Consider the following 211930-nt stretch of genomic DNA (forward strand, 5'->3'; position numbering starts at 1 on the left):
AAGGCCTATCTTGTCCGGCGTTCTGCTCCCACAGGGTCCAGCCAGATGCCTCAGGGAAGCCCACAAGCAGGACCTGAGGGCAGTAGCCTTCTCCCTCTGTTGTTCCCCAGCGACTGGCATTCAGAGGCCTGCCTGCTGCCTCTGATCCTGGAGGAAGCACATAGCCGTCACACAACTAGTAGCCATTGATCGCCCTCTCCTCCATGAATGTGCCTAATCCCCGAAGTTGGCGGCCATCACTACATCTTGTGGAAAAGAGATGTCAGGAAGATGACAGTGATATTAAACCTCCGCGCTTTAAAAGTGTGTGTGATGCTGGTGAGGGGTGGAGAGAGATCTGGTCACGTTCTAGCAGGAAAGGTGGAAAAAAGGGAGAGTGGTTTTAAAAATGTAACAGGCTCCTTCCTTCACGCTCAGTGGCCCTGCTGATTGTGTCGTTAATATGACCCGTATACCACAACAGCCTCCCCTGGCCTGGTACCCTCCAGATGTGTTTGACTGCAACTCCCATCAGCCCCAGCCACCATGACCAATGGTCAGGGTTACTGAGAGTTGTAGTCCAACCACCAGGTTGGGGAAGACTGTACTGGGATGGGGACGTTTAATGTAGCCAGGCGTTCATGATCCTTGTCTAGAGGACGCTTCAGCTCCTGTACCCAAATCATAGTGAAGCTGCTCCGCCGATCAACTGGACTGAGCAAAGGGAAAGCGAGGTCATCTCTCCGCGCACCCGTCAATATTCTTTTCCAGAATTCTTAAACTGTTCCGCAAAGACCCTCTCCTTCCCCTCCCCGCCCCGCTTTAGGTTCCTCTCCCGCCTTTTAAGGTTATAAAAGTATGCGGGATTAAGGCTGTAAATACATGCACGCTTTCTCCGAAGTCAGTCTGAATGAACCCAGTGGAATTCTGAGCAAACACACACATAGGATTAGTGCTGCTGTTAGCCTGAGGGCACCATTCGAAGAAGGGCGGTTTTCTAATCGCTTGAAATTCATACAGCTCTCTTAGCTGTCGCCTCAATAAGTGGCGCCAGACAAGCGTCCCCGCCCCCATTTCTGGACCCCTGTGGTTATTTGAAGGAAAGGTACTTTCCACCAGTGGAGGCTGGTGGCTCTGATTTCGGTGGGGCTGTGCATCCATTCTGGGTTTCAGTCAGAACCCACCAGAACTCTAAAGGAGCTATCCAAGGTGCTGATCCCTATCCCCAACATAGGCTCAGCACCTTGGATAGCCCCTTTAGAGTTCTGGCTGGTTCTGATTGAAACCAGAATGGATTCACTGCCCCACCAAAATCGGAGCCAGCAACCTCCACTGCTCTCCACGTGTTCGTCCCCGCCCCGAAATGTTCTCCTCCTCTCCCCACCCCCCGATTCCACCCCTAGTAACTCGCTGCAAAGTCTGTATTGCCCTCCTGCCAAGGATTTCGGGCCCCATGCTGCTTCCGTGGATTTTAGATGACCGCGCTTCCCTTACCACCTGGCCGGGAAACACTGCCATAGAAGCGGCAGGCTTGCCGCTGCTACAACACAGTCTCTCTTCAGACTCAACACGCGCAATCCCATTCGAATTATGATGGGGGGGGGGTCCTGTTTGTTATGGACACATTTATTAATTATGGACACATTTATTAATTATGTCCAGGTGTTCGTCTGTGGCTAAGCAAAAGCAAGAAGCAAGCGTCTTCTTGTGGCACCCAGTCCTCGAAACCTTATGCCATAATAAACCTGTTAGTTTTTAAGGTGCCACAAGGCTCGTGGTTATTATGAATGATTGTTTCTCGGACACTTCTTGAGCGCACAAAAGTGCTTTACAATTATGGAATCCCTCAGCCTTGTGCGAAGGACAAGGGCGGTGAAAGATAGTGACTTTGCCAAGGCTGTTAGGCAGTTTGGTGGTGATTTCAGCCTGGGTCCAAATCCATCCCGCTGTCTACGGGCAAAATATAGTCATTGATGAGGGTCGTTATCCTACTAAATCCGCGTTCCTTGACTCGCATTCGTCTGTCCCTTGACTGCAAGGAATTGAATGAAGGCTCCAGATCGCAGACACGCGTCATTCTTCTAACTAAGGACCTACTCCACATTAGCATTCTGATGGGAAGGGACTATGGGGAAGGACACCATTGGGCAGTGGTCTGCGGGCCGGATTGCCCACCACCGCCCAGCCGGCGGGCCGGATGACGTCAAGGGGCTTGAGGTTCTGTCGGCTGTCCTAGGGTGTTGAGCTTGGTGATTTTGGACAACTACTTTGCAGGGTTGCTGTGAAGCATGAATTATTGCTCTGAATTCTTTGAAGGAAGGACAATATGCAAATAAACTCAACACAATGGAAGGAGAGGTTAAAGGGAGTTCTGTGTGACATTTACTCCATTTATTTAATTGCACATTGACCAGTTTATGTACACCAGTTTATGTGGATCAATTTATGGAAGATTGGATTTGGATTACAAAGGAAATGTGTTCCATGGAATACTGTAAATTCATCTCCAGATCTCACTGTAGTGTATTTCATCAGTTTTATTCACACACCCTTCACAAGGCCGTGTATTTCTCTGCACGAAACTGACCTCTCTAACCAAGACAACCTCTGGGCTGCCTCCTTCTCTCCAAGATGCTAATGCTGATCCTTAAAAAAAAAAAAAAAAACCACACACACACATACATTCAGCAATCCTTCATTGGTTTTAGTGGAAATGTCTTCCTAGTAAACCTTGAGAGCAAAGGGATCCTATGAATGTCGATTCGGAGAAAAGATTGCAATCACACACTTACCCGGAGTAAGGCCTATTGAACTAGTGAGTCTTACTTCTGAATAGACATGAATGGACAGATTTGCGTTGGAAACCCCACCGAGGCCAATGAAACTTAGCTGAAGTTCAGAGTATCGCAGCCTCAAGATGGCAGCCTGAGCTGTTATTGACATCTGGCTCTGATGACAGTTCCTAACGGATGAAATTTAATGCAGTAAACTTACCGGTGTATATTACAGGAGAGGAAGCAAAACGTTGCAAATCACTCTTCTAGTGTCACTTGCAATTTTTCAGCAGGTATTAAAGAACCTAGTTAACATAACGCTCTCTAGGGAACCGGGTTACTTGGTAGATGAAAAGGGCAACATCTAAAATTTCAGTCTTACTTTATCACTTTAAAACCATTAAAAACGTATGCAGCAATTTGCACTCTTTTTTGAAGTATCATGTAAATTCTTGTTGGAATTCGTTTTTGTTTGTTTTAAGAATAGGTAGGATACCTACGGTATCTTTGTAATGTATTAATTTTCATTTTCAGCAATGGATTATATCATGTCTGGAAAGTGTCCTCAAATATCTTCATTCTAAATATAACATCTATGTATTTCTCAGTTAAAAGGAAGTACCTAATCAGACCTGTGAAATTCAGCAAAATTGTTTTGTCTCTGGATTATTAATTTTACAAACCATAGGATATGGTTTTGAAGGACATTTACTTTGTACTTCTCCCTCCCCCCTCCCAAAAGTGTTTTGGACACGCTATTCCAGAACAGCCTAAACCGGATTTTAGTAGGTTTATAAGTTACTCCTTCTTCAATTGAAATCAGTGACAAAATAATAAACCACAATTGCCCAAAATATGTGGTAAATCATGCAAACAGAATGGTCTGCTTCTGCTCCTACACAAATGGGGGATTTGACATAATGGCAGATGCATATTTAACTTGGCAGACGATTTCTGAATCGTCCCTCTTCCACTCATATAAATTGAGACCTGCAGGAAAAGAAAACAAAATAGCAGTTGAGGTAGATATTTCGAATTATTTATTATTTATTTGTTTGTCTTATTTAAAATTCAATCTATTTGGATGCATCTAAAGTTCCTTTTTAAATATGAATATCGTAATCTTCCCATTACTAACTGCTCCGTCTCGAATGCATTCTCTCAACAGACAGTACTTTCCCCAACACAGAATGAAACGCTCCCAAATCTGATCTCTTTGCTCGGAAGGGCAAGTCTCCTCTTTCAAACCACTTACGGGGGGCGGGGGGGGGGGGGAGAGAGAGAGAGAAGAGAGATTGGAAAAGTAATCCAGTTAACAGGACTGGCCCAAGACATTTTGCTGCGTGAGGAGGACAAGATGCCCTCCCCCTCCCCGCAGTCGCAGCAGTGGCTGGGATTTCGGTGGGGCTATGAATCCATTCTGCCCCATTCCGTGTACAGAAGCGGACTGGAGAGGCTGTTGAATCTTACTTTATCACTGGTAATGGGACAGCGTCTTCCACCACACCTGAAGGCAGCAGAGCAAGCGGTGGCAAGGCATATACAGTTCTGTCCTCCAACTGAGGGGAAAGTCCGGGCGAGGTCAGAAGGAACGGCTGGTGGGGGGTGGGGAGCTGCAGTCACTGTCCCCCTCACCTCCACCTCCTTCCTCATCTTCCGCCTGAAGCCGCTGTCTCGCTCTGCCTAGTGGTAGGGCCGGCCCTGCCTATTGGCTTTCTTAGAGGAATCTTTCTTCTTTCTCACCTCCCAAACGATTGCAAAATTTCTCAGCGTTCTTCGACATTCGGTGTAACTGGCAAAGGCTCTTTTACAGGTAACCTGGAACGACTAAGATAATATAATCTGTCAATCGACCCGTTGTCGGGACAGTTTGCAGGATGAGAGTCAGTTTTTAAAGAATCCCAGAAGAGATTCCTTGAGTTGTTTTTGTTTCTCGGTTCAGCTTGAAGGTCACGAGAACGTCAGATGTCAGTAAAGGAGTGTTCAGGGTTGTTTAGCTTTCTTCTTCCACTGAAAAAAAGGTATCTACCCGGGACAACTTTAGGCGATGATTTAAACAACAACAACAAAACCTTATTGGCCAACGACTATCTCCCCCACCCAGCTGGTGAAATCAGCTGATGAAAGAGCAAATATTTGTGTTGGGAGGGGCAGCCATAACAACCACATCTATTCCCAAATAAACCGATGGTTTCCAGATCTTGAGAAAGTTTTCTCTTTCATTCATCCATTCAAACGGCAAGGTTAACCAACCATTCCTCCCAAAGGCCACATTAGTGAAGAGCTGAGATCGGAGTTCTCCATCAACGCTGCAGAAGAGGCATCCTGAACCCACCTCCTGGGTTAGCGTCGATCGCATGAATGAACGTGGGAACGAAAACAAGCTCACATAAAAGCAGGAGCCCTTTCTGCACTCTGACTTTGGTTTTGCCGCCCACACCAGTTGATCAACCGATCGTTCATATCACACACTCCACTAAACTCAATAAGCGATCTGCTCTGATTGAGCGATGAGAGACAGCAGAAACCTTTCAACCTCATACTTGTTTTTGTTTTGTTTTGTTTTAATTATTATTACATTTATATCCGGCCTTTTTCCTCTCGGAAGGAACCTAAGGTGATTCCATAGTCCTCCTCCTCTCTGTATTATCTTTACAACAACCCTGTGAGGTAGGTTAGGCTGAGAGTCAGTGACTGGCCCAATGTCACCCAGTGAGTTTCATGGCCGAGTGGCGACTGGAACCTGGGGCTCCCGAGTCTCAGTCCAACACTCTAACCACTACATCACACTGGCTCTCAGAAGAAATTCAGAAGTAAGTCTCCTTCATTTCAGTAAGCCTGACTTCGAAGTAAATGTGCTTAGGACTGAAGCTTTAAAAAGAGAAAGAGAGATCCATTCTGTGCCCAACCCAATCCTTATTCCTGGAGGCTAAATCTCCGCAAACAAGACGAGGGATCTGTCTCCTCTCACTCACTTCAGGGTTTATTTAAAAGTGCCAACACCGGGGGAAACAAAGCTGTGACCCATCTCCAGGCAGGAGGCGCGGCGGGTGCAGGAGGCAGAGACTGCTGCAGAGAGGCAGAGAATCAATCACCGCCCGGCCGCCAACCCCCTTTCCCCCTCCATTCGCAGGCGTGAACTGTCACCCAGCGCGCCTGGATGGAACTGCAGCTCTCCGAGCGCCCTCCACGAAGCCTGGGCAGCAGCGCTACAGCTGGCGGGCGGGGGGTTTTCTGCTCATGGGCAGGCAAGGCAGAGGCTTCCAGGAGAGCAGCACAAAGCAAGCCTGAACAGCAAGGAGAGATTGAGGGGTGGGGGAAGAGATTTATGGCTTCTCCCTCGTTCTCCTCCACTAAGGACTCTGAGTAACTTTGCGTTGGAAGTCCGCTAGAGCTGTGCCGGATCCAATATCTGGAGCTCAAACATTTCCCTGTTCTTGGTCCAAGGTTCAGGAAGTACGCTCCGACAGCTAGATGGAGAAGAGTGCGGCTGCACGCTTCCCATCTTGCCACTTCCCGCGCCAGCCCCTTTTCCCTCCAAATAGGCTGGTTGGGATATTCCATTCGATCCCTTGTTAAAGAGAAGGGCGCAGGCTTTCTGGTTACACGGAATTCTTTGTCAGGCATAGACAGAGAGCTGATGATCGTGTGGAGGAGACCAACGCGGGCTGCAAATCCAAAACTCTCGTAGCTTCAAGGCTTGTTTACAACAACACAGGGCGCGACAAAAGACAGCGAATAAACTTAACCCGTCTTGTGTGACTCGAGGGATTCCGACTCTTTTGTCCCGTCGTCAGTTTTCATTGAAAGCCTCGTTGCTGTGAACTTAGGGAGACGGAAACGCCTCTGTAGCCCAAACTTCCCAGCAAGACATCCGTTCTGTCTCTAGCAGTAAGCTCTCAGCCCTGGGCCCGCCACAAACAAGCGCCTTCGCTCTCTCATCCTTTCCACTTAAACTCCCATTGCTGTGAATCGAGGCAGAAGCGCGCCCACGAGATCCACTCCCCCTTTACTCGGAAGCACAGCCCAGGCTGGCATCTGCATTTTCGCCCCTACGCTGGCCTAAATCAATCAACTCAGCGCCTTTCCACGGGGGGGGGGGGGGAGAGACTCCTTTCGAGTGTTCAAAAGCTGTGTGCGTTGACCGTCCTGGGAATCGCTCCACCACCACCACGTTTGTAAAAACGGGTGGCAACTTTATTCCAAAGGCAGCGTGTAAACGCAGAGCTGACACTGTCTGCGCGGTGCTTGTTTAAAGCAACCCTTCCAGAAACACACACACACACACACACACACACACACAACACCGGGTTGTATCCAACGTTAATCCTGCTTAGAGTACACCCATTACAATGAATAGGTCTTAAGTTACACTAACGGCGGAGACAACCCAGCGAAACAGCCCTGCGAGTTCTCGCGGAGAAGGGCTATTTCATTTGGCACAATTTGTTCCTCTGTTTTGAATCCAGACTCGGCCGGAGAACGCGCTCCACCGTAGCCAGGAGAGATCTGCGGACGGCTAAAAGTTCAGCGAAAGAAGAAAGGAGGGTTGCGGGGGGGGGGGGGATGTCAAGAAGCGATTTAGTTTCGCGAGGTCAGGAAACCACCGCGTAAATGCATGCTTGATAAACCGAATCACCACTCGAGCTGATCTCTGTGTGTGTGTGTAATTCTGGGAAGATCAAAAGGAGCGCGCGGGAAGGGAGAGGGATTCCCTCTGCCCTCAAACTCCTTCTTTAAACTTTGGCATGTTGTCATCAACATCTAAAGGGGAAGAGAGAGAGAGAGAGAAAACACGAGCTGGGTTCTGTTAGCTCATCCTCGCCAGGGAATTGCGAGCACTTTGAGCCCGTCTCTTCCCGCTTCCTCTGTAACCTCACCAGCAATGCGCAACTGTAAAAACAGACAAGGGACGAGCTATCTGTCAAGATTCATGGACTCCTTAGTGAAGGAACTTAACAAAGTAATAAATAGTGCCAGTGACCTCCCTTTGGCCTCAGCCAGTGCCGAAGTCTGCGTTATGAGATCCCAGGGCAGGAATGCAATTGGACCGCAGCGCCCTGGCAATCCCAAGATGTTGGCCAATGAAAAATGAAAGCGGACCGAGAGAGCTTAATTAATACACGCCTCGCTCCAAGAGTTCGGGGAGGGGGAGAGGCAGGCTTACGTTCACACAGCCAGAAATCCACTGGTGGGAATACCACTGGCCGGGCACAATCCTGTGTAGGTCTACTCAGCAGTAAGGCCCACGGAGTTGAAGGGGACTTACTCCCAGGTAAGTAGGTAGAGGAAGGGCCCTTCGGGTGTAATCCTAAACACACACGTATTTGGAAGGAAGTCCCGTTGAAATCAATAGGACTTACTTGTGAATAAATACCGTTAGAAGTGCAAACGACCAATTTTTAAAAGAAATAGTTCACTTTAAACAATTTTTAAAGCGATTAACAGTGCAATCCTCTCCTATACATATCTACTCAGAAGGAAGCCCCATTGAGTTCTATGCCACTAACTCCCGGGTAAGAGTGTAGAGAATTGGAGCCTAACAGCACAATCCTATGCATATCTACTCAGAAGTAAGCCCCACTTCATTCAGTGGGGCTTCCTCCAAGGCCAGTAACACCCCCCCCCGCCCATTATGGAAGTAAAGCCCACCGAACAAAACTTAGTTTTAAGTAGAGATGCATAGGATTGCTCTGAAAGGCCGCAATTCAATGTATGCTTTCTTGAGAGTTCGTTCCATTGAACACCGTGGGACTTACATTTGAGCTAAGAGTTTAGCGTTGTGTTTTTCCACCACGGCAAATATTTAGAGCTAATGGAAACTGGGATATGGGTGGGACGTGAGGGCTCCTTGGGGAAAACAAATCCACACTGTAATTAAACCGTACCAAACTTCAACTGGTTTGAGGTGGATACTAGCTTGAAATAAATTCCATTGAAATAAAGTTGACTTTTGCCAAGTAAATGAGTTTAGAGAATCAGGCTTCCCATCTCCTGCACATCCTTGGGAATGAATGTCTTGCGTTTTTATTATTAATATTATTATTATTATTATTAATATTAATAATAATAATAATAAAAATATATGTTATTGTTTTTAGCTGCCTTGGGCATGGTTCATAGAAAGACAGGATATAAATATTTATAATAAATATATGATCAATATTAATTTAAATCCCAAGACTTCTGTGTAACATGTATAAGGAGCCAACAAATAACATTAAGCTTTTTTTTTTTTTTCTCAAATGTACATTTTGAAACCCTTTTGAACATAGTCTCTGGGTGTTTCCTTAGAATTCTTACTGTCGAGTAAACATGTCCAAGTTTGAGGTGTTGATTGGAACGGAATAATGCAATGGTGAATCGTGTGTAAGGCAGAAAGCCAACAGGCAATCCTATTGCTGACTTACTTGGGGGTAAGCCCCATTGAATTCAGTGGGACTTACTTCTGAGTAGATATGCATAGGATTGCGCTATTTGTGGGTCTTCCACTCCTCACCATGCATAGGTTATTTTAAAGGCTCTGCAAAAAAACAGAATGGGGTAGTTCCATTTCTTTTCAGGATACTTATGAGAACTGTCCTATACTAAAAGACAATATAACCTCTTTCTTGTGTGCATCTGTCTGATGCCAGAGGTGTATGGAGCTTTGAAGATGATAAGAGTCGACTACACTTAATTGGGAATAAGTCCTACTGAACTCAGGTTTGGCCTGCCCGAGTTGCTTTGCTGGATCCTGGCACATTATCTAGTCCAGCACTCCCTGCCTCCAACAGTGGTCAGCCAGTTGTCGCTGTGGAGCTCTAGGAAAGATGAAAAGAGACATTCCCTGCCGCTTTCCCCCCAGGTATACTGTCTCAGAAATTGGAAGTAACATTTGGAGTTCTCAGACTGATTGACCTTTCTCGTCCATCCCCGTGATTGGGTTTGCTGCAATCCTATGCACACTTAACTGGGAGTCAGCATCATTGAACATAATAAGACTTACTTCTGAATACTCATACATAGGATTCCACTGGAGGGAGGCCCTTTTTGGAAAGCTAACTTTGCTGCCAGCCCTGCATCTGATGGCAGTGATGAATGTAGGGCTTACATTGTAAGCCATGTGAATACCTTGGGGGTTTGTCATTGACAGGACTTCTGGGGCATTTGTGGATGCTTGAATATGCCTCTAGGAGACAGAAACCCCATCCTTTTCCAAAGAACAGGAATAAATGCCATAGAAGCCAGTGGGATTTACAGCGTAACCTACGCATGTCCTGTTGAATCCAATAGTGCTTACACCCAATTCAGCGCCTATAAGATCACAGCCTTACTTCTGGGATCAGCGTACCTCAAAGATCGACCTTCTCCCGTATAGACCCACCCGAACTGAAAGGTCCTCTTCAGAGGCTCTGTTCAATGCGCCCTGATAAATGACGGCCTTCTCGGTGGTGGCGCCTCCCCCAGCATCTTTATGGTCTTTTCAGTGCTGCCAGGTGATGGCCTTTGGATTCACCCAAGCCTTGTCAAACAGCGGGTCTTTGAAACAAACAGAATGTAGGCCCTCACTGGGCAAGCGGTGTTTCATTTCATACACTGAGGTTTTATTTTGTAAATTGACTTTTTATTATGCATTTTATTATGTCGGGGGGTTAATGTTTTGAAATTATGATCTTGGAGTTTAATAATGTATTTTACTTCTTGCTTTGAAAGCCGTCCAGGGAGCACGTATTGATGGGAGACAATAATAATAATAACAGCAGCAGCAGCAACAAGGATTGTTGCTCTGCTGTGATAGGTCCCTTCCTCTCCCCACTATAACTACAACTCCTGGGGCACTGCAGATTATTTCACCTCCAGATGGGTACTGATCCGAAGCCTCTGATCTGCGTTATTATGCCCAAGCTGCCACACTGCCAAGCATTCTCCTCCTCCTCCTCCTGGTTCGGCAGAAGAAGGCAGAAAAAAAGAGGTAAAGCTGCTTTGTGGAGTTTGCTGCTCTATTATTTTACCGTAAATCTTGGGCAATCCTGGAACTAATTATCGAGAGGATATGTCTCAATTTGTTCTGCATTAATGCCACGTTGGGAATGGAGTCGGGGCCACAGCCAGAGCAGACACTCGAGCACATGAAATTGATGAACTGAGACTCGCTCCTAGTCCCGAACACAACATCTGGAATTCCAGTCTGAGGTTACAATTAGAATTTCTGACCCCAGATTCAACTTTGGGGAAGAACAAGAGGGGGAGGGGGAGGGGGGAAAGGGAGAAAGAAAGACGGGAAAAAAGAAAGAAAGAAAGAAAAGGGGGAGGGTCTCGGGAGAGATAAAGATGGGGGGGTCTTTTCTGCACCTGTAGGAAATACAATGCTTTCTAATCTCTCTATTCCCAGAACATTGTTGCTTTCGAAATGATCCAACAAACACTTGTCTCCCGGGCGGAGTGTAGTTGCATTATCATATCTTTCTTTCCCATTTTCATAAAAGAGAGAGAGGGAAAGAGATTTTGGCTGCAACCCCTGAGCAAGTAAGTCCCTTGCAGTAGTCAAGACGTGGTTTCAGTGTTCTGGGCCTCTTTGTCTCAGTGCTCTTGATCAGGATCCCAGCAGGTCTCCATCTAACACTACATATATGTTGTCGTCGTGTCCTCCAGATGTTTTGGATATCAACTCCCATCAGCCCCAGCCAGCACAGCCATTGGTCAGGAATGGTGGGAGTTGTCCTAAACCTATAGAGAGCACTAGGTTGGGGAAGGCTGATATATGTATAGAACTACATATCCATATATGCATATGTATAGAATACAACTCCCATCATCCCCCAGCCAGCACTGTAGTCCAACACAGCTGGAGGGTGCCAGGTTGGGGAAGGCTCTGTGGAGCGGCCCACTGGTGGCAATGTTAATTAGACATCTGCGACCCACAAACCACTTCAGCTGAAGGAGCGCTTGCCTTGCATTTGAGTCCAGAAGAACGTCCCTGACCATGATCCATAAGCAACATAAGCCTGCACCAGGCTTTATTATAGCTCAAGGACCTGGATGTTGACTGGTATGCATAGTACCTCTTCCTCCTTTACTTGAAAGATCCATCCATTTGCTTGGAATCCTTGCGCACAGGATTGCGCAAACTGGTCTCCTGTAGAGTACACATGGACTAGAAAGTAAAGCCCATCGAACTCAGTGGGGCGTGCAGCGCAATCCCTTGCATGCTTATGTGGAAGTAAATCCCATCTTCTTCCCTACTAAGGCTGCGATCCTATACCCAGTTACCTGGAAGTACGTCCCATTGGGTAGGCATGTATAGGAGCGTACTGGAAGCGTGTCTAGGTCCGCAATCTTGGTTCCGAATAAACATCCATAGGATAGGGCTGCATTTTTGTTCAGGATGGGCACTAGATTCAACTGGCATCAGCCAACTAATACCCCAACTAAGGTATACAGAGACGTAAGGCTCACTGGGACTTACTTTCGGCTCGAGTAAACCATGTTTCAAATGGGATTGGGTAAATTTACATTTCTGTAAGTTTGCTTAAGACCGCAGCCTCGTTAAAGAGAGACCCCTGTTGATTTCAGTAGAATGTATATCCAGTGACCTTAGGATCGCAGCCTAGGCGGTTTAAAGTGAGCAAACACATTCCGTTTCCCCGTTTGGGGCCTGTAAACCGGTTTAGGTGTGTACACCGAGGCTTAAAGAGTTTGTGGATTTGCACCGCATTTTTCACTTCTCTGGGGCAATTTCCCCCCTCCCTGCTTCCCCCTCCCTCTCCCCCCAGCGACATCTCACCTTGCACCGAGCTTCATTTTAAATGAAGTACGAGGGTACTATAGGGGTCTTGTTAAATTTATTAGCATATTGCTAGGGCAAAACTAACCATAAATCACCGAGGCTGCATAAGGCTATAAAATATCCCTCTGCTGCAGCGAGTCCCCACCAAGATGCTGGTGAATAAGAGTTCATATTCGAGTAGGTATCGGAAACATCTTTCAGATCTACGCGACGTTTTAAAAGTCTCAGACGCACAATAGGATCTGTGCAGAGATTAGCCCGGACTGCTCAGAAAGTGTATTAGTGGTTAGGCCTTCTGAAATATACAAGAAAAATAAGAGCGGGTCGAAGACAGTCCCAGTTTAATTTCAGCATTTACACTAACCGTTTATAAAATTAAGGGAGAGAAGGAAGGTAGGACACACACACACCAACACGCACATGCAGTCCTCGAGGTTTTGTACTGCTGGATTCTTCAATCCTAAATATATTATTTAAAAGGCAAGCCCTGTTGATTTCAGTGAGAAATCACGTTAGAAGGCTGGTGGTGCCAGTCACTTGTGGTCCCTACCTCAATTTCTTTATTTAACTTATTCAAAGGCTGCTCTTCAGCAATACTCTCAGGACCACTTACAATAAAATCATAATTGAAAACCACAACAGTGCAGTCCTGTGCCTGTTTATTCAGAGATAAGTCCAATTGAGTTGAATGGGGCTTACTCCCAGGATTGCAGCCTTAAAGCCTCAAAAGGTTCCTCCTCTTCCTCCTCCTCCTCCTCCTCCTCCTATTATTATTATTATTATTATTATTATTTAGCATGTTTGCTCTCCAGTTAACTGGGAAGCATTTGGAAGTACTGGGGACATTTGGATGAGTCAATGTCAGGAACTGCTAAGGCAGGGAGAGCAGAGGGAATTTTGATGAGTCAATGTAAGCAATTTGCAACTGTTTCTGAGATAGAAGAGAAGTCAAGGCCTCATTAACTGTAGCAAAAATATACTGCAAACAGTTCAAAAGGATGAAATGTTGTACATCCTCACCCCCACCCGCTAGCAGATTAAGTATCAACACCTGGTAATGTGGGACTTCATGTTTCTACTCTTTCATTTTCCCCAGAAGGAACATTCGTTGTAGCAATGCAAGGACACTCCTCATACCTGTTTACCTTGGCTATCCTATGAGCTGATGATACACAACTAGGTTGCCTTCAGTAGATCAGCACCCACTGGCCCTTATCCTGTTGAAAGCTGGGCCAATCTTTGCAAGCCCCCCGCCCTTTCCCGAACTAATTGGAAAGGGAAGCAGGATCACATTTCAAATGTCAGCAGGATGGCAGTACACATTCTGTTGCCCAAGTTGTCAAACGTGGGCTGTAAACAGTGCTGCATTCAGGCTAGGACTTTGAGGCAGACATCCAGGGCCCCACTAAGCAGGATGAGCAAAGAACACCCTTCAGGGCAGTAAGGCTGGATTGCCATATTCTGAAGTAAGTGAAATAATACACATTACTTTCTTAAGAGTGGGGAGGGTGGGGAGAGGAGAGACTATTATGTCCAGAATTTAAAATTCCCTAACTGCAACAGTGGCTATAAATCACTGTCAAAGCATAGTTATACAAATAAAAAGTAATTAAAATATGTCTTTCAGATCCTGTGTGATTATTTCTCAGGAGCAGCTAAATTCCTGGCTCCCGGCTCCTTCATACTGAGTGATCCTTGTTATAAGCAGTTTGCATGCCAAAGGTGCAAATCCCTTTTCTCCCATCTGAGGCTGATTCCATGGCTCATATCAATAAGGAATTTAACAATATGGGTGGGTACAAACTCCATGGTTGGGGGGGGGGGTTGTTTTGGTATGGACAAAAACTCACATTAATCTCTTATGCAGATTAGCATATTCATCCCCAGTATTTAGTTATGTATTTATTTATTACATTTATATCCCTCCTTTTTTCCTCCTTAAGGAACCCAAGGTGGCATACAGAATACTCCTCTTCATTCTAGCCTCACAACAACAACCCTGTGAGGTAGGTAGGGCTGAGTGTCTGTGACTGGCCCAAATTCACCCAGTGAGCTTCCATGGCCAAGTGGGGACTAGAACCCAGATCTCCTGGCTTCCAGTCCAGCACTCTAGCCACTACACCACACTGGGTCTCATGCACAACACTATAATGCAAGAGTGACCAAAGTTAACACTATCCGTAGAGGCTCCAGAATCAATAGTTCCAGCTGATTTGAAGAAATGTGTCCCATCACATGATACAAGGACAGGTAAAACAAATAATCTATTGCAGCACAATCCTATAAGTGTCAATTCAGAAGTAAGCTTCATTGAGTTCAATGGGACTTACTCTTAGGTAAGTGTGCATAGGACTGCAGCTTTACAGATTCTGATCCTCTGAGGAAACTCTTCCACGAGTCCAAACAGGGAGTTATTCAAGCAATTGTGATAATAAATATGAATACATGAGCAATTTCTATAGCTACAAAGCAGAATTGAAAAAAAAATAAAGGGCCCCATGTCCAGGAACAGGAAACAACTAATGAAAGGTCCAGTAGTGCAGAAGCTGATTTAAAAGAAATGGGCAGACATTTCAAAGCTAAGCATACTTTCTTGGGTGTAAGTCCCATTGAACAACCTAAGTATGATTAGTAGATGTAATGGAACTTTCTTCTAGTAAACATACTTAGGATTGTGCTGATGAGGATGAACATCATGAGACTGTGATGGTCAATATAGTGCTACATTAAGTACCATTTCCAACTGATTGCAGAAGAGCAAAGGCCCTTGTTTGTGAAGCAAATTTATCAAAAAAAAAAATCCCACCCTCAAAAAAGAAATTTTCTTGCCTCTCTAAAGCAAAATATTCTTCATCATGTATTACAGTTCTTGATGCACCTGCCCATCCCCCATTTCATGGCAGGAAAAGTCCTTCCATTAGGCCACAAGTGAAGTAGCAGATTAAAGATCTGTCTTAAATGTATCCAACAGTCTGGAAAACAGTGAGATTCTTTGTTCCCAGGACTGTACTAGGGAGACAATTTTACACGTCTAATATTTTACAACTTAATTCCTGTGACTGTGTAGCTCAGCTCTTTCATAATGATATTAAGAAAAGAAAAACAGATCCTGGATAAAACTCAAGACCAACCATACCTTATTTGTCCATTTGTGCTGAATTTTTTTTTAGGATAAGTACTTCATATCTATGTTGTTGTTTTTTCACATTGTAAAAGTACTTTCCCTTTTACACATACAATGTCTCATTGACCTATCCACCTATCAAAACTTGAGCTCCCTAAGCTGCCTCTTGCCAAGGAAAATGTTTCCCCAGCCCACACCAATAGACCTTGTTCCTCCCTTCCCAGTGCAAACAAGCTCTTACTTACTGCTACATGAGAATATATGACAATATAACTAGATTCTAATAATTTTCTAGATAATGAATACGAAACATAACATGTTTCCATTTCGCCAACATGTAGCAATAGGATCCAAATCCAAATTCTCTTTCCCTATTTTATTATTTTTAAAATATTATTGCTCTTTAACAGATTTTTTCCCCCAAAATTTCACACAGGAAGAAGTTGGTGATGGTGTTGAGTGAATATGAATCTGGAAGAAGATTTGGGGTTTCCCAAAAATTGAGGCTATGGCACACTACCATTGTGGAATGTTGTGGTTGTTGTTTGGATCCAGAGATTCCATGGGTGGAACTCTGTTCATGGAACCTCCAGCTCCTGGATGTGGAAAGGGGGGGTGCAGGCCTGTAGCCAGTCTAAAAGTTGGGGAGCAACCCAAAAGTAAGGGGGACAGTTAATCAGGTTTGCAGGTCTTTAAAAACAAAATTGTAAACTATTTTTCATTATTTGTTTGTAAAAAACATTTAGGGGGGATAGAAAATTGGGGGGCAGGCCCCCTAGCCCACCCCTGGCTACAGGCCTGGGTGGGTGCAAGGATTGGCAAAGACTATCATCAACTCCCACCAAAAAAAATCTGCTCCAGAGGATTGAAAGACCCTCTGAGGGGAGCTTGTGCTGGATGGATCACCAGCCCTCCACAAACACAAAGAGTTCTTCCACAAATGGAAGAGCTACGTCGGATTCAAACAACAATCACTTCTAATAGCACATTTCCATGGTGAATGCTGACCGCAAGCGGGCCAGTGCAGAACCACTGAGGGTTCACTTCTTCACACTGAGCTTTTATCCTGCAATCGAGATGGCTCTCTCTAGGAAGTTTGCAGCTCTTTACATGACACTGTGAACCTCCAGGGTGTCTCCTGAACTAAATGCCCTTTGTTCTGTTTTTAAATAGATCGCAGATAATCAGCTATCAAATTACCCTATTGTGTTCAGCTTGAGTTCCCTCCATCAAAAGAGGAAAAGGGGCAAGAAGAGGAGCAGATCAAAGAAAGATAATGGAAAACTCAGATAAGAGGAGAAGGAGGGGGGAAAGGGAGGGGGAAAGGAAGCATGTGAAAAAGGGAGTCCATCGTGATCCTGCATTTAAAACAGAATCAGAAAACCCCATTTTAAATGCAGGATTTTAGGCTGCTGTAGAGATGCCCTGAGAAACCAAAGGGTGGTATCAGCATGCTTGGGAGAACCCCTCGTTTTGCTGAAGTATGACAAAACTTGGGGGGGGGGATATCCCAAGGAGGAAAAGCACTCCAAACACAGCCCAGTGTGGACTGAGCATGTTCAGTGGCCACGGAATGTTTGTGGGGGGGGCAAAAAAACACAGGGGGGCGAGTGGAATGCCCTGCTTGGAGGCAACAGGAGCACTCCTTTTGGAAGTGGGGATACACTGCAGCATTTTGTTCCAGGTCCCACTAATAAGCAACAAGAACACATTTTCACAGTCTTGGATTATTTTTTTTCAGTATCTGAATACTGCAAGAAAAATTCAATTTCCTTCCAAACTACAGGTAATAGAGCCTCAAAATTTTTTAAAATATTTGTGTCATCTTTCACAAGATGACACAAATGTTGTGTGTACATGTGTGTGTTTTCTCAAATTTATTAGTATGGATACTATAGTATATCGTCTTTGTACAGCCAGCCAGGTAATAATATATTCTTTTTACTTCTTTTTACTCCATCAGCCCTTATCCTCAAAAGTGGTTAAGGATCCTGTTTGTTCATTATCTTACTACTGGGTTTGTTTAATTGTTGCTTTTAGAAAGGGTGGGAGTGATAAATATTTTTTTAGATACTGTGTAATGTTTTTTATTTATTCATTTGTTAGCTGCCTCAAGTTCCTTTTTGGGGAAAAATGGGGGGGTATATACATTTTACAAATGTATATACCCATTTGTATGGGTATATACATTTGTATATACAAATGTATATACCTCCGTGCTGCTGATTTCCTATCGCTTTGGTCTGTTTTTACTGTAGTGTTCATCATGAACAAACAGCAACAACAACTTCTGTGAATAGCAGAGAAAAGTGGGATAGCGTTAAACAAGATAAACATAAACCAAGAGAGCATTCTTGACCTACCGACTGGGGATGATCAGAGTTGTAGTCCAATACATCTGAAGGGTGCCAGGTTGGACAAGACTGCAAGACTGGGTACTCATTTTACCGACCTTGGAAGGGTGGAAGGCTGAGTCGACCTGAGCCAGCTACCCGGGATCCAGCTTCATGTATGTTTTTAAAAGAGACAAATGGAAAGAGCCAATGTGGTGTAGTGGTTTAGAGTGTTGGTCTGGGATTGAACTCAGGTCATGGGGAGAGTTTCGGTTGCTTGTTGAGGGAAAGGTAGTCACGACTGGGGAAGGCACTGGCAAACCACCCCGCTACAGTCTGCCAAGAAAACGCCAGCGCAAGCGGCGTCCCTCTACGAGTCAGCAGTGACTCGGTGCTTGCACAGGAGGAACCTTTCCTTTTTACCATAGACCCATAAATCAATGGGACATGTAAGTCATGACCAAATTAAGTTCTGTTGATTTCAATGGGTCTAACTATGACTCAATTTGGACACAACCCCTGTAGATTATGAATGTGTCATGACATTATGTGCATGTAAATCACTATAAATGATGGAAAGGTGTGATTAACATGCATGTAGGTTATCACATGCTACAGTCATCATGCATGCAACATACTAATTCTTCCATGATAAAATCTGGTAATCCATGAAAGATCCTTAACTAGGAGATACAGGTTCCAGGCCCCACTCGGTCATGAAGCTCACTGGGTGACTATGGGCCAGTCAGTTAGTCTCAGCCTAACCTGCCTCACAGGGTTGTTGTGAGGATAAAATGGAGAGAGGAGGACCATGTAAGCTACCTTGGGTTCCTTGCAAGAGGAAAAAAGGTGGGATATAAATAAAGTGATTAAATAATAAAAATAAGAAATGGAAATAAATATATAATTAAATTAATGGAAAGCGCTTACATTCCTTAACTGCATGCATGCATGCATACATACATCCTCTTCATTTGCTAAGTGAAATTTGTCAGGTCCTATTGCAGTCTTGTCCAACCTGGCACCCTTCAGATGTATTGGACTACAACTCTGATCATCCCCAGTCATAGGCCAAGAATGCTCTCTTGGTTTATGTTTATCTTGTTTAACGCTATCCCACTTTTCTCTGCTATTCACAGAAGTTGTTGTTGCTGTTTGTTCATTATCTTACTACTGGGGTTTTTTAATTGTTGCTTTTAGAAAGGGTGGGTGTGATAAATATTTTTTTAGATATTGTGTAATGTTTTTTATTTATTCATTTGTTAGCTGCCTCAAGTTCCTTTTTTGGGGAAAAAAGGGGGGTATATACATTTTACAAATATATACATACATAACATTCCCCAGAAATATAACTTCATCTTCATGATACATTTGAAAACAGATTTGCTTCCTCTTCTCAGTTTACTTACTTACAAAGTTCAGTTTTTTAACGTCAGGAATAGAAATGGGTAAGCCATATTTGGTTTTTCTCAGAAGGCTGTCACTGTCAGTGACTCAAACACCTGAAGTAACGTTCTTACTCTCCTTACTCAAACACTTTACTCCCCACTGCAACGCAATATATTAATAGCACTAGGAATGCATTTGGAAATGACACTATGAATTAGCTGATCATTGTATATAAGTCTCTGAAAAACCACTTACAGGGGGAGGGAGGGAGATAAAGCCAATGGAAATGTGATCTTGGTCAACACTGCATTCATTTAAAGCGTAATGCTTTACACGTTCCATAAATTCTGCACAACTGAACCTTCCATTGTGACCACTATTTCAGAATGAAATGATTCTCTCACCACCCCTTTCCCCACCCGCTCTACAAAAAGTTAGACTCCTGTTAGAAAGCCTAAGTCTGTGTCTACTGATGTCAGGTTAATCGCACACCTCATGATACAAAAATATTAAATTCCAATAAGAAGATAATTGAAAGACTGAGTAACTCCATCATGTGGACTTTTTGATTTATTCATGAATTAGCTCACATGAAGCAACTCATATTTCTGTTTAATGCGTTTCAGAAAGTCAGAGGATCCCCATTTTCAGTATTCTGCACTCTTGGAAGTAGAGCAGAGGTTAGCCTCCGTGGTTTCAGATTCTCTGCAGCTCTTCCCCTCTGCTTTGTTCTTCTGAGGTGCTTCCTTTGACATACTCTCTGAGGGTTCACAGGGACTTGATTCCACGCTCCAGCTCCCATAGCACTCTTCTGCGCTGGGGCACATGAAGTAATCACATAGCCTTTCCTCAGGCTTGGGTCCCCAGCTGCTCTTGAAGGAAAGTGCTCATCATACCCAGCCAGCATGGCTAATGGTCATGGATGATGGGAGTTGTAGCTCAACAACATGTAGAGCAGGGGTGCACAACACATGGCCCGGGGGCTGCATATGGCCCACGATGACACAAACCCCATGCCGCCAAATTCAGCACCAGCAAAAAAATTGTGGAGTTTGGGGGTGGGGAAATGGCAGTTTTAGCACTGTGGAGCACTAACATTGTCAAATTTCGCTTGTTTGAAAGCTACAGTTGACCCACCACTGAATTTCAGTAGCAAACTACCAATTCTGATGTGTGTGTTTTTAAATCAGGCCACCTGGGGGGTTTTCTCCACGAGCGATGTACTCTGAACTCGCTGCGTTTGGAGCTTGTCAGGGATACATGACATCCAACAGCCACCCTGGAGCTTATCACAGGAAAACTGGATTTCCTGAGACTGCTTCTTTTCCAATTATTTTCCTCAAGTTGGGTTCTCAGCGGTATAGTTGTTGTGTGCCCCAACCCCCTCACATTGACCTTGAGTATGCTAGCCCTGCCCAGAGGTGTGCCTTTTACTGTGACCTCGGTCAAGGGGTGTTTCCTGTCCCTGTGTTTCCCAGCACAAACCAATTAGTGTCAACTCAGAAGAAACTTCCATTGTGCTCAATGAGGCTTGTCCCCTGAATGCGCACATCAGAATTTAGAGAGATCCCCCTCATTTGAAATGGCACAGTTTAAAGCACAAATTCCCTAACGGCTGGAAAGTGTGATCTCGAGACTCCAATTTGAGGGAAGAGAGAGAGAAGGAGATTGTTCTGTAGGGAGAACACTCTGTTCTTTTAATGATTATTGCTTTAAGAAAGTACTTAATGCAGGTGCAGGGAGGGGAGAGAGAGAGAAGGAGTGATTTCTAGCCAGACAAAAGGTGCTTCCCATTTCCAAGCACAAACATATGTGTGTCTACTCAGAAGTAACTCCCATTGTAGTCAATGAGGCTTCTTCTTGAAATGCAGGTGCATCTGGAGCTTATGGGGAAAGGAGAAAGGGGAGGGAGAGCCTCTCGTATTGGGTGAGCAGCCCCTGCCAGTCAGATGATGTTCACCCCCACCAGGAAGTATGTACTGTGAAGCAATTTTTACTGGTGTGGAAAACCAGCTCATGGAGCCCTGCATGGACCAAAGCACGGCAAAGCTGATTTCTTTTTTTAAAATCCAGTACTCCTCCATATGCTTCTCCTTCCATTGTCATGGAAACACTCCCCACCCCCAGAATTTCCAGCCAGCGTTTCCAGAATCAGGATAGAACCTATGCGATCCACTGAGGATCTCCAAAAGCAGATGCCAATGGCCATGCTGGCTGGGAATGATAGGAATTGCAGTCCAACATATCTAGAGGGCATCAGGTTGGGGAAGACTGCTCTAAAAAAAAGAAGAAAGAAAGAGGCAGGCCTAATTTGTTCATCATCGGTTGTCCACAACCCCACAGTCACCTCTGCATATTATATTCTCCATCCTGTCCACATGGTTTTAGCTGCTCTGGGAGAATGAGAATTCCACTTGCACTTTCTGCTTCCTTAGGGAGGATGTGGTGTTAAGAATTGGGAGTCCTAGGTCACAATCTCCCTGCTTTGTGGTGCTTGGTTGAAAACTGTATAGCCAAGACTTCTTTTTTTCCTTTTTCCTTTGTTTGTAAACTGTAGGTTTTTTGTCTATTGAATATTATCTCCAGTATCAGAGGTGAGGCAGTATGCCTATGTACGCCAGTTGCTGGGGAACACGAGCAGGAGACTGTGATTGTGCTCATGTCTTGCTTATGGATTTCCCATTGGGGCATTTGGTTGGCCACTGTGGGAACAGAATGCTGGACTAGATAGGTCTTTGATCTGGCCCAGCCCAGCTCTTATGACTCAAGGCTGTGAAAGGCTGTAACAATAAGTGCCTTTGAGCACATGCCTTCCTCTTACCAATTAAATCCCCAATCGGTTTCCATACGTCTGGCATTAGAAAGGAAGGTCTTACAAGTCACAAGGTGAAAATGTGTTTATTTGTTTTAAGTAGGAATGTACGGATTTTGGTAAATCCATTCCGTCTGTGTGTTGAGGATTGTCATGCATCTGTCGTTCCATCATCCGCTCATTGACAGAATCGGATTTATTTATTTATTACCAGAATTTCGTTCTATTAGAGCTAATGCGCAATAGAGCTAGTGTGTATCAACAAATGTGGATGTACGCATTTGCACAAGTGATCATTACGGCTAATGCAAAATAGTGCAAATCACCCACCCTTCCAAAAGTGACAAACCGGTCTGCAAGTTCGCAGACTTGGAAAAAGCTGCTCCACTATGAAATCCTTAGGTCTGATTCACAGAAATTCAAACTCATTTGAATCAACTGCGGATTTCTCCAGCATCCCTAATTTTCAGAACAGCTGATACAGCCCTCTTCCTGTAGTGCCAAGCCCTTCCGAGTTACAACTGGTGGCAACTTGCGAGGGGGCCTTTTCCACGACAGTGCCCATCTGTGGAGCTTTGTGCCCCCAAAACATAGATGATCCTCTTCCTTATTGGTCTTCTGCTGTTGTTTGAAAACCTTTCTCTTTCAGCAGACTTTTAACTCTGCTGCTGTTTGGGTTATTACTTTTTAGCTGGCTCTCTGGTCCATTTTTCGTTGCTTTTAGTTTAGCATCATGTTATTTATTTCACGGTTTAATTATGTGGTTCATTGTTATTTTGTGTGTGTGTGTTTATGTTGTTTATTAGAGCTTTTCTACTCGCTCTGAACACTTCTGTTAGAGGGGGAAAGTGGGGTAGAAATTTTAGTATGAATAAATCAATAAATAACATTTATATCCTGCCTTTCTTTCAAGAAGTCCATTTTATGCTCACAGCAACCCTGTGAGGTAGGTTAGGTTGAGAGAGAATGACCGGCTGAATGTCATCTAGTGAGCTCCACAGCTGAGTGGGGATTTGAACCCAGGTCTCCACAGTCCTAGTATGATACTCTGACTATTCCCAAGTAAGCAAGGCAAGTGTCTGCATGTCTACTCAGAAGTAAGCAGGAGAAGTCTCTGCAGGATAAGCTTCTGACTTAAGCAGGACTGGTTCACTCAGCAGCTTCCTTCCCAGGGCCTGCCCCCTCTCCCCAGAAGGGAAAAGCTCTTACCTCTTATCAGCTAATCAGAGATAAGAGCAGTTCCCCCCAAGCACTGAGACAGGGAACCTTTCTCATCCAACAGAGGGACAAAGGCTTTGCTGACTGGATTAGAGAACTCTGTGGGCCAAGTCAGAGGTTCCTCGCCCCTGCTCTAACCATTACTTCACGCTTCCTCTCAGTAGTTCTAGACAGGCTCTTGTCTTTGCTTAAGCATCACTTCCCACCATGACCTGGAGCTTGCAACATTACCAGAATGGAGCAGAGAGATATGCAGACTGCAGCAATTCCCACACTGATAAGGTAATGTTGGAAAGAGCCTTTATACACTACTTAGATAAATACTGCTTTTCCTTGCTATTACCAGTTTGTGTACATAACACCTACTTTTATATGTGGATGAGCAATACCTTATTTCCCAGATACAGGTTGCCTAATCCTTAAAGAGAAAGTGCACAACAGGGCTTGCACAGGAATTTGGGGTGGGGAGCAGGAGGAAATGCCTTGCTCTTGCTCTTGTTCTTACATAAGGGGGCCACTTACACATTTCCAAAAAAAGAGGACACCAATTTGCATAACATTTGCATATGCAAATGCATATGTATAGGTGCAAATTTAGAAATGATAACTATAATGTACGTAGAAATCCAAGACATCTCACCGTAGCGGAGAAGACTGAGCAGGTGACCTGTGTGCCTGCTCAGTCTGCTGCCCAGGGGCTCCCTGTTGATGGGCCCCTGCTGCTCCTCTCCTTAGGGGTCTTTGACTTTAAACCAGAGCAGGGCTGGACAGCCCATCAAACAGAAGACACTTTTGAACAGAGAGCTGTCCTCTGTGAAGCAAGACAGCTGGCCACTCTACACATGGCTCTCAAACTTCCACATTTGGGAGCAACCAGACAACGGTGACAAGGAATGGCACTAGAGTGGTGAGGGGAGAGATGAGCTGAACCACTTTGTCCTTGGGGGATTGTGGGTGAGGGCTTACTTGAGAGCTGAATCTCTGAAACTCATTAGGGGAGCTTGGGCCAGTCACCATCTCTCAGCCTTGCCTACCTCGCCAGGTTGTTGTGAACATGATAGGGGAAGGGGAAAGTGATGAATTATGTATGCTGCCCCTGGCAACCCCTTTGAGGAAGAGCAGGATAGAAATGTAATAAATCAACAGAACAAGTTTAGGGTGTAATCACATACATGTTTAGTTCCCCATGCTGGCTGGGGCATGCTGGGAGTTGTAGGACTTTTTTCTGTCTAAACATGCATAGGATTGTACCCTTTGACACTATTCATCATTGGATGAATATCAAAATTACCATCGGAGAGAGCGAGCGAGCGAGAGAGAGAGATCTGACTGACAGTCCACCCACAAATTGAATCAGTACAGAAATGTGGGAGTGGTCTTTCATTTGATGATGCCACACTGTGCATTTCTGCACCATCATCCATATAACCATGATTTATAGCAGTGGGATGCCTCACACACATATGTGATTCGGCATCCATTGATTTCTCATCTCTTAGTTAATGAACACTTGATGGCTTGTAGCTGAGTGTGTGAACTGCCTGTTGAAAATTATTGTTGTTCAGGCAATGTGAAAGTCCTGGCTGTGGTGGGGTTCAACACAAAAGTCGTCTTTGATGCTGCAGTCCAATCAGGGCCAGCCCTACCGTAAGGCAGAGTGAGCTGGCTGCCTCAAGCAGCAAGTGCTGAGGTGGTAAGCAATTGTGAGGTTTTACAGAACAGAACTGCATTTACCACACACACACACACACTTTTCTCCCTCTCTCATAATATTAGAACTCAGGGTCATCCCATGAAGCTGACTGGTGGGAGATTGAGGACAGATAAAAGGAAGTGCTTTGCCACCACAAGACATAGTGATGGCCACCAATTTGGATGGCCTTAAAAGGGGGTTAGACAAATACATAGAGGAGAAGGTTACCAGTGGCTACTGGTGCTGATGCCTCTATGCTACCTCCAGTATCAGAGGCAGTATGCCTTTGTACAGCAGTTGCTGGGGAACATGGGCGAGAGGGTGCTGTTGCACTCATGCCCTGCTTGTGGGTTTCTGGTCAACAGCTGGTTGGCCCCTGAGTGAACAGAATGCTGGACTAGATGGTCCCTTGGTCTGATCCAGCAGGGCTCTTTTTATGTTCATCCCCTAAGCTAGCCTGCTGCCCTCAGGTTGATAGAAGATGCTGTAAGCTGTAAAGTATGATTCAGCTGCCAATCTAGACAGCTTCTGTACATGGAATAGGTGTGTGGGGCGGGGGGAAGCTTGTCTTGCCCTTTGAGCTAACTCTGCCAGTAGTAACAGAAAATCCCCAACAGTGCTTATAATTGCAACATTTCGGAAATCACCTTAATGTTATCTTATTCTTGGTCATTAGCTCTGTGCTTAAAATAATTGCAACATTTTGGAAGTAGCATTGTTATCTTATTCTTGCTCAGCATATTCCCCACCCCAACAGAATTCTAACTAGTATTCTGCTGCAGTCTCGTCCATTTTTGTGCTACATAATTATCCGTGTTGTAAAACATGGGTGTGGAACCTCAGGCCCGGGAGCCAAATCCTGGGGTCCCAATCTGGCCACCTGGGGTTCCCCAAATGACCATGCCTCCTTCCTCTGGTCCCACCCCCAGCCATCAATTGTTTGGTCGTTTCCTGGCTTTTGCACAATATGTTCCCTATACTAAAAGGTTGAACTTCCTCTCCTAAAGATTAGTGTGTGTACTGGCTGTTGAAAACAATTGTTGTTCAGGCAGTGTGAAAGTCCTGGCTGTGGTGGGGTTCAACATAAAAGTCGTCCTTTGATGCTGCAGTCCAATCAGGTGGTTGCCTCAGGCAGAAAGTGCTGAGGTGGTAGCAATAGTGAGAAAGAGCTGCTCACTACTTACTGGCAGGAAGAGCTTTAAGCTAAAACATGTTCGTATTTTGGGGCCGCCCCTTTTGCCTTTGGCCCCTCCCCTTTTGCTTTTCACCCCACCCACCATCTGAATAAGGCCCCTGAGAACTTCTCCAAAATAGAGTTCAGCCCTGTGGCTGAAAGACATTTAATACCCTTAAAGTAATGTTAATACCAATTGCCAATACAACTATTAAGCATTACTCAACAGGTGTAATATGCAACTATGTATAAACTGGCTTGTCTCCTAACTTCCTTTCCATCTATGGAACAGAGTTCACATTCTCCTGGTGGAGAAGGCTATCAGTGGCTACTAGTCCTCATGGCTAGCTACCTCCAGTATCAGAAATCTGTTCCTGGGGATTAAAGGACCATGGCAATGGTATGGGATATGATGTGGGAGGCTGCAGATGGAGGGGAGTTTGTGGACATCGCCTGCTCTCTTAGGTGAACAGAGGATCCCAGCTATTGTAATAGAAATATCGTTCCTCCTTTTGAGGAGCAAAAAGGAAATCACAATTGGCATCCATGTGCTTTTCTCAACTGTTCACACTCCTCTGTAACCACTGTGACCAATGTAACCAGAATCTTAATAGTTTCTTATAAATACAAAACCTGACACCTTGTAGGAACAAGCCCTTGCAAAAGAGGGGAATAATATGTGTGCATGCGTGCACACACACACACACACACACACACATTTTATTTGTACATGCAAATAATGTAAGATGCTGCCAGGGCAAATTAAGTTGGTGTTTAACTGTCTGCTCTTACTTACATAGACCTAATAAATGTACCCAAACATGTCTGGAAATACTGGCCTTGAAGAGCATATTTATATCTGTCGCTGAGAAGGCATCAGTCATGGAAATAAGGGGTCTGAACTCCAGTCTCCTACACCAAGTAGGATAACTCCTCATGATCCCGGATTCACAATAATTAAAGAGGTGGAAAAGAGCGACCAGGCCATGCAGGTCAAGCCCCACGTGGCTATGCAGGATTGTTCCCCATGGCACACATTTCAGCTCTTTGTCAAATCGAATGTTATGTTTCCCACACTGTGAGGCTTCCATCATGTTCCTGGAGAAATGAGTTCATAATCTAACAGATCTTCTCCTTACTTAGGCTCCTTCCTTTCCTTTCCTTTTCCTTCCTTAATGACACCCATTATTTATTATGCCTTCATGTAAGAACTTAAAGTGTGTGTCTGTGTATGTTTTTAAAAGACATTGGCCCTGGTATTTAAGAGCAGGGGGCAATGGGACTAGAAAAATTGGCAAGGTTTATCTCATTCAGCCTTCCCCAACTGGGCACTCTCCAGATGTGTTGGGCTACAATACAGGAGACTTGATAGGTGGAAGACGATGACACCTGGGGGGGACACATGCCCCCCCTATAAAATGCCATGAATGAGGCAGGGTGAGGGCACAATAAAGCTTTGACTGGAAGCCCTATAGGATGGCATCACTTTACAGAAGTGGTTTGAAGAGACGGCATACCGTTCTGTTAGATGGTGAGCAAAAACAACAATGAGCACACAAAACCCATGACAAACCCCTAACGCACTGGACACTTACACTTATCAAGATTATGCAGTATGTTAAATAAGCAGCTTACAGGGTTATTTCAGCCTTTCTATACTTTCTCAGTATCTCTGTTCACTCACACACCCTTGCTTTCAAAACAATCAACTGGCCTTTTTATGGAGTCATACAGAGAAGGGGCAGCCCCATCTCTTAGAGGTGATTTCTGGGTGATGGTAGTTTTTTTTAATTACCTGCTGTATTTACTTTAAAAAACTGACTGGTGTCTAAGGGGTCAGCGTTGTTATAATCGAGTGCATATTTTTTTCCCTCATTGTTCATTGTTTATAGTGTTGATATGTATTGCCCTGTTCTCTTTTCTTAGCCATTGGTCTTGCACAGACTTCCCCAAGGTGGTGCTCTCCAGATGTGTAGGCCATGCTGGCTGGGCATGATGGTCCAACATATCTGGAGGGACCCGGGTTGGGGAAGGCTGCTCTAGTACATTATGGCCTAGTTGCCCTTGTGCCTTGAAACCTGTGCATTTTTTCTGCCTCCTCTTCTTCCATCACCACAATCCACAGCCCCGGAGGGCTTTGTCATGCACATGCTCATGTGCACGCTTCAGGGATGCATCAGCACACCTGTTCACACTAGAGCTTCTGGATCAGATTGGATAGGGTTTGTTTGTTTTTTACTTCCGATAGGTACACTAACGCTTGGTTGCCCCATCCTCTGCCTCCCCAGTCTTCCTGGACTGGAAGACGCTCCCTTTTGTATCAGTTGGAAAGAATCATAGTAATTCCAGATTAGTCATATGAGGCTACTAGATTTCATGTCTCTTAGCAATCTGACCCATGAACCATGTTCATCAAGTTAGAGACCAATGAATATGGCATGGATGTTAAAAATGGCAGTGGCAGTGAATTTCTAAAGAAAACTGCTGTTTATTTCACTACATGTTAGAACCCTAACATGTTTTTAAAGTCTTCGGGGGTGAGTGTTGCACAATGGAAAAATAACCCAAAATTGAACAAAGGCCACACTGCAAAATGAACAAACAAAAAAGTACTCCCCCCCCCCTTTGGTTCTTCTCCCCAAGGAACTAAAAGGCATTTTGTACATGTCCAAGGAGACATTAAAAATAATTACGTGGAAGAGTAATAGCTCCCTTGGTTGTTTTAATGTATTTTTGTCTACAAACAAGGAAAAATCTCTAATCTCCTGCCATGGCTTTGCTTGAAAGGTCTCTCAAACTAAAGCACTTCAAGTAACTTTAGGATTATTAAGCAGCAAGAACAATGAATGTGGATTTCAGTGCAAAAATAAAATCCTCGAACACACACACACACACACTAGCAGATAGAAAAGAGTTTGACTTTTGACCTTTTCACAGTAAAATGAGATGCACTGAAGATACTTTTGTATTAAATCTTGATTCCTTCCCAGAAAAAATATATATATACAATCTACCATACTGTTGTCTAAAGGTAATCCAAAAAAAGTTGATATTGTGACGCTGTTCTACTAAAATGTAATGCTTATTTAGCGCCAACCTTGACTGCATGACTTCATTCGAGTTGTAGCTTTTATAAGATAGAGACCAACAGCAACATTTTCTGTATATTCTAATTTGAATGTATTTTAATCTCTTAAAGAACTCTTCATACCAAGTCAAGAACTCTGTGGGATATTATGCATATATTTGAACTGCATTGACTGGAGGAAACAAAATATACACTTAATAACTGGTGGAGCCATATCAGAGGCACTACAGGAATATCAGTACCCAGAAAAGAGATATTAGAAATTAGGTAATAACTAAAGGGTTTAATTGTTGGTAGCTTCAATAGCAGGGCTTAACCATCACCTCCATTAAAAAGGTGTAGCCTTTTTAATCCATTATGTCATAATTATGATCATGATGATGTCACAGCTATTTTCACAAGGGAGGTCATTGTGCACATGGGCCATTGTTGCAGATACAGGACCACATCTGTATATGCCTTCCCATCCAGCCTAGAAGGTTGAGCTGAGCTGAATGCATCTTTTCATCTGGCTGGAAATGCACAACCCTGTCCAGGAGGTCACTACTAGCTGTTATAGGCAAGGGGGTTGTATGTAGCATTGAGATCTCAAATATGAGATCCTCAGACTGTCTTTGGTGTATGCAGAACAAGATCTACTCAGCTAAGTATTTTGCACAAACAATTTTTCACTCCCAAATAAGTGTGTGTTGGATTTACTGGTATTCTGTTTTGTTGGGGGGGGGTTGTTTTTTAAACTTTTAATATGGTGTTTTATTCTTTTCATCTTTTATTGTTCACCGCTCTAGAATCTGCTTACATGTGGAGTGGTATATAGATATTGTAAATAAAGAAATATATGTATTTTGAAAGATGCCAATTTTTTTTAAGGATTATTTTCTGCTGTCACAACAGCAATTTCTGAGATAATCCCAGAGACTATGCTAATGAAACAGTAATGCATGGTTATTTCATGCATTCTGTTGTAAAGCACATTAATACCAATGCTAATGACATACTAACTAACTAAGGGTGCAATCCTATGGGGATAGTCAGCTGCCTCCGAACTCAGAGGCAACCGACTATCCAATGCAGGGCAGGCAGAGCGTGGAGAAGATTGTCCCCTCCGTGCTTCAGCTGCCCTGCATTCACAGCTAGATGGCTGATTTCAGCTATCTAGCCAGGGCACTTGGAGTGGGGGGAAGGGGGAGGCCAGATGGCACATAGGAAGCATCATAACGGTGCTTTCACTTACCCCGCCCCTCCCCTCCCCCAGGAACATCCCCTTTTCGTCTGTTCTGTGCTGCTGCTCCATTCTGCGCTGCTCTTCATAACTATAAAGCAGGGATGGGGAAGGTGTGGGCCTCCAGATGTTGTTGGACTGCAAATCCCATCAGTGCTGGCCATTGGCTATCCTTCCTAGAGCTGATGGGAGTTGTAGTCCAACAACATCTGGAGGGCTACACATTCCCTACCATTGCTACAAAGGCTCATGATACAGACCCTAACTCTGCAAAGATTAAATAGATTTAGGGTGCAACCCTATGCATATTCCAACAGAAAAAATTCCTACAACTTCCAGCATTCCCCAGCCAGCCATGCTAGCTGGGGAATGCTGGGAGTTGTAGGAATTTTTTTCTGTCTAAACATGCATAGGGTTGCAGCCTTAAAGATTTAGATGTGAAACCATAGCTCAAGGGCTGAGCATGTGTTTTGTACACAGAAGACCCCAGCTTCAACATCACCAGTTAAAAAGATCAGGTAGCAGATGATGGGAAGATCTCTGCCTGATATCCTGGAAAGTCACAGCCAGTTAGAGTATCCTGGGCTAAATTGACAAATAGTCTGACTTGGGATGAAGCATGTTCTTCTGTTGGACATTTCTCTTGTTAACACTGTTTGTGAAATATCTTTCGATGCCTTTAGATCTCTTTGTCAGATCAGATTGACAAGATGCTTTAAATCAGCCTTCCCCAACCTGGTGCCCTCCCTATGTTTGGCTCCAACTTCCACCATCTTTGACCACTGAACATTTTGACTGGGGTTGATGGGAATTGTAGTTTAACACATCTGGAGGACACTAGGTTGGGGATGTTTGCTTTAAACTGAACCTTGGAAAAACTCTGTCCTATGGATGGTTCACAAATGCATATTCATCACTTGATGACAGTAGCTTCAAGTGATGACTTCCATGCATCAAGAAACCAACACAGATTAATCACCACAGACAGAGTTTTCATCTCATCTCACCTGGAGCTTTTCTGCACAAGGCTGTTCATCCTCTGTATCTACTTTTGGTTTCATCACAAAATTGAGATCTGAGCTTTACACAAAGAGCTTTTCTTTTCCAGCTTTTCCACCACATAACCTTTAGGTGGCACTGTGCTACATTGGAATAACACAATTACACAAGTAGGAAAATACATTTTCTTTCACTTTCAGAAATAATATTTTATTTTCCCTGCTCAAATAAAACCCAGGAAAGTGCTCTTAGAAAACAGAAGCAAAAGGTGTGGAGGTCAGAATGTCATCTAAAGAACCCTTCAGCAACCGTGAGTAAGGAATGATGAGCACACGATAAATGCCTCATGTTGAAAAGCTCCTGATATCAGCTCAAGCACAACCTTTTTCAATGAAGACAGTTCTTACTGTCAGCTGAGTATCATTGAGGCACTATTCATACATTCATCTAGACATATGTACAAGAGGGATCATGCTTACTCATGGCCGTTGGCCCTGCTTACACCCTGTATGTGTATTTGGAGACAGATGTTGAAGAATCTATGCATATACTAACTGCAATGGCATAATGGTAAATGGTGACATTCAGGCACTCATCATGACAGTCCCCATAGCCACCGCCACAAGAAGAGTCCAAAATTGCAGGCAGCTGTGTTGACCCATACCAACAAACCAGTTCAAATGACATGGGATGAAAGTGGCTGGCGGGGCTCTCCAGAGCACCCACTGGAGGTAGTGGGGCAGCAACAGCGGGCACTGGAGGTAGTGGGGCAGCACAATTCACTGCTCCTCCCACTCCACTGCCTGTCGTGGGTGCCTCACCCTGCTTCATGGGAGGGCTGGCCCTGGAACCACCCCATCAACATGGTTGCAGCACATGACTAGAACTCCCTGTGTCTTTTTCTATTACAAAGAGCAGTCACAGAAAGGACGGGGGTCCAAGTTATTTTTGGAACTGTAATTTGTCATTTCCAGGGGTGGATTATTAAGATATTTTGTCTTTTAAACAATGTTAACTTTGTCTATGTGGTTTGCTCTTTTAGGTTTCAACATGATATTTTGGTATTAAAATCTTTTGATTTACAGAGTTGGTTGTTTAAAGTCTTTTTTTTTTCTTTTTTACCAAAATAGTTGGAACAATTTTGTCTTAATTCTGTTTTGTACAAGATTGTTTTATTTGTTCATGTCTCATTCTCATTTTCTGATTATCCCATTCTTTAGATGTGTTGTATATAGTGCCCCGAGGAAGGATTTTCCAAAACGTATCGGGCTTACAACTAAATCTTTTCTCAGCATCTGGAGTTTCCTCCCTCCCTTTTTTTCCCTGTCTGTTGTGCCATTCCATTTTTTGCCATGGGTTGTTCACCCCAGAACAACTGCACCACACGCATCATTCTGCAGTCTAGTTGGTCTCCATCATGATCCCTGATGAGATCCTTTTCCTCTGACAGCTCTGTGGTTCCCAATCTATAATTCATTGTCTTGAACCCTGTCTTTATCTAAGTTTGAAGACAAAACAGGGCTAAGGGGTACACATTTGCTCCATATGCCAATGCAATGTGTTGCTTTTTATAAACTGATATATATAGCTATAGACACAACTTCTTCTCTAATTTCTGTGAACGGCTGGCATTCTTCCAGCAGAAACGACTAAAGTATGTTTTGTACTTTAGGGCAGCAGGAAAGGGGGGGAGAGTTGGCTGCGGGGGAAGTAAGTGATGGGATGTTGTCCAAGTCTGTTCACAGGAACCAGAAAAACATGGAATAAGAGCCTAGATGAAGGAGCCAAGGTGGTACCGCCAGCTGCAGGACCATTAATTAATGTTCTGTGGTATGTAGCAGTAAGAATGACCTTGGTACTTCTTGAATACAAGGAGATAACATTCACAGAGACGCTCTGCTTGTCCTGCACAGGTATATTTATCCAAGAAGCAGCTTGCGCATTTCCCCCACCCAGCTCTCAAGGCAGTAAATTAGTTCTAATTGCAGAGATATGTAATAAAAGCCATGTTCTGCCTTCTGCAGTATTTGAAGATTTATTTTAGGGTTTTAGGTTTGCTTTGAGTGTCTAACATAAAAAAAAAGAGAGAGAAAAGAAGGAACACAGGAGAAAATGTAGGTTTTATGGATCTATAAAATTACTCAACTTCAGATAAACGTATGTTCCAGTGCAACTGAAACAGGATAACCAAACACTAAAGAACCGTGGCTGGCAGTGCAATGCACTGTATACATTACATTACATATTTTCCCCTACTTACAGCTTGCCTCTCTGAATGTAGACATAATGAGCATTATCATTATCTCTTTGAAAAGGAAAATGTGTGCACACAGCGCAACACAGGAAATCTATCATAGCCCAGAATTTATATTAAAACGATGAGCTAATACCAATATTTTACAGTGGATACAAGGCTACATTCCTTTACCTTTGCATTAAGCAACACAGCAACTGACTTCAGTGCTGGCTCTTTAGCTATGTCCTCTTGAAGCTACTATCAGCTCCCTTTCATTTTATCTAAGTAAAAACAAAAAAAGTACTTTGAAACCAATCAAGATGGCACATACCCCAAAATCTCAGTATGTCACACTAGAATTATTCCATTTGGAACCTGTGTTTAGAATTACCAGAAACTATTTTACATGTCCATCTACAACAGCAGCCTCAATTTGTTTATAAAATGCTACAAGTACGGCCTGCAACAAAATGTTGCAGTGTATCCTCACCTTCTAATATCCTAATATTCTTCTAATATCCTCCTCCAGGATATTTAATATAATCCTTTCCCCTTCCAGTTTTCTTTTCCAACTGGCACTCAACAGTCAGTGGCTACTGAGTACGCTCAACCCTCAATGGACTGCTGGGGGGGGGGATTTTCCTCTTAGGTGTTGAGATATAGATATAGATACATAGAAACACAGATACATACATAAACATACACACACACTTTTGCAAACCTTGCTGATACCTCTTTTCTCAGTGGCTCCATTTTGGCCCCATTTCTGTCACCACTCATCACCTTTCACTATTAGACGGAGTGATTAATACTTCCAGTGAAGTGATTCTCCTAAGACCTTAAATTGAATCAATTCTCCATCCAAAGATAAAATTCACTCAGCATTATTAGGGTGCAAAACCTCCACTACAGGATGATGCCCCCAAATACTATACTGGTGAGAGTCATAAACCAGCAAGCCTCAAAGGGATATGAAATTCACTTTGCTCAGTCTCCTTGACTGAGGAAGGATCTTCCACAGGCAAATGATCATCAATTCCAGGTTGCAGCATTATCAGTCACAAGCAGCAAGCACGAATAGCCAACCGCCTGGCTCATCATTCATAGGGCAGCGACCTATGGCCTAAGTAGACGTTGCACTGGTATGTGTGAATACAGCATAAATAGGTTGGTGCATGGGCTGAAATTAAATGCCTTAAATGTGACACTGAGTTGTGTTGAACCCTGGACACATACGCACTATCCATGTGCTCAGTGGGGTAAATCAAGTGAACCTATCAGAGAGGAATGACCTAATCCACGGAAACAGAATCCATGGGTTTTGCTGCCAGGCCAAATTTTTCAGCTGGGAAGGATTACTGGGAACATCCATCAGGTCTGTGTGGAACTAGCAAAAGCCTGCACAAGCCTTGGACTGAGTGAGTACTGGGCTTCAGCTGCATGCAGGACTGGCGCATCTCCAAAGAGGCCCACAGTGATGTGCTTTGAGCTGCCCTTTTAATGTACGTGTGCCTGTAGCATCGCAGCAAACTGAACACTTATGCGCTCCAGCCACGGGCTGCCACTCCATCGCTGCCACTTGTCTCTCCTACTGTTTGGGAAATAAATGATGGGCAAGCTGGTTGACTGAGCTGGGTGCTGATTTTCAGCCTGTTGCCCCCCTGCTACATTCTCGCTCAGCCTTTCCCCACCTGGCGCCCTCCAGATGTTTTGGACTACAACTCCCAGCATTCCTGACCATTGAACATGCTGACTAGAGCTGATGGCATTCAGCCACGGCTGTTCCTTTCCCAAGAGCAGCTGGAAAAGGTGGAGGAAGAGAAGCTGCAAGTTCTATTTCCTGATCTGCCCCTGCCTCCTGGCTACTGCTGGTGCCTTCTCCTCCTCCAGCTACTGCTGGGAAAAGAGACACAGATGTCCCAATAGAGTGCTTAAAGGAGTGCAGCTAGCTTCCTGGCCAGTTATTCCTAGGGATATACGAAACACCTACCTGGCTCCACACCAGGCAATCCGCGGTGGGGGGGAGGCGCTTCGTCCCTCCCCCCGGAATCCTCGACGGGGGGGAGGTGATCCAGTCCTCCCCCCTGGAATCCTGTCTGGCCAGCTCCACTCCGCAGCCAAGCCATGGAGCCGCTGGCCGGCTCTGGCCGCTCGCAGCCGGACATCCGGCCACTGGGCAGCCCTGCAGGGACACACATGGCGGCTGTCGTAGCTGCCACCATTTGCGTCCCTGTATTGAGCCATGATAGGATACATAAATATTTACGTAGCCTATCACGGCAGGGGGAAAAAACCCAGTGAACGCAAATGGTGGTAGCCGCCGCCATTTGCGTACACTGGGTTTTTTCCCCCCTGCCATGATAGGCTACGTAAATACTTACGTAGCCTATCACGGCCTCCGCAGGGAATGGCGTCCCTGCGTTAGCCGTGATAGGCTACATAAATACTTACGTAGCCTATCACAGCTATGAAGACGTAGCGAATGGCGGCCACAGGATGGCCGCCATTTGCAAAGCAGCGCGGATGGGAGCAGGTAAGTGCTCCGTTTCACTCGCCTTTTGTGGGTTGGGGGCGGCGGGAACTTCGTCCCGCATGCCATTCGTGGGTTGGGGGGGCGGGGGCTTCGTTCCGCAATGGATTTCAGGGGGCCGAATGCACTGGCATTCAGCCTCACCGAGATTCGTCACAGAATTCTCTGACATCCCTAGTTATTCCCCAGCTGGAGGAAGGAGAAGGGGAGATGGCATCAGCCAGCCAGTGGCTGTAGCCTGTTAGTTTTCGATTCACTAATATGCTACAGGCACACATACTATTAAAAAGAGGGCTCAAAGCATGCTGACTGCAAGATGAGCCTCTTTTGGATGAACTCCTGTCTTGTCTCAGCCCATGGTGTAATAGCACTAGCCATCATCAAGGCTTTGGTGTAGGCCAGCACAGTGGTGTGTGTTAAATTTTGGAGTGCAGATGTTCATCATGACAGTCTCCATAGCCACGCCCCCAAGGAGAGGCCAAATGTCCAGGCAGCTGTGTTGATCTATATCTGCACTGAGGTCCTTGGAAGAAAGGCAGTCTACAAATGTAATAAATAATCTGTCCACAATATTCCAGAAAGGAATATTCCACGAAGAGTTTTGTTTGGGTGCACCTGCTGGTTTCAACGTGTACAAACAGAATTTACCCCCATTTAGCAGGCCCTTGTCCCCTAACAGGGTCTTGGCAGTTGGCCCCCTGCCCACCCACAAGGCTCCCATAACTTACTGGTGGGTCTCCACCTTGCCATTTGGGAGTAACAAGGACAATAAAAGAGATGCGGATATAAAATGAAAATTTATTGCTTCCAATATTGCCCCCTTCTTTTTACCTTGGAGTAGTAGCACATCTGTCTTCCACACATTTTAGCACCAGGAAAGCATATAAAACATTTTTACGGCACAGTTTGGGAATGTTTCTTTCCATCTCTGCTCTGATCTCCACAAATTGGCTTCTTTTTAATGGTTGGAGTGAGAAATCAATGTTGAACTTCTTGAAATGGTCTGTTTGCTCTTGCGCACAGCAACCTGTCCCGCTGTCAGCACAAGCCTCTTTTACTGCCAGAAATAAAGTGTACAGAATGAGAGGGAGCCCCACTTAAAAAGTTCATATAAATTCAACCACTCTCTTCCACCTTCGTGTTCTAATATGCAGACAAAACAATGGTAAAAATACCACGTAAAACTCCTGTGGCAGTTTTATATGGGGGAGGGGGGCACAGCAGGATTAACTCCTTCCTAAATTCTCCCTGCATTTCAGATTCAGTGCCTGGCCCTCATTTGAATCAGAGCCATTTTACTCTATTCAGTCATCAAAGGGGGGCTCACAGATGGTATAGGGCATTACCACTAAAATCTACAAAGGAAGCTTTGATCAACACAGTGGCCCCTGTGCTTGGAGAGAGAAGATCCTTCCTTAACAAACATGTCACTATGGGTCCACAACCTTTTTGGATCAGTGGGGACATTTGGAATTTTGAGAGTGTCATGGGCATTCTCACAAAATGGCTGCCACAGGGGGTGGGGGCGGTGAGACCAAAAGAAAAGTAACATGTCCAAGAACCTAAATACAAGGTAGAGGTAGGGTCTGAGCTCCAAAACACAAAACCACTCTTTCGAACCCAAATAAAGATGGAGGTGGAGGGCAGCACTTCATATGCAGCATGCCTTCTAGTTACATGTAACATGCCTTCTAGTTACAAAATAATAATATTTTAAACATCTTAAGAAAAAAATAAAAATCAAGAGGAACAGGAAGCCTGGCAGGCACCAAGAGAGACACCTTGGGGTTTCCAACAGGCACCACATTGGAGACCTCAGCACTATGGGTTGCAATGCTCCAAGCTTGTGCTCCACCATGGAAATAAGTTTCGGTGTTATAATGGCCAGAAAGGAAGAACAAGATGGCAGCACTTGCCAGGATAAGGGCGCAATCCTATCAAGATAGGCGGCCACCTCCGAACTCGGAGGTGACTGCCTATTCAAAGCAAGGCAGGAGAGGCACGGGGGGGGGGGATCGTTTCCTCCGTGCCTCTCCTGCCCTGCTATTTTCCACTAGTCAGCTGTTTTTGGCTGCCTAGCTGCAGGGGGCCCGGCCGGGAGAGGAGGCTGCTGTATGACACATTGGATGTCGTACATGCAGCTCTGCTCTCCCCGCCCCGGAACGCCCCTAGCCCTGCCCCTTTTCAGTCTTTCCGCACTCCTCTTCTGAGCGCGGAGGACAGGGCTTCACTAGTGGACAGTGTCTAGTGGCCATAGGATTGCTCCCTCCGTGTCCTTAAGGCATGACTTTCACTGCTCTGGTGAAAAGTCCTTAAGTGAAAGTCCTTAAGGCATGACTTTCACTGCTCTGGCTGAAACAATACTAACTGCTACATCAGTGTAAGTCATATGTAAACACAGTGCAGGCCCTTCTGATCATGCCCTGAACCTGCCAATCAGGAAATTGCCTGGTTAGTATTAGTCAGCTGTTGAATGTATGTGGCAACCTCAATACTACAGATTGCATCCCATGTTACTCCTACTGAGAGTAGACCCATTTAAATTAACAGGACTTAGGTAGAGTAACTTTGGATACAACCCAAAGTCTCCCAGTGTCCCAAGCAGGTAATTGGAACATCCAGTTATACATTCTTAACACCTGGTTTTAACTGTGTGGCCCAGTGAAGTTCAGCAGGATAACAGGATTTGGACAGAAAGAATTATGTTTGTGTGCAAATTCTGCAGGTTAGCAGGGAAATATATTTAATCCGCAAAGTGCTGTATATTTGAATAGATGACGAGAAAGCAACTGGCTAATTAAACTGATATATTGGTCCTCAAAACCCAAGATAAATATTGCTAGCACATCAATTAGGTAAGCCATTTTACATGGCTATGCGTAATATATAAACAAAGTGCTTTATCTTAGAGTTGACTACAAACTCAGAGATTGTAGTGTACTTCCAGATAACATTCCAAACCTATCCTTTTAAGCTTTCAGCCAAGAATTTGTTTTTATAATTTCTTTAACGATGACAAAAAAACCCTTTTCTTAAAACTTTACTCCAAGTTCTTCAGCTTTTGCTGTATGTTTCCAGTTCCATCATACACCCCCCCCAATACCAACATTCTGAAAAACCAAATGAACTACCTCTTGCCATCTATTTTTGTTTCTTCTAGCCTTCTTACCCAGTTGGATAGCAGACTTTAAATGACAAATGACTCACCATCTAACTGAATAAAACTCCATCTAAAAATGTAACTGGATTTTGAAAACTCCTTAAAATCCAATTAATTTGTTTTCTAATAACCATAGTTATTTCCACTTGAATTACTGACATGTTCATATGTGTTATAGCAGGATTATAAAATCAGCCTTCAAGGAGGGAAAACCAGTGTTGTTTCTACACTGCTCCTGCTGAATCTAATTGTGAAACCCCTCACTGTCCCTAGTGGGAGTAGAACAGTGATGAAAGTAGATTGCATGTTATGTGCACGGCCATAATGTTATACTGGAACTCTAAGCTCTGGGATGAATGTGAATACAAAGATAACATAAAATACATCTAGAATGAGCTTCTCACTCCACAGCCAACCTCGCATGTTTATTGAACACAAGTTAAATGGCACATGATAGGGGCAAAGTTTGAATGAAGAGCTTGTCAGTTGCCCAGGCTGTCTCATCTGTATAGCTCTACTAGGTATGTGTGGATTCTGTTAAACCCGTTCCATCTGTGTTTCGTGGATTATCAGGCATCTTTCATTCCGTCGTCCACTTATTAACAGAATTGGATATTTTTTAGGGCTGTATGAGAATTTTGTTCCACTTGCGCAAGGGCTCATTAATACAAGTGCGTATTAGCCCTAATGTGCATTAGCACAAGTGTGAATTTGTGCAATTCCCCCAACAGTAAAAAAAACAAAACCCTCATCCTCAAGTCCATGGAATTCACATGACTTGGAAAAAGCCACTCTACTCTGGAATCCACAGTTCAGATTCATAGAAACCTGAACTCCTTTGAATCTGTTGCAGTTTTCTCTGAGATATCCCTAAGCTCCGCCCTACAGGGCTACTCCTGCCTTACAGGAGGGTTGGAGGAGAGAGAGATGAAGAGAGGAATCAATGTCTGAATGGTGTAGTGAGACTTTTCAAACTGTTGGCCCTAGCAAAGGAGGAGAGAGCACTATTTGGACTCTGCTTCAGGAAAAACAAAATGTCTTGGACTGGCACTGCCTTTCTAGGTTCCATTTCTTGATTGTGCTAGAGCAGGGGTACACAACCCGTGGCTCCCAAGGGGTCCGCTGCAGCCCTCTTAGGACACCCCCTCAAATGTACTGCTGACTTAATCACTGCAGAATTTACTGCTGATTTTGCTGCCACCAGTAAAGAAATTGCTCTTTAATCTCCTGTGCTGCCTCCCCTGCCACTTCCAATTTCTCCCCAATCCTGACAATTTCACAGCCCCCCACTACCACCCTCCTCCACCCCACCCCCTGCAAATCCCCTCTGACATTAAGCATCACTTTGGGGACTACATACTGGCAGCCAATCTCAGAGGGAGGCTAGAGCATCTTCTAGGACAGGGGTCCCCAACCTTTTAGGACCTGTGAGCACATCTGGGAATTTGGGAAACTGCTGTGGGCACCACCACAAAATGGCTCCTATGGAGGATGTGGCTAAAAATAATAATAATGATGAGGGGGCAGGGAGCAAAGAGCTTTGCAGGCACCATTGGCGATGCCCACGGGTGCTGTGCTGGGGACCCCTGTTCTAGGAGATGCTCTAGCCACCTGTCTCAGAGAACTCTGACCCTCTGAGTGGTCCTGTCAGTGCTGCTGCTGCTGACAGGAGAGAGACAGGAGCGCACTCTTACTCTTCAAAAAGTAAGTTGAAAAGAAAGGGGATGGTTATTACAATAAATAAAATAAGTTGGAATAACATTAAATAACTTAAATTAATGTAATAAATGAAATGTGAGCCCATTTAAATGAAGTACATTAAACTATATTACATTAAGGCAAGAAAGTGGGAGGCATGGGGTTTGGGGGAAAACAATATTACAATACATTTAATAAATGTAATACACTAAACTTGGAGAAGTTTAAATAAAGTAAATGAAATGAAGGTGGAAAATTGTGTGTGAGTGGGGGGTGCTTGGTGGAAGAGAGCAGTAGGAAAGCAGTGAAAAAATAAATAGCTACAAGGAAACTGCTGTGTGCGTGCACATGTGTGTTTGTGCATGCATGTGTTCATGCATGTTTGTGGGCCCCGGCACCCAGCCAATACCAGATGTGGCACTTGGGGCTGAAAAGGCTGTGCACCCCTGTGCTAGAATGTCACAAAGAGACAGTACCCAGGGGTTGTTTACTATGGCTGTGGTAGAGGGCATTATAATTTATTTGTTCCTGTGATGGCCGTGTTAATTATCAGTGGCCAGTTCATGTTCATAAGAAATAAGAGCTTGTGCTCATTTTGTGACATGCGCAGCAATGACTACTCACATTCCAAGTCTTCAAGGATTTCTTACACATTGGATTATGTACAATTGTGCACACATTGGCCGAGCCCAGACTTCCCAAGAAACTATGTGAATGGAATGCGAGCTTTGGGTTTGCACGTCCCCCCTCCTCTTTCGTTGTGCACAATGGGAAGAGATTTAAAGCAGTTGGCAACAAACTACAGTTTCCCCTTTCATCTACATACAGGTTTGTCCAAACTGTAGTTTCCTACATTCTGATGAAATGGGAAACTACAACTTGTTACGTATCAGGAAATGGAAGCTTTAAATTGGGGATGAGGAACACGCAGTCCGTGGGCCAATTTGGCCAGCCAGGCTGGCCCCATCCAGCCTGCAAGGCCTCAGGTGAAGCCCTGCCCCCTACCTGAAGCCTCCCCCCCCACGCCATGACTGCCAGTGGGGTGCATCTAGACATCCAAAAAACAGCTCGTCTGCTCAAGCTCTCAAAGTCAAGGTCCCATGGGATGAAGATAGAGATATGATTTACAAATACTTCTGTTAGATAAAGAACTATTCTCCTAATTCCAAATCAATAACATTAAAAATCTTGGTTGTAAAATTAGCCTCTCTTTGTTCACTTCAGCAACATAGTGGTGCCAGGGAGCATGGTATGTAAGAGGAACTAATATGGACTAGTGAGTGCATAGGACTAGTTAATCTCTGTGGTGAAGGACAGAGGATTCCAAGAATGAAGTATTTTGCTGCTGGTGCTAGCATTTAGCATTATCAAGGTCAGACCAAATAATTCCTGGAAAAATATAGCTTCTCATTTGATAGTCTTTTCTCTCTCTCTCTCTTCTTTGTCCAACACCTGCTGTACAACAAATTGTACAACAAATTGTACAACAAATGTGTTTGGTCTACGGATCAGTATCTCAGAAGCAAAGACACAGCATCATTTAGGATTCCTATGTACAGTCCAGGCTATCAGATTATTTTAGAATTATTATGGAAATTACTTTAAATGCATATGCAGGGCTACAAGGGCTACATACGTACATGCTACATGCAGACACATGCAATGTTAGCCTGCTGGCCCTTTTTACACTGGAAAAGCCATTTCAGGAGGGGACAAATAGGAACAGAAAAGTGGGCTACACTCAATACTTCGCCTGTCACCTTGTTCCTAGCTTCATATTACCCCTTGTGACCTTTTCACAGTTTCAAATGCCTGGTTCTCAAGGTTGAGAACTCTACGAGGAGAAAGCTGGTTGGGGGACAAGTTGGAAATGGGAAATGGCAGGTAGAGGAAGGGTTAAGAATCCCTCTGCCCCACTTCTATTGTCCCAATCACTCCTTTCTGAAGCAGCTTTTTCCATTTAAAAGGGGATGTCAAGCCACCATTACATATATTTGCTTATAATATGTGGTTTGGACCTAAAGCTCCAGACTGTTTCAAAGAGCTGATGGACTGCATTGCTTAGCTTGTTTTGCCATCATGGAACAGGATTTTTAAGGTTATTCTCATTTTTATCCTATCCTTTCTCCAAGGAGCACAGGCATACATGGGGGATGTGGGAATGTATCCTTTTTTATCTTTATACCAACCCTGTGAGGTAGATTAGCTTGAGGGATGGTGATTTGCTCAAGGCCACACTGAGTTTCACGCCTTGAATTATTTGAACCAAGGACCCCCAAGTTCAAGTCCAGACACTACATAGGTTGCCAATGCTTGAATTAAGAAAATTCTGGTGCCCAAGTGGGGCCAAGCACCCATGCTCTCTTTCTCACAGACACACACACAGGCACATGAACATTGCTGTTTACACAACATGCCAACCCACACATAGTGGCTGAATGTGGGTTGTTGCTGAACCATGGGTTAGCGTGTTGTCTGAACCCAGGGCATTTTCTGCAGGGTGGCTTTTTAACCATGCTGACCAACCCAACAACAAACCATAGGTCCTCAAGGTAGCTTGTTTGAGAAAAATGTCACATTTTAGCATATTGGGTGTGGGTTAGCATATTGTGTGAACGCAGTCAATAACTTGTACACAACAGTCATTCACATTGCAGAGACAACACAAACTCTCTTTCACTCACACTCTCTCTCATACACATATAAACACAGGAGGAAGGCAAAGAGCCCTAGACCAGGAATGGGCAACTTGTGGCCCTTCAGATTTTTTGGCCTACAACTCCCATCAGCCCTGGCATTCTGTACTTGAAATTTCTGAACTGCCTTCAGAGGCAGCCCCACATACAGCACATTACAGTAGTCAAGCCTGGATGACACGAGTGCTTGGATAACTGATGCAAGGTCCATCCTCTCCAGATTGGGCCATAGCTGGCATACCAGCCTAAACTGGTAAGACACACTCCTGGACACCACAGCCACCTGTGCTTCCCCAGTTAACTCCGAATCCAGGAGAACTCCCAGACTACACACTTGGTCTTTTAGGGGGGTGCAACTCCATCAAAGACCAGTTGTAACTCTCTACCCAGAGTAGTTGGTTTCCCGGCCCACAGTACCTCCATCTTGTCTGGATTAAGTTTCAGTTATTTACCCTCATCCATCTCAAAACAGCCTCCAGACACTGTTTCATGAGTTCAGCAGCCTCCCTGGGATGTGTAGATGGAAACAAGAGGTAGAGCTGAGTATCATCCACATACTGATGACATTTCAGCCCAAACCTCCTGATGACTTCCCCCAGCGGATTCATGTAGATATTAAAATGCATGGGGGATGGGATGGAACCTTGCCACACCCCACAGGCTAATGGTCATGGGGCAGAGCAAAAGTCCCCCAGCACCACCTTCTGAGACCACTCCTCCAGAAAAGACTGGAACCACTTTAAAATCGTGCCTCCCAAACCCAGTCCAGATAAACAATTCAAAAGGATACTATGGTCGATGGTACTAAATGAAAACTGCTGAGAGGTCCAGAAGAACCAATAGGGTTGCACTCCCCACATCCATTGCCCAGTGTAAGTCATCAACCAGGATGACCAAGGCTGTTTCCGTTCCCATAGCCAGGTTATTGCTAGTCAAGTTGCTAGTGCACTCACTTGGAGCGTTTCTACACCAGGCTAAAATCCCACAACTTTTATCAGGGCGTCTGCTTCCAGACTCCTTGCGGGATTACATTTGGCTCCTTTCCATGTGGGTTTTCCCTTTTCTTTCTTTCTCAGCAAGTTCTATATGTTTCATTATAAAGCCACTAGATGGCACTGTAGTATTATTTGTGATAAAGCACCATTTCATCATTACATCATAGATTTACTGAGGTTCATAGCAGGAGGAGGGAAAATGCTGGACTTTTGTTGTCATGAAAAACAACACGATAAAGGTTGCAAAGAACAGGAGGTGCTCTGGAGGACCTGCAAACTTCCCTGAGTGGCCAGTCATGAGCGCACGATAAATGCGTCATATAGAAATGGCCTTGTACTCAGGGCTTCACTAGATGTAACATATATATGAAGAAGAAGAAGAAGAAGAAGAAATAAAAAATAAATACGCACACATGTATTTGAACCTCAATGGCTGCTTTTAACAAGGAAAAACTGCTCCAGGGGAGGACAATTTCTGGCTAATAAGTGGCAGGGGGCATTGAACCCTTTTCCCGCCCCCATTTTTCTGCTGCACTTGGTGTTTGAAGGAAATGCTGCAGACAAAGAATGGGAGAAAATGGAAACAAAAATGTCCATTATCGTGCACTGGAAGAGTAGCCGTCAGAGAAGAAAGATGAGAGGCTTCGGTCAGCCCCATTTCCTCATCTGACAGGTAAAGAAGCAAGCAGGGCCAGGGTCAGTGAGCCCAAGCGGCTTCTCCACACACACACACACACACACACACACACACACACCCTGCACTGTTTGTCTGCCAAGAATCACCCCCAAAGCTGTTTTACAAGCAGCCACTTGGGTCTCAATTCACGTGTGCGAATGTAACATCTCGTCAAACTCTTAGAGAAGTACATTATCATAGAGATGGTGCCTTATTTGACACAAACCCAGAATGTGTCCCTATCTGTGAATAAATCTCCGGACACAGGACACAGCCTCCAGTCCAGACCAGGACACAGACTTCCCTGCTTACATCACATCACAAAACATTTAACGTATGCTTACACCACAGACAAACATGCTCATGCAAGTCAGTGCAACTGTATTTTTGGCTCTATAATGATAAAACAAAGACACACATGTACACACACAAAGAAATGTAGTCTTAACAGATTCAATGTACACAAAATCAGCTAAACAGCTAGTAATAGCTGGTAATTTAATTTTCTTCTGTAAAAGTGAGCCTGAGTTCTAACCTGAAATACATATTTATCATATGTTCAGTTAACAATATAGGGAATGCACTGTAATTGTGATGTCACTGGTGATGGGGTTTTTAAAAATGCGTATTGCTGCAAAGGCATTTTTGGTTACTTTGGCTGTTTCTTGCTGACTCTTAACTATATCTGCTATCATTTGTCTTTTTACAATCATGTGTTAGGGCAGATCTGCTACCAATTCCTCTCATCTTCTATAGGAAAAAGCTTAATTCCTTAAGCCAAGGTGTAAGAAGGGGTCACGAGGTCAACTTAATCTTACAAATAATCTTTGCAACATAGAAGGGGATCCTCCAGCATGCTTATCTCCTCGGCTTAGGACAGTTATCTCAGTTAAAAGGGAGGATTAGAGTTATCAGGTCAGTGTTTTAAGTTTTAAGAGATAGACTATTGATCATTATAGGCAGAACACTGCCTTGGACAAGCAGCACACTCTTTATAAATTAAACTGACTGCTCTTTTAGTTAGTTAAGAGCTTTTCTAGAATACAAATTCCTGTTATCAATTAGATAGGAATGATGGAAAAGACATGTACTATCTATGGGATGTACATGGTTTCTATGGGATAAGTGCCATCCACTCTATATTTCATAAGGCATAGCCTTGCTTAGCTAGGCCGCTGCTCGGGTAGAAATAAGTAATCTGACATGAACTCTTGGGAAAGAGCTGCTTAAAAATGCATATGCAAAGGGAATATGGCTTTAATGGAGACCCAGTAGAACGTATATGATGAAGCAAGTAAGAATAATGCATTAAAGTGAATTCCGGAGATTATCAATTAAATGCACAGAATGTATTCATCAATATAAATTAATTAGTGCTGTGCCGAAAATTTCAGTTCTTCCATTTTTGGCATTTTGGGGTAAGATGAAAACTCTGGTGAAAGAGGCTGGGAGAGGTGAGAATTTGGGGGAATTTTCTCCTTGGGGAGTGAGACAGGGTTTCCACATACCTTTTTTAAGTGTAGGCAATTCTTGAGGAATTGAAAGAAATTCTTCTTTCTATTTAATTTTTTTTAAATACCCCTGCACTTGCAGGAGCCCAGGACTCTTCTCCAGCCCAGAAGTTCTTTCTGAACTCCCAGGAAACCATGTGAACTCACTCTCTCCAACAGGAATTCAGGACCCCTCAAGAATCGCCTATACTTTTAAAAGTTATGTGGAAACGCTGTCCCCTTCTCCAAAGAGAAAATTCTCAAAAATTCTCCCCCTCCCTGCGAAAGAGGCAGAAAACAAAACAAAACAATGCCTCTTTTGCAGGGAGAGAAAAAGTTCCCAAAAATAGAGGGCAGGATTTGGCACAGCACTAAAATTAATTCAATTCTGAAGCATTTCATAAGATTGAGTATGCATATTCATGCATGAGAGCCAAGATTGAGAAGCAGAATGTAATGGAATGATTTTATCAGCCAGGGCCAGGCCAGGACCATGGGTGGCCATACCCAAATCTAAATTGATTTGAATGGGGAACCTCCAACCCGCTGGCCTAATCTGGCCCATGGAGTTTCCCCATTCAGTCTGCAGAGCCTCACTGGATTCCTCCAGGGTGAAGGGTTTTATCTCCAAGCCCCGCCCCTACAGGAAGCCTACTAGGGGATGTACCTCTAGATTCTAGAGGGTGTGTTCTCCAGCCCAGGGTCCCTGAAGTCAACTGTTGGAGCTGGAGTGGGCACCTTCAGCTGAAAGAAGCTGGAACTTGAAGAATAGTGTTGTCCAGGCAGGGACAGAAAGCAAAGGGTGGTACCAATAAGATCCATTTATTGGAGACCTTGGAAGATTCATTTTGAAATAACATTATGGTATGTTATTTGCATAATTTATAAGTGCCAAAGCAAGGATTTCTGGGTCTGTTTCATAATGCAAATGATGTCAGGATTTGGCTGCTAACCTCCCTCCTCTTGTGCAATTATGTCCAATTGTACAACACTGTGTAAAGATCTTCAATTTGATCTAGATTATTTTGCCATCCCACATTGACAACCATGAGACTTTATTTCTCCAGAGCTCCTTTTTCAAGATCATTGCAGCACAGATTAATTGCCCCATTGTTCAACCACCCTTGTTCAACAATTAAATTGATTAATTGTTCAACCACCCTTGTTCCTCACAATCCAGATGTTAAAAAGCAGTAAAGGGGTGGAGGCTGCTTCCATATGAGGCTTTGATTGTGTAATTGCTGTGCCTCATTCACAGAATTTTACAGGGGCTCCAGAGTCCAGGCTCCATTATCTTCCTATTGTAACCCTCCTGCACTTCTCCACAGCTTCTTCTTCTTTTTTTTTTTTTGCTGCAGAAAATTCATTGAGGAAAGAAGGACAGAATAGCTGCACAATGCCTTTTGATTGGTAGTGCTAGGAGCCCTCCACCCATGGAATTTTGCCTCTCTTTCAAGGTATAGTTAGGAGTGGGTGTCATTTCTAATTTGGATCTATATACAGTTGCCACACAATCACATTCTTATTGATGGTTCATAGTTTGGAGAGACTGCTCATCATACATCACAAACCTGAATACTGGTAAATTTGGGCAACGTGTGGGGCAGAAATACAGCATCTGTATTACTGAAGACTCGTGGGAGGAAGCCCAGAAGAGATTACCAAGGGGAAGGGGGCTGCATGTGGGAGACCATATACGATGCTGCTGCATTTGAACATAAAACCTGGCAAGATGGTTATCTGCAGAGTCATGGGGAGACCCCACATTCTGCTGTCTTCTTTGTACATGTTTATGTGGGGTTATTTCTCAATTAGGTTCAGAATTGTAATTAAATAACAGATTATTCCAGATTTAATTGTATTGAATGCATAATTATTCTTAATTATTCCCTACCCCCTTAAAAATTGGAGTCCTACTTGCTATAGAATGCAGGAAAGCAGCACAGCATTTGTGCAAGAGACATCGGACCCTGTTCCTAAATAATGTCTTCAGTGGAGGCTGGTGGCTCCCATGTCAGCGGGGCAGTGAATCTGCTCTGGGTTTCAGTCAGAACCAATTAGAACTTTAAAGGAGCTACCTAAAGTGTGAAGCACCTTGTATAGTTCCTTTAGAGTTCTGACTGAAACCCGGAGTGGATTTACTGCCCCACTGACATTGGAGCCACCAGCCTCCACTGAAAGTCTTGCTGCCCTAGAACAGCACTTAATGCCTCTGGGTCAGGGCCTGTCACCACCAGTCACCACACAACCCACATCCACCTTCCCCATCCCTTTCTTCCTTCTCTTTGTAAAATAAAGGGTAGATGCTTCCCAGCTCCAGAGGCCAAAAGATATAACGGGTTTCAAAAACGATTTAAACAGTACATACATCTTACAAAAGAAGCCTTAGGTCAGCCTTCCTCAACCTGGCGCCCTTCAGAGGTTTGGGCCTTCAGCTAGCCAGGATGGCTAATGGCCAGGAATTCTGGGAATTGTAGTCCAGAGCCTCTGGAGGGCACCAGGTCAGAGAAGGCTGCCTTCCCCAGCCTGATGCAATCCAGATGTCCTGGACTAAAACTCCCAGCATTTACAAGCCAGCTGGGGAATGCTGGAAGTTGTAGTCCAACAACATATCTGGAGGATGACAGGCCAGGGAGATCTGCCATAAATAAACTGAGACCGACTGAAGTGGTCAACAAAGAATGGAGCATATCATCCATATTATGTACTTTATTCTATACCTCCTGCGTGCTTTCAGAACTGGCCAAGCTCATAGCCAAGATGCCATGGTTCATCAACCTGAACCGATATCGTTGTTCATATATTCATCAAAACTTCCCATTTGCTCTTCCTGTTCTAAACAGAGGGATTTTAAAATGCACTCATCTCACTATTGTTCCTCTTGTCTTCCCTAAAGTGCATGCAGACATCCCCTACAAGATGAGTCCGATGATGAGAAATGGCCACTTTGATATTTGGATACGTCCCAGCGTTAGCACTGCCATCCTTTATGCTCATGATAACAGTACACCCAGATTTCCCCCTTTAATATAATGCATTTCAACTTGGGCTTCCTCTCCCCCACCCCCCACGTTTGACAAATACTTTGACGGATAATCCCAGTCCACTGCAATGACATCTACTGGATGTCAGAGCTGATGAAGAGCAGGCCCTCCTACTGCTTAACTTAACCAGACCCACTGTAAGTTAAAAGCCCAGGACTAGAGTCTTCCTACAGGCAAAACTCCTCATGCAGTTAATGGACGGGCTTGCCTGGAAGGGAGCTACAAGACAGATCAGGACTTCTTCTAGTTATTTAAATTCCTGTTCCTCCTATGAAGCAATTTTCTGTCACTTTTCAAATCCCAGGTAACAAATTTCCAACCAGATTGCAGGGAAGCAAAGATTTTAGCCCATGCAATCAAAAGCTCTATAATTAACTGGGCTGAGCTGCTCCCAGCTGTTATTTATTTAAGAACTTTTTATATAAGCTGTAGTCAAAATTATTAGGTATTCACCAAGGCTACTATACAAAACAGTGAGATACAGAATGTGATTATGTTTTCACTGGACTAGAACTGTTCATCCCCCTCCCCTCTCCCTGAGTGGTGAGAAAACTCTATTCTTTACTTGGTTTTCACTTGGAAAGAATCCTATAGTGCAATCCTGTCCATGTCTACTCAGAAGTAAATCCCATTGAGTTCAATGGGACTTACTCCCAAGTAAGTATGTATTGGTTTGCAGCCTAAAGCTTTGCAATTGCAATTGATTTCTCAAAAATCAAATTAGGATTGTTACACCTATTAAACAGAATAAATTAGTGGTGCAACATTCCCAAACTTTGATACCGAGACCTGTCACCCCCACCCTGCTGACACACACACATATACACACACCCATCAGGATTAAAATCCTGAAAAACCCCTTCAGGACTAAAATGGGAAACACACTTCACTCATACACTCCAAGAGTGACTTTTGTTCCATGCGCCCCCTGTCCTTTCCCAAGTAGCATGATTTCCCAATGCTACAGGGTTTAGTTTCCTTTGGCTGAAAGAGCAGTGAAGACTTACGGCATCTTAGTAATATCTCTTTTATTTACAAAGATCCACACAGAGCATAGTGAGGGGCCATCACTCAGTGTGTTAGAGCACCTGCTTTGCATGCAGAAGGTCTCAGGTTCGATCCCTGGCTTCTCCAGGTACGGCGAGGAAAAGAATCCTGTCTGAAACCCTGGAGAGCCGCTGCTAGTCAGTGTCTACAATATTGGGCTAGATGGACCCAGGGTCTGACTCAAGGACTCTTTCACATGGAGCTTTTATCCTGTGATTGAGATTGCTCCCTCACAGAAATTTGCGGGCTCTTTACATGACACCGTGAACCTCCAAGACATCTTCTGCACCAAATGCCCTTCGTTGTGTTTTTAAATAGATCGCAGATAATGAGCGATCAAATTACCTTGTTGTGTTCCGCTTCAGTTTCCTCCGTGAAAAGAGGGAAAGCGGCAAGAAGAGGAGCGAGAGCAATGAAAGATCATGGAAGACTCAGATATGGGGGGCGGGAGGGAGCATGTGAAAAAGGGGGTCATCATGACCCTGCATTTAAAATGGAAGCTGAAAGCCCTGTTTGAAATGCAGGATTTCAGGCTGGTGTAGAGATGCCCTCAGTATAGGGCAACTTCCAATGTCCCCTAGGCCAAAAATGCACTCCCGTTGGCAGGCGGCACAGCTTGCGTGGATTCCCAGGGAGACACCGGAGCAGTCCCGCCCAAGGCTGCACTCACACTTCCCGCCAGCTCCAGTCAGCTTTCTCTCTTGCTGCCCATTCCCACTCCCAACCGCTATTCCTCGGGGCCAAACTACCCATTATGTTCAAAGCATTTCTAATGCATGTGCTGAGGCCTGGCTCTGTCCTTTTCGTTAGAAAAAGCAACTGCAGCCACGCACACCTCCCCCAGTCCTGATCAGAATTGTGGCACGGTGGAAGGTGAAGGTTAACCAGTACCCCTGCGCTATTTTTCCCCTCCAGAAATCACCCCACAAAAGGTGCCTTGGGAGCTGGTGGCAGCTTCAGGGGACTATTTTCAGCAGGGAAGTGGGGTGGGAGGAAAGGTTAACACTCCGTCTCCCGTGGCAGGGTCCCCATGCAGATTAGGTAGGGCGTCTGCACCTGCTGCGAAGGAGGAGACGTGGACAGCTCTCGGCACGTTAGTAAAAGCTGTTTTAATAAAACACGTAGTTTGGCCTTCACACACCCATCTGCGGGGCGCTGGACCCTGCCTCACCCCTCCCAATGAACTGCCCATTCAGGAAACATCCATCGCTGGTTCCGGAACATTGACATTGCAATCCAGCAGGAGGCAAAAACCTCTCTTGGCCTGCAGCCGCCTTTGAATTTTGTTTGTTTTGCTTTTGTTCCATTTAAAAACAAAACAAAATCAGCACAGACTCCATAACACCAGAAGACAGCAACAACAAAAGCATAATTAGTAATTTTAAAAACAAAACAACCACCCCCAAACAATCATATGTCAACCTATGTTGTGCTCTGTTTAGTTTCCACTACACAGATATTTCTAAATACGCAGACCAAATGTCCATGGGTTTGTCGAGAGAAACTGCACCGGGGGGGGGGGGGGGTTAATGAATCACAAAAATGGTGGGACTTCCTCCCCTTGTCTCAGTGTGGAGGGGTGCATCTGCCTTCACTCTGTCTCTCTCTGTCCCCTTCCAGAAGGAGGACTACTACAGCTGCAAATTACAAAGCACTGTACAGCTTGTTCCATCTTTTTCTCCTTAACAGATTTTCTGTGATAAGGGGTGTGTGTGTGTGGAAGAAGTCATATGAAAACACGGGAGGTTTATGAGTGGAAGATGACAAAGTCTGGACCCCAGCCCCACCCCATAAAACTGTGTGAATGAGGCAGGCCAATCACATGATAAAAGTCTAGTCTTGAAACTCTCTCTCTCTCTCTCTCTCTCTCTCTCTCTCTCTCTCTCTCTCAGGGTGCTTCCAGATGAGGCTTTCGTGGCGCCATAACCCTGCTTCATTCATGGACGGGGGGATCCAGGCATTATCAACTTGTACTCATGACCCTCTCATGTTTTCTTACCACTTCTTCTGTCTTTTTCTTTAACACACACACAAAAAAACAGTTAAAGAGAAAGAGATGGAACAGGGGCACCATGCCTTTTAAGTGCTGGTGCTCCGAGCCCTGTGTCCATAAGTAGCTACTGTCTGGCTGCTTCTTTCTCTGTTCTTTCTCTCCTTCCCCTCCACCACCACCCCGCCCCCCACATGCATGTGAATGGAGCAATTCCTCCATTCATTTGTATGGGAGGAGGGTTAAGTTGCCCTGCCAAAAAATGACTGGGGAGTGGAGCCCAGGGGAGAAGCCCTCCCCCTGTGAAGGATCCCGCAGGCCCAAGGGTCCTGGGTGGGATGGGCTTCCGCTGCCTTCCAGTCATGACTGCACAAATCCCCAGCTGTCCTTGGTGGATGCTCCAAGGGTCTTTGTCAGGTGGTGGCCTTCCTCCCCCTTCCAGCCATTTCTCTATAGTAAGGCCACTGCTCATACTCTGTCAAAGAGAAAGGTGATTAGTCTGGATGTATGGACTGTGTAAAATCTGCTCCGTTTCTGTTTGGCGGATTGTCAGTGGCCTTTTGTCCTGTTATCCACTCACAGACGGATGCGAATAATTTTTTCGCCATGCAGAAAAATATGCAAATAATTACATAAGGGGTTTCGTAAGAATTTACATAATTTACCTTAGTATGTAACATTCAGCATATTGTCCCCCATTCCATTCAACTTTTCCTCACTAGAAACGTGTGTATTTTCTTAAGAGTAAATATGCATATATTTTGGGAAAGTAAAAAAAAAAATAAATCTGAAAGTCCACGGACTCTGCACAGCCTGAGGGGGTCACTCCACCACGGATTCTGCAGGTCGCATTCTTAGAAATCCAAGCTCATTTTAGTCCATCTCGAAATTCTCCAGCATCCCCAGTGACTAGTTCTGCGCAGAGCCTCCCACTCCAAGGAGCACAGGGTGGAGAAGAAGCTCAAGAAGATGGCTTACTTTGTCCAAGGCACACTTCAGTTTGTCTAGGGCCCCATCTACTTGAGCCTTTTACTCCAGGGCGGCTGCGAGTCGAGGTCTCTCGGGACAGATGACGTAGTTGCCACTTTGCAGCCATCCGTGGTTTTCTCCCAGAAAATGTGGATTTCCGAGGAGGCGTTTTGCTGCGGGTTTTCCCACAGTTGCGAGCCGTCTGTCCCTTCCCCGAGCTGACTTTGCATTTTGCAGTGGGCGTGTTGTAGGCGTGCGTAGTGCTTTCCCATTTACTCCCACCCCCCGTCCCTTCACAGCTGCGCAGTTACAGAAGCAAAGAGAGGCTTTTTCATTTATTTAATCACACTTTCGCACATTTTTGCAGCTTCGTATCTTCACAACAGTTGCTTTTGGACTAAATGCCAAAGGGTCGGGGGGGATCTTGGGGGAGGACCAACTTTGCTCCGGCCTCCATTTCTGAGCAATGGGTAGGAATGTACCGCTCACGCGAACCATCGTGAGAGTCTCAGGCTGGGGAACTGACGAACAGATGGTGTGGAGCACAGAACACCCACTTTTTACCTAACAAGGGATGGACAGACACAACAGAACCCCTAAAATACAAAACAGCCACTGCAGTATTGCAGCCCCACGCTCACGGGCCTGCACAGCTGCGCATTAAAGTATAATGGCAAAAAAGGGGGCATGGTGGAGTCTGCTAGGGAAGCGCACAGTAAATTGCGAGTGTATCCCTGCAGAAGCTAATTCAAAGCTGCAATGCTGCGCAGTTGCGACAGGGTGGGGAGTGAAAGTGGTGCCATGTAGATGGGGTCTAGGAGCAGAACTGGGGAAAATACTGCCTGGGACAGTCGCACCATCCGTGTCATCTCTATGGATTTGGACTGTTACGTCTGAGATGTTTAACTGCTCAGTTTTGTAATGTATGTTTTAAGACGCAAACAAGTGGGGCCAAGCAACATTCATACTTAAGCCCTGTCCACAGAGGAACCTTAGGCAAGTCAATCTTGCTGGATTGAATGCCCTTGCATGGGCAGTACGGAAGGGCAGTATTCAACCTTTGGATAATAGTGGGCATTTGCAGGTCAGAATCTCTACTTCTCCAAAAATTTATGGCACCATGTGCACATTCCAACATTTCTTGAAGCTCCTTTCATCAACTCCTCTTCTTTCATTTTAGCAGGACTCGTAATTGTGTTGGTTGACATAAAGGCCTTAGGTTAGCAGGAACCTGTCCGTATGTCAGATACAAATGCGAGTATAAAGACTTATTGATGCCCTGTACTACTTGCTATCAATGCATGATCAGCCCCCAACATAAAGACATCAATAAAGAGAATCAGCTTAACAAGACAGGAAAATCGCAGAGGGAAGCAATGCATCACAGCTGGATGGCTCTGACAGTGACCATAAACCTTTGGATCCTGCCTAGCACCCACAAGGACAACAAGAATCTTCACATCTGGAAGGAGGCCAGTGATATAGTCACTAAAACATTTATTTATTACTGCCCACCCCTGAAAAGCATTCCCTAAGAACCAAGGGAAACAGCAAGCCTATAGAAGTTATTAAAGAAAAGGTAAGCACACACAGCTGAAATCCAATTAACACAAAACATTGACTATAGACTCTTGCTCAGTGAGAAACAGATAACAGACTATTGAATCTATCTATCTATCACACACACGCGCGTGCGCACACACACACACATCAAAACTGTAAAAGTACTCCCATTACTGTTTCAATGAAATGTAAGTACCTTCAACTTGCTAGGTTCACCAAAATTAATAATATTCAGGACTCTCAAATTCTGTGTTAACTTCCTGCGCTTTATAAATCTGTACTGATTCTTTGTGATATATTTTAAAGTTTAATTACTCAATCTTTTAGCTAATATAGGTGTTAAGTATTTATAACCTGTGTTCAATAAGGAACTGAGATGGTAAGATTCAACTCATGATATGTCTTTGCTGGCTAAACAAATACACAACTTCTTGTGTATTTGGCTGGCTGGACCCTTGAACTCCACACTGCCACATTTTGTAAGTTCTACTAGACATTACATTTTTAAAACATTTTGTTATTTACAACACAACAGTAACATTAAATGGGAAGGGGAAACTAAATACATGATTGCCATTTTTGATAGCAGCCATTCCTTCACCATCATGATTCAACGTTAGCCCTTACTTCAGAGAACAAAGTGCTAAAAAAATGGGGGGGGGATAGCATGCCTAAAATCAAGAACATCTCCATCGGTGATCTGAGAACAACTGATACAAGCATCTGTCTTTGTAAGACTGCCTAGTGCCTGCACAATTGGTTAATCGGTCCATTGTGCATAACCATGTGGGTGGCACTTCTCCCCGAATATTTAGGCTGCTATCCTATACACCAGGGATGGGCAATTTGTAGCCCTCCAGATGTTGTTGGACTACAACTCCCATCACCCATCACCATTGGCTATACTGGCTAGGGCTCATGGGAGTTGCAGTCCAACAACATCTCAAAGGATCTTCTGAGTAAATATACAGATTGTGCTGTTATAGCAGAGCATCACTGATTTTTTCATTCAGTCAGGCAGTTGATAAAGCATACTGATGCTTCTTGGAAAGTGTATTGATGCTGGCATTAAAATACAGCATACTCTGTGGGAAAAGTTATAATGCTGGCTTCTAAATAATCATTACTGGGCTGTTTGTTTGCTATTACTTTAGACTTGGAATATTTTATTTTATTGGTTTTATATTGTTTTATTGATTTCATCTTTTCCTTGCTATTACATTGTATAAACTTCTTTTTAAAACATCATGTACGTTCCAGGCCTAAGATATCAGCATCATTCATCAGCTTTTATATTTACTTAAAAATAAAGCACACCCAACTTTTTTAATGGAAAAGAAAAATGGTTACATGTCATTGTATTAACTGGCAGTGGAAATATTTGTGACATCTGTTGGATTCATTCTAAACAATTCTTTAAAGTCAGTACTAACTACAATAAAAACAAAATTAATTTTAAAGCTACATTAAAATAGCATCAATGATATATCCTAGCTGGACCAAGTCAGGAAACTGAGAAGTTAGTCTGTGGCATGGCCCAATTAATTCACGCTTGAAAATAGTTGTTGTTATTCAGTCGTTAAGTCATGTCCGACTCTTCGTGACCCCATGGAACATAGCACGCCAGGCCATCCTGTCCTCTGCTCTCTCCCGGAGTGTGCTCAAGTTCATATTCATTGCATCGGTGATGCTATCTAGCCATCTCATCCTCTGCCGTCCCCTTCTCCTTTTGCCTTCAGTCTTTCCCAGCATCAGGGTCTTTTCCAGGGAGTTTTCTCTTCGCATTAGGTGGCCAAAATATTTGAGCTTCAGCTTCAGGATCTGTCCTTCCAATGAGCACTCAGGGTGATTTCCTTTAGGAATGACTGATTTGACCTCCTTGCAGTCCAGGGGACTTGTAAGAGTCTTCTCCAGCACCACAGTTCGAAAGCATCCATTCTTCGGTGCTCAGCCTTCCTTATGGTCCAGCTCTCACACAGCCATACGTTGCTACTGGGAAAACCATAGCTTTGATTATACGGAGCTTTGTCGGCAAGGTGATGTCTCTGCTTCTTACTATGCTGTCTAGGTTTGCCATAGCTTTCCTCCCAAGGAGCAAGCGTCTTTTAATTTCATGGCTACAGTCACCGTCTGCTGTGATCTTGGAGCCCAAGAAAATAAAATCTGTCACTGCTTCCATTTCTTCCCCTTCTATATGCCAGGAAGTGATGGGGCCAGATGCCATGATCTGAGTTTTTTTTTAATGTTGAGTTTCAAACCTGCTTTTGCACTCTCCACTTTCACCCTCAAGAAGAAGCTGTTTAGATCCTCTTCGCTTTCTGCCATGAGGGTGGTATCGTCTGCGTATCTGAGGTTGTTGATAATTCTCCTGGCAATCTTAATTCCGACCTGTGATTCATCCAACCCGGCGTTTCTCATGATGTACTCTGCATATAAATTAAATAAGCAGGGCGACAATATACAGCCTTGTCGTACTCCTTTCCCAATTTTGAACCAATCGGTTGTTCCATGTCCGGTTCTTACTGTTGCTTCTTGACCCTCGTACAGGTTTCTCAGGAGACAGGTAAGGTGGTCTGGTACTCCCATCTCTTTAAGAATTTGCCTGAGTTTGTTGTGATCCACACAATCAAAGGCTTTAGCGTAGTCAATGAAGCAGAAATAGACGTTTTTTCTGGAATTCTCTTGCTTTCTCCATGATCCAGAGAATGTTGGCGATTTGATCTCTAGTTCCTCTGCCTCTTCGAAACCCAGCTTGTACTTCCGGTAGTTCTCGGTTCACATACTGCTGAAGCCTAGCTTGTAGGATTTTGAGCATAACCTTGCTGGCACGTGAAATGAGCACAATTGTACGGTAGTTTGAACACTCTTTGGCATTGCCCGTCTTTGGAATTGGAATATAGACTGACCTTTTCCAGTCTTGCGGCCACTGTTGAGTGTTCCAAATTTGTTGGCATATTGAGTGCAGCACTTTAACAGCATCATCTTTTAGGATCTTAAATAGCTCAGCTGAAATACTGTCATCTCCGCTAGCTTTATTGTTAGTAATGCTTCCTAAGGCCCACTTGACTTCACTCTCGAGGATGTCCGGCTCAAGTTCAGTGACTGCACTATCATGGCCATCAGGGACAAGATCTTTCCTGTGTAGTTCTTCTGTGTATTCTTGCCACCTCTTCTTAATCTCATCTGCTTCTGTTAGGTCCCTGCCTTCTTTGTCCTTTATCATGCCCGTCTTGGCACAAAACGTTCCCTTGAGATCTCCAATTTTCTTGAAGAGATCTCTAGTCTTTCCCATTCTATTGTTGTCCTTGATTTCTTTGCATTGTTAATTTAAGAAGGCCTTCTTGTCTCTCCTTGCTATTCTCTGGAACTCTGCATTCAGTTGGGTATATCTTCCCCTTTCTCCCTCGCTTTTCGCTCCCCTTCTTTCCTCAGCTACTTGGAAAGCCTCATCAGTCAGCCACTTTGCTTTCTTGCATTTCTTTTTCTTTGGGATGGATTGAGTTGCTGCCTCCTGAACAATGTTACTGACCTCTGTCCATAGTTCCTCAGGCACTCTGTCTGTCAGGTCTAATCCCTTAAATCTATTCCTCACCTCCACTGTATATTCATAAGGGATATGCTTTAGGTCATACCTGAATGGTTTAGTGGTTTTCCCTACATTCTTTAATTTAAGACGAAATTTTGCAATAAGAAGCTCATTATCTGAGCCACAGTCAGCTCCAGGTCTTGTTTTGATTGACTGTATAGAGCTTGTCCATCTTTGGCTGCAAAGGACATAATCAATCTGATTTCGATATTGACCATCTGGTGATGTCCATGTATAGAGTCGCCTCTTGCGCTGTTGGAAAAGAGTGTTTGCTATGATCAGCGTGTTCTCTTGGCAAAACTCTATTAGCTTTTGTCCTGCTTCATTTTGTACACCAAGGCCATGCCTGCCTGTTATCCCAGTGATTTCTTGACTTCCTACTTCAGCATTCCAATCCCCTATGATGAAGAGGACATCTTTTTTTGGTGTTAGTTCTAGAAGGTGTTGTAGGTCTTCACAGCACCCATCAACCTCAGCTTCTTCGGCATCAGTGGTTGGGGCATAGACTTGAATTACTGTGATGTTGAATGGTTTGCCTTGGATTCGTACTGAGATTATTCTATCGTTTCTGAGATTGTACCCCAGTTCCTCTTTTCCCACCCTTTTATTGACTACGAGTGCTACTCCATTTCTTCTAAGGGATTCTTGCCCACAGTAGTAGATATAATGGTCACCTGACTTAAATTCACCCATGTGTGTCCATTTTAGTTTGCTGATTCCCAAGATGTCGATGTTCAATCTTGCCATCTCATGTTTGACCACCTCCAGCTTACCTTGATTCATTGATCTTACATTCCAGGTTCCTAAACAATATTGTTCTTTACGGCATCAGACTTACTTTTCACCACCAGACACATCCACAGCTGAGTGTCCTTTCGGCTTTGGCCCAGCCGCTTCACTCTTTCTGGTGCTACTTGGAAATTCCCTCTGCTCTTCCCCAGTAGTATATTGGACACCTTCCGACCTGAGGGGCTCATCTTCCGGACGTCATATCTTTTAGCCTTGTGATACGTTCCATGGGGTTTTCTTAGCAAGAATACTGGAGTGGATTGCCATTTCCTTCTCCAGTGGACCACATTTTGTCAGAACTCTCCGCCATGACCTGTCCGATAGGAGAGTCTGCAATTGTATTTTAGACCATGTATATTAAAGAACATGGAACAACCGATTGGTTCAAAATTGGGAAAAGAGTACGACAAGGCTGCATATTGTCACCCTGCTTATTTAACTTATATGCAGAGTACATCATGAGAAACGCCGGGTTGGATGAATCACAGGTCGGAATTAAGATTGCAGGGAGAATTATCAATAACCTCCGATATGCAGACGATACCACCCTAATGGCACAAAGCGAAGAGGATCTAAAGAGCCTCTTGTTGAGGGTGAAAGAGGAGAGTGCAAAAGCAGGTTTGAAACTCAACATTAACAAAACTAAGATCATGGCATCTGGCCCCATCACTTCCTGGCATATGGAAGGGGAAGAAATGGAAGCAGTGACAGATTTTATTTTCTTGGGCTCCAAGATCACTTGACTGTAGCCATGAAATTAAAAGACGCTCCTTGGGAGGAAAGCTATGGCAAACCTAGGCAGCATAGTAAGAAGCAAAGACATCACCTTGCCAACAAAGGTCCGTCTAATCAAAGCTATGGTTTTCCCAGTAGTAATGTATAGCTGTGAGAGCTGGACTATAAGGAAGGCTGAGCGCCAAAGAACGGATGCTTTCGAACTGTGGTGCTGGAGAAGACTCTTACGAGTCCCCTGGACTGCACGGAGGTCAAATCAGTCCATCCTAAAGGAAATCAACCCTGACTGCTCATTGGAAGGACAGATAATGAAGCTGAAGCTCAAATATTTTGGCCACCTAATGCGAAGAGAAAAGTCACTGGAAAAGACCCTGATGCTGGGAAAGACTGAAGGCAAAGGGAGAAGGGGACGGCAGAGGATGAGATGGCTAGATAGCATCACCGATGCAATGAATATGAACTTGAGCACGCTCCGGGAGAGAACAGAGGACAGGAAGGCCTGGCGTGCTATGGTCCATGGGGTCACGAAGAGTTGGGCACGACTGAACAACAACAACAACAAATATTAAAGAAAAGGAAGTCTGGTCTCAGGATTAAGCATGAGATTGAAAGACAGGAGGTTTTGTGTTTAATAATTTCTTAGTTTCAGTATTTTGTGTGGCTTTTGACAAGTCATCAGCCTTCACTGTGTCTCTGTCCCTGATGATTAAATATATGGATAACAGTTATTAAAAGTGGCACTATACCTAATGAAGCAAACAATTTTCCCAAACCTATGTAAGTTTGCCCTGTAACATTAATGCAGGTGGGGGGGGGGATCTGCAGGGGAGAACTGGCAGTTCGGGAGATGGTAGTTGCCCTGCCTATGCCCACCAACTGTCCCCTGCAAATGGGAGTCCTGGCCCATTCTGCCCCCCTCCACCCCCAGTTTGGTCTGAGGTCAGAAAGCTGGCTGTGAGGGGAAACATCCTGGGCAGCATTTGCAAAAATGGATCACTGGGCATGGGGAGGCTTAAACACTACCCTCCTGCCTGTCAGTTCTCCCCTGCAAAATGCCTAATCCTCCCAGAAGCACAATGTTGCTTCCAAACAAGGTCCCTGCGTGCCTTCTTTTAAATGAAAAGCCCTGCTTTTTTTCACTGCATCAGCAAATTTGGCAGCACAGCAGGGGACGGCAGTGGGGACCCTGGTAGGGCCTGGGGAGACAACATGGCTCCGGAAGTTGCTCTCTCCTGCATTAGCACCCTAAGTGGATTTGGTGCACATTTGGTGGCTATGTGCTAGGGCCTGACATGTGTGCAAATGTATGCGTATAGAGCAATTCCACACAAGGGGATCATGACTGGCCCAGGAAACCCTCACATGGAGGAGCTCCACATGCTTAAATTGGTATGTGCCTAGGGCCCCCTCATCTTCATAGCAATGCCATTATTAGTAATACAACACAGCTCTTGAAATTCTGTACTGTCTGGTGATAAGACTGTCCTAGAGAAACCTCATGGCATGGAGAAAGTGCATTGGGAGACATTTTTCTCCTTCTCTCATAATGCTAGAACCCAGGGTTGTCCCTTGAAGTTGATCAGTGGGAGATTCAGGACAGATAAAAAGAAGTGCTTTTTCATACAGTGCATAGTTAAACTATGGATTTTGCAACTGCAAGATGTAGTGATGGCCACCAATTTGGATGGCTTTAAAAGGGGACTGGACAAATTCATGGAGGAGAAGGCTATAAATGGCTACTAGTCCTGGTGGCTATATGCCACCTCCAGTATCAGAGGTAGAACATACACTAGTTGCTGGGTAACCTGCTGTTGCACTCATGTCCTGTTTGTGGGTTTCCCTGATGGAATTAGTGCGTATTGCTGCTGCCTCCTGTTAAAAAGGCAGTTAGCAGAGAAAAAACAAAGGGTAGAACAGAATGAGCGTTTACCAGTCCCACATCCACACAAAGGGCTAAAAAGGAGAGCACACCTTTCTTTAGGAAAGAAAGAAAAACAGCTTTACTCACAAGTATCCTTGCACATAAGATGCAGGTCCAGAGTAGGGTTTCAAAAGGAGTAATAAAAGAACTGGCAAAAGAGCTCTCAGAACCACTGTCTATTATCTTTGAGAAATCCTGGAGGATGGGGGAAGTGCCAGATGACTGGAGGAGGGCTAATGTTGTCCCTATCTTCAAAAAGGGCAAAAACGAGGAGCCTGGGAACTACAGACCAGTCAGCCTGACATCAATCCCTGGGAAAATTCTGGAGCAGATGATAAAGCAATCAGTCTGTAAGCACCTTGAAAACAATGCAGTGATTACTCAAAGCCAACATGGATTTGTGAAGAACAAATCCTGCCAGACGAATCTGATCTCATTTTTTGATCAAGTAACCTCCCTTGTGGACTGTGGGAATGCTGTGGACATAATATACCTCGACTTCAGCAAAGCTTTCGACAAAGTGCCCCATGATATCCTGATGAGCAAACTACCTCAAAGTGGGTTAGATGAAACAACCATCCAGTGGATCCACAGTTGGCTACAGAATCGGACTCAAAGAGTGCTTATCAATGGGACCTTCTCAAACTGGGGAGAGGTAACGAGTGGGGTACCGCAGGGCTCAGTCCTGGGCCCAGTGCTCTTCAACATTTGTATTAATGACTTGGAGGAGGAGGTGCAGGGAACGCTGATCAAATTTGCAGATGACACAAAATTGGGTGGGATAGCTAATACTTTGGAAGACAGAAACAATATTCAATATTGGAAGACAAGGTTGCAATATTCCCAACATTCCCATGGGCAACTGGTTGGCCACTGTGTGAACAGAATGCTGGACTAGATGGACTCTTGGTCTGATCCAGCACCACTCTTCTTATGTTCTTATGCTCCTTATGTATGGAGGTCGCACTCTGAATTCAACAAATGCCATAAACAGGAGGTCTGTGAGACTTTGTCTGACACTTCCCAAACTAAAGCACGGTTCTGGGCAATTGAATGCTTTTCCTATCAGTTCACTGGGCATGCATAGCTATTTAATTACTCTTTAATCAGAGTCCTTTCCCTGCAATATGGAAAGGTGGGAGCAGCCACATAAAACTTCAACTATACCACTGGGATCACCACAACAAAAAGCCAGCTAGAAACTCAGTGGGCTGAAGACAATAAAAATGGCTACTTCCATTAAAACTCTCTTTAAAGTCTGGGACATTTTATTTAGAGAGCTTCCCTCCCTAGTGCTGTAAATCCAGTCATTTTGTTTTCCAATCCACAACTGCTTTTTAAGTCCACATGCTACCTGATTTCTGGTCTAAAAGACATAAAAAAGCATAGTAATACCATTAAAACTAGGTTCTATAGTGAAAAAAAAATAAGAGGAATTTAGAGGCATATGCTAGTGGCCAATCAAAACAGTAGTGATAAGAATTTTTGATACAGTGCTTGAATAAAAGGGGTGAGGAGAGAGCTTTGTCCCCTCACCTTTGTGATGGCCACTTATTCAATGTTTTAGCGGGCTACAGGTATCAGTGACGTTATACAGGCTTGAAAAATCACATTAAGGGCATCTCTACACCTGCCTAAAATCCTGCATTTAAAATGGGGCTTTCTGCTTCCATTTTAAATGCAGGATCGCAACTGACGGCCTTTATACATGCTCCCTCCCCCCTCCCCCACTTTTGGTTTCTTTGCGGGATAAGGAAAGGCTTCTTTACACAGAGGGAGCTCCTTCCTTCTTGCGGACCCAATTCTGGCACTTACTTACATGGGAGTAAGCTGCATTGAACTCAATGGGACTTACTTCTGAGTAGACATAAGATCACCCTGTATGTCTGCAACCCTCGAGTAAGCCCCATTGAACTTAATAGGGTGCTCTGAAACAAAAGACAACGTTGCTTCTGAGCTTGGTAGGGTGGGAGATCAGATGTGTCTCCCTTCGTTGCAGGGAGGCATTTTACCCTCTTCTTCCTCCGATTGGGAAATGCAGAGGCAGGAGACACAATCAGCAGGCGAGTCTTGCCCTCAGGCCTGCCTTCCTCATCCTGACCGCACCCCCAACAACCGAAAACAAATGCACACAGCAGGCAGACAGAGCAGTTTCTTCAGCTATGGGAGAATTTCACATGGAGGTCATGCCACTCCTGTTCCGTGGGCTGGAAAAAATACCCCATTTTTTCCGTTTGAGGAAAACATGGGATAGGTAGGAGGAAATAGTGGAATAATGACTGGACAACAACAAAGCCGTGAAAAGGACCTGCACAATTCAGTGAGCAAGCAACCATGAACGTACAATAAACTTGAGGTGCAGAGATCCCCTAAGGCTACTTTCTCAACCATACATACTTGGATACAAGTCCCATTGAAATCAATGGGATGAAAGTATAACTGCCCAGTAGCTCAACTCGTACACATATGGGCTGATGGGCTTCACATGGCACAAGAATACACACATTTATTATTATTACACTATTTCTCACTTACAAAATGCCTAACATTTTCTCAGCATTGTACAGAGATTAAAATATAAGACCACAGACTCATAACCTAAAAGATGTGATGCCTAAGGAAAAGGAATGGTGGGGAGGGAGAGGAAAGCAACCTAAACTTTCCTGTGTGCAGCTGGGCATTTGGAGTGGAGTGCCTGGCTCACTACTGACATTGACTGGATTCACACAACAGGGTTGAGTCTGGGCTGTCATTGACCTGTTGTTGAAAAATTGGTTATTGTGTTGTCTGAACCTAGCCGCGATAACAAACCATGGTTTGTTAACCACAAACAACCCACAATTTACAACCCAACAACAAACCGTGGGTTCTCTTCGTGGGTTGTTCATGGTTAACAAACTCTGGTTTATTATCACAGCTGTGTACAATAACCCATGTTTCAACAACAGCCCATGGTTCAACAACAACCCATACTCAATCCTTGAGTGTGGGTTATCATGTTGTGTGAACCCAGTTAGTGACTGGGTTTGCACAACATGTTAACCCTCACTCAGTTGTTGAGTGTGGGTTATAGTTGAACTGTGGGTTGTTTGTTAAACCATACGTTAAAGTGTTGTTTGAACCCAGAACATTTTCTGCAGAGTGGTTTGTTAACCATGCAGTGTGACTTATTTGTCTCAAACAAACCACCTTGACAACCCATGGTTTGTTGTTGTTTGATTGTTCAGCATGGTTAACAATCCTTACTGCATAGTTAACCAGCCACCCTGTGGGAAATATCCTGGGTTCAGACAACACACTAATCCACATTTCAACAACCCACACTCAACCACTGAATGTGGGTTATCATGTTGGGTGAACAGCCCCACTATCTTGAATAGGACATGTGGGGGCTATGCCACTTCTCCAGCTTGCAAAGACTGTCCCCAGCCCAGGTATGTATGAACAGGGTCATAGGGTGAAATCCAATAAAGTCGTTCCACTGACAGAACTCCTTCCATCCGTGGAACCGGGACAGGGGCAATCCCCCCCCCCACGCCTGTAGCCTTCTTCAGCACACCCTCAAATTCGTCTCCAGAAGGCCAGGGGACCCTCTGAGCAGATTTTCATGGGGTGTGAGGAGTTGCAGAGGGCGGGAAAGAGGGATAACGTCCACTCACACAGCACTGGATTCCACCCATAGTTGGGCTATAAGATGTAAACATGTCTGAAATGGCCCAGAACATGCATATTCACCCAATACCTCCCAAGTTGTTTCTCTAAATGGTGTTGGATTAGGACTTGCCCTTCTGCTTGAGAAAGTCATCTTTGGTGACAGAAATGGATTTTCCCAACTTAAACCAATATTCTTGGTGAGGAGAATGGAACTCCAGCAGTGTGCAGTTTCTTGCACGAGGTGTCACACATTTCAAGAGGCAATTCAGTGTTGTCCAAAGGTCTTTTGCCAACCCTCGCACCAGAGCCTGCAAAATAGCACCACTGCCAAAACTTCTTCCACTTCTTAATTTGCTTTGTTTTTAATCTGGTCCTGGTATTTTATTGCTATTCATTTAGCTATTTAAAATTGTTTGAATTTCTGTATGTTAAAGGTTTTCGATTATGCTTTATTGTGCTGTATTTTAAGGTTCTGATTTTTGTAAACTGCCCAGAGAGCTCTGGCTATTGGGCATTATAGAAATGTAGTGAATGAATGAATGAATGAAAACAAATAACAAACAATTGTGCTATTTCTAAAAATGTCTTGAAACCTGGAAGATTGTTCTGTCTCTGAGAACAGGAAGGCCTTTTTTCGGGTATCCCTACCTACTGAGGTCAAGCAAGTGGTGCTGGTCTGCTTAATAAAGGCATCCCCCTCCTCAGTTTGGAATTTGTTTTCTGGGTCTTTATATCTGGCACCTTCTCGTATTAGTTTTATGGCATCGGATAAAATCATTATATTTGCCCAGGCCTTTTAATCTCAGATTTTGGTTGCTTTATTGCTTGCTGCTTTTAGAATGTGAGAGTTTTGCTGTTTGCTATTTTAACTGTTGCTGCTGAAGCAGCGTTTTGATGTTTAAATTTAGATTCTTAAAGCACTGTTGCTGCTTTGCTTTGTCGTTGTTTGTTTTATTTGATATTTTACTGTTCAGCTCTTATTATTTGTAAGCTACCTGAAAAAAGTTTTGACAAGGCTGTTAAGAAAAGCATAAAATGTATTTGCTATTCAAGCAATGGAACGTAACAATGATAACCATGATTCTAAACCACAGTCTGCCTGTATAATATAAAACCATATAACACCGGTTTTAAAGGAATTGCACGGGCTGCCAATATGCTTCCAGTCGGAATTCAAGGTTTTGGTGATGACATTTAAAGCCCTAAGCAGCTTGGGACCATGATATTTGAGGGAGCGCATCTCCCTATATATGCCTGCCTGAGAACTGAGATCTGTTGGAGGGGCCCTCCTCTGTGTCCCACCAGTATGAGAAATACACTATGGTGGGACGTGGGAGAGGACCTTCTCTGCTGTGGCACCCCGGTTGGGGAATGCCCTCCCCTTGGAGGCCCGATTGGCACAAACATTGGTCTCATTTGGCACCAAGTAAAAACATGTCGTTTTACCAAAGCCTTTGAGGGCTAAATGCATTCCCTAGCACATTGTTTTAACTGTTTTATTGTTTTAGATTTTAACCGGTTTTAGCTTGTTTAATAGTTTAATATGTTTTGGGGTGTTTAAATTATTTATTGTTTTATATTGTTTCAAATGATTTTATTTGTATGCCGCCCTGAGATCTTAATGATATAGGGTAGGATAGAAATATTTTAAATAAATAAACAAACAAACAAACAAATACTACTATATACTGAATTAGCCTGAGGGCCATTTTCATATAAATTAATACTTGTACATTAGAGGGAAGAAGACACTTCCATCTGAGTTGAAAAATTAGGATTGCTCAGAAAAGATTAACAGAAGCAGGTGATAATAACTGCGTATTGCCTTGGGAAATAATACAGATCCTTTACTATAGTATGAGTGTATCTTAAAAATATCCAATAGCCTTAAAGTGATATAAAGGAACACCATCTTTACACAACACATAATTAATCTGTGAACTCACAGTTTTAACAGAGTGCAGGAAGGATTAGAACTGCTGTGTGAACATTAAGAACACTTACCTCTTTATTCAGAAAGGTACATTATTTAGAAGGAACATAAATACCCAGATGACATGGTCTAGTAAACCGATCATAAAATAGCATGGTTGGGATAGGCAATGTATTCCATGAGTAATTATCCCCAGATCTTTCTCTGACTGCTATGGTATTAGCTACTAGAGACATGAGACTGAATACTAGTCTGGTCCTTTTTTTTTTAAAGTATCAGATTGAAGATTATATCAAGTTATCATTCATCTGTAAAAAATATATTTAATGCAGATTCCTTTTAGACATCTCACAGTATTACAGAATAGTTTTCTATTAGTAATTCAAACAATGATTTTATTACTTTTCATAACTACTTGATGGTCTATGATATGATCCACCCAGCCAAAAAAACAGCTATTGCAATAAACCAAAGGTTGGCTTGGCTGGGTCCTTGTAATCTGTGGAAGAAAGTAGGCTTTCTACAGAACACAAACTTTTTATGGAACACTCAGAACATGGAATAGCAGCCTTAAGAAAAACTAAAATACAGAACTTCTTAGATCCCTTTACACTGGTAACATTTAATATAAGTCCCTTTCCAGAAAAAAATTAAGTTTTATTTGCCTTTCAGTCTACATGGCCAACATAGATTTTTGTTTTGGGAAGATGTTCCACTCCGTGGAACTCCCTCCCTAGGGAACTCCGCCATGCCCCCTCTTTAATGAGCTTCCACCGTGCATTAAAAACATGGTTGTTCAGGCAGGCATTTGGGGTGGGTTAGGGTATTTTAGAAAACGTTTTTATTGTAGAATTTTATTGTTTTAAACTTTTTTATTATATGTTGTACATTGCCCAGAGTGGCTGGGTGACCAGCCAGATGGGCGATTAATAAATTTAATAATAATAATAATAATAAAATGTTTAGTTTGTAATGTATAGTGCCCATTTGAAAACTGTTTATGTCTCCTCTTGTATGTAAGGTTTTCCAGAGGCTTTGGTGGTGTCACAGAATATATTTCACAGCATGCTCATGGACAAGCAAGCTGCTTAAGGTCTCTGTAGCTATATAAAGCTATATGGACATTATATATTGGCTTAATGCAGGAAGGCTTGCATTGCATTCATATAATACTAAGCTCCACATTCAATTCCAGTGCATTGTATTTGACTTGGTTCTCAACAAATGTCACCAATGATCTTCTCTCATTTCAAAAACATTTTGTCTTGGAAGAGAAAAGACAGTGTCAAAGGAAAATGCTAAAAAGTTTAGAGTAGATATTCTTTGACTATACATTACACATCAACAGTTCCCAGTCCGAAGGAAGTAGGGTGCATTTTTAAAAAACATGTGAAGTGTACGATGAGCCAAAGATTCTACCATCAAAAGTGATATTTCATGTGAATTGAAGAAAGGTGAAAATGTCTTTCCAGTGAATGGAAGAATCTATTGTCAATAGACTTTCAAATAATTTATAGAAACATAGATCAGCATTTTTTTTTTATCATGAAAGTTTAGACCACAGTCTCTTTAGGTAGAAGCTGTTATTTTAGAAATTATTTAATGAAATCTGTTATTGCCAGATTTACTGAAGACACCTAAAAAGCTTTGGACAAATGCCCCAATTGTCCCTGCTTAGATCATAGCCATTGGGAGTTGTTTGGGACATTAAGCTAAGTGGAAGGAAAATGCCTTTGGTCTGGTCCTTTGGTTTCTTGCTTCCAGGCCTATCACGTCCTCCTTTTATCACATCACGTCCTGCTTCCAAGTTTTATGAGAGCAACATCCTAGAAATCCTCTTTTAACTATTGTCTTGCCAGAGATAAAATATTTGAAACTTCAGCAGACGAGCTGTGAACCTCCTATAGAAACAATCCTCTGAGTTGCCAGTAATCCTAAAATCTTTGTGGCTTAAGTCCTTCTGGTTTAAGTTCTTGATCCTAGAGCCCTGATTTTTCTTTCCTTAACCATATTCTGCTTGCTTGTACTGCTCTTCAGCTTGCACTGGTCTTGATTCCAGAGCCCTGATTTCTTTCTTTAACCTTATTCTACCCGCTTGTACTGGTCTTGAGTCCTAAGTCTTGATCCTAAATTCTGGTTCTGTCTTGAGGCTGTGCTAATCATGACTTTGTGTACTGTCAGTGTCACAATTCTTGTAAAAAGTATTAACTTAGCTTTAAAGAATGTTTAAATGTTGCATGTTAACCCTGTTTTATAGGGCCTCCCCATCTATTACAATATGGGCCCCCACCTGCCTTCGCCAAACAACCCTTGACACTATGAAATACTCAATCAAAACCTCTTGTCAGTGCTAAGATTAGCAATGAAAATAAAGAACATTTCTTTACTGATATTTATAAGCAAAAAGAGAAATATGTAATACAAATGCTTTGGAAACCTTTGCACATGGCTTTGAGTGTTGAGCACGATCCTCAGACCCTGGTCACTAAGGCCCGATTCATATGTACAGGCAGCTGCAAAAGCAGCCACTTACAATCGGACACTCGGGCAGTTTGAAATGGCAAGATAGTTTTGAATAGCTCCCTTTGTGCTTCCAGACACACTATGGCAAACTACACAGAAAAAAAAAGAAGGGCTACACTGATGTGGCAAAAATGGCTGGCACCAACAGCCTCATCACAAGAGGCTTTTTATTTCACAATTTACCAAGGCTTCTGTTTCCACATTCTAAGTGAGATAAAGATCAGCTCTTTACACAGGCAAGTTCTCTGCAGCCTTAGGGTAGAGAGCAAGTTGTGAATCAGTGGGTCTCCCAAGGGATTCAAATATCTCTAGCTAGCTCTCTCTCTCTCTCTCTCATTCTGCAAAGCAGCACTGGGGGTGTGTGTGGCTTCTTTGCTGTCTGCTGTTTACATGGGGGGTCACCGTCTTCTTCTTCCTCCCCAGCCAGCTCCACACTCGCTTTGAGCATCTTCTAACCCAGCCAAGAAAACTCTCCTCCCAGCCCAGGTCAACAGGCAGATACACTGGAGGAGAGGGGAGGGAAGGACAATTGTGATTTTCCTGCTAGCCCAATGGCTTCTTCCTCCCAGGCTGTGGTTACAGGGAAACTGCACATTTACACACAGCCATTAAAGCGGATTTACATTTAAATAGTGGGTTATCTCCAGAGGGGTGGAGTTGTGGGATAAAGATCAAAAACAGCTGGATGTGCCTTGGAGAGAGAGCCAGTGTGGTGTAGTGGCAAGAGTGTTGGACTAGGAGCTGGGAGATCCGGGTTCTAGTCCCTACTCGGCCATGGAAGCTCACTGGGTGACTTTGGGCCAGTCACAGACTCTCAGCCCAACCCACCTCGCAGGGTTGTTGTTGTGAGGATAAAATGGAGAGGAGGAGGATAATGTAAGCCGCCTTGGGTTCCTTGCAAGAGGAAAAAAGGCGGGGTATAAATGCAATAAATAAATAAATAAATAAATTGGAGATTGATGGCGTCATGTAAATGACCCATAAACTTCCGCAAGTGACCAATCACATGCGCACAATAAATGCCTCATGTAAAGACAGTTTACATGGGGGAGCCAATTACTCACAAACAGCTTGACATATGGAGTTCTCTCTCTGCGGCTGCATTTCTGTTGAACACAAACCTATATGGGCTTGATCTCAGGCAAAGCTCAATGATAGATCTTCAAGATATCAAAGTCAGTTTTAAATAACTGCATCTGATTTTGGCTACACCTGCATATCCACAGCACATTTGGAGGGGAAGGGCTTGCACTTTTACCATCACTCAACCGTTAAATATTTTGCTTTACTAAAAATATAAAAACATAAAACACACTCACAATAATAACCAGTCTAATCTAATCAATATATACTAAAAAGAACTGCTTATTTTAACTGAATTTGGCCATACATCGTCTCCAAACTGGAAAATAAACCTAAAAACAAGCATTTGTTGTATCGATTTCCTAATTAGATTAGGCTTCTTAGACTGTATTCCTGTCTACTAGGGAAGGGCAAATTCTGGAGGTTGGGGGGACCACATTGTCCTCCCCCAGAACTCTGTTCCTCGCTGCTGGTGAAAGTGGCTGCTGGCACAGCTATAAGTTGCCGCTGCCACCAAATCCCAGCTGTTTGGCAGACTGCTGGGAGCCCCATTCTGCAGAGAAACAGGGTGCATGAAGGGGAGCCATCACAAACGCACAAACGGCCATGGCAGGCCACATGCGGCCCACACCCCTCATCTTCCCCACCCCTGCTGTATTAAATTATTGAGGCATATGCCCGGGCTCTACTTCTGAGTAGACTTAGAGTAGAATAGGACTTCACTATTAACATTATTTATGTATTTAATTTCCATCAAAACCAACTCTTTCATGAATATGGAAATACTCCTTCAATCTATATCCCAACAGGTATACCCTTGTGATTCCCAGTAACTCTATATGCCACCTTCTCTTTTTATTCACCATTCCTGTGTGCAGCACAATTTCTAGGGTAAGGCCACAATTGTGCCACTATCACCATGAGCAGTATCCAATTAACCCCTCTCACTCACCCAACAGCTCCTGTCAGTGGAAGGGTGAGGGGGCAATTTCCCCTCCCCCCCTGCAGACCCTGCACACCCTCAGCATCTACTCTGGAGGTTTGGGGGACACTCCAGACCAGATTTGAGGGGTTAGGGGCTGTAGGAGGAAGGAAAGTCCCATAGCGCAAGCAGTAGTCCTCTCACACAGCGTCAGATGTCACCCCAAAAGTCGCCCATGAATGTGCTTAGTCAAGCACTTTTCATACTAAGAGAGGAGAATCTAGTTGCCCAGTTGGAACTCATCTGGACCATTCCACACTCTCCTGTCCAGCAGGACCTGGAATAGCCCTAAACTTATACATATGTTGGAGGAAGTTGTATCTGGAGTTTCCATATTATATCTCTAATCAGGAGCCACATTTATATCAGGAACATAGTGTATGGAGGCCGAGGAGAAGCTGGTCGGAAGAGCAGGCAGGGTCTGGGACAGCACCTGTGAAAAAAGCCCCTGGCCACTTTTCACATCCAACAGTAAAAAAATGTCCCCTTCCTTCTTCTCAGTGGAGTTAATTATGTAGCAATAATATTGGTTGTGTACTAGCTGCCTCTATACACTTTGCAGTGAAGGAACGATGGTATAATCAGTACCACAAAATTCAACTTTATTTACGCTGAGAAAATATGAATAGAAGAGACATCATGAATGAATGAATGGCAATATGAAGGAAAAGTACATTTATAGAAATGAAGAGAAATAATTTCATTTGCCTTCAAGACGTATCTACAGTGCCAGTTTTACAATATTAATTGCAAACATTTATATTATATGTGTGAAACATTAATACATGTGGACACTATCCTTCTCTGTGTGAAGATGTAGTGTCCATTTAGGGAGAAATCCTCATAGGGTACAAGAGAGCCCTGTTTCTTCTCTCTCCCCAGGTTGACATACATGCATAGGTACATGGAGGAGCACGTCAGGCCGTTACAGGGAATGGAGAACATGTGGAAGCCTACCATATCTCCATCTAGCCCAAAGAGAAAAGATTCTATTGAGCCATACAGGAATTCCTTAGAGCGCTGGTGCTGCAGCCTTGTGCAAGGAAGGGCCATAGAATGTATTTATTTGAAATACATTCCATATGAACGAAATATATTCACATAACATGTGAAACCTTCCAAGAGTGGGATCTGGGTTAATAAGCAGATCATATAACATTGATGAAAAATACTCATCTATCTGAGGAAATGTGGGAAACATTCAAAATATTCAGAGAATGAGGAGGTTGAAAAGGGTATTGCTGTTTGCATATTATTCCAATGGAGCAAAAGACATCGCATTTTGGGAACTGGAAATTTCAAAATTATCAGTGTTTGGAAAAACTGAAGTTCTGCTAATTCTGACATTCAAAAGCTAAGTAGACAGCCATGAACAAAACATTACCTAACACAGCAGATTTGGTGAAAAGCTGAACTTATCTTGATCTCTCCACGAAAAGGGTACACTATGTTGACTGATCTTCTGTATAGGCTGTAGGAGTAAAACATGCCCACAAGATAATCACATCCTTACAAAAATTGAAAACGTATGTGAAAGTCCTGGTGGTCCTGAAAAGAAAAAGAAAAAAACACCCTCCAACAATTTCTTGATTCAGTGTCATCATTCATTTCTTTCATTTGAAAAATCAAGCATTTTAGAAGGACAAAACAAAGATTAATGTTTTTTTCATAAAAGGATATTTTATGAAATAGTGAAATGTAGCATATTTCTACCTGATAAATGCAGAGACCTGCAAACCCTGAACCCAGCTTGGCCTTTTTTTCTTTTGACCCCGTTTAAGTGATTTATTTACCTTTAAGAACTAGAGTTTGCAGGAGGTAGAATATGTTGTGTAGATCTTTAATTCTAAGAAAAATAATATTTAAACAGAGTGGTTGATGTTAGAAATGCTAGTACAGAGAAGTATTGTCCTCACTTTTGTATCATTTTAAGAGCCAAGATTTGATTCAGGAATATGTGATTTTTAAAAATAAATAATATGGTACATCCCAGCCATCTTACAAAATCACCCACCAAGAATATACAAAGAGCACAATGCAGCCAGAGATGAGCACTTAATGCTTACTGATTTCAGTTAAAAACATTTAGTATGTGCTAACTTTAAATGGAAATCAATTAGGCTTAAAAGGGCTTAGCTTTAGCAGGATTGTACCAAAACCCTTTCTATAATATGAATACCAAATAGTTTAATGCTTACCACCCTGTCAGACACAGACACTGAAATTTTTGATGTAACTACTTGGTACTCTAGGCACTGTTTTTTAAAAATAGAATAGATGGGGGAGCAAATGTCAAAAATAGCTTTTACCTTGATCCCATATGACTTTCACTTTGATCCCAGACACACTAAGTAAGATCCAAAGCCTTAAGCATACATGCTCTTCTATGAGAGGAAGTTCTGCATTTGCACTAGAACAAATCTGTCAATTTCAGCTCCTCATTTTTCCAATCTTAAATTTGTTCAGTCCCATTTCTCCAACAGCTGGCAATTTTTTTTACAAGCCTGTACAAAAAAATTATATGCATTTTAGTGCACATTTCCCCTAATATGTATATGCATTTGTGCAAGCACTTTTCCCTGATAGAACGGATTTTTGTACATTATGTTCATGAATATACACTTTTTGAGTGCACTTTTTGCTAACATACACATTTTTAACATCTGTTTTGACCAGAGAACTACATTGCAAAATTCAAAGTAGAGATACCGAAAGATAACTGCATTTTAGTTCACATATTGGTTTGAGAAGTGTGAACTAGAATTCAAACTGAACTAATTTCTCCCTCATTCCTAGTTTGTACACATGTGTATAGACCCTGTCCCCACAGAGAGACTCTGACTGTGCATGAACAGCATTCCCTCGCTTCACAGCAGACCCCCTGCCAGGCACACAGTACCAGAGTGCTGGCAGCATGAGGCTCCAGTGGCTGAAGGTTCCGCAGGCTGTGACTGACCTACATAGGTCAAAACCAATGGCGCGGTTTCTACAGTTAAAGAATATGGCAGGATACCAGAGCTGGATGGACCAGGGATCTGGCTAGGAGACCACTGTGATTTTTAATTTCTTCCCATGAAGAGGCCTTGCAGGCCTTGCTATCCATGTGATGGTAATATCTAGGATCGACTACTGTAATATTTATTTATTTATTTATTGCATTTATATCCCGCCCTTTTTCCTCTTGCAAGGAACCCAAGGCGGCTTACATGATCCTCCTCCTCTCCCTTTTATCCTCACAACAACAACCCTGTGAGGTTGGGATGAGAGTCTGTGACTTGCCCAAAGTCACCCAGTGAGCTTCCATGGCTGAGTGGGGGCTAGAACCCGGATCTCTGGGCTCCCAGTCCAACACTCTAGCCACTACGCCACACTGGCTCTCTTTAATATACGTGGGATGGCCTCTGGAGACCGCTTGGAAACATTTAACTCAAAAATTCAGCCAATGGGCTGTTGACTGGGACCTGCCGGTGTGAACATGCCTATTAGCTACCAAACCACATACCAGGTTCTGTTATTGTTATACAAAGCCCTAAACAACTTGGGACCAGGATATCTAGCAGTCCGCCATTCCTTATATATACCCAGGTGACGTTTAAGATCATCAGAGGAGACCTTCCTGGTCATTCCAAAACTAAAAGAATGTTGCCATGAAGAATCCCAATGGCAGGCCTTCTCTGTAGCAGCACCCACCCTCTGGAAAACCCTCCCCCATGCAGTTTGGGAGGCAGAAAATGTGGCATCTGTCAAATGCTTCCTAAAAACGCACCTTTTCAACCAGACTTTCCCTGGGCTGTAACTGCCGTTGGCTTTTACTTTGGTTTTACATGCTATTAAACTTTTAAGTTTTATATTATGTTTCTCATGTTGTATTTTATGGTTTGAATTGTTGTGAACTGCCCAGGGAGCCTCAGCTACTGGGCAATACAGAAATGTAATAAATAAAAATAAACATATATTGCAGGTGCTAAAAGAACTTCACTGGCTTCCAGTCCACTTCCAAACACAGACGTTTCAAAGAGCTGGTGCTTACCGTTTAAAGCCCCATGTGACTGGCTTAGGTCTCAGTCACTTGAAGGAATGCCTGCTCCTGTACCAATCTGCCTTTGCACTGATGTCATCTTCAGAGGATCTCTCCAAGAGCTCCTGCCACCCAAGGTAAGATGGGTGGTGACCAGGGAGACAACCTTTTAAGCAGTGATGCCCTGTTTTTGGAATTCCTTCCTCAGGGAGGCTAACCTGACACCAACATTGTTACCATTTCAGCACCAGGTAAATATTTTTTTAAATTCTCCCAGGCTTTAAAAAACATTTTAAACATGCTGTTATTTATATATTATCTCTGTATTTTATCTTCTTTTTGTAAACTCCTTGGATGCTTTGCTGAAAGGCAATATAAAAATCCTTTAAATAAAAAATATAAATCTCCCCCTCTGAAACCTGGTATAATAATGGAAACACTTTGCAACTGAACAATTTAAATGACCACTGCATATCTTCATTGGTCCACAGCAAGACATGTTGTTAAGAAATAGGTAAGTGGCATACTTTGATTTATACAACAAATATTTGGACGAATGCATAACATCAGTGGTGTTTGCATAGTTCCATGTATTTTTCTGCTACTACACACATAGCTAGCTGAAACTGTGTCTAAGCTTTCTAGCTTAGCCTCGCATCTACAATATGGATGTAATAATACTACTGCCAAACAATGTTGTTGCAAGAATTACTAAGTTAATATATGTGAAGCACTTTGAATACTCACTTTTACTGTTATTATGACTAAATTAATTGCTTTCCCCCTCACAAAATGGAGAAATATCCACCCCCTCTTTGATGATTTCTACCATCAATATTCTGGTTCATTTCCTGTCTTGAATATTGTAATCTCCTTTTCACTGGTCTTCTCCTTGACTCCCTTATTTCTGCTCAGACCTCTCCTGCCAGAATAAATTACCTTGCAAGTAGTTTTTGGGTGCAGTCCACATCCTACTGAAGTAAATGGCAACCTTTGGCTGCATCCAACAATTCAGTTTCCTTAGCTGGCTTCTTACTCCACTGTGCATCCAGCACAAAATTTCCAATATTACCTTTAAGTTTCTTCATGGCTTTAACCCCATTTACTTCTCTTCCCTTGTTTCTTGCTATGTCCTTTGCGGCAATCTTCATTTTTTTTGTTTTTCACCCTGCTTATTTGGCCCAGAAATTCACATTAGCTGGATGGCCTTCTTCGTCTTCTTTTTATTGCTGCAATCCAGCATCTTCCTCACTTTTTGTCTTTACATTCCTGCTTGAAATCTCTTTTGTATTTTTCCCTTAGCATATTCTGTTCATTATTTAATTCAGTACTTTTTCACTCTCACTTTAAAAAATGGGGGGGGGGGAACCCAAGCTATATTTTATCTCTGGTAAGAGCATCTTCGTGTATATGGATATATATTTAGTCCTGTCTCTCATTATTCATCCCTTTGTTTAAAAAAAAAAAAAAGCTGAGAGACTCCTTGTCTTCTTTATTTGTTGTGTAGTGGCCAGGCACATTTCTGGCACTTTATCACTAATAAATAAGGATAGTTTATGCAGACAGCTTGACCCAGATCCAAGTAACACGCTCCATATAATAGAAATTTCTTTAGAATTGAAGGTAGTTAAATAAGGCTAAGTAAACATTGTTTTCTTTCTTTCTTTTTTTAAAGCTTTGGCACAAGCTGAAAAGCTTCGTTTTTGGCATACCAAAGCACAGGAATGAAACCTTTTTGATACAGAAAGCTGTTTTTAGAGCACAACATTCGGTGCTGAAAATATCTTGACTCCCAATTCATGAGTGCTTCCCTTAGAATCCACACTGTTACTTTTAGTTCAGATTAGCAATTGATGCCTTCAACATTTCAAATATTACACTTTACATGGGCCTCTGACATTTAATGATATGTGAATTTAACAATTAGAATGGAAAGTTTAAAAAATGATAGAGAAAAAACTATTTTATACACACGGTAAAACCCATACCAAGAATACTACAGAAAAGGGAAATGTGAAAAAAGAGTATATTTTGGACAGATATTGTGACAGCAATCTTGCCAGCTATTTCTTGTTGGGTTTAAGTTAGATTATTAAACTTAGCTCATAATAAAAGCATCCTTCTTATTTATTATTAGCATATTTATAGCCCATAGGTTCTGCATGTTAACAATGCCAATTTTATACAGACAGGTCCAGATGACCATTCACATGCTTTTTTACTAGCCCTGTTCACACCTTAGAGGTGTGTATGAGTCCACGTGAATAATGATAAACGGGTCTCTGTTGCAGGTCCTGTCCCAAAATCGCACACATTGCTGGCCCTACCTGTAATCATTCAGCATTTCATTTCATTTGTTTCATTTCTATACCACCCAACAGCCAAAGCTCTTTGGGTCAGTCACAAAAACTAAAATTGAAAATACAACATAATAAAAACATACTATAAAATCTTTAACAGAAAATTTAAACAATTTAAAACAGCTAAAACCAGTTAACTATATGAGAACCCAATAAAACAAGTGACATTAAAAGCCCCTTCATATGCCATCAAATGCCTGGGAGTAAAGTCTTAATCTGGTGACGACAAGATGACACTGTTGGCACTAGGCAGGCCTCAGTGTGGAATGCATTCCACAACGGGAAGGGGGCCCTCTCCCTTTTTGCAATTCTCCAAGCCTCCCTTGGAGAAGGCACTCGGAAGAGGGCCTCAGATGTTGACTGTAGCATATGGGTAGGTTCATATCAGGAGAGGTGGTCCATCAGGTATGGAAGTCTGCAACGGCCTGCTTACGCACATTCATCCTCTCATGTTGAATGGCCAGGCTAGCAACATGTGCAGTACTGAAGGCAGGGGCAGCAGCTTTGCCCCACTTCCTTTTATTTGCCTGGACCCCTACATGTATGTAACGTGTGAATAGCCTGTGGTCACACATCCCAGAAGGTGCCAATGGTCCTTCACTCTGTACTGACCTCTTCACTCATACAATTCACGCCTAACCTCTGACCTAAGCGCAAGCCCAATCACTCTCAATACTGAGGTCACGGTGAGGCTTGGTGAGCAGGTGTCACAGCACCGCTGACTGCGTTTGGGTTAGCTGCTCTGATGACGCAGAGGCCCAGGGCAGGCTTGCTGAAAGGGAACTGCAAGACTGGCAGCACAACCCTTGTTTATTTATTTAATATCTATATACCACCCAATGTCCTTCAGCAAAATTGATTCCAGGGTGGTTCACAATATAAAAGAACAAGGGACAAGATTAAAATACAACACACTGAAACAAACAAACAAATAAAAACAGCTGATAAAAAGTGAAAAGAACAGTAATTAAAAGAACAGCACAAAAAACAAATAAGGTTTTTGCCTGGCATCTGAAAGATAATGTCGGCACCAGGCAAGCTGCTTTGGGTAGGGCTTTCTATAAGTGTCCTACACAAGATTTCTGAATTCAGTAGAGCTTTCTTCCTAGCAAGTATGCTTAGGGTTACAGGTCTTTGAATGCCAAGGCTGAATAGAAACTGTTATTAAATTCATCAGTTAAGTACTGCAGATACCAAGGGCTTTCAAATGACATTTCAGTTGTGCACATTGGTTGAGGAGTTATGGGCCACTAATATATAACAAATAGAATAATCCTTTACTGTAGATTCCTGTGAATGCTGTAGGTTCCCTTGAAGCATTTCACCTTTTTGCTGTGCGGAACTCATAATCATATTACAGTTTTTTCTAGCTTATTTGCCAAGAAAAAATGTCTGATAAAGTTGTGTTGCTTTTCCTTATTCAAGACATGCTTATGAAAATCAATTACCTGGGTCTTACCTCCATAAACACACATGATCATTCTTAAAGTAAAGGGGTGGATTCACAACCATTAAACTCAATAGCAGATTTTACATTGCCTTCAATAGGATGTGGTTTGATAATAATCTGCATTCACACAGCAGTACACTTCACATATATTGGATTGGATCCAGAGAAGCCATTCTATGAATGGAAAGGCTCCTTCCATGAATGGGATGGCTGTTGACCCAGCGGAGGCTGCCACTCATGGAAGGTAGAGGGGAGGGGATTTTTGACAATTCCCCCTGCAGCCTCCGGCACCACTTCCCACATTGTTCCAGGCATTCTCCAATCCCCTGCAGAGCAGATTTTCAGTGGGGTGGGGGGCACAGGAGAAGGCAGATTTGGCAAAAAATGCCTCCCTCTCCCTTCCATGAGCTGGAGGTTTCAGAAGCAGGACTCTGCTTATGACATCACTGGATCCAGCTCATTATCCCAGTAAACCTTACAACTCTGTAAAATAAATCTGCATTACTGCAAGATTCTGCGGATGGTGGTCCAAGAGACAGTGGCTTGCCTAAGGTGACCTAATGAGCTCATAACTGAGGCAAGAATCGAATGGAGAATGTCTCAACTGATAGCTCACACTTGTCCAGTGCAATCTTATACACATCTACTCAGAAGGAAATCCGTCTGAGTTCAACAGCACTTACACCCAAGTAAATGTGTACAGTCTTGCAGCCTTAGACACAATACACCAAGGAATAAATGCTGCTATTAAACAGGGCATGCTCTTGTGCAAGACACACAGAAATTAACAGAGACTGTTAGAAGCACCAACTAAAGTACTGCAACCCATGCTTTTAAAAAATGTGGAAATTTCAAAAAGAAAAAAATGATTGATTAGAATATTCATAGAACTTTACATATTTTAACCCAATAATCATGACATTCTAGGTCTATACATCAATTTAACTTTGGTCTGTATCCCACATGACAAATGTCCAACACAGCTATCACCTACTTATAGGAAATGGTGCGTATTCCACATTATCATGTGAAAAGCACACATGCATGTCTATTTTATTATGTATACACTCTATGCGGTACTGTTGCTAAAATCAGGGGGCAGTATCCGATGATGTTATTCCACTAACACAAATTACATTAAGTTAGCATAACAGACCTCTAATGCAACAGCAATAGTGTTAGCTTGCATGGCAGGTTTCACGGGCATTGTTGGCATTGCACTAGAGGCTCCTTATGCTAGCACAACATAATTTGTATTAGCGGCATGACATCGTTGGTTCCTGCCCAGGGCTTCTAGCTGTGTGTCCACATGATGAAATAAACAAATGTATTTATTATTTCTGCCCTGCATTCTCAGTCCAACAGGGCTCCCAACATGGTGAAGTGTACTCAGCACACATGACAATGCACATGAAGGATGCGTGCAATTTCCTGCACGGAAGTGATAATTGTGTGGGACATGTGGCTTGTGTGAAGCCAATGCCAATGTCTTATTTCATTTTGTTTCGGGAGATCGGAGTTGAAAATATCAACTTTTAAGTTGTATAGGGACGTATGTTTTTTGTGTGCTATTCCATTATCCATAGTTATAATCTTCACTGGCTTCAAAAGTAATTGCTTTGCTAAACATAAAGGAAGTCTGATTTTAATTTGCTATCTACATCTACATTCTCATATTCTTTTTATAGATTATTTGAAGCTATCACTAGAATCTTCTTTCACTCAAACATAAGTGAAAGTTTTATCTTACTTTGGATATCACAAAAATAATTTATTACTAAGGAAACAAAACCTTTTGTCTCACAATATATTTCTTCAGGACAGCTGTGGTATTTCAGTGCAAGCACAAAAGCTGCAATGATCTGGGCTGCAATCAACTATTTTTAATAGGAAATTTTTACAGACTTTTAATAAGATCTCCTAACATAATTTATGAGGAGAGGTTTTGAAGTGAAGAGGCATTGTTTGGCAAGTGTTCTTCCTCTAATCTCAGGAAATTTAAATAAAAGAGGGCTCATTTCCTCTAACTTCAAATTTCTTCCACACACAAAAAGTTAAGAAAAACACCTGCTACATAAAGCCACAAAATAAGTTTATTCATAGTCCAAACAAAATACATTTGAAAAAATTGGAAGACACAAAGCTCTGAGGACGCCAAATCATGTTGGTGTAATTATTACTACTAGCATTTTATAGCAGAAGTATACCTATTAATTTTCTGTCTGGGGCATGTTCCTGCTTCCTTTACATTTTAATGCAATGACACATTGGCCTGAGCAACGACATTTTTTTTAAAGAAGACATTCCCCAATCCTGTAACATCAGAACAATCCTAATTTGTGAAATTGTACAGACACAAGAGATGGCCTAATGATCACCAACCTAGCTGTTTGCTTATAGGTAACTTACTGGTAGCATGTTTGCAGGCTCTGCCCATTAGACCCCACATTTATAACTGAAAGGCATAAAGAGGCCACAACCTAAGAACTGTGTAACTAGCGCCACACATCCTTCTAACAGAAGTCCCTCTGCACTAGGGAGTTCTTAAAGCTCAGTAGAGAGATTCAAATGCAAGACATCAGACTTCCCAGACAAGCCCCTTCATCTAGAGAAGAAGGCCACACCATAGGAGGTGTACAAAATTATGAATGCTGTGCAGAATGTAGATAGGGAGACATTTTTCTCCCTCTCTCATAATATTAGAACCCAGGGTCATCCCATGAAGCTGATCGGTGGGAGGACAGATAAAAGGAAGCACTTCTTCACACAGCAAAACTATGGAATTCGCTATCACAGGAAGTAGTGATGGCCACCAGTTTGGATGGCTTTAAAAGGGGGTTAGACAAATTCCTGGAGGAAAAGGCTATCAATGGCTACTAGTCTTGATGGCTATGTGCTACCTCCAGTACCAGAGGCAGTGAGCCTATGTACACCAGTTGCTGGGGAACATGGGCGGGAGGGTGCTGTTGCACTCATGCCTTGCTTGTGGGTTCCTGGTCAACAGCTGGTTGGCCACTGTGTGAACAGAATGCTGGACTAGATGGACCCTGGGTCTGATCCAGCATGGCTCTTCTTATGTAGGAAGAGCTGTAGCAGTGGTAGAGCACACGCTCTGCATGCCAAAGGCCCCAGGTTCAATCTCTGGAATCTCCAGGTATGAAAGATTTCTGCCTGAAGGCATGGAGTGCCACAGCTAGTAGACAAAACTGAGCTAGATGGACTCATGATCTGACTCAGTATAAGTCCTATGTTCTGCGAGGGGCTTCTGCAATGGGAAATAATTGATAGCCCTATTTGGCATGGGCAAGCTCTTCCATCTGTCTCAGATAACTCACCGGACTGCAACACGGATACAGCAAGTGGAAATAGGGTTCTATTCATGTATTGTACCAAGTGCATGAAGGATAAAGCTGTCCATCTGGGATCCATGTGCAACCAGAGAATCAGCACTGTCACAATATACAGCATGGATAATCTTGTTGAACAGGGGAAAAGGGCACAGAAGTGGGTGGGTAGCCTTCTGCTACACTCCAACATCTTTGGGTCAAAACTAGTGTTAAATGTCACTATCAATTGGTATTGGTCAGTTGTATAACCACTAAGTCAGGAGATACAATCTATTCTTTGTGTTTTGTTCAGACCCAAAGTACAGCTACTAGAAGAAATGTATTATATTAAATGAGTTCCCTGTCCAATCTCTTATGTAACATTTTAAAGTTTTGTTTTAGACCTATTATCAGAAAAAACTGTTCAGACAAGACAAGACTCCCAACTATAGGATTCCTTTGTTTTTATTAAAATGTATCCAATACTTTGCAAAAGGAAAACAAAGTTAACTCAGGAAATCTAATTTAACAATTTGAAGTGATGGAAATGAGATTTGTTTTTAAAAATAATGAACTGGCATATTACCTTGAATCCAATGTGAGCATCATCTTGAATGTTCATAAAATAAAATAAATTATACATCACTGAAGAAGGCCTGGCCTAATTAAACAAAGGAAGAAAGTGGAAGAGGGGTAAAATTCCTAGAAGGCTTTTCAGCTGTGCTGTTTTATGCTATTTTGTTATATTGTGATTTTATTGCTTTTTATTACATAAAGTTTGTTGTTTTACTTTTTAAAGCCACTTTGTAAGGAGTCATCCTAAAAGGTGGGGTTTGAATATATAAAATAAATAATAAAATAGCGCAGGAGGCAAGGAACAGTGAACTTTCTTGTAAAAACTTTACATCAGCCAAGTTAATTCACTGAGGAGCTCCTGGAATTCCCATAGGGAACAAATAAGCTGTGATATTATATCAGTTCTAAGTAGGGATGCAAGGATGTTGTTAAATCCATTCTGTCTGTGTTTCAAGGATTGTCAGGTGTCTTTTGTTCGGTCATCCTTTGCTCATTAACAAAATAGGAGTTTTCTCAATTTCCTGAACTTGTGTTTGTGTTGAAAAGTGTGCACTTACATAAGTGTACACTTCTGAAAATGCACAATTGTGCAAATGCACCCCCCCTCCAAATCCACATTTTCATGCTTTAGCCTATGGAAGGGAAATGCACACTTTCAGCTGGTGTTTTTTTTTTATTTTCCGTATTTTTGAACAACTAAATGTACATACAATTATGGAAAGTAAAAAAGCAGCCCACACAACTCTGAAAAAGCTGGTCTGCTGCAGAATCCATGAGCTGGATTTACAGAAAGCCAAATTAATGTGAATGCAGTGCAGATTTCTTCGACATCCCTAGTGTTGGGTCAGTATTCTATCTGCAAGCACAGCCAGCCAGCACAACATAAAAGAGAAGCGCAAGACGCCTCCAACAAGCAGAGGCAGGACAATGAATGAGCCCCCATGAAAATGTTATTATAATCTCCTATGTGATATAGTTGGAGACTGGATTCAGTTAGAGCCCTTTATGTGCACAGTTTCTTCTCCGGTTTATAGTCCCCAAGAACTGGGGGAGGGCCTTTTTCAGCGGCCACATTCCACCACAAAAATCTTCCTGATCCATTCATCCTTGTTAGCGTTAGTGGACTCTGACGACTTGTCAGGTTCTTGCATTCCACTGCAGAGCTGCCTGGCAAGTTGGGAAAGGAGTTTAACATTATCCTTGCCAAAGCTATTGTGAGGTCATACACTAAATATGTTGCTATTATACATAATGGTCTTTCTCAGTTCCTGGACTTTAAAACTCCTCATCTAGCCTCCTGTTGACACTAAATAAATGTTAAATAGTACTGTTTAGAAATAATAAAATGAGAGACAGATGTTCCCTCAAAAAGGAAACATCATGGATAAAATACATTGGACTGGATCCAGAGACAGACAAGCAGAACGCCATTCATTCAATGGGATTTTCTGGGGGGCCCAAATGCCACTCCTGAATGTCGAGAGATCCTTTGGAATGACATGTTTACAGACAGAATACAGCAAGATGGTCAAGTCAGGAGAATTCAGAAGATCTGCCTTGTGCAAGCAGAGGTGAGTTTCTGTACATGCAAGACATCTCTGGATCCAAGTCACCGAAATGGGAGATGCCAGAGATAAAAATGTGTGTGTGGGGGGGACAACTATACTATTTTATTAAAAATGTGGGTCTTGCAAAAGGAGTTCCTGTTGCAAGAACTGATGCTACCTGGAAGTGATATTATCTGTTCCACAGGTTTTTAAAGAGCTAGGTAGGGTTATTCTTCAAACTATTGCCCATTTAAGAAAATCGTACTTGCCCAATTAAGAAAATCTTTGGAGAGAGCAATCCTATGCCCCCTAGACTGCATCTGGGGGACATAGGATTGTTCACTTTCTGGGATCCGAGATCAGAAACAGGGCTTCAACCTCGAAGCCCAGAAACTGCACTCCCTCTCTCCCTCTTGTAGTTCTTACTCCTCCACAGCTCTGGCTAAGTCTCCACACTTGGAAACTGAGCATGGAAACAGGGAAAGGGGGCAGGGAGGAGACTGGGGGCAGGGAGGAGACTGGGGAAGCTGCATTACACAGCTTCCTATGCTCACCCCAGCCACCTTCCCTCCCGCTTGGGATCGCCATGGCTAGAAGGATCACCTCTGTGTTCCAACTGCCCTACATTAGATACTTCTTGGCAGCCTTCGACTTTGGAGGCTGACAACTATCTCCATAGGATTTCAGCCTAAGTCAATTAGTGCAATGTATGTCTATTCAGAAGTAGGTTCTATTCTGTTCAATGGGGCTTACTCCTAAGTGTATACAGTGTTGTACTGTAAATGTATGGATTTTCAGAGACTAATCTATTAAATCAGCATGCATTTTCATATAACTAAACAATAATTCTGAAGAAGAGAACAAACCCACATGTCACAATAGACAACATCTTAAATGTGGCATTCTCCTTCACACACACACACGAAAGTCTCTTCTAAGACAACATCTGCCATTCATGGTTTTTGTACATATTCATATTTAAAAACAATTCTTTTCTTTAGAAAAACTGAATGCCTATTAGTCAGATTCACCTCCTCAAATGATCAAAAGTTTCAAACTGACTTTTAATTTAACCAATCGATTAAATGTAGCAAACCTATTTGTTTTATCAAAACATAGTCTGACATGCATCTGTGCTGGGAAATAACCAACATGTGTTATTCTTCCTATATGAAAAAGTTACGTAAGTCTGAAATAAAGTATTCTTCCTAACAACTGGCCACTCTCTAGAGAGGACAAATTGCCTGAAGTATTTGATATCATGACACTTTAGCCAGCTTGAATAGAGGATAGTGAGAAATATGAACATTGGAGAAGTAGATGGTTAGTTACCCCAACACTGAAACTCTCACACTGTCAATACTAGACTGTATCCATCATTTAGGGTTGCTGCTTAGGCTCACTGGATCTAAGTTGCAAAACATTCAAATAGTTAAATTTACTCCCATTCTGGGCAAACATGCATAGGATGTTTATTATATATCATAATAGCACATTATGATATAACGATGCTGAGAGGTAATGGAAAACAACAACACCTAAGTTATTACTAGATTCCAACCTTTCAAAATAATATTATTCAGAAAACCATTTACTAACTCCCCCAAAAGAAAATTCTGCTCTATTAAACAAAATTTGACCCAAATACATGCTAAATATTTCCCTGGGAAATATACATTTCTCTCAGAACACTGAGATTTCTGGATGGCATAACATGAACTTTTTCAAGAGTAAATATTACTGTTTCCTCATTCTAAAATTTTATTTGGAAGGTGGTGGTGGGGAGCAAATCCATAGCTTTGGAACGTGCCGCACTTAGAAATCATTTACATAAGTGATACTAGTTTAAAATACTAGAAATAGCAGATTAGCAAGAGGATTCAGCTTTCATGTTATAAAATAACATTGAGCAATGTTATTTTATAACATTGTTATAAAATAGCATTGAGCAGGGGGTTGGACTCGATGGCCTTGTAGGCCCCTTCCAACCCTACTATTCTATGATTCTATGAAATATGATTGTAATGCCAATCTAAAAATTCTTCATATTAAAGAGGCATGTTAAAGAGTTTCCCTTCCCCAGTTGGTTCACATGACCACTTTCCTCTCACAACTAGAGGGATGTATGATCACCACATGGATGGTGGTCTTGAGAATGGATCCAACATGCATTAGGCCCCAAAAACAACTGATTCCGGCTTCCATAACACCCCAACCCCATTATTTTTTCTAACACAAATATGCTTCAGATCAGATTGTGACTTAATTTTTTTTAAAAAAAACTTAAAGTCATACATAGGGTTGCAATCCTCCTGAAGAATCAGGTTCATAGTCTGTGAGTATTCCTCAAACCATCTTTGTCAACAGAGCTCAGGTGGGTTCGGTAACTAGGAGCGCCTTTTACCAACTTTGGTATGCCAGCTACCGACTTAATTGGATAGGAATAGTTATCAATGCAATCCATACACTGATAACCCCAAGACTGGATTACTGCAATGCAGTCTATATTGGGCTTCCCTTGAGACTGGTCCGAAAACTGCAGCTAGTGCCGAATTCAGCAGTTATGTTGCTGAGTCTACTGAGAACATGTTACACCTTTGCTTAGAGAACTGCATTGACTGCCAATGTTACAAGGCCAGGTTCAATGTAATGTTATTGACATATAAGGCCCACAAAACCTTGGGACCAGACTCCATGAGGGAACACCTTCTCCCCCCACCAGCTTGCCTGTTCACTGAGATCTATAGATCAGGACCCCCTGGTTGTTCTGTCACCTGGACATGTACATCTGAAAGCAACCAGGAGGAGGGCCCTTTCTGTTGTGGTGCCCGCCTTTAGAAATTTCTCCCCTGCCCTGGCAGTGCAACAGGCACCAACCGTGACTGTGTTTCAGCACCTGTTAAGAACTCGTGTGTTTAACCAGGCATTTGCTGATTTTAATACCTAGCTTAGTAGATGTTTTGTTTTTATAGTGGCTTTGTATTTTATTTTAATTGTTTTAATGCAATTTGCATACTACCCTGTGATTTGGTAATGAAGGGAGGTATATAAATATTTTAAATAAATCAGAGTAAGATAAAACCTGCCATTTGTACACCATCAAAGGAGTAAACCTTATTCTGGACAGATTTTAATTTTGGATTCAGTATTTCATAATGTAATTCAGATGAATTATATACATTCACCCCTGGCTGAATGCTGCCACAGTCCTATTGACTCCAAGTCTTTCTTTACACAGGATACTACCCTGAAGGCTAAATTTGATTGCACATAAGAATGTCGCGCATGAAAGAGCTACAGTGTAATAGCAACAGCAACGGCTGAAGGAGGCAGTAGGTCGCCTCTGTCCCACTTGCCAGCCTCTTCGTCATAAAGAAACTAATTTATCATATGTTACCTTCTCCCTCACTTTACAGTACGTCCCAGATTATATTTAAACTATCCAGTCCCAATTTCGTAACATAAAAATGTCCCTTACTCAGCACAGTTCTTGTCTTCTTTAGAATGGATCAGATCCAGAGTTTCATTCTGCCATTGGGAGGGTCCCCAAGCAGAGTTCTGCTCAGAACAATCTCAGTGGTGGAAAGGAGGGAGAGGCGATTTTTGCTGATTCCACCCTCCTTCTGCAGCTCCCAGTGTCACCTCCCCACTGTTCCAGAGGGTCCCTCAACCCTCTAGAGCAGATCTTTGGGGAACATACGGGACTGCAGGGGGAGGGAGAATTGGCAAGGATCGCCGCCTCCCCCATTTAGCTGGCAGAAAAGCCCTTTCTCTATCTCCTACTTCCATTAAGTGCTCCTCCTCCCTTTAATCCCATCCTTCTCAATCATTCATCCCAGCTACTACTACTTTTCATGTCTCCCAGCACTGTGCCTAACATTTGGACAGGGTTCTCCCTGTTTTCACTAGATGTACCACATCTAGTGGTATATAAGAAACCTTCAGAAGAACCAAGGAAAACCAGTACAAATAATCAGGATTGGGATCAGATCTTTAATCAGAAATGGTGCAGTTGGCCTATGCATACAGAAAACATCAGACTTGTTTAAGTCAATGAAAGCAGCAGAAACCTAAATACAACTCTGTCTTTATTGATGTGTAAATGTCTTTAAACTAAAGTTTAATTTTAGCACTGATAATTGCTCTAATTGACAAGGCCAAGGAGGAAATACAGAACCACTACCACTTAATTTGCTGGTACAATTAATGGAGAGAAACAAAGCACATCATCCCTGCTTTCTAGGGAATCACCTAATACCTCTGCATTCATTGGCCACAGTACTAGAAAGCAAAAGCAGGTTGCCTTCTTACAGAACTATTGAACAGAATACCACCTGCATTTTCCCCGTATGTCCATATTCTAGCATAAAAGGGAAGGGAAGAGAAGGGGTCTGAAGCATCATTGAAAAGGCTTCCTGGTCAGCAGCTGACATTTCAAGACAAGGTTCAGTCCCCACACTTATTTCAGGGATTAAGCATTCGTGAAGGCGAGAGAAAGCTGCATTACTACAAATCCCTGCAATTATACTAGTATTTTACCACAAAATAGAATTCCATACAGCTCTGGCAGGTGCATACTAACTCCTGAATACAAGTCGTATTTTATAAATGCATACAAAATCAGCAAGTCAACAACATTTAGTGCAACCGCTTGGCGTCCCGACCTGATCCTCCTCCACGATATCGGAGTTGTCAAATAACAACTTTCAGCAGAGTATTCCCAAGCCAAGAAAACCAAGATATTCTGATAGAATCCACAAACAGGGCACAAAAGTTTGCTTCAGAAACTAGTTCCAAAACTGGGTAGAAAAAATGGTAAAGACAACACCTATATTACAGTTCATCCTGTCAATAAAACTGACTAAACAATGAGGGATGAGGACACTGCTCCATACCCCCCTTCCAAAATGGCACTGTCTTTATCCTACCCCCAACCCTTTCCCTATTAGGCCTTTTCATACATGACACTAACACCCCATCTTAAGCATGGAGACTCGGGAATTAGGCCTACAGAATTCAGTGTGACTGGCTACAAAGTACATGCACCTGGGATTGCAGGATATGCAACATGCTGGGTCTGTAATGCAAATACACAACTTGCTTTGGCTAAAACTTAACTTGATGAAGAACTTATGCTTGAATTTGCTTCTTTTCTTGTTTCTTTGTTAGCATCGTGTCTGCTACAGGACAGAGGCTGTGTTGTTTTTCCATCTTTATACAACGCTCAGAAAACAGACCTTATTACTATTATTACAACTATTATTATTATTATTTTAACAACATTAACATTGCTTAATGTTAATTAATTAGCAGCAGCAATAACCTTCTCTGGATTTTAAAATGGTTCTATCCCTTGATCTGTCCCGCAGTGAGAACATGTACACAAACAGCCCGAGAGAAGCTCAAACGCTCTATTTACTTGGGGCGGAGGAGAAAGGGCACTGATTTGGGGCTCGACACACAAGGCTCCCTTTTCCCAATTGGCTGCGGAGAGGCCGAAACGAAGCACTTGAGTGGCTCGCGCGTAACTCGTGACCCGGGCGGCGGGCAGGCGCGCTCCTAGGCGCCGAAGCGCTGACCAGCCTAGGGCTCGGCAGCAGCCGCGTGGAAGGGAGCGCGCGCCCGGAATCGCCGGTGGGAGGACGTCGCCAGCGGTGTCCCGGAAGCGGAAGTGACGCCTCAGAGAGCGCCGCGTTCCCTTCCGGTCGGGTGGCGTGTTCGAGGCGGGGAGCGAAGTCGTCGCTGCCATGAGTGTCCCGGCTTTTATCGATATCACGGAGGAGGATCAGGTCGGGACGCCAAGCGGTTGTTTATTCCCCCCCCCCGGACTGCAGCGTCTCCTCCGCAGAGCCTCGAGATACCGGCGCTCGGGAAGGGGGAGGGCCCCTTCCAAAAGCTCGTTCCCCCAACCGAGGGCGGAGCGGCGGCCTCAGAAGGGCCGGCCGCAGCTGCCGCCATTTCCCCCTCCCTCCGCTGCTACCAAGCCGGCTGAGGCAGCGAGTGATGCTTCGCTGAAACTCAGCAGCAGGACGGGCCCAGCTGCTGAACCAGTTCCGTCCGGACGCTGCTCGGGTTGGCGGAGCCTTCAGACTCCTTCCTTCCCGCGCCTACTCGCGCCTCCCCTTCTGAGTAGTTAATTCCTTCCTTCCCTCCGAGCATTACCCTGCAGCCTTTCTCCTTGAGTCGGCCCTAAGCGTGCATTTGGCCGAGTCAGTCTCATTAGCTCAAGTGCCCAGGAATTAGGTTTAAGAGCTCGGTTGTTGGGCCGAAGGAGACGTCGTGGAATCATATGAGTGGCTTGCAGGCAAGTTTGCTCCCATTGAGGCATTTCTCCACAAACACGCACACTTGTATTCATCAGTAGTTCTTTGTCAAGAAGAAGAAATGGGGTAGTCTCAAGTATGTCTATGACAAAGCGAAGGGCTGGATGTGCCTGATCTCGTCTGATCTTGGAAACTAAGCAGGGTCAGCCCTTGTTAATGCTTGGATGGGAGACGGCGTGGGAATCAGGGGTCCTGCATTGAGCAGGGCGGTGGACTTGATGGTCTTGTAGGCCCCTTCCAACCCTATGATTCTATGACATGACTAGGAAAAGCATGATGATGGGGTGATAGCGTTAGAGTTGGGCTAGCATCCCGTATGCTAGGGGTGAGCAGAGGGTTTGTTTTACTAGAACCCCAAAATCTACCAGTCGGAGCCAGGTGCAAAAGGCATACACCTAGAATTAAAGAACAGGGTGTTTCTGAGCACATTTTGAGCCTAGGAATTTGTTTTTAGAATTAAACTGAACTTACAGCTCTTTCACACAGATGTTCACTCATAGGATTGGATCCATATGTGTCATTCCACAAGCAGAAGCATACCTAATCCTCCTGAGCAGATTTTAGGGGGCTCCAGGGGCAGAGAATGGGGAAGCCCTGTTCCACAAGCTGTATTCTTCTGCTGGTGGAACATGAGTTGTGGATCCAGCTCTTAAGAGAATTTGGTTACCCCAAACTTTCCTAGTTTCAGCAGCAGTTATTCTGAGATAATTGTGATACACTGTTCTATATCACTACTTCTAGATGAGCTAATAGTATGCAGCAGGTGCAACTTCACAGGCTATCAACCAAAAATACAAGAGCTGCTGTTTCTGTGACATGGTCTCATATGGCTGGGGTTAAACAACTCAGCCATATGAGTGGGAACACATTGGGTGGGACTTTCGTATAAAATCTGTGTGCAGTCCTGTTCTGATGAGTTGACAGTTCCATGAATAGAAGTTGAACAGCTGGGCCCCCACCCACCACGGTTGGTTTGGTACGATGATTTTGTTAGACTGCTTGGAGTCTTTGTATTCCAGTGTTGTCTGAACTGCAGTTATATTCTGAAGTATGAGCTTGCTATGCAGTTTTCATATATACCCTTTTTTCTTTTGCATTAAAAGGCTGCAGAACTTAGGGCTTATCTGAAATCCAAGGGCGCAGAGATATCTGAAGAGAATTCTGAAGGTGGACTACACATTGACTTGGCTCAGATCATTGAAGCGTGTGATGTGTGCCTAAAGGATGATGATAAAGGTTTGTATCTACACATTTTTAGAAAGGGTTTGATAGGTGTTTGAATGGCTAAGCGTCTACAGTTATGGTGTAGTTTGATTTAAATCCAGGAATTCTTGGAGAACACTTAATTATTGGGATCCTTTCCAGTCCAGTTTCTGGCCTGGGTTTCTGTTTCTGATGGAAGCAGCCTTGTTCACGAGGCAATGGATAGGAAGAGTGCAGTCCTATTGATTCTCCAGGACCTCTCAGCAGCTTTCAATGCATTCAGCTATGGTAACCTTCTGGACAACCTAGCCAGGTTGGATTTAGGAGGCACTGTTAATCCTACATAGAGTGGATCCATTGAAATTAATGGGGCTGAAATCGTGACTAATTTCAGTCTCATTCACTTCAGTGGGTCTACTGTACATAGAATTAATACTGGATACTATCCAGGATGTTACATTTTCTCTAGAGATTTGCATTATTGCCAGTATGTGGAAGACTCACAGTTCTGTTCTCCACCTGCCCATCCCAGGAAGGCTGTTGAATTCTTAAACAGGTGTCTGGAGGCAGTTTTGGTACGGACAAGGGCAAACAGGCTGAGACTTAATCCAAATAAGATGGAGGTACTATGGGTAGGGGGTAGTAGAGTAGAGTCGTTGAAATAAATGAGATTTAAGTTAATCACAACTAAAGTCCCATTCATTTCAATGGCTTTACTCTGCATAGGACTAACATTGAATACTACCCAAGGAAATCAGCTGATTTAGATGGAGGTTTGCAACCAGTCTTGGATGGGGTTGCATTCCACCTGAGGGACCAAGTTCACAGCTTGAGGGTTCCCCTGGACTCAGCATTAACTGGCAGCACAGGTGGCATTGATGGCTAGGTGTGCCTTTTATCAGCTTAGGCTTGTATATCAGTTGTGACCTTATGGGGAGAGGGCAGTCCTAGGCGCTGTTTTTCATACACTGGGTGACATTCAGCCTAGATGAGTACAATGCGTACTGTGTGGAGCTGCCTTTAAAGACAATTTGAAAACTTCAACTGATGAAAAATGTGGCCAGTCGAATGTTAGTGGGAGCCAGACAGTCAGAAGATGTGACACCAGTATGCTATCAGTTGTATTGCTGGTGTGTTTCTGGGCCAAATTTAAAATGCTCGTGTTGACCTTTAAAGCTTTAAACAGCTTTTTCCAAACCTGAGTCCTTTGATGTTCGATTGCTACTTCCATCATTCCTGACCATTGACTGTGCTGGCTGGAGCTGGGTTATTTGAACGACTACCTTCACCCATATGAACCTGCCTGGGCAGTGCTTGTAAGCTCACCTATAAGATTAAGCAGCTGGGCAGGCAAAAGAGACAGGGCCTTTTTGATGGTGGCCCCATGTTTGTGGGTCTTCCTTCCAACAGCTATTCATATGGCCCCATCAGTGCAGGCCTGCAAATGGTGTTTACTATGTATTTATTTAAATTTATTTTTAGGTCACCTTTAAAGATGGAACCCTTTAAAAATGTATTTATTCCAAGTCAAGGTGTTTTCAAGTGTTTTAACTGACTTTAATGATAGGGTGCTGTCTGTTACTGGATTATATTATTATTTTAAAGGGTTGTTTTATGGTAATTGCAATACTTCATGGTTTTATATATCCTGCTCCTTCTGATAAGCAAAAAATTATTTTTATTTCCTGCTTCATAATTAAACTATGCAAGCGGGAGTCCAGTAAATGTTACTTTTACTGTTGGTTCATAGCAGAAAGGTTTTTATGATAGGCCCATGGATCTAGAAATAGTTTTCCATATTCCTGGCTACCATGTAAATAATGGTTGCGATATATATTCAGAATATTACACATTTAGATAGTTATTTCTGTAATGAAAAATAAATGTTCTTGTTTTTCCATATAGATGTTGAAAGTGTGATGAACAGTGTAGTGTCCCTGCTTCTTATTCTGGAACCTGACAAACAAGAGGCTTTGATTGAAAGTCTTTGTGAGAAATTGGTCAAATTTCGAGAAGGTGAACGGCCGTCTCTTAGGCTCCAGCTGTAAGTGTCTTGTGTGGTTGAAGGGAATAAATGCCTTATATCACAATTGTTTTTATTCCAGGAAAAAGATGATCTTTAGTAGAATGTATTATTAGTATCTTGGCACCTACTCAGAATCTGAGAATGTAACTGTTTCATATTTCTGCACACCTTACCCGTAAAAAGGGAATAATAAAATATATATTGTGAGGTTCAGTAAAAATCTGAGTACAGTTATGTGATTCAAAATTGAATGTGATGATTCCATGAGTGCTGATTTTAATGGTTTTAAATGCTTATGCTTATTTTGCTGGGCATTGGGCATGTAGTATAGGTTCTTCCCACACAAACTTTGTGAGAACTAATTGATGTTTCCTTATTGCTTAGACTGAGTAATCTCTTCCATGGCATGGATAAGAATACCCCTGCAAGGTACACAGTCTACTGCAGCCTTCTTAAAGTAGCCTCCACCTGCGGTGCTATACAGTACATTCCAACTGAACTGGAGCAGGTAAGCAGTTGGGTGGTGTTTGCACATTAATAAAGAATCCTTTCTCAATTAAGGAATCCCAAATTGTGATTTTTTTCTTAGAAATAAACAAACAAATAAAAATTGTCTTGTATCCAGACTTCACTTGTGCCAACAGGAGCATTCCCTGATAATAGATCTGCTCAGGGGATAGTCCTGCCAGTGGAAGGGGGGAAGGTGACTTCTCCCAATTCCCCCTTCTCCCTGCAGCCTCTTGCACCCTTCAAAAATCTGCTCTGGAGGGTTAACAATCCCTCCAGAACAGTATTGGAAGTGGTGCTGGGGGAGAGGGGAATAGGCAAAATTGCTCTGTCCACCAGCAAGATTCCTGCACTAGATCAAAAGCCTTCCATGCAGAGGAGACCTTCCATTTCTGAAAGGTGAACTCTGGATCAAACCCATTGGTGTTTGTTTTTGTTGTTGCTAATGCAAGACTGACTGGCGTGCCAATTCACCCTGTAGCATTTCAAGACACAGAGTGCTATTCATTACTCTTAAGTAGGGATGCTGGAGAAATTCAAGACGGACTAAAATGAGCTTGGATTTCTGAGAATCTGACCTGCAGAATCCACTGCGGAGCGACCCCCTCAGGCTGCGCAAAGTCCATGGACTTTCGGATGGTTTTTTTTTTACTTTCCCAAAATTTAGGCATATATATTCGTACGAAAATACATAAATTTCTGCTGAAGAAACACTGAATGGAATGGGGAACAATATGCTAAATGTTACGTACTGAGGTAAATTATGTAAATACTTATGTTAATACATAATTATTTGCGGATCTTTCTGCATGACGAAAAAAATCATCTGCATCTGTCTGTGGGCAGATGATGGAACAAAAGGCACCTGGCAATCTGCGAAACACAGACGGAGCGGATTTTACACAGTCCGTACATCCCTACTCTTAAGGAAAATGTAAATCCACTGTTGCAGAAATCTCCATGAAGAAATGCTACCTATTCCAGACATATAGAATAACGTTTCCCAATTTCATGTTCTTGTGACCTGTTTTTAAAATGTTTTTATTCAAGTTGAATTCAGGTAACTTTCTTCTGCAGTCAAAATTGTATCTTTTGTTTCATATCTTTTTGTATAGGTTCGAAAATGGATTTCAGATTGGAATCTTAATACGGAAAAAAAGCATACTCTTCTTAGATTGCTATATGATGTGCTAGTGGACTGCAAGAAGAGGTAACCACGATTACATATTATACCAAACAATTTATAGGTTGGATCCAGGTATAGTCATACTTCGAGTTAGACTCAGTGAAATCAAAGGAACTTGGGATGCGATCCTATTGGGATGCCTGTCAGCCTCTGAACTCGGTGGCTGACAGGCATCCCATGCAAAGCAGGAGGTGGATGGGGGCGAACTTCACCTCCGTGCTCCTTCTGCTCTCCATTTTTGCTAGACATGCCTGTTTGCCTATCTACCTGGGGCACTTCGAAGTGGGAGGGAAGGAGGCTGGGGAGACCACAGGATTCTTTGTAAGCCAGCATCCTCAGTCCCCTCCCCACCTTGCTGTCAGAACCACCCCCTTTCCCTCCTCTCAGGTCGCCAACGTACTTCTTTCTGCACTGGCTGGGGGCGGGGGGAACTCAGACTCCTGGGTCAGAGCAGTGTCTCTGCCCTGACCCAGGACTTTGGACCCAGAAATCCGAACTATCCTATGGCCCACCCCCAGGTGCTATCTAGGGGCCGAAAGATAGCTCTCTTAAGATAATAACAGCTAACTTAAGACTCGCTAATTTTAGTGGGTCTTTTGTAACTATGACTAAGCCTAGATCTAATCCAATATTCAGGGATGGAGGAGACTCACTGAAATATTTAACAGTAGTTATTTAAATCTATGCTGGGAAAGATTGAAGGCAAAAGGAGAAGGGGACGGCAGAGGATGAGATGGCTAGATAGCATCACCAATGCAATGAATATGAACTTGAGCACACTCCGGGAGAGAGCGGAGGACAGGAAGGCCTGGCGTGCTATGGTCCATGGGGTCACAAAGAGTCGGACACGGCTTAACCACTGAACAACAAATTTAAATCTACAAGGCTTATGTTTGTGGTGTCCCCCTTGGTTAATATTAAGAGTTGCTTGTTTTCATTTAAATTATATAAATGGTAATTTTCAGACTGCTGTAATGACAGTTTATTTGATACTCCCAAAATTCTGGCAAATACTAAAGTTCCCTTTTTTGTCATTTTTATTAGTAACAGTTAATGATGCATACGCTAAAAAATATGTCCACAATGGAGATTACAATAAGAGATAAAACATGATCATTTCTCAGCAAGATATCAGTTGAGAAGAATCTTTTAAATATTGGGTATGGGTTCTTCTATTACATTAAATAACATTAACAGCACAATCCTATACATGTCTACTCAGAAGTAAGCCCCATTGAGATACATGGGGATTACTCTCAGGTAAGTGTGTATAGGATTAAAATATTTAAGGTAAAATGATATCCTACCATTTGTGAAATTATACCTAGTATTTGCCTCCAATATTGTTGAGCCATCTGACATCACACCATACATTTTATTCAAGATATTTTTGAATCGACCTTCATCCTTGATGATACCAGGGTGCTATACAATAGTGTGATCAAAAGTGCCATACCACATACAATAAAAACTATTTATTTATAAATTTAATACTTGCTGTTCTTTATAGAATAATCCCAATAAAACAACATCATAATATGAAGTAGCTCCACATGTGGGGCCATAACATTTCAAGCATTTAAAATGTTCAACTGAAAACATCCTATTAAGCCTGCGTGGTGTTACATACCAGTGGAACAATAATAATATATGTCTTGGACAGAAAGATTTAAACATAACAAGTATTCCATTTCGTTTCTGGAATTACAATTCCCAGATCTCATTGCTCCTTACATTTTTGTAACTTCTGTTATTCAGGCTGCTTATTAGGGTGTAAATCTTAGCGAAGAGACCTTTAAATTCAATAAACTTTCTCTAGCTATTAACTTCCTCAATATATTTTGATGTAATGGAACCATGGAATCCATCTCCTTGTTTTCTAAAAGTTCCTGCCTTGATAACGCCAGCCCTTCTATTATTCATTCACCAAAATTGGGCACTTTGTTCAGTGCAAAACATATAACCACCCTCTGAGATTAAACTTTTCACATTGTATCACAGATGTTTATCTTTATACTTAACCATGTTTTCGGAAGTTATTGTCTGTCTGTCCAAAAGTATTTCTAGGCCACCTCTAAAGGTTGTGGGATTAATTTCAGCTCTGCTCTGTTACTTCTGTCATTTAAAAAAAAAAGATCCAAGGCAGATCTCTAGGGGGATTGTAATATAGAATGGTTGGTACACATGTGTTCTCAGTAATTTGTGATACCCATAAACATAGGCAATCCAATTGTGTGGCGTTAGGGCGCAATCCTATAGCAGTGCCCGTAAGACTCTGAACTCGAAAGCTTACGTGCATCTTATGCAGAGTGGGAGGAGCCCCAGAGGCGATCTTCGCCTCCACTCTGCGTTTTGGTTTGACAGGGTTTTTCGCCCGTCTAGCTGGGGTGCATCAGAGCGGGAGGCCTCGGGATATGTTGTATCCTGGCTTTCTCCAGTCCCCTCCCCGCCCACTGGCATGCCCACTTTGCCCCATCTCCAAGGTCACCTTTGCAACTTTGGAGAGGCAACCGGCACAGTTCTCTCTGCGCTGGCTGCGAGGAGAAGGGGGTGGGGAGTACAGATTCCTGGATTTGCGGTCAGAGAGCTGTCTCTGACCTCAGATCCAGGAATCCAAATTATCCTTTCCCCCCCAGACTCTGTCTAGGGGCCATAGGATTGCTCCCTTACACTATAGTAGCAAACTCAGGAATGGAAGTCCATTCTTACATACTGAGTCTGCATAGTACAGGTCTCAGTCCTCCTGCACTCCCAAATAAAATTGTCTAATATCTTTTGCCAACTTTTCTGTTCTCAATAGTTGGTTGACAGTGATGAAATTGTAAATCAAAATTAGTTGGAAGTAACATTTTACTAATAGAAAACCTAGCCAACCAAAATAACATTAATGTTTTCCATCTACCATTATCATTTTTTCTGAATAAGGGGATTGTAATTAAACTTTGTAACCTTATTAACATTCAATACAAATCTGACAGGAAATGAAAGTTCTAGTTGTTCCATGGAAATCATAATATCTGCATCACGGTAATCTTAATTTGAGTTATGTTTACTTGAACACTGTAGCTTAGATCTAGATTTTGCTCCTACCAGCAAGTTCTGCTCAGAGTTCTGCTCAGGGGAGACTTCTGCTGGCGGATAGGGTGAGGTGACTTTTGCTGATTACCCCTTGCAGCCTCCAAAAATCTGTTATGGAGAATTGGATGACCCTCTGGAGCAGGTCGGGGGAGGGGGCGGGGGGCGGTGCAAGGTGCTGCTGGGGGACAGGAGGATTGGCAACTATCACTCCCCCCCAACCTTTGGTCAGTGATATTTGTCTTCTGGATCAAAAGCCTTTCATGGACAGAAGATGCCTTTCAGTTCATGGAAGATGAAATCTGGATCCAGCCCCATATATTGGGGATACAGAACGAATTGTACTGTCAAGCAGCTGTGTTGCTAAAGCAAACAATAAAGGTGACAGCAGTGATCCGTATCAAGTCGCATGTTTAATTTTCAGATTTCTTATCAATTGTCTGTTCACCAATATCTTTGCTAAAGGTACGGAGTATATGGCTTTAATCCAGGTTCTAAACTGTGATGCAACATTAAATGTTTCCATTATTTCTAAAAGATACCACCACTCCACTCTCAAATACCTTAGCAGCATCAAGAAACAATAACAGAATATAGGTGTCTTACTTAACTGAACACAATTAATACTACTTCAGTGATAATACATTATACATAATTAATATTAAGCATTTTTAAATTATGCCTTGCTGCTGGTTTTAATCTTTGTATTTAGATTTTATTGTGTTTTATGTTTTCTTTTTATTATGTGCATTGCCCTGATAATTTTGGCTATAGGGCAACATAGCTTTCCTTAAATTTTTGTTTAATATAATTTAATATAATTTTGTGCTTGATGAAAAGGTATACAGCTACCAATTATTATTTGGTCTTGTCACTAATATGCCAGCCATAATCTTATCTGAATTTAGCAATGAGATTGGTCTATAAGAATCTACAACAGCAGGATCGCCTTCTTTCAATGTAAGTGGTATTTTAGCCTGATTCTAGCTTTGGGGAATCACCCCTTTCAAAAGACAACAGTAAAAAAGATATTTCATAAGTGGGGCAGGTTCCCTTGTAAACATCTGATGAAATTCTGCTCCTAAGCCATCTGATCCTGGTGCTTTATTCTTCTTTAGTTTCTGAATGTATACATGATCTCATCTTCAGTTATTAATTTGCTCAGATTTGGTTATCCTGCTGAGTAAATACAGGTATCTTAAGCTTATTAAGACAACTCTTAATATAATCGCTTCGAGCATCCAGTTTCATAAAATGCAGTATAAAACGAGCCAGCTCTTCTTAGCAGCCTGTCCTGATCTTTTTACTACTAGTGGTATTTGCATTCGTGTCTCTTAGCAACTTACCATGCTAACAATTTATCTGGTTTGGCTCCTTTTTAAAAGTGTCTTTGACTAAGATAAGCCAGTGCTTTTTCTGCTGGTAGAGTCCCAACTAAATCTACTTCTTTCCCAGCAACTAACAGTTGCTCATATGTGTTTAAAGAAAACAGAGCAGAACAAAATACTTACTGAAATATGTTTGAAATACCATTCTGATCATAAGAGGAAACACTGATCTAACTTATTTGGAATACCAAACTCTGATGCCAAGAAAAACCTAATTGTGCACCATGAAAAAAAAAATCCTTCTGAATCTTAGTGCTTTTAAAATAGTGAAAATGAACACTCTATAAATGATGTTTCATTGGTTTTGAAGTGAACTTCCTCTTACCTACTATTATAAAATTGTGCTATGACATAATCACAGGATTAATTTTGACTTGATTCACTCTCTTGAATCAGTAGGCTTGATTCAAGGTTGAGTAAAGTTTACTTATTCAGGAAACCTTGTGGGTGTTAAAACAACTGTGGGGGGGCTGCTTTGAGGAGTAGGCCATGTAATAGTTAAAATAGTAATTTTGATTGGTTTTAATTCTGATTTTAAAAGTTAGATTGTAATCTTTGTAAACTGCCCAGAGAGCTCCAGCTATTGGGTGGTATAGAAATGTAATTAACAACAGCAACAATAAGCTACCAAGCTCTGTGAACTCTTATTACCGAAGAATGTTCTGCAAATGCCCTCTTTCAAAAGCCATCTGTAAAAACTTAGGAAGCACACTATTAATTTGACAGGCATATGATTCTCAATAAGATTACCAGTGTAGTGAAGTGGTTAGAGCGGTGGACTAGAACTGGGGAGATCTGGATTCTAGTCCCAACCATGAACCTCACTGGGTGACTTTGGTTCAGTCACTCACTCTCAGCCTAACCTACTGCACAGGGTTGTTATAAAATGGAGAGGACAATGGGGTCTTTGGACAAAAGGTGGGATATAGATGTAACAAATAAAATAATAAAGACTCTCAAATGTTGAATATTGTTTTTGTTCTGTTCTTGCAGAACAATCTGTGCCATGTAAATTAGCAGATGGGACTCTTTAAGTAGTCACTGAGAATAAGTATTTCAGTAACAGAAAAGTGCAAGGCCTTCCCCCTTCTGATTGTATGTGCTCCTTCAGTTTGGAACAAACTCCAGCATAACTTTGCTTTTTAATGATGGTGTCCAGATGTGTTCTAGTAAATCGTGTAAAGATGTTTTCATCCTAAGAGAGAGCTTTCTGTAACTGGCAGGTAATTTATCAGTTTAAAAGTATAAAATGAACTATGAAAATCCACATTAAAACCCCCCAACTCTGACTAACTGCATAATGCTACTTTACTTCTTCGCTACCAATGACAGTCAAAGCTGTCTTTCTACATATTTCCACTTGCACTTATCATTTGCATCATAACTTCATGATGCCTTTAATTATCTGAGTACCTTCTTGAAATGATTCTCAAGAGGTGTTATTTGTTTACTTCCCACAGTGATACTGCAGCAAAAGTAATGGTAGAGTTGCTGGGAAGTTACACAGAGGACAATGCTTCTCAGGCGAGAGTTGATGCTCACAGGTAATGTAAAACATATGAACATCGAGGATTGTGTTTAGGACTGCTGTGCAATGAATGTTACAAATAACAAGACTGCCTAAAACTTTAAATGCACCCACCCCAAACTTGCTAAATTCTCTCTCTCCACTCCCCATTTTGCTTCGTACATCAGGTTTTTGTAATACTGTAGATAACAAACGGCAAGGGATGTTACTAAAGCATTTTTTGTGGGTGGGGAAAGGACAACTGGTAAATGAGTGTGGAAAGGGCAGGGGTCCTTAATTTAGTGCAGAGTTTCCTCACTTTGGGGAAACCCCATTGGAACTTTTAAATTTCAGGCCCTTGTCTTTACAAAGTAGAACTATTTAAGCCAAAGGAAATAGGGGAGAAGTTGTGAGTTTCAGCACTGGTAAAGACCTGTTGATATAAAACATGATATTTCATGTCTGCACTGGAACATAATTTCATTTAAAATACATGCATAGGACAGTGTCATATTCATTTCCTGACCTCAAATTCATTTCTTAGTGACCTCAGCAACACAATCTGCAGAAGACACAATCAGTCTACATGAGGAAACTAGAACTCTTTACTTTTGTTTGCATCTCAGTGTTGTAGAAAATGTCAGTTCAGTGCATGGTTACCATCATCAAGGTTTTTAGACACTGTCAAAGCTGTTTAAAATTTCTTCAAACAATCTATATTTTACATTTGAGAACCCCCACTTGTACCACCATAGCAATGCAGAGTTAGGGCACTTAGCTTTGCTGCATACAAAAGATAACTTTGCACAATGCAAATGTGATTTTTTTTTAAGCTATGCAGAATTAAACGACCAAACAAAAAATCCCCTGCAATGCATCCACAGCAGGATGAAAGGGATTACATCCAGTGGGAGCACTGGTGCTGTGACATTAAATATTATGTGCTCTTGTTTGGGCTACTGTTATAGCTGCCATTGGCTTTGGTCTGTGAGGAATGGAGCAAGCTGGGAAGGTTTTTATATGGGAAGTACAGAGAAACAACAGCTTCTGCAATTCTACAAAGCTGTAGCAGCATATCATTCAGTTGTCTCCTAACAGCAGCCATTCTATCAGGCTTCCTGAAGTGCTTCCAGTCCAGCTTATAAATTATAAATTGTCCAAGTTATAAGAACTGTAACTTTAAGAACTGGTGCCAGGGTTTGCTTTTTTCCTTCTCCCTCACTATCCCTGCTTCCTTTTGTGTTTTTTAGATTGTAAGCTTGAGGGCAGGAAATATCTTCTTGTTTTTATCAATTTGTAAGCCATTCTGGGAGCCTTTTTGATTGAAGAGCAGGGGCAGGGATGCTTTAAATAAATATAATTAGGAAGATTATGGGGGATGGTGAAAAAAGGGGGATGAACTGCTGCAGTTCATTCAAGTATAATGGAAGGGAGAAATGCAGGAGGAGTGTATAATTAATGTTTGGTATAGAAAGGATATGAAAACAACTGTCTAAGTTTTTGTGAATTTCCAGTTTTGTCCATTCTACTTGAAACCGGTTAAACTTTACTGTAAGTAGACTACTTGATTTGTGAAATAGGAGGCAAACTACAGTAAAACAAACTTGCTTTCTAACTGTTTTTTGGGAGTGATCCATAGCCAGCCTGACTGGTCACCTGTCTGATTATGGCACCACTGAAAGAAGATTAACTTCAAAACAGTCCTTTGTTTTCAGTGAGGTTACTCGTAAATTGTTGAATTAAGGCCTCAAGGTTGCTAGCTGTCTCTAACAATAGATGAATATTGAGTTGGGCAGGCTTGATTTTATATCTAGGGCTAATATACACACACATTTCACTCTACACTTTCCTCAAGGGCTGTCATCTTTTTAAGGCTAGTGTGCTTTATGCATAAATTGAACAGAAACTTAAGGATGGTGGCTTGGAACATAATCTTGTGTGTCATTTTGTATAGCCTAGATGCTGCTGTGCCATTAAAAAAGCACTCTAAGCCTATTCACCTACTTACCTACTTACATTCCTAGTCGCATTTAGAAGTGTGACTGACTGCATAAATTGACTTCCTGTCCACTTCCATGCACAATTCAAAGTACCAGTCCTGACTTTTAAAGCCCCAAGTGGCTTGGGACAAGGGCAGATGAAGGTCACCTAGCTTCACATCAGTCTGTATACTGAGGTCATCATCAGAGGTCCTTCTCCAAATGTCCTTATCAACTGAAGTCAGCAGGTGGTGACTGGGAAAGGGCTTTCTCAGTGGTGGTACCTGTCCTATCTTCTCCCCAAGCCTATGCTCTTATCGTTTCAGGGCTAAGCAAATACCCTTTTATTTTCCTAGGCCTTTTAAATAGGATTTTCACCACCAAAGTGGTTGATTTTGTGCTCTGTGTGTTTGTTTTAGCTGTTTCTTAACCTGCTGTATTTATATTGTATTTGTAATATGTAGATTGTTTTATTGTTGAAAAGTTTTGAAAGATGCAGGGGAATTTTTTTTAAGGACTCATTAATAAAAAAAACCCAGAAAACCATATTCTTTTTTAAGTGTGTGCTTTTAACTTTTCTAAACAGGTGTATTGTCCGTGCACTGAAGGATCCAAATACCTTTCTTTTTGATCATCTTCTTACCTTAAAACCGGTCAAATTTTTGGAAGGAGAGCTTATTCATGATGTAAGTATTCATTAAAAATTAAAAATAGAACACTTTGGCATAATGCATTGTGACATATTGCTTAGTCATTTCAGTGGAACTTAAACAAACTTGTTCTAGATTGTGTCACCTATAGTGGTTGTGTTCACATGTCATGCTAAGACATAGCTCAGTGCAGCAAAAACAGGAATGAGCTGCAGTTAGCCTTGGGCTTGCATTCTTCCAACACACACACATGCACACCGTTACTCCCACATGGCTGGGAGAAGTTCAGAAGGTTCTACTTTTGCTTAACTATGGTTTGTTGTGTCCAAACAGACAAATTGTGGCTAATGTTAACTACAGTTAATTTCACACTTGCTGACTTCAAACCATGGTTACTGAAGCTGTCATGTTTAAACTAACAATAAGATTAACTACAGTTCCAAGTCTGAACAGGGCAAGCGCTGTTGAGAGCAGAAGCTTCTGCACTCCTCCTCCTCGGCTGCATGAGAGATGGGGAAGGGGGAGGCACTAGCCCGAAGCTTTTTCCTCCCTTTTATTTCATACTAAACTATAGTTTAGAGTGACTTGCGAACATGGCAGGTATGTTTTAATTAGGGCCAAAAAGAAATGTCCCCGAACTATGCCACTCTATTTTGCAAGTGGAGGGTGATGGTGTGTAGCTTGGGGAGAGTGTCAGGGGCTGGATTGTGAGGCCTGGCAGGCTAGAGGTTCCCCACCCCTGACCTAGACCATGACTGTCTGCATTTGGCTAATATTTTCTTTACATCATCTGTCTGTAATGGTTTACTTCGGCGCGTGTCAAATTTCCGTTCTCTAAGATAGAGGTGGGGGCCCTCTGGCCCTCTGGATGATGTTGGACTACAGTTACCATCATCCCTGACCATTGGTCATGCTACAGCCCTGCTCTGTGAAATATTTGTGAAATATCTGTGGAATTAAACATGTTTTTAATTTCATCCTTCTCAAACTGTTCCTATAATTGAGAATGTCCTTCTTTATAGCTTTTGACTATTTTTGTAAGTGCTAAGTTAGCATCCTATGTCCGGTTTTATCAGAACAACAAGGACTTCATTGACTCTCTTGGTAAGTCTTTTATTTGCATTTTTGTCTATCTGGCCTCTTATCTCTGTGGTAGGGCAGTGGTGACAACCTAGTCTAGCCTCCTCAGGACTGAGGTGCTAAGACAGATCCTCCCACTTTCTCTGCACTGTGGTATGATGTAATCGCTGGTGTCTGCTTAGGACCTAGGCATTTTGTGTTTATCCTTGGGCTCAGCAGTGCTGCTTGAGATTTTTTTCCCCACTCATATGGTTTATAAGGCTTTTGATTCTTTCACCCCCAAATACCTTTCTCTGTTCAATTTTGTTTATAACCTCTTTCCATCATCAAGCACTATCAATAGATAAGTTGGTAGCTATATGATCCAGTTGTCTTCCCCAAGCCATGCACCCAGGCCCCACCTGACTAGCAAGCTGTCAGCTGCATCATTGAATAGATGGCTTTCAGCTGCTGATGAAACCCCAGTTGAACAGATGTGGGGTACTGTGTCTACTTCCTTCCTGTTGTGTGTACTTTTAAGCTATGAAATGTCTGAAGCTGTATCAAAATCAAATTATCTTTGGTCTTGTTTGGTAACTGTTGACTCTAAGTTGGATGCTGTCATTTCTTTGCTTTCTAGTAATAGAAATTGCTGCCTATTATGTCTGAACTGTGATTTTCATACATGAAGTTGAAGTACTCAAGTGATGAATTTGTACTAATACACAGGAACAGTAAATCCTGAAATGGTCACTCAGAGCCAGATAGGCATGCAAAGAATTGCATTTACAATTCTAAACTAAAAATAGTCTGTAGACAGTTGGAGAACTTTGTGCAGAAATTGAAATTATGTCCACTAGGTTATTCATAGATAGTGGTGGAGGGATTATTTTCTAAACGTTCGTCTGAATTACTAAGAACCTAATTCATGTTTGAACATAGTCTTGGGGTTTAGTGTTAGTTACAAATTCCACCTGTACACTGGGATTTTGCCATGGAGAAAATGTTATCTAAAGAATAACTAAACCCTGAATAGGATCAAGGTGTGAATTAACCAAATTTCTCTCTAACAAGGGTGAAGTACAATGAGCTTGAGTACTTGCAAGTGTTCTTATGAAAGCTTAATATTTTTTGCAGACGCATTAAACCTAGCAGGCCACATTCTAACCCAGTTAATATGTTTCATAGGATGAAGCTTTCTGATGGAATGTTAATGTCAGCACCGTCTTTATTTACACGCTGTGGAAAAAAGGAGTAGTAATTAACACTTTGGCACTCCCCCATTGATGTGTAATTGACTGTTTCAAAAGAGCACTGGTTCATAAGCTATTGCATGCATGAAAATTACTTTTTCTGTACTGCAGCATTTTAGGACAAGGGTCAGTGACAATGCAAAAATTGTTCAATGATGCAGGCTTTTTTATTACTACATTAAGGTTAGATATACTGGTAATGAATAAATGTTTCCATAAAATTAGGGCTTTATTTTTTTATTTTTCTTAGTGAACAGAATACAAGTTGACTTTATTTGAGAAAACAGTATAATAGACTTCTTTAAAAAAAAAAAAGGTTGGAATTAAAAGCTATACCTTGGGTTCCTCAAAGAGGAAAAAAGGTGGGATATAAATGTAATAAATAAATAAACAAACAAACAAACAAACTGGTGGAGGTAAAATTCTGAAAAAAAATTATGTGCTTTCTCCAGCTAAAGACAATGGTTTGGATCCAGATTCAGCAGTGTTCCCCTAATAGAAGGGGGCAGGGCAGTGATTTTTGTAGATTCTTCCTTCCCTTGAAATTGGCAAAAATTGCTGCCCCTTTCTCTGTTGAAAGCTCTACTGGATCCCAGTTCCATATACAAACAGGAGCCCTTCCATTCATGAAGGGTCATGTCTAGGACCAACCCACTTTGTTCAAATTCTAGAATGCAAAACATGAAATTCATGGTGCAAAATAAAGCAAGCTTTTCTCTTTATGGTGTAGCTACTGTTCAAATTACTTTATTTAGAACTTTATAAAAGCATGTAAATTACTATAATGCTCATTAAGTGTGTTGAAGTATTTTTATAATTCCCAGTAATGGGGTGCTTTCTAATAAGTTACCGTACATTACATTCTGCCCAGTTAATTATATTCATATACAACTGATTTCATTTTTTCCATGAGCCCTTAGCATGTTTGCTTGTGCCCTGGACTGAGCCCATTTTCTGGGTATATAAATAACTGATACTTTTGTGCATTTCACATCTAATTATTCTTTCACTGTCATCCCATTAAACCAGGATTTTTAAATTCTATCATATTGTAAGGAATCCCATAAATGATTGGTATACTTTTAATATTGCAATCTAATGCTTCTGATTTTAAAAATTAGTATTTCCCCTTTATCAGCCTCCTAATCTTATTTGTTCAAAATCAATATCAAGCCACATTAAGCTATAAAATCTGTTTAGGAAAGGCTTCCACAGGTGGCATCAGTTTGTTACAATGTGTTTTATTAATGTTCACAAGTTAGGCCAACAGTTGTATTATCTTGTGTCAACTGTGAATCGCCCTAACATGTTCACATTTAAATCTTGTAGTATGGGCAACCTTTTTACTTTAAAAGGGTAATTAACACTTCATTTGCATTTGTTAATTAGAGTTTACATGCACTAATTGATTTTTGGTGCTTGTAGATTTCCATTAAGCCTAGTTAGCTATAGTTTCTGAAGCTCCCTATGCGCTTGAGTTATGATGATCACATTTTTGTTGAATCTGTGCCAGATAAATAGCCTGCATCATAATTATTGCTAATTAACACAACATTATGTCAGGTAGTAATGTGCTTCCCTGCTCTTCTGTTAGTGTAACAATGTTATTAATTCCAAACATAAATATTTGTTGAGTATTCAGGGTAACCTATCCATATTGCTTTTCCAAATCTGATCTGGAGGGTTGGGTGACATTTGAGAGAGCAGGAAAGGGGAAGTCCTGTTGTATGAATGGGAAATCGCTTCTATGACATTGGATAGAACTCACACGTGCTTGCTTTTGTTTGCTATTTTATGGATTAAGCCATTCTGCAATATCAGATTGTCTGAAATGCAAGAGTATTTTACTGTACCTTTATTCAAATTATTTGCAAGCCAAATTTTTAAAAATAAGTATACAAGGTTGTATCCAACTGTGTCTGCTAGTCAAACGGATTCCCTGCTCCCTCTGCAGACTCCCATGCATACCTCAAATCTGATCTGGAGGGTTGGGTGACATTTGAGAGAGCAGGAAAGGAAGGGGAAGTCCTGTTGTATGAATGGCAAACCGCTTCTATGACATTGGATAGAACTCACACGTGCTTGCTTTTGTTTGCTATTTTATGGATTAAGCCATTCTGCAATCTCAGATTGCCATCTAAAATTGTCTGACTACTCAGTGATGTCTGTAGAGTTCAACAAGATGGCAGTATTTACCCTTCACCTCATAGTGTGCTGACTTATCTTCTGTACCCAAATTTAGAAGTTTTTTTCCTGCTTCTTCTCCTCATGTGGGTTAATTTATTTATTACATTTCTATACCACCCAGTAGCTGAAGCTGTCTTTGGCTATTGGGCAATTTTTGTACCTGCATCTGTTTACTGTCCATGCAATAGTTCTTGCACCCCTCCTCTCACCCATTTTTCTCCCCCAACCCATAGATCTTTATGTATTGCCAACTCTGTTATCTCCCTCTTTCTCTTTGCACCCCAGAATGTACTCTGTGCATCATCATTTTGTAGTTCTAGTTTTTCCTTTCTGTATGCCACAAGTCTGCAACCCCATTTCTTTTCTGCCCTTTTCTTCATTTTCCCGCTCTGCAGGTCTTTCATTACTCCATCCGGCACTCCTTTTTTCCTACTTTAATAGGATTGCTAGTTGACCAGGAAAAAAAAAACCAGTCTGGCCTGCTCTTGAGCCTTTTAATATCATCTTGATCTGTAAACACCAGCAGGTGAAGCTTTTTATGGCACAAAGATAAGCATTACCACCTATTAATATCTGTACATAAAGTTGCTATTAAAGTTGTATTGGCCATTTGAAAAAGGTGGCAACCCTAGTTTTCCTCGTCTCACACGGCTCTCTTCACCCCCATCTGTTTTTTTAGCCCTGTTTTTTTGTGTCTGTTGTTTTCCTGTTCCTTAGGTCTGTCTTCATCTCCAGTTGTAGGACCCACTTTTTCTTCCTTTAGTTTGTATCTATGTGTGTGTTTGCTGAATTCAGCAACAGCATACAAGCCTTTCACTCTTCAGCAGTTCACAGACTAAAGGTGTCTCAGTCTCAGATGAAGGTAGGCTATGCAGTATAGCTGGTTGGTTGCAACAAGCTGGCAAAACAACAGCTTCATGGCTACTCTGAATTTAGGGAAAGGAGCAACACAGAACTTAATGCAACCTTACTGGTTGTCCTACATAGCACTCACCCCTGAACCATCACTAATAGATAGAACAAGTGGGACCTGAAACATAATGCGTAGAGTATTCCTGTTCACTGTTCCAATCAGTCACTCATGCCTTCTTCCATTCCATTTCCTCTCCCACCTGGTTTTGTCTCTTTTCCCTCAATATATCCGAATTCTCTGGCCAGTGAGCATGTTCAGTCCTCATTGGGATGTTTTTGGGGTTCCACACGCCTTGAGATACTTCTTTTCTTAAGATTTTTTTGTACTTTTGCAAGCTCTCCAGGGTTCTACTGAGCCTGCTGATGCCTCTCTCTTGTGTGGGTGCTGCTGTTTTGGCTACCTTAGCAGTGGCATCCACGCCTGAACTTCAGAAATAGAGGGAATTGGAATGTTAGAGCACAGTCCTATGCATATCTAGACAGAAAAACGTCCTACAACTCCCAGCATGCCCCAGCCAGCCCAGATTGTGGTGACAGCGCTCAACAGTTCATGCACTCAGTGGCAGCATCTGGTTCAAAACAGTCTAAGAAACCACTTTGAATCATCCTAAATCATATGTGCTAAAAACATTTTCATATTTTATGTTATTTATCAACATCTACTGCTAGAACTTATATTTCAGTGCTCTTTAATGCAGGTTTGTTGCATGAGCAGAACATGGCAAAAATGCGACTGCTCACCTTTATGGGGATGGCTGTGGAAAACAAGGAAATCTCATTTGACACCATGCAGCAGGAACTTCAGGTTGGAGCTGATGATGTTGAAGCATTTGTTATTGATGGTAGGAGTTTGTTTACTTACCTTATCTTATAAGCAGGCTTATATGAATTAATGAACTTGTATTGAAAACCTGTATATCAGTTATGATTTGAGAGTTTGTAAGTAGTTTATTGTAACTGTATTTTTAAAGGATAATTAGTTATCTTTAATAGCAGATGTGCATTCTGCAATGTTTTTTGTACAGCTTTGTGCAATGTTAGACATACAGTATTTAATTGTGGGGTTTTGGGGTTAAGATAGGATTTAATTTCCAGGGAGAAGGTGCTTGTAAAAAGAGCGCATTATACTTTAATACGTGTGGCACTACAGAAGATGATTCATTAATTACTTCCTCATAACTACACTTTTCTACTTACTCTAATAACAAAAGAGCACACATTGAAAGGGTACACTAGCATTGTCTTCAGTTACCAATGCTCATATCATTCAACGTTTTGATAATTTTTAAAAAATTGGTCGGTTTTTATTTTTTGCAGCTGTAAAGACAAAGATGGTGCATTGCAAAATTGACCAAACACAGAGAAAAGTAGTGGTCAGGTGAGCCTTAAATCTTTTTATGAAACAACTTATTGCAGTGCTAATTATAATACTTATACATCTGTTTAATATTTTAACTAGAAGCAAGATATTCCTATCAGTTGCCTGTAGTTAAATAGTTGCTATTTATCATAATTTTATTAAAGCTCAGACTGAATGTGATTAGCTTATTTAATGAAAGAGTCCTATTTTCCAGCACATTTCATTTAATGGCCAAACAGTGGCAAGAATACTAATGAGTATTGTCTGATATTTTTAAGTACTGATGAGGGCTGCAGAATACCAGACTAGCTGGTACTAGAAAGCCTTGTTCTAGAAGGTAAAAATGTTTGTTTCCGTATATATATTGTATCCTGCATTTTCCTTGTTTCTAAATAGATATGTATACCAAATATAGTGACTTTTGAAAGCCGAGCTTTGATACAACTGCCCTGTTAATTCCTTTTCACATTTCTTTACTTTAGTCACAGTACACATCGGACTTTTGGAAAGCAGCAGTGGCAACAGCTGTATGACACACTTAACTTCTGGAAACAAAATTTGAATCAAGTGAAAAACAGTCTCCTTAGTTTGTCGGATACCTAATTCTTTTTTCTGTCGATTGATAAGCCATTCAATTTAAAATGTTAAGTAAACCATTCAACTTAATTGTGTGAATTTTTTATTTATCTTCAAAATATCTAATTGGCTAGAAGACATTAAATAATTTCAACCACATGCTACAAAAGCAATAAACTTAAAATCGGAATAAATCCTGAGTTATGTTCAGCTTCTATAATCATGGGAGGATGTTCTATTCTGCTATAAGATAGGAAAGGAAGGAGAAGTAGCAGGATGACAATGTGAGAAACTGCAGTCTTTTGAAATGAGTGGTGTGTTTTGCCCCCAATTATATTGGTGACTTTCAAGTAAATATTCTAAGCTTTTCTTTTTAAAAAATGAAAGTAGATCTGCACAGGAGGCAAGCTGTTTCCTTTCTACATAGCATCTGCCCTTATACCTCCACAATGGAAGATTTTCTTTGCTTTGTGCAGATTCAAAATACACATTTAGAAACAATTACACTTCTGTGTTATCTGCTGTCATTGCTTTTTCTATATCTTCCTCATACTTTCTCTTTCTGGACAAGGAAAGCCTGTCTAAATATAGAAACTTTTCAATATTGTTGATTTGAGTTCTTATGAAGACATTTTGTGAATTCACATCTTTTTCTTCAGTGCTGTGTGAGCTCTCATTTAAAATAGCTGCATTGACTTCAGAGGGAAGTTGAGAAGACTTCTCTTGTGGTTCGGATGGGCGCTCATTTGTGACCTAAAATATACACATGTGATATTAAAAATACAGGTCTTCTATGGCTGATTGACACTCCTCTAGATACATTATATGCAGTCATATGTTGGGTATTATGCAGTGGTCTGTAGAAATATTTCTGCTGTTTATGTATTGGAGAATAACAAACTGGCATCTCTGGTTATTTATTCTGTGCATTTTTATACCACCCTTTAATCATATTCTCATGGTGGTATACAAGAAATAATAAACAATTAAAATGTAAATATAAATATATACTTTTTAAAAGACAAACATTGACATAAACTATTAATAAAATGGAAAATAGAAAAAAATGAACTAAAAGGCCACAGGTATCACTAGCATAACACAGTCTGCAAGATTTAACTTGTATCTAAAAAGCTGTGACCTGCATTAATTATACCAATTTAGAATCTGCAGTTTGTTCAATTATGAGTTTGGGAAGAAAGTTTGAAGTGGCAGATACATGGGTCTTGGTTACTCACCAATAGGAATATCACAATTATACTTGTTCAAAGCAAAGAAATCTGGTAGATATATAACCCATCATGCCTGTTTACTAGAAAAGTCTGATACTTTCACCTTTCCCTCAAAATTCAGAACATGAACTCTGCTTAGGCAAGCAGGACATATGCAAGATAAAATGGGACAAAGAGTTGGGCTGTGGACATTTTAAACCAGCCTCAGGTTAGGGAAGGGTAGACCCAGTTGCATCTAGAACAGTGGGAGGCAACTCCCCCCACCCCACTTTAATAAACACATTTTCTTACTTGCAGTTGGGATTGCTTCAAAGCAAAGTGGGGCCTTCAAGCTGCTGCCATCTTCATTTCCCATGACTGCCTCTGGGCTACACGTGGAGTTCAGACATATTTAGGAAATGAAGATGGTGGATGGCTGCAGGTGTGTCCAGCTACCAAGAAAAGGGAGAAAAGGAAAAAGGGACTCCTGTAAGCTTGGGAGGGGGCTAGGGAGAGCAGTGGCATTTGGGCTAAGAAGGGCAGCTGTAAGCCAGTTGGGGGGTCAGGAGCCAGCTGGAGCAACACTAGTTCAATGTATTGGGGCTGAGACTGCCTGTGCATTATACTCAGTCTTTGGAGCAGGTTACTTGTCCTTTGTGACTAGACACACTTCCTGTGGCAGCCATTTTGTGGTGGTGCCCAGGACAGTTTCTGAAATTGCCAAATGTGTCCATAGGTTGTCTATCACTGACCTGAAACATAACCTGTGCTTGCAGTGCAAGCTATACTTATCAGTATATCATTCCATTCCCTCTAATAGTGAACTCGAATAGACAAGTCCCTTTGGGTCTGATCCAGACTTGTGCTCAGTGGATTTCTGGTTGTGCTGCAGGAAGGGGGTAGTATGGTGATTCCTCCTTTCTCTATGCAGTCTCCTGTACTCACTAAAAAAAACTGCTTTGGAGCTTTCGGGGACCCTCCAGAACAGCATGAGAGGTGGCACTTGTTAAAGGCCAAGGACTAATAACATGTGTTGTGTTTACTACTGTTAGTGCATGATTGAGGAACCTAATACAGTGTTAATGTACTCCCGTGTTTATGGATATATTTAGGGTGCAATCCAACTAGTGCCTCCTACCAACAGAATGGATTCCGCCAGCAGAAAAGGAGGGCAGATTTAGGGGGCACAGGGAATTTCAGCAGGGAGGAGAGGAAGGGAAAGTTCTGTTTCACGAGTGGAAGTCTGCATGATGTTGGATGTCACCCTTAGATTTTGTAACTGGAAACTTTGCAAACTACAAAAATATAATAGCAAATATCTACAGTCAAAACGATAGTTCTAAAGTAAATGTTATGAACTGCATTATATTAAATACAGCCTTTCAGATTCTCCAAATCTGAAACAGCTAGAAAGTAAACAAGTTATATAATATGCTTGAATTTTTAGTTTGTAAGCTTTTGTTAAAACCTAGTCTTCAATTCAAACAGACTGGCTAAGATCCGTTTGATTTATATGCTGTGACTTTTTCCTGCTGTTTTCCATCAACTTTAATTGTGAAAAATGTTGCCACATTTGCCCTCTTGATATTATTTTGAAGATCAAGTAAGTCTTAAAGCATCCAGATGCATACAGTTCTACACATATCTCTGGAGTTAGCTCACCAAGGTCTGCTCTGCCATATTTTTAATTGACTTACGTGTTCTGTGGGAAAAGAAGGATCATAAAAAGTCTTTGCTGTTGCATTCCATTCTTCACTGGGATTTCTCTTGGGGCCTGGATTGATACTTCCGGTATTCAAAGTGTCAGCAACTCTATTACTGTGGGTAGGAACTGATTGACAAAGAGGAAATGGTAACAACTGCAGTTTATTCTCCAGGTACTAATTTTATATTGCCAAAACCCAGAGTACACCACCCTTGTATTAAAGTACATAAAATGTGTTTGACACAATTCCATTTATAATTAATTTTAATGCTTTATTTCTGGGGAAAAATATAAAGAAATGATGCTAGTGTCAAAAGGTATTTGTACAAAAATGCTGCTTACTATCCTTTTGCTTAAAGAACTCATTAGCATAAACAATATATATGTGTGAGATGGCCATTATATATGGTAAAGATGTGCAACATACTACTTTTGCAAGTATTGGGTTGTATCCAATGTTATTCCTACTTAGATTAGACCCACCTAAATTAATGGGACTTAAGTTAGACTAACGTTGGATACAACCCATTAATACCATATGACTTAACTTGTACAAGATTCAAGATGGATTCAGAGTTTTAAAAATTAATTGTTCCACCTCATTTTTAATAGTTGTTTGTAATGAGCAGTTACCTACATAGAGTTAAATCCAGCATCCCACAAGTGGCCTTCCACTTGTGCAAAAAGGCTTCTATTTGCTCTCCTCCCCTCCGCAGCCTGCACATGCCCCAGAACCTGCTCCAGTCAGTCCCTGTACCTCAGGAGCAGATTTAGGGGGATGCAGGGTGGAGGAGAAATCTGTTCTAGCGGATGGCCAGCATTAAATGCAGCCCATAATAGCTAGTTTTGATCACTTTATTTTTTCATCATACTTAAGTGCATTAGAGTAGGGATACTGATCAATTATTTCACTGCAGTCCAATATTGTCAAATACTTCAGGCAGTCACAGATGGCCTTGTGTAAGCAGCAGTATTCATTTTTTGTTGCAATGTGGTGGTGCTGCTGATAGCAAGGACTCTCAGCTTTGCTGAGAGGGTTACGCATGCATCCTGAGTCAAGTTTCATTCTCCCAACGATTGATACAACTTCAAATTGGCTATCCTTTGCCCATATATCAGGAGCAAGCACTCATTGCCTTCAACTTTCTCCAGAGAGCTGCTACCTACCCCAATTAAGCCCCAGTACCCACTTCTACTGCTGCTGTGCTCCATCTGAACAGCAACAGGGACATAGGGTCCAGTAGGCAACAAACATAAAGCATCACACACAAGCAGACATTAGGCACATTTCTAGGGTTAGCAGTTAGCCAGAGTTTTGCTAATGCCATATCATTTTATCTAGAAATGGCTATATGCCTCCTACACTCCAATGCACCTTGGGTCATAGTTTCATTCTCCAACTTCTTTAATGGAAACTGATCTCAAACTCGCTACTGATTGCTTGATGGCAGATGCTGAATAAGCTTGAAGTTAGCCAAGCCTGTCTTAGTCTATGACATGTAGAATGGTCACAGGTGCTTCTTACCAGCCAAGATCCATCACTAGGGCTATGTAAAGTGTAACAAGTAATGCTGAAAGTGAGCAATATTGCTAAGACAAATCCATCAAAGACCAACAAGCAGGATGCAGTCAAAAGCAATAGGTTTGCAGGGGATACAACAAGACATGGATAGGATCCATGTACAAAGCTCACAAACCAAGGCAGCAGGGTATGAGCAGCAGGATAGGTAACATTGTTCAAGCAAAGGTTAGCAGGCTGTCCTGGAAGTACTTATATTTGCCAAGATCAGCAATGAGCAATTGTCTTCCCTGGGGCCAGGGTAATATTAAGTGGCAGGGTGAATCCTTTGGATGAGGCAGAACAATGAAGGTACAACAGTCCCCACATTTTGGCAGTATCCCCAATTCAAGCTCTGGTATTACTAGGAATACAGTGAATTCTTAGACCAAACTGAACCAGCCATAGAGGACCTATTTGGTGATAGCTGTCTTTGTACCAGCTATGTCACTACAGCAGGCATATATTAAAAACCAGAAGCCAGACTTGGGCCTTTCTCGTTTAGGGCACAATCCTGTGGCCGCTAGACAGCAGCTAGATGGCTGTAGGATTGTTCAGTTTCTGGGATCCGACATCTGAGCCTGTGCTCCAAGGTCGGTTCCCAGAAAACTGCCTCCTCCCCCCACTCCCCCACCACCTTGTAGGTGGATCGTCCCTGGGCTCTACGCTTGGATGAACAGCAAGGAGCAGGGCAAAAGAGGGCATTCCCAGGGGTGAAAAGTGCAGAAGTGCCAGTAGGACACTTCCTATGTGTCATCTGGCCGCCCTGCTCCGCTCCGAAGTCCTGCAGCTAGACAGCTGAATCAGTCGCCTAGCTGCAAATGCAGGGTGGCCAGAGCATGGCAGAGAAGATCCCCTCCACTCTCTGCCCGCCCTGCATTGGATAGTTGGTCACCACAAGACACATGTTTTGTTAATTGTGGATGGTTTGGGACTGCACAGGAGCAAATGAGTGAGCATGCAGGCTCCTGAGCACTCACATGCTTCTGGTGTGCAAAAAACCCCCAGGGATGTCCCATGATGTGTAAACTCAGAACTCTGCGTTGTTCAGGGTGAAACAGCCCAGAGTAGAGCCATGTCTCTTGGGTTATGACTATGGGTTGTTTTTCCCTCAACAACCCAGAGTTCCAGGGTCACATGTCATAACTACCCACTGGGTTTAATGTATCGGAAGTGGGTGAGCAATCAGGAGCCAGCATACTTTTGTCCCCTCCCACCGCAAAAATCCAGTTAAGAAACTGTGCATTTATTTATGCAAATGGGGTCAGTGTGACTTTATGTCTTTAAGTGAGGACATATAAGAGGGTCTATGCAGGAATATTTATGAACAGTATAATTCTCATTGCTAAATGCTGGGAACAAAACATGGGATGGCCATCTCCATCATGTTCTGCATCTTACTGGTCTTTATCAAACAGAGTGGTAGACTAGATGAACCTTTGGTCTGATCCAGAAATGCAGTTCTTGTGTTCATCATCATTCTTGGGATCAGCCATAAGAGTTTTTGTGCTGGTCTCACAACTTGCAACATTATACTAGATGACTCAGATAATTCTGCCAACTGCAGTGAGGGTTAACGTTTCTAGGTAGCAACATCCATCATTACTGTAAACAGTGTAAAGATGATTCACAGTTAATGCAGCATTAAAAAACAGGCGGAGGGTGTATGTGGTAGGTGTGTGATAAACAAGAGTTTGGACAGAACGCCCACATGATCTTTCTGATCACCATACTACATCATGTAGGTTTGGACACTTAATGACCTAGTTTGCACAATCAAAACAACAAGCTACTGTAGCTTATTTAAATTCTGGCACTTGTAGGGCCCAATTTTCATAACCATCACCCAGGTGAGGTTGTGTTGTCCAAACCTGGGCATCATGGCTTGTTGGAGCAGGGATAACCAATAACCCATGGGTTACTGTAGAGTTATTTGAATTCACCATAACTTAAAAAACCACCGCAGCTTAAAGCACAGTGGCTTAGTTTGATCATGTGAACTGGCCCAATACGTTGTTGTAAATTGTTGCTATAGGATTCCAACTCACTGCATATATTAGTCATCTTGAACTATTTTTCAAGCAGGACCCACTTTGGCTCCAGGCATCACCACTGAGGCCACTTGGGGGACTTGCCTCTCTCCCCCATCCCTACGTCGGTCAAGCTGCAATATTGCACACCAGGATTGGCTGGAGGCCTTGTTGGGTCTGCCCTCCATGTCGTCCAAGCAAGGCCTTATGAGTCCGTCACCAAGCAGGCAAATTCTGACAGGCTCACATGGTCTCAGTTTGGCATTTATCTTTTTTTTTCTTCACTGAGAGAGTACTCTGTTCTATTCAGAGCTTGAAGATCTCCCTGCATAGGTCCACAATCACTCTCTCTCTCTTGCCCACATATTCAATTTGTCCTCCACCTCCAGCAACCTAACAGACATTGTGACCTAACAGATACTGCTACAGTGTTTTGACTTGTCAGCTATCATTGTGACCCTATACTTTGAAATAGCTGTTAATGTGTAAATAATTTCTTACCTAGTGTTTGTTCTCCTGTGGCATCATATATCTTCATAGTCTGACCAATTTCCCTTGATTTCTGAGTATTCTTTATTTCTTGTAAAGGTGGCTTTTCTTTCAAAGAGAGAGGCATTTTGGAAGTTGAAGCACACACAGTTAGATTTTCAGCTTGGCATACCCTTGGCAAATTTAAGTATGTTGACATTTTCTCTAATTTTGTATCCGTTGTTGGGAGATCAAAGGATGACTTCCCACTTCTATTTACTAAATTTTCTATTGCCTTTATGTGTGAAGAACATGATTCTGCTGTGCTCCATTCTACAATCATTTCCCCTGCAACTGTACTTGTTAATGACCCTTCCCTCTCTTTTAATGGTATGTTCTCTTCACCACAAACCTCAATAAATTGTTCACCTGTAGTGCTGGAAGTATGGAAGTCTCTTCGTTTATCTCTGGTATCTTCATTAGTTTTCAATTCTACAGTCTGAGATAAATATACATTTTCAGTGTTCGGAGGCAAAACCTTGTTTGTACCTTCAGATGTTTTTTCATTGACTTCTCCCAGTCTGGAATTGTCTTTATCACAGTGTTTGCTTGGCATTTCGCTGATATCTTTAGATGGGTTTTCACCATTTAAATTGAAATTCTTTATCAGATGCAAATGATTACTGTCTTCGTTATTGGTCATATGAGTATTTACACCTAAATTGATAAAGAAGGAAGTATGCAAAGGTGGTGTATTCTCTGGTGTGCTGAACTTACTGCTTTGCTCATAGCATCTATTATTTTGGCATGCATTATGCATTTCTTCAAGATAAGTATTAATCTGTTTACATAAGAGGATATTGGTGGTTATGCAACTGGTGCTGTGACTTGGTGAAGTTTGTTCTGCTTTACAAATATCACTACACCCATCTAAGCCATCGTTGTGGAATGTTGTGTCACTTTCTATTGTTTGTGACAAGATAGAATCTATTTCGGTCTTCAAGTGGTTATTGGTAGATTTCTCACTAGTACTGTTATCCTGTAGTTTGGACTCTTTACTGAGTGCTTCACTTGTGGAGGAAGCTCCCTCATGGAGTGTATAGTTGATATTTTCATTTATCTCAGAAGCAAATTCATTTCTAACAACTCCCTGTAGATGCTTATTGAGTTTTGTCCAATGATCAGTATCTGGATTTAAATGATCTAAAACTTGAACACTGTCTAAGAGCATCTTAGGTTCTTCCACTGGGAATCGCACCAAAGAATAGCAACTGTCTGAGGACTTTATTTTTATCCTTGTCTGCATTTTATCACACAACGTTTTCTCTACTTTTCCTTTAGCTACAGTTTCTTCACCCTGAGCAACACTTGACCCACAGCACAGTCCTGGAGTAATAAAATCGACTGTGCAGAGGGCTTTGCCTACAGAAGTCTCCCTTTGGTTTTTCTTGAAAAGATTAACTGTATCATCTTCATTCACACAATTCTCAAAACAATCAGAATCTATCAGGATGAGAAGATAGTATTAATGATGGAAATTTGAGGGATAAATGATTTTTAAAAATATAGTTCACATAACCCTTGCAAAATACTTCCTGAATAACAAAACATCCTTAGAGATCAGTGTAAATTAGAGCTTTGAAACATGTACAAAGTATTTTATAATAATATTTCATGAAATATATATAGCTAATTCTAACCTTTTTACCTTTTGGTCATGCTGAGTGTCCAAAGTGGTGTGTCTTTCTGCCCTTTGAAGGGGAGCACATAGTGGAATCCTAGCATGACCAAAGGTTGGAAAATAAAGCAGGTGTAATTCAGGTCTTTTTCTCCCTTTGTCTTTGCCAGACCAAAGCCAGCTGGGAGGGTGTTGCCTGCGAACCTCAGGGTTATAGACCCAATGGTTCTAAGGTCTGGATCTTAATTTATTTTCCCAAGTTCCTTCTCTCCCTGTCTCCCAGCTATTCAGGTCAGGAATCAGAGAGGTGAGACTTTTATGGTGATTAGAATAGTTTACTAAAATAAAAGTAAAAAGAGCATTTACTCAGAAGAGTTCAAGCTTATAGTGAAGTTTCAGGAAACGTTTGAAACAGTTAAAAGGTTGAGTAATGTTAACCTAGGAAGCATTAATTAAAATGGTGGAGGTTATATTTTATATGTCACGAATTACAAAGAAAGTAACACTGTGAACTTTCACAGGTATGGTGAAGCCCACCATATTACCAGGTGGACATAGCGTGGATGCAGAAGAGGCTACTCATAGGGTGAGAAAGCCTACTCCTGTGGTGATGATTGAAAACCTCTTTATTCCTATTAATCAGCAAATGATAATGGGCACATGTCTAATTATCTTAATAAGACTGAAGCAGCATAATACAAAAAAGCAAAAACAAAACACCTTGTATTTTATTTTTTTCTGTAACATGCTTAATCACAGTGGGCAGTTTCCTATTGTGCCCATGCACCAGCGGGACCGACTGCTAGCACAATGGGGAGTTAGCGGTTCTAAAATCAACCCCAAATTAGCAGAAATACTTATTTCCTGAATGAGGCAGGTCAGTGGAGCTCTGCTTGTTTCCAGGGTTACTTTTAGAACCACTAACTCCCTGTTGTGCAAGTGGTCAGTTCCACTGGCTTAACACAATCAGTGGGCGTGCAGCAGCCCTATTGGATATTGCCCATAATTCCTAATTACTCTAATCCATTTATTTCTTTTCTGTATACCTTCAACACTAACTGAATTATCTTCCCCTGTGTCTATATCAGCATTGTTTTGTTGTGTTTGCATTTCATCAGAATCCAAAGAGCGAGATAAAGTATTTTTGACTCCTATTTCTTCTTGTTCAAGATTATTGGAAACTTCTGTTGTTTGTGTATACTTGTTTTCTTTTTTGTTCGTGTGCATTTGATTTTCATTAGATCTGTCTTTAGCCTGGAGGGGGGGAAAAACATGTATTTCAATTACTGTTCAGCTGAAATCGGGAGGGGGCAGATATTTTCACCCCCCATGAAATGTGCCTCCTTTTCAACCATTTTATTTTAACTCTTTTGCAAAAGGATTTGAAATTGTTCATAAAGGGGCTGGATATCATGGGCACAAGGAATATTTTCATATTTTCAAAGGAACAGGGTGATAGTCCCTCATATTTGGGCACACATCCAAGTGTGCATCCAATTTAAAATGTAGTGCAAAGGAATGGCATGCATGCAGATGTGCATTTGGATACACATCCAAATATGGATGTTGTTCCTCTGCACTGCAGCACTTTCAATGTGGATGTGCATTTGATCCCACCTTGATTGGTATCAAGGAGGGAAAAACCACTTAAAATGGTGCTGAATGAGTAGCATAAAACCCCACTAAAATATGGAGTTTTTTCAGGGATTTGTAGCCGTCAAAAGTGCACTTTTTGTGCTGAAATTCAAACCTCATGAAAATATGGCACAATACAGACTTCTATTACATTAATGAATGTAATATGAGATTAAGCTGAACATTCTAATTATCTTAGACATGAAGCAGGAGTGAAGTTTCTACAATTATAATATGGAAGAGAGACAAACTGGCAAAATTTGGCCAGGTTTAATGGAAGAATGTAAATACATTTTGCAACTTTGACCATTTAAGAATGCAGAACTTCCAATTAATGGATCTTTAATGAAAGTCATCTCTTCATTTAAAAAGTAACATTTTTTATTTCCTTTAGGCTACAAATCCTATACATATCTACTGTGAACTAAGCCCCACTGTTAGTTTCTTAAAGTTAGGGCCTGATCATGTTAAGAGATTCTTTTTAAAAATGCTGTCCCTGATCCTGCTTTAGTTGCTCACAACTAAATCATGAATAGTATCTGCTAGCCCACGCACATCCCCATTCTCATCAAAAGATAGATCCAGTCTGTTTACCAGGTCTTAGATGAGCATCACAATGTGGTTGGGGATGCACAACCAATCTATGCACATCTCTCTTGCTGGATCACAGTGGGCCAGTTCGCATGACTGAACAAGATTTGTCTTGTTGTCCGAACCCGGGTGGCATGGCTGGTTTGAGGGGGAAGCACTCCTCAAATAACCCAACAATAGGCCATGGGTTATGTGAGGGTTATTTCCTCCTCAAACAAGTCATCCCCCACCCCCGGTTCGGACAACACAACAAGCTGCGCCCAGAGGCTACGGAAGCTTGTTTTGATCATGTGAACTGGTTCAATGACTTGTAAGTTAAATAAAAAGAATATCATGGTTAGGTGTGTATTCTAGTGCAGGTAAGGGATGGTGAACAGTCTTCAATTAAAAAAAATAATTTCAGAAAGTAGCAGGGCATTCATTGATGGCAGAAGTGAACTTAGATGGGTAGACAGAGAGACACTCTCCTGGTAGACTTAATAGCATGCAGATCACATAGCCTCCAAAGAATTACAAACATTTAAAGCTCCAATCCTGTTCACACTTACTTTGGACTAAGTCCAACTGAACTCAGTGTGACTTACTTCTGAATAGACAAACAGGATTACACTGTAAGGGTAGCATCCAGTGCTGTACAACACTAACATAAATGACATTATACTGGCGCAAATTACCTCTAGTGCAATGTCAATAATGTTTGCTGGCACAAGAAGTTTTCCAGGTAAACCCGTTGCACCAGCAAGCACTATTGGCATCACACTAGAGATAATTTATGCTAGCACAGTGTAATTTACGTTAGCGGTAGTGCAGTGTTGGATCTACCCTAAGGGTGAGATCCTATGCTTGTTTAGACAGAAATCAGTCCTACAATTCCCAGCATTCCCCAGCCAGCTAAGGTGGCTGAGGAATGCTGGGAATTGTAGGACGTTTTCTGTCTAAACATGCATAGGATTGTGCCCTAAATCACTGAAGTTTTTCAAAATGAAGTCACACACTAAGGACGCAAGCCTATGGGGATAGGCAGCCGCCTCCAAACTCATAGGCGACCACCTATCCAATGCAGGGCAGGAGAAGCATGGAGGGGATCGTCCCGTCCACGCTTCAGCCGCCCTGCATTTGCAGCTAGACAACCAATTTCAGAAGGTGGAGTGGGGGAAGCGGCTGCTGGATGACACAGAGGATGTGTCATACCAGCATTTCCGCCCCCCAGAACGCCCCCTGGAATGCCCTGTTTTTGCTTCTCTGTGCTCTTTTGAGTGCAGGGCCATTCCAAGCTGCCTGCAAGGCAGCATGGGCAGGGGGAGGATGGTTTTCCGGGAACCGTCCTCGGAGCACGGGCTCCGAGGTTGGTTCCCAGAAACCAACATAGCCTATGGCCGTCCAGCCTCTGACTAGCGGCCATAGGATTGCTCCCTAAGAGACTTACTGAAGACCATTTAATAAACTGATACGTAATATACCATTTTTGCTCTATTATTACCCCTAGATTCCCCAATACTTTAAGTTTTTCTATTACTCAGACTATAATTCAGTCCAAAACAATGTTTTGATGGTATTTAATACTGGCAAGAATGAATAACAGATTCTCAGATGCTCTCTTTATGGTGCATGTGTGGTGGGGTTGTCAACATGCACAGACATATTAGTGTTTAGTTTTACATATATATTATAGTTCATATTATGGAATTCAATCCTTTATTGATTTTGTTTAATGTTATAGAAGCAAATATCCCAAATCTTGTGAGATCACTGGTTATGAATTTCTTAGCAGCAGCTAAAATAGTATGGGCAAGATACTGGAGGAAATACCATCCTCCTACATATAGAGAATGGTTAATAAAATGTTTAGATCTTGCAGAAATTGATAAGCCAACAGAAGAAATTCATAGGAAAGAAGGTACACCAATATCAAGTGTTGTAGCTGAAAAATGGTCTGATCTTATTGCATACCGGGATGTATTTTGTGGATATAATATTGGATTCTAATATATTTTTGTAGCTTTCAAATGTATGATTGTTTTTTTGTTGTTTTTTTAAATCAGACATCTTGACATGAGCTAAAAGTTTGCCTTTAGGCATGAACTGTTGAAAATATGCATCTCTGTCCAGACAGAGGCAAAACTGTCTTATTTATACTAAGAGCACACTAGAATGTACAGACATTACAAGGCACATTCAGTCAAGTTTTGACATGCTGCTACCAAGTTTTTATTTTAAAAGCTTGTCTTTATTGTGGCATCTGATGCACAGTCTGCATAATATTTCTAATAAATACATTTTGTTTCATGGGTGGGGGGCAGGGAATTTCACAATACTGCGTGACCATCTGAGGCAATTCTGATATTCCTTACCAGTCACAAAATCAGCACTATCCAATAGGTACCTCTGCTTCAAGGGATTGTGGGAAAGGGCCCTAAAATGAGCTACGGAATATGGGGTACCCTTTAGTGCACTTCTGCCATCTCCATATAGTCCCCCCAACACTGTAATGTTCTCAGAATATATTCTTTTTCGCAAGATGTATTCAAGTACATTTAGGGGTGGTTATATTTGTCCCCTTCTTGGGGGTTATGCAAAAAGAATAGTCACCATTTTAAATGTTATAAAGGATCAAACTATATTACCTTTTAGCAATATTAGGGATATCCTTAGCTACCAGTACACAGAATCATAGAATAGTAGGGTTGGAAGGGGCCTACAAGGCCACTGAGTCCAACCCCCTGCTCACTGCAGGAATCCAAGTCAGAGCATCCCTGACAGATGGCTGTCCAGCCTCTGTCCAGCCTTTTAACATATTTAAAATTATAGCCAGTGATATCATTAAGTGATAAACAGTTAAGCACAAAATATGATTTTGAGGCCAACAAACTGCCTTTGGTTAATGGCCAAATTATATTGTAATTTATTTCCTTTACTAGAGAAGATTATTTACTATAGCGTATTAGTTAATATCCAAAAACAATAATTTCTGACCTTTATCAACATGACTTGGTAAATGTCCTTTACTAGAAAAAGATGGAAATGAGCATGGCATTTTGCCATTGGTCAAAAGGCATTTGATTCACCAGTAAATGTCAGAAATGTCTGTGTTATGAGGTTTGAATATTTCAGCCTGTCATGGTAAACTTAATCAATTAGTGGTAAATGATAAAATTGATAAAGAAATTTATTATTTACTACTGCGTTCCTAAACTTTGAGGACAAAAGCAAATGTTAACTGTCACCAAGTTTCTGAATTTACCATACTGTGCTCATGCTAAACATAATGGGTTGGATCCAGAATTTGCCTCCTGTGAACAGAAGGATTTCTTCTATCTTGCAGAAGGCTTCTGATTAAGCAAAGCATTTCTGCTGGCAGAACAGGAGAGATCATTTTTGCAAATTCTCACCCCCACTCCCCTGCTGTCCCTATGCCCCCCAAAATACGTTCCAGAGGATTGGGCCATCTGCTGAAAAAGGGGGTGCTGATTGCTGGATGGGGGAATCAGCAAAAACTGGCTCCCTCTCTTCCTACCAGCTAGAGCGTCCTGAGCAGAAGCAAACACTGGATCTCTAACCCATTATAATCATCTGCAAACTGACAAAACCTATGTCTAAGAATATATCTTAACAGTGGCCAATAGGTGCTGATTCAGAGCCGTGCTGATTCAGAGCCATGCTGCAATTCAAGGGATTTTTGAGTGAGTGGCTGCCTTTGTGGAGCTGCCTCCCTTTAAGTGCCAATCATCTATTAGTCCAGGAACAGAAGGAGAACGGAAAAATCCATACTTGGTCTCTACAACTTCCCTCTAACTCTGGGGTACACAACCCATGCCCCCAAAGTCCTTAGCTGCATCCCCCAACTGTCTAGGTTTCTCTCCACACCCTCCCCCAGTGATCCTGATAGAGATTGCTCTTTTCCTGCTACTCCTACCAGCAAAGGAAGAGTAATCTGTATTAGAATTGGTGGATGAGGGAGTGGAGAGAATATTTCTCCATTCCCTCCTCCAGAGATCCTCATGCAGATCACTCTTTCCTCACTGGAAAGTACCAGGATCGTTGGAGCAGGGAGTAGAGAGAAGGCTCTCCAATCCCTCTCCCTGCAATCCTCATACAGATCTCTCTTTTCCCATTGCTGCCAGTAGCATTCTATAACAGGATTGCTGGGGTGTGTATGTATAAATGTGTGTGTGTGTCTGCATGTGCGCGCGTGTACACGTGTGGCCCCAAGACAACATCACATGCAGCCCTTGCGGCTGAAAAGGTTGTGCATCCCTGTTCTGACTGATAACCTACACTATTAGGTAAGGAAATGGGGGCACACAGATCAAGTTTGGGAGCTTTTCTACATGAGGCTGCTAACCCGCTATATCTACTTTTGTTTTCATCGCAGAATTAAGATCTGAGCTCTACACAAATAGCATTTCCTTTCCCACTTTTCCATGACATAGCCTCGAGTTGACAGTGTGCTACAGTGAAAAGTGCAAATACACTAGTGGAAAAAGCATTTTCTTTTGCTTTCTCAAATGCCACCACATTTTACCTGCTCTAAAAGTACTGTTTAAAAACAGCAGTGAAACTGGAGACTGTATATAACCATGAGTAGGGAATGATGAGCATACAATAAATGCTTCGCATAGAAAAGCTCTGGGTGCTTCCTTATCTGTTTCTATACATACAGTAATACCAGGTAGGCAGCTGTATCTGAGCCTGAAGTCTCTGACAGTAAGAATTATTTTTTAGAGGTTGTGAACGATGACATTGTGAAACCTAAAATATCTAAAAGGCTTCAGATTGCAGAAGGAATGTGTGTGCACCCAACCTGTTGAATAAAGGTGTCCTGCCCCTCCACATAAAGCAGTGTTTTGTTCTCATGGTAGAATAGGGAAATGTACAGAAATCAGTTTTGACATGAGGAGTCATTTCTTTAGGTTAGAAGTTCTAATGTATACAAGAGTCAATTATGGAGAGATCTTTCAATTCATTCCGACTGAGATCCTGACTTAGTTGTGCAATCCATCGAGGTATCTAAAAATGTTCAGCTCTCAGACAGTTATTCTGGTATCTCTGGTGCAGAAACTAGACAGATTTTTAAAATTAGCCAAGCTATCTACTTCTAGAGAAATGTGATGTTTTCAGAGGCAAATAATATTTGATGCTATTCGTATGTAATATAATATTTTCTTAAGACTTTTTGAATTATTTGGAATGTTTTGCTTACTACCTGGAGACCTTGTTAATACATTAATATTTAAATAATAAACCAGCCTCATTTTTCCAAGTTGCTTGTGTTGTCTCATATTCATTCTGAAGATTAAGGAACTTTTCTTCATTTTCTTTTGCCTTCTCCCTTTGCAGCTCATTATCTCTTTCAAGGGTCTGCAATAAAATTAATTATCCAAAAAATAATCAATACCACATTAATTAATTTTGATGTGTTTTATGTTGCTTGGACCTTTTCTTCTAACATGCTGAAAGTGCCATACAGATCAGTGGTAATGTGCTATCTCAACAATAATTTTCATAAATTAACAGAAAGGTGCTTATAGTTTAGCTAACACGAAACAGGGGGAGGTTATGAAAAAGAAATGGCTATAAAAGGGTATAAAAATACTTGCCATTATTCAGTTTCACTGCATAAGTTTTAATGTGCTGAAAAAGTAATATAAAGTGCAGAGCTAAGAAATATGAAATGTAGCACATTCTAAACCTTTGTTTGTGAAGATAAACACTACAGTACAACCAGAACATATTTTTATTATACTAATCAAACCTGCATTTTCTTTATTAACATTCCATATAATTTAGATTTAAGATTAATGTAAGAACTGTGAAACACCAGAACAAAAATTCCAGGTTGTAGTTTTTGTTTGTTTTTCATTTAATTTCCTTTTTAAGTTGGTCCAATGAAATGGAACAAAACTGCATTAAAATAATACCAACATGCTATTGCTGCTACTACTTAACATTTATGTAGCACCAACAGTGTGCTAGGCAATCCACTAAGAAGGTCATACTTGTCCTAACATCTCTGGGTTGACTCAGTGTCAGCTTTACTGTCATACTGATAAATTAAAGTAAGCTTGTATAAATCAGCAGTAAAAATTCGCATACGTCTCTCAGGTACTACAGGATATGTTTTCCTCTATCACATTAAAAAAAAAGGTTAAAACATAGTATCCATTACCTAAGACAAGATGATGTGATCTAATTTGACATTGTAAACATAGTATTAATGCACAGTGTATATGTGTAGTTTCCGTGCTTCTTTAAAACCACTTCTGAAAAAGAGTCTGTAAAACATCCTTTGAAAATTAATTACTTGTTGCTTTGCCTACAGAATGGGCCAGTTTGCACGACATGACAGCCTGTTGTGGGTTAATTTACCTATGAGAAGCTGCAGCACGTGCCAGCTGCCATTATGAATATGTAAGTCCTGGCCAGGGGTTCCCAGGTTGCCGTGGCTTGTCATGTTGTGCAAACCCAGCCGACATGGCCCTTGCATAATCCTAAAACAGACCATGGGTTCTGCGAGGGTTATTTAACCTTCATATAACCACCACCAGCCAGGTTCGCACAACACAACAAGCCATGGCAACCCCCAGCTGGGGCTTTCCTATTCATAATGGCAGATGGTATGCACCACGGCACTTCAAGGGTGAATTAACCCAAGGTGGGCTGTCATGTCATCCATACCAGGTCATTATCACATCACTACAAAACATCACATCACTTCTGAATTTACACATTTAACATTCCTGAAACACTATTCAGTTTGCATATGCACACTATCTTACAATAACATTGAAAATACTTATGTTGAAGTGGCTTTAAAAAGAAAGCCACTGCATCCACACTTCTATGATGAATCTTTTGAACAAAGATTTTGTTTTCTGTTGATTTTAAACAGAGAAAATCTCTAGAATGCTTCTGGCACAAAAGAGACATTCTAACAAATCCTTTCCATGCCATCATCCATATATATGGTAGCGTTCCCTCCTTAAGGAGTTTTTCCTGATTTTTCTAGGATTTTTTAAAAACAAAATATAAAATTATTTAAAAATTGAATGGAAGCAGAGATCCATGTTTGTTACACAAGATTCTGAAACTCTTTGGCCTGGTTTGGACAATACTCCTCCCCTATGTATGATGGCAGGGGGAAGACCGCTCCTCCACTCCCTGTGCACTCACCATGTCTATCCCACCTCCAAGGGCTCAAACCACTCATGCATAGCTGGGCATACATGCATAATACTTCAACTGGGCATACATGGATTGATTGCATGGTAAATTACTGGATTTTATCTGGGATATCAGTTATTCTGTTCAGGCCTACACTATACACATTGCATTTTAGGCATGCATGGTCCACTGAAATGTTATAACTATAGGTAGATGTCCTGTGTCCTCAGAAAGCAGACACATGCATTCAGTGGGGAATCATAACTTCACACAAATTAAGGTAACGCCACGTATGGGGGGGGGAGTATTGCCTGAACCGCATCTTCCTGAAATCAAAACTGTTTTTTGATACAAGTAAGTGATTTTGCAGAATACTCTGCTAGCTAAATAGCTGATAGAACGGTTGTAGCAGGTTACAGTGTAGAAAGAAGCTGTTACCCACCAGCATAAGAACAAATTATAAATCTTCCAGAAAAAAAGCCATAAGAATTGTGTTGCTATATCAGTAGGAAGGGGCCTACAAGGCCATCGAGTCCAACCCCCTGCTCAATGCAGGAATCCAAGTCAGAGCATCCCTGACAGATGGCTGTCCAGCCTCGTCTTGAAGGCCTCCAGTGTGGGAGAGCCCACCACCTCCCCAGGTAATTGGTTCCATTGTCGTATTGCTCTTACAGTCAGGAAGTTTTTCCTGATGTTCAGCCGGAATCTGGCTTCCTGTAACTTGAGCCCATTATTCCGTGTCCTGCACTCTGGGATGATCAAGAAGAGATCCTGGCCTTCTTCTCTGTGACAACCTTTCAAGTACTTGAAGAGTGCTATCATATCTCCCCTCAGTCTTCTCTTCTCAAGGCTAAACACGCCCAGTTCTTTCAGTCTCTCTTCATAGGGCTTTGTTTCCAGTCCCCTGATCATCTTCGTTGCCCTCCTCTGAACCCTCTCCAGTTTGTCTGTATCCTTCTTAAAGTGTGGTGCCCAGAACTGGACACAGTACTCCAGATGAGGCCTAACCAGTGCTGAGTAGAGGGGAACTAGTACTTCCCGGGATTTGGAAGCGATGCTTCTATGAATGCAGCCCAAAATAGCATTTGCCTTTTTTGCAGCCACATCACATTGTTGGCTCATATTCAGCTTGTGATCAACAAAATTCCAAGATCCTTCTCGCTTGTCATGTGGTTGAGCCACGTATCCCCCATCTTGTAACTGTGCATTTGGTTTCTTTTTCCTAGGTGCAGAACTTGGCATTTGTCCCTATTAAATGTCATTCTGTTGTTTTCTGCCCAGCGCTCTAGTCTATCCAGATCACTTTGAATTTTGTTTCTGTCTTCCATAGTATTAGCTATCCCGCCCAATTTTGTGTCATCTGCAAATTTGATCAGCATTCCCTGCACCTCCTCCTCCAAGTCATTAATAAAAATGTTGAAGAGCACTGGGCCCAGGACTGAGCCCTGCGGTACCCCACTCGTTACCTCTCCCCAGTTTGAGAAGGTCCCATTGATAAGCACTCTTTGAGTCCAATTCTGTAGCCAACTGTAGATCCACCGGATCGTTGTTTCATCCAGCCCACTTTGAGGTAGTTTGCTCATCAGGATATCATGGGGCACTTTGTTGAAAGCTTTGCTGAAGTCAAGGTATATGATGTCTACAGCATTCCCATGGTCTACAAGGGAGGTTACTTGATCAAAAAATGAGATCAGATTTGTCTGGCAGGATTTGTTTTTGACAAATCCATGTTGGCTTCGAGTAATCACGGCATTGTTGTCAAGGTGCTTCCAGATGGATTGCTTTATGATCTGCTCCAGAATTTTCCCAGGGATTGATGTCAGACTGACTGGTCTGTAGTTCCCAGGTTCCTCCTTTTTACCCTTTTTGAAGATAGGGACAACGTTAGCCCTCCTCCAGTCATCTGGCACTTCCCCTGTCCTCCATGATTTCTCAAAGAGAATGGACAGCGGTTCTGAGAGTTCTTCTGCCAGTTCCTTTATGACTCTAGGATGCAGTTCATCTGGCCCTGGAGATTTGAACTCATTCAAAGTAATTAGGTGTTCCTTGACCATATGCCTGTCGATCTCAAGCTGCAATCCTGCCCCTTCAGCCTGTACTTTGCCTTTGCCAGGGGGGTCATAGACCCTCTTTTGGGAGAAGACTGAGCCAAAGTAGGAATTGAGCACCTCTGCCTTTTCTTTGTCATCTGTTATCATTTTGCCATCCTTATTTAATAGCTGAACCACCATTTCTTTCCTCTGCCTTTTACTATGCACGTAGCTGAAGAAAGCCTTTTTGTTGTTTTTAACATCCCTTGCTAACCTCAGCTCATTCTCAGCTTTAGCCTTCCTGATGCCATCCCTGCAATTCTGTGCTATCTGCCTGTACTCTTCCTTTGTTACTTGGCCTTCTTTCCACTTCCTATATGTGTCCTTTTTTGTTTTCAGGTCATCCCTAAGCTTTTTGTGAAGCCACATTGGCTTATTCTGTTGTCTTCCACCTTTTCTTCTTGTTGGAATTGCTTGTGATTGTGCCTTGAGAATTTCCTTTTTTAAAAGCTCCCACCCATCTTGGACTCCTTTTCTCGCTAGCATCGCTTGCCATGGGACCTTACTGATCATTGTACTGAGTTTATTAAAATCAGCTTTCCTAAAATCCAGGGTACGCGTTTGACTGCACTCTCCTTTTTCTTCCCTTAGAACCAAGAACTCAAGTACAACATGGTCGCTTTCCCCCAGAGTTCCTGTAACTGCTACTTTATCCACTAAGTCATCTCTGTTGGTTAGGATCAAGTCAAGGTTAGCCGATCCTCTAGTTCCTTCTTCTACTTTCTATAGGAGGAAGTTATCCACCACACAAGTCAGGAATTTCCTGGAGGGGCCATGTTTTGCAGAATTTGTCTCAACAAATATCAGGGAAATTGAAGTCCCCCATTACTACTACATCATGCTTCCTTAAAACATTGGCTATTTGCTTTTCAAAAGTTTCATCCTTGTCGTCTCCTTGATTGGGTGGCCGGTAGTAGACTCCGACCACCAGGTTCCTTTTATTCTTTGCTCCATTTATTTTGATCCAGATGCTCTCGATGGGGCTACCAAGCTCCTCCTCCTGTATTTCTGTGCAGAGATATGTATTTTTCACACACAGTGCAACCCCACCTCCCTTTCTGTTCCTCCTGTTCTTTTTGAACAAGTTATATCCTTCAATTGCTGTATTCCAGTCATGAGAGTCATCCCACCAAGTCTCAGTTATACCTATCAGGTCATAATTTCCCTCTTGTATTAAGAGTTCAAGTTCATTCTGTTTGTTTCCCATACTCTGGGCATTAGTATATAGACATCGAAGACCATGTGCTTCATAGTCTGGCTTTCTTCCTACATGTGTCTGAAGACTATTATTGGGCGCTATTAGAGCTGTTCTCTCCATCGCAGTGCATGCGCCTATGTCCATTGTTACCCCCAACATTACATCTCCCTTCCCCGTAGGATTCAGTTTAAAGCCCTCCTGATGAAGTTCTTCATGCTGTGGCCAAACACATTCTTCCCATCCTTTGTGAGGTGCAACCCATCCCTAGCCAACAGCCTATCTTCCAGGAAGTACAGCCCATGGTCCCAGAATCCAAATCTCTCTCGTCGGCACCACCTTCGTAGCCAGTCATTCACCCGGAGTATTTTTCGTTCCCTTTCTATCCCTCTTCTAACTGCTGGAAGGATGGATGAGAAAACCATCTGGGCCCCAAAGTTCTTGAGTTTCCTTCCCAAAGCTTCAAAGTCTGATGTGATCTCTTCGTAGCTCCGCTTGGCGGTATCATTTGTTCCCACATGGATGAGAAGAAAGGGATACCTGTCAGTGGGCTTTATGAGTGCAGGCAACCTTTCAGTCACGTCTCTAATCTGTCCTCCCGGGAGACAACATACCTGGCGAGTCCATGGGTCTTCGCGACATACTTGGGTCTTGATCCCATGCAGCAAGGAGTCTCCCACTACTACCACTCTTCTCTTCTTCTTCTTGTAGGCCTGGGTTTCATCGCCTCTGTTTGACTGACCTTTAGCCTCTTGCTCACTCTCATGCAGGTTCCCCTGTGATTCTTCCTCTGCAGGCTGTCCTCCAGTCTCATCCGCAAGTACCTGGAAATTTCAGTGTTAGGGATTACTAGGAAAGGGGCTGAAAAATTAAACGGATGTAATAATGTTGCAAAGTAGTTTAATGATGTAGCCACATTTGAAATTCTATGGCCTGGTTCGCATGACACAAGAACCCAGTTTTTTTTTAAACCTAGGTTGTGTATGAGGCAGCATGCTGCTGGATCACTCCCACTGCAAGTGGGTTGTTGTTGTTCAGTCGTTCAGTCGTGTCCGACTCTTCGTGACCCCATGGACCATAGCACGCCAGGCCTTCCTGTCCTGCGCTCTCTCCCGGAGCGTGCTCAAGTTCATATTCATTGCATCCGTGATGCTATCTAGCCATCTCATCCTCTGCTGTCCCCTTCTCCTTTTGCCTTCAGTCTTTCCCAGCATCAGGGTCTTTTCCAGGGAGTTTTCTCTTCGCATTAGGTGGCCAAAATATTGGAGCTTCAGCTTCAGGATCTGTCCTTCCAATGAGCACTCAGGGTTGATTTCCTTTAGGATGGACTGATTTGACCTCCTTGCAGTCCAGGGGACTCGTAAGAGTCTTCTCCAGCACCACAGTTCGAAAGCATCAATTCTTCGGCGCTCAGCCTTCCTTATAGTCCAGCTCTCACAGCCATACATTACTACTGGGAAAACCATAGCTTTGATTAGACGGACCTTTGTCGGCAAGGTGATGTCTCTGCTTCTTACTATGCTGTCTAGGTTTGCCATAGCTTTCCTCCCAAGGAGCAAGCATCTTTTAATTTCATGGCTACAGTTACCGTCTGCGGTGAACTTGGAGCCCAAGAAAGTAAAATCTGTCACTGCTTCCATTTCTTCCCCTTCTATATGCCAGGAAGTGATGGGGCCAGATGCCATGATCTTAGTTTTTTTAATGTTGAGTTTCAAACCAGCTTTTGCACTCTCCTCTTTCACCCTCAACAAGAGGCTCTTTAGATCCTCTTCGCTTTCTGCCATTAGGGTGGTATCGTCTGCATATCGGAGGTTATTGATAATTCTCCCGGTAATCTTAATTCCGACCTGTGATTCATCCAACCCGGCATTTCTCATGATGTACTCTGCATATAAGTTAAATAAGCAGGGTGACAATATGCAGCCTTGTCGTACTCCTTTCCGAATTTTGAACCAATCGGTTGTTCCATGTCTGGTTCTTACTGTTGCTTCTTGACCTTCGTACAGGTTTCTCAGGAGACAGGTAAGGTGGTCTGGTACTCCCATCACTTTAAGAATTTGCCACAGTTTGTTGTGATCCACACAATCAAAGGCTTTAGCGTAGTCAATGAAGCAGAAATAGACGTTTTTCTGGAATTCTCTTGCTTTCTCCATGATTCAGCGAATGTTGGCGATTTGATCTCTAGTTCCTCTGCCTCTTCGAAACCCCGCTTGTACTTCCGGTAGTTCTCGGTTCGCATACTGCTGAAGCCTAGCTTGTAGGATTTTGAGCATCACCTTGCTGGCATGTGAAATGAGCGCAATTGTGCGGTAGTTTGAACACTCTTTGGTGTTGCCCTTCTTTGGAATTGGAATGTAAACTGACCTTTTCCAGTCTTGTGGCCACTGTTGAGTGTTCCAGATTTGTTGGCATATTGAATGCAGCACTTTAACAGCATCATCTTTTAGGATTTTAAATAGCTCAGCTGGAATACTGTCATCTCCGCTAGCTTTGTTGTTACTAATGCTTCCTAAGGCCCACTTGACTTCACTCTCTAGGATGTCCGGCTCAAGTTCAGTGACCGCACTATCATGGCTATCAGGGACATTCAGATCTTTCCTGTATAGTTCTTCTGTGTATTCTTTCCACCTCTTCTTAATCTCATCTGCTTCTGTTAGGTCCCTGCCTTCTTTGTCCTTTATCATGCCCGTCTTTGCACAAAACGTTCCCTTGAGATCTCCAATTTTCTTGAAGAGATCTCTAGTCTTTCCCATTCTGTTGTTTTCCTCGATTTCTTTGCATTGTTCATTTAAGAAGGCCTTCTTGTCTCTCCTTGCTATTCTCTGGAACTCTGCATTCAGTTGGGTATATCTTCCCCTTTCTCCCTTGCTTTTCGCTTCCCTTCTTTCGTGAGCTACTTGTCAAGCCTCATCAGACAGCCACTTTGCTTTCTTGCATTTCTTTTTCTTTGGGATGGATTTCGTTGCTGCCTCCTGAACAATGTTACGGACCTCCGTCCATAGTTCCTCAGGCACTCTGTCTATCAGGTCTAATCCCTGAAATCTATTCCTCACCTCCACTGTATATTCATCAGGGATATGATTTAGGTCATACCTGAACGGTTTAGTGGTTTTCCCGACGTTCTTCAATTTAAGCCGAAATTTTGCAAGAAGCAGCTCATGATCTGAGCCACAGTCAGCTCCAGGTCTTGTTTTTACTGACTGTATGGAGCTTCTCCATCTTTGGCTGCAAAGGACATAATCAATCTGATTTCGATATTGACCATCTGGTGACGTCCATGTGTAGAGTCGCCTCTTGTGCTGTTGGAAAAGAGTGTTTGCTATGATCAGCATGTTCTCTTGGCAAAACTCTATTAGCTTTTGTCCTGCTTCATTTTGTACACCAAGGCCATGCCTGCCTGTTATCCCGGTGATTTCTTGACTTCCTACTTTAGCATTCCAATCCCCTATGATGAAGAGGACATCTTTTTTTGGTGTTAGTTCTAGAAGGTGTTGTAGGTCTTCATAGAACCGATCAACCTCAGCTTCTTCGGCCTCAGTGGTTGGGGCATAGACTTGAATTACTGTGATGTTGAATGGTTTGCCTTGGATTCGTACTGAGATCATTCTATCGTTTTTAAGATTGTACCCCAGTACTGCTTTTCCCACCCTTTTGTTGACTATGAGTGCTACTCCATTTCTTCTAAGGGATTCTTGCCCATAATAGTAGATATGATGGTCACCTGAATTAAATTCGCCCATGCCTGTCCATTTGAGTTCGCTGATTCCCAAGATGTCGATGTTCAATCTTGCCATCTCCTGTTTGACCACCTCCAGCTTACCTTGATTCATTGATCTGACATTCCAGGTTCCTAAACAATATTGTTCTTTACAGCATCGGATTTTCTTTTCACCACCAGACACATCCACAGCTGAGTGTCCTTTTGGCTTTGGCCCAGCCGCTTCACTCTTTCTGGCGCTACTTGGAAATACCCTCTGCTCTTCCCCAGTAGCATATTGGACACCTTCCGACCTGAGGGGCTCATCTTCCGGCGTCATATCTTTTAGCCTTGTGATACGTTCCATGGGGTTTTCTTGGCAAGAATACTGGAGTGGGTTGCCATTTCCTTCTCCAGTGGACCACATTTTGTCAGAACTCTCTGCCATGACCTGTCCGTCTTGGGTGGCCCTGCACGGCATAGCTTATGGCTTCACTGAGTTACGCAAGCCCCTTCGCCACAACAAGGCAGTGATCCATGAAGGGGACTGCAAGTGGGATCTATCTACTAAACAAGCTAGGAAGAGTCCGTCCCTGGGTTGTATAGTCGTGTTGCCCCCAAACCCAGACCTCTGGCTTGTCTCTCCCCCAACAAGCCAAGGAAATAACCTAAGAACAAACAGCAAGTTATATGGGCAATCACAGGAATTTTTCCGAAGGGGGGGGCTGCACAGTGGTGTGCGATTGTAATTCACACATATAGCACATGCTGCTACAACACAGCTGTGCATTTTCCTTGTGTGTCTGCACATGCTTTGTTGCTTAGTCATTTTCCATGACATTTAGGGCGCAATCCTATGGGGATAGGTGGCCACCTCCGAACTTGGAGGCGACTGCCTATCCAATGCAGGGCAGGAGCAGCACAGAGGGTAGCTTCCCCTCTGCACTTCAGCTGCCCTGCATTCATGGCTAGATAGCCGATTTCAGCTGTCTAGCTGTGGGAAATCGGAGCGGGGAGGGCGGATGTTGGATGATGCATAGGAAGTGTCGGAAAGGTACATCCACCCGCCCCGCCCGACCTGCATCCAGGAACGCCCTGTTTTCCCTGCTCCATGCTCCTCTTACATGCACAGAGTGCGGGGCCAATCCGCACTGCCTACAAGGCAGCATGGGAGGGGGTGGAGGTTGGTTCTCAGGGAACGGATCTCGGGGCGTGGGCTCCAAGGTTGGTTCCCAGGAACCAACCTATCCTATGGCCGTCTAGCCTCTGACTAGTGGCCGTAAGACTGCGCCCTTAGAAGCCTATACAGACTGGCAGAAAATCCGGGGAATTTGCCAGCACTAATGCAGAAGAGTATTCTAGACAAGATTCACATTGTGAACTCCGACTAAGCTTTATTTAGAGTGAGGGACATTAAAAAAAAACTAAGAAAAAGAGGGGGAACAGATGTACAGACACAGAACACCGCTCTTAAGAATGTCATATTGGACATTTTATGGTATCACTGTCCTTATCATAATACTGACAACTTCATATGAGTTGTCCTAGAATGATTTCCTTCATCTTAGAAGCATTGACTGAAGACTAGCAGAAATGGATGTGCTTGATCAGGGTTTAGGTTTCTACAGGAGCCTTGACTACTAACTTAACTTTTCACATTGTTATCAACCATGTTTTACTTCAACATAATACAACATGTGCATGGCTTGAGTTTTGAACTGCAGGAATTTTCTTCTGGAATTGCATTTTTTCCCCTTGGAACTGCACATTTGTGTGTGGCTGCACATTTTGTATATGTAAAAAAATATCAGCTGGGCTGGCCCATGAGAAAAAAACCCCAAATTCCATGATTGGGCAATACTTTTATTAGGACCAACCAAAATTCCACAAAAATGTGCAAGCTTTCAAATTCTCCAGAACTCTTCATCAGGCTAGGTAGTACAAAAAGTAAGGGTTGGGGGAACAAACAAAATCCAGAAATGTGGCCAAGTGTTATGGCCATGAGGTCTGCAGTTTAGATAGACCCAGTCTTAAAATGGAGATTTGCAGTCTGAATGAAGTAGACAGTGAGTGGTAGGGATGGAATCAAATGAAGATTTTCAACCACCTGAAGAGAGACTTTGCACTGAGGGTTCCATTCTCTCCAACCACTAGGTAATACTCACAATTTGGCCTCAATTGACTTGTTTATCTAGTGCATCACCTAAAATTAATCTCCGGTTTGTTAATATATGGACTGTCGTGTTTCTCTGCACTTCTGCTTTATGCTACGTTACCAGCCAAGAGGCAGATTAGTTACAGCTGGCATTTGCGTTCTCAGAAATGGAGAGCAGACATTGCTTGTCCTTTCCAAAATGCATTAATATATGAAATGTAATACTTGCAACACCTACCGTTGACTAATTCATTCAGACTGCAAATCTCCATTTTGAGACTGGCTCTGTTTAAACTGCAGGCCATAACATCTGATCACATTTTTGGACTTTATTTCTCACCCCAAGAAGAATTTCTTGCACGATCTACTTTGTTTTTCACCAGAACCCTGAAATTCACCAACTGGAGCCTGATGCGGAAGAGATACATGTAGAATTAAAGATTTCTGAGCCCAGGAACTTGCTTTTAGTACCGGGACTGAATAGAGCTCATGGTCCTTCCACACAAAAATCCACTCCTGGTTACCCCAGGCTTTCTTCATTTCAGCAGTATAATTTGGGGTAGGGGGAATTAATTTGTCTTGTTGCTATTGCTAAACATTTGATTGTCAGAAATCCTTGCCAATCTATGGCAAATTGCCTAAAGATCTACCAGTAGGTCCAGATCTACCTTCTGCCCCTTCCTAGAGAACTTGAAAGTTTGCATAATTTTGAGGAATTTCAGTTGGTCCTAATAAATATATTGCACATCTGTAGATTTTGGATTTGTGTATAGTTGCACATAAAAAGGGGGGGTTGACAGAAGCAAAGAACAGATATACCATTTCTGGTAGATCTGGTGACTGTGCAGTGGTGACAAGGCCTAGGCACCAGGCAGGGCCGGCCCACCCATTAAGCAGGCACCCACATCACGCAGTAGAGCAGGAGGACTGGCAAATTGCGCCACTTCCCCTCTCCCACCAGAAGGGCATTTGCTGCAGCAAGAGAGCAGCCGGCTTCCCCCTCCTTCCCTTGTCACACATGGCTGGAAGACATGGATCCAGAGCAATCACAAGCCACAGGCAATGTCCCATGAGAGCCCCGAGAGATCTCGAGAGATCTCCTGAGATCCACATAAACTCCCACAAGTGCCCCACAGTCACGTCTTCAGGCCGCGTGGGTCTCCATAGAGTAAATGCACAGGTGATAAAGTTAAGGAGGAGGGATGGGGGGGTTGCAGTGGTGGCGCTTCTCTCTCCCCTGAGGTGGCAAGAGACCTTGTGATGCACCTGGCACCAGGACAGTGAGAAGGCCTGCCCTTTGAGAAATTTGCCTAGCAGGTCTGTCATTTCTCAGTGGGTAGACTGGTGTTTGGACAATGCCTTTCCACCCACTGCTGAAACCTTTGATTTTCCCCTCTTGCTCTCTTCACTGCTGTAATGGCCTTTGGGCTAAGGGCTATTACAAGTATAAAGGCCACAGTTAATATTGAGGGTGAGGGTGATCTGCTCAGCTTCCAGTCTTCTCCTAGGTTCTGCTCTCCAGGCAACAGATATTCGCAACAGGTTCAGATACCCTCACAATAGCGTTCTTTATTATTACAAAGTATGAGAAAACCTTCTGAGGAGCTCCATGGCATGCTGTCTAAGGCCTGAATGAAAAGAGAGAGGGAGAGGCCCCATCCAAGTCTCCTGGAAGAACTAAAACATCCATGTTCTCTTAAATCTATATACACACACATATGAATCCCAACAACCTCTATAGACCAGGAGTCCTCACTTTTTGGACCCATGGGCACATTTGGGGATTTGAGAAACTGCTGTGGGCGCTACCACAAAATGTCTCCCATGGTAGATGTGGCTAGTCACATAATGGCTGCTCTGGGGACCTGGCTAGTCAAAAGTGAGCTAAAGTGTGGCAGGGGAGTGAAATAGTAAGGCTAAAGGGTAGGAGGGAGGGGGAGATAGGAAGGAAAAGAGGTAGAGGGGAGAGAAATAAAAAACATTAAAGATTGGAAGGGAAAGAAATAGCAAGGAAAGGGGTTGAAGGGAGAAAAATAGTGAGGCTAGAGGCTGGGAGGAAAAGGGAAACAACAAGGCAAAGGGGTAGAGGGAAGAGAAAGAGCAAGGCTACAGGCTAGAAAGACAGGCATAACATTTTCCAAGGTTTTTCTTAAAGCAAATTTTTAAGGATACAGGGAGGAGAGAGCTTTGTGGGCACCACTGGAGGTCCCTGAAGGTGTCATGGCGCCCACGGATGCCATGTTGATGACTGTGATCTAGACCTTAATAAACTGCACTGCTGCTACAATCAACTTCGCAGCCCCACCACTCGCATTTCCCTAAGATAACCAACACTCCAGGAGCCTGGACAACAACACTGGACTACACTGCAGAGTTGTCATACAGTAATCTAAACACACACACAGATGCGTGCGCATGCACACACAATAAAGTGGGAATAACAACACTCAGCTACTTTGCAGGGCTGGCAAAACCCACAGCCTTGACTCCTGTAATGTAGATATAATAATGATAAATTTTATTTACATGCATTGCCAGGGTAATTTTTTTAATGTTTACAAACTCAGAAAAAGATTAGTAAGACCTGAGTCTTTTTAATAATAGGTTTGCATCCAATGTAATTGCTCTGTGTATGAAAAGAGCTTTCTTTCACAGCAGGAGAGATGAAGTCATTAGGCTGACAAGTCTAATTTCTCAATCCAACTTTGCTCTCTTTTTAAATTGTTCTTAACATTAGGTATCTTCCAATCTGTTCATTTTAGTGATACATTATTTTAGTTAATAGATAGCAATTTAACAATTTTGAACAAAAGTGTCATCATGTGAAACTAGTGCTGCATTTGTGATAATAAATATAGCTCTCAACAGCGTTGTTGAACTCATCAGAATTAGTAGAAGTGCCTCCATATCTGAGAAATTAGCAGACATATATGGGATTATGACATCCTATTTGAGGAAAGCTGTATTTAAGGAGTCCTCAAGGGATCCTACTGTACATTTTGGAGGATATCATTCCGATCTAACAGAGGTCTTTATTTTAGCTTTGGGCTATGTTTCCACGAAAACGGAACGGCGAAGCAAATCAAGGAATACCGATGGAATCGGCATTGCTCCGCGCATGGCTCCACAAAGGACTGCACTGCACCATTATAAATTGCTCACAGAAACATACTTCCAGGTGGGGTAGGGGGATTGGAAGTCAACATCATCAGACTGGCAGGGGCTGCTAAACCAATAAGAGAGCCCCCGCCCCAAGCTCTACTCCCCTTAATGGCAATCTAAGGAACAAGCCTCATTGACCACAATGGGAGTTACTTCTGAGTAGACTTCCTGGACCAATGACCCATTCCACCCATTTTTTTCCTTTCCCTCTAAATACCAGGCTACCGCATTAGCAGGCACCCCTGAATAAATGCGCTATTGTGTGAAAGAGCAAATACGTGATAGTGCATTTTGGGAATAAGCCTCATTGACTACAACGGGAGTCAGCAGGCACCCCTGAAATAATGCGCAAATGCGTGATAGCACTATCGCACGATAGTGCAAATGCATGTTAGCGCTATTTCAAGATAGAGTGATACTGACATAGAGGGTATGCATAATGGAAGAGCCGTGCAATTGTGTTATAATGAGATAGTGCCTTAGTGTGTAATACGAAAGCTGAACTATGAAGCTTATGAAATGGGACCAAAGGACACAAAGGAATACTAGCTGTGGATCCTCCCCATATGTAATTCTGGGGAAGCGACCTGAGATTAGGGGTGTACGGATTACTCACCCCATTCCATCCGGGGCGTCCGCGGTGGGGGGGAGGCAATCCGTCCCTCCCCCCGGAATCCTCCCCGCTGCCTCCGTCCGCTGCCGGGCTGCGGCTGCAAATGGTGGCCACTGTAGCGGCCGTCATTTGCATCCCTGAGCTAGCCGTGATAGGCTACATATATATTTACATAGCCTATCACAGCAAAGAGCGTCCCTGCTCTTTTCATGATAGGCTACGTAAATATATACGTAGCCTATCACGGCTAACACAGGGACGCAAATGGTGTAGCGGCCGCCATTTGCGTCCCTGCGTTAGCCATGATAGGCTACATATATATTTATGTAGCCTATCACGGCAAAAGGGAGGGACGCAAATGGCGTAGCGGATGTAGATACTTACATAGCCTATCATGGCTAAAGTAGGGAGGGAAATGGCAGCCACAGATTGGGGCAGCCATTCGTGGCTGCAGACCAGGTCAGCGGACAGACCGGACGGCCGACAAAAGGTAGGGTCCGTCCCAGGGAAATTTCGTGGGGTGGCAGGGGGGATTGCCCTGTTCCACCATGGAATCTGGCCTCATTGGAGTCCATGGCGGAATTCTCTAACATCCCCACCTGAGATAAACTGATTTTCAGGCTGTAGTGGGAGTACTCGCTTGCACACGATAGCATACTTATATGCACTAGTGATCTAGCGCTTATTTTCAATATTTTTTACAAAGTCGGTCCCTCAGCATCTTGCTCCAAAACAGCGTTCAAACGTCTGGAAAACCAGGAGGGAAAGAGTTGGGTCAGTGAGGTCAAGGCAGGTGAGCAACACACCCCTATGGGCAAGGCTACACGCCCCCATGGGCAAGACTATGATACTGACGCAAGTGTGGGTGATGGAACACACCCCAATAAGACAATAACCAAGCCAAAGTAATGAGGAAAAGTCGGACTATAAAACCAGTCTCAGAAGAACTGGTTTTTCCACGATAAACTCCGGGTCTAGTCAGAAGGCACTCCCCTCCTGGCCAAAGAGGCTTGTCCCTTGAATGCACACATCAGAAGTAACTAATTCACACTTTTGTTCCTGGCAGCATTGGGTTATTTCCCACTCCTGTGTTTCCCCTGCATGTCTTTCCTAGCACAAACCAATTAGCGTATACTCAGAGGTAACTCCCATTGTGCTCAATGAGGCTTGTAATTAAGAAGAAGAAAGCAGCAGGAGGGAAGCCTAGAAGGGGGGGAAGCCTCTCTTATTTGTTGAGCAGCCCCTGCCAGTCAGATTACGTTCACTCCACCACCACCACCCACCCGCCGCGGAAGTAGGTTCTGTGAAGTGACTTAGAATGGTGCGATGCACTCACTTGTGGTACGCTGCATGGAGCAAAGCCAGCTCCTTGAAAAAGTCAGGTAAGCCATGATTGGCTTCTCCTTCCATTGTTGTGGAGAAACCCTCCTGGTCCATGGAAAGCCACAGGACACATTTCAAGGTTCACGTTGATAGTTTCAAGAAGATGAGGACTCAGTCTTAAGGGTGAAATCCAACATTATGTGAGCAGAGGTCCACTCATACAAAAGGACTCTCCTTCCCCCTGCAGCTTACACACACACACACACTCACACACACAAATCTGCTCTAGAGGGTATGCGGCAAGCTGCTGGAGGAGGAAGAATCATGCTCCTCCCTGTTCTACTGACACAAACTATTTTGTTGGTGGGAGGGGTTAATTGGATACCACCCTAAATTCTAAAGAGCATATGACAATCTTTTAAAAAGATTTGAAGTCATTATAATTATTTAGCAGGTAGCCGCAGAGTCCATAATCACCATCTGACCTGCCATTCGTCTTTCAGGCCACTCAACTCCATTTCCATTTTGGCATTTGTTTCAGTCTGTCTGCAGAGCAGTCGCTGCATATGTTGTAGAGAAGCAATAATCTCCTTATTAATAAAAGAAAGACATTGTAAATGATAGGGTTATTCTGCAAAGGTGAGTATGATAGGATATGTATACTGTATATATTGGCAGTATCCCTGTTATAAGTTCTTGTTTTACTTTTGTTGTAAAAGTGGTTCAATCATAACCACTGGCCTCAATATCATGAATCAACAGTAAAAAACGAGAACATATAATTACATCTTGGCTTGGAGGTCAGAACGGTAGTGGTTACTCGCATTCTTAAACTGCTGCAGTTGGAATTCAACATTTAAAAACAACACACACACTATTTCGGGAGTCAGTTTGTAGATAAATGGCAAAGTACAGGTTCATAATCTGGCCCCTAGTATCTTAATGTTCATGAGGCCTATTTGACTAAACTTGCTTCGTGGTGCTTCTTACCACATACATACGTCTCCTGTGCTGAAAGCTCTTCATTGGCTGCCGATTAGCTACCAAGCCAAGTTCAAGGTGTTATTGCTGGTTTACAAGGCCCTAAATAGGTCAGGACAAGATTTTCGGCTCCTTCACACTGAGTTTTTATCCTGCGATTGAGATTGCTCCTTCACAGAAGTCTGCAGGCTCCTGACATGATCCTGTGATCATTCAAGGCGTCTCCTGCACTAAATGCCCTTTGTTCCACTTTTAAATAGATTGCAGATAATGAGCTGTCAAATTACCCCGTTGTGTTCCGCTTCAGTTTCCTCCGTGAAAAGAGTAAAAGCGGCTCAATTTAAGATAATGGAGACTCAGGAGGGGGAAGGGGGTGGGGGGAAAGGAAGCACTTGAAAAAGGGAGTCGTCGTGATCCTGCATTTAAAACGGAAGCAGAAAGCCCCGTTTTAAATGCAGGATTTTAGGCTGGTGTAGAGATGCCCTATCTGAGATATCACCTTCTCCTCAGTCTCTACATTCTGAGAGGGAGGGCTTGCTGACCATACTGTGGACTACTGAGGTTCATTTGGCCATGGTGTGGAGGAAAGTCTTCTCAACTGTGGCACCCACTATGTGGAATGATCTCCCCACTGAGATCAGGCAGGCTCTAGTGCAGTGTGTTTCTGCCAGCAACTGAAGACACCGTTGTTTGCACAGGCATTTCCCTGACTACTAGCATTGTCAGAAACCCCTGGTTATTTTACTGAGATTTTATTGCTTGTATCATTGTTTTATTGTTTTAATGACTGTTTTTATTGTATTTTATCTTATAAACTGTGTTGGGATTATTATTATTATTATTATATGAAAAGAGGTATAGAAATTCTCTGAAATAAACTGCTTGAACACCATTAACAATTCATGATAAATTTCACATCAAATTTTGGTATGAACACCAGAGATACTTAAAACCACACAAAATTGTGTGATGTTTCATGAAAACAAATATGATATGAGTAAATTCATTTTTATATATGATTCAAGTCACATTTGTAATTGAGATCTATTCATTTCAAAATACACTGAAATCAAAGAACTGTAATATCAATAGTAAAACTCACAAAAATGCTCTACAGATTGAGCAATAATTTTCAAAGATTAAAAATAAGAACACCCCAATACTTTACTTTGTTTTTGAACAGCCTTGCTCATTTTATGGTAGATCTGGAATCTTTATTAACCATTCCAGTGGCACCAAACATTTCACCACATTTATTTTTAATGCATTTGCAGGTAAAATGAAGCAGAAAAACCAGAATTTAAGGCTACAGTCCTATGTACATATACTTGGGAATCAGGAATGAGTTGAGCTTTTGTGTTAGTAAACATGGAAAGGATCAGGCTGCAAGAGCAGTAAAGAAGTACTCCCAACCCACTGCTAGAATCTAAAGTTTCAAAGGTGATGATGGGGTCCAGAAGCATCCTTTGACTATACATTGAGTTTCCTGCTTACTAGGGAGTCGCCATTGTGGGCGCGCGCAGGTCCAGTGGTGGGAAAGGAAGGGAACCGGCAGGATAGCACCAAGCCAATTGAAAGGCTGATTGGCTTGGCAGGGGTGGTGCCATGAGGAGAAAAACTGAATGGGAGCAGCTGCAGGCAGTTCCCTCTCTGGTCTGTCTGGCGCACAGAAGAACAGGGTCTTGTGGGTTGGCTGGCACCATCGCTGTTGCTGACTTCCATCCACCCACATCTAGTAATAGTAGATCTTGCAGTGGACAGAAGTTAGTCTCCAGTTAATGGGGCTGGGAAGGAATTTTACCTACCTTCTAATTGGCAAAAAAAGTGGGCAGGGTTTTTGCCTTCCGTATTGCAAGATTAGTCCATGTGTAAATAAGACAGATTATTTACTTGTGGGCTTTCTTGTTGGAATTGTATTGTTTATGTCACAACTTTGTGGGGTGAGATAGGCATTGGGCTGGATCAGTTTGGGAGGGAGAGTGGTATTGGGCTCCCCACTTCCCTGTGGTGGGATCCTCTTAAAGGATCTGGGTGGGTGTGGCACCAAGACCAGGACAGCAGGGTGGCTGCAAGAGTGCCACATCCAGTGTGGAGGAAAAGAGGATCACATTAGCAGTCTGTGCTGTGGTGGGCCTCTGACCTTTCCACTCACCACCAAAACTCCTGGCAGGAAGTCCAGGAAGGAAAATCAGACAGCAGTCAGGCTGCCCGATCGTGGGATCCATGCCCTATGCCTCCGTCAATCCTATTCAAAATTAATAAAGTTGTGGCCAATTTAATAACCCATTTAAGCTGATGTCTCTGGTTTGTTCCTTTCATCTGCCACACGGACACAATTAGACCTTGCACCACACAAATCTCAGTAACCAGGGAAGGCCTTATCAATGATGGGTGTACATTTTGCCATTGGGGTTGCTGAGCACTCTTATTTCAACATTATCTGGATTCATCCTCTGAGAGCTTGGCCATCAGTTGCTGAATGACTTGGAGCTTCACTCTGGCTGGCTATGATGAGAAAAGACACCTGGATGCAATGCTGTGGATGGTCAAGTTCAACCACATCAAGAGAGTAAATAAAAAGGGCCAGAAGATATATATATACTCCAGAATACTATAATGTTTAGTATATTTTTGTTTGGAAGACCTATTTTTACTTTAATCTATTCTTAATAAATATTATTAATATATAATGTATTCATAATATATATGAGATAGACTAACAACAGAGTATTTTCAACATATATTTAGAGCTAAAAATTTTGGCTTCTGCCCTCATCAGTAGCTGTGATGTTAAATGGATAGCAAGAATGGCAATTTGGAATGCTGGGAGATGAAAATTCCTAAGGATAGAAAATCAGAAGTATGGCTGATATAAAGCTTATGAATTGTCCTCCAGATTAAGACCATATGGAGTAAGAGTTCTGGATCTGTCTTTTCTGTGAAGCATGTCAGTGTCCTCTGTTCAACTGGAAGCAACTGTAAATCCAAGAGACTATATGCAGGTGAGTTAAAATGTCTCGAACAGGCTGCTCTAGTATTTTGGTAAGAATTGCAGATTCGTGGTAAAGGAATCTTGTTCTTAGGTCCGTTGTAATTTTCCCTACATATCACACATGACATCCATTTTTTCTTTTGCTGTTGTGCCACTTTACACCTACTTCTCTCTCTGTCTCTGTCTGTCTCTAACCTCTCTATATATACTTTTTAAATTCTGTTTTAATGTACTTGTTTTGTGATGTATTTTAATGGAGGTTCTGTTTTTAATTTGGATCTTATCATTACCTGCCTTGTTGAGTGCCATTATTATTATTATTTTGGCAGAAAGGCAGGATACAAATTAAATAAATAAATAAATAACTCGTTCTGTTTACAAATTACCTGTTTCTCTTCTTTAAGGTGTGCATTTTCTTCAGTGATTTTTCTATTTAATTCCATTTCCTATAAATGAAATAAACACATTGGGCCTAATCCAGTTGGCTCATGCTGCTGTTCTCAAAGCACAGTTCCTCATAATTAGTAATGTTTACTTTTCAACATTATTCTAACAATTTTTATATAACAAAATATAAAAAAGATTGTAACATTTTTCTTACATTTCCATATAGGAACTATTAAACTTACATTCTGTCCTAAACATTTCTACTCAGAACTAAGTCCCATTTAATTCAATAGACTTACTCCCAGGTAAGCAACAATAGGGTTGCTGCCCAAATTACTTAGCAGCACTTTACATGGTACATTTACTAAAGTTGCCCAAAACTGCAGTATTTAAAGCAATGTTATCACATCAAATCTCAAAGATACCTATTAAATATCAATATAGCTCTCTTTTTGTAAAGTAATAAGAGGAAATGTTAGCTGACAAACATTAATTATCAAATACCATTGTATATTTTTGCTGTAGCTCTTGTAACTCCTGTTCCTTTGCTGTAAGATTGAGATTGTCTTCTCCCACTCTGTGTTGACAAGTGACATTGGACCTTATCAAGTCTGCCGTAACTTTCTTTAGTTCCTTAATTAGGAAACACTCATAAATAGTTCACTCAAGATTATTTTGCAATGCCAAATAAGACAAAAACTTATTTTCTACTCCAATTAATCTCGTTCTAAACAAAATACATGAAGTCAAGAATATTAATGGCATTAAATATTATTGATCAAATTGACAATGATGACATATCTTTGAAATGATGTTCACAATTAAATGTGTTCTGTCTGAATTCACTCATATGTTCTTTGAGTTGTTTTAGAGTTATGTTGTTTTCACAAAAAACATATATTTATAATGTTACTGTCCTTTTTCTGTTTGAATACTACTAGAAATAAATGGACACTGCATTGTCATACTGCTTAAGTTTTTACCAGTAGCTACTGCTCTAAATAGAGAGAAGCAATGATAGAGGAAGAAAATAAGATCTTTAATTTTTAAATTAAATTAAATAGTTGCTTTTGTCTCACAAGAGTTAAGCATGTTACATGAGTTTAATATATCTAAGACCTTTGTTAAATTTTTACTTTTAAAATGAGAAGTATTTTAGAAGTGTCATGTATCTTCCAATTCTATGAAGTTCTTCTACTTAGTTTATTCAAAGGAGCTACTGCAGCAAATCAGTACATGCTTTGATCTTATTAAATTACAATGTATAATTCCTGGAGTCATAAATATTGCATCTTTCCCCTACCCCTCCCTTTTTTGTATGGGGTAGCCTGTTTAATATCTCTCTCTCCTTGAATGCTCTGACGTTTATTCAGACAAATAGCAAAGGTTATGAATGCTGTTTGTAGATAGTATCAAGAATTCTTCATGATGCCATAGCACTGAACCAAGCATTCAGAATGGCAATAGTTTTATCTAGGAGCAACTAAATTTGGTCTGTTTAACTTTTCTTCATAAAAGTGGAATTCCCCCTTATCACAGTCCAACAGTTTAACTGTTCTGGACAAAATCATATAACAGTGGAAAGTAGAAATGGAGATTATCTGAGCTGCTGAACTTTATGAATACCAAGTTACATAAATATAGCTACCAGTTTTAATGAAAATCCATTTCTCAGTAAACAATAACCCTGATCCAGCAAAAGGTGGATCTCTACCAGCCAGGAAACAAGTTTCCATCTGTGGAATTTCCCCGCTACAGATGCCAAGAGCCTTTTGCATCCATAGCCTTGGATGTACACGCTGAGGCCAGAATGAGGCAAACACACTTGAGACCTGATTTAAAACATCTAATACAGTAGTCAAAATAGCAAGCATGATGTTCCCTCTGCTAGCTCTTGCCTGTTCCATCACCCCCAAAGTTCTTGACTTGCTGACCTGGCATTTCCTTTTCCTGTCTAGAGGAAAGGAATAAAGGATTTTGTGAAGGTTTAGCACTCCACTGCCTCTAAAGGGGTAGATGCTGGCATGGTAGCTCTCACCCCTAATGTGGGTAGGAAGCCTTCCTTCCCCTGTTAGCTAATAAGCAGGAAGGGAGAAATGACTGAATGAAAACAAACGTCTGTTTGTTTTAGACTGAAAAATAAATGGAGAGGAGGGAAACTAGTAAGAACAAAGTCAAAAGATAGGCAGCTCCCCCAAAGCCCAGGTTCTCTACCTATAAAGCTAGTCTGGAAACCAAGAAGCCTGTCCCATGGGGATGCCAAGCCTCTTTGCCCCTACTTTTGGACTCGAGAGACAGGATCCCATTCAAAGAATGCCCTTGTTTCAGCAACTGGGGAGATAGGAAGGTTTATTCAATTGTGTACAAGGATGTACACTACAGTAATGGTCTCTAGTGTTGTTGTTTTTTAAAAATAAAATAAAAAATTCAGCCCGGTCTTTATACATTTTTATTATTTTATTTTAGCCATAAAATGCAGCCGATTTCTGAAGGAATTTTAAAAGGCATCATACTCCAATGAATTTTAACAATGAGAAGCTGTATGTTCTGTTAAAACGGCAAAACAATAGTAAGTGCTGGGTGAATGCTAAATTATTGCCATATGCATTGACCTAATTTGTTCAGGGGGGAAAAGAGGATAAACAAATTACCCAATTTGTATGTAGTGATTTTGTTTCTTTTTCCTCTTATCTATCTGTCTGTTGAGAAAGAATGAATTCTAAAGAACTTAAGAGATGTTGGCCAGCTGCTATAGATTCGCATAGGTACTTAGTTTACTGGCTAGAAAGTTTCAACATCTCCCTGGTTCTTGTCTAAACTATTCCATTTCATACCCTTTATAGAATAATATGCAATTAAGAAGTTTAGTTAAATAAAGTAATGATAGCCAACCAGTAGATAGCCACTGACCGCATAAATCCCATGAAGTGATTTTGACTGGCCCTTGGGTCACACTGTCCATTTATTCCTCACCACCACACCGCCACCTGCCCACTCCAGGCACTGCCAAGCCAAGTAGAAAACTATGGATTGAATCCAATGATGCCCTTGTGTGGGTGGCCCAGGCATGCTGATGGTGGTGCATGCACAGCCTCTATTGCTAGTGGTTGCGATGTTGCTCTTCTGGGGGCAAGCACTGAAACTAGCAGAAACACTTGCCCCTGGAAGTGCTACAGTGCGGCTGGCAGTGGTAGGGGCCATTCACATGCCACTGCCGCCATGCCTGAGTCACCCACGCAAGGGCAACATTGGATCCAACCCTATGAATGCTCTTTGCACTCTGCATCTAGTTAAAGAGAAGAAATCTCACAATGACATTGTGGCTAGGAATGTGGGATATAATACAATTCCTTCTAATGATAGCACAGCACAGTTTACTGATTCAGGGAGATCTCTGATGTGTCTTCATTCTTTCTTCACCTGTGATGTTATTGCTCATGTATAAGCAAAGGGAACAGATCTCACAGAGTGCAAAGGACATTCATGCAGAATTCCCACTTAGTTCAGAAGTGCCCAAGGAAGTATAATGTAGGGGAGGAGAGATAGGCACACCCTTCTTGGGTACTACAGAGTATATGAGTTTGCCATCCCTGATTTAATTATTTATCTACAACAAATAGGATTCCCATAATACTTATGTTCAGATTATAGAACATAATACTGATGTCCAGACTGTGTTGGGATGACTTGATTTTTGAAGACTTAAAACTGGCTTGCCCACAATCTGAACATGTATATAACTAACTATTCACAAAAACTGGGTATTTGTGGAATCTACCAACAAGGTGATAGGAAAAGACCACCATGTAGTCATAACAATAATCTGAATTTACCCTTTGTACATTACAGATGGGTTGGTGCAGCCCATCTCCTGCCAAGGATAGGTTACCAAGAGCCTATTAAACATGGAATCTAGTATCTGCATCGGCTTCCCATTACTTTGAAGGCACAATTCAGGCTGATAGGTTTGAACTAAAAAATCCCTTAATGCTTGGGCTCTGCTATACTCTCCCATAACCATTTGAACTTTTAAGATTAACAGAGAGTGCCTGCTTTACTGTATTATCCATACACCAAGTTCAAACAGCGAAGACATATGGAGAGATATCCTTGGTGGTTACCCTTCAATTGTAGAATTCCCTTCCTGTTAATGCCTCAGCCTCTATGCCTTCTGGAAGTCTTGTAAGACTTTCTTGTTTGGCCTGATTTTTACTGGCCAAGCCTAAGATGATATGTAATAATTTTATCGGTTGTATCCAACAGTGTTGTTCCATTGATGGAAACAGTTCTCTCAGTGTAAACTCTTATTAACCAGCTTGAGGCTTGGGAAGAGGTGGGATAGATACTGAAATAAATAAAATTATATTCAATGCACTTCATACCTACCTCTTTTAGATTATGTATCTCAGACTCTTGTATTTTGTTCACTCTTGTCAATTTCTTATTGAGTTGAATTGCTTCCACAACTTGGGGGTAGTGTAGGATAAAAAGTAAAGAACTAATATGAAAATAATATCTTGGTTATGTTACTTGTGCAACAGAAGTAAGGTATCCTATAGAATATGTATGTATGTTTTCTGGTGGGAAAGTTACATCCAGGGACAAGAGTAGACAAACTGTCTGGAAAAGTCAGGAGTAGTCATCTACATGTGATAACTTAGTTGTTACATCTAATTAGGATGTGTAAGTTCTTCTATGTATTGCACTTTGCCCTAGAGTTCACATACTGCCCTTATTTGGAGACAATTCTAGAAAGCATACTTCACCATCTAGCTGTCATATTGCCACACATTTACGAACTATTTCTTCAGCATAAAATTGGTCCTACTGAATTAAAATCTATGTGAAAAGATCAAACATCTAGCATGTTTTTTATATATGATTAAGTAAAGCCATTAAAATCAGCAGTTTGCAAGTGGGAGTAATTTTTTGTTCAATCTGGGACCTTCCCCATGACTTTTCCAGAGACGGTAGTTTTATGCTCAGAATATACAAGTGGTAAACATGGTGATTATCAACCATGATTATCAACCATATATGGTATAAAATTATTTTTTTCTGCAGTAAAAGTACAATGTAGATAGTTCAGGGAATAAATTATTATCTTATTGAAGAGAACCTGCTTGTATATATTAAATATTTTCTAACCATTTACGCCACAGGTATGAAAATCTATTAAAAACCTATAAATCACTGTTTTGTAGGGAATACATAAAATAATACATTTTAAGCAATGTTAAGATTTAGTTTTGTCCTCATTTTTAGACAGAGGGTATCATACAAATTAGAAAGTTACAAATGTGAACATTTTTAATACAAAGCACAGTAAGATTCTAGTGGGAACTCATGAACTCTCCTGCCCAGCTCCTCCGGCTTCTCGCCTGCCAGGACCTCCTATGCATGTTGCTCCATCCTAATTGCACCGTATGTTGATTCAAGGCAGAACGAGGCAGCATCTGGGTGAAGCTCTCCCGTTGGGAAGAAAAGCCATTGCAAGGGGTCTTGTTGGGGAGGCCATCTGAAGTTGAAGTGTCTCAGGGAGGGCTCACCTTACGGCTGGGCAAGCTCCGTGGTTGCCTGGAGCGCCAAGGTGAGAGGGGGCGCCAAGCTAAGCTGAGGGGCTGTGGTTTTTGAATAAACTGTCTGCAGCAAGCTAGGGTGGCAAAAGGCAAGTGTCTGTAACCTTTCTTTCAAGGTTGTACAGGTTGTTTGGGTAATAACTACAAAAATGATCTTCATTCAGTTAGTTTTAAAGTATGTTTCTTTTAAAATTTCCACTTTGATGTCATTTGCACTAGGTTAAAATCAGTGGATCACGGCTTTACTTTGAGGCAACATTACCAAGCACTTAGCACTTCAAATACTGTAAACACTACAAGCCCTATATAAATAACAATAAAATAAAGCTGTAAGCTGTAAAAGGTCAGCTGGATAGCTTCTTTATTTATACGTTTTCTTTATTATTTTTAAAGTTAAAAGTAATGGATAGTCTAAAATAAAGAATGCTTATAGAAAGATAGGAAATCCTACAAAACAAACAATATTATAAGTCGCATAGCACACTGCCACTGCTTAGAATGTAGCTTTTTGAACACTGGCTTGTGCAAATTGTAGCACAGTGGCTGAGAAATCAAGGTTTTGAGCAATGTCGTTCTCAGTGGACATCGCACCTGCACCAGGCCCCATACATCTTCTGGGTGGCCCTGCAAAACTGACTACAGGGGTGGGGTGGGGGGCACCAAAGGCACTTCTCGCCCAGGGTGCTATTTACCCTAGGGCTGGCCCTGGTCTCAGGCATATGTCTTAATATGCCACATCCCAGGTGCTGGGAAAAAGTAAGCAAGGGTTGCCTGCTCAGTGGCCTCCTGGATCTTGTAATTTCATGCTGATTGCTGGCTTCAAGTGTGTCTCTGAATTTTGATCTACCTATTTACTTCCTTCTCCTGGTATATGTCCAAGATCACCACTCAGAGCTGGGATACCACCCCTTGCCTTGGGATGTTCCTCCTTCCAGTGGGCTTTGCTGTATTTCCCATCAATCATGCATAAGAACTGGGTCATGCTGTACATTTACTACATATTTACCATTCTGTTCTAATCTCTCGTGACTGCCTTTTATTAATTCAAATTGACACATGATAACTGCATGGCATTTTTCAAATTCATTCAGACTCTTCTGATGGTCTTCCTTTGCTAACATGTACAACTGTAGCTTTTGCTCCTGCATAAAAACAAAATAGTTATGACAAGTTTGAAGTACTGTATGAAGTCTAACCTATCATAAATTAGATAAGGCTATAATCCCAAACACACTTACTACAGAGTAAGACCCATTAAACACAGTGGAGCTTACTTTGAACAAACAGGCAAAGGATTATGCTGACATCCCACAATGAAGAACAATAATCTTCCAACACCATCTTACGAAATCTCCCAGTATGGTAGGAAAGAAACAGCTGTAGAACAGTGCCTCCCCTCCTCCCATCCCACTCTCTTGGTCAAGAACGATACCATGGTTGAAGGTATTAAAAGTGAGATGCAGAGAATCATCAGGGTCATACTCTCCCTGTCTCTCTCAGCAAAGGGCTGTCAGGAGCTCCATTCTGCAGAGAAACAAGGTGTGAAATTCCCATGTGCCCTCTTTCTCTGCAGAAACAGCGATTCTGCTGGAAAACAAGAGACAGGGAGCCTGCACCTTGTTTCCCAGCAGCATGGAATTCCCAACAGCCTGTCAAACAGCTGTTTGGTGGGCTGTCAGGAGCCTCATTATGCTGAGAAACAAGGTGTGCACTCCCAGAGTGCTTGTTTCCAAGCAGAATTGCTGGGATTTCAGGGGTAGCAGTGGCAGGGACAGCTGCTACCCCCGTTGGGGATGCAGAGTTGGGGATGCACAAATGGCCATGCTGCATGTTCCCCACTCCTGCTCCAGAAGGAGGAGCCACCCCAGTGATGAGGAATGCCTTCAAGAAGCCTCAGGAGAAACAACAATTCAACCAACATTTAGTGAAATTGATCCAGGGGGTGTCTCCATGAGTGATTTACTCTTGAGCTGGCTGCGTTTGGAGGTTGTTAGGGATATATGGCGTCGTGGCCATCCAGCAGCCACCCCGGAGCTTACCAGGGAAAAACCAGATTTCCTGAGATTGCTTAAAGTCTGATTCTTTTCCTTAAGTCAGGTTCTCCCCAGTATAGTTGCTGTGTGCCCCAGTTCCCACATTGACCTTGGGTATTCTAGCCCTGCCCAGGGGGGTGCCTTTCACCTTGACCTCAGTCAAGGGGTGTTTGCTGTGTGTTGCCCGTCCCTGCACAAACCAACTAGCATCTACTGAGAAGTAACTCCCATTGTAGTCAATGAATCTCGAACTCCTGAGATTCCCCTGAATCAAAATGACACATTTAGAGAGCCTTAATGTTGAAGCTTCGACTGATCGCAGCAGGGCAGCTAGAACACGGTGTTCCTTTTATGATTGTTGGGGGTGGGAGGGAAGAGAGAAAGAAAGAGAGTGATTTCTGTGGATACAGGGGAGGAAACCTCCCAGTATTTTATCAAAGGAGAAAGGGAGGAGAGCTTGGAGGGGGGGAGCCTCTCTTATTGGCTGAGCAGCCCCTGCCAGTCAGATGACATTCACTCCAACCCCCTGTCCCACCCAGATACACTTGCTCATGGAGCCCTGCACAGACCAAAGCCAGCTCCTTGAAAAATCTGGGTAAGCCATAATTGGCTTCTCCTTCTGTTGTCGTGGAGAACCCCCCCACACATAGTAATTTGAGGAGAAATGATTTTGTGAAATTGAGTCCACCCTCCAACTTTGTTTTGCCTAATCATTTTGCAGTTTCAGCAGCATGTTTACATGGGACTAAGTCCCATTAAACTCAAGAGGTCTTCCTTCTGATTAGACATTCGTAGGATTGCACTATTAATCTCTGATTCCCCAGCTCACCCTACCCCCCAAAAGATAGCATGGAATGCTTTTCAAATCTTTGGGTCTGCTTTCGAATAAAGCAACTTTGGGTTTTTGCAGCATACTCTTATCTGTAAAAAGAAAAGAAATCCAAACAGTAAAAAAAAAAGTTTTTCCTAATATTTCAGGTTTCTTCAGCCCTTTCTTTGGAAAGTTATTCTCCTGAATAACACGAGCTGTTGGAGGACCGATCTGTGCACTCTGTAAAACTATACACTTTTCTGTAGCTATTCTGCTGCTGTCCATTATAATGGTCGCCCACAGTGTGTGTGGCAAAAGAGGCAGTCATTATTTACGGTGGCCACCATTTTTAAATTCCCCAAATGCATCTGTGAACAGATGTAAAGGGGAAAAAGGTCAGGCTTAGAGGCCTGGAGTTTTCTGTTGGGAGGGAGTAAACCTGAGAAGTGTAGTTTCATTTATCTGGTGAAGTTTCTGTTTCAATTCCCCAGTTAAGTTTCATTCCTTCAGGGTTGAAACAGTGCTTTTGGTTTTGAGGGAGGAGGATATATATAAAGACAGTGAGAGAGCCAGTAAGAGCAGAGACAGCCAGAGCCTGACGTGAGAGCACAGTCTGAAGACCAAGGAGGAAGAAGCAGCCTAGAAAAGTCTAAGCACAGATAGGGTAAATGAACTTGCATTTTGCAAAGTTTATTTTCTTTTAATGCTTTTTGTATCACCTGGCACTATCTATCTTTAGTTGTGATTGCTTGCTTTAAATCTACTAGTAAACTGTTGTGGTTAAACCCTGTGTCTGGAGTGTCAGTCACCCCACGTCTATAGCCTAAACCCCATGTTACTGGGAAGGGGAAGTTTAAAAGAAGGAAGGTGAGACTCTTAAGGAGGCAAGAGATCCTTAAGGGGTTGCTCAGAGGGTCCAGGACATAAGGGGAATCTTGACAGCATCTCAAAAGTCAGAACAGGGCTTTCTGGGAACAAAATTACTCTAATTCATTTTCCCCAGAAATAATACCTGTGTAGCAGCCATGTAAAAAAATCAGAAATGTCCTTGCTGAGCTGGCATAAGATAGCAGAAGCAGCAATGTGGAAATTCCCCGAATTATTGACAGGACTGGGTCTCTCTGACACTGGCATATCATGTTCCAGTCCTCTGCTTGGCTTGCATATTGCTTGGATACATATCAAGGTCTCATTCTTTGCAAATCATGCCCTATTACCCATTTTCATAGACCTCGCAGTTAGAAACCGTGACAGAAGGGGAGGGGGAAACTGTTTGCTGTCATATCTATAAAAGTCATGTATTACTGTGATTCGGGGCTTCTGGCTCTTTGGAAACGATTCCAGCCTTAAGCCCGCGCGTTAAATAAAGAAGAATCTCTTTTTCCTTCACTCCGTGGTCTCTCTGACTCTGATTTCTGCTACATAAATGGTGCCGTGACTCGGATGTGGCAGGCTCTGAGCCAGACAGGTGGCAGTTGCCTGCTCTTGATCGCCGCACCGGGGAGACGGGCTCGGCGCATGCCTCCCTTTCTTGGCGCCACCGACCTTTTTGTTGGATGAACGGGAGACAGCCTGAGCTGGGACCGCCCGAACGGTAGCGAGCGGCAAGAGAACCTTGGGAAGCGGTGGAAGGAATTTGAGCCCTGCCTGTGAATTCCACATTGGAAGCCTTCAGGAAAAAGGCAAGTATATGGGAAAAAGAGGGCCCCGCCTTTAGGGAGAAAGGCCACTGGGCAGAAAAAAAGAGGGCCCCGCCTTATGAAAAAGGTCAGTGTTGGTGGTATACGTATACAAAAGAACCTACTCCTTGCGGGTAGAAGGGGGGCCTGATCACACCCCCGAGTGGGCGCCAGTACCTAGCACGCCAGTACTCAGTAGGAAGCTGAGGAAGCTGGGGAAGCCGTTTTCCGCTCTGGTAAAAAAGTGGGAAAAGTGGGTGGCAGGGACATATGGAAGCAGTGGAGAGAATGATGATTGTGTGAGTGGCTACTGCGGTTTCTGAAGCATACCGTTGACCGTCCGGGTGCCCAGGCCAGTAGCAAAGTGCGTGGTGTGTAAAATCCTCTTGTGTCGGCCAGTGAGACCCCTTACTCACTGACCAATCCCATTCCCTCATTGTGTCTGTCTTCAATTTAGGAGGGAGGCTATGGGTGGCGGGGGAAGCAAACCTTGCACCCCCTTGGGATGTATGTTAGCAAATTTTAAGAAAGGTTTTAGTGGAGATTATGGGGACCCCCCCATGAATCCTCAACGGTTGCGAACTTTATGTGAAATAGAGTGGCCATCTTTTGGTGTAGGATGGCCTACTGGAGGCTCTTTGGAGCCCAGCAAAATCAGTCGCGTATATGCCATCATAGTTGGGAACCCTGGGCACCCTGATCAATTTCCCTACATAGACTCATGGGATTCCATAGTCCGTGTTTCTCCTCCGTGGCTAAAGAAATGCCTTGAATCCCAAGCAAAAGTTTTGGTGCTCAGAAAAGAAAAATTAGCAAAAAAATTACAGCCAGTGTTAGAAGCCCCGGGTGAAGATCTGGCAGAGCTAACGGCATTTCCACCCGCTTATGCCCCGCTTCCACCCCGGGCCCATGTTACTGTAAGACCGCCTCGTCGAAATCCTGAGTCCCTGCCATCCTCCCCTTTCGGAGGCCCTGCCCCGCGCCTCGACTTGGAGTTGACGCCATCAGTTACAAGCCCCACGGGCAGTAATTCGCCGATTTCAGCTACAGTCCTCAACTCTCAGATATTGCCTGCTGAGGCTTCCATCTCTGCAGGATCGGGAGAGTCCCCTCTTACACCTCAGTCAGCATTAATAAAAGAGGTTGCAGAATTGAGAAGTTGGGTAGAAGAAGTAGTAAAATCAGCAACGGCCCTTACAGAGATGTGCTCACAAGAAGAAGAGGGGTTGAGCCCATCTACGGCTCAGCAGTCAGGGAGTGAAGCCCAGCCTCTGCTTCCTCTGAGGCAGATAACTCAGATGGTGCACAACCCAGATCCCGAGGCGGCAGAGCATTATATCCCCATCCAAGCCTACACTTATGCACCCTTTACAACTTCAGACTTGTTAAACTGGAAGACCCATTATGCTTCATATACCACAAAGCCTAATGAGCTAGTGGAACTATGCTCCAGCATTATGGCCTCGCATATGCCTAACTGGCAAGATTGCCAACAGTTGCTTTTGACGTTATTTACCACTGAGGAAAGGCGACGAATCCATCAGCAAATGGAGCAAATCGCCTTAGAAAGAGCCCCAGAAAATTATGTAAATCCCCAAGGATGGATGAGAGAGAGAGTGCCCTTAGAAAATCCCCATTGGGATCCCAACCTACCGGCAGGGTTAGAACGCATCACACAGTACCAAACCTTGCTGTTGCAAGCAATGAGAGCAGGAATGAAAAAGTCTATTAATATGACAAAAGTCTCTGAAGTGTTGCAAGGAGCAACCGAAGCCCCTGGAGAATATTTAGAACGTCTCCTGGATGCGTATCGCCAGTACACCCCTCTCGACCCAGAAGCCCAAGAAAATATGAAAGTGATTAATATGGCTTTTGTAACTCAGAGTTATAAAGATATTCGAAGAAAGCTACAAAAGTTAAATGGTTTTGCTGGGAAAAATTTAACGGAATTATTAGAAGTTGCTCAGAAGGTGTATGTAAACAGGGACCAAGAAGAAAAGAAAGAAAAGGAGAAGAGAATGGTGAAAAAGGCGGAACTGCTTGCTGCAGCACTAGTAGGTCCACAAGATGGAGGACTGGGCGGAGAGCAAAGAGGACGTGGACGAGGGAAGGGGAGAGCAGGAAGAAGAGAATTTTTGAGAAGGAATCAGTGTGCCCAATGTGGACAAGATGGGCATTGGTGGCGTGAGTGTCCAAATGGAACCAATCCGATGTATCAGGCGGAAAATCGAGGGGGCCACCACGGACGAGGGAGGGGACAGCCGCCATGCTGGCAACCAAATAACTGGCAAATGCAAAGAGAATCAACTGGGAATTACGAAGTGAATCCCTTTACGGGAATGGCTGCAACTGAAAGTCTTGAATAGGACAGACCGGGCCCCTTTAATCTTGGCCCCGGGGAGCCCATGGTCACTGCCACTGTGGGGGGCCAAAATATTGATTTTATGATTGACACTGGAGCAGCGTCATCAGTGGTGACCTACCCCGTTGCTCCCCTCACCCATCAAAAAGTGCGGGTGATTGGGGCAACTGGTGCAGTAGAAGAAAAGCATTTGTTGCAGCAACGGACTTGTCGGCTTGGAAGCCACATAGTAGAACATCAGTTTTTATATTTACCTGAATGCCCTATGCCATTGTTGGGACGTGATTTATTGTCAAAGCTGAGGGCCCAAATATCCTTTGAAGAAGATGGAACAACGGCTGTCGCCTTCCGCAGGCCCCAAGAAGGTCAGCTCCTGTCACTCACATATCCACAGGAAGAAGAGTGGAGGCTACATTGGACCATGCCAGTACTTGATGAAGAGCCATGGCAGGCTTTCCATGTGCCTGGAGTGTGGGCTGAAGATAATCCACCAGGAATGGCAAGATGTGTGCCCCCTGTTGTAGTTGAATTAAAACCAGGAGCAATACCAGTGCACGTACGTCAGTATCCACTGCCGCGCCGAGCGGTGCTAGGAATTCAGAAGCACCTAGACCGTCTGTTACAATATGGTATCCTTCGAGAATGTCAGTCTCCATGGAATACCCCCCTTCTGCCAGTCAAGAAACCTGGCAGCATAGAAGATTACCGTCCAGTACAAGATCTCAGACTGGTCAACCAAGCAACTGTGACGATACATCCGGTGGTCCCGAACCCTTATGTCTTGTTGGGATTGATTCCATCTGAAGCAACTCATTTTACTACCTTAGACTTAAAAGATGCTTTTTTTTGTATCCGACTGGCACCTAAGAGCCAAGCTATTTTCGCCTTTCAATGGGAAGATCACATGACTGGGAGGAAGACCCAACTGACCTGGGGCCGTCTTCCCCAAGGTTTCAAAAACTCCCCCACATTATTTGGGACGGCCCTAAGTCAAGACCTCCAAAATTTTCATTCCGAACCCGGGAAAAGAGTTCTATTGCAGTACGTTGATGATTTGCTCTTAGCAGCATCATCAAGACTCGAATGCTGGCAAAGCACCCAAGAACTGTTGCAACTTCTGTGGGAACGAGGATATAAAGTATCCCGGAAAAAGGCACAACTTTGTAAAACCCAGGTACGATATCTAGGGTTCATAGTATCTCAACATCAGCGAGAATTGGGTCCTGAACGGAAAGAGACTGTGTGTGCCCTGCCAGAGCCCACTACTAGGAAGCAGGTGCGGGAGTTCCTTGGGGCTGCAGGGTTTTGTAGAATCTGGATTCCCAACTTTGCTGTAATGAGTAAGCCTCTTTATGAAGCTACCAAAGGTTCAGAGGCAGATCCGTTTCAGTGGGGAGAGCCACAAAAACAAGCTTTCATAGATATTAAGAAAGCATTACTCCAAGCGCCTGCTCTAGGACTTCCTGATGTGGCTAAGCCTTTCCTGTTGTATGTCCATGAACGAGATAATGTAGCTGTAGGGGTGCTGACACAGCAACTTGGATCATGGCAGAGACCTGTTGCATATTTATCCAAGCAGTTGGATGTAGTTGCCAAAGGCTGGCCAGCTTGCCTGAGAGCCATTGCCGCAACCGCCCTCCTGGTTAAAGAGGCAGATAAGTTGTCAATGGGACAAGAACTAACCGTCCGGGTTCCACATGCAGTACTCACGCTAATGGAGTATAAAGGAAATTACTGGTTCACCAACGAGCGCATGACCAAGTACCAAGCTCTGCTCTGTGAAAATCCACGTATCAAGTTAGAGGTGTCATCCAACTTAAATCCAGCCACGTTGCTGCCAATAGAACCAGGAGGTCAGCCTGAACATGATTGCATCAAAACTATGGATGAAGTTTATTCCAGTCGTCCAGACTTGCGTGATAGCCCCTGGCCTCACCCAGACGTCACCTACTTTACTGATGGAAGCAGTTTTGTCCGAGATGGGAAAAGATACGCCGGCTATGCAGTAGTAACTAAAGACAAGGTTATCGAGGCCAATCCTCTGTCTGTGGGAACTTCAGCCCAAAAGGCAGAATTAATTGCCCTAATTCGAGCCCTGACGTTAGCTGCTGGACTCACGGTCAATATTTATACGGACTCTAAGTATGCTTTCACCACCCTCCATGCCCATGGAGCATTGTACCGTGAGAAAGGATTAATAAACTCCACCGGACAAGGTATCAAAAATATAACAGAAATATCGGCTCTATTAGACGTCGTATGGCACCCCAAACGTGTGGCAGTAATACATTGCCGAGGGCATCAAAAGGGAACAAGTGAGGTGGCAGAAGGCAATCGATGGGCAGATCACGTAGCCAAGCAAGTTGCCCTCAGAAAAGAGCACAATAGAGAAAAAATTGAGATGACCATCTCGGAAGCCCCGTTGTTCCAAGTTAACTTGACAGATGTGTATCCAACCTACACTCCAGAAGAAGATCAAATGGCTGTTGAGACCCTGCAAGCTAAGAAAATAGCCCAGAAGTGGTGGGAACTGCCAGATGGACGAATCTATGTGCCACAACGGCTAGCTTGGAGCATTGTCCAGACTGCACACAAAGCTACCCATCTGGGAAAAAGTGCTCTGGCAGCACTACTACAAAAGCAAGTCTACATCAATGGACTACACAGTTATGCCAATTTAGCATCTATGCGATGTGTAGAATGCTCCAGAAATAACCCCAGACAAGGGAAGAAACCCCCTCCTGGCATTCAGCAACTTGGCACTCTTCCTTTTGAGGCCCTAGTTGTTGACTTTACTGAAATGCCTAGGGTAGGCCATTATCGTTATCTACTAGTTTTTGTGTGCACTTACACAGGATGGGTAGAAGCCTATCCTACCCGAACTGAGAAAGCACGTGAAGTTATAAAAGTCTTAATGAAAGACCTAATTCCGAGACACGGATTACCCCTATTTATTGGATCCGATAATGGCCCTGCATTTGTTGACCAGGTGTTGCAAGGAGTTAACCATTTATTAGGCATTCAGTGGAAGCTTCATTGTGCGTACCGTCCGCAAAGTTCTGGACAAGTGGAAAGGATGAATCGGACCCTCAAGACCCACTTAGCCAAGCTGTGTCAGGAAACTCAGCGAAAATGGATAGAGATGCTGCCCTTAGCTCTGTTCAGAATTCGATGCACTCCACACAAAACTACTGGTCTGTCTCCCTTTGAATTAATGTATGGCAGGCCTCCCCAAATTTTGGTAGGATTAAAGGGAGACCTGCAAGAATTGGCTAATGTTAGTTTAACCCAAGAGGTTCAGGCACTGGGCAAAGTTCTTCAAGCCCAGCGTCGGTATATTTTGGAAAATAGACCCCCAATTCCTATTACTGAAATCCATCCTTTCCAGCCGGGAGACGAAGTGTGGGTCAAAGATTGGAAAAATGACCCTTTAACTCCCAGATGGAAAGGACCAAATACTGTTATACTTTCCACCCCTACAGCTGTAAAAGTAGCTGGAGTTAAACCTTGGATACATTGGACGCGAGTCAAGAAAGCAAAAGGGGGGGAGTGGATTGCAAACAGAAATCCTGACAATCCTTTAAAAGTTGTACTGAAAAAGAAAAAGCAGTAAAAGAAGACTCAGGCTAGACCTTACTGGGGACAAACCAGGAACTTGTTCCCCCTGCGTACGGTCAGACCTGCAGCTGGAGAATTGAAGAAGGGGACTAGACCCTACTGCAGCTTGCCAGGTGAATAGCTGCCCTGCGTACGGTCAGATCCCGAAGAAGATTAAACATGTATATTGCAATGTTAGTAGTGATAAGCTGCACCTCCTCAGTATTGTGCGCAAAAGGAGGGCCTGCTTTAGGAGAGGGGAGTATGCCCTTAAGGTTTGCTGATAATTATTGGCTTCACTTAGCTAATATCACTGGAGTAAAGCATTTTTGTTTGCCAGAAGATATACCAGCCAATAGACTCATTAGTTCCTGTTTAATACCTGTTTGTAGGCATCCCGATGAGATTCAAAATGATACTATGTTAAGCCATTACTATATAAATTTGACTTATTCCCAAAATGCAAACTGGGGCGCAGTTACAAAAACTCTGCCTCCTACTGAATTTACTTTACGCACTCCCATTGTAGCCGGTATAAATGCCACTTGTGCTCGTATGATTAATTGTCAAAAATCTTCTGGAAAATGTAAAGCTATCCCTGGACCCCCCTTCCACTGTAACGAAATTCAAAACATATCCTTTAATTATGCACATATACTTCTGCCTCATGGATGGTTTTGGACCTGTGGTTCCCGTACCTGGTCTTTCATCCCTGCCAATTTGTCTGATAACCACCCATGTTGCCTTAGCCGTCTGGTACCAGTCCTTCCCCCATGGCCTGAGAAAATTTGCCAACGACAGCCCCGGGCACTCCAGCTGACTGAGAGCTGTACTAGTCATGTGAGTCTGTACTCTGATTCAGAGAAACTAGCATTAGCAGCATCTCTGGTTGGAGTGCCAGGCCTAGCCCTGGCCGATGGTCTGGAGATTAACAGGTTAGCCTGTAGCTTAGCCAAAAGCATAAATGCCACCTCACGAGCTCTGTCATTATTAAATAAAGAATTACGTGACCTAAGAGGTGCCGTCTTAGAAAACAGAGCTGGTATAGATTATCTTTTCCTTCTCCATCACCTGGGCTGTGAGTCACACCAGAAGCTTTGCTGTTTTAATTTAACTGATAACAGCAACGCTGTAAATGTGCAGATCAATAATCTGCGTAATATAGTAGCAGATATAACAATAGGAAAACATGATTGGCTCGATTGGTTGACCTCTTGGCTTCCAGACCTCAGATGGCTAAAAGCATTGTTCGTTCTAATATTGCCAGTAATAGTGGTAGGAATGCTGTTGTGTTTCTGCATCCCCTGGTTCATGCGTTGCTTGAAACATCAGTTTACTGCCTCGGCCACCAAAACAGCTGCCCGCTATGCTTTAATAGCTCAGCAAGATATACAGTAAAAGTGCTATAGTAATCCTGTGTTATGCATTGCCAACTTCTTGTGTAATTTAATGCTATAATTGTAATAAAATTATGCATCAAAGGGGGGAATGTAGCAGCCATGTAAAAAAATCAGAAATGTCCTTGCTGAGCTGGCATAAGATAGCAGAAGCAGCAATGTGGAAATTCCCCGAATTATTGACAGGACTGGGTCTCTCTGACACTGGCATATCATGTTCCAGTCCTCTGCTTGGCTTGCATATTGCTTGGATACATATCAAGGTCTCATTCTTTGCAAATCATGCCCTATTACCCATTTTCATAGACCTCGCAGTTAGAAACCGTGACAGAAGGGGAGGGGGAAACTGTTTGCTGTCATATCTATAAAAGTCATGTATTACTGTGATTCGGGGCTTCTGGCTCTTTGGAAACGATTCCAGCCTTAAGCCCGCGCGTTAAATAAAGAAGAATCTCTTTTTCCTTCACTCCGTGGTCTCTCTGACTCTGATTTCTGCTACACCTGCAAAAGCAAAAATCTGTAAACTATTAATTTCTTCATAATATTTGGTATTTCCAGGCATTATATTGGTAAATTATAGCAATAAGGGTGAAGGTGGTGGAGGACAACATCTGGGGGACAGAGGATTGTTTGGTTTCCCGGCTCTGAGGTCAGAAACAGGGCTCCGACCTTGGAACCAGGAAACCACACTCCCCTTGCCTTCCCCGTCATAGCCAGTGCAGAGAGAACCACACCAGCTACCCCTCTGCACTTGGAAAACAGAGTGCAGAGAAGGGCGAAAGGTGGCATGGAGGGGGCATGGAGGCAAGGAGACCGGGGCAGCAGCCATATAATAAATCCTATACCCGCCCCAGCCTCCTTCCCTCCCCCTCCTTGAAGCCTCTACTAGATGGGCAAAAATGCCCGTTTAGCTTATATGCAGAGCAGGAGGTGCAAGGCGTCCCTCTCTCTGCATAGAATACTAGTAAGTTTGGAGGCCTACAAGTAGCCAGGGCACCCTAATTTGTTGCAGGGACTTAGTGTTTCTTGAGAATTACTGGTAAATGTAAAAAAAAATTATGTCAAAAGGACTGTTTTCTAGATTTATCAGTATGTCATGGTGAATATTGCCCTTCATCAGTAAAGGATGAAAATGAGGATCAAATCTTGGTCAACTTTGAGGTTTACTGGTTAATGTCAGAAGTTTCTGCTCTTTAACTCTGGGATCCTAAAGTACTAAGAATTCATCAATAAACATCTAAATCCACTGTTTTCTCATGTTTACTTTTAGCATATACTTGTTAAAATTAAAAAAAGATAAAATAAAATAGTTTCATTAAAATGATATAGTAACAAAAACATTGTTTTTCTATTTGCCATAGATAGCTGAGTATCTTACAGTCCAATGAAAAACACTGTTAAAATTGCCTAATCATCAATTTAATGTTTGTATATACATTACAATTTATATAACAAATTTAGCTTAGGGTGTAATCCTATACATACTTACCTGGGAGTAAGTCCCATTAAACTCAGTAAGACTTGCATCTGAGTAGGCATGCATAGGATTGCATTCTTAAAAGTGAAAGAAGACTAAACACATTTTATGTTGCCTTTGATCTTTTAACTTGTAGCCTTATCTCCCAGGTCAAAGGACACATTATTCAATTTCACCATATTTTGTGTGAAATCACTGTAGCGTTGAAGATGACTTTCAGTACAAATGTCATGGTACTTAAGGCTAAACCGGACTCTAGTTTTTGAGCTTCTTAATTAAAATCACAGTTTATAATGGTCTGACAATATTATCTTTATTCTTTCCAGTTGAGCAGCAACAGAATTTTCACAGCTTTTAGTCAATCAAGCTTAGCAATGTTTCAACCGCTCTCTTTAATTTCCAGTGTGGTTTAGAGTGACTAAAGTGAATTGGCACTCTTATTTTCAGTGTCACAATGGAAGAGGAGGGCTGCACCACTTCCTTCCTTCCTTCCTTCCTTAATTCTTCTTCATCATATAAAACTCATATACTATAAAATTCAGGAAAAAACCAGATCTCTAAAACCTTGCAATGTGTGTTTTATTAATAATTTTAATTACAAATACTAGCCTGGAAAAACATATGTGAGACTCCACAAGCTATATAGTTTTAACTGTACTTGTGCTTGCAAAAATACACATTGTTATTGTAAAAAAGAAAGTTGGAAAAATGATGCTATGCAACATAAAAATTTCCAATTTTGTTAACAAAAATGCCAAGTATTAAAATCAGTTTGGATACACACTTTTGCAAATTTCAGCATTAACTATAATAGACATTTGAATATAGACAAGTACCTCTATTATTTACTCATTATCTAAAAATAGTTAGAGTGCTTAGTTATAACCAGTTAGCATAAAACGCAAAGAGTGTTGGACTTAGATCTTAACTTTTTGCTCCATCAGCAGCAGAAGAATTGTGGTCACGCAAAGATCCCATGAATGTAACTGTCCGTGTTAACTCCTTTCATAAATGGAAGATCCTTCCATTCACAGAGCATAAAGGTAGGACCCAAGCCTTTGACTATTTTACAGTTAGATTAATTTCTTACCATTTCATTAAGCTTCTTTTGTAGTGTGTATTTTGAAATCTGTAATAATAAAAACCAATACGCTATGAGATTATAAAGAATAACAAATGGATAAAAAATCAACTAACAATTGTAATTCTGCTATGTTAAGGAAGTGGTAAAGAGGTAAACATTCTAACACATAAACCTTCTATGATAAGGAAGTGGTAAGGAGGTACTAATAGGAAGACTGCAAGTATGACAAAAAGTATTGCAAAATCCACCAAGAAAAGAGCCTTCAGAGTGGTGGCCTCCTTCCTGTGGAATTCCCTGCCATTGGAGGTCAGGAAGGCGCCAAGGTGTGTTCCTTTCAGCACCTCCTGAAGACATTGTTATTCAAGAGGCCTTCCTTGAGAGACCACCTGTGGGTTATTAAATTCAGCCTTTTTGGAATTTGTCTTTTTAAAATGTTTTATCTGTTTTAACCTGGTGTTTTATTATTTTATCTTGCTGTTCGCCACTCAGAAATCTTTTGATGTGGAGCAGTGTATAAATATTGTAAGTAAGTAAGTAAATAAATAAATAAACTAAGCCCATAGTTTTAGTAGCCTATGCATACCGAGGTTAGTCATTTGTGGTGTAAAAGGGGAAAAAAAGAACCTACACACAGAGAATTTCTATAACCTCAATGGAGCTCTGTTTTCCCACTCCCAATGGGTGCAACAGGTTGTTAGAAGGAAAGGGAGGTCACTGCAAACCTTTCATATTACCATCCATGCCCCTGCCTCTCTCCAGTGCAAGTTAGTCATGCTTAGAGCATAAATAATTTGTATCAAGGTAAGAGAGAGAATTGGATATAAATATGGGAAGTCTGCACAGATCTTCCATCGTCCCTCCAACCTATCATGCTGCTTGCATGTATGCTCATGCACTAAGAGCCTTTCTACACAAGGCATTTATTGTGCGCTCATGATTCCTCACTCATGGTAGTTTGTGGGTGCTTTACAGAACGTCATCATCCTCCAGGCCTCTTCTTTTCTTTGCAACCATTTTTTTTTGGGGGGGGGAGGTGTCTAACAAGGAAAGTCTGGTATTTCCATGAATGGTGGCGTAAAACCCTAGCATATTTGCACAATTCCACTATATCACAGTGCCACCAAGTGGTTGTGTAATAGAACAAATAGAAAGGTAGAGAAAGAAAAACCCTGGAAAAGAACATGTGTAAATGAGCCAATCTTAATTCCACAAAGAATCTGTAAGCAAAAGCCTCAGTAAAGTGGCATGTTAAAAGCTCCATGTAGAAAAACTATAAGACAGAAGAGGGGGAGAAAGTTATGCCCACAATAGACTGCATCATGCCTCAACTTTTGTAAGACTCCATGCCTAATTCTTAACACATCTCAGGTGCCCAGGTTTGTGCCTATTTTCAAACCTGGTTTAAAAGTGTGCAGAACAACAGAAAGCTCCCTTAGGAATCTTTTCCCCCATTAAATTTTCATTCCTTTTTTTCTACCTTGTTCAGTCTTACTTTTTCCCATACTCCTAGTTATATTACCTTCATTCTACTTCAATGCCTCTCCCCACATTATGTTTATAATATTCTCTTTAGGGCCAAACTACATGAGATGCCACTGGAAGTTGTGTGCCTTTTTTTATTCTGGGTGAATCAGAATTGGGACCACAGTGTGCAAGGAGTGGGATTTAACCCTTTCTTCCCACACAACAATCCTGATGAAAATCAGCCCCCACACTGTTATATCAGCCTTCGCCAACCTAGTGCCCTCCAGATGTTTTGACTACAACTCCCACCATCCCCAATCGGTCTGTGCTGGCAGGGGCTGATGGGAGTTGTAGTCCAAAACATCTGGCAGGTGCTAGGTTGAGGAAGGCTGTGCTATATGCGGGGGAGGGACATTCTCAATGGTGCGAGTGGGAGCTTCCCAGATAGTGCTACAGATAAATGTAGATTATGGTATTACCTCCCACTCTCATATTATTTTTCCCAGTGTTGCAACATGTAGAATGTTACATGGGGAAACATCCTTATTTTATCCTCTTCATTAGTCCATATCGCTCCCCTATTGTGTTTCCTTTCACCTGAATGTCAGCATATATATAGCTAATAGTTTTGAGTCAGGGTTACAAAACAGTGTATCATAAAAGTTGCATTCAGTGCTCATATGAGTTTTTTATATGCACTCACGTTCATGACAGAGAAGACCTGACTGCTTCAAAATGTTCAACTGTACAATGCTAAAACACTAAAACCAAGGTGGGCAAACTGTGGCCCCCCAAATATCACTGCACTCCAATTCCCATCACCCCACCCAACATGGTCAGTACTCAGGAATGATGGGGGCTGTAGTCCAACATAATCTGGAAGGCCGCAGGTTGTCCACCCCTGTACTAAGGTATGAAAAATAATAATTGCTGCCCTGTCCTATGCACTAATCAGCTGTTCACAGAAGGAAAGGGGCAGTCATGTTTTTCTGATGTTCGATTACTATTCTGACATGTGCAGAATGCTTGCGTGAAATGCTGTTGGTGGTATTGGTGCAACTGAGCTGGCTGAAATATCATCTGAACTATCTCCCTGAATGTCTTTGTTGTACTGAATTTAAATCAGATTCCATCACTGGATGATATTTTTTCTTCAAGTTTATCTTAGTTAAGAAAAGCAAGGGAGCATTTATTACTTTCAGCCAATGTATCATGTTCAGCCGACCATGAAGTACACTATATATCACTTGTGCTGTGTCATGAATTGAGCAGGGCATAACAAATCTTTTCAGCCTTTTGCACAGAAGGTCAGCAATGTGAAGGAATTTGCTTTTACAATAATCTCAGCATTAACCAGATTATTAAATAAACAGAGAATGACATCAAAATAACCAAGCTATTTATAAAGTTAATGAGAACAGAGTAATCAGCACAATATTAACAACAGATAACATTTCTCTTTGTTGCACAATGAAAAGAAAAAGCACTATTAAATAATTCAGCAATTTTGAAGAACGTTCTGGTAAAATGCCCAGTACTCCAGTTAAGGTGTGTCTTGAGTTTTTTTTTTTATAAAGGTATGTGTAAGCATTTAACAGTGGGGAGGAAGTTAGTATGGTTTTATATGATTCCAAGAAATAATTTCCATTGGTACAGCCCTATTAAGTTTAATCAAATTACTCTAGAGTGAATGTTTCAGAAAGAAAAAAAATATCTTGCTGTGAAGTTGTGCTCTTGCAGGTGAAGAGAGAAGTTGGTGAGTAGAAGTTCCTCCTACTGCTGCAGGTAGGGTTGGAATTTTCTTCAGAGGAGTTCATTAAGCCTTAGACTGAACTTCAAAATACAGTAATTAACAACCTGAAATAATCATAATTTTATTGACACCCAAAGACAAAAAGAGAGGGATAACATGTCCACAGGAGTCCACAAACTGGGGGATTTCTGCTCTTTGCTCCCCAGAACTCTGGCAGGATAAACTGCTCTCACATCATCAAGAAGAATGAAATGTCATGGTAAGTCAAATTTTTCTTTCTTTGTCAGTGGGGGATAGCAGTTTGCTTCAGGGATGTCTAAGAATGGTATCATCCCAGATGAAAGAGTTCTATTGGTCCAGAGCATTCTGTAGCACCTTAAGATTATGTGCAGAACAGTAAGCATATATTTTATAATGAATGAATGGGCTGATAGTGCCCAAGTGGCAGTTTTGCAAATCTCATCTATGCAAGTGTTGACCTTAAAGGCTGCAAAGGTTACTGCTCTTCTAACAGACGGAGCAATGATACCCTGTTGAGAGCTACCCCTTTAACTGTGTAATTCTCAAGAATGCTATCTCTAAGCCACCTAGCTAGTGTGGATTTAAGATTCTTTTTTCCATGGAGGATTCCTGAAAGAAACAAAAAGAGATTCAATTTTTCTGGTTTAATCAATAAATTAACCAGATCAGAGAGGGTTGATCACGCAGATTTGGCTATTACAGAACCATGAGAATAACCTCTGCTTTCTATTGCCTAATTTTCCTGAGGATTTGGAGGAATGCATATTGCAGTCTCCTTGGCCATTTAGCTTCTAGACCATCTCCTGCTGTGCACAGAAACCTGGGTTTGTAGATCAGCAAACAGAACCGAAACTGGATGCCTCATTCTGATAGATATCTGTAGAAACACTTCCAAATCCAGAGACTTGGGCTGTGTTTCCACCAGCAATGTACTACAACCTGGCTGCGCAGCGAGGTCTCTGTGTTTCCATGACGTCATGGCCATTCAGCACCAGCCCTGCATTTTTTCACGGAAAAACCGCTTATTTATTTATTTATTTATTTATTGCATTTATACCCCGCCTTTCTTCCTCTCGCTAGGAACCCAAGGCGGCTTACATTATCCTCCTCCTCTTCATTTTATCCTCACAACAACAACCCTGTGAGGTGGGTTGGGCTGAGAGTCTGTGACTGGCCCAAAGTCACCCAGTGAGCTTTCATGGCCGAGTGGGGACTAGAACCCAGATCTCCCAGCTCCTAGTCCAACACTCTTGCCACTACACCACACTGGCCTCTTCTGGGACTGGTGATAGTCTGACTTTTCCAGCTTACTTCGGTTCCATTACTGACCTGTTTCCACAACAGCACTGGGTTCAGTATCATAGTCCTGCCCAAGGGGCGTGTAGCCTGGCCCTTGTGGGTGTGTTGCTCACCTGCCCATGACCTCAGGGACCCAACCCCTTACTACCCTTTTTGCTGGAATTTCCACCACCATTTTGGAGCTGGATAACCATACGAGGTTCCCAGCCATGGTGTTGGCAGGGAAATCACGAGAGCCACAAAGACAGCTTCATGGAGAGTCATTAAGGCGCAATTTCGCTCTACATATGACTTGCCTATGAGCTCTGCTTCGTTGAAACAAAGTTGTGCTTTAAGTCCTCCGTTTTAGCAAAATCACCAAGGGATAAAAAGGGCAGGAATGCTGCATACAGGACATTGCTCCACTTAAGGAGAAAAAAAAGGACTTAAAAGGGGTGGGATGCTTTTCTGTTTCTTCGTTAAAGCGAAATTGCGCTTTAAGTTCCCCTTTTTAGCCGATTTTTGTTGTTCAGTCGTTCAGTCATGTCCGACTCTTCGTGACCCCATGGACCATAGCACGCCAGGCCTTTCTGTCCTGCGCTCTCTCCCGGAGCTTGCTCAAGTCCATATTCATTGCATCAGTGATGCTATCTAACCATCTCATCCTCTGCCGTCCCCTTCTCCTTTTGCCTTCAGTCTTTCCCATCATCAGGGTCTTTTCCAGAGAGTTTTCTCTTCGCATTAGGTGGCCAAAATATTGGAGCTTCAGCTTCAGGATCTGTCCTTCCAATGAGCACTCAGGGCTGATTTCCTTTAGGATTGACTGATTTGACCTCCTTGCAGTCCAGGGGACTCGTAAGAGTCTTCTCCAACACCACAGTTCAAAAGCATCCATTCTTCGGTGTTCAGCCTTCCTTATAGTCCAGCTCTCACAGCCATATGTTACTACTGGGAAAACCATAGCTTTGATTAGATGGACCTTTGTCGGCAAGGTGATGTTTCTGCTTCTTACTATGCTGTCTAGGTTTGCCATAGCTTTCCTCCCAAGGAGCAAGCGTCTTTTAATTTCATGGCTACTGTCACCGTCTGCGGTGATCTTGGAGCCCAAGAAAATAAAATCTGTCACTGCTTCCATTTCTTCTCCTTCCATATGCCAGGAAGTGATGGGGCCAGATGCCATGATCTTCGTTTTTTTAATGTTGAGTTTCAAACCAGCTTTTGCACTCTCCTCTTTTACCCACAACAAGAGGCTCTTTAGATCCTCTTCGCTTTCTGCCATTAGGGTGGTATCATCTGCATATCTGAGGTTGTTGATAATTCTCCCTTTTAGCAGATTAACCAAGGGTTTAAAAGGGAGAGAATGCTGCTCTGCTTAAGGGGGAAAAGGGGGATTTTGGTCCTTCGTTAAAGCAAAATTGCACGTTAAAGCTCACTTTCCAGGGGGGGGAAAAGGGGCTTGGAAGGTGGGGAGGAGTCTGACCGAAGCAGGAAACTGAGGCTGAGCAGAGAGGGTAAGGGAGGGGAGAATCTGCAAGAGGAGGAGGTGGGAACACTGATGAGGTAATCAGACCCAACAGAGACTCCACCTAACCATCAAGAAAATAATTTGATTAGAGCTCTGTGGAAACAGCGCAGAGCCCCAGGCTAAAGCGATGATAAGCTGGGTCTTTAAGGGCTGTGGAAACAGGAAAAAGAGAAGATGTAATTGGGGAAACATTGCAACAAAGTTGCAAACAAAGTGAAGCCAATAGCATGGAAACATGCCCTTGGTCCACCTGTAGACAGTTCAAGATGCTCTTTTGTCAGGAACAGAAGTCAGGAGTCTTCCCACTGAAGAAAGAGCACTGTTTTCACATGAATCATTAGGGATCTCATCCCACCTTGACAATTATATGTATTTATTATTTATTTATATTTATATCCTGATCTTCCTTACAAAGAGCCCAGGGCACACATCTGTTTTTGCTGTGATGTTCTCTGTTCTTACTAAAACATAATGGCCTTGCACCTCCAGGAGAAATTCCTTTAGTACAATAAGGATTCCTCTGAATTCTTAAGAGTGTACACTTAGTTGAGCCTCCACTGTCATCCAGCAACTCTGGGCTGTTCTTCTGCCTCAGTGAGCTACCCAACCTGTGATACTGGCATTCGTACCCTTGCATACCCTCTCTGGTTCCAATATTCATTAGTGCTTGGATAGAATGTTTGGATTCAGACCTGAGGAGCTGAAGTTGTATAGAAACTATAGCCCCATCTACACACAGACACTTTCTAAGGCAATTCCATTTAAATGCGAATTTTCATGAAATCGGGTTTGCTCCTCCCAGGGCAAACATAGCCAGTAAAGCAGTGTGTGTGTGTGTGTGTGTGTGTGTGTGTACAAAATATATATATATATATATATATATATATATATATATATATATATATTAAACCTGGCTTTCACAGGAAAAATGGCACCTGAAACCACATTAGTTTGGGGTTGGGTGGGCGGAGTCCCATGAGTAGAACTGAAAGTCATCAACTGTGTAGGTGTGAGGCAGCGAATGAGTGGAGGCTTGCTCCACACTCCTTTCCTCGCTTGTGTGCTCAATAAAGTGCAATGGAGAATGAGTTACTTCCACATAGACATGTTTAGCCAACATCCCCCCTTGTGACCACCCTTTCTCAGCAGGAAGAAGGCTCCTTTGTGGGCGATCACCTTCTAAACTCATTAAACTTATGCAAAGATTTGCTGGTCTGAACATTTCAAAAAGAGCAGGCAAAGGGATTATCCTGACCTACTCTCCATTCATACTTGGTAAAATGCAATTGAAGGGGATGAGTTACTTCTGAGTAGACATGTTCTGGCCACTCCTCTCCTTGTGTCCACCCTTTCAGGATGCCACTTTCCCTTCCACCAATCAGCGCTGTTCCCCCCAGCCCGCACTGAAGGCAGTTCAGGTCACACAGACTCCCAAACTGCACTGAAGCTGTTGCGGTGGGAAAATCCATCAGAAAACCAGTTGTTGTTGTTTTAAAAAAGGGGGTTTACAGCATGAAAAACTGTGCTTGTTTTGGACAGGCATGCGTCATGTGCCATCATCTTGGCATAGAAGAACAGGAGTAAATGTCCTGTGTAGCTGGGGCCTATGTGGCTCCTACAATCCAGGAAGAATGACTGGGAGATTCTTGCATGCTTTCTTGCCCATTGGGCTGGCTCCATGCAGGATACTGTGCAGCCCATCAGTCATAGCACAGACATGATGTTTATACCCTGGTGGATCTCGTTTGAGCATGCCAGAGTTTGTTTGCTTCTGGAGATAGGAAAAATATGTTCAGAGACCTGCCTAGAACAACTTCCAGTGTGATGGAGACTGAGATGGTATCAGAAAATCATGCTTGGTTGTGATTTTTGTGTCCCTTCCTGACCTGATGATGAGGAGTAGATGGGTCCCTGCTAACCCCTGTGGCTCTCAAAGATCCAGGGTTTGGGGCAGGGATGGGTGGGGGAGAACATCACATTTGGGAGTTCAGTACTGATTGGACTTTCTCAATTACAACAGAGCCCTGAAGAAGCCCAGCTCACTGACGCTAGGCAGAACTTGTTCTGGGAATACCTCCTCTTTCTGCCTGAAGAAAACTCTTCTCCCTGACTGCAGAAATGAGAAGCACTGCTTCCTGCTCACCCCTGCCAACAGAAAAACTGTAGCTGCAGCTAACTATCTTTCCATTTTAAAAATCCATAATGTTAATCTACCGTACATATGCTGTATTGGATCAGGGCCCAAATAAATCAAGCTATATCAGTATAAAGTTCATTTACCTGTAACGTTTTTAATGTTTCCTTCAATGCTTCCATTTCTCTTTCTTTCGATTCTTTAGCAAGTAGATATTTTCCCTTCAAAGAAACAGCTTTGTTAATTAGAATCTTTTATTAGAAAAAAGAAAATGTAAAATAACAAGCATTTCTCAGCTAAGCAACATAAGAATAAGTCTCTTCTGATATATTTATCATTATGGACATAATATTGACAAAGGCTCATGCACTGCAACAGAGAGAACAGCTCTAATAGCGCCCAATATTAGTCTTCACAAACATGTAGGAAGAAAGCCAGACTATGAAGCACATGGTCTTCGATGTCTATATACTAATGCCCAGAGTATGGGAAACAAACAGAATGAACTTGAACTCTTAATACAAGAGGGAAATTATGACTTGATAGGTGTAACTGAGACTTGGAGGGATGACTCGCATGACTGGAATACAGCAATTGAAGGATATAATTGTTCAAAAAGAACAGGAGGAACAGAAAGGGAGGTGGGGTTGCACTATATGTGAAAAATACATATCTCTGCACAGAAATACAGGAGGAGGAGCTTGGTAGCCCCATCCAGAGCATCTGGGTTAATATAAATGGAGCAAAGAATAAAAGGAACCTGGTGGTCGGAGTCTACTACCGGCCACCCAATCAAGGAGAAGACAAGGATGAAACTTTTGAAAAGCAAATAGCCAACGTTTCAAGGAAGCATGATATAGTAGTAATGGGGGACTTCAATTACCCCCAATATTTGTTAGGAGACAAATTCTGCAAAACATGGCCCCTCCAGGAAATTCCTGACTTGTGTGGTGGATAACTTCCTCCTACAGAAAGTAGAGGAAGGAACTAGAGGATCGGCTATCCTTGACTTGATCCTAACCAACAGAGATGACTTAGTGGATAAAGTAGCAGTTACAGGAATTCTGGGGGAAAGCAACCATTTTATACTTGAGTTCTTGGTTCCAAGGGAAGCAAAAGCCGCGTGTAGTCAAACGCGTACCCTGGATTTTAGGAAAGCTGATTTTAATAAACTCAGAACAATGATCAGTAAGGTCCCATGGCAAGCGACTCTAACGAGAAAAGGAGTCCAAGATGGGTGGGAGCTTTTAAAAAAGGAAATTCTCAAGGCACAATTACAAACAATTCCAACAAGAAGAAAAGGTGGAAGTCAACAGAAGAAGCCAATGTGACTTCACAAATAGCTTAGAGATGACCTGAAAACAAAAAAGGACACATATAGGAAGTGGAAGGAAGGCCAAGCAACAAAGGAAGAGTACAGGCAGGTAGCACAGAATTGCAGGGATGGCATCAGGAAGGCTAAAGCTGAGAACGAGCTGAGGTTAGCGAGGGATGCTAAAAGCAACAAAAACGCTTTCTTCAGCTACGTGCATAGTAAAAGACAGAGGAAAGAAATGGTGGTTCAGCTATTAAATAAGGATGGCAAAATGATAACAGATGACAAAGAAAAGGCAGAAGTGCTCAATTCCTACTTTGGCTCAGTCTTCTCCCAAAAGAGGGTCTATGACCCCCCTGGCAAAGGCAGAGTACGGGCTGAAGGGGCAGGATTGCAGCTTGAGATCGATAGGCATATAGTCAAGGAACACCTAATTACTTTGAATGAGTTCAAATCTCCAGGGCCAGATGAAATGCACCCTAGAGTAATAAAGGAACTGGCAGAAGAACTCTCAGAACCACTGTCTATTCTCTTTGAGAAATCATGGAGGACGGGGGAAGTACCAGATGACTGGAGGAGGGCTAATGTTGCCTCTATCTTCAAAAAGGGTAAAAAGGAGGAACCTAGGAACTACAGACCAGTCAGTCTGACATCAATCCCAGGGAAAATTCTGGAGCAGATGATAAAGCAATCCATCTGCAAGCACCCTGAAAACAATGGAGTGATTACTCAAAGCCAACATGGATTTGTCAAGAACAAATCCTGCCAGACAAATCCGATCTCATTTTTTGATCAAGTAACCTCCCTTGTAGACCGTGGGAATGCTGTAGACATCATATACCTCGACTTCAGCAAAGCTTTCGACAAAGTGTCCCATGATATCCTGATGAGCAAACTAGCTCAAAGTGGGCTAGAGGAAACAACGATCCGGTGGATCCACAGTTGGCTACAGAATCGGACTCAAAGAGTGCTTATCAATGGGACCTTCTCAAACTGGGGAGAGGTAACGAGTGGGGTACCACAGGGCTCAATCCTGGGTCCAGTGCTCTTCAACATTTGTATTAATGACTTGGAGGAGGAGGTGCAGGGAACGCTGATCAAATTTGCAGATGACACAAAATTGGGCGGGATAGCTAATACTTTGGAAGACAGAAACAAAATTCAAAGGGTTCTTGATAGACTGGAGCACTGGGCAGAAAACAAGAAAATGACATTTAATAGGGATAAATGCCAAGTTCTGCACCTAGGAAAAAGAAATCAAAGGCACAGTTACAAGATGGGGAATACGTGGCTCAACAACACTACAAGCGAGAAGGATCTTGGAATTGTTGTAGATCACAAGCTGAATATGAGCCAACAATGTGATGTGGCTGCAAAAAAGGCAAATGCTATTTTTGGCTGCATTAATAGAATCATCGCTTCCAAATCCTGGGAAGTACTAGTTCCCCTCTACTCAGCACTGGTTAGGCCTCATCTGGAGTACTGTGTCCAGTTCTGGGCACCACATTTTAAGAAGGATGCAGACAAACTGGAGAGGGTTCAGAGGAGGGCAACAAAGATGATCAGGGGACTGGAAACAAGAGAGACTGAAAGAACTGGGCATGTTTAGCCTTGAGAAGAGAAGACTGAGGGGAGATAGGATAGTGCTCTTCAAGTACTTGAAAGGTTGTCACAGAGAGGAAGGCCAGGATCTCTTCTCCATCGTCCCAGAGTGCAGGACACAAAATAATGGGCTCAAGCTACAGGAAGCCAGATTCCAGCTGAACATCAGGAAATCTTCCTGACTGTTAGAGCAATACGACAATGGAGCCAATGACCTAGGGAGGTAGTGGGCTCTCCCACACTGGAGGCTGGACAGCCATCTGTCAGGGATGCTCTGACTGTCAGGGTGGAAACTGAGCCAACAGAGCCCCAGAGCAGTTCTGATTCTGAGGAGGAATAGCAATCCGTGGGAGAGGAGCTCGCTCGTCTCTCACAAGCACAGCAGCTGGCAGAGATTCCTCCTGCCAACATTCCTGGGATAGATAGTGACCCTGGCAGTGAGAGAGTGCTGGAGGGGGGCTTGCTGGATGCTCGGAGCAGATGCAGGGAGCGACGACAGATGGAGGGCGCAGAAAGGAGGCGGAGTGCTTGTTTGGCAGGCAAACAACAGTCGCGTCCCGAGGACCCAAGGGAAAGAGGGAGGATCTCTCCCTAGCCCATAAGTTCAGGGTCTTCCCATGGTTCTCCTTCAAACGGGGACCAACTGCCTTACCTGGAGCTTAGGCTACTCTGCTATCTTTCCCCAGTGCTGTTCCTTGCTATGTCGTTAGTGATTAGTATCTGAAAGAGTCATAAAGTAATAAAGGAATAAAGTCTCGGAAAGAATCCTCATCATCTATGTCTTGAGTTGGCTATTGGTGGGGACTGCAAGAGGCAGCTAGGGCGCTCCTGACACTGACTTAGATTCCTGCATTGAGCAGGGGGTTGGACTCGATGGCCTTGTAGGCCCCTTCCAAGCCTAGTATTCTATGATTCTATGAAATGTGACATGTTTATTTTGCTGTGACTACACAAATTTAGAAAGTGATGTGTACTTCAGCTATATGATGGCCATTTACACTAGGGATCCATATCTCCAATGAAGTCTTTGTTGTTGTTGTTGTTGTTGTTCAGTCGTTCAGTCGTGTCCGACTCTTCGTGACCCCATGGACCATAGCACGCCAGGCCTTCCTGTCCTGAGCACTCTCCCGGAGTGTGCTCAGGTTCATATTCATTGCATCGGTGATGCTATCTAGCCATCTCATCCTCTGCCGTCCCCTTCTCCTTTTGCCTTCAGTCTTTCCCAGCATCAGGGTCTTTTCCAGAGAGTTTTCTCTTCGCATTAGGTGGCCAAAATATTTGAGCTTCAGCTTCAGGATCTGTCCTTCCAATGAGCACTCAGGGTTGATTTCCTTTAGGATTGACTGATTTGACCTCCTTGCAGTCCAGGGCACTCGTAACAGTCTTCTCCAGCACCACAGTTCGAAAGCATCAATTCTTCGGCGCTCAGCCTTCCTTATAGTCCAGCTCTCACAGCTATACATTACTACTGGGAAAACCATAGCTTTGATTAGACGGACCTTTGTTGGCAAGGTGATGTCTCTGCTTCTTACTATGCTGTCTAGGTTTGCCATAGCTTTCCTCCCAAGGAGCAAGCGTCTTTTAATTTCATGGCTACAGTCACCGTCTGTGGTGATCTTGGAGCCCAAGAAAGTAAAATCTGTCACTGCTTCCATTTCTTCCCCTTCTATATGCCAGGAAGTGATAGGGCCAGATGCCATGATCTTCGTTTTTTTAACGTTGAGCTTCAAACCAGCTTTTGCACTCTCCTCTTTCACCCTCAACAAAACGCTCTTTAGATCCTGTTCACTTTCTGCCATTAGGGTGGTATCGTCTGCATATCGGAGGTTGTTGATAATTCTCCCAGCACTCTTAATTCCGACCTCTGATTCATCCAACCCGGCGTTTCTCATGATGTACTCTGCATATAAGTTAAATAAGCAGGGTGACAATATGCAGCCTTGTCGTACTCCTTTCCCAATTTTGAAACACTCGGTTGTTCCATGTCCGGTTCTTACTGTTGCTTCTTGACCCTCGTACAGGTTTCTCAGGAGACAGGTAAGGTGGTCTGGTACTCCCATCACTTTAAGAATTTGCCACAGTTTGTTGTGATCCACACAATCAAAGGCTTTAGCGTAGTCAATGAAGCAGAAATAGACGTTTTTCTGGAATTCTCTTGCTTTCTCCATGATGCAGTGAATGTTGGCGATTTGAACTCTAGTTCCTCTGCCTCTTCGAAACCCAGCTTGTACTTCCGGTAGTTCTCGGTTCGCATACTGCTGAAGCCTAGCTTGTAGGATTTTGAGGATCACCTTGCTGGCATGTGAAATGAGCGCAATTGTGCGGTAGTTTGAACACTCTTTGGCGTTGCCCTTCTTTGGAATTGGAATGTAAACTGACCTTTTCCAGTCTTGCGGCCATTGCTGAGTGTTCCAAATTTGTTGGCATATTGAATGCAGCACTTTAACAGCATCATCTTTTAGGATTTTAAATAGCTCAGCTGGAATACTGTCATCTCCGCTAGCTTTGTTGTTACTAATGCTTCCTAAGGCCCACTTGACTTCACTCTCGAGGATGTCCGGCTCAAGTTCAGTGACCGCACTATCATGGCTATCAAGGACATTACTATCATGGCTATCAAGGACATTAAGATCTTTCCTGTATAGTTCTTCTGTGTATTCTTGCCACCTCTTCTTAATCTCATCTGCTTCTGTGAGGTCCCTGCCTTCTTTGTCCTTTATCATGCCCGTCTTTGCACGAAACGTTCCCTTGAGATCTCCAGTTTTCTTGAAGAGATCTCTAGTCTTTCCCTTTCTGTTGTTTTCCTCGATTTCCTTGCATTGTTCATTTAAGAAGGCCTTCTTGTCTCTCCTTGCTATTCTCTGGAACTCTGCATTCAGTTGGATATATATTCCCCTTTCTCCCTTGCTTTTTGCTTCCCTTCTTTCCTCAGCTACTTGTAAAGCTTCATCAGACAGCCACTTGGCTTTCTTGCATTTCTTTTTCTTTGGGATGGATTTCGTTGCTGCCTCCTGAACAATGTTACGGACCTCCGTCCATAGTTCCTCAGGCACTCTGTCTATCAGGTCTAATCCCTGAAATCTATTCCTCACCTCCACTGTATATTCATAAGGGATATGATTTAGGTCATACCTGAATGGTTTAGTGGTTTTCCCTACGTTCTTCAATTTCAGCCGAAATTTTGCAAGAAGCAGCTCATGATCTGAGCCACAGTCAGCTCCAGGTCTTGTTTTTACTGACTGTAATGGAGCTTTAGCAGGCTTTTAATCCTCTCTTTTGGATACCCTACTCCTTGGTGCTGTCGACCATTGGAGTGAATGGGATTTTCTGTACTGTTCTTTTACTGTAGTGTTTTGAAGACCAGGGCACAAGTAATACTTATCAAGATTTTCTTTATTCAGAGGATATTGAGATGACCCAGACAGTTACTGGAAAATATGTTATTTCTTGCCTTCAGATTTTTCTGCATTGCTGTTGCTCTCCAATGGGTGCTTACTGCCATGGTTTGGGATCACTTGATGCAACAGCAGCTGCTGATCACCACCATGCAACTGTTATAAAGTGTTCCACCCATTCTGCGCAGAGAACTGTATGAAACCACATTTTTGCAAAGTTTGACATCTTCATTTTGGGTACATTCTTTATTAAAGTTTTTTTAAAAAACAGTCTTAGAGTGCCTCCAGTGTAACATGGGATGAACATTCATGGACTTGGTGTTCACTTTTCAGCCATTCATTTGTAGTCACAGAACCTGTATTTGGTAAGGAGACTCTGGAACTTTCTCCACGACAACAGAAGGAGAAGTGAATGAATGATTATCCGGATTTTTCTAGGGATTGGCTTTGGTGTGCTTTGGTCCGCGCAGGCCTCCACGAGTGAGTGCACCACACCAGCATGAGTGGCTTCACAGAACATACTTCCGGGTGGGGTGGGGTGGAGTGAATGTCATCTGATTGGCAGGGGCTGTTCAACCAATAAGAGAGGCTCTCCCCCGCCCCTTTCTCCTTCTATAAAATCCTGGGAGGTTTCCTCCTGTGACAAAAGCACTCTCCTTCTCCTCTGCCCCCCACATTAATTACTTCCTTACAGCACCAAACATTACAGAAATACAGCTGTAGATCCTTCTCCCTCTGTTAAAGCTTCAGATGCTGCAATCCAGTGAGGCTCCGCTTTAACTACTCCCCTACAGCTGGCAAAGTGCTTCAGAACCTTTAGGAGATGTAACCCTGTGAATACCTGAAGCATCCTGGCTCCAACCAACCCTTTTTCTAATCCCCTTTCTCCTTTTCCCTGAAGCTCCCAATGCTGCAAAGGAACGAAGCTGCGAATTAATTACTTCGAAAAAGAAAGGAAGTAAACATCAAAGACAAGCCTCATTGAACACAATGGGAGTTATTAATGAGTAGATACACATATGTTCGTGGTGGGAAAGACAGGGAGGGGAAAGACAGGGAGGGGAAACCAGTCCCCTTTCTAACCCAATGGTGCAACGATCGAAGGTGTGAATTATTTACTTCCGAATGGCAATAACCCAAACAACAGAGCATTGCAGCTCTGAGATAGCACTTTATAGCCCTTAGGGAAACAGTGGTTTAAAATATGCTATTTTGATTGAGGGGGATCTCTGTAAATTCTGAAGTGCGCATTCAGGGGACAAGCCTCACTTACCACAATGGGAGTTACTTCTGAGTAGACAGTAATTGGTTTGTGCTGGAGAACACAGGACAGGAAACACAGGGACAGGAAACACCCCTTGACTGGGGTCATGGTGAAAGGCACACCTCTGGGCAGGGCTAGCATACCAGAGCTAAATGCAGGGGTTGGGGCACGGAACAACTATACCACGGAGAACCCGACTTAAGGAAAAGAATTGGAGTTAAAGTAGTCTCAGGAAATCTGGTTTTTCCAAGAAAAGCTCCAGGGTGGCTGCAGGATGGCCATGATATCATGTGCCCCGAATGACCTCGAAATGGAGCCAGATCACAGCAAATCCACCATGGAGACATCCCGCTCTGAATTCGATTTGCACAGAATGGCTTGTATTCAGTGGTGACTTCGCACTAGCAGAAAGCATTTTCACTTGGCCAAGGCAGAGCAGCCAATTTTCACTGATGCTTCCTACATATTGCAGCTTCCTACACCTTCTGAAAAGTTGTTCCTGGAGGATGGGGAACCTCCAGAACAGTATGGGATATGGTACAAAGGGCTGCAGGAGGCAGGAAAGACTGGTAAGAAATGGGTGCCTCTCCCTATGCAAGTGTAACCTGCCAACAGCAAAGTCCTGCTCAAGGATCAATACTAGCTTTTTCACTTCTTCAAGGGAACGGCTTATATAAATTTCATTATAGTGCTCTATTATTCAACAACTATCTAGAAATATTATGATAATTTCCTTTACTATCTTTAGACCTTATTCTATTTTGGATCTAGAATGCTCATGCATATTAGATGTACATTTAAGGAGATGACCAGCATTCCTTTCTGGCAGGAGCTCCATGTACCTCATCAGGTACTGCTCTGGTGAGCCCTCAACATTTGGTGAGGGCTTTTCAGGGACTGCTGCTAGAAGGGAAGAACTGAAACACACACACACACACACACCATACATGGAATTCCACACAAGGCACTTTGACTCCCAGCCAGTGACTATCCATTTATTGAACAAATACATTGTACACCAGCGTATGCATTACCTTTTCTTCTTCCATAGCAAACATTCTTGCTTGAAACTTGAATGCCACAAGAAGGAAAGAAGTTTAAGTAGCATGATCAAACAACGCGTGCAACAAGGTAGGACATTTAGCCAAGGTAGGACATTATTTCCAATGGGGCGCTTATGCCTCCGCCAATTCTCTTGCGCCCTGCTGATTCTTTTGTTCAACCAGTGGGTCCCACTGATTCTGTTGCATGAGCAGGACCCATCACTTGCAAAACAGTGATTTAGCACTTCCCAGACGAAGCCCTAAAACAAGCGGAATTGCTAGTTTCTCAGTTGGGTCAGGTCAGCAGAACTCCCATACATGAGCTCTGCCAACCTGCCCTGTTGCAGAAATGAGCATTTTCACTTTTGGTTGGCCTGGAAATACCAAATCTTCCTTCCGCAAATGGTGGTTCATGTGTCCATGCTTGTGGACAGTGGAGGCGCAATCGCCCCATTGGATTTTGCCCTTACACTCTAAATAAGTAAGGAAATAACAATCTATTATCTAAATTTTAGATGATAGAATATTATATATTTGCAGGCTGGTAAGGATGGGAGTTGAAGCCCAACAGATCTGGAAGACACTAGGTTGGGGATAATATATACTGCACTATATTATCCAGCAATGCCCTTCCCCACATTAATTAAAAGCTTAATGCTTTCTGGTTCTGCAGTAACAACTGTGGGTGCATCAGAATAGTCTTAAGTAGCCATTGGGAAGTTTTTGAAGAAACTAAAAATTCCCCTTGATAAAGAAGATTTCTCAAAATGCATCAAGAACTATAAATTGTGCAGTTTCTCTTTTTTGTTTGGTTTTCTTTCTGGTATTGCTCCTTTTATCATTCCTGTTGAGTGTGGCAAATGTTTACCAGGGCAAAAGATTCAAGGGGCCTATTAATTGCTCCCAAATGTCAGTTCCCACAAAGGAGGGGGTAGCTTTATGTTCTGATGTTCAAGAGAAATACCCACCACAGAACCAAATTTTCCAGCAATACTTCTGAAAAACGTCATCAAACAGAGGCAATAACAGCTGGTATTTTTAGCATTAATTGATATGTCACCATGTCTGGATGACAATCACGTAAGAGTCCATAAAGAAGCCAAATACGAATGCTAAACTTAGACAATATTTCTTTGTAGAAAACCATAGCAGTAATTCTGAATCGTTGTTTCCAGATATGTTTTGCATTAGGAATGTGCATTGAGTGATTAATTAGTTGTTGTGGAAAATCTGGATATCTTTCCTAAAAAATGTGTGTCATTTGTGGGGAAGTCAACATTTCTCAACTATTTTTGTCCCGATTAATATGCCCTGAGATAGTTGCCTTATAGTGCAATCCTATGCATGTCTACTAAGAAGTAACCTCCCCTGGGCTCAATAGGACTTACTCCCAGGTAAGTGTGCATAGGATTGCAGACTTAGTGTGGCAGACACATATTAGCTAGTTCATGACACCACTAAAGAAGGATGATGCTTCTCCCCACATGCCTGTGTCTTTCTAACCTATTTGTTTTAAAGCCGCTTTCCCCAATCTGGTGCCATCCAGATGTGTTGGACTACAATTCCTATTATCCCCAACCAGCATGGCAGTACATTTTAAAAAACAAAACTGAAAAATACCAACAATGCTGCTTCCTCCCCAATAGCAATTACATGGCATTGTGTGAACCTTCATATCGTTGTATTTGTTTGAATGTATGTATCTGTGTGCTTTCCCTCTCCAGCATGGGCACGCTCATCTCGGCATTTAAAAAAAAGCAGCAGAAAGGCCATTACCCACAGCAAGGCCCTCCCCACTGCAGTGAGACTAAAGCAGTTTAAAAACAAACACTAAAAGCTTCACTGCTCATTGTGAACTTGAGTGACAATATCACCTTCTGTATAAAAAAGATTTACCTATACATAACTATAATTATTCCTGCTGAGATTTTTTCCAAAAAAAGTCTCAGTGTGTTACCTGTTTTTTGAAAGCTATCATGGCTTCTGTATGCTGTTTGTTTAAGGCTTCTTTTTCATGTTGAAGAGCTTCCTGTTTGACAATAATTTAAATTAGGGTAGAACAAAATGGATCTTTATATATGACTTTTTCATTGTTTCAGCAAATATTCTATTACATTAAGAAAATATTTCAATTTAAAATTTTCTTTATCTTGGTTTTAGAAATAATGGTTAGAGAAGGAATACAAGACAATAGCTATTATCTTCCAACAGGCAAAGGCATAGGTGTATTCATGTGACAAGAGCAAATTAATTTTCTATAAAACTACATGAATCTGCAAGTGAAAATGCTATTATTATTATTATATTTCTCATTTGCTTTAAGGTCTGTATAAATTATATAGTAATGTCTATAACATATATGGAATTTCTTTTGTTTTTCTTTTTAACTGTCTTCTGTAGTGGCACTGCAGCAAGGTGCTGCATGGCAGGTGAGGAGCCCACAGCCAGATAGAACTGTGAAACAACTTGCATTACGTATTCAAATTTCTATGCAGAGTCTGTTGGATGCCTGAAAGCACAGTAGCAGGCCCACAGTCTTCAGCTGTGGCCAGTGTTTTCTGGCTCAGGACAGAAGTGTGAAAGTGCAGTTTGATTGGCTAGAATCAAACGTGCTGCACTCAGATGCTTCATATAATGCTTCTTCACATTCAGTTTTGGCAAATCACCTATCCAAATTCGACATCTCTTTAAAGCAGGGGTACAGAATTTGGAACACTCAACAATGGCCGCAAGACTGGAAAAGGTCAGTTTACATTCCAATTCCAAAGAAGGGCAACGCCAAAGAGTGTTCAAACTACCGCACAATTGCGTTCATTTCACATGCCAGCAAGGTGATGCTCAAAATCCTACAAGCTAGGCTTCAGCAGTATGCGAACCGAGAACTACCGGAAGTACAAGCGGGGTTTCGAAGAGGCAGAGGAACTAGAGATCAAATCGCCAACTTTCGCTGGATCACGGAGAAAGCAAGAGAATTCCAGAAAAATGTCTATTTCTGCTTCATTGACTACCCTAAAGCCTTTGATTGTGTGGATCACAACGAACTGTGGCAAATTCTTAAAGTGATGGGAGTACCAGACCACCTTACCTGTCCCCTGAGAAACCTGTACGAGGGTCAAGAAGCAACAGTAAGAACCAGACATGGAACAACCGAGTGTTTCAAAATTGGGAAAGGAGTATGACAAGGCTGCATATTGTCGCCCTGCTTATTTAACTTATATGCAGAGTACATCATGAGAAACGCCGGGTTGGATGAATCACAGGTCGGAATTAAGATTGCTGGGAGAATTATCAACAACCTCCGATATGCAGACGATACCACCCTAATGGCAGAAAGCGAAGGGGATCTAAAGAGCCTCTTGTTGAGGGTGAAAGAGGAGAGTGCAAAAGCTGGTTTGAAGCTCAACATTAAAAAAAACGAAGATCATGGCATCTGGCCCCATCAATTCCTGGCATATAGAAGGGGAAGAAATGGAAGCAGTGACAGATTTTACTTTCTTGGGCTCCAAGATCACTGCAGATGGTGACTGTAGCCATGAAATTAAAAGACGCTTGCTCCTTGGGAGGAAAGCTATGGCAAACCTAGACAGCATAGTAAGAAGCAGAGACATCACCTTGCCGACAAAGGTCCGTCTAATCAAAGCTATGGTTTTCCCAGTAGTAATATATGGCTGTGAGAGCTGGACTATAAGGAAGGCTGAGTGCTGAAGAATTGATGCGTTCGAACTGTGGTGCTGGAGAAGACTGTTACGAGTGCCCTGGACTGCAAGGAGGTCAAATCAGTCAATCCTAAAGGAAATCAACCCTGAGTGCTCATTGGAAGGACAGATCCTGAAGCTGAAGCTCAAATATTTTGGCCACCTAATGCGAAGAGAAAACTCTCTGGAAAAGACCCTGATGCTGGGAAAGATTGAAGGCAAAAGGAGAAGGGGACGACAGAGGATGAGATGGCTAGATAGTATCACCGATGCAATGAATATGAACTTGAGCACACTCCGGGAGAGAACACAGGACAGGAAGGCCTGGCGTGCTATGGTCCATGGGGTCACGAAGAGTCGGACACGACTGAACGACTGAACAACAACACAGAACCTCAGGCCTGGGAGCCAATTCTGGGTTCCCCAGATGGCCAGCCATGCCTCCTTCCCCAAGCCTCACTCTCTTTCCCCCAACTGCTGATCATTTAGTGGCTTCCTGGCTTTTGTGAAGTCCCCACTCCCATTCTAAAACACTGAAATGCCTCTTCTGAGGCTTCATTATTGGCAGTAGGAGCTTTAAGCTAGAATATGGTGATATTTTTGGCATTTTGGCCACACCGCTTTTGCTTTCAATCTCGCCTACCACTGGAATGTGACCCCTGAAAGCTGCTCCAAAATAAATTTCAGCCCTCAGGCTGAAAGAGGTTCCGCACCCCTGCTTTAAAGCAAAGACTATGGATTAGATTCAATGGAGCATTTCCACTGAAGGAAGCAGTTCCATCAGCAGAACTGAGAGGGGGGCAATTCCTCCTCCACCCACAGCACATACACCCCATACACCCTCAACAAAGGACTGGGAAATCCTCCAGAGCAGATTTTTGGGAGGGGTGCAGCAGGGAGGAGAGAGGGAGAAAGTCCTGCTGCGCTGGTGAACTTCCACTAGTGCAATGTTGGATTTAATCCTGTAAAAGCACATAACCATTAAAACATTTATATTGACATTTTTTCCCATGAAACCTTGGAAGCACTATAAACATGTGAATCAGATAAAAAATTGAATCTCACCATTTGTTAATACTTATATCTAACCAACAGTTACATTACTAAGAAAAAATACTACCTAATTATCTGTGTTTTAAAAGCACCAACCTTTTGCCACTCGAGTTCCTGTTTTTCAACAAGAAACTTGCTAATTTGCTCCTCATAATGAATTTCTGCATCCTACTTTCAAAAACAAAGATGGAACTATTTATTTATTTATAAAAATTAAATTGTTAGTTAACGGGCTTAAGATACTCTTTTTTTTCACATACAATTCAGTCTATGCAACATCATGCCTCTGTGATTTGGTAGAAGTAGGATCATCTAGTCTTATGAGTATGTTAGAAACACACAGTATAATGACAGGTAAATTTATTATTAAAACATTTCAAAGGACAATAAGACAGAAAGTGAATTAATAATAATTTTCAATTAATAACAAGTAGGACTTTTCTTGTTTCCCAGTAGCAACATATGGCTGTGAGAGCTGGACTATAAGGAAGGCTGAGCGCTTTGATGAAGAATTGATGCTTTCGAACTGTGGTGCTGGAGAAGACTCTTACGAGTCCCCTGGACTGCAAGGAGGTCAAATCAGTCCATCCTAAAGGAAATCAACCCTGAGTGCTCATTGGAAGGACAGATCCTGAAGCTGAAGCTCCAATATTTTGGCCACCTAATGCGAAGAGAAAACTCCCTGGAAAAGACCCTGATGCTGGGAAAGACTGAAGGCAAAAGGAGAAGGGGACGGCAGAGGATGAGATGGCTAGATAGCATCACGGATGCAATGAATATGAACTTGAGCACGCTCCGAGAGAGAGCGCAGGACAGGAAGGCCTGGCGTGCTATGGTCCATGGGGTCACGAAGAGTCGGACATGACTGAACGACTGAACAACAACAACAGGATATGGGACTGAGACTGCTTTGGTTGCCCTGGCCTATGCTGGGAACTGGAGGTAGGAGGCACCACCCTATTCATTAACCTTGACTTCCTGGGAGTTTTTAATACCACTGAACATGGTATTCTTCTAGAGAGCATCACAGGGCTGGGCCTTGGAGTTTTGCAGTGGTTCCAATCCTTTCTGTCAAGCCATGTCCAGAAGGTGGTGTTGGGGGATTACTGTTTGACTCGATGGTTGTTGGCCTATGGTGTCCCACAGCATTCTATATTGTCCCCCATGTTATTTAACATTTACATGAAATTACTGAGAGAGGTCATTCAGAATTTTTGAGTAAGGTGCCATCAATATGCTCATGACACCCAGTTCTACTGCTTTTTGTCACCTAACACCAAGGAAGCAGTCAAAACCCTTGAATGTTGCCTGGTTCAGTAAAGGGACGGAGGTGAACAAGCTGAGATTAAACCCAGACAAGACAGAGATGGTGTTGTTCAGTTGAAAGCCGGACCTGGGGGTTGGGATTCAACCTCTTCTGGAAGGGGTTGTGTTCTCCCTGAAAGATCAGGTTTGTAGCTTGGGAGTGCTCCTTGATCTTACACTGTCCTTGAATCTTCAGGTGGCAAGGAGTGCATTTGCACAATTATGCTTGGTGCGCCAGCTTTAACGCTTCCTGAGTCAGTCTGACTTTGCTACAATTATCCATGCCTTGGTTACATCATGTTTAGACTACTGCAATGCACTCCATGTGGGGCTACCCTTGAAGAGCACCCAGAAGCTGCAATTGGTGCATAACGTAGCAGATAGGCTGCTTACTGGTGCACGGTATCAGGACCATATTACACCTATCTTGAAAGACCTGTACTTGTTGTCAGTTGCTTTCCAGGCTCAATTCAAGGAGTTGGTTTTAACCTTTAAAGCCCTAAACAGCTTAGGACCTAAGGGACTTACTGTGTTGTTATGAACCCGCCAGGGCATTAAGATCTGCAGGAGAGGTCCTGTCGAGGGCACCATTACCTGCAGAGGCCTGTTGTCAAGTATGCGTAAAAGGGCTTTCTTCTGCGTCACTCCCAAACTGTGGAATGCACTCCCTCAAGAACTACGATTGGGAGCCAATCTCTTTGCTTTTAGAAAGGGTGTGAAGTCTCAGCTCTTTAATTTAACCTTTTCAATTATGTAGTTGTTTTAATGTTAAAATGTTTTACTGTTTGTAATGTTTTTTTATTGTGTTAAGGTGTTATTGTTTTGAATTGCAGTGCACTGCTTTGATGGCTTTTAGAAAATCAGACTGTAATAAATAACAAAACTGGAGCCAGTCCTGCATGTAGAAAGTGGAGGGGCAAGTCCTATCCCCATCAGATCGCACAAAAGGAACCTTTGATGAGCATTCCCAATTAAAGACTATGGATTTTTAATTGGTCTTTTATACATCCAAGCACCATTAATACCTCCATACTCACAAGAAACATATAATCAAATAAGCAGAAACCCCCAAACAAGGGGAAAAGGAGTAAAGAAAAGAGAGGGGATAAAAGGGAAGATTAAAAGAGTGGGAAAGAGAAAGGGTAGGGGATAGGGGAGAAAAAAATACCAACCCACAAAACCTTCTTTTCACACTGCATATATTTGCACAATGCTCTCCCATATTTCTTTACAACAGAGGATCTTAACTGGACAGGAGTGAAAGCTCATATGGGCTGAAATGCACCCTGAGATATGGAGGTTTCAAACCATGAATAGATTTATAGGACAAAACCAGCCCCTTTAATTGTGTCTGGAAGCTAATAGTTAATCAGCACTGTTGTTGCAGAACAAGCTTTATATTTTACCGCTGACCCACCTCTGTCAGAAAGCAAGCTGCTTCATTTTGGATTCACTGATGTTTCCAAGCACTTCTCAAAAAAGACGTCAAGTGGAGTGTGTTGCAGAAGGCAATCCTTAAGGTTACAAAATTATCTATGATTGTTGCTAGATAGATACCTATTCTGCAGAAAAGGGCACAGTCGATACACTAGTTGTAATTGAAAAGAGGCACTCCTGGACACAGCTGCCACCTGAGAATTCAGGAGCAAAGCCAGGTCCAGGAGAATTCCCAGACAGTGCATCTGACAAACCAAGGGAGCACAAACACCATCAATAATGTGAGGACTTCCCTCTTCTAAAGGTTAGGTCCAGAGTCCTCTGACTACCATCACTTCCAGCCTGTTTACTCTCATCCACAGCTGAGAGTAACCATGACTTCCAGACTGGGCTCAAAACCAAGATTGCTCTTCTGGATGTGATGGACCGGAATGTTAATCTTAAAATGTTCAGATTTTTATCAGGTGTTATAGTATAACCACCAATACTAAAGATGGAGACACAGGAAGCCGCCTAGTGTCAGACCATCTAGTTCAGTATTGTCTATACCAGCCTTCCCCAACCTGGTTATCTCCAGATATTTTGGACCAACTCCTATCATCCCCAGCCAGTATGGCTAATGATCAGGAATGGTGGGAGTTGTAGTCTAAAACATCTGGAGGGCACCAGGTTGGGGAAGGCTAGTCTACACTGACTGCCAGTGACTATGGTTTCAGACAGGGATCTTTCCCAAACCCTACCTGATTGTTTGACTTTTATGTACAGAAAAATGCAAGAAGCTTTGCTTCTGTGATTATAGTCTTGTTTGCAAAATATTACAAATGCCATGTAGCATAAAAGTAAATAGATAAACACAAAAATGTAAAAGCTCATAAAATATTTTTCTGTACTCCCTGAGTAATATTATGTAACTACAACAAAATAGTTTTCTGATAATTATCTATAAACATTGAATTGGGATTCAGCTTCTATTACTCCCCCATCAGGGACAAAAGCTGATTCTTTTGATTACCCTATGACTTTTCATAGAAGGGGGAGTATGCTTTCAAACAATTTATTTACCAATGCAGTTAAAATGTGCTACTAGTAAAGCACACATTAATGAAAAGTGATACATTATTAGCAAAACTCCTGCAGAAAACAATAAAGTGTGCTTGTATTTTTTTCCTCGCATGGGGAAAATCAGCTGGGAAAGCTGAGCAGAAATGGGAACAGGTTAATCGATCCCTCCGTTTCCTGCTTCTTTCTACTCATGACCATAGCCTCCCTAGGCTGCTTTTCATTTGAAGAAAAAAATCAGGAGAACACTAAACACAACTGGGCTTGGCCCTCAGTTAACAAAGGAAACAAACTGGGCATGCTTATAGATGCTTTTCTTTATTATACAGGATTATTTCTGGCATAGTGATAGATGGGACTGGGTGGTGCTAAAGGAATGATGTTAATGAAGGAGGGTTGGGACTAGAAGATTCCTGAACCACATTTGGAAATACTGCCTTCGTTTTTACTGTTGTGGCACCCAGCACCAAACCGCTTTTTACAATTTGGAAAGTTTTAAAAGTGGTCCGCAGTTTGACAGTCAGCGCTCCAATAGATAAAAATAGCATATATTGTTAGCACCTCTGGATCAAAACAATTTACTAGGAAGTAAAGTTCATTAAAATTGCTTAGGACTGCGTTACAAGACAATGAAATTTAAGAGTACAATACTGTTTGGTTTATGTTGGGAGCGGATCATTTGAAGGAAAGGCAAAACGGGAGAGAACAAAAAAAAATGTCTCCACTGTGCCAAATTCTTTTGCTGGTAAACTGCCCTTTGCCAGTAGCTTAAGTTACAGATTTCACCTGTTGCTTAAGTATGCATCAGGCTCAGGCATAAGGAGCTACAAATTATCATTATGTTACTTATACAGTGAGTGACACAGGAGAATTAGGCCTATATAATTTAAATGATTGTATTAATAACTTAAATATCTGATTAGAAGAAGTGAAGCTGCAAATCTAAAATCTTTCTTCCAACATTATATAAACATGATTTGAGTTTTTCTTCTTACTTTTTCAGTGAAGGAGTTTGAAAACAGTGTATGGAGTTTGAAAGTAGTGTATAAATGAAAGCAATTGTACTACATCATTTGAGGAGGAAGTACTATAGTTATCTAAAAGAGCTGATCATTTAAAATATAGATCTCTTAACAAAAAGCTTTAGCCATTCTTCAATTCACCATTATTACTTGTTTTGTTTTCCCATTCCAAACTGGAAGTTTTAAAATCATATATTCTATCTTGAAACTGTCCTGCAGCTCTTTAAAAAGAAAACTTTCTTCTGTTTAGGAAAAAAAAAGAGTATATAATTTTAAGAAGATAACAAGAGACACAAAACATTTAGAAGTGTTGGTATTTTATTAGCTGCCTTAGGACTACAAGGATTTAAGTGCTTTTACAAAAACACCACCATAACAATAAAAGAGGAGTCATTTGATGGTTTATTTACTCGTTATAACCTTTAGAGAGTGTCAAGCCTTTTGTAAAATGCTTGCTTCAGGCTGTAGTTTTACAAGATAGGCTGTGTATCGGTCAAGCCCCCCGATTCTTGACCCTGAACAGATTTAGGAACAGAGTACAGCTGGCTTACATCCAAGCAGCCAAAACTAGGTACTTTTACTATCTTTTTCAAACTCATAATCCACCTCCTACGAAATTGCAACATCCATTTCTTTCATGCTTCTCAACCAAACAGTTCTCAGACTTCCAGATTGCTTCATAGTCTGTTTAGGCACCCTACATAAACTAGCTGTTGAAGTAAAACTTGTTCAGACTTCGTAAACATTTCTAAAGTTCAAAGTCCACTACAGTATGTTTCAAGAGAAAAGGGGTGGTCCTGTCCCCAATACACAGACATTGATTATACAGAGCAAAAAAAGAAACAAAATATTAAATGGTGGAAGTGGCCAGTGGATCAATACTGTTACTAGCTGGAACAAGGCAATGGAACCTTAGACCACTGCAAACATTACTTTTTGTCAGGATCAGGAAGTACTTCACCCATTAACATCAGGTCTGAGGGCTGGCCTTGCCTCATTTCTCAGACTCATAACGGAGCACATTGCCATGCAGGCAGCTGGTAGCAGCAAATGGTGCCAGACATTTTGGGTGAATTTCGGATATTTTTCTTTTTTCAATGTTTCCCTACTTTTTAAATGGTTTAGGAATGAGATGTGTTAGAATAAGGCCCCAGCTACATGGGGTATTTACTCTGGTTCTACATTGCTGTGGCACATTACACATGCCTGTCCATAACAAGCACAGTTTTTCATGCTGTAAAACCGGGGGGGGGGGGGTGCAAACTGGTTTTCTGACAGATTTTCCCACTGCAACAGCTTCAGTGCGGTTTGGGAGTCTGTGTGACCTGAACTGCTTTCAGTGCAGGCCAGGGGAGCAGCGCTGATTGGTGAAAGGGGAAGCAGCATCATGAAAGGGTGGACACAAGGAGAGGAGTGGCCAAAACATGTCTACTCAGAAGTAACTCATTCCCTTCAACTGTACTTTATCGAGTATGAGTGGAGAGAGAGGTCAGGAGAATCCCTTTGCCTGTTCTTTTTGAATGTCCAGCCAGCGAATGCGTGCATTAGGTTTAATGAGTTTAGAAGGTGATGCCCACAGAGGTGCCCACAGGTGCCCACAGAGGAGCATTCTTCCTACCGAGAAAGGGTGGACACAAGGGGGGGTGTTGGCTAAACATGTTTACTCAGAAGTAACTCATTCTCATCCATTGCACTTTACTGAGCACTCAAGAGAGGAGAGGGGCAGAGAGCAAGCCTCCACTCATTCGCTGCTCTGCACCTACGCAGTTGATGACATTCAGTTCTACTCGTGGGACTCTGCCCACTCAACCCTGAACTAATGTGGTTTCAGATGCTGTTTGGCCTGTAAAAGCGGGGTTAAAAAAAAAATGTGTACACCGCTTTACTGGCTACATTTGCCCCAGGGGAGCAAACCCAATTTTATGAAAATCTGGACTTAAACAGAATAGCCTCAGAAAGTGTCTCCATACAGATAGGGCCATAGTGTGTGTTAAAATGCCTGTGTATGGTTGAGGATATGGAGAATGAGCTTGAAAGAAATGCAACTGGGAGTGTGGGAGGCTGAGGCTCCCCTGGGGTTAAGAAGAAAAGGAAGGGATAGGCTTGCTAAAGCAGCAACCCCCTGGTAAGAGCAGTGGGTAGGATTGGAGAAACATTGTCTGGGATCCTGGCAAAAAATGTATGCAAGAGCTATGCAAGCAGCTACCTGTAAACTGGATCCACGCTCATCTTGACTGGTAAAAGGCTGCTGGGAGAAGCTGTATCCTTTCACTGGGGTTAAGACATCATTTAGAGAGGTTAAGATTCAGGTCCTGCTAAAAAAATAAATCTTGGATGCTAATCCCCTAGCCAGCTGTCTCCCTGTTTCTAACCTTCCCATTTGGGGAAAAGGTTGATGTGTAAGTAATTGCTCTTGCCTTCTGTAAATTATTTTCAATCTCCCCTGATCACTCAGATTTTGAACTCTGGGATGGGGGTTGTGTGTGTCATAGATAGTATGCTTAACTCCCAGAGTGCTCCTGTTTGGGCCATGTCTGAGGGCAAGGAGCAAAAGCCTCTCCAGGCATGCTCAGGAACCACCCACCAATCTTCCCCCTTTCTGACACTGGAGCTCTGATATCAGAGAGGTAAGGGCTGCAGAACTTTCCACAGAGACTACAAGGGGGATATCTGACTGCAAGGTCATATATCCCCCTCCAAGGTCAGATGTCTCTCTCCACCCTCAGAGGGAGAGATCTCATCTAACCAATGGTCTCTGGGACACCCTCCCACAGACCAGAGGATTGCACTGTTTTAATATATTTCATCTTGGTGATTTCATTACAGTGTTAAATTAGTTTGAAATCTAAGTAAGTAAATGCACCTACCCTTCTCATACGCAATTCTTCTACTGCCTCCAGAAAACTTGTTTTAAAATCTAATCGCTGAATAGAAAGCATTGCTTCTGAGGAATTTTGTAAAGTATATGCAGGTGATTCTTTATTTAAGCCTTCATCCATTTTAGAAACTATATCTACAAAAAATAATGTACAATTTGTATTTTAAAAATATTAATCTAGTATACCTACAAAATGAAAGAACATGACTCAGAAAATAGCTACATCAAGAAAACTGGAAGCACTAATACTAGGGGTTTTACTATCCAACACTGCTGGAAGAGCAGATTCCCCCTGCCCTGGAGTAGATTTGGGGGTGAGAAGACATAGAGTCGTGCTGTGCACACATTTGGAAGTAATTCCAAATAAAATCAACATGGATTACTGCTGCTCCTGTAAGCAACTTTTGGATTGGGACAAATATGTTTAAGACATGTGCATTATATGGTTTATATACGTTACTGTGCACTTGTTTCTAAGTATAATTTTATATGATTTGTAATTTAAAAAAATACAGAGATGTTATATCATTAGGTGGCTTCTCTGAAAGCCTCTGCAGAAAAACGGCAGGCAAAAAAGGTCTGTATTGCCCAATGGCACAGAAGAAGAGCTTCCAGACAACTAGGGCTGCAATCCTATACATAGTTATATAGAGTAAACACCACTGAATGCAATCACTCTTAATTATGAGTAAGCACACATAGGGTTGTGCTGTAAAACACTTTTCTAAAAGTTCAGAAATAATGTACAATGTTTGGCGACTCATGGAATCTGCTTGAGCTTTGGTTAGGAATTGTGTTGCCCATCACTAATTACAGTATAAGCTAATAAATAGGTGCCCATGAATACTCAGGCAACTCTGTTCCAAACTGCAATAGGAATGATAACGAATACATTTAACTGGGGAAACACTTGCATTTTTCCAGGTACAAAATGCAATTCTTTGAAAGTTCAAAAATATTATATCCCTCAAAAAAGTGTTACTTTTTCTGGTATTAAATTTATTCATAAAACATAAAAAGTACACTAATAGAAAAACTATTCAGTAACAAATTAGTATTGAAAAATTGATGATAAAGTAAAATAATCATTACTATTCATGCATATGCCCAAGAATTTCTTATAATGTAAGACTGTTACTATTCAATCACTCATGTTTTTCCTATTATATGTAATACAAAAACACACACAATACATATTTATATACAACAGATCTTATACTAATTAAACCTAAACAATTTGTCTTAACCTCCTAACCTCCTAATTTTGCTTATAAACAATTCCCAAATATATTTAAAAAAGGGAAAGAAAAGAATTTTATAAAATTGCTGAAACATGATCTCAGTCACAACCATAATGGAATCTGGCTTTCCAATCCCTAACAGACGCCACTGTTTTATTATCTGAAGTGTATTTAAATTACCCCTATGGAAATAAATTATAACTGAAACTTCATTATCATAACAACCAAACTTTGTGGAACTATTCCCCTGTAGATGGAACTTTACTTGTCTTCCGATATTTAGCTATTAACATTCTAGCTGCTATAAACAGCTCATTTAGGCTACTCGTTTAGACTACTGTAATGCGCTCTATGTGGGGTTACCCTTGAAGACGGTTCGGAAGCTGCAGCTGGTACAGAATGCGGTGGCTCGCCTGATTAAAGGCAGCTGCCGGTGAGATCACATCGCTCCAGTGCTGAAGGAGTTGCACTGGTTACCAGTTGTTTTCCAGGCCAAATTCAAGGTGTTGGTTTTGACCTTGAAAACCCTATATGGTTCCGGCCCAGCCTATCTTAAGGAGCGCCTCCAGCAACACCAGACAGGCCGCTTAACAAAATCAGCCTCGGATGGCCTCCTCTCTGACCCATCAGCCAGGACAGCTAGACTGGTGGGGATGAGGGAGAGGGCCTTTTCTGTGGTGGCCGCCACTCTGTGGAACTCCCTCCCTAGGGAACTCCGCCATGCCCCCTCTTTAATGAGCTTCCGCCGTGCATTAAAAACGTGGTTCAGGCAGGAATTTGGGGTGGGTTAGGGTATTTTAGGAAACGTTTTTATTGTAGAATTTTATTGTTTTAAACTGTTTTATTATATGCTGTACATCGCCCAGAGTGGCTGGGTGACCAGCAAGATGGGCGAGTAATAAATTTAATAAATAATAAATAAAAGCATATTAATCAATGGTGCATCTAGGGAATTTTAGACCCTGGACTTAATAATCTTATGGGGGGCCCTTTTAGATGGCTATGTGTATTACGTCAGTTGTGAAGCACACAACTAACATTTCTTCCCACCAGCCCACAGCAAGCCATGCTTTAAAGCTGTTTCTACATTCCTGATATGTTAGAAAAACAATGTTGTAAATTCCTCCTTGAGAAAAGGGGTGGTTCTGGTCTCTTTAAAGGAGGCAGTAATTAAGCTACTCCTGAAAAAGCCTAGCCTGGACTCAGAAGATGGCAACTGGCCTATAGCGGTTAACAACATCCCCTTCCTGGGCAAGGTGCTTAAGCAGGTGGTTGCTGGCCAACTGTCATGCCCCAACTGGAGGAGTCTTCCTCAGAGGAGGAGCTGGAGGTCCCAGAAGCCCAGGATACCCCAGACCAGGGACTGCCACCAGCCCCACAGCAGCCTGAACCCTTGGGGGAAGTGGCTGCCCGGCCATCCATGTCAGGAGAGGGGCTCTGCCTCTGAGGCAGAGCCACCCCGATTCCCGGGAGTGTCATCATCTCAAGTAACTGGCTAGTAGGGCTCCTGTGCGAAGGAGTGCTCGCCTGCAGAAGAGCTCTCCTCAGGAGAAAGGGACTCCTCAGGAGTAGGCTCTGGAAAGGGAGCTGTGATTGCTGCAGCTCAGCTCTGGGTGGGGTCTGGCTGGCTTTGGGCTTAAAAGCCTTCACTGGAAACCCAGTTGGTGTTGGAACAACTTGGTCCATCCAGCCTCTGCCATGTATCTTGCCTCCTCAATCATGCCCTGTGACTGATGCTCTGTTTCTTGACCTTTTGGACTGCTCAACGACTCTGCTTCTCGACTGCGTAACGTACCTAACTGCTTTACTGTGTTTGACCTCTTGCTTGTTATCTTGACTACTCCTACTGCTGCCTGCTCCTTGTTGCCTGCCTAACTGCGGATGTTCTGACCTTTGCCTGGATTGTTGACCACTCCCATCTTAACTTAAAATGCCTTGGACTGAAACCTGTGTGCTTGACCATTTGCTTGCCAACTTGACTACTCTACTGCCTCGCTCCCTGTACTAGCTTGCACAGCCAAGGCTTGCTCTAGAGCAGGCCACCAACTTCGGGAACTCTTCAATGAAACCAATTATCTAAATCCATTTCAATCAAGCTTCAGGCCTGGTTTTGGAACAGACACTGCCTTGGTCTCCCTGTGGGATGACCTTTGCCAAGAAAGGGACAGGGAGAGTACAACCCTGTTGATGCTCTTGGACTTCTCTGCGGGTTTCAATACCATCAACCATTATACGTGGGATTCTTTTATTTATACCTGGCAAAAATTTCCAAAAGCTTAAATGCTTTGTTTTGCAAATTCGGGGGGGGGGGGCATTTCCAACAAGAATATCTTTGAAAAGGATGCAGCTCCCAACTAAAGAAGGTGGGTTTGGCTTTTCTGCATTTCATCGGGCTTATCTGCTGACCTGTTCTAAAGTACAGGGGGAGTGTGATCAGCCTGCATAGGCAATGCTGTGTATAAGAGAATTTCAAAAATGGGAACTCAAGAGATCATAGGGCAGCCCTTGGGCATGGCACTATGCATCAGATGATCCTATACATAGTGTTTCTTACCTCTCTTGTTACTGCACAGTTGTAACCTTAATAAATTTAACCAGTTGGCTGAATTGGCAAAACTCCTGCCACTGACTGTGTGGAGTAGGAAGCAGATGCCGCCTGTTCCTCAAGACCATGCCCTTGGAGCAAATTCTAAAGCCACTGCCCCACAATATGAACGAAGAACAACCCTTACAATAAATCCATTGAGGCAATTTAGGCGGAGGGCCAGGGATTGGCCTAAAGTCAAACAGTGAGCTTTATGGCCAAGTGGAGACTAGAACACATATTTCCAAGTCAGAACCCCAAACCCACATAGCTACCGGTCTTCCCTCATGGGGTTGGCAATGGCTGTACCAGGGCGTGAGTCAAGATTCTCGTCGCACCCTATCCCGGGAAGCTGGGTATCAAGCCTCAGACTGTGTTTAATAACAAGGGGGCTCTGCAAGATGCTCAAAGGCCAGAGTCTGAAACTTAAGCAAGGCGTGGGGCCTTCCCCTCTTTCCTCCCTCCCCTTTTCCGGTTCTTTTCTTCTCATTGGTCCCCTACCGCATTCACAATGGACAAGGGGGGCGGGGGGAAACACAATCCCTTAGTCTTTTTACACCACCTTAATCTAACCCAATTTAAGGTAAGTCAGCTGGGAAGAAACAAAAGGGGGTGTGTGTCCAGTGCAGGCCTAGTGACCTGAAATCCTTACAAATCGAAGCAGAAAATAATTAAGTATGTGTATATATGTATGTGATTCTCCCATACAATTACAGACCAGGACTGACCCTCCTTAGCTTTGGCAGAGCGGAAGACTCATGCTTCTCCAGACTATGCCCTTAGAGCAAATGTTAAAGCTGCTGCCCCACAAAATGAATGAGGAACAACCCCTTACAACAACCTGCTGAGGAAGGTTAGGGAGGAGGGCGAGGGATTGGCCCAAAGTCACCCAGTGAACTCCATGGCCTATTGGGGACTAGAACCCATACCTCTCAGTCCCAATACCGTGCTCTAACCACTGCAACAAGCTGGCACTCGAAGGTGCCCGGGAGGCATGTAAACAATAGTGCCTCAAACCAACAGAGCTACTGCAAAGGGGTCAGCAATGGCTCTACCAGGGTGTCCCCCCAGATTCTTGCCACGCCCTACCCAGGGAAGCTGGGGATTGAGCCATAGACAATCTTTAACAAAACAGGGGCTCTATGAAGTGCTCAAGAGCTCCCTGTCTGTAATTTAAGCAAGGGGGGGGGGCTTCCACAGGATGCTAGGTAAGGAAGGGGGTGTCCCCAGTCAGGGAAGCAGACAGTCTCACCCCTTGATGCAAAAGCGCCTCTTCTTCCTGCAGCACACCTAGGGAATGCAGGGCCCAGAAGGGCCGGACAGCCCACCTCCCGGAGAGACTATCACCCGGGAATGCACCGCTCCCGCAGCGCCCTTTCAGCCAAACCTTGGGCCAGATGGCCCAAGAAGGGTGGAAGATGCATGTTGCCATGTCTGCAGCAATTCCTTCAAGCTGCTCGGCTGCTGGGCTGGCTAAATATGTTGCTGCAGGTGTGGCAAAAACTCAGGCCATCCCCTGCCCCGAAGAAAAAACAAGGCGCGGCAAACACGATTGTGTCCCTGCCGGCAGCTGCCACGTGCCCTGCTGGACATGGCAGGCGGCCTAGCCACGAACAGCAGGATGGCCACTGCGGCCTCCTCCACTCCTCTTCCGCGAGGGCCGAGGCCTGAGGGAGAAGAAAGGCGCCGTTCCCGCTGCCGCCCCACCGGAATCCCCTCCTCAAGGGGCTGCGCCGCCTGCATGCTGCCGGGCAAAGATGGCAGCCTACCTGCATACCGGCAGGCTGGCCATAGCCACCTCGTCTGCTGCTTAGGCCGCGGCCCAGGGGAGAAGGGACGCGCCTTTCATGGTGCCGCCGCCGCCTTGCCCACATGCCGAGGCCCGCGGGAGAAGGAGTGCGCCATTTACGGCGCCGCCACCGCATCCACCTCTCCCCCGTGAAGGCCGAGGCCTGGGAAGAAGGGACGCGCCGCTCATGGCGCTGCCATCTTGCCCCCCCCACCCACGAATGCTGAGGCCTGCGGGAGAAGGAGTGTGCCTTTTACGTCGCCGCCAACTCATCCGCTTCTCCCCTGCGAAGGCCGAGGCCTGGGGAGAAGGGACGTGCCGTTCATGGCGCCGTCGCCTTGCTCCCCCACCCACGAATGCTGAGGCCCACGGGAGAAGGAGCACACCGTTTACGGTGCTGCTGCCTCGTCCACCTCTCCCCTGTGAAGGCTGAGGCCTGGGGAGAAGGGACACACCCTTCACGGTGGCAGCGCCGCCTTGCCCGCTCCCCCCCCCCACAAATGCCAAGGCCTATGGGAGAAGGAGCGTGCTCTTTACGGCACCGCCACCTCGTCCACCTCTACCCCGCGAAGACCCAGGGGAGAAGGAGCAAGCTTGTGCCGTGAGGGGGGCGAAGGACATTGCCAAGGACACTGCCTTGCAGAAGATGCCGCTGCTGCACCGCCAAACGAGCCAGAAAAGCCGAAATGAAAGAGGAGAGGGGGCGGCGCAGCCTAAATACCGGCTGGCTCACACCCCGCCCCAGCGGGACGTCGAGAGTGAGGGCCAATGGCCTTAGACCTCCCCCCCGCCCTCCCCCCCCCGCAACATCTCCCCTGCGGCCAGGCAAGCCGGACGCGGGGTGAGGAGACTACTAAAATACAGGGGGAGTGTGACCTTGTTGATTTTCCTTGATCTCTCGGCAGCTTTCGATACCATTGACCATGGTATCCTTCTGGGACGACTGTCTGAGCTGGGAGTGGGAGGCACTGCATTGCAGTGATTTCGCTCCTACTTGGATTGTTGACTCCAGAAGGTGGTGCTTGGGGAATATTGCTTGGCCCTGTGGATTCTCCAGTATGGCTTCCACAGGGGTCAGTTCTGTCCCCCATGCTATTTAACATCTACATGAAACCACTAAGTGCGGTCATCCGGAGTTTTGGGGCATGTCGTCATCAGTATGTGGATGACACGCAGCTCTGTTTCTCCTTTTCATCTTCAGGTGAGGCTGTGGATGTGCTAAATCGGTGCCTGGCTGTGACAATGGATTGGATGAGGGCTAATAAACTGAAACTCAATCCAGACAAGACTGAGATGCTGTTGGTAGGTGGTTGTTCTGACAGGATGGAGGATGCTCAACCTGTTTTGGATGGGGTTGCACTCTCCCTGATGGAGCAGATTTGTAGCTTGGGGGTTCTCCTTGAGCCACCTTTGTCACTTGAGGCTCAGGTGGCCTCAGTGGCAGAGTGCCTTCTATCAACTTCAGTTGGTGGCCCAGCTACACTCCTATCTGGACAGGAATAACCTGGCTTCAGTTGTCTATGCTCTGGTAATCTACAAATTAGATTACTGCAACACACCCTACGTGGGGCTGCCTTTGAAGATGGTTCAGAAACTGCAGCTCATGTAAAATGTGGTGGCCAGAAGGATAACAGGGACCAGAAGGTCCAAACATATAAGACTTACTCTGGCCCGCTCGCACTGGCTGCCTATATGTTTCTGAGCCTAATTCAAGGTGCTGGTTTTAACCTATAAAGCCTTACATGGCTTGGGACCACAATACCTGACGGAGCACCTCTCTGGACACAAACCTACCTGTATACTACACTCAACATCTAGGCCCTCTTCTGGCTGCCTACACCAAGGGAAGCTTGGAAAACGGCAACAAGGGAGAGGGCCTTTTCGGTGGTGGCCCCCAAATTATGGAATGATCTGACGAGGCCCGCCTGGCACCAACATTGTTATCTTTTTGGCGCTAGGTTAAGACGTTTCTCTTCTCCCAGGCATTCGGCAGCATATGATAAAGTTTTAATCGATCCTGGAATGTCTTATGGTCATGGTTATTTGCTTTTGAGATTGTTTGTTTGAAGTTGTTTTAGATATATTTCTTTTATGTATATTGTCTGTTCATGAGGTTTTTTAAATGTAAATGGTTTTTAATCTCTGTATATTGTATTTTTAATGTTTTTAATCTTTGTAAACCACCGAGAGAGCTCTGGATATTGGGCGGTATAGAAATGTTGTTGGTAATAATAATAATAATAATAATAATAATAATAATAATATGGTCTTTTCCACTTATGATTTTCTACTTTGGTCAGTTTTGGAATCTTCCTGTCTGAAGGCTGTCTCCAAATGGATGGCAATAGGTTCTCAGCATATTAAGGTGGGCAGGGCTCCTCCCACAATTTTGGCAGTCAGAGACATGTGACATATAATGTCATGCCAATTACAGCTTGATCCATTTTCCCATGCCAAATTGACTCTATGGGGAAATCCAGATTTTAAAATGGGAAAGAAAATGTTTTTGTGGCAGACCTGGACAGATATTTTTATCTTGGATCAATTATTGGCTGCTGATGATGAGTTTTTGTCATGGCTTTGCACGGTAAATTTGATTTGCCTGTTACAGCTGAATGGCAATACTTGCAATTACAACATGTGTTAGAATATAGATTCAGTCCTGCTTCTTTTACAGCCTTGGAGTCCCCCTTACCATTGGAAACACTTATTGAAGCTGATCAGGTATATTGACCCATGATTTATGTTTATAAATACTTATTATCAGTGAATAAATATGATATACAGGGTCTTAAAGCAGGAATGGAACAAGGAACTGGATTGTCCTATTTTGCCTAAACAATGGACTGCTGCTTTGGCATCTGTATCTGATGTGTCTGTGGCTTTTCAGTTATGTCTTATTCACCAAAACTCTTGTTTTGTGTTGGACTACACAATGTCTCTTCAATAAATGTTTGTCTAATTCAGCTAATTGTTGGAGGTGTAATACAGTTAATGCTTCTTCCAATCATATATTTTGGAAATGCCCAGTTCCAATTAGTTGCCTCCTTTGGGGGAAGAAGTTATTATATGGATAAACTTTGTTTTGGAACTCTTTAATATTTACTGCCCCTTCATGGATCACTGCCTTGTTGTGGCGAAGGGGCTTGCATAACTCAGTGAAGCCATAAGCTATGCCGTGCAGGGCCACCCAAGATGGACAGGTCATGGCAGAGAGTTCTGACAAAATGTGGTCCACTGGAGAAGGAAATGGCAACCCACTCCAGTATTCCTGCCAAGAAAACCCCATGGAACGTATCACAAGGCTAAAAGATATGATGCCGGAAGATGAGCCCCTCAGGTCGGAAGGTGTCCAATATACTACTGGGGAACAGCAGAGGGAATTTCCAAGTAGCGCCAGAAAGAGTGAAGCGGCTGGGCCAAAGCCGAAAGGACACTCAGCAGTGGATGTGTCTGGTGATGAAAAGAAAATCCGATGCTGTAAAGAACAATATTGTTTAGGAACCTGGAATGTCAGATCAATGAATCAAGGTAAGCTGGAGGTGGTCAAACAGGAGATGGCAAGACTGAACATCGACATCTTGGGAATCAGTGAACTAAAATGGACAAGCATGGGCGAATTTAAGTCAGGTGACCATCATATCTACTACTGTGGGCAAGAATCCCTTAGAAGAAATGGAGTAGCACTCGTAGTCAATAAAAGGGTGGGAAAAGCAGTACTGGGGTACAATCTCAAAAATGATAGAATGATCTCAGTACGAATCCAAGGCAAACCATTCAACATCACAGTAATTCAAGTCTATGCCCCAACCACTGAGGCCGAAGAAGCTGAGGTTGATCTGTTCTATGAAGACCTACAATACCTTCTAGAACTAACACCAAAAAAAGACGTCCTCTTCATCATAGGGGATTGGAATGCTAAAGTAGGAGGAAGTCAAGAAATCACCGGGATAACAGGCAAGCATGGCCTTGGTGTACAAAATGAAGCAGGACAAAGGCTAATCAAATTTTGCCAAGAGAACACGCTGATGATAGCAAACACTCTTTTCCAACAGCACAAGAGGCGACTCTACACATGGACATCACCAGATGGTCAATATCAAAATCAGATTGATTATGTCCTTTAGAGCCAAAGATGGAGAAGCTCCATACAGTCAGTAAAAACAAAACCTGGAGCTGACTGTGGCTCAGATCATGAGCTGCTTCTTGCAAAATTTTGGCTTAAATTGAAGAAGGTAGGGGAAACCATTAAACCATTCAGGTATGACCTCAATCATATCCCTTATGAATATACAGTGGAGGTGAGGAATAGATTTCAGGGATTAGACCTGATAGACAGAGTGCCTGAGGAACTATGGACAGAGGTCCGTAACATTGTTCAGGAGGCAGCAACTCAATCCATCCCAAAGAAAAAGAAATGCAAGAAAGCCAAGTGGCTGTCTGATGAGGCTTTACAAGTAGCTGAGGAAAGAAGGGAAGCGAAAAGCAGGAGAGAAAGGGGAAGATATATTCAACTGAATGCAGATTTCCAGAGAATAGCAAGGAGAGAGAAGAAGGCCTTCTTAAATGAACAATGCAAAGAAATCGAGGAAAACACCAGAATGGGAAAGACTAGAGATCTCTTCAAGAAAATGGGAGATCTCAAGGGAGCGTTTTGTGCAAAGATGGGCATGATAAAGGACAAAGAAGGCAGGGACCTAACAGAAGCAGATGAGATTAAGAAGAGGTGGAAAGAATACACAGAAGAACTAAAAAGGAAAGGTCTTAATGTCCCTGATAGCCATGATAGCGCAGTCACTGAATTTGAGCTGGACATCCTAGAGAGTGAAGTCAAGTGGGCCTTAGGAAGCATTAGTAACAACAAAGCTAGCGGAGATGACAGTATTCCAACTGAGCTATTTAAAATCCTAAAAGATGATGCTGTTAAAGTGCTGCACTCAATATCCAACAAATTTGGAAGACTCAACAGTGGCCACAAGACTGCAAAAGGTCAGTTTACATTCCAATTCCAAAGAAGGGCAATGCCAAAGAGTGTTCAAACTACCGTACAATTGCACTCATTTCACATGCCAGCAAGGTTATGCTCAAAATCCTACAAGCTAGGCTTCAGCAGCATGTGAACCGAGAACTACCGGAAGTACAAACTGGGTTTCGAAGAGGCAGAGGAACTAGAGATCAAATCGCCAACATTCACTGGATCATGGAGAAAGCAAGAGAATTCCAGAAAAACGTCTATTTCTGCTTCATTGATTACGCTAAAGCCTTTGATTGTGTGGATCACAACAAACTGTGGCAAATTCTTAAAGTGATGGGAGTACCAGACCACCTTGTCTCCTGAGAAACCTGTACGAGGGTCAAGAAGCAACAATAAGAACCGGACATGGAACAACCAATTGGTTCAAAATTGGGAAAGGAGTACGACAAGGCTGCATATTGTCGCCCTGCTTATTTAACTTATATGCAGAGTACATCATGAGAAACGCCGGGTTGGATGAATCACAGGTCAGAATTAAGACTGTCGGGAGAATTATCAACAACCTCAGATACGCATACGATACCACCCTCATGGCAGAAAGTGAAGAGGATCTAAAGAGCCTCTTGTTGAGGGTGAAAGTGGAGAGTGCAAAAGCTGGTTTGAAACTCAACATTAAAAAAACTCAGATCATGGCATCTGGCCCCATCAATTCCTGGCATATAGAAGGGGAAGAAATGGAAGCAGTGACAGATTTTATTTTCTTGGGCTCCAAGATCACCGCAGACAGTGACAGTAGCCATGAAATTAAAAGACGCTTGCTCCTTGGGAGGAAAGCTATGGCAAACCTAGACAGCATAGTAAGAAGCTGAGACATCACCTTGCCGACAAAGGTTCGTATAATCAAAGCTATGGTTTTCCCAGTAGTAACGTATGGCTGTGAGAGCTGGACTATAAGGAAGGCTGAGCGCCGAAGAATTGATGCGTTCGAACTGTGGTGCTGGAGAAGACTCTTACGAGTCCCTTGAACTGCAAGGGGGTCAAATCAGTCAATCCTAAAGGAAATCAACCCTGAGTGCTCATTGGAAGGACAGATACTGAAGCTGAAGCTCAAATATTTTGGCCATCTAATGCGAAGAGCAAAGTCACTGGAAAAGACCCTGATGCTGGGAATGATTGAAGGCAAAAGGAGAAGGGGACGGCAGAGGATGAGATGGCTAGATAGCATCACCAATGCAATGAATATGAACTTGAGCACACTCCGGGAGAGAGTGGAGGACAGGAAGGCCTGGAGTGCTATGGTCCACGGGGTCACGAAGAGTCAGACATGACTTAACGACTGAACAACAAATATTTACTGATGTATATGTTCTTTTAATTTACTTGCTTCTTGGAAGTTAACACACGGTCAACATAAATGGATTTTTTGTGTCCTTTTGACCGCCAAAAGGCTGATACTACAATACCAGAAGGATAAATGCTCACCTCCTATAACGCAATGGATTGAAGACCTAATAAGACTAGCAACATTCAGAAGAGTGGTATACAGCCGACATTTGCGAATGGGCCTATATACGATATTTGGTCTGCTTTTATTAAAGTTTGTGTATATATATTTTTTCTTTTTTAGAATGTTGTAATACTGAAACTGAGACCTTTAAAGCATGTAGTTATACTATTGATTTTTTCTCCTTTTTATATGTTTGCTGTTTTTGTTGTTGAAACATATAATTAAAAACTTGATTAAAAAAATACCATCAACCATGGTATCCTTCTGGATAGGCTGTCTGAACTGTGAGTTGAAGACACTGTGTTGCAGTGGTTCAACTCCTACTTACATGGCCAATTCCAGAAGGTGGTGCTGGGTGCCTTGGCGGCTCTTCTATGGGGTTCCACAAGGCTTTATCCTATCACACAATGTCTTCATGAAACCGCTGGGGGAGGTTATCTGAAGGTGTGGGCTGAGGTATCATCAATATGCAGATTTTACTCAGTTCCATCTCTCCTTTTCATCAAATCTCTCTGTTTTCATCAAACTGAGATGCAATCTAGACAAGATGGAGGTACTGTTACTGGGTGGTTCGACTGCCAAACTAAGTGTTATGTTT

The 211930-nt window shown here is 42.7% G+C and overlaps 2 protein-coding genes and 1 long non-coding RNA gene across 4 annotated transcripts; 1 reads left to right on the top strand and 2 right to left on the bottom strand.

Moving 5' to 3' along the window:
- Positions 1–73455: 73455 nt before the first annotated feature.
- Positions 73456–91760, bottom strand: LOC146357661 (uncharacterized). The gene is made up of 3 exons (XR_014790654.1): positions 91571–91760; positions 75184–75378; positions 73456–74422 (listed from the first exon to the last, which is right to left on the bottom strand). It is a non-coding gene; the product is annotated as an uncharacterized LOC146357661 (long non-coding RNA).
- Positions 91761–91847: 87 nt separating this feature from the next.
- Positions 91848–113536, top strand: EIF3M (eukaryotic translation initiation factor 3 subunit M). 2 transcript variants are annotated; one of them, XM_084853262.1, is made up of 11 exons: positions 91848–92455; positions 93578–93710; positions 95583–95721; positions 96088–96211; positions 97326–97420; positions 103320–103403; positions 105932–106031; positions 107018–107099; positions 112105–112248; positions 112724–112784; positions 113249–113536. In XM_084853262.1, the coding sequence occupies exons 1-11, from the start codon at positions 92441–92443 to the stop codon at positions 113367–113369; spliced, it is 1098 nt and encodes a 365-aa protein (XP_084709388.1). In that variant the 5' UTR covers positions 91848–92440; the 3' UTR covers positions 113370–113536. The 2 variants fall into 2 exon arrangements, with proteins under 2 accessions (XP_084709388.1, XP_084709380.1); XM_084853254.1 differs by having other exon boundaries at positions 91848–91940.
- On the bottom strand, positions 113452–199365 carry CCDC73 (coiled-coil domain containing 73). Its single transcript, XM_084853242.1, has 16 exons — positions 199226–199365; positions 191632–191703; positions 188745–188816; positions 186779–186814; positions 178315–178389; positions 170000–170038; positions 156560–156695; positions 154361–154440; positions 150479–150607; positions 149974–150033; positions 146100–146204; positions 129466–129576; positions 123039–123246; positions 120348–121817; positions 116251–116384; positions 113452–114095 (listed from the first exon to the last, which is right to left on the bottom strand). The coding sequence occupies exons 1-16, from the start codon at positions 199355–199357 to the stop codon at positions 113844–113846; spliced, it is 3111 nt and encodes a 1036-aa protein (XP_084709368.1). The 5' UTR covers positions 199358–199365; the 3' UTR covers positions 113452–113843.
- Positions 199366–211930: the final 12565 nt, after the last annotated feature.

This window comes from Heloderma suspectum, chromosome 1 (genome assembly GCF_057233095.1).
Source record: "Heloderma suspectum isolate Gila_16-S chromosome 1, 16-S_ref, whole genome shotgun sequence".
In the NCBI taxonomy this organism is placed as follows: Eukaryota; Metazoa; Chordata; class Lepidosauria; order Squamata; family Helodermatidae; genus Heloderma; species Heloderma suspectum.

Excerpts from the sequence above, each read along its gene's own strand:
- EIF3M (XM_084853254.1), top strand. The coding sequence starts at position 91,899 with ATGAGTGTCCCGGCTTTTATCGATATCACGGAGGAGGATCAG. Across the intron at positions 96,212-97,325 it reads TTCCAACTGAACTGGAGCAG|GTTCGAAAATGGATTTCAGA; the intron begins GTAAGCAGTTGG and ends CTTTTTGTATAG. Across the intron at positions 112,785-113,248 it reads CAGAGAAAAGTAGTGGTCAG|TCACAGTACACATCGGACTT; the intron begins GTGAGCCTTAAA and ends TCTTTACTTTAG.
- CCDC73 (XM_084853242.1), bottom strand. The coding sequence starts at position 199,357 with ATGGATGAAGGCTTAAATAAAGAATCACCTGCATATACTTTACAAAAT. Across the intron at positions 178,390-186,778 it reads TTGCTATGGAAGAAGAAAAG|GGAAAATATCTACTTGCTAA; the intron begins GTAATGCATACG and ends GTTTCTTTGAAG. Across the intron at positions 129,577-146,099 it reads GCCTGAAAGACGAATGGCAG|ACCCTTGAAAGAGATAATGA; the intron begins GTCAGATGGTGA and ends ATTTTATTGCAG.